Genomic DNA, 263465 nt, shown 5'->3' on the forward strand with positions numbered 1-263465 from the left:
AAAATATGTAAGTATTATGCTTTCCTGACTCTTAAAAATGACAGGAAACAAATGGTACAGTACATTATCTTAACATTATGCTAGATGCTTTTGACCACAGACTCTTGGGGCCGTGGGTGGGCCCTCTGGAACTCAAAACACTCGTGATCTAATTCACGCAGTTGCATTCCGGTGTTTACGTTTCCAAAAGGTCTCAGACAATCGCTCCTGCTTAAAGAAAACGGACATAAAAGGCGCGTTTCCAGGAGAACGGGCTGCCTTCCTTACAAGGGCGCAGGACTCTCCTAAATTTCTCTCGGCTCGGCTGCAATTCAAGCCTTTTGTTTAATAAACAATTTGTCAGTGATGTATCGAACGCCAGCTCTAATTTGATTGTCCGTGAAATGTGCATGGAGGTGCTGCCTGCTCTCCGTCTCTCTGTCTGCCCAGCCAAAACTGATATTCCACCCTTCCTCTCCGTCTCTCTCTCTCCAACGTTGCAGGTGCTTGCGGTGCGCTTGCATGTGCATTTTTATAGTGCATGGAGCGATCCTCTAGGGTTTGCAATTACATCTAAATGGCATAATCGGACATGATGGATGATTGTTGCCTCTGCGACATGTCTAGACCTCGTCTCTGCCCGAGCAACAAGATTAGTTGCACACAGTTGCAAGGGATGAGAGATTTGCTCTGCTTTATTTTCTCCCTTTGTACCAGGACCCGGGCAAGGCTCAAAACTATTTTACCAAAGGCAAATCGACAGGTTCTCCAAGCAAACAGGCCGTTTTACTGCAGAATAGAAGACGGGAAATTCTCTTGTCTCATTTAAAGTCTGGATCCTCTTATTCTGATGCAGGAACAAACCTAAAATCAAACTACATTGCGCATAAGCAGGATGGGAAAGGCAATATTGGTTTAAAATGACCAGGCACGTGTGCCTTTGCATCATTTTTAAACATTTTCATCAATAGGTGGCACTGTGGCATCAGAAGTTCACTCAGCAGCACCTGTTAGAGACTGCGGCAGCCTCCCTGCAAGCAAAAGTCATCACACGCAGGATGGAAGGTAAGCCGAGGGTTGTTCTGCCTCTTAAAGTTCAGCTCACGGCTTACGCGCCACATCAGCTTTGCAAATAAAGGCTTTGGCGACGCCTAAAGGATCAATTTTGGAGTCTGAGGTAAGATGTTAAATGGACACCATAATTGGGAGATTTCAGTCTGACAAGTTACTTCACAATTCTCGTAATTATCAGAGACAAATTGCGTCTTTCCACAGCCCGAGCTGCTCGAATTGAAACGTGAGCAATGCGAGGCGGACAATTATCTGTAAAAAAAAAAAAAAGATGAATCTTTATCTGACAAAGTGTAAGTGCTTGGGCCCCGACAGAGCTCGTCCGGGAGGTAAATAGAGAGTCGGGGCTTGCTTTGTCAGACGGATCTCCTAATTACCCCGGACGGTCAGGAAGCGAGAAGTGGAGACAAGAGACTGTCAGAAACAGAAAGGAGACGTCTTCTCAAGGAGGCATCAATTGAATGAGGTCATACAGGAGCTGCTGTCACTCTGGCTGTCACCAGCCATGAAGAGGCATGTTCTGGAAAAGCGGCACTCTTGTGCCTTCTTGCTTCCTGTCAAATGAATCTTTGATTGCTCTTGTTCGCTGTTACCTAACTGAGGCGGAGGCGTCCAACAATCCTGGAAGCTGACCGGGGAATGCAAAGACTTTGTTCCTCATCGTCTTTTCTTTCTTTGCACTCGGCCGGTCGTTCAGAGGCATCGTGCAGATGTTTGCCTAGAAGAGGGAGAGAACAAAAAAACAAGCAACTCAAAAATAGTAAGCAATCCCTTGGAGTCTGGGCTGTCATCACTGCGGATGTTTCGCGTGGAGAAGGGAAGAGAATGAAGGCAATTCTCCCTCTCCTGATCAGGAGGCCCCACATTGGAGCCCCTTTGTATCCCTCATACAACTTGAAATGAGCTGTAAAGTCAGCCTGGGTACCTGCTTTGAATGCATTCTGTTCACCGCTTTGATCAGACATACAGCTTTCCCAGACACGACTGATTTACCCGCCGTAGGGACAGGAGAGACTCCTGCGAGCGAGGCACTGTGTGGATTGTGAAGACACAGCCTCGTATTTTTTAATCTGGGTCTGCATTCCTTAGCTTCAGAAAGTGGAAGTTTTCGCTGCGTAATAACTTTGAGTGAAAATGTCGCAGTTTATGCTAAGATGGTATTTGGCAATTCCAGCTGTATAGCTTCCTGTACAAAATCTATACAATCTTTGTTGATAAAAGATGCTGATTTACTAAGGAACAGAGCTATTCACTTTTCTCAGGATAGGTCTGCCTGTCAAAATTACTCCAACAGTGCATTGATGATTCATACAGGAGGTCACAAGAAACACCTGAAGGTCTCTCTTGTCTCATTTAAGATTGGTTTGAATGATTTGACAGGACAACAAGTCAGTGGGCGAGCTGCAAGGCAAACACCACTGTGAACCAAACAGAATTTGCCTAAACAAATCCCATCCAGATGATCCCCAAAACTTATGGGAAGATACATTAGACTAAATGGGAACTCTTTGTAGATGTACACCCTGTTAAACGTGTCATATTTCAAAAAATGACTGTCATACGTGCAGTCAGCTGTTTATGCCTAGAGAAAACTGTGTTAACTCATTAAATGGACCTTCAACTGTAAGTAGTATCTGGTCCATTGCAGTCCACTTACCTAAACCTTCTTTTTCCCCTTAGTGAGAACCACTGCTGCTTGCATATTCCAGTTTTTTTTCCTCCTCTAAATCTTCCCTCAGTTCCTTCTGCAGCCAGACATTAAAATGCAAACTCCCACGCCAATGTGATCACTGAGAACACGGCAGAAACAAACGACTTGGTGAAATAGCCGCTGGCAGAGACATCACTCCTGCCCCAAACGCTGGCAGCTCCCCGACTTCGGCACTGTAGGAAAGTACTTTCACTCCAACCCCCCTCGACTCTCCCCATGACATTCACAGAGATATTTACCTTGTAAAGATCCTGACATTTCGCTGTGCTCTCTAATAACATCCTGAAATATGAATAAGAGTGCAGAGAGAGAGTGGAGAGAAAGCTGGCAGAGCTTTTGTTAACAGGTATTGATTGATGCCGAGATGGGGGGTAAGGAAGGAGACGGGCCACGGGGAGCCACTCTTCACTGATCCTCTGTTAACCCTGTCCAAAAAAAAAAAAAAAAAAAAAAAAAAAGTAAAAATCCTGCACTGGCCGGGAGCTTCGCTGGTGGCCATGCAGTCGTCTGTGACTTCCTTATGAAAGCAAAAACCCACCCGTTGGCGTAACTCGCGTGAAAGACTGATGGGGTTACAAGGCTCAGTCGATATTCAGGAGCGGCGGTGGCGACTGTGACTGTGCAACCAGAGGGACTCCTTCCTCATCCGAATGGGCCATTTGAATCTTTAAGCATCACCTGACTGACTCATTACTGCAGTAAAAACACTACTCCTGATGCAGACATAAGCTGTCCGTATTGACACAGTGAAGCTTTCAGTGCAATTATCTCTCAGGTATGGCGTGCAGATTGATCGTAGACTTCAGTGGTGCAAATCTGTCTTCAAAGCGAACCGAATGGATGTGTTTTAGAGGAGCGTTTATCGAGGGAATGGGTGAAACTTCAGCTGTGGATTGAGTTTTTTCTGAAACCCCCAGCAGCAAATTATCTTCGATCATTAGGCTGTGCTCGCAGTACGACGTCTGACTATGGGAAAACTGAGCAGAACGCGGGAAAAGGCCCAGTGTAAGTCGAGGTTTATTGCAGAACATGGAGGACACAACAGGTGGTCCCTGCTAATGGGTTCCAGAATGATGGATTAGCTCTTAATTACGTTCGGTTAGATTAAGGAAGTATATGTGTCTGATCATCTGATTAATGGAGGATTCCTAAGCTCTTTGGAAAAGACTGGAATTTCACTTAAGTGTTCTGGAAAAGAATGGGGGGGAAAAAAGAAAGAAAATCTGGACAAATTCCAGATTTTCCAGAAATTCCAGAGGAGAAATGTTCAACGTTGTTCACGATAACTCACTGGATCTCAACAAGTCAAAAACAAATGATCTTACCGTTGATTTTAGACATAGTTAGAGCAGCTAACAGAGTTAGCATTGAGAAGGTTGTGGTTGTAGACTCAAGCGATGTTCAAAACTGGTCAACAAAGGATTTATTTTTGTGCATGAACGTATGGAATGGACAGCTACAGCTACTACTGAAAGTCAGAGGTTCTGGAAGAAGCTGTCAAATTTTAAACTTTCCGAGCCAGACTTTTGAAGAAGTTCTTCATCATGAGATTAGACTGAGCTAAAATTAGCTTTTATTCCACACATGATACTGATATCTTCACTGTTTATGAGCCTGAAGCTCTCATAATAATAAAAAAAAAACATTTCTTGAGGAGCAACTCAATCAATACAAGTCAAGTAGTTCTCTCATGGTGAGTCATCTTCTTGTGGTGGTTGAGAACTCAATAAAACTTGATCATTCATAATTGCTATACAGCTTAAGCCTTTAGGTCTTAAAATGCTGTCCTGATGAGAAGAGTCAGAGATATTATGTTGTAATTTTTTTCTCTAGGTTCAAATAAAATAATATTATTTTTATCATGTTTATTGTGTATTTAGCCAAAAACACACATTTACCAAAATGCATATGGGTGGGTGTGATTTTTTTTTTTTTGTTTGCTTTTTTTGCCTGCTGAAACACAAAACCAACAAGACAACTTGATTAGAAATCATGTCGACTTGTTGGTTTTGTATATTTTTATCTTAAAACTTTCAGCAGAATTTCATTTTGCGGTTTTCGGTTTTCAGTTTTCAGTTTTTGGTTTTCGTTTTCGTTAGGGTTTTCCGTTTCTTCTTTGTGTGCAGTTTGGCTTCTGGGTGACCGAAGTTGAAAAAAAACACCTGGACCAACTCTCATCCACGAAACGACCTTCAGGCTGGTTGGATTGAACAGCTGTTGCCCAGAGAGTCCTTCTATCATCAGGAATAAAGACTAAACAGTGTGCAAAAGAGATCTGAAATATTCCTCCTTAAATCTGACTTTGTATTGACCAATGCAAAACAACACAAGCATTGTGCATGTTGTGGATAGGTGTAGCACGGGATCACGTGGTGTTATTAGTGATTGTAGATCACCTGTTGCTCACTTGGTGACTTCAATGAGTGGGTGATGGGGGAGGTTTACTTTTTTCTGACCGCTATGTTTTGTTTTTTGATCACTGTTTGACTCTACGGATCCGTTTTTATGCTGCTTTTGAACACTGTTTTGCTTGAATATGGACAATAAAATCGTTGCAACTGCAGCTTGGATTTACGTTTTGATCAGCTTGCGCGTCAACAACCACTCCCCTATTCAGCCGCTCAGCGACTTTGTTGGATAGTCGCTAATATTTGTCAGAAAAAAAAGAAAAAGCACGACAACTGAGTTTCTCGCACAGCTGGAACGCCAACGCGAGCCCACACACCACCGCCACTGCACCTACGAAAGAGGATCTATTGACAGAGAAGTAGAAGACGACAGTGGTATGTAACCTGAATGTTTGGTGCTGCGTATCGCTCTTCTAAGCGCAGTTTGGTTCTGCCATGTGAAGCTATTGTTGTGACACGCCCCCCCGCTATGTTTTGCTGTGGGATTGTGGCTGCGGGATTTGGTGTGCGAGTGTGTGCTGTGGCTCTGCGTGCGTTCAATAAAGTTTAAGGATTCGCTGTTACTTGGAAGTTTCCTTTATTTTGGATTAAAAATGAGTGGATCATCTGCTGTGTCTGTTGTTGAGAATCCTGAAAAGGATAAAAGAACGATTGTTCTCACTGAGAAAGCTCTCGCAAATAAAATTGAAACTATCCAAACAGAGCGGAAAAAGCATGTCAAGAAAATGAAAGATGTAATATCATCTCTTAAAGAGTTAATGAAAGATGATAAAAATTATTCAGAAGTGAAATCACAGCTGGATGAGTTAACACACCTATTTAGAGATGCTACTGTGATGCATGAATCTTTGCTGCATTTAATTCCGCTTGATGAGAAAGATAAACAAAATGCATGGTTTTCAAGTATCATTAAATACAACAAAGGGTTTATTGAGGATGTTGAAATATGGCTTTCTGAGACAAATAAATGCTCAATGAGACCATCCTCTGACATGTTACGGTCACAGGAAACTCCAACTGGAGAAGAAATGGAGGTTCAAGAACAAATGGAGCCTCAGTTATCTGCTCATTTCCAGCATGACATTCAAGATGATGTGTTGCCATCTGACAGTGTTTCAAATCAAGGAAGCAAGTTAAGCTCCAAAGTTTCATCAACTTCATCTGCACGTCTCAGGGCAGAGGCTGAAATGGCTGCCTTGCTCACACGTCAAACTATGCTGAAAGAAAAGCATGCTATTGAAGAACAGGAGGAGCAACTTAGGAAAAGAAGAGAACAGCTTCAACTTGAAGCAGAAATAGCTGCAACTGCTGCAAAAGTAAAAGTGTTGAAAACTGGATCTGCAGTGCGAAGCTTAGCTTCACGGAAATCCGATGGAATGGAATCATATTTTAAAACAAAAGGAAATGCTGTTGAAACTCTTAATGCAGATGCGAATACTTTTGTTCTACAGACAAAGAGAAAACAAATTAATGAAAATGCAGATCTTCAAATAAAACCAATGCAACAAAATGTGACAAAGAAAAGGTCTCTACCTTTACTTGGATCTTCTCATCCTGTAAGCAGAACAATATCAAATATGCATCTGCAGCAAGCTCCTCAATCAGCAACCAATGAAAATCTGTTATCTATTATGGAGAAACAAAATGAATTAACTTGCATGTTGGTTCGTCAACAAAGTCTCTCTTCACTACCTAAAAGAGAAATTCAACCTTTTGATGGCGATCCGCTTCATTTTCAGGCCTTTATGCGTTCGTTTGAACAGGTCGTTGAATCAAAGACTGGTGATCCTGACGATTGTCTGCATTACCTCGCACAGTACACCAGGGGGCAGCCCAACGAACTGGTCAAAAGTTGTCAACATATGTCTGATGGTGGTGGATATGTAAAAGCAAAGACTATGCTGTATGAGCATTTTGGAAATGGACATGTTATTGCATCTGCTTACCTGAATAAAGTTCATTCGTGGCCATTGATTAAATCAGAAGACGGAAAAGCTCTTCAGGCATACTGTTTGTTCTTACGTGGGTGTTGTAATGCGATGGAGGAGATTCATGATCTTTCTGAATTAAACACACCTGCTAATATGCTTGCTGTGATTAAAAGATTGCCATACAAGTTAAAAGATAACTGGCGAACAGTAGCATGTGACATCCAGGAGAAGCAGCATCGAAGAGCAACATTTATGGACATTGTTTTCTTTATTGAGCGTCAAGTCAAAATTACTACAGATCCTGTTTTTGGAAAATTAACTGATGCTCCATCAATAAATCCATCAGCCAAGGGCACAGACGGAGGGAAACGTTTTTCTCGCCCAAGGACTACAGGAAGTAGTTTTGGCATCACTACTTCTGCTGTTGAGAAAAATAATCCGTCAGAGGTTCAAGACCATCAGAGTGATGTGAAGATTTGTTTGTTTTGCAAAGGTGGACACAAATTGGAGTTATGCTCTCTGCTTGAAAGGAAACCTCATAATGAGAAGATTTCATTTCTTAGGAGAAATGGCGTCTGTTTTGGTTGCCTGTGCAAAGGGCACATCAGCAAAGAATGCAGAAAACGCCTTTCATGTAAAATATGTGGTTTCAGACATGCAAGCATACTCCATATCCACCACAAGATGAAGAATGGAGTTCAACTTGATGCGGAAGCAGTGAAATCTCCTGTCACAGTTCAGACTAGTGGTCTTACTGGGGCCGGTGAACAGGACTGTAGACTTCCCATCGTGCCAGTCAAAGTTAAATCAAAGAAAGGCCAACGAACACTGGAAACATATGCCTTTTTGGACCAAGGGAGTTCAGCATCCTTTTGTACAGTGGGTCTTTTGGATAAGCTGAATCTCACTGGGAGAAAAACAAAGATTCTCTTGCGTACCATGGGACAAGAGAAAGTTGTGGACAGTTTCATTGTACCTGAACTTGAAATTGCCGGATTGGACAGCGAACTGTATTATGACATGCCTGACCTCTTTACTCAGCATAAAATGCCTGTAGATCTGAATAATATCCCAAAGCAACAAGATCTGGATATTTGGCCACATTTGCAGCGTGTTCATTTGCCAGAGATTAAAGCACAGGTGGAGCTTTTGATCGGCATGAACATGCCCAGAGCCCTAGAACCTTTAGAGGTTATCAGGAGTGAAAGTGATGGACCTTTTGCCATTAAAACCGTGCTCGGTTGGACAGTGAATGGGCCAATTGACCGGGAATGCTGTGAAAGACCAAATTGTCTGTCAGCTGTCACCATGAACAGAATTTCTGCTGTTACATTGGATAGTCTATGGAAGCAACAATTCAAGATAGATTTTCCTGAGAGCAGCCATGATGAACAAATGGGGTTGTCAAAGGAAGACTCCAAGTTTCTAGAGTTGGCCAGTAAGACAGTAACCTTGCGTGATGGACACTACAACATTGCCTTGCCTTTGAGAGACCGAGACATAAGAATGCCTGATAACCGAGCAATCGCTGAACAACGCGCCTTAGGCTTAAAGAAAAGGTTCATCAGAGATAAAGACTTTCACAAAGACTACACTGCCTTCATGAAAGATCTTCTATCTAAAGGTTATGCAAAAAGAGTGCCAATCACAGACTTGAAGCGCAGTGATGGAAAGGTTTGGTATATCCCTCATCATGGGGTGTACCATCCTACCAAGGGAAAGATTCGGGTCGTTTTTGACTGTGCTGCATCATTCCAGGGCATTTCTCTCAATGCACAACTTTTGAGTGGTCCTGATTTAACAAATAGCCTGATTGGCGTGCTGACTAGGTTCAGAAAAGAGCCTGTTGTTTTGATGTCTGATATTGAAGCCATGTTCCATCAGGTGCATGTGCCAGAGGAAGATTCTGACCTATTGAGGTTCCTCTGGTGGCCTGATGGTGATTTCAATCAGAGCATGCAGGAGTACCGCATGGGTGTTCATTTATTTGGAGCAACATCATCTCCGAGTTGTGCTAATTATGCCCTGCGGAAATGTGCAGAAGACAACAAAGCAGATTTTAGCCAACAGGTGATTGACACCATTCTGTACAGTTTCTATGTGGACGACTGCCTTGCCTCAATAGGCACTGAAGAGGAAGCCATATCTCTTTACTCAGACCTCAGACTCATCTGCGCCAAAGGTGGCTTCCACTTAACAAAGTGGATAAGTAATAGCCGAAGCGTCCTGGCAGTAATACCTGAGGAGGAAAGAGCCAAAGAGGTTAAAAACCTAGATCTGGATTGTGACCTTTTGCCTGTTGAACGAGCATTAGGAGTATGGTGGTGTCTACAATCGGATGCGTTTAAGTTCTGTATATCCATCCCAAATAGACCATGGACCCGAAGAGGGATCCTTTCTACTGTTAGCACCTTCTATGACCCATTGGGATTCCTAGCTCCTGTCATTTTTGTAGCTAAAAGAATCCTTCAAGACCTGTGTCAGAAGGGAATAGGTTGGGATGATGCTATTCCATCAGCCGTTGCTCAAGAGTGGAAAAGCTGGATGGAGGAATTGCAATTGTTAGACAACATCAGCATCAAAAGATGTTTGAAACCTACTGATTTTGGAAAAGCAACCACTGCTCAGTTGCACCATTTTGCAGATGCAAGTGAGAAGGGGTATGGTGTTGTTACCTACCTCCTGCTGCAGAACAGTCTCTACCAGATGCACAGTTCCTTTATAATGGGGAAGTCCAGGGTAGCACCTTTAAAACCAGTCACAATTCCCCGTGTGGAATTGACGGCAGCTGTGCTGGCAGTTCGCATGGACATACTGTGGAAAAGAGAACTAAGGCTACCTCTCCTAGATTCAGTGTTTTGGACAGACAGCACCTCTGTATTAAAATACCTTAATAACAAGACTTCCAGGTTCCGTGTTTTTGTGGCAAACAGAGTGTCAGAGATTCTCAGGGCTTCTGGCGTCTCCCAGTGGAGATATGTGAACACAACAAATAATCCAGCAGACCTTGCCTCGAGAGGTATGGAGGTACAACAATTTCTACATGACACCACATGGTTATCTGGTCCTGCATTTCTTACACAGCCAGAGACAGATTGGCCTGTAAACCCAGAGAACTTACAGGAACCTCTACATGACGACCCTGAAGTCAAAGTGTCTGCTTCTGTTGGTGTTTTTCCTGCACAAGATGATGATCATCCTTTGGCTCTTCTGATTCATCGTGTTTCATCCTGGACTCGTCTTGTCAGAGTGATGGGTTGGATTCTAAGATTCAAAACATTGCTCTTGCATCACAAAAGAAACGAGACACATTTTCAGCCTGCATCTGAAACAACCCAGTCTGAAAGTGCTCATCAGAGGGGTGAGCTATGTACTGGCTTTCTCTCATTGGGAGAGATTGAGGATGCTGAGATGCAGATAATCAAGTTTTGTCAGAAGGAAAGATATTCTGAAGAAATTTCCTATCTCCAAAAAGGAGAGAACGTCAAAAGAAGCAGTCATATATACAAGTTAAATCCTGTTCTGGTGGATGATGTGCTGCGTGTTGGAGGACGTCTCAGCAGAGCTGTCATGTCTGAAGATTCTAAACATCCTATCATTGTTGCTAAAGATCTTCATATTGCTTATCTTATTCTCCAATATATCCATAAAGAGGTGGGTCATGGTGGTAGGAACCACATACTCTCAAAGCTCCATCAGAAATATTGGATTCCTGGTGCTGGTGCACTGATTAGAAAGATCATGTCAAGGTGTGTCATCTGCAGACGGCTTCATGGAGCTGCAGGCCAGCAACAAATGGCTGACCTGCCTGAGAGCAGAGTGACACCTGAGAAACCCCCCTTTAGTTTTGTTGGAGTGGACTATTTTGGTCCATTTGAAGTGAAGCGTGGGAGAAGTCTTGTGAAGAAATATGGAGTTATCTTCACATGTTTGGCAATCAGAGCAGTACATATTGAGGTTGCCTCATCTCTTGACACAGACTCTTTCATTAACGCCTTACGACGTTTCATTGCAAGGAGAGGCCAAGTACAAGAGCTGCGGTCCGATAATGGTACCAACTTTGTGGGCGCAGAGCGCGAACTGAGACAAGCTATTGAAGATTGGAATCAAGAAAAGATCTCTGATGTGCTGTCTCTGAAGGGAGTGAAATGGATCTTCAATCCTCCAGCTGGGTCACACCATGGTGGAGCATGGGAGAGATTGATCCGTTCCATCAGAAAAGTTCTTAATTCCACTCTGCAGACACAGCATCTGGATGAGGAAGGACTCCAAACTGCTCTCTGTGAGGTGGAGTCAATCCTCAACAGTAGACCTATTACCTTGGAATCTGCTGATCCAAATGATCTGGAAGCTCTAACACCGAACCATCTTCTTTTACTCAAGTCTAATCCAAGTTTGCCACCGGGTTTATTCCAGAAAGAAGATACTTATGCACGAAAACGATGGAGACAAGTCCAATACATATCTGACCTGTTCTGGAAGAGATGGATCAAAGAATATCTGCCTCAACTTCAACAGCGCCAAAAGTGGATGAAGATTAGACGCAACTTTGTTCCTGGAGATGTGGTCCTTATAATGGATGACTCTGCACCTCGTGGTTCCTGGATCATCGGTAGAATCACGGAAACTGTGCCTGATAAAAATGGACTTGTACGCCAGGTCCGGATTAAGACCCCAACCAGTCACTTATGCAGACCCATCACGAAGATATGCCTTCTTCAAGAGACTCTCGACCAATGAAGACAACACATTTGATTCTACTCTCGACGTGACTTTTGACTAGACTTTACTATAACTAGATGTACATCGCAGACTGACTATATTTAGGCTAAGTGCTGGTAACCTCTGGCCTATGACTGACTGACTATGGATGGACTATTTTGAAGAAAAGAAGAATGATTGACTATTTGCAAATGACTTTCATGGACAGTTTGAATGTGTTATGTTTATCTCATTGTGTGTTTTGATGTATTGTATATCTTAGGTTATGGTGTTTGAGTAATTATTACTGTGTAATGATGTAATAATTAGGGGCCGGAATGTTGTGGATAGGTGTAGCACGGGATCACGTGGTGTTATTAGTGATTGTAGATCACCTGTTGCTCACTTGGTGACTTCAGTGAGTGGGTGATGGGGGAGGTTTACTTTTTTCTGACCGCTATGTTTTGTTTTTTGATCACTGTTTGACTCTACGGATCCGTTTTTATGCTGCTTTTGAACACTGTTTTGCTTGAATATGGACAATAAAATCGTTGCAACTGCAGCTTGGATTTACGTTTTGATCAGCTTGCGCGTCAACAACCACTCCCCTATTCAGCCGCTCAGCGACTTTGTTGGATAGTCGCTAATAGTGCAGATACGAAATTAACTTGAATGTAGAGATGAAAGTAAAGGAAAAAAAGAGCACCTGGAGTTTTTTTTTCTCAACCAAGACACTTTCTTGCCCAACTGTAAGAGCCGGTTTTTTTGGGGGGCGGGGGGTGTTTCATGATTGCTGCAATCAACAGAAACCTCAGGGAATTTAAAATGAGCGCATACATTACCGCACTTTATTTAAAACCTCCAGGAACTCACGATGACTGCATACAATAATATATTCTTATTTTAACGACGTGTAATTTGTTGCACACGGTGGCTCGGGATAATTCCTCCCTTCCACGGCACTAAAAAAACAGTTTAGGGGGAAATTAGAATAGATTGTTTTTAATGGAAGATGAATGGCTTTACTGCAGGCTGCCGCTGAATCAATACGTGGCCGCAGTCTGCGAACTGCGCTGCATCATTTGCAGAAATTACTCCCCATTGATTGGGTGTTATCAGTCATTTTAATTCAATTTTGAATGACTGTAAGGGAGCACGGAAATCTGACGGGTGTACGTTTCTTCTGCGTGTGACGGCGTTTCTCCTGCAGAATATTGGAAAAGGAGCGACGGAAGAGCAATTTTGAACTCCTCCCCGGAGCAAAACAGGAAATATGTCAGTTTCCGGTTGTGTTCCATTTGCCGTAATGCAAACAACCGAGGGGCTTGTCAGGCTGGGTTTGCTGAGAAGTAAAAACTCTCTGGGACAACAGGTGGGTGAGCTCAGCTGGTTCTTTATCTGTCAAAAGTTTTAGGAACTGTGAGAGTGGGATGATCGGGTGTAAGGGTCAAGCAGTCAAGTCAAATGCTGTGCTAATGAGCTTGAATTATGCCATTAACCACCCACATGCTGTTGACTCTCAAGCTCCTATTGATTTTTTTTTTTTTTTTTGGCTCGGACAAGCTGCTCCTCTTCTGCCCACTCAACAACCCTCCACACTCATCTTTTTCTTGATCCCTTCCTTATCTTTCGGCGTTCCCTCTGACCTTTTCTACCAGTCGCATCATTTCCTTAACCGTGACACATCCATGATTTCTCGAGATCCGCCTCTCTCTTAAGCTCGAGAGGATATCAGATTACGAAAAAAAGAGAGAAAGAATAAGAAAAGGGGGGGAAAAGTGTCTATTCAGGGTTTGCCTCTGCAGCAGGATCACCTGGAGGGCAGCTGGTCTTACCGCTGCACTGATGAAGTAATCAAGCGAGGCATTGAGTCTTCCACTGGAGTCTGCAAGAATTTAAACTCTGATCTCTCTGAAGAAGCTGGGGGTGGACTTCCTGTTCTTCACGGTTCAATTTGTAGGATCAAAAAAAGGCAGCAAAGAGCACAACGATCCTTTAAACCGAACCTGGGATGCTCCTGAGGCTGAAAAGACGGAGTTGAATTGGTCGCCAGTCCAATGATGAACCCTGGAAAAGCCACACACGCACAAGCAGAGCATGTAAAGTTTTTCTTTTGCGGCCCCTGAACTGGTTTACTTAAATCAATCTGGGTTACCTCAGTTTTCTTGGGGCAAAACCTGCCTCCCTGCATCAATATGTCCAGTTTGCCTAATTGTCCCTTCCACCCTGCAGGAGACGTAATGTCCATTACCAAGCACAAACTGACCGATGAACTGAAATACCGATAAAGACACTAATAGAGTCATTTCTACTTGGCCTGATTGTTGCCATTTTAACTGAGAGACCACAGTTAATCCATATCAGGTGGAAGATCTCTGATTAATTCCTGAGTTCTGGAGTCCATCAAGGCTGTGTGTTCAGTCCATTGCCTTTCTTCACCATTAAGACACAAAAAGTATATCCAAACATGAGCAAAACATTTGGTTTTGTTAAGGAAGAAATTCTAAAATTGGTTAACTTTGGAAAAAGTTTGGCTCTCTCTCTTCCTCTGGATCCGAGGTCCTCTCGGCGGGCCACGTGTAGCCACAAGGAAAACAACAATGCGTGTTGACGTCACAGAATTACAGAGTTTAATCCAATATAAGACAATGCACAAACTTACACCAGAAACTGCAGAACAACGGAAACATACATTCATTTACCTGACATAAATGGAAAGAAGGAAAGAAAGAAAAGCAAAGACGTGCAAAGACATCTTTGGAGAGGTTGCAAGAGCAAAATCTGATTTGTTACTTCTGTGTAGAAAGTTTTATCCTCTTGTATTTAATTTATTCAAATAAGGCGTATCTTTGCTCATCCAACCAGGAGCTATCTCTGACCCTCTCTCAAGCCAGAAACCCCTGCCGTGTTTACGGCCTTTTCACAGATGAGTGTGAAAAGCTACAACTTCCACTGTATTGTTTTCCCACAGACAAAAGGCAGTTCAAACGATTCTAGCAAACCATCTGCTGTAACTACAAGTAAAATAAAGGTCAAAGAGCCAGAATACATTACTAATTTCAAAACCACAATTAGGCCATTTGAATCAAGACATGTTAAGTTTTAAAACTAGCTTATTTTAAATTTATTTTCTCAACAGTTTCTTTCACAATACTCCTGGTATCTATAAGGGTAAAGGGCCATAGCTACCCGGGAATAAAATATGCAAATATTCTAAAAACGTTTACGACTCCCTATTTTAACAGTTCAGACACCAAATTTACCTAGACCTCCCTAATTCAGGCCTCTACGAGACACCTTTCCTACCAACAGCCGTCGCCATCTTCAATAACTCTTTGAAGAATCTGAATTAATGAGTTACAACATTTAATTTCCCTTTGGGATTAGTAAAGTATTTTTGAATTAATACGCACAATGGAAGCCTTCTTAGTGCTTCCCTTCCGCAGATGCTAATATCTACAGTCTTCCTTATCTCTGGTCTTTAGGTTACAGGCTGGATTGACTAATATAGCATTTCTGTATCAAAAATCCAATTTTTAATTGGCTCTATGCAATATTTCAATTATCTGTGAGATTATAAATTCTGGGTTTGCGTCACCTGTAGCCATCATCATCAGAATTAGCAGAAGTGAAGATTTGCTGAAGATGTGCGTGTGATGAATCTACACAATGTGCGAGTTGGATCTTTTATTAGGTCTTCTTGATGTCTGTGTGTGTGTGTGTGTGCGCGTGCGTGTGGGTGTTGGTGTGACAGCCTGATTTACAGACCACTGGTGTGTTTAATGGAGCTGATAAAGCAATGATCGCTCATCCGATCCGTCCAAGCTCGTCGCCGTCGATGTAACGCAACAAGGTGGCCACACACACACACCCCAAAGTCTCTCCACGCATGCCCAAATCCTGCGTTATGGGGGATAATCCAATGACAGCCAATTTTGCTGGAGGGATAGTGTTTTTTTTATTTTTTTATTTTATTCTTTATTTATCCATCACTTCTGCTTTTACAAGGCAATTTGTCGGCTGGCCAGCTGGAGGAGGGAAGCATTAACCCAAACTCCCATTACCACGACTCCCTCCCTCCTCTCATCGCCATACCTACTCATCCTTTTAAGATTAAGCCACCTCACCCCCCCAAAGAGTGTCCACTGTAATCATGAAAGTGTCACATTTCAGCTGAGAGAGAAGAAAACCGTGGCTTTAGGGGTTATTCTAAAAATCCACCACTGTTAGTTCTCTTCAGCTTTTTTCTTTTCTTTCCTTTCCCTCCACTTAATGCTCTGCTTTCTTTCTTCTTCTCCATTTGCATTCCTCCTCTTTCCTCCACTATGTCTTTCCTCTCCTCTACTCTCCTCTCCAGCCTTGTTAAGCCTCTGCCTCCTCTCTCTGTGACAGTGGTTCAATAAGCAGCGCCTCCAGAGCGCTCCTGCTCAGTCAGTGGCCAATTACCCAGTCACACCGGCCCGTCCTCCGGGACGGACAGGATTAGCAGGATCTGTCGTTCGACCGGCAACCGGCCGTATGCTCACACACATCCAGAGCAAGTGGACACCTGTCACTTAGATGCGAGGTCAGACGAGTTGTGGGATCTTTTTGCATTAAAAAAAAAAGAAAAAAAAAAAAAAGTGGCTCAGGCGCCACCATCTTTTACTCCATCGGGCAATTTGACAGGTCAGTGAAGGGAAGCGCAAGAGAGAGAGGAGGGTTGGCTGTATCAAATGCATGAAAGCAGAGAGCATGCTCCAGTGGAGCAGGTGGTCAGCAAAGCGGTGCTGATGGATGAGACCTCACCTGCAGCGGGTTTTAGCGTCGGGTACATTGGATTTGCAACCTGATTACTGCAGCAGCGAAATCGGCAAAGGGAGCCTAATGTCCCCTAATGTCCCCTAATGTTGATTTCAAACATTTTATTTATCCATTTCTTTTTCAGATCATCAATCAAACTTTGTTGAATATTCACAAACATCTTAGTAAATTGTCTGTTTAGTGGAATCTAAGACTGGACTTTTACTACACCATAAAAGTGTCATTTTGATTTTTTTACTGTTCAGAAATGGACTTTCTGGTGTGTTCTTTGGGTCGTTGTCTCTTTCCGCAGATTCAGTTTAAAGTCATAAACAGATGTAGGATTTTCTGAATTCGTGTTTCCATCAATTATGGCAGGTCGTCATAGTGACGAACCAATCAAAAGCCTTACATGCTTATTTTTTGATCTGTGTGAAGAAAATTGGAGCACCCAGAGAAAACTGACTGGAAAGCGTCATTGTTCCAGCTACAATAATAATGTGATAAATGATTGTTAAAGTTAAAATATCAATACATTTTCATACCTTTATTTCTTTATTTAAAGAAAATAATTTGACATTTATTGTTATTTTCAGGGTCAAGACTTCAAACGCTGTTTTATCTCGTTTCTTTGAAGAACAATTCTTTGAATAATAGTCTTTTCTTTCCTCAGCTCAATATCTACAATTATTTTTTTTAAGCATGAGGCTATTCTTCACCACTGATACAATCTCAATTCTTTCTCCATATGAACAACCGCGTTGCCCAGGGCGAACGCATTACTCATCCGCCTAAACCTTCCCAGGAACAACACCAGCGTGATTATTTTGCCGTTTTGTTTCCAGTGAGCGCCGCCAGCCTGGATGCGCCTGAACTTCCTCAGCCCACACAGATTCACCACAGGGAGAGCATATGGTTAAAAAAAACAAAACAAAAAAAAAACACTGAACTTCATTTTGAATTCTCCCCAAGACCTCAAAGTTTCCAAAGATACCAAACATGTCAGGCTGAATTACAATGACATGAGCGTACGGCGCTCCCCGAGGCCGGGAGAGCCGTACGTATGTGTGAACGGAGGTTGAATGTTTTGTAAACCTGGTGGAAACGCAGCACATGTTTTTCTAAGTCGGAGGGGAAACTGAAGAGCATTTTCACACCAGAAAGAAAAACATGTTAAGCATGTCCAGATGCTGTGAAGACCGATGGCTGCTGGGAGTTTGGGGACTTCCTTTCTTTTTGCCTCTCAGAGGTCAGAGTCGAGTTTGTTTGCAAAACCGCAAAGAAATAAGAACCCATTGGTCAGTTCTGATAGTTTTGGGTAAAAATGAATAAATATTTGAATGAGGACGCTTAAAAAAAGACTTTTGTTCAACTAGATGATCCTTTATAGCGGTATGCAGAAATCTAAACCTCTGAGCAGCTGATTACTGTCTCAAAAGACGAAGAATGTAAATTTGACCACTGTCACATGTCAATCATTTACTCTTCTTCCACTTAACTACACACTACGTAGTGTTCACCTGAAACTGTTTGCAACAAAAATGTAAAAAGGTTTAAAAGAGCAGTATTATGTTTTTTTTCCTGACAGATATTGGTATTTCATATCACAATCAAGTAACTCTTAACTTCAGTTGTTATAAAAATGCTACATATATTAAATATGACTTAAAAGAAATTTTACTTCGATATTTAACGCCTTGAAATTGGGCATCTGTCTCTTTAAAAGCTTTGTTTGTTGAAACTTCCTGAAACTCCGCCCTCAGGAAGTCATCACAACATTGCTTGTCTGTGAACCCTTTAATAACATTTTAACCAGAGTTGTACTGAAAAGTAGCTCCTACAATGAACTCAGCAGGTCCACCAGGTGTTTGCTAATTGCTTCTGGCTAGTCTGAAGGAGCTGAGTGGGAGAGGGCGACGAACACACGCAACTTGGAAGCTTGGAAACTGTGTTTTGCACATCTGAATGGTTGCCATGGAGATTAAAGGATTTCTCAAACATGCATGAAAGAATCAAAGCAACACTCCTTGTATTTTTTTGATGAGTGAATAACATTATAAAGTGATGCAAAGCTTAAAAGAGTCACTTTTACGTCATAGTAAAATCCAATTTCTACTTGTTTTACAAAAAAAAACTTATCCATAAATGTCTCAACTGGAGCTTCATAAATTTCTTTTTTCAAATTTCTTTTGAAACCAATACACGAAAAAATAAAAAAAATAGAATAAATCGCACCAGTCTTAGATTTGAACAATAGCTGAGAGAGAGAAGTTAGACAGCATGATGGGATCAATATGAGCTATTTCTATTGTTAAGGGAGCCAAAGTCTGCTATTACCGCTTCCCTCTTCTGAATCACTCCTTCGAAGAGCAAAACTGTCACAACAGACATAATTGACATCATTCTATTGCTCATAGAAATAAAAAAAAGCACAACTCCTTACATCAACGAATGGGAACCAAATAGTGTCAAAATTACTATCATTCCCTTACTCTCCTCCTGAAAAGCTCCTTTTGATGCGAATTGGATTAAAGAGGTGTCTCCAAGTAATTAAGGGAATTATCCCTCGACCGAATTGTAGGCTTGGTTGAGGAGCTACGTTGTACGGATTGCACACTAATTTCAGAGGAGAAGCAGGGCAGAAATAGCTTTTCCTTTTATCTGCAACCTTGGGGTAGTCTGCCAGAAGCGGAGGGTAAGCTTGGACTTAACCCGGCGATCGACCCGTGAGGCCAGCGGCGGGGCCGAGAAGTTATTTTCATGCTGCGGCTGCGTCTTCTTCATCCATATTTATATAACTGCTTTGGGAAAATGTAGTTGTGATTTGAGAAGGTGAGAAAAAGAAGATAGAGATTAGAAAAAGGTGTAATTATTGGCAATTTGACTTTGTTGATTAGTTTTAGGAAGTAAAAACCTTTGATTCAAGTGAATTTTCCTGCAAACACTGTGCTTTGGATTATTTGAATTGGGTTTCTCAGGGGTAGTTATGAACAATCAATATCTTGGCGATATCAGCAATAATTAAATTAATTATGGCAGGATTTGTCTTTCATACATAGGGACATATTTGAGGCACATCCCCCCCACCCCCTCTCATTTTCTCAGAAATTTAATATTATATATCACAGAGCAGAAGATGACTGTTCAGAATGGTGTACCTGAGCTTACTTGTGGAAAATTGAGTGGAAAGAAAAAGAGTGCTAGCAAAAATGTACACCAGCAATAATCTCAGCCGATTCAATAAGTTGGAGGGTGAATTCTAACAGCGTGAAGATGAAGTCAGTTACTTGTTCTTCCAGTCGCTTATGATTAAGCTACTGAATATGAGACACAGGAAGTTTCTTTAGATGTGCTACAAAGAAAGATGGCAGGCTTATTGCAGAAAGTCCTCTTTTTTTTAGATAATTCTCTGAGAAACTGAATTTGTGGTTTTAATGAGCTGTAAGCCATACTCATGAAATAAAGGAAATGCTTAAAATATTTTTTTTTAATTGACAGGATATGATGAATTTTACTTTTACTTTTAGCCCATTAAAGCCAACTTATTAAAATGAGTCTGTGTGAAAGGAGTTAAAAGTTTGAAAACCATTGATTATCTTGATTCACAATTATGACCTGTAACTGTTTTAATAAAGAAAATATGTAGAATTTTGTAGTCGAGACATGGTAAAATATGGTCGCTTTTTATTAACCAAAAGGTGTAATTTTGCACCAACCTGCTGATTTTCGGCCTGTTTCAGGAACGTGATGCGGCCTGAAAAGAGAGCTCGTGTTGACACGACTTACAAAAATCATCAAAGATCGTCTCGTATGTCAAAAACAAACGTGAAGTCGGTGTGCGTACGTTTGGGCTCCTGCTGCACAAAAAGGCCGTTTCAGTTCCACGCTCTGTGCTCCGAACGATCCCGTCTCCAGAATCAGGGAAACGCCGCGTGTAAACGACCTCGTCAAAAGCGTGACACCAATCAAAACGGCGCGGTTGCCATGGCAACCCCGCTCACAAATCAAACGGCCGAGGCAGCCAGCTCGCCGCGTAGCGGCTGCTGGGTGGCACACGGTCATTACCTGTGCCCCCGTCCCTTTGTGTTGCGAGCAATCACAGCCTATTCACAGCTCGCAGAAACGGCGCGCCTTTTCTCTCTGGAAAAATGATCGAATCTCAATTTAAAAAAAAAAAAAGAAAAGAAAGAAAGTAGCATCATGCTGCTTCTACTGCGACAAGTCTAGACCACTTTCTTCCCCTTGACATCGGTCGTGGCCGCTCTCGCCACCTCGCTATTGAATCAGTGCCCGGGCAGGTCGGCGGAATGGCAACTTGTGTCGCGTAGTCACGCCTGTGAAGAGATCACAATCTGGACCCCAAACTAAGACAGGAGATTTAAATTGGGGGCAGACGGGTTAAAAATAACTTGTATAGTCTCGCAGTGTGTTAGTCGGGAGAAGTCATTTCTCAACTCTCTGATTCTCCGTCTCCTGAAAATCTGAATTGCGGCGGTGGCTCCGATTGAACTCCAGTCGACGTTTAAACTCATTCCCGTTCTGCACGGCCCGGTCTGCCTCCCTCGCTCTCCCCTCGCCGAGGCGATGGGAACGTCGTGTGGGTTACCCTCCGACCCAGTTCCGCATGCAAATCAAAGCTGGATCAAAACCAGGGGTTGTCTGATGAACTAATTATGCAGTAATTGTTCTGGTCTAGACTGGAGATCCATTGTGCGAGATGACTCTTTGTGTCTTCTTTGTGCTGATTTGGAATGATAATTAGTTTTTGTTTGATTGGCAGGAGGGTAATTTTGATCTCTCTTTTTTTTCCTGTCCGAACCTCCAACTATTCATCTCCCATTGAAAAATGCAGCTCAATCCGTCTCGTACTGTAAGCTAGAAACCTTTAAACAGGTTATTCGGGGTTAAGTGACAAGGCCAGACTGTTATGCATTTGCAATTAGTGCATTTGCATAACTTAATTGGTGGCGTTTGGCCCATAGATTGTCATTAGTTCTCTCATCACTGCTGGCACATCCAGGGAAGGGCCGAATGTGCAGACACCTGCACCCAAAGCGGGGTTTTGTGCGAGTCCAGACAAAACATTGTTCTCTGTCACAACCTCTTCAGGACTCCCACAGTTTTTCCACTTATGAAGCGGCAACATACCCTTAAAAGACCAGTCAAAACAAACTGTCGACCCGCTTGAAAGGTAACGTCACCCTATAACGAGTCTTTGTTATTACAGTACAGCCTTTCTTGACTTTCTGACTTTTTGACCTTTGACTTATAGGCTGAAACCAATTAAAAGACCTCCAGGCTGTTTTTTTAGCAATGGGGAAGCCATTTAAGAATATATTTGCAAAGTATCATTACTCTTTACACTAATACACTCTTGTATGATTGATGATGTTGCACGTTGAGAGAACTGTTTATGATTTACAATTGTAGTGTTTTTTTCCCCTACAATTTATTAAGTTTGTCATTATCTTAAAATCTAGCCCAAATGTTGGTTGGAACCACAACCAATGGAAATCAAGGGTTGTAAAATTAGTTTTTCAAAAAAATAAGTACATATAAGTAGAAATTAAGAGTAAGAGTTGAGTATTTTTATCCCTTTTTTTGTTAGCAACCGCTAGCATAACCAGTTGGTTCTGTTTCGGGACGACAGTGAAGATGATGATGCGAAGCAAGATTATTTTTAAAATGACATAAAAATACAGAAAATTAAAGTCTACCCTGACTATCCTCTTTACGAGACTGTCATAGAAAGTGTCTTCAGTCATTCAATGCGATACAGACTGCTACAGGAGATCTTTCCTGCCCACAATCATTACCATCCGGAATAACTACTTAATTAAACGAGTTACAACATTTAATTTCCTTCTGGGATCAATGAAAGTGTTTTTTCAATTTGAATTTGAAAACCCCCAGACAATAAAGGCTGACACTAATTAACTGTAAACATAACCCATATGTACCAGAGTCTCCTGTAAACACGCAGGAGCTACTTTTGAAATCACCTGCTTGACAGCGCAGCAGGAGACGGGCTGCCAGGGGAGATCGGGCAGAAACGAGGAAGTAAGATGGAAGTGAATGATACCGCTGGGGCATCTCTGAAATGCAAAGGAAAAAGGTGCCATTTTAGAGCCATTAAAGGGTTTCAATATGTAGCCCCCCTCAACACACCCCCTTTTTCCACATTCACTTTCTTTTCCCCTGTAAGCACTTAGGCGCCCCCCTCCTCTCTTCACCTTTTCCAAAACGTTGCTTCTGCCTAGCTTGCTTTTGTTGCTAACGTCGCTCCATAATTGTCTAAATCGATGTTCGGCAGTCCCCTCTTCTGTGATTAGGCGGAAAATGAGGTTATGTGGCAGTTGTTGCCATGGTTTCGAAGCGGCGGATTTCAAAAAGGAAGATCTTCCCCCTAACTCTCTCAAAGCCACGAGGCCGCCACGCCGTAATGATCTTAAATTAAAACAACTTTTTTTGTCTTAGTGTAAGTTTTTTAATTACCCAGCGAACTGCCTCTGTCGGGAGGAGACCAGGAGGAAAATGAGACAAATACGGAGGCAGAACAAGCGCGGGGGTGAAAGAATGAGTGAAAAACATGGCTCAATGTGCCAAAGTGCTAATTTGATCCATTAGGGGATGCATGTGTGCGAGAAGAGGAAAGAGTGTGTGATGTGCTACCTGCCTGCAGAATATATAAAGTCTCATTCTCACCCATCAATGAGCGCGGCGAGGAGGGTGCTTTGTCACACTCCGGCTTCGGCTGAGAAAAATCTAATTAGACTAATTAGGTGTGTGCAGCAGCAACAGTTGAAGATGGAAAGAAGAAGTCCCTCTTTTGTGGCTGCGCTGCCGCGGAGAGCGAGAAAACACACTTCCTGTTCAGGAAGAGTGTGAAAATATCTGCCGGCGAACTGGTGCGGTTGATAACTTCACATCTCTGATTACCTGCAGGCTGTTTTCCCTCCAGCTTCTGTGACCTCTTGACCCGGAAGATCATCAAATAAGCAACTCTGGCTTCTTGCCAGTGGAGCTCATCCAAAAGCAAATGATTAACAGAACCCCTTCGTCTTTACTTTGACCTGCTTCCCCTGCGACTGAATTGTTCTTCGCAAACACAACAGAAAGACAAACACCAATGTGCGCTCTATCAGTTTGAACCGCAAAGGGGGAATTTAAATAAAAACTACAAAAAACTGAACATTGAAATCAGGACAACAGCGTTTTTAAAGATGGATTGTCCTGTTTCAATCAGTCTGGTGCTCTCGACTGTTGAAGTGAGAGTGAACAACATGCTTTTGATTGTTGAGAGCGATTTATGAAGGTCCCAACAGAATTTGAAATCAGACAGGAAAAAAACAAAAACCAAATAAAAGTCAGCCTCTCCCGTTTTTCAGGATCCTGCAGTTGTGGAAATTTGTGCGACTGCAGAAATCCTGCAATCAACAGAACATATCTCTGTGAGTTTATTGCAAAAATGGTTAAAGACATTTGAGTCTCACTTGCTGACGGCATCGCATCAGTGGCATCTGAATTTGCCTGTTAAAAATGCCTCTATATGTTTGTGCAAATTTGTTGGTTTGCTGAGGGTCACTGTCCGTTTGCATCCCAGCTTTAACTTCCTATCTACTGTCTTGAGATCTTGCTTTAACATTTCCACTGAATGTTCTTTCCCGCAGGTTGGAAACGGTAACCATGACTCCAACTTCCTCTCGCTGTCTGCTCACTTCTCTTTGTGCTCTGCATCCAGCCTAAAAAGGAAGTGGAGTACTTCACAAAGATCCATTTAGTGTTTTTTTTTCTTTTTCCAAAAGCCAATTTGCATCTTTTTCTGTCAATACATGATGATGCCTATTTTGCTCTGAACAACTGCGATAATCCCAGACAACAATTTTAAGCAACTTTGGCTTTTGTGGTTCCTAGGGGGAGCACTTTTGGCAGTAGGTTTTAGGCCATTTGCAGCTGTCACACACAAAAGAAATGCAATTTTGAAGCATGAATATCATACCTGCTGTCGAAAATGAAATCCTCGTGCTGAACGGAGCTCGTGTTTTGGAGCTCGAGCGCTATCTTTCCCCACGTTTTCGACAGCGAGAGCGGGTCTCTGTGAGTAATCCCTGATACCGATTCAGACTCCGTAATTGTAAAGCATTGCAGCAGGAAGTGAGGCAAGTCTCGGCTATCGACCGGCTTCAGTCTCATACTGAGCTAAAACACAAGGGTGGTGGCACTGCCGCTGAGAACATGTCAATTTTGCTCTTTAGAAAAGGAGCGCTGCTCGGAGGCTGAAAGCAAATCAACATGGCTATCGACCCAGGCAACCCAGCTCGGCAAATTGCACTCAAAGCGATGAACAAAACAACAAAAACCATCACTGGGTTGTTATTGACGAGCAACACTTTGGCTAGTGTGCCTCACTTCCAAATGAGGGAGGGATTCAAAAGACTCAAAGCCAGGAAAAAGAAAAAAGAAAGAAAAGGCTCAATAGACCATTCAAAGAGTATCCACTTGTAGCAGAGTTTGAGCTGAAATATGACTAAAATGAGGCAAAGTCTTCAAGCTGGATTTGCTCAACAGTTGCAAACACCGGGGCATGCTGAGAGCTCACCACTCATGGAGAACGTGACATCATGGAATCACAAAAGGGAGCAGTGAAGGTATGCAGGCGACGCCACGGGAAGGGAACGCGGCCAAACCTGCTTCTTCCTTTTAAGACTGACGAGCTTCTGTTACGTAAAAGTAAACAGAACAAATCTACCCTGTTCTACAACCGCGCTCCAGCTGACAGGGCCTTAGTTCAAGACCAAATTATAGAGCACATGAATTGGCAGCCCTGTTACAACATACATTAAAAAAAGTCTTGCAATAAATTCAGTTTTTGGCGCATCAACGTAATCTCACCTTGGAAAGTGTCTAAAACTCGACCTTTAATTTGAGAATATTTACTTATCAGGCAAAACATCCCAATTTATTTTTTAATATTTCATATCTTTTACAGTCTCCTTCAACTGTATTTTAAGTTAATCCAACATATATTTTCAGTTGTGTTAAATGTATGCTTTTGTAAATACTGTTGCCAGTGTTAGCTAACATGCAAAATGTAGCATTTTAGCAAATTTTAGAACATAAATAATTGCGGTGTGATGTTGAGAGGTAGCGCGAGAACCCTTCAGACAAAAGCTATTTTGATGTAGCCGTCTGTGTTCAGAGGTTCAATTCACAATGTTGGGACATTTTCTGTCTTCTGCCTTCCTCTTTCCATCAATTTCCATTCTAATACTGCTAATAAAACCCACTGGCACAACAAAAATCTTTAAAAAAAAAAAAAAAAAAAGCTAACCAGCTTCCAAGTGTTAGGCAACATGCTGAAGCAAGCATGCTAGCTAAAACTAGTATCCTTGGATATATATATTCTAACTTGCCAATGTTAGCTAACACGTCATTTCCTTTAGGTTTAGCTAAGCAACTAGCTAAAAGAGATAGAAGGAAAAAAACAGAATTTATTTATTCTTAACAAAGGTGTAAGTTAATGTGAGCCAACTTGCTTGATTTAGCATGTTAAAACAGTATACAAAAAAAACATATCTCAGGTATTTATAGGCTGCAATAACTGATATGAATTATTTTGCTAAAACATTTTTAAACACAGGTTTATTTTCCCTGATGAATAAATGCCCTCAATAGTAACTCAATAGTATGAGTTTGTCTCATGCATATATTGGTTAAAGTCTCAAAGCATGCAAGATCGTAACAATAAAAGCTCCAATATCAAGTTCATTCTCAGTTTATCCTTCACTTGAGCCATGAAAGGGAATCCAGTCCTGCTCAGATGTGAGAGAAATACACCAAAGTATAGCAAAATATAAAGCTTATATCTATTTTTATCTGCAAGCAATAAAAAAGTAACAATGCATTAACATTTAAAAAAGGGTTTTTCATTTTTAATGCTTGTCTGCTACGGGGATTTGCTTGACTTCCTCTATCAATAAAACATTTAGAACAATCTCTGTCCAGGAGAAGGTAAAAGTTTGCATGTGTCTCATTTGGGGAAGTGGAGTTAGCTTCAGAGCTCTTTCAATAAAACTTGAAACTTGACATTTCGGGAAGTTCTTTTGGTATGTAATTGGGTTGCCAGCCTTGAACAAATAACCGTTTAAATAAAAGAACAGACTGTTCAGCTTTTTTTCAGATAAAACTAAACTGTTCTATCTTTCACCTCCCTACGTCGTATAGCCTTCAACGACGTAGCGTGGAGATGCACATGCTCCTGCTGGCTGATTAAATATGACTGCAGTCAGCATGTGTGGATCCAAGTGGTGCCAAACAGTAGTTGCACTGCCTGATGAGTCAGCAGCCGAGGGGAGTTTATCCGCCATCATGAACCCTCTGGGTATCTGTGCTAAACTGGGCTGCAATTCTGGAAAATTCAGGGGATTACCGACAAATATGCAGGGGATTTTTTTTATGGTGATTTATTAATTTACGGATCACCTCTTTCTTTCTTTTTGTCCCATTCCCTGTCTTTGCTCATTAAATTTACCTTGTTTACTCTGGATAAGATGAAAAAAGAAGTGCTTTCGGTGCTCCACTCTGCACATTTTGGGTGCAAAGCATGCCGGTAGTGGGGGGGGGGGGGGGAGGAGAAAAAACAAACAAAAAAAAAAAGAGGGAAAAAGTGCTTGTCCCAATTATGAATCCATTTGCAACGGTAGCTCTCTCTCGGATGTGATGGGGGAGGAAATCCCAGAGAGCAAAAACCAAACAATGTGAGGATATGAGGCACAGGAGAGGAGCCTGTCAGCGGCTGCTAATATCCATAAAGGCAATTTCACAACACAACCTAATGACACAAAATGACAGAGAGTAATGGTGAGGTAATTAGAATCTGTGATGAGTGTGGAGAGAGTGTCAGGAGGATTAGAGAGCAGGCAGAGGTGTGCTTTTAAAGATCTTTTTAAAGATGTAAACAACTTGAAATAGGAGCGGCATGGCCATCGCCAGAAAAATAAGACATCACAGCTGTAACTATGTGGACTCTGCTGGATTTTATTTGCTAAATTTTTTTTTTTGAAAAACATCATTGCTATATGTGTATTGGTCTATAAAAATGTACCAAAATGTGTTGAGGTTAGTGGTTATTAAGTGACAAATTCTGAAATAGTTTACCTTCACAAGGGAAAATTAGAAAGAAATATACTGAGTATTTACTAAGAATGTTTATTTACACTAACCTCAGTTAGTTAACACGACACTTACATTACGCTTTTTTTTTCTTTTTTAAAGATTTTCTTTTATGCACATATGACGTAAGGATATCTAAAGCACACACAGGTAAACGCGGGTAGTGTCAGTGGGAGCGCACTATCCTTTCCAGCAGAGTATCTGTGATTTCTTCCGGGTTTTTCCGTCTCACTTTGTTTTGTTTGGGTGTAACAGCGCTCGGCTCAGCATGACAAAAACTCCCTTTTTTCCAGCCTTAAACGCCGCTTTCTTCGAGCTCTGTTAAAAACCAACATGTTTTCTGGGGGTTTGCTCAGCAGAAAAACTCGGTAACCTCGGAAAAAGTTCCTTTTTGTCGTGATTTCACTCCGACCCGAGGCACCTGTTGCTCGGGTTTCGACGGACAGGTGCTTTTCCTCTGAAACGGAGCAGCTTCGGCTCCTCAGACCTGTCAAACTTGGGTTAAATTTATTCTCTTGTCGCGTGTTTGTTTTTAAACTACAGTGAGAAGTTGTTGCTGACATGAAAGTTACCGTAACTTTCGGGGACACCTCAGTGGTGGTTCCCTGTAAAGCTGGATGGACCGTCCGCGAATTAATCGAACAAGCCACACGGAGGTACCGCAGGATAGTAGAGCAGGTAAGCCCTCTTTAAAAAAAAAAATAAAATAAAAAATAACATCACTTATTTATTAATGTTTGTATATACATAACTATAGGCATGGTTTAGCTCCAATAACACTTTATTTCATTCCAGTCGTGCTTGTCATTTTGTAACAAACGCCTCTCATACCTTAATCAAGGTGTTGGGTCACGTGACACGCCAACGGCTGTAGTTATTCTCAAAGCTAACATAGCTAGCATTGGCTGTCAGCTTTGATTGGCGTCCTCTCTGGCAAATTTTTATTTATTTTGAAAAGTATTACTTTATTTCCACAAAACATTTAAAGTGAGTTGTATGTCTTTTAAAAAATATTTCAAAAAGAAAGTTGCAGGACTCCTTTTAACTCCTCCAGTTTTATTTATTGATTTATTTTAACATTTGTATTCTAAATATTATTACGAGGAAATTTGCTACTACTTTGCAGTGGCTCTCAAAGTTCACACCACTTTTCATGGCAGGTGTTTAATTTTTATTTAGTCTCAGAATTCTGACTTTTCCCCCTCAAAATCACAACTTCAATCTCAGAATGTCATATTTAAGTCATGTTGTTGAAGAAAGTATGATATTTTTTTTTCTTCATTTTTTAGAAATCCTGTTTCATACATAAGAGTTCACACCATTAAACAGATACTTTGGCACCAATTGATTTAAAAACATCATTTTGTCATTTTGGTTTAAGTGTTTTCAGCATACCAGCTCTTGATTTGGGTTGTAAAAGTTGTCAAAATCCTCTTCAGGTGAGTCCACCTGTCAGATTTAGTTTTGTCCTCATTTTGGGCTTTCTTCTTTTCTTCTTTTTGGTTTAAATGTCATTACAGGGGCATTTACTCAAACAGTGAAAGCTAATCTACTCATAAGAAATCCCAAATCTGCACAATTTGTAGCTGTTGCTCTAAATTCAGTAGTTATCCAATCTTCTAGGTTTCAAATTGAAATGGATGAAAGTAAACATTGACAGGACAAAACTGCACATTTGTCGTAGCTAATCCAGGTGTCACAAAGCCCTTAGAAAAGTGCAAGTTTTTGACTTTGAGCTGAAACTTGTGGTTTGCGTTCAGGTTTCTGGGCGTCTTATTACAGCTGTGGTTTGCAGAAAGTTTCTAGTAATTATCTTGAGGAGAAATCTCTTTAAACCTTTTCCACATTGTTCCACTCTATGCGTGAGTCATGATGTTCTCCACCCACGGTGCATTTGTAGGATGCAGCAAAGCCTTCATTCCCTCTGATCAGGATGGGGTGTGGCGTGGGGGATGGGGATGGGACCGTTTTTCTGTCCTTATCTCTTGTTTTGAAAAGTAATTGAGACTTTCTGAACACAGAGTTCCTAATGAATCAAGGGAAAAGTATGGGATATGAAGTATTATTCAGGTCTGGAAAGGATGGAAAATGATGCCTCACCTTGAAAGTTATAGAAAAATATTTGCATTTCCAGACCTCTTCCCCTATTGCTTAAATTTTGTTCTGCTTTCCTTCCATTTTTCCCTAATTCTTTTTATATTATTTCCATCTTTTCTTCTCTGCGTACTTCCTTTGTTTTCTTCCTTCAGTCTTTGCTTTCCTGTACCCTCTACCTTTCTTCCTCGTTTGCTCACTTCCAGTTTGTTGTTTTTGTAGCTTTTTGTAGCGCATTTAAAACCCACCGGCTGTAGAAACACTGTCCGTAAATTTAAAGTGACTGTCTCCATTTTGTATTTTAAAGCATATAAAGAACTAGATCTGGAGTTTTTCCTTAAACGATGCGTAGGAAACCCTGCAAGGATGTTTACATCCACACAAAGACACAACTCCTCAGTCTTCTGCATCCTCACCGTTGCGATCTCTCCCAACATTAATCATCCTGCCAGGCTGACCTTTTTATTAATCAGCGGCTTGCGTGCATGCTGTCCTTGCGTGATAGCGTGCTGGCGTGTGTCTCGACGAGGATGCGCGTGGTTCTGGCGGCAGACTCTGCTGTCTACCTGTACAATAGCTCCTGGTTTAAGCCCCGATATCTCGGCGGGCAGGTGGAAGTTTTCCGTTTGATGTCTTCAATGTGGCCGCAGCTGGAGAGGTGCGTGGTGGACAGGAGGCTTTGTCCTGTGAGTGATTGGGGATTAGGATTGGTGACAGGCCCCCCGTTCTTATCGGTTGGCTGGTGCCCGCTCAGCCTGCCCACTCTCCCTCCCTCGGGCGCCGAGTTTCCGGTTCGGAGAAGCCTTGGAAGCATGGATAGAAGGAGCGATTGGATGGCACACCTAGATGGCTACACACGCACACACACGCACGGCAGCGCTCATCCCTCTCAGTGATCCCCTGAGCTGTGGAGTGTTTGCTTCACCAACAGCAGCAGCCAAGCCCTCTTCGCCCAGAGGGTCCCTGTTGACTCTGAGTGCGACACGCTGCGGCGCACAAGCTGCACCGGGCTAAACGCGACCGTGTGATTAGAATGCACCCGGGCCTTGATTGCTTTTCACAGAGCATGTTAATTAGCTGCGGATGCAAGACACTGACTCAGCAGTCCATGGCCTCTGCGCAGCGTAAGGACAGTCCGGCTCGACTCCAAGAGATGGGAGCAGATTAGCTGCCAGCAGAACCCATTTAGCGCCGGCATTAGCTGCACGTTTCTCCACTCGCTGACCTCTCCGCTGACAGCAGGGACAGCATCAAGAACCTGCAGATAATCACCGCAGGCGTGTGGATGTGCATTCTGCAGAGTCCCGCTGAGCTTTCCCACAATGCCGTGTGTAGACCGTGCTAATTAGCAGTTTATTCAAACGTGTTCTCAGCTATGCCTCACGTTCAGCTACTTTCATTGCCATGTTGTTGAGGAAACTGTATAGCTTATTATAAAGTGTAATCTGGAAGACATGCATTTGCACATTATCTGAGTGGTGATGAAGTTCGTAGAAATGTTTCTGCTGCATAAGATGGGGGGGGAATAGAAGATTGTGGGAGTGTGTGGAGTTTACACCTAGGATGTTATGATATATGAAGCTCTGTACAAAAGAACGTTTTTGTTTTTTGGTATGAAAGTGGGAAATCAGTATATGGAGGAATTCTCCATAAGTTTTGTCTGCAATCACACAATCAAAAAGAAGCAAAACATGGCAGAAATCTCTTGAACTAAACTGAGAGGATGAAGGATGTCTGAAAGTTCAAATATTAAGGTCATAAACTAGATGTTTCACAGAAATGTGAAGGTCTGACATTCGGTTCTATTGAATTCAGGGAAAAAGAAATGATTTTAATCAATAACCATTTTTTAAATTAAACAAAATGTTTTTATTTCTAGCTTAGCAAAAGCTCTTGTGAATTTTTATTTTATTTTTTTTGCACATTTCCCATAAAAGTAGAAATTGATCAGCCGTTTTTCTGAGTGTGATTTATAAAAACCTATTATGTGAAAACATTTTAGGGTTTTGGTAACTTCTTTTGACATCTTGCGGCCTGCTCACAAGATTAACTTGCTTGGCGAGTTACACCTGGGTACGTTGGCATTCATTTTGAGCATCCAATTTTAATTAGACGGATATAATCTTCTCTCTGAAGGCCTCAAACAGCTCTTTGTATCTCACCAGGTGTACCAAACTAAATATTAAAATAAACATCCTGTACCGTGTTGGATTTTTTTTTTTTTTGCCTTGAAGGTCAGCAGACTCAGAGTTCCTACTTCTCTGCGGAAGTGGACAAGGTTCAGCTCAGACTAAAACAGCTACATCAATTCAACAGTGACGGCTCGCTAAACGAGCTGCGAACTCTCTTCCCGTTTGTCGTCCAGCGTTGTCGGGTTTTGTGTCTCGCAGCTCAGCTATGCAGAGTGCGTTTTTACTGTTCAATGTAACCCTTCCAGCCTGCTGCCGATTCTCCTCCTCTGCATGTTTTGTGTCAGCTTTTGACCTCGCTGGATGTCTGATGTGTTCACGCAGACATTGTTTGCAAAAGTTAGAGATAGCGCTGTTCTGTCTAATGGACGGACAGCTGGTGGCACGCGACATTATAAAGCAGATATGATTCCTTGTTGGCTGATAAGAGATCATGTCAATTTTAGTCAGATATACAGTAAAAATACGTAAGATTTCAGTTTTTAAACAGAAATATTTCAGTGTAGGTGATGTATTGTGAAAATACAGAAAACTTTTTACTTCCAGATTAACAGAAATGTGAATAAATCAAACGTAATGAATAATTAAATTACAGTAAAAAACATTACAATTAGATTTTTGAGTTCATGTAAAGGTTTGTAAAAGCAACAGAATCTTTCATATATAGCTTTAATAAAAACTGGGTATTTTTTTTTTCAATCCCCACATTTCACTGTCATCTTTTCATCATCTCTGTTTTTCTCTCGCCTTTAAACACACCACCATCAATTGGCCCAACTTGAGAATAAGTCCTCATTGACGCGTTCATTAAAGGAATAATTTTTTTTTTTTAATCACAGCTAAGCCCACACCGTGCTCTTACAGCTTCATAATGACACATTCTTCTGAGGATCAAAGTGTGAAATAGCACCAGCGCTTCACAGAATTTAGCTCCACTAATCGCTCCAGCGCGCCGTCGCCCTCTCGGGATGACGTGTTTTGCTCGCCAGTGTGTGCGGTGGGTGGGAGAGGAAGGAGAGATATCACTTCTAAATGATGGGGGGGACTTAGGAGTGTAATTTGCAGGGAGTTTACTCTTCTAACCGCCATGGTAATTCTCCTCTGCAGTTGACTGAGTTTCAGCTCCTTTTTGTTATTTATTTTCTGGGGATAGTGAAGGTATTACAAGGGATTCAGTCTGAGGAACTTCAGAGGAACTTTTTTATTCCCCCCCCCCTTTTTTTTTTTTCCTCCCTGCAGTTTTTTTTTTTTCCTGGAAAGTGACATGTATTCACTGTTGGATGGAGAAAAGAGTGTTTATCTGGGGTTTGCTTAAACTCTCCTGCAGAGGTGATCCTCATTAACACTGGAGCATTAATCTTCTGCTTTAATCCTGTGATCTGGTGAAGTCCCTCTTCTTGAAAAGCACACTCATTCCTCTTTATTTCCATTAAGCCGTGTGATATGTCGTCATCCCAAAGCAGACAATTAAGATTCCTCCTGCCTTACAGCTTTGGTTAAAATTGTATATCCACTCGTTATTGGCATAAGAGGAGTCAAGGTGAGGCTTTCGAATGAAAGAACGTTGTCTTAAATGTCAAACATGATGGTGACGGCATCATGCTGTGGGGCTGTCCTGTCATATTGAAGCATTGAGCACTGTTGATACAAAAATAATCTGTTTATTCTATAGGGAAATTAAATGTTGTTGAAAATCATATTTGCAAGTATCTTCAGAGTTGTTAATGGGGATTCTTTGGACAGGGAGGATCTGAGGTAGCAGTCAGTCTTGCAACAAATCTGAAGAGGCCTCTGACTGAAGTCTGTTGCTGTCATGTCATGCTAACAGCTCAGTTTTTCATACATTTTGGATTAAAGAAAAGTTCAAAAACAGCTCAATCTTTAGCGCCTTGTTTTACAAAAAATCATTAATATCGTTTCATTCCACTCAAATTGTTGAAATGCATAATTAAAAGACCAAAATTAGTGCCATATCCACACTCGTGATGACTGTGTGGCCTTATGCCAAAAGTGCAAATGTTGCGTCTACAGGGCATCAACGGCTGGTTAGGAGAGGAAGAATGCTGGGAGACAGTCTAGTTGGACCTGCTTTTCCAGCCAGCTGGGAATACTATGTCTAGTTGCCCTTTTTGAAACATACCTGCTACTATTATGCGCTAGCTGAAGGTAGTTAAAGTAGATAAATACATAGAGAATTTTGTAATTTCCAGTGACTGGTACTACGTTTAAGTATGAATAAATGAACTGTTCAAAACTAATCTTCACTCTTGGCTTTGCTTGTTGCTTTCAGCCTTTTCTTTCCTTTTTGTCTGTCTAGTTGATGCTCTCACATTCCAGCTAGCTAACCTGAACCCTGGCTTACCACACCATAAACCTGTTTGTCTGAAACCTACTGTGTATTTAGCTACTAGCTGAGGCTAGGTGCTTTGGCTATGGCGGTGTAGCACTGAGAAAAAGGCTTTTCTTTCTGTTGATAAATCTAAAACGCCAGCAATTTGATTTGAGAGATGCACATTGTGGAAAAATTCAAAATCCTCTATTTTAGCATTGAGACGCAGAAGCGCTGGGATGAAGCTAATCAAAATAGGGCTTAGCGTCCCAGGCTTACAGCCCATATAAACTAATTTAATTGCTAATGCGTTTGTGTATTACTCTTTGTATTTGTATGTATGGTTTCTAAGAGGCCATTTACTTCTGCAAACATTATGAACTCATATGATTTATTTGCTTTGCTCACATTTTGCTTGTAAGTGTAAATTGTTCCTATGAATTCTACTGACATTACCTTGTTTTGTTTTCTGGTTTATATTTTTTTCTAGCAAAATCTTCTTCAGCTGCATGAAACGCTTGTGCATTTATAGACCTGGGTCACAAAAAGAAGAAGCTTTCATTGTTCGTGAACTTCTCTGTTTTTTTTTTTTTCTGGGGTAAACGGATTCCAGATTGTGGCGCAATCAAAAATGAATTGACTTCATTCTTTTTTTTTTTTTCTTTTATTTGTCTCTGTTTGGGTGTGTACTCTTGACCTGCTCGGGAATGTGCCCACACTTCCCACGGAACAAAAAAACCTGAACGTTTATCTCCACCTCTATCTCATACCACAACCGCTGTAGATACTCTCTACATGCTGCGTCATGGAGCAGGTATGGTGTTGTGTTCAGGTTTTGCTTCAGAAACCCTTACCTATTCGGCAAAGTGTTTAAATAATAATTAAATAATTGCCCTTTGGAATCGATGAAGTATTTTTGAATTTGAATTTGAAACCAGAAGAACATCAGCCACACAGCAGCACTGAAGGTGGTTGGCATTTGAGGAACCCATTGCAAACAAAGACCTCATTGTCTCTGTTTGGAAATTACCATGAGAACCACTTTTGCTTATCAGCTGTATGTCAAGTGTTGGTGTTGGTGAATAAGTTACTTTTCAGCAAAGTGGTTATTTAATTTCCTTTTGGTGAAGACAACTCTTATTGCTTCATGTAATATCGTCCACAACCTTATGGTTACAATTTGGGAAAGGTCTCTTCATGTTCCAACACGGCTCCAATGACATCCATGTCATTGGACTCATCCAGTGACATGGATGAAAGCAGAGATCGCAAGATCTTCACCTTCAAATGCTGACCTTAGAAACACACTTGGAAAAATAGTCTAGAAATTCCCATAAAGATGCTCCTAAGACTTGTGGAAAGTCTTCCTAGAGCTAAAGCTGCTTTGGCTGCAGTTTTCCAGGCTTCACCTGTAAAGGTGGTGAAGAATGATGAGGCTATTGCCCAACTAAGTGGCTAAGGCAAAACAACTGGACATTGATTTGCTGTCAAACCACAGAAAGTGACGAAAGTTATAGATGAAGCAATCCCAAACGACGGCAGCATAATGAAGATGTAAAGCTCCAGAAATACAGAGGATGATGAAATGAAGAAGTTATGGAAATGTGAGTCTTCAGTGTTCCCAGAGGTAATTGGAGAACTCTGGACTGCGACCCCCAAACATGGAGAGGGCTTCCTGGCGTCCAACATGTTCCAATAATAACACCAGAGACTTCTGGGAACAGATAAAATGTTACACATCAGAGTTTTCAACAACTTCTGCCTTTATGTTTTTTACCCACCTTTTTGTGCTTCACTTTCTTGAGTCTGAAATGCATCTATTCTAAGGACAAGCTGGTATTTTCAGTCCAGAAACACCAGCAAGCAGAATGCATTTTTATACACTTGGTAAGTGAAGTCAGAGGAAGATTATTTGGAGAATATGGATATATTTTTTTGTAATTACTTCATTTTCTGTTGATTCAAAAATAAATCTGTCATCCATCTGTGTGCTGCTTGATCTTCCCGTGTCCTTCCCTTGTCGTTGTTATTGCAAATAAGAATTTGTTCTTAATAACTCACCAGATTAAATGAAAAATAAAAGAACCTGGATACTTTTTATATTTTACAGTCCTTTGAAGGAAAAACACACACAACTTTTCTGGAGTTTAAATTTCTTTATGGATGTAATGGACTCACCCGCTATTAATTTTAAGATTTGGTAGTGTTTATTCAAATGTCTTGTGGTGATTATTATATATTTCCCCCCACAGCAACATGGAGAGGTTCCTGTGAACATCCACCACTTGGAGTACACGGATGGAGGGATCTTGGACATTGACGACCTGCTCAGTGATCTGGTGGAAGACAGAGAGAAGGTGAGGACGACACACTTTACGTTGACACCTGATGGACAGCTCAGTGTGGAAAGATGAGCTGTTGCTGTGACGGCGATGTTGCTTTACTGTGGGACAGTAAATCACAGAAAATTATCTGTCGTTACTGGAGGGGATGGAGCCTGCAGTGGACTCTTGACTTTTTTTGTTTCAGCCTGGCAGAATGACAGGGACAATATTTGTAAATCTAAGCATTCCTTGTACTGTAATTTTTTAATACAAAACATGACAAGAAGATTATTTTTCTTGATTTGTCATGCTTGTTCTGTTCCAGATTGTCCTTCCTGCTGCAGTGTACATTTTTGTCCTCTTTGTCTCAAAATAAATCCCACAGATATTATGTCAAACTTCCACGATCCATACTCACAGGTTTGGAGTCTGGATGAATCATGAGTTGTAAACATTTGGTCACATGAAAGCAAAAAGGAAATTGAATATTCAATCTTCTGTAATGCTGTTATACCTGTTGTTTTAGGCTGGATCTTTGTTTAGATGTTGACAATCTTGGTAGTGTTACCATTTTTGACTAACACTCTATGTTCTTGGATTATATCATTCCAAAAATATTTGCTTCTGAGTCACAGGCTTTATTGCTTTAGTTTTCTTTTTAGACCATAACTCTTGTCTGGCTTTTAGAATCAATTTGGCCACATATGTTACCTGATGTTCTTAATTTTTATTTTTTTTTTAAGTGATTACAGACATGGCTGAATAAATGCTTGACTCTAACCAGCAGCTCTCGGGTGCATCTCAATCAGCGCTTTCAAAAATGATCAATTATTCAACATAAGCAATACAAAAAGAGAGCTTTTCTTTTTCTGATGATAATTTGCTTCAAATTCAAAACAAAGTGAGTCAATTTGCCAAATCGTTTTGCGCTACGCAAGGCTGACAGTCAAAACGGTGAGGTGGCCCTGAAAGGTTAAAACTCCTTAGAAACTTTGTGACCTCTAGTGTTGTTTGCAGCATTTGCTACAAAGAAGACTAGCAGGGAAAGCTTTGGGTAAGCCTTTATGCAAGCTGTTCTGCAGGGTGGCGGCTCCAAAGCTGAGCAGCTCTACAAACATGGCGAAGCATCTTAAGGATTGACGCTATGATGTTTATGAGAAACTTAAAAAAAGGTCAGTCATGTTTGTGTATCTACAGCAGCAGTGTATTAAACACACTGGTCATTATGAGATAACATTTTCTGTTTAAATATAAGAAATTCACCGACAGCCAGATGACTATTCGTGCCCCAGCAGGTCTGAACTGATGCGTGGTGAATGATAAATATTAACAGGCTCCATAGGAGCAAAAAAAAAAAAGAAAAGCAGCTCATAGAGGTGCAAAAGTGATGAAAAATAGACAACTTTAAGTTATATTTTGTTTCTAAAATGCTGTTGGACTTCCTCCTATACATTAACTTTACGCCAATTAACACAATTTCTTCCGATAGTTAATTTATTTCATTAATTTAATGAAATAATTGGCTATCGGGTAATGGGGAAGTCCACAGTCTTCCCCTTACATTTATTTGTTGAGAGCCTTCATTTTCTAATTTTGAGAAACTTTGAAAACATCAACATTTGTAGAAATAAAAGCTCGAATAATTGGTTTCAGTTTAATTGATCATTACCTTAGTGAAATGTTTGGATGAGCTTCAGCCCCCTCCTCTTTTCCGGCTCCCCTCCCATTTTATCCTTTTTGTTTTAGCAGCTGATGAAAGGATAGCAGCTGAAAGAGGACAAGCCTCCGTCATCTTCCCAAGTTGCCAGTCATTGGACTTTATCTCCAGTCCTCAAAACGGCGTCGGCTCTCCTAGATTAATGAGCTGCGCCTGGCATTCTTGATTAGCCCCACTTCCTTTTGTTTGTCTACATTTTTATTACCTCGCCTCCTCCAGCAGATATATTGTTAGCGCTTTGTTTTTTTGTCTTGTTATTGTGGCCGATACTGTTTTGCCATCAATCATACAGGAGTGGGCCCAGCGTGAGGGCCCTCCGCCGCTCAGCGTGGGCCCTGTGTTAGCCACGGATGCTAATGAGAGATAATGGTTAGTTATTTGTACTCCTAGTGCTCGGCATTGCCGCGAGTCCAGACCTCTTTATCTGGGCAAACCCTCGACTATTATTCAGCGCACAGACACGTTTTAGCTGTCCGCCGCGTCTGTGCTGAACTCCAGTGGCAGCCCGCGGGGCACCGTGTTGGCGCGTACGCAAGGAGACGCCACTGGTGGTTGATGAGGGCGGAGATGAGGGGGCGGCTGTGATTTGATTACAGCTCGGGCCCCCTGCATCTGCGGCGTGCTCGCGCACACACACAGCGGCGTGCGCGGACAAAGTGTTCGTTAACCCCCCATCTTGAGACACGGGCCACCAGCCTGCTGATGAATATTAGTATCAATCAGATGAATGCGGGGAAGACGAAAAGGTTGTTGCTTCAGGTGTGACCACACAAAGGAGCGGCGTGGAGACGGACCACTCCAGGTCACTGCTGAGTCTATTATATCGATGCAGCATTGTTGTATGTGTGACTGGCAGCTGGAGGTTTATTGGTTAAAGCAGATACTCTACCAAATTATTCTTCAAAATCACAAGTTTACAGACATTTCCTCAATTTTTGGGAGCGTTGCTTTTGAATTGTGACTTTTGATTGAAAGTTTTGGGTTTCCATCTATGAGCTTCTCACTTTTGAAATCTACCCACAACTTCTCCATTGGACTGAGATCAACACTTTGTGTCCCTGTTTGCACAGCAATATGTTTATGTTTCTGGCTTCCTCTTCCCTGAGTGACCTTTCAGCCCACGTTGGTAGAGTACACTTGTCACTGGATAATAATGCCTACCAGTCGTAGCCAGCATCTTCACAAGTTTTTTGGTTTTTGTTATTTGATTTCTGACATTTAGCAATTAGAAAAAAATTAATTATTGTAATCCACACACAATTCTAACCTAAAACGAGACGTTCAGTTTGATTTAACTTCACAGTGAGGAAGTGAAGTTGAACCTAGACGTTTAAATGCATTGAATACATTTAAATGTCTAGGTTCAACTTCACATTTAAGCCATCTGCTGCATCCTTTTTTTAATTTTTCTTTACAGCAGTCTGGCATAACATTATGATATGATGAGATATGTGCTCCCACCAGTAATGTAGATATAATTTCTGCTCTTAAAAGAAAAATGTTTTGGGTTCACAGTATTCACACAGTCATGTGTGATCAAAATAGGGTGAGGTGAAATTAATTTTTGATTTTTTTTCCTGGGCTCAGTCAGATACAGGGAGGAAGCTAATCAGAGCAGGAAAAACAGGAAACATAACAGACAACTTGTTGAGCCTCAGAGTGCTGGGCTTCCTGTACATTCTCTTGCTTTACTTCCCTCAATCTGATTGGTGAACAATGTCGACTAGATGAGTTTTGTTGACACCTTTATAGATTCTCTTCACCCTGATGTGTTAATCATTCATATCGACCAATGGAGTCCAGAGAAACTTATGACGTTTGACAGGAGAAGTGAACACTTCAGTATATGTTTGCAATATTTTAACTCTTATTTTGTCTCAAAAAGCATTATTGGTTGGAATGACTGTCTGTGCTGAGATGTGAAAAGAACCTAAGAAAAACCCGTAGTTTTCAAATGGTGTCAAAATGGCCAATGTGGAAGTTTCACCTGCATTTGTATCAACTAATACCGCTGAGAAACATATGGGTTATTTTTTTTAGATGGAGGTTTGTTTTCTGTGTGCCATATTAATCTATTGCCACTCACTAACTTAATCATTTTTAGACCTCTAGATTGTTTCCTTTTATTTTGATATCAGAACAATCCAAGTAGTTCATTTCAGTTCATTTTGAGCATATAATTTTCAAGCAAATTTCTCAAAAAAAGGCCTGTGGTTAAAAAAAAAACTCCCCATTCAGAACATGCAAATAACATTTAATTTCATGGGAAATTTATTATTAAAAAAAAAAAAGAAACTGGAATGATTTCCTGTCTCCTTTTTAATTAGCCTTTTTAATCACAGCACCTACAAGGCGTCTCCAGTGGCTCCCTCTGGTTGGCCAAATTTAAATGTGATGGTTCAAATCCCAGACGATCTCCTTCTGAAATGTCTCCGGTTCAACTCTTCATCTAACTCTTTAAAGCAATGCTTAAAAAAAAAAAAGTTTTACATTTAAAGAAGTCCATCAGGTATAAATCAATTCTAACCTTTCTGCTCTTGAAATTAAAAGAAGAAAAAAAAAAAAATCAAATCACGCTTTTTCATATTTCATTTCCAGCAGCTGCAGGTGAACTCTGCTGCTTAAATTTTGTCTGCAGTCATTAATTACAAGTCAAATGTCACTCCCCCCCCGACAGGCAACAATGAAGCATTACTTAAATGTGCTAACCTGCTGGAGGGGGAGACGGGGGGGGGAAATGTTAGCTGAATGGGATGTGATTGCGAGGCTCAGACGTGCTTGATTAGCCTTTGATGCTCTGTGACATCTCGCTCCCTCGCCCTCTCTCCTTCTCAATCACACGCCACGGCAAGCCGCCGGTTGACTGGCGTCTGAATGGTCCTGTAACTCGGCGCCGACCGCGTGAATGGCCGGTGATGAACGGGGGGGAGCGCGGGGCTCGAGTGCGCTGATTAAAAAATGTGACACGAGTGGCAGCCTAATCAGAATCCATACCCACTCTTAAGTTCACATTGCAATCCATACGACACATTTGAATATTCATAACAAATTTGCGGCAGGTTTGTCTTGTTTTTTTTTTTGTTTTTTTTTTTTCCACCTTTTTCCCATTGAGTAAAGTTGGATCATCTCTACCAGATTACTCCCTGCGTATTCGATCGGATCCGACTGGAGAGGTTCACCCGACGGGATTCGCTCCCTTGAGCTGATTGGATCAGATCTCATCAGGTCGACCTTGATGCAGCCCTCCCATCTGAGCTCCACAACAGCTCTCCATCTGATTATATTCAATTAACTAACCCCCTCCCTATACCCTCTGCACTCAGCTGCTCTCAAACACACTTTCGGCTAAACCTGGTTTGATTGTAATTACATCGAGCGAACTCAATGAAGGCTTAAGGAGAAAGGATTCTTGCCGTGCCAGTCTGCTTTTTCGTTTAACTTTCATGCGCATTGGGTTTCTCTCATAAAGTCACACTTAGGATTTTAATTTCTATATGATCCATTGCGTTACCTTTTGACTTTGAATAATGGCACCTCTCCAAAGTGATTTGTCAGTTCAGTGAAGCAAACGCCCTGGGTTTCAGTCGGGATAAGGCTACTTTCAGTTTTCTTTTGCATAAATTTGTGCGACCCCTGCCGTCGAAGATTCAAGGCCTTCGTCCTCTGATGTTGTTTTAACGAAGGAGGAACTGAAGGGAGCGGCTTGCTAGTGCCAAAAAGCACTTTTTATTTATTTTTTTTAACGTTGGACTCCTCTTGCTGAAGGCTGAATACAAATGGACGCCAAATGTTTTGTATTTTAAGTCATAAAATAATAAAAAAAAAAACTATGGATAATTTCCTTCAGCTTCATCATTACATGCTATTTTTAGTTGGTCTATTACACGACATAAAAATAAGATAAAAACAGTAGAGCAGTCAAAATAACGATTTTCTGAAGCTGCAGCTTCATGTTGTCAAAATTAGCTTCTCCAGTTAGCTTTGATTTTGGCTGAGCAACCCGCAGAGCAGCTAATCACATCCAGCTAATGATCAATTATAGATCAATTTGTTTAAAGCAGATCTGCTCTCTGAACTCACACCATCTGTTTCCCCAACGTAGCATTACCCCAGAGTTCAGCATATAGGTGCATTTTTATCAGCATTTGGTGCTTTTTTTATTTTAGTTTCTTCCTCTGCTCGCTCTAAATGCTAATAACTCAAATTAGTGTTGATCTAATTTGATCTCAGCCTGTCGTGCTTGTTTGTGTGTCACAGTGTGTACTTTTTCAACCAAAGCATAAATGCTTGCAAATCCCAAATCCACCTCATTTAGGTTAAATATTTAATGATTCCCCACCACAATTACACAGCCGAAGCCACATCTGCTTCCATTGTGCTGCTCACAATGCCACACTTTAATTCATATACACACATTCATTGTTGGTATTATCATTCAATTTTGCTGCCTCTCGGCCTCATCGCCTAACTGATTGGCCTAATGAATGGAGTTCTGGGGTTCGGTAATGCGTCTGAATTGGTCCCCAGCATTATTGGTGTGCTTGAATCTGACACATATGGATAGAAAAAGTGACAGATATCACCGTATAGGAAAGGTTTGTCTTTATCACTAGTCGTCATCAGAATGTCAATCTGTGTGCTGGCACCCTATCAAGCTGTGACTTGTAACAATAAGTGATTCCATACGTTGCTTTATTCCCTTTATATCAACTCCAATATAGTTGGAAAGTAAACATGCATATTGGCTAAACTGCATCAGGTTGCATTTATGTTACATTTCTAGTCTAAAGTGTATTCCTCTGCTTTCAGCTGAGCTTGCCGATGCAGATATATGAGCCTTTTTGCCGCTGACATTTAGTACCTCTGGTTGCCATGGAGAACCTACATCACTCACAGCCTAAAAGGTGTTTAGAAGAGTGGGAAAAAAGCACTTCACCTGAAATTTTTTTTTGTTCATTGCACCCTTCCCCACCTGGTCACACAAGCTTTATTAGGTCGATATTGACTTAACATTAAAGCATGGAGAAGCATTCATTGTCCATCCATATAAGAATGTAACTAGACAGAAAATACATACATATACCAAATATAGAGCTGCTTTAAATTGAAGATGAAGTCGGAAAGAAAATTCTGACTATGTCATTCATTTCTTTTTGCGATACATCCCAAACATGTCTTGGAAAAGGAGAAGAATAAAAATAAGAGGCGTGTGAGTGTAATGTCAAGGGAAGGCGGATGGAAATATGAAGAGGAGGAGGAGGAGCAGGCGGCGGAGGGGAGAGCCACAGGTGAGAGGGCGCCAGCCTCGCAGCTCCGAGTTAATCACTCCTTCCATTTCTCCGTCAGATCCCGAGAGGAAGGAGGGAGGGAGCGAGGGAAGGCTGGAAGAAGCAGGTGGCTGTGCAACGGCCACAGGGAAGGGAAAGCTGATTATTGGGCTCTGGCTGTGACTTTTTGGGGAGGAGATTTGGAACATGTCATTTCTTCCTGTGTTTGTGTGTACATGTAGCAGCCTGCGCACATTTACGAGAAAGAGGTTATGACTTCGAGCGCAGAGGGACCGCCTGGTCCTGTGTATGTTTGTGGGCCAGTGTGTGGCGTTTCGATAGATGTGCAGCAGGAGCCGATGTGATGTGTTTTCACTGTGGGAATGATGAACGAGCTGGTTTTGATATTCCCGTTGCTGACCTGGGAAATTTGAGGCCTGGAGCTCCCTCGTCACCCACAACCCTCGCTCTCTTCCCCGTCGCCTTCCGCTCGTTCCCTCCCCTCGTCTTCCCCGAAGGCCTTTCAGGCCCCGAGTGATTTATGAAGAGTTTACCCTCTCCCTTTATGAGTGTGCATAAATAATAATGTGGCCTGTCACTGTGCATAGCCTACACTGTTATGCCTCAGCTGGAGTCTTGCTTTGTGTAGTTGTGGCTTTATTGGGGTTTCTGCTTTCAGTCGGAACACACATGCTCCATCACGCTGACTGATGCTGCAGATGTTAGGACTCAGATACCTTTGGAGTGTGTAGTGCCACACACACACACACACACACACACACACACACACACACACACACACACACACACACACACACACACACACACACACACACACACACACACACCCTGTTCCGCTTTACCAAAAGTAATGCAGTATACTGCCAAAACACACAGCCAGACAATTTAGCTTTAAAATATTTATATGTTGATGATAGAAAAACCAAGAGGTGTTTCTTAGAATACGCACATTACAGTCTTATTCGTTGAGCGACACTCTTTGCGGTGTGTGCCTGTAACTTTTGCTATGAATGTGCCAACATAAAAATAAAATTTTCATTCCATTTCTTTGTTTTTTATTTTTAAATATAGCCAGATACCCTGGAAGTGCACTATAATCCTTTTCTAGAGTAGAATAGAAATATTCTTTATTGTCCCACAGTGGGGAAATATTAAAAATAATTTGAAGAAATTTTCAGTAAGGGTATACTTTATTGGTCCCAATGGCACCGATGTCCTCTCTATGTGGCTGGCAAAGAGCAATCCAATCTGTTGCTTCGAAACAACCATGTGTGGCTTCTTCAGCTTCCTCTATTTTCCTAACAGGTAGTCTCTTAACAAGAGGTTTATATTCAGAGCAGAGAAAAAACAGATTGTGATCTAATTTGGCCAGAGTAGATATATGAATCCTTGACATTTGCATAAAACAATTTTATTCTCCACCGATATAAACTGACTGAACTTTTGTAACTTGTAATATTTTTTTTCCACCTAAAAATGTCCTTGACATATCAGAGTGTAGGTGTAGAAATTTGGCAAGAACCTGCAGCCTCACCTTCACTGCTCTACAATTAGCCAAAGGTTGATTTTTAAAGTGCAGATACCCGTCTGCTCCTCTTTTCTTTACTCATTGCAGTTTCTATTATAATGGCATAGATATTAAGAGCCAAATGTTCTCACTGTCGGTGCAGACACTTCACCCCTTCTCTGTACTCACACTGTCACTATTCATCACACTCTGCATCCATGGAGAAACACATTCTCTACACATTGTGTTGAACAGCATCTGATTCATCCGCCGAGTGGGAAAGTGCTGCTGTTGCAAACACGTTCGGCTTTCGGGAGGTTTCACAGCTCTGCAGCTTGGAGCTCGGAAAACGAAAAACGACACCAGATGCGCGAATGCAGAGTTACAAGCTATTTGGAGAAAGATTTAGCTCAGACCTTGTACTGTTACGGGTCCTGTGTGATTAAGATTTGAAAAGGTGCTCTCTGCACTCTGGTTTTTAACGCTGTAGTTTTGGATGGGAACGCTTGTGCGATGTTTAGGTTGCCATTATTTTTTTTCCTGCCAGAATGCGACGCGGTCCTTCTGAATTATGCATCTCTTGTTCAAAGAAAGAAATGAAGAATATTGTGAGAGGAAGAAAACAGAAGGGGAAGGGGGGGAGGCAGTCGTAAGATAAATGACAATGGCGAAAAAGCATCTCAATAGACTCCGGGCAGAGAAACACACACACAGAGCGAGAAACACACTCCGCAGTGCTGGTGGATGCCGATGAGAGAGGAGAAGAAAAATGGGTTGATTAGTACTGGCAGATGGAATAGGGAAGTGTGCATGTTCGCTTGTGCGTCCGGATGTGTGTGATGCTCATGTAAAGGTTAAGAGACTCGAGTGCATGCAGTTGCGTTTGGCTAAAACAAGGTGGCACTGTTCCTCCTTTCACATGTGCAAAACATCCGACCTAAAGCAGTTGTTTCTTTTGAAAACATCCCACCCTGCATGTCGGCTCCACGCAGGTCTGTCTGCATTTCAGTCATGTGTTTTTATTCCGAGCACGTGAATCAATATTTAAAGCCACTCAGCTGGGTTACACAACAGCATTGTTTCATTTCCTAGCTACTAGAAAAATCATCGATAACTTTTCTCTCGTAGAATCAAAGTTATTTAGTCATATTGGTCGTAGTGGTAAGAAAATAGCTTTTAGTTTTGCGAGTCTGTGCGAAAGGATAAAGACCTGTTTGGTTTTACTTCCACTGAATAAAAGGGTCATGACTCAGGCAGCCAGCAAGCTGTTGGTGTCCTAGATAAGCGCAACACCCGAGGATGGAAAATTATTGTTGCCAAATTGCTGCATGAAGATAGGCGTTGTAAAGGAAAATGCAGAAACAACGTGTGTACAATTTCAGTTTTGTTCTTAAGTGCTTTTTTTTTTTTTCATTCGTCTGAAGCGTTTTATAGTGAGTTGCAGAGTTTGTGGCTCTCTGCTCTTACTCAGATCCATTAAGAGCAGATATTTTATATGTTAAATAAAGTGTACACCAGTGTGCCTCTTAGATAAGTCACCCTCGGAAAATACAGTTTATCCCATGGTAAACAAAGAATATTTGTTTCTTTACTTGGATATGTAAAGTCAGATTTTGTAAGGATGGAAGAGATATTTGATATTCAAGAAGATTTTTAGGTCACTTGGGATTATAAGCTTTTATTTTTAATCTGTCAGCATAAATGCAAACAATATTTATATACATTAGAGATGCACAAATTCATTTGACCATAATCAGGTGTAATACGTGAGCAGAACGTCTATTAAAATCTCGAGCCCTGTTTTACTCAGGCCTTTTGTGTCCTCTGGAGTTTTCTCTTGAAAACTGAAGCCATAGCAAAGTTTTGTTTTTCTAAAACGGTTTCACTAAGCAGCATGTTAATCTAAGTTGCTTTCCTTTTGATGCTGCATATATTCCGCTTTACTTTGCCTCCCGAGGCATTTTGTCTCTATCTATGCTTCATGCGTGCCTCTGAATGAGATTTTCTTGTGTTTTATTGTAATCTTGGCGGCTGTCCAGCACACAAACGATCTTTGCAGCCAGCCTGATCACATGACAGAAACACACTGTCGTGACTAACAGTTCATAACACGGCTGAGTCCTGCCACACACAGGGTTCACCTGCTTGTATTTGACATGGGGTGCGTTTGTTTGAGAAAACGAGACAAGGGGGCGACATTATTCGGCTGCAGCAGACCTACAGTCTGCCTGGGTCCATATCAGTGTCTCCCCCCTCTCAATTGGACACAGTGGGGAAAATAAGGCAATTTGTTTCTGGGGATACTAATCACAGCCAGGAAGAACTGAAAGAACCGTGTGTGTTAAATAAACACACCATGAACCATGAAAGGTGTTGCTCTCTGTACAGGGACAGAGAAGCCGTGCTGAAAGGATGAAATTTCAAACCTTCCTGTGTTTTCAATAAGTAAGAAACAAGATCCCTTCACTCCTTTTTATGATCATACACGCACTGATGAATGAGTGAAATATTTGAACTTGGGAAATCAAAAGTAAAACTTTCTATAATAAGCATATGTTTCATAGCTAAGAAAAATAAAAGTATTTCATGTATTTTTTTTTTAGGCTTTAAGCTGAAACATGAAGAGTTTAACAAAGTGAAGATTGTCTCATTTCTAATCATTATTGCCACAGTTTTGATGGCTTTTCTAATCTTTTTTCTTTTAGTTTGCAAAAACTAAAATTATGAGTGTCAGGTTAGTGGTACCTCACACAAATGATCATTTAGATTTTTATGTAACTGTAAATCACTTACTTTATAAGTTACATACTTTTTTTTTTTTTTTTTAAAAAGGCAACTTGGAATATGTTTCTTCAAATAAATACAACAATCAATTTAAGTTTTTCTTTTAGGCTGTTTAATTTAAAGTGACAGAAAAATAAATATATACAGTCTTAGTTGTCCTGATGCCTTCTTGACAGATTTCACATATAAATTTTAATATTTTTCTTGAAGTCCAGACCTTCATCAGTACTTTGGTGGAATGTGCTTTACCTTAAATATGTAAAATTGTTTGCATTATGTGAAAAGCACATCATCACAATAATTAAACTTAATGTGACATTTGCTTGTTTGGAGTTCACTGATAAGAAAGGACTTCCTGTTTGCTCTTTCAGAAGCGCCACATGAAGAAAATAAAATATATATTTAGTATTACTACCCATTAAGAAAAATAGTTCAACAAATTTAATGTTATCCTGTTATCAAGTTAGTTGATGTAGTTTTAGTGTATTTTGAGACCAAATCCTAAAAAATATTGACATACTTGTGCTGCAAACTTCTATTTTAATAATATCAAGACTTTATTTTAAGCTTTACACTAGCTCACTGTTTGGGGTGTCAATTTAAACACTTGTTGTGAAATTTGCTCCATTTCTTTCATTTGAAAATGTATTTCTGTGTTTGATGTAAAGCCCATTTTCTTCTGATTTAGTGAAAATCACTCACTTTCAGCAGGTGGTATTTTTTTATACAAAACACCAAGAACAGAAACTATGGTCTTGGGAAATTCTTTGTCTGTAATTTACATAAAACATTCGTAATAATAACGATAACAACAACACTTTCAGATTTGGTAAAGAAGCCTTGAGGAATTTTCCGGTTCATTGGTGAGAAAATGATTGATGTAGGGTTTAATTAAATAGTGGATTAGATATCAGTAGGAGTTTATTAAAGATGTTTTAGAGCTTGAATATAGTGGGCTACTTTTGGGCATTTTTTTATAGGTCCAACAGGTAATATATATATACATACACAAACATGAATGTATATTCTTCCTTCTTCCTAGGGATACATATACTTTTGTAAAGCACTATATGTGAATTTTACATGTCTTATTTCAAAATTGTGTTCAAGATAAAGGCAGAGCTGCAGCAGCAGCACAATTGGTCCATTTTGCTGGAGTTTGACTTTGAAGTGACGCAGCAGAGGAATCATTTTGTCAATACTTAGCGTTTGATTGAATGATGAGTGAAAGCAGCAGTGTAGCCCACATTAGCACCGCTCCCTGCCTGTGTGAGCCATAAAACCATAAGCTAGCAAAAAGCAGATGATCATCCCCCCCTCACATTAAAATAAGTTGCTGCTCAAAACAACCAAATCGTCTTTTGCGGGAAGGTCACAGCTGCGTCTCTCATCACGCCGCCGCTTCGAGACGCCTCGTTTGATTGATGCCGTCAGTAAGTTTGGAGAAGGAGACGGAGGCTCGGGAAGGGAGCGAGATAAGCAGAGAAAGAGGAAGGCAGATAAAGAGGAGCGAAGGCTCAAGATGCATCCATCAACTGGCACAATCAGATTGTTTTCCTGGCACTCAGTTATTCTCTCTCCTTTGCATCCGCCTGCCTCTCAATTCCTCATCTCTGGCGTATACACATGAATACAGCTGACGAATCTTCAGTGTGCGGCGCTGGCCAGGTGTCGAGAGGATATTGAATCACGAGAGGTTTTAGGTGGGAGGTGGCATAGCGCCGTGATGGATGGCGCCCACCGTTTACACACACACACACACACGACTGCCATAGTTTGTTAATAGACCCTTTTCACAGTTACATCAGACAAGGGCCGTTATGACTTGAAGCAGTGTATCTTTACTTCCGGGGTAATTTTGCCTCTGAAAACTGAAAAATTCACGGATACTCATTACCTTAAGGATATAATGAAAGGTAAGGTTAAGAACAGCCGTATTTAAGTGTTAGATAGCCTTAGATAAGGCTTATAATGAAGGCAACACAGGCTTTAAGTGTCTAGATTAGCTATATTTGCCTACTATCAAAATGACTGAGTGTATACATAATGAGCATTCATGATTAAATGTTTATTTTCCCTTCAGTTCGTCCTGGAGGGAATGATGCACCACGTGACTACTCTGTTGTTCATGGTGCTTTAACTTCCATTACTTTTATTACATCAAAGAAATGTAATAAAGAAATCAGATTTTTGATGTCGGTTTTATTTTGAAGATTTGACAGGGAAGTGTCTTTTTTTCCCTTTTGGAACTCAAAAAATCTGCTCCCAAATGCAGTTTGCATAACAACGATCGCTCCTCGTGTGTGATCGAAGAAAAAAAAAAACGTGCAAAAAAACAACAAAAAATCGGAACGTGCTTAATGTGCCTCTAATCTGGGCAACAAGCGAAGTGCAATAAAACGCAGCCTGCAGTTATAAAAATAAAACAGGAGCCTTTTGAAAAGTTAGAGTACGAGGGAGAGCTAACAAATTACTATAGCTACAACTAATAGCTAGAAAAGACAAAAACACGTACCTTCATGGTCAAACACATATCATGTCCAGTTTAGATTGTTATCAAAGAAAATTTGCTTGCAAATCGTGATATATTTTCAAATCGTATTTGTGGCTGATGTTTACGCTCCAGAGGATGCGTAAACATCCTCCAGAGATAAAGATGCACTGCATCGAGTCAGAATGGAAGTTGTGTGACGTCATGTGAAAAGGGTCTGTTGATGCGCTCAGTTCATCTGTTGTTTCGTTTTCATCCCTTGTTCCATTTGGGTTATTGCATTTCATTAAGTGGTCATTTCCGTCGCCGGGCTTGGCTAATGAGAGCGTCACGCCGCCGCGCGCCCATTTATCAAAGCATGTAGCCGCAGTGAGCGCACACAAACATTTCCTCGGCCTGCCATCGTGTCCCCCTCTCAATTAGGCCGGTTTGTCGTTCTCCTGCCCTTCCCCCCCCGCTCCACTCAGCCCATCCCATCTCTTCCAGTCATCTCACGGCGGCGGCCGTGTCATTGTGTTTGACAGCTTCTCATTCTCATGTCAGATCTCATTCGGCTGCTAATTTCATAGGTACACACCTCGGCACACGTTAATTCCTCCATCTGCAGAATCTTTGGTCAGATTTTCTTCTTTGTTCACTAACTTTCTGCAGAAGCTTCTTCTGGAGGGAGATGAGCTGAGAATTCTGCTTTGTTTGCTTTTCTCACGCATTTATATTGTCACATTGGCAGATTTGGCAGAGTGAGGCAGGTTGCATTGTTGTTGCTGGCAAGATATATGACACGAAGGTCTCACTGTGTTTATGGCTCTTTGATGATGCTATCAGGCTGTGCATTTCCAGCTTCTTTAGTTGGCAAGATCCCGATCCTTATTTAATTCATTTATAAATGTAAACTCAGGATGTCTGGATTCTTAAAGCCTTAAATTCATGTATCTAAAATTAAAGCCTTACGTTTTGTGACTCCAGGTGGTTCAAGCTACTGTTAGCTAGCTGCTAAGAGCAAATTTATCACCAGTTGACTGGACAACATTTGTCTTCACCATTGGCTCACTTCATTTTGCAACCACAATGCTACGTCGTACAATTGCATAACACTACGGACATTCTATGCACAGAAAACTTTCAATGCTGCTACTGCACTGATCTAAGACGCATTTAATGCAACAATAACTCTGAAGTCTGAGGCCTAGTACATTTTAAACAAGGTGGTCAAGTTCCAGTCAATTGAATATTGATGAATTAAAGTAGAGGGAAATACAGCTGAGAAGGATGAGATTAAGGAAAAGGATCAGATCATGGAACCAAGAGAGAATGGAGCCACAGATTATAACAAATGGGGAAAAAGGAAGTGCAATGAATGTCTTTAGTAAGAATGCAACAATATCTATAGTTAATCATATAAATCACACAAGTAGTACCATTTTGTTTTGCAATAGTTTTCTGTTGTACATTTGTGTCCCAACACGGGTCTTAAATTCCATTCATACTGGTCTTAAAAGTCTTAAATTCAAGTTGGGGAAACCTGCACCAACTCGAACGGTAAGCTTCACAGCAGAGGCCTGATGGTGTGTGTCTCTTCCAGCTGGTGGCCGTGTTCGATGATGACCAGCGCAGCGGTACAGAAAGCCCCAGAGACTCCATCTCCAACGGCTACTCCAGCGACGGCGCAAGTCCTGAAGCCATGCAGTACTTCCCCCACCTGGAGTACGAGGATCTGAGCAGAGGGGAGATCGAGGTTAACGAGGCCGTCCTCAAAGCCAGTACGTCGCATTTTCTTAAAAACACCCAAAGAACCAAAGCTAATCCCAATCGACACCTTCAGATGTCGTATGAACGTGAGAAAGTGTGTCCTGGTGAAGTGTGTGCATGTGTGGGTGTGTGACTTAATACATTTCAGCTGTACAAGCTGTGAAAAGAGAGAATTTATTGCCTGTAACTCAATTGTGTGTGAAAACAGATGCAGTGTTGACGCAGCCTTCTCTCCTATGATCCTCACTCAGCTTCTTTTTTTTTCCTCCTTAGTTTGCTCCTGCTTTCACACATTGCTGAAGCTGAGATGCACAAACAGAACAAGGTTCAGTTTTTATGCGTTAGCTGGTGAGAATAGAAGTGAATTCTATACCATTTTTTAGAGCTTTGGAAGTCAATTGAAGGAAAAATATATGTATTTTTTAAGCTTGATGAGCACAGAATGCTATTTCAATACCGATCTTTAGCAAATGTGACAACATTGACATTTGTTTCAACGTGTAATAACTTAAAGACTGTAGAAATTAGCTTTGGTCTCTGCCCAGCTCATTTGAAAATTAATCGACTGATAACGTAAGATATTTATTTACTGATCATAACCTCTCAACAGAACCCCACTTTGCACAAATCTATGCTGTTTAATGTATTTGACTTTTAGATATGATAAATGTTAACACCCTGGTGATTTTTTTCCCCCCTTCAAACTCACTGGCCACTTTTTTAGGCACATCTTGTTAGTACTAATTGGACTCCTTTTGCGTTCTTAGTGGCAAAAGCTGTCACTAAGGCTCAAAACTCAATGTTGCACATTTATGATGTAGACCCACATCCCAAACATTCTCTACTAGATTGAGATTGTGGAACAGCATTCCACATTACACTAAGTAGTTGATAATATTTGGTGATAGAGGGATGAATTCATGCTTTAAATATTGTTTGCCCCAAATTTTGACGGAAATTTTGTTTTTAAAGGTTTCTTAGGCTCTAGAGGCTTTTTTTTAATTTGTAGCTGGACAGAAAGAAGATCAGATCAGACAGAGAAGGGAACAATATGCAGTAAATGGCCCGAGGCCAGGAATCAAATGCACTGAGGACTGTGGCCTCCATGCAGTGAGTCTGTTCTACCACAGAGCCAAGCGGCGCCCAGGGATCTCATTTTTAAGAGCCAACTGAATGTTGCAGCTGAAATCAAGAGTCATTAGAGCAGTCCATGTCTGTTTCACAATTTGACGTGTTGTGGTTTCAGAGATGGTGTTTGACATAGTTTGGTTGTAACGAGTTTCTATTTGAGTTATTTTTCTGTCATTTGAAACGAGCATACACATTCTCTTCTGACATCAGCAAGGCATTTTTCGCCATATAACAATACAATGGAGTCGGGGGGGGAACATCCTTGCTCTATTATCGAAGAAGAGAATGTTTGAATTTTCTCCCCTTCTGCATCCATGAAGTTTCCTCTTCAACTTTGGGATTTGGGGTCATAGTTCAGGTATTATTTGAGCTTTTGAGATGCTAATTAGCTGCCGAGACATAATATTAGCATCATTAATTGAACAGTGCTGCTTAGAAATTGAACAGGTGTGCCTAATTAGGTGACTGGTGAATGTAGATATTCTTATATATAATTGACGAAAAGTTATAGAATTACTGTGGTAATGATAACAGAACACTAATTCTGGAGAGAGAGAAAAAAACTTACTGTTTGAGTTCCTGTTAGAGACATGGCAACATATTTGGGACTCCTATGATGTCTGCAGAAGTTTGGGAAGGTAATTAATTTAATTAAATTTTAGGTCTGAATAACTAGTAAAACCTATTATTATATTAAAACCTGGCTAACACATTCATCCTGGAGGTTGTTTTAAGGAGTTTTTCTGTCTTTCATCATCAAAAGGCTTTTTGCAGTCTTCCACCTGAGTGTTTTCTTTGCACACACATCCATATCTTTTGATGTCGCTGAGATCAGAAGTCATTTTTTAATGCATAATGAGCCATAATCAGAAATTTGCTGCTCGTGCCGTTGTTTTTGTGTTGCTTTTTCTTTGCAACACGAGCACGTCAGGCTTATCCACACTTTCAAATGTCGTCTCTAAGCTTTGTTACACTGTTAACATGACAAAAAAGGTGTCAAATTTTAGATTTTTATCAAACTAAATTGCATTGGTAGAATTGTAGACTTTCACTCACTTTGTTTTTTTTTTTGTAAACCTCTAAGTAAAACCTATTTCCTCATGTCATTAGTTGAATTTTTCGTTTCTCTAGCTAAATTTAATTTATTATCTGGTAGTGACTCATCCAGATTCTCATTAGGGAATCTCCCAAAGTTGAGCTTTTGCAAATTACTTTTTCATCCGTTTGTTTCCTTCCGACTATCCGGTGTAGAGTTGCAGGGGCAACAGCTTTAGTTTTCAGGGAATCCAAGTAGTTCCTTGGTTGGAAGTGATTCTTAAATATGTGTTGGACTTTATATCAGGTGATATAAAGTCCTGATTATATCACCTGACTTTATATCAGGTGATATAAAGTCCATCACTTGAATACGTTCAGGATTCTGCTCCAGCGTAGTTCTTTGATGTTCTTCAGTTCACATGAACAGAGCTGCCATTATTTCTGCTACTTCAGACGTACAACAATGACCACAGCTCTCATAGATGTTGCTGAAGAGCAAATCAACTCAAGTGAAAAGGGAAAAACGATTAGATAAGCCTGGTTCTGATTTAATAAAAGGCTATCTGATTGTTTTTGTATCTCTTCTGTGTTCACCTCAGTCCATCTGTTGACCTCAGTGAGTCGTGGTGAAGCCACACACACAGCTGCCCTTTTGCCACTCCTCACCGTGTGCCCACTGTCCCCTCATGCCCCATCATCTGCCTCTTTTCCACCCAGACACCGCACCCCCACTTCACTATTCAGCTTCCACCACCTGCCATCCAACGCAGCACCCATACCCTTCGACCTTGACCCCCATCGAACCTATACCCAGCGCCCCTGCTTCGCTAGCTCTAACTAGATTATCACTGTAGCCTGTTAGCATAACCAAGGTCCAGCCAAGCATGAATGGACCGAATCCAGTCGCGCCAACCACACACACCCAGTCTTTAACCCACTGGGACCTCTTCCTGCACCTCCCCTCCTCCCCTCCCCAACCTGCTCTTCAGCCCTGTTGAACCTTGACTAATTCAGTTATGATGTGACCCTGTGACGCCCCTCCAACAGAGCCAGACTGATGCAATAAAAGCTGCTTTTGTCATGACGACATGCATGCGTGGGTGCACAACACACGCACACACACATGCATTTGGACGAGACGACAAAAGATTGAGCTTCGAAGTTAAACAGCCATTACCATCCAAAACTGTCAATAGAGTGTGTGGGCACAGAAAGAATATTGTAGAGAAATGTGTAGCCTGGAGGATTTCACACGTTTCTTCATTTGATTTTTAAAAACAAGAAAATATGAAGCTCGTATTCCACCAAATTTAGTTTTCTTTTTCTAATTAAGAAGTAAGATTGTAAAAGAAAACCAACCTTTAGTGTGAAAAACTATGAAAGTTTCAGAATTAAACAACCAAATCTGTCATGTTACCACAATGTATTTCAAAGTATTTTGGTCTTATTTAATAAAATAAAAACAACCCCGGTTTCAACTAAACACTATTTAATCTACTCAAATCCATCTTCGTCTGGGCTATTTCACCAAACCGAATCGGGGAAAATCAAGACTACAGATGTGCAAAGCTGGTAGAGAAATACTCCAAAAGACCTGCAGCTGTAATAACAGTGAAGCACATTTAAAATGTAACTAAAATACAGCGAACCCCTGGTATTCATGGGGACCACAACCACCTGTGAAAAGCCCATAATCTGTGTTTATTTAATCCTTTCTAAAAATACTTATGACTGCCTATTTTATAGTTCAAACACTGAATATACCTCAGTATACAGTGGAGACCAGACTTAGTATTACTGCAGAAGCTAACATCTATTGTTTTCTTTGCTGTTGGAGGTACAACCAATCTGTGTCAAAGACAATAAGTGGCACTTCTGAATTGATTGCTTTAAAAATGCCAGCCAATAGTTTGTCAATTAGCATTGAGCCTTATTTTAACTTCCCAAACTGCATTTATTTTTGAATATCTTCGATGTGCTATATTGTAAAACCTTCGAATCCTGCAAATAAGTTAGTTGTGTATCATGAATTGGTAAATCAGAACTGGGAATACATGGGGGGGGTAGGGGGTATACTTTACAAAATCAGGCCAGCTCCTAACCTCAATTTTTTTCCACTAAAAATGTCATTATATGGTAAGTCGAACTGGTAAATACGGGATGTGATGGTTGAAAAAAAACATTCAGCTGCATTATGGATGAGTAAAAAAGCAAACCAACCTTTAAGCCTTCAAGTTACAATATTACAGCTTTTGGAGAAAAGGAAGACTGCTCAATCTGTAAGGCTTCTAGCATCATGTACATGAAACCACTTGGATGCATGTTTGATTCTTGTTAAATTAATAATGTACCGTAGAGCATAATATGGAGTGCATGTAATGCCAGTGAGTGGTGGACAGGGCAAGAAGTAATTCAGTAATCAGTCAGGCATCAAAGTGTTTGTGTGTCAGGTCGGGCAAGCTGTTTGAACAGCGTGATTGGACTTCACACTTGCCCCTGTGGGATGATTAGTCCTGCATTGATCCATGGCTGCACCAACACACACACACATGCTTACACTTCTAGGAAGTGAGCGCTTATCGCATCATCCCATGAGCAGCCTGAGCTGGGGCTGCTCAATCGATCGTCAGGAAAGCAAGACCACCCCAGCCAGAAGCACGAAAATACACTTACAACACTCACAAAAGGGACATGTAAAAACAAGCGAGTCGTCGTCTGTTTGCAGAGGATGTATCATATGCTCACTTTGTCACGCAAATGAAACAAACACGCGCCGATTAATGTGCTGACTCACAAACACAAATCTGAAACATGAGAGATCCTTGTTCTGGTGAATTTGTCCTGCAGGGTTGCACCACTTTCCCACTTCTGAAGTGGAGAGGAAGTCCTTAAAATAAACTCCTTTTTTTGTCCTCACAACAGCCAGGCATGTGTCGCTCAGAAACTCGATGTCGCACATTGAGAATCGGAGGAGGATGAACGTAAACGTGGAAAGGTTTACACGGTCTCCTCGTTCCCCGCTTTATTATCACAGATCTCGGTGGAAAGATGAAGGGAGAACACAACAAGGGTGTGCTTCTGTGGGATATTGTATCCTGGCCTTGAAGTGGGCACAGAGATGAGACTTACAGGGTGGGGTCTGTCTGTGGGTTCTCTGATTATAGGTGCATAGTCCTTCAAACTAGTAAACTTTCAATATATTATGGATCTACTTTTAGGTTTCCACTTTCCCCTCCCACCTTTTTAGGGGTTGGAAAACACTACAAAGATGGTGAGGGGTATTTCTTTGTTTGTTCAGCTGGGATCACTTCAAGCATAGCAATCATTACTGCTTAAGCTGAAGACTGCAGATGTTCCTTTCAGACTGACTTTTGATCATATCTTTTTGTTATTTTATTAAATGGTAAGATCTTTCTTCACATTTCCATCCATCAATCTGTACATTTCTGTCACACCTCTGTTTGCCATCCATCCATCCATCCATCCGTCCGACTGGCCGTCGATTTTCCCCACCTAATTTCCTTTCTTCTATTATGGCTGCTTTCCTGCCTGCTTTCCTGCCTTTCCTATTTTCCTGCTGTCTTGCAAAAAGATAAAACTTTTTGCAATTATATGCTGAATATTTATAAATTTGCATCTGAAAAAAATCTGCCTTCTTAACATGGAAAATGTTTAGAAACTCTGGATCTGGTTTATTGTTGTAATTAACCCAACTTTAGGTATTTTGGCATATCAACCACACTCATAAACAAAACGGTTGTGTTTGCCAGTTTTTTCACGCTTTGGGATGTATAAAAAGGAACATGGCAAGAGAACCTGGCGACTGCTCCATTAACGTTTTTGTGTAATGTGCTGTTGGTGCCAAATTACACAGTAGAGTGAGATTGAAGAACCATATAAGCAGATGCACTAATAATTTTATAATCTACGAGGCTCAAGTTTACCACCAGAAATGATGAAACCCATCTGTCATGTTTAATTTACTTCTCCTAAAACTGGAAGCATTTATTTTCAACAAGTTCGCTTAATGAACAACTTGTCATTTTATAAACTGCAGTCATTTTAACATAAAGTGGACAATAACTTTTAATAGTATTTGTTACAGGAATTATTTGGAAGTGTTAAAGGAAATAAATTAATACATTTTCCAGATTTGGTAATACATTTTATTTCACTTTTGTGAATATCCCTTGCTTCATGTTTTACAGACAAAGTTCATAATTTTAATCTTTTTTTTTGTTTGGTTAGCTGCACTCTGAAACTTTGCCACTAGATGGTGCTAAAGCTGTCACATAAATTATAACTTCCTCTGACAGACACGCATATTGTCAGTATTGACAGATTTATTATCTGACCGTATGATACAGTTCGTTTTGGGTTTTATTAAAATGTGGACAATATTTTATTAAATTAAATCAGGATTTAAATGGTTACTTCATTTAAAAAGGAAACCTCAGTGTTTTGTATGTTTCAAAGCCATGTCATGTGCAGCAACAGTTTATACATTTTCCCTGACCTCTGACCCAGGTGTCAGAATTTATTTTGGTTTAGCTAAAAGCTCTATTTAGACATGTTTTCAGTCAATTTTGATTAAGAATTCCTGCAGGATAATCTTATTTATGGTTTTCTAAACGGTAGCTGCTCTGAAAGAGTCGCATGTCACTCTCATCAATATCTCTGGGTCCTTAGTGGCACCGCTTGACCTGTCTGAGGCTAGCACAGGTCAGAGGTCAATGCTGGTGACCCTCAGGTTCCTTCACATGGCCGGACTGGTGCTCCGGGACTCTTTAAGTGGTGGGAGGATTAATGGGGCCCGATTTGACTTTGTGGATAAACGAGGGAGGATTTATGGGGCTGACGGCTGGGTAATGGACCCTGACTGTGACCATGCAGCGGCCTCGGCCACTTCACAAAGTCGTACCGTTGACATTGTGTTGAAGAACCGCAGCCTGAGTGGGTGGTTCATGGATGTGGGTTCTCTGTGTTGCAATCTATTTGTAGCGCTCTTTTAGAAAATCCAAACTCTACTGGATCCAGTCAGCTAAGGTGCTGCCCAGTTGGCCTTTCAGCTGTAAAATGGGGTTTTTGGTATCTAATCAACCTTAGTTTGAATTCCTTGAAGGTTATTATTTAAAAGGCATACTTTTTTTTCCTACATGTCTTCTGAGACAAGTAGGCTTTCACAAAATTTTCAACATTGGTGTCGGTAGTTTTCATTTGTACAAACATGCTGATTGATAGAGGTACACAGAGGAAGAAGAGGAATGCAATAAGTTTCACAGCATTCCATATCCAATCTTATTTCCAAAGACATTAGTCTACAGTCTGCTATTTTAGACTGATAGTTTAGACTGGATGTTTAGCTTCCACTGAGGGTTGGTAATATGACCTGTTTCTACAGCAGTTTCTTTGTTTTGGAATACATAATTCCAAAAACAAAAGAAATATTTCCTTTTGTCTATTTATACCAAGACGACAGAATGCTTTTATGTGCACCTGGTTTAGTTAAATTCCAACTCATTTTTGACGAAAGTAGTGAAAAAAAGGAAACAAAAAGCCTCTAAAAGAGAAGAGTCGTCTAAATGTTAAAGCTATTTTAAGACTGTTTATCCAAACCTTTTAAACCACGGGCCAAAATTGGCAAGCTTAAAGTCCTCAGGGGCCACATTTAAAACTCTGTCATTTTATTGTGTTGTAATATCTAAATTTGCCATTAAAAACAACAAAAATGTCCATCTACACCATTTGTTGAATGACCAAACTTGATCTGTAGTCGGGGGGCCACACAGAAGTTTTACAACATTTATAAATGGTGCTTGAGCCACTTTTTGAATACCCCTGGTTTATGTTGTAGCAAACATATTTCATCGCAGTTCAACAGTACAATATATACTATTCTGTCTCTCAATGCTGCCTTAAAAGAACATTAAATATACTTTTCTTTGTCAAGAACCTTTTTTTGAAGCTCCTCATATCCTCAGGCAAACAGTATATTTGTTCTAATCAAAGGAAAGCAACATTTTGAGTTATTTGGTGAGACACCTGTGGTAGTGAGTCAGTTCAAAGTTACTTAACTGACAGAGGGTGAGACTGTTTGTGGAAAGTAATCCACCAGGCAACAAATAGTTTATAATTAGAAAAAGAATGACCAGACAAATGGCAACATGACATAGAATTGGCTGAACATGTGGTTTAGTTAGTTTGGAGCTGAAAGGATATTTGTGTTTGTGTCAGAAATGGTTGGAATGATCATTTTTCATCCTGCTACCACCACTAACCACAGTCACACACACGCACACACACACGCACACGCACACACGCACGCACGCACGCACGCACGCACGCACGCACGCACGCACGCACGCACGCACGCACGCATGCACACACACACACACACACACACACACACACACACACACACACACACACACACACACACACAGAGTGACCCCTTTTAGTTCCTTCTTTCTGACTTGTTTCCCCCTCTGCTCTCTTATTCTGACCACGTTAGACCAGGACCCTGTCGCTGACCCTCCAAAGAGAGATTGATTACAGGAAAAGAGGAGAATTTTGTTTGCTTTCCCTTTCTGTGTCTCAGTTTTCTCCTCTTCCACTCTCTGCTCTTTTCTGTAGCTTTTTGTTTATCCCACTCTGCTCCTCCGCCCCTCCCTCCAGTCTCTCTCACCCCGTCTTTATTTTTCTCCTCTGTCAAGTAAAATTTGAAACATCCCACTATAGATTTTTCTTCCTCAAATACTAGCCTGCTCCCTTTGGGGGTGGATAATAAAAGCAAGGCACAACACATGGGTCTAAATTAGATTGCTTTGAGTTTGTTTTATTGTGGATTCGGACCTGCCCATGTTTGCGCTCTTTCAGTCGGCTCTGGTTAGATGTGGAGAAGGGCTGCGGCGAGGGCGCACACATGAACGTGTGCACTGGGGGGGACGTGATGCAAAATGATAGAATACCCTGTGACACAGAGGTGCTCTGTGGTTGTTTCTAGGGTGGAGTTATTCTCAAATAAATGTGACAAAGAAGGTTATAGGTTTAAAGTTAACGCAGTTTTATGCATTTCTCTGGTCACGCAACCAAAATTTTCTTTTTTCTTATTACTGTTTCTAAGGTTTTTGTTTAACTTCTTGGTAAAGAGAAACTATTTTCTGACTCTTTGTCTGAAAATGCATCCACCAGTAGGGAAAATCTAAAACTAAACTTTGCCATATAGTTTTTGGCATTATTCTAGATGCAGATGGTTAACATGCGCTCACTTGGTCCTCACAGACACACCTCTGTTGGTGAGGAGCAGCAGTGACTCCGTTTTGGCACCTCCTCATGAGACAACCCCTCCACCTTCACCTCCACCTGATGACCAAAGCTTGAAGCCTCCACCTGAGCCAGTAAGTGTTTCAATAGCATCTTTATGACGGAAATAATATACATCACATACGTAACAAAATTGTTAATTTTTGCCATTTTTGCCTTTCTTAATTGACAATCAATTAATCAGATTTTTTTTTAATTGGCACATTCTGCATATTTATTTAACCACACAAGCGTTTTATATAGAACATTAGAAGTACATTAGAAGATGCTAATAAAGAATTTTGTTTTTTAATAAGAACATTAAAAATTTCCAATAACGTAATATTACTTTAGTGTATGCTGCATCACTTGTAGCAAACCTTGGAGCCAAGTGAAGCCAGAGCTAAAACTACATATTTACAGATAAACGTTTTTATTTTATATCCTAAATGCAAAATGGATATACATATATACATTTTTGTACAGTTTTGACTTAATTACTGCTCTGAGTATGTTGTTTTCTCAGCAAATTATTATTTTTTATCTGTATTAACAATTAATCGATTGCTAAAGTCAATTCAATAATCAAATTATGATCAATTGAATTAATCGCTTCAGCCCTAATTTAAACAAAGCTAGCCGTCGTCTTTTAGCTCTGCTCTGAGCTTCAGGCTGGACTCGGAAAGGGTCACTTTTTAAAGTGCTGGCCTCCTTTCAGTGGCAGAAAGCCATTAAGGATGGTTTTGTCTGCTGTCTTTTCTCATCCTATGCATGTTGAAGCACTATGAGGTCAGGCTAGAGTGTGTGTGTGTGTGTGTGTGACTGAGGGGATAGCTCAGGTTGTTCGCTCCCGCTGCGTTCAGCTCAGCGGTGACTAAGCAGAACACGGGCATCAGCGGGCGACGAGTAAACACAATGACAGGGAACATGTTTCCTGTCCAGCAGACTCACTGGGCCTCATGTGCTTCAAGCAGAGCAGCTGGACCAGAGTGAGCACGCTCCGGCTGTACATATGTCTTAAAATAACCTGACAACTGTTTTTACAAAGTCCAAATCGCTGCTTGACATATGACTGCAAATTAAGGCCACTTCAGTCTTACTAAATCCATACAATGACATTTAAGAATTAGCAAGAAAAAACAGAGTCCCCATTACAAGTTAATAAGAGCTTTTTAAACTTTATTCTTACCTGAATACAAAGAATGGTGTTCAGACATTTTAAAGTTTAACTTTGTATTTTGCTGCAAAATAATCTGCAATCGGGTATTTTTTTAATTTTGTATTTTATGAAAGACAGGCACATACAGGAATCTTTCCGTCCATCCATCCCAGTGTTCATCTGAGCATCCATCCATTAGGCTGTCGATCGATCAGTCGGTCTGTCCATCATGATTTGTTGGTCTGTTTTAGTCAACATTTCAGTCTGTTTGCATGTCAGTCCCTAAATCTAACTCGCTGACCATCCATCTTATGAAAACACAAGTCATTTTTAAGATGTTTTCTAGTTGTATATCCATCCATCCAAGTGGAGATGAATTGTAGCCTGCACTGTATTACTCTTACAAAAAACAAACCAAAAAAAAAAAAAACACACTCTCTCCACGTTTGGTAACTGAAATAAACGCACTCGAAATACCTAGATACATATTTGCACTTTTATCCACTTTATCTTAAAGCAGCTATTGAAAGGTAGATTAAGTGTAATTCACACTGATACTGTGATGAATATGTGGCGTGTCCCTATAATGGATTTATTTTTCTTCTATGGTGAAGGCCAAGGTTGGCCCACTTCTCTCAGCTCGTACGTCTCCCAGTCAGCCTTTCAGAGGAGCTAATGAAACCGGCAAAGGGCTGAACAGCGCTAAACATGCAGACAGCTCTTTAATTAAACTGCACTCGCTGCCACATTCAAACCCAATAAATGAGACCTTTAATTTTACCAGCCTACTGTAGAGACTGCTGAACACTTTACTTGCTGCCACCTCTCACCTCGCTCTCGTTCTGTTTCTACTTGCGTCTCTGACGTGTTTGCTCACGTCGGCAGGGAGAGCGCAGACCATCGGTGTGTGATCGTGCCGTTGAATCCGTGGGTCAGGGAACATGGGCGACTGCACCGAAGCTGTGATCTTTACCGTCTCGACTGGCTGACACGTTGCTGATGGGGAGACACACGAGCAAAAAACAAAACAAAAAAAAAACACACACACACCTCATTACCCATCTGACAACAACCTCAGACACACACGCATGCACCCCTCACATGTCTGCACACCTGCGCCGACAACAAACAGCACCTGAAATGCAGAAACATGGTCGATGGGGTGCGATACCTAACACAGGAGACAACCTGTTTGTCGTGCTTACGTAGCCTTAAAGACAGCTTTCATAAATTATGTGAGCGTCGAAGATGAAGCCACAGATCCTGTCGAATTTCAGTCACTCGGTGTGCTGCAGGCTGCATTTAAAGAAACGAGTAAAACAGACGTTTTATTTGTGCTAGCAATGTCTTAATTTTGTCAGCTTTCACATCTAATCCCTGTGGGAATCACAGCTGAACATTAAGCATTAAAAGAGGAAGCAGCTTAAATAGAAGTGTAAGAACAGAAAGTGTTGTGTTTTAGCACATTTACCGCATTAGGCACTCTAGACTAAAAGTAAAACATTATTCTTGTCACTAATCAACCTTGGTGCAAACTCTGGTATAGTTTACTTGAAATATAAATGAAGCACTTTCTAAATTCAAATACTCTATCATTGATTTTATAAACACGACCTGACCTGACCAAAAGCAATTGACCAACACCTTTTTAGTCAAGGAGACCATCTAAACTCAGAGACCATCATTTATGAAAATACCTGTGGAAACATGCAAAACAGATATTTACCAGTGGCTTGAAATGACAACTAATTTCAAGAAGCTGCAGCCAATTGTCTCCAGAAAGTGATTGAAAACAACCAGGAAGGTTTTCTTAAATTCTTTCTCACTGTCATCATTAGTCATTTTTGCATTAGTTTGGTGGGGAGTACTGCATAAAGTAATCTCCTTATTTTCATTATGGTTGTTATGGTTCTTAGCATAAATAAATAAAACATTGTGAGTGTGACCCCCTAATCATTTTTATCCATTTAGCGAGACGCCATTATATTTTATAACTTGCATATCAGCCCAGTTCCACTGTAAAAGATGCAGCCGTCGTTACTGGAGCTCAAACTGACTGTAGTAAGATGGCTGGCTGAGCACAGCAGGGATTATAGGACTGCTGTTGTCATATCTAAATAAACTGGAATGATCACCCTTTGAAAAACTTTGAAGTGATCCTTTAATGTTGAAGCAGATTTCAGCTGCAATACACACACCCTTTTGCATGTTGCGTTGCACTGACGGTGCATGTGCCACATATTTTCGTACAACAGGACGTACAACAGCGTGTGTGACTCTGTGATATGTGTTCACCTGCACATCTACCGTGTTTTGAGATGCTAACGCGTTCTCTTGTGGAAGAAGAAAAAGTCCCTGCGCGCTTCATCTAATGTTGATGCGTGGAAGATGCACAGCAACAATGGAGCCTCCAGCTCATCTTCCTGCCCCCGCACACATACGCATTGTCGGGTAATCTCGCACTGCCCAGATAAAGTGGGTCAGCATTCGTGCAGGCAACATATGCTTTTGAATTCATAAATGCGTGATTTAAAAAAAAAAAAAAATGTTTTCCACTCTGCAGAGATGATTTGTGACTGTATTATTGGCAGCGGATGCATGCGTGGGTGCGCGTGCGACTCATAAAAGCGTATATGTTTATTGTGAGGCAGCGAGGGTCCACTGGGAAGCTGGGTGTGGTGGAAGCGGGGGGGGGTTGCTAAGGAGTCGGCTGGTGGGCGGGAGCTTTTCAGTCATTAGAAATGGTGACACAATGAAAGTGACAAGGCAGAAGGAACTAATTGCACCCCTCTTGTTTTTAGTGACGCGGGACAACTCCTAGGTCCCACTCAGTGGCTGCATTCGTGCAACAGTTTGATGTCGTCTCTTGTCTTTTTTCCTCTTTGTGGATTTCTTTCTCCGTCTTCCTTTTCTCTGTTTGTCCCGGGGTTGTTGATTTGGCTTAAAAATAGAGCACTGGCTGACACGGGGCAGGGATGAATGGAGGAGGGGGAGGGAGAGGTAGATGGATGGACATACAGTAAATGGAGTAAAGAAGATGCAGCGCGCGTCACTGGAGCTCAGAGTCCGGCCATCATTCTCTCTCCTGTATCTGCAAAGGTGATTGATGGCAGAATTAGATCGTTTCGCTAATTACTGTTGGGCCTTCTTCTGCTAGCTCAGTGGTTGCTGCTTGTTTAGCCTAAAGGCTGGAAACGGGTTATGTTTATATCACGCTAACTTTGATCATCTCTTTTTTTGTGTGTGTGTTGAAGGAGATCAACAATGTACTGAAGGGAGCCCTGGAGAGACTGAACACGGAGAACCCCCCACCCAAAACGATGAACCAGATTAACTTCAGGTAAGGTGTTTTATGTCGGGACCATCCAGTAGCTGGCTGGTGTGATGGGAGACAGACTAGGATTAGCACTAATGTCTTTGTTCGACAGCCCGACACTCTGGGTGGATTAAACCGTCTCATGGATGACAGTCGACTGTGGATGTGTCTCATTAGGTTACAATAGAGTTTATGTGGGCGCGACTAGAAGTGCAAGATGATTCTTTCTCTGCTCTGACTCGAGTTTTGTCATACTATTAATGTTGCTTAACATTAAGCAGGCAGATTATTTTTTTATTGTAATGAGCTGTACTCAATGCAGGTTCCTAATCAGTCTAGAAAAGACAGGAGATGTTTGAAATTGCATTTCCCAGAACTGCAGAAGTTTGGAAAAACTTATAGAAAGTAGAAATGTTTGGATTCACAGAATCCATTCCCTAGTATTTGTCTAAAACATCCATCTATCCATCCATCCGATTGTCAGGCTATCGATTGTTCAGTTATTCATTTGCTTGTCCATCCGATTGACCGTCCATCCATTCACGAATTCATCCATGTTAGCGTTGTGGATAAAATGGTCTGAACAAATCTAAAATTTTGAGCAATAATGTACTTTAAAGCTAGATTTGAGCACACAAGTGATTAGTAACATTTACATAGCCATAGAAGTTAATTTTCATAGGAGTTTCTTTAATTAAAGGGTGTACAATGATTAATTTTGGTTGAAAGACTAACATTAAACGCATGCTTTCCCTCTTGGAGGCTTGTAAGTATTTTTTGGATAAAAAAAAAAAAGATACAATATATAGGTACAAAAAGTATTGAGTCTACCACCACTCATTTATATTTTGTTTGTGATCGGTGCAAACCTTTTCATAAATAATGTAATCATCATCTGTATTTGTCTAAGTTTTCCCTTAGACATGAATCTTTTAAGTGCTCAGTGTTCGTGTATGCCTATTAGGAGAATGAAACGGTATTGATCTGCGCAGATCTTCGTCTCACTTGAAGTCATGTCCTCAGCTCTTTTTCCTTTTTTTTTTTTTTGTCCACCTCAAATCTGCCTCAACACATCGCTTGCACGTCCTCTGCATCCGATCTTAAAAATAACTGGAGGGAATCACAGGTGCTCAGAGGAGGATGTGGCTGAAGTGGCAGATGGTGATTTTTCAGTGTTTTACAGTGCAGTGGTGTCTTGACAGCACTGTGATACAATGGAGGCACGCCTGTCAAAGCTGGTTTGCCATGGTAACAGATGGCTGGCAGTTGAAGAAAGCACAGTAAGCAACCGGGGGGGACACTTCATCCAGGGTCCAGGCTGCAGGTTTGCTCACTCTGCCTCCATATATGTAGAGGAAGTCAACCAAAAGTGGGAGCTCCATCTGTCTCCCAGCTCCTTTCAACCCCCCCCACCACCCCACTGGAATGCCTGTGTTTGTTTGTATTCGCGTCAGTGGGATGCTAAAATGGGTGAGCGGAGCTGCTCTGCATATTAGAGTGCGGCGCTAACGAGCGACTGCTGCCTCTGATGAGCTTGTTTGTGCAGCAGTTTGTTTTTTATGCGAACGGAAATGGGCTGAAGCTGCTTGTGTGTGTTTTTTTTTTTTTATTCCATCACACACACATTCCAGTAAGATGCATTTACGCGATTCAGAAAGCAATCGTGTGTCATCCCAACCTGGCCTGATTGTGTATCACATCTAAAAAAGAAGAAAGAAAAAACTTAATTAAAGTTGCTCTTTTGTTGTCGTGTGTAGTTCTAATGCAAGCGTGTTCTCTAATGGGAGGAAACGTGATGCATGTGTGTACATGTGACTTTTCAATTTAGAGGAATGTGACTGATGGTGTTTATAAGCGTGCAGTAGATGTGGCAATAAGAATGCAAATGAGATGTGTGTGTGCGTGTGTGTGTGTGTGTGTGTGTGCGCGAGTTACAGTATGTGTGTGACCCTGGCGGAGGTTAACGAGAGCCGGTTGACAGTGACAGAGGAGCGGCTTATAATGATCCCAGCTAGACCTTGGGCCTGTGTACGAAACACATAAACCTTGAACTTGAGTGTTTTTTTTTTTTCTCTGTGTGTGTGTGTTTTTTTTTTTTAACCCAAACAGACAGCTTCTTTTTTGTTTGCATTGCCGCTTTGAGAAAAGTCGGTGGGAAATCTCCATAGGGAAAACGCACTCCTCCACTTCCATCTGCTCCCTTTGAACTATTTTTATAGCTCTCTTTTGGTTTAAGGAGAAGGAAAATGCTTGTCTTCATCAAACATGTCTGACTTCTGCAGGACGGCTCTCAATCCCTTTCTCCAGCATACAGTTGATACCTTGGTGGGAGATTTTTCCCTCAGCTTTGTTTCTACACTACTAGAAGCAGCAGAAGTTGCCCCCGCTGACCATAATTTGCTGCAGGCTTAAAACTTGTACTGACTTGTTTCTTTGTTCAGCTGCATTTTTTTTATATAAAAAACATCACTTTTACTAAAGGTTTGTGCTATAAAAATATTTTTCAGCTTAGATTTATTTCTGACTTTTTGCAATTAAAAAAGTGGCAAATATTGTAGTTAACAATTTGTTGATCTAGATTCACAATATGGAATCTCAAAATGCTTGTTCACAATATTGTATTCAAAATGTCAGATAATACACATGCATATCAATAATATGTCACCAAAACATACATGCAGATAATCGGTAAAAAGCGTTTGAAAAGACTTCCCTTTAGAAATGTGAAGTTGCTAAAGATTGACAGTTTTTGCAGATTGAGCTTTATTAATGCACAATTAGCAGCATGTACGTTCCTGACATGTTTTACTCAGCAATAAATGTGCAAATGAATGACTTTGAAATGGAAAACTATCAAGATAATGCCTATTAACGTGATTCTGGCATCAATTGGTCTCATTAACTAAATGATCTGCCTTAATTACAATGAATTTTAAAGAGATTCACTCCAGCTTCCTAAAAACGTAGCATTTTGTTCTCCACTAGTTTTAATAAATACTAAAGTTTCTGCTGTGTCTGACACTCCATGACACCAAATGTACTTCTTTATGCCTAATAATCTTTATGAATAAATCTTGCTATTTGGTTCTTCTGGACTTTTCTGCATGTCTCTATATTAACTTCTGGAGAGAAAAATCAAACAGATTTAATATTTTTTATGCAGCTTATTGATATTTAAGGTGGCAATATGCAGTGGATAAAATGCAATAAAAAAAACCCTGCAAATATTGATCTGAATGTATTAATATGAAGCTTAATTTCAGCCTGCAAATACTAATCTAATATTGCTTTCTGGTTGACAGGCTCTATAGATGTCTCTTCATAGATCAGACAGAAATGTTGACATCCCTCCCCGCCCAATATCACAAGCCACCATCTTCCTGCTGATCTGCCCCGCTATTGTCCTTGTTTATCTGCTTCTAAAAAGCAACAGTTCTGGACTGAGCGGAGATTATTAGAGGAAGAGATTCTGTTTCATCTCGATCTGCTTCCCTGTCCGTCTCCTTTTTTATCTCCTGCTCCTCTCTTTTGTCCAGCAGCTAGATTGGCTAGTCGAGAAGCAGCCAGATAAGAGGTGAAGTAGCCAGCTGAGTCCCAGTCACACAAACACACACATGCGCACGCACACACAATAACGTTTGGCAGGACTACCTGTAAGCTAATTTGTATCCCTATCTGTGTAGCCTGGAGGAAAATGCAAATGAGTTTTGAAGAGCTTGCAGAGAGCCGAGTGCGTTTAGGTTTGTCTGCACCATATTGCGAGCGTCGTGATTTATTCCCTCCTTCTCTTTTCTTGGCAGCACTCTTACAAGGACGGTTGAGTTCCCAGGTGACCGGGGCCCCCTGGGTATCCATGTGGTCCCCTACTGCTCCTCCCTAAGTGGACGGTGAGGCTGACTCGTGTTGTGATAGCCAGATGGCAATGTTTACATATAAATAAGCAGAAAAAAATGTATTTATCAGCATTCTATCTTGCGTGTTTGCCTCTGAATATATATTGCCAGACCTCTGGGCCTCCATATTAAAGGCATTGAGGAAAACAGCCGCTCTAAGAGGGACAATCTCTTCAAGGAGGACGAATGCATCGTCCACATCAACGACACGCCGCTGCAGGACAAAACCTTCGCACAGTAAGCAACAAAGGATGTGGATGAGACGCAGTGTGTGTCTGATAAATGTTAAATCGGGGACGTACTAACACCATATTTGAATGATAACTTGATCAGAGCTCTTCAGACACATTTCAGTCAGGCTATTAAAGCAGTAACATTTCAAAGAATTTATGTCTTTTAATAAGTTAATCTAGTTCAAATCTATAGCTACATCTAACTATATAAAACATTTATTTGTAATTTCCTAAATAATAGATTGATTTATGTGGAAATCAACAGATAAGATCCACCAGATGGGATGAAACTCCTGAGCGAGGAGAGAATGAAGATGGGTAGAACAAAAGTCTATGTGGAAGTTGGGAGGATTAAAAATATATAGCATGAGGTGGGACCAGATTACCCAGAGTGAGTCCCAGTATGTTGATCACTTCATAGCTTGTATATAATGAGCAAACAAGAACTTGAAGGCAAACATGAATTATATAAACCCTGCTGTGCCATCTGCCCAAAGCCTGCTGTGTGCGAGTATGCTGACGTGCCACGTCTCTCATCTGCTCTTTTTTTTCCCCCCACAAGGCTTTAATAAAAATCTTGAGTCATTTATTTGATGCCTTATTTGGTCAAATGAGATAATAAGCAATAACAAAGAACCTACAGATAAATCAACATTTTCCTGTCTATAGGTCTCAGGAGGTGTTCCGTCAAGCCATGTCGTCTCCTACTGTGCGTCTGGAAGTTGTGCCCGTAGGCAGCAAGCCTCGCTATGAGAAGACGCTGATCGGCCAGCTTTTCACTGGCGATGGCAAAGATTCCCCTGTAAAGGCCATGAGTCCAAAAGTGCTCCGCGCTCCGGTTGAGACTCTAGCCGAAAACAAACTGACCCAAAAAGTGGAGCTGAAGCAGCCAGACCCACGACCCAAGACTCCAGAGTCAGCCCCGCAGAGCACACTGCCAGTTCAGCCCCAATACGGGTCTCTGGAGAGAGCTTCACCCACACCTCCAGCTCAGACAGCGAGCTCCTCCCCTCCACCCAGGACCCGCAGCCAGAGCCCGCTGGCCAACAAGAGTCCTGCTGCACCTGGGGTTTCTAACCTCGCAAACAAGAAAGGTGGCAAGAGGGTAAAAATTGACCTGAGGAAAGGTACGCCTCATATTAAATCTGCTCAAAGTAATGTCTTACTCCAGTTGTAATTGGTCCAGTCAAGACTAAGATAAACTTGTGCTGACTTAAGACAAACATAGTCGACAAATTGAGGTTGCAGTCGTAACAAGCGCTGTCTTTTTTTCCCCCCAGATTTTTAAACTGCTATGTTTGCATTATACGTTTTTAATACAGAAGCTGATTATTATTTACACATGAAATGGAGGAAGGAGGCTGCATGCACCAGTGATCTTCCTTTGAGACATCTCTTGTCCAGAGGAATGGTCTAATTAAAAAGACGTATCAGTTTTAAAAGTACAAATGTTATAGCGGTTTTTGTAATCAATTTCTATTTTTTTATTAGAAGATGCTTTCCATGTTCATACAAGACCAGTGCTGATATATTACCTCCACTCTACATTTTGTGTTTAGTCATTGGCTTCTGTGTATGAGCATGTCCTAAATCCATTTTAAAGATTAAGTTGGCCTTTAAAATGTTATTCTCAGGTCTCAAATTGTGTCTTGATAAAACTATTTAATAAGAACTTTTGTGTCAGGCAGCAGTTTGAGTCTGACCAGACATTTTCAATTTGTTCTGACTTGAGATGACTGAGGCTAATGCTAACTAGCTGCTAATATACCCTTGCTAGCTAGCTAGTTTGTACAGATCTTAAATTCCACTCAAAATGGTCTTAAACATGCCTTAAAAGTCTTAAATGTTAGCTGGTGGAACTTGCAGAAACTCTGGACTAGGAAACATACTACGGTGTCTTTAATTCTCCGTTCTGGTGATGGCAAACAAAGAGGTTCTTAAAAGTCTTTTTCTGACAACATTCAGCGTTTTGTGTTGTTAAAAAGTAAAAAGAACGAAGAGATAACCGAAGAACATACACACACATTCTCACCACAGGCATCCAGGGCGAAGCAGATGAATGGATAGAAGAAATTGGGCTTCAGCTGAAAGCTCTATTCACTACTGTTTCATTGTTAGCTTCTTTTACTCCATCCCATTTCTTTCCCCTTTTTCCATTTACCTGTTCTTTGTTTGATTTGTTTTTCCTCTCACTTGTCTCCCTCTATCCCTTTTCACCTGACGTAAGATCAGAGCAGGGGATATTATTTGGTTTCTAACACCCTCTCCCTCGGTGATGCCGTCTTTCTCTCCGTGATTGGCAGGCGGGGAGGTTTAGGTGCGCTAATGTAGGGCAGGCAGAGGCTTAGCTTGGAGAGCAGATAGCATCGCTCACCGTCTTTAGTATGCCACGGCGGCTTTGCTTTCCCACACACACACAACCTGATGCCGAGCGTGGCACATTTCACTCATGGCTTGGGGCTTGTGGGGCCGTGAAGGAGCGAGAGGGTGGAGGCTCATGGTTGTGTGTGTGTGTGTGTGTGTGTGGGCTCTACCACACAAGCAAGTCGACATAAACTCTTGAAATCTTTGTCCAAATCACATCCCAGAGGATGGAAGTCAGAAAAGGGTCCTCCGTCCCTCTCCACGCCTCTCTTCCATCTCCTCCCTTTTCCTCCCTTCATCAGCCAGCGATCGGCCTGCTCACACGTGAAATTAAAGGCAGAGGCTGTCTAATCCAGCTAGGGGAAGAGCCTTTTTCCCAGCGGCTCCCACGGCAGAGCCTGGCATCTAAACCCCTTAGGGAAACGGACTTGTAAAAATAGCTAAAGTGGATGACGATGTTAAAATCAAAGACAGTGTTCAGCAGAAAAGATGGGGAAATGAAAGTGAAGAAAGGGAAAATTTCATTAAGGCTTTAAATTGATAATGAAGCATCTTATTTAAGGGACAAAAATTACCCTACACTGATGTTGTTTTGTTCCCCGCCAGGCACTGAGGGTCTGGGCTTCACCGTGGTCACCAGGGACACGGCAGTCCACGGGCCAGGGCCAATTCTGGTTAAGAACATCCTGCAGCGAGGCGCAGCAATCAAAGATGGCCGCCTGCAGCCTGGAGATCGCATCCTGGAGGTAAAGCACACATTGGGCATCATGCCTTTTGTCTAGAGGAGAAGAGAACAGCAAAAGCAGGCAAAATAATCACATGACCACTCATCCCCCCGCCCCCTGCTGGCTGAGCGGCGCAACTACTTTTCTTTTTTTAAGAGATTACTTACAAACCAACTTCTATGATTGAATAAGAAGAACTACTGTGTAAATATTTGCTCTTAAATGATCTCGTATAGGTGAATGGAGTGGACATGACCGGCCGTACCCAGGAGGAACTGGTGGGCATGCTGCGCAGCACCAAGCAGGGAGAGGTGGTGTCCGTGCTGGTGTCCCGGCAGGAGGACGTCTTCCTGCCCCGAGAGCTGGTAATGGAGAGCAAAAACAACACACGTGTCCTGCTGTAGCTTCACACCGCTGCGTTTACCGATCATGCCGCATCCTGGGTGTGCTTCATGCTTCCTTCCACTCTCTTTTTTTTTCTTTTGCCTTATCTTCATCTGTGAATGTTTTTATTTTTTCATGCATTTCCTTCGCATTGTGCCTTTTCCCTCACTTTCTCCCAAAGGAGAAAACCTCGTCATGCCCTTTCGCACCACACAACGACACACTCAAACCCAACCGGGCCACACTCCGACCTTCCTGTCCCCCTCTGGTTTGTTGACACAGAGATGGCAAAGGAAGTCACGCGCGCACCGAGGAAACGCGGGGAGCGTGTCCTCGCTTTTTTGACATGCTCACTGACAGTTTACCTGTTACCGCCAAGGGTGTCGAAGGTCAGCGTCGCAGGGTGACATTTAATAAACACTCTTTAAAACGTATATATACACACACACCCCTTGAAACTCTCCGGCTCACTATAAATGATGTTTTCACTTCCTCCCACCCGTCTGTCCTCTGTGGTTATCCTGAACACTTCAAAGCTCTCTGAGTGGGACTTTGTAGTGACTGATGCATATTCACACCTACACAGACACAGAATCTCCAAGTCCTTGATAAAAACTTGAGCACAAGTGCTCTCTCCCTCTCCCTCACTCTCTCTCTCTCTATTTTGCTCGCTGACACACATGCACGCACACATGAAAACGCCACGTCTTTTTAAACAGCTAAGTTACTGCTTCCCAAAATAGTTTGCCCTCATTAATGGCCCGGCAGTCTTGGCATAACAAGTGCACTTTGAAGAGCCTCATTCTAACACTTGCTGGTATTTGTGCATATGAGAGGAGAGATTTAAAGAGGAGTGGAGGGAGGTAGATGAGGAGAAATAAGAGGAAGCTGAAGCTGCCTTTGCCCCCGTGAGATCTACTCCTCATCTTCCTTCAGCACGGTCCTCAGATTCAGAGATGTTAGGATGGCCCCCCCCAAGCACACACTGAAACACTTTTTTTTATGTCACTGTGTTGAAAAGTGCAAGGGATGCGGGAAACATTACAGGGAAAGATAAAAGCATGCAAACACACGCCCTACTTAAAAAGATGAAAAAAACTGGGCAGTTGGGCTTTAGCCCACAAAATATGCCATGCATACGATTTCCAAATCTGATCAATATTCAGTTCAAAATCCGTTACCAATGTACATCTAGGAAGCAGAGTTTGGAGATCAATAACAAACTAAATGTCCAGTCAAGACAATTGGTGATGGATAAGGACTTTAAGTTGGAAAACATCCACCTTCCATTTTGTTCCCAATTATGGACCCAAAGTTTTACTCCTCTGCTTATCTTGTGCTCAGTATTAAGTGCCAAAATAAAAATGGCTTCTTATTCTACCTAATGGTCGGCAGCTAATGGAAATGATTTTGGTGTTATGTCATTTTGTAAACCAGAGAAACAAAGTCCTGGATTATGAATGTGAGGTTTCCGAGATGATATTAAAAAAGTAAATAATTGTGCAAACTACTGAAAACCAACACCACTTTGCATGTTATTTTTCCCATTGTTTAGATATATCAGTATCAAAAAGGTTGTTTTATTCAGTTAGAAAAACAGTAAAACATACCTTTTTTAAAGGCTTCTTACGCTTTATCAGGAGTGCCTGCAAATTAATTAGTGTGTGTACATTTTCTGACATCCAATAATGTGGTTTTGAGGCTATAATATCGAGTAAAAACACTCACGATGTGTCCGTATCCCAGTCGGTATTTGTTCAACTAAATCAAGCAAATAAGCTCATTACTGTAGTTTAACATGAAGCCTCTGTAGAGATTAATGGCTTTTTCACAATGATTCGTTTTCCTTGGCTAACTTTGCTATCGCTGCTACAAATAATAAATGTACAGCCTGAGCTAATGGCATCAATCACGGTCTAATTTTCTCTTCTGCTGGATCATATTTTTTCTGTCGCAGCCAGAGTAAATAATACCAGATGAAGACTTGAATAAATTCAGGAAAACCACGTCTGAACTGTGTTTAAGGGGAAGGTTTGTGCTCCTACTTATGTCCTTGACTAGTCTAGGTTAGTTCGTTCTACACAGTGATTGTATTTGGTGAGCTTTTATGGTCAGAAGTTGTGAAATGTCTACACCAAATCAGCTATTTGAGGAGTAGCTAGAGTTAAAATCAGCCAAAAATTTCAAAATTACTAGAGACGAGGACCTACATTACCTTTTCAATATTCGAATAGAAAAGCAGATATAAAAAAAAATCTGTTTGCTAATTTAAATTGCACGCCTCGCTCTTTAAATAAAAAAAGTAACATGGCTGCTAGAATGCACTCGTTTATCTTATTGGGGGGGCCTGAAACGTTTTAAAGCCAAATGTAGCTGCAGCCGCCAAGATATTTCACTCAAGAAAAAAGCGGTTGCATCAGGGATGACCAGAAGACGTTCATATTAATCCTCAGAGGAAATCCGAGTGTTTGCACAAAATTTCATGGCCAACTGTTTAGTATTTATTGGCATATTTTAGTCTGACATTTACGTCTCAAAAGCTCTGCAGCAAGTATGACTAATAAGCGATTTGACTGCACTCTTCGTCGTCGAACTGTAAAGATGCTTCCATTTTAACTGCTCAAGATTTTTTTTTTAATCATTTAGAAATCAAGTAGATTTCAGAGGAACTTTCTGAACTTGATTGATTCAATTCAGTTGTGATCCATAAGCAGCTTGCATCACCGAAAGCTTTAAGCAGTCTTCTTTATTCAAATGACTAACAATAGAGCCTGTGAATTAGCCTCATTATAAGGACACAAAAGAAAGCGTTTTTTTTTCCTTCTCCACATCCCTTTAAGTCGCTCTCACTGTCGAAGTAATTAAAAAGTGATAACTTCTAATCACAGCTTCTTTCCTGTCAGCACTTCTGCATCCGCGTCTCCCTCTCTCGTTCAACACGGCCTCTTTTGTTTCAGTTTTTTATTACGATTGGGGTTTTTGTCGAGTGGATGATGGAAGTGTTTGTGTGGAGTGAATGGGGACCGTGGGGGTCAACGCGCACATGGCTGACCCTCTGATGCCAGCAAGACTGGGTCATCTCACAGGAAAGGAAGGGAGGATTCCCCTTTCATCCTCTTCTTTTTATTTTTATTTCTCTCATCCTGTCAGTCTTTGAGTTATTTTTTTTCTCTTTCCGCCTAAATTATCCTTCAATCTGTCTTTTTTTCCCCTTTATTGTCATTCCTCGTCATCCTGAGGTAAAGGTGTAAAGCTGCGAAAAGGGAAGACATTAATGCGATTAATTGGCAGCTCTGTCGTCGCCGTCATGCGCGGAGAGATCTCATCTTAATTGAATGTCGCTCTCACCGCTAATCCTCCGTGCTTTGAAACCCCACATTTAGAAATCCTCACCGACAAAAGCCTCTGTGTGTAATCGCTGTGTATCACCCCCCACTCTTCCTCGCATACTCCTCACCACCCACCCTGGGGTTAAAAAAAAAGCTCCTTTTTGTCTCCTCATTTGGGTGTTGAAAAGGGTGGCCTCTTCTTCTGACTAAAAGCTTGTTAAAGAGCCATTGCTGAGGGCTAACGATAAATGATAAATGGAGGAGGGGTCCCGGCCACCCAATCTGCCCCCGAGGAGACTGGCATCAGGGGAGTTATTGCAGACTGCAATTGTGTGTCTGCGAGCCACTTGGTTGTGTAAATACATGGAAATCGGTGGTAAAATACAACAAATAAACGTTTTTGTCGTACCCCACTGCTTCGCTTTGGCCCTCTTCACCCTTTAGTATATTTGCAGAATAACAGAATGTTTTAAACCTCCCACATCGCCACCTGAATCCTCTCAAGTGTCTGTCAAGCAGGGCGGTCTTTTGAAAGCTTCTGGTTTTAAATAATGTCACCCTGAAATCCCTTGTTGATAAAAATAAGCTGTGATTGAAAGTCTCCAATTAGTCTGAAGCAGAAAATAGATCCTGAGACTATTGAAGGACTCATTTTGCCTGATTAATCTTATTTTCTTGGCAAAGGTATTGAACACCATGTGAAGGTTCTAGATGGTATCAGCAAAAAGACCTGCAGAACTTTCTGTTTTCAGGAGTGTTTTTTTTTTTATGGATGTTTGAAGTTAATCCCTTTTTTTCATTACTTGAAGGATCTGGCTCCAGACTTTCTGGTCACTTGCTTTTTTTCATTAAAATATGACGAGTAGGAGCCTCGATTAAGAAAGATGAAATAAGAAAAATAAAGTAAAATGTTGGATTTCCCAGATTTATGCAGCCATCCTTCCATATATTCCAATCTATAGTTCATTCATCTAGTCTTTATTCACTTACCCATTATCAATCCATCTATCCATTCATTCATTTGTCTGTAGTGTAGTAGGTCTGTCTGCTGGAGGCAGATCTGTACTTTCATTCAACTCTTTAAAAAGTCTGACTTTGTGTCGCCTGTTGGAGGAACTTCAGCTCTTTAACCCATACAGGAGTGTAGCTTTCACGTAATTACCCAGGACTGGATCATCATGTTTCCCCACTCAAACCCTAAGTTTCCCCTTTGCTGCCCGTCTTCGGCTCTAAACCCAGAGAATGTTAGTTACCGTCAAAAAATCACAGTACAGTCTATTAGCCTGCAATTAATAAGCACCCACTTGTACGGCAGTGAAAACCGGGGACTAAATGGATCAGCGTGTCACAGCTTCTCAGGATTTTCTTTCGCTCCATTACCTTTAGTGACTTGAGAGCTCCGACTCACACTTTAGGGCCGAGTGTCCCTCCCAGCCTGAAGGCTTCGACAGCCTGTTGTTTTAATTAAGCCGCGGCAGTTCAGGAATAGATCTGACAGGAAAAGAGGCTGTGAGATTATAAGCAAAACTGGAGTGGGGAGCTCATGTAGCCGTGAGTTTTTTGCAAAACCATCCAAGAGGACGCGTCTTGGATCAAGGTGTCTGACGTAAGGCTCCTGCAATCCCGTCGGGGCCTCCTCAGATGTGCGACAAGTGAGTATGAGCGCTTTAATGGATATTTGTATATCCCTACAAAATCATACACACACGCAAAAAAACAAACCTTCCTCTGCCTCTCTGAAACGATCGGCGTTGAGGGGAACCCACCCTTTTCTCAAGGAGACTAAATTGCGCATTAGCAACCGTTAATGATAGACATTTTACTTTCCTCTCTTTTTTTTCCCCTTCCCCGCTGTCGGCCACGGTCATTTTCCTCCCATCAAGTAGCAGTGGATGAGAGGCGTGTGTGGGTGTAAGATGTGGAAAAAAGACCTGTAGGAAGTAGGCAGGTGGAGGAGTCAGTGGGTTGAGAGATTTGTATGAAATGCAGAGTAAGGGGGGAGAAGAAGTGGGTATACCTCAGGGATGGGTTATTACTTTTAAATGCTACTCTCTGCCATCCTTCCCCCTTTACTCTCCTCCTCCTTCCCCCCACTGTGCTTCAGGAGGAGCTATGAAAAGGTTATTATGTTTCCTTTAGAAATGACTCTCTCTCCGTCTACTTTTCATCTCTAAATGGAATAACCTCGCTACAGTGGCTTGCTTTCTTTCTTCCTCCCCGCAGCCACCTTCTATCTGACTATTTAATCCGTCTCTCTCCTCCTTCCTTCATGTTTTCTGGCTTCCTGTGTTAAATATAATCAATGTACTGTTGGCAGACACCTTATCAGCCGCATATGGTGCTCCCACATCAGTAATCGGGTATCGTGCACGGGGGTTATGATGTTAAGCAGGCTTTATGTGCGTGGAGTATCGGGCTCAGATTTGTGGCTTGTTTACAAGCTCTTTTTCTTTTTTCTTTTAAAAAAAATATATATATATATTTTCAGAAAGGGGAGGAGAGGAGCAGTCAAGCAATGGAGGAAGGAAAAGAGCAGCTGATGTATGAGATCCCGCTCAATGAGACGGGTTCGGCCGGCCTGGGCGTCAGCCTGAAGGGGAACCGGTCGAGGGAGACCGGAGAGGATCTGGGAATCTTCATCAAGTCCATCATCCACGGAGGGGCTGCGCATAAGGTGAGCTGGGAAACAGACGATCCAGGAAACATACTGTACCAAACCCGAAGCGTTGCAGTTAAAAAACAAAACAAAAAAAAAACAATTCAACTGGTGTCCAAAGCTGTAAAACATGAAAAACCGAGTCTCCCAAAAGCATTAATACTCCTTTTTCTGTCATTTTCCAGGCATAAAATACAATGTATTCAATAGGCAAATATTCTGTGTTGCAAGATCCAAATTTTAAGTCAAGTTTATTTGTGAAACACATTTCAGCAACCAATTCTGAAACCAAGCTGCTCACCTCTAGAAGTTCATAACAGTCGAACAACTTGAAAATGGTGAAACGCATGAATTTAGTTAAATATTTAACATCTAGTCTAAGCTTCAAATGTTTCCATCTTATTCCTTCTGACTCTTCCTCCCTCTTTCCTCTGCATCTCTCCGTTTCCTCTCATCTCCCCCGACTCATTTCTTGTCTTTCTCCGCCACTGTGTCCCTCCTCCCTTCTTGCTTCCCTTGATCTTTGACACCCGTTGACCCCTAGCGGCCTCGCTGCACAAGCACCGCAGCCGTCTTATCTGTATCACTCAGCACTCTCTCCAACTTCTGAGTGCGTCAGGAAAAAAAAAAAAAAACACTTTGGAGATTTCTCCACTTGGCCTCGATACCCCGCTCCTCGCCTCAAAACTTCTCCCGCTCCCAGATCTGCTCCGCGCGACAAACGGGAACAGAGACGACTGTGCCGTTGGAGATAAACGGCTGGTCTGGGATCAGTACAGCCAGACGGCGTCGGCTCCCAGAAGCTCCTTTAGAAGTAGTTTTCCGACAGCTGCTGAGGCGGATAGCGTTCAGACAGAACGGCCTAGTAAAGCAAAAGATCTCCGGCTGGCTGCGAAACAGGTCTCTGGGATGAGATGGGAGGAAAAAAAGAAGAGAAGGAAGAAAGGAGCATCATCGAGCTGTAGAAAGAGAGAAAGATAAGCGGGGGGCTCTCAGCGGGAACACAATACGGATAAATGTGCATCTCCTCCACCGTGTTGATGGATGCAAATGAAAACCGGCTAAGGGCTGTGATGAATCTCTGCGGCGCCGAAGGATCTCCCCTGAGCCTGACTGACACAATCACAGAGGCTGAGAGGAAACAGGGCGGAGACAGAGACGAGTCATGGAGAGATCCAACCCATTTCCATTAAGGAAGTTTTTTGGGACAGTCAGGCCCCAGGCCTTAATTATATTTAAAAAACTTCTTCTAACTTCATCCCTGATCATTCCAAAGATCATGCTGGGGAGCCAAATTGAAGCCGCCACAGTTTACATGGTAGAGTTTAGATTGGCCAACCCTGTGTTGGATGTATTGTAGGATTAAACGTGCTGCAGAGGCATTACGCTGATCAGACCCGATCAATAATATCAGGTCATGTTTGGGTCGGGTTATGGCCATAAATCTAAACTCTCACACAGAGGAAACAGTCAGAAATTCGCACAGCTCTGACTGGTTTGAGTTTTTGCTAACAGGCAGCAACATGTTCTTGTGCGTTCTTGTTGGTATAGATTTAAGGTCAGCCAAGGCGGTGCCTGGTTAATGAGTGGGGTCAGAGGTCAGCACTGACCATAATAGGGCGCTCATGACTCCACACACTCACTCCAGTGCGTCTTGGAGGCTCTCCATCGTTATTATTCCTGTTTTTCCCTGTGCCTGCCTGCTTCCATCTCTTCCTCCCTCTGTCCCTGCAGGGCAGCTCTCTGCGATGCCTCTCTACAAAAGGCTGCTATTTAAAACACTTAGAAGTGATTTAGTGCCCACAGAGGCTATTCCATTAGCTGCTCTATGTATTTATCATGGCTCTCTCGCTCTCAGTAGATTGCTAACTCCACAATTTTCTTGCCTTCTCCCACCCTTCTTTCATTTTCTTTTCTATCTCTCTAACACACACACACATTTATTTCAGAGCTTCCCTCCAGTTTCTAACTTCACTTTCTACTTTTAAAACTTAATCAGTGCCTTGTCCCATTTCTCCTATTTTATATTCTGTGTAACAGAATATATCACAGCCCTTAGCCGGTTTGCCACATTTTGTTCTGCTATAACCACAAACTTCACTGTGTTTTGATGGGATGTAGCAGTAACCCAATAAAGTATTCCTTTAATTTCTCCACATCAGGACGGTCGGCTAAACGTGAACGACCAACTGATCGCTGTGAACGGCGAGTCGCTGCTCGGGCACTCCAACCAGGCCGCCATGGACACGCTAATTCGGTCCATGTCGTCAGAGGGGAACATGCGGGGAACCATCCAACTCGTGGTCCTCCGGTCATCCAGACAGGTGAGGCTAAAATCGTTTCATAGCGTTGCTGAAAACTACTGTATTCCTGTCTGAATAAATCTGTTTTTACAGCATATTCTTGTGTAAAAAGAAACACAAATGCAAAGAAGTTCACTCTGTAGTTCTGTGAATTAAAACAAATCATGCTGTTATGACAAATTAATGCAGCCATGCTTAAAAAGAAGTGTACTCTATAATAGCTGGATATGCCTCTGCCACTTCCCTCTGCTTTGAAGCTCCGTAAATGTGGGGCATCGTGTTAAAATTTCCACGTCTTTTGCTCTTACTTTTCGTCTGGTGACTTTTATTAAATGAAACATTCAGTGTTGCTTATGCATTATGAAATCCTCAGCTGCTTCTGTTCAAAGACTTTGTGTTAGAAGTAAATACCGCCGTTTTGGCAGGAAAATTTGTAATATTTATAATTCAGCTGAGAATCATGTTGCTTGTTATAGTTTTAGACTTGAAAAATGCAACTACAGCCTAGATATTAGCCAGCTGTCCTACATGTTGGTTAGAAATTTGACATATTACACAACTGGAATAAAAAAAATATATATCTGGCTGCATTTCTTTCCTCAAAATAGTAAAAAAAAAGGTAATTATTTTGCCTGTTGCTGCTTAATATAATACAAGTACTTCTGGGTAAAAATTATGAGTGAATGTTGTATGAAAGATTTGATTAGTTAGATCTTGGAAAGCTATTTTATTACTTCTGTTAATTTTGATGATCACAGCTACTGAAAACTGAAAATTCACTTTCTCAGAAAATTGGAGCGTTTCTTAAAGTATGTTGCTTCAAATGCTGGCTGTCCACAGAAGAACATTTTTTGGAGATTTTTTTTGTATCTTTCTCGCACCAGTCAGGAGTATAGAATCTGTGTAATAGAGACATTTCATACGATAATATTTTGTTATATTTTAGTTTACCTTATCCCTGTTGTCAAATGTAGAAGATATTACGAACAACAGTAATAAATATCACAAAATAGGGAACTGAAACAGTCTTCTTTACTTTATGTATATTGTTTTTGTCACCAAAGCGGTGCTGGAAAAGTTTGAAAACTGAAAAATGCTTACCCATATTTAACATCTTCACGTTTTTCCCAGGGCGGTAGCGGCAACTCTGCGACAAGATCGGCAACAAACACCAACTCCAGCCATCAACCCAACGTGAAAGCCGGCTCCAGCAATCAGGTACGGGTGGGTGACCTCTGCCAGCTGCAGCCTGCTCCGCCTTGCCGCTCCTCCCTCCTCCTCCTCCCCACGCTCAGGCGACAAGCGTCTGAGCCTCATAGCCACAGGCAGCGCTGCAGACAAAGGCCGGGGGAGACGCACACCAGATACACGTATGGGCCCAGACATACGGACCCATGTTGGGGTTTCGATGCAGAAAGGAGGAAGGCACACAAGTCGAATGCTACGAATAAGTTTGGGTTCGTCTCCCCAGGCAACCTAAACAGGGAAGGGGATGATTCTGAACAGAAACGCAGCCACGTGTTTGCAGACCCACATCAGGGTCGTGTCAGAATCGATAACGCGCAAAGTGACGCAGACAAGTCCAGACACGCACGCAGCCGCACGCTGGACAACGTTCAGGGCCGCAGTTACATCGAAAACATCCGAGCAATGGCGGGACAGATGTACGGGGCCCCGGCCCCTCACAGCAGGAAGGGCAGCTACAGTCACGCCAACAGAAACACACACTCGCATAACGATGCACACAACCGTGTCACCATGCAGGCAGCTCTCAGACGGACTCTGAATTAATACATTTACAAAAAAAATAAAAAAAAACTCCAAGACTGGATTTAGTTTGCATTAGTTTCATTAGTATGAACTCAGGAATAATATGAATGTAAGGTTTTCTGTTTTTTTTTTTTAGTTTTCAGTCATGTGATCTCTGTGCCATCACCTGGTGCTTCTCTGACTGCTTCTGTTTTCTGTCATATTGCTTTGACAATTACACTTTACTGGGTTTTCTTCAGACTGTATGGCTTGTTTCTACCTTTCTCATTTTTTTTATGAATATCTATTTGCTTTCCTCTTACCTGCTTGTTTCTTCTTTAAATAAAGTCAATCTGAAGACTCCTGCATGCCTGTCTGCGTTTCTGTTTGGTTTTCAGATGCTTCCTTCTGCCTCTCTTCTGTTTGTAAAATGATATTGGGTTTTCTGATCCTTTATCTTCTCACCCTTGTCTCTTGTTTTTGTTTTTTTTTCCTCGTCTTCGTCATGTTCGGCACCTGCTCAATTACAACTTGATGCCAAATTCCCATTGGGAATTAACCCTACCCCAAGAAAACCCAAAGATATTCAAGTCCATTACTGAATGATTAATATTTTATAAGACTTTCTGATTTAGTTGGACAATTAATGAGTTCAGCCTGTATTAATGTGATGAGATCAAAACGCATTAATTAACTTATGGGGGAATGCAGTCTTGAGATTATTAAACCCTTCTAAAAGTTTTATAAAAAATAAAACGTTTTTAAGTTCCTTAACAGAAGGAAGTGTCAGAAACTTTAAAACTTAAGCAAATATTATTACTTTATCTAACTACTGTTCATAAACAAACTTGAAATATCTCAGCTTCTTAATTCTCATTTCATAAAATAATCCTACACTGATCACCGTTCACATCGCCTGCCTGAGAGGACGCCGAAGACCTGCACGCTCCGCCTGATCAGGAACACATCAGACATGACAAACGGGAGAAAACGGCTGCTCTCAGTTCCACCTCTCTGCTGAACTCTGCGCTGAACCCTGAATGATTATTTCAAAGGCTTTAAAAGGAAGCGTCACAGCAGCTAAAGCAGATGCTCGGTAATAACGTGTGGAAGCCAAGTAGCGAGTTGGGAGGGCTCCCGGGCCGACCGGGGTCGACCTGCCCCACTGTGGCGTTTACATCTTGTCTGTGGCTTGTGTTTGTGTCTTTGTTCGTCATTCAAGCCGTTGGATAAATGCTCTCAAGCACAGTTCAAGGTTCAGCTCGGATCTGCATAGCTTTGTAGGAACGTTTGATGGAAACCCCCCCTATTGTCTGGAGCAGAAAAATCGAAATCTTCCTTTAGGCACCCAGTGTCTTGCAAAAGACAAGAACATGCCTTAAAGCTTTTATTTCTGACTATTTGTTAGAGCAACACAAATTGGTCCATGATAAAGTGAAGGGAAATGTATAAATTGCAAAACTTTTTAAAAAGAAAAAGAAGGTAAACTGTGTCGTAACAGTATATATATTTTTTTTATTCCTGAACTTTTCTCACATTTTTTCATTGTGTTCATCCCAACCTTTGTGTATTTTATTGGGTTTTAATTAGAGCTACACAAAGAATTGTGGAGCTGGAATTCGATAGAAAAATGCCAGTTTCCAGACTTTTTTTGCTATTGAAAACCTGAAAATTCTTGCTCATGTTACTTGAATATCAAAAAAAAAAAAAAAAAAAAAATCCAGTGCAAACAACATAATAGATTTGCATCATAAAGGAGTGTTGCAGACTCTGTTGTAGATATTAAGAGTGAAGCATGGTGGTGGCAGCATCATACTTTAGGGAATAATTCAGAAGTTGCAAAGGACTTAAGCATTACAACAGCCTGGTCAAAGTTCCTGTCTAAATCTAAATGGAACTACAAATAAGTTAGATTTTTTATTTATTTATGTATTTTTTAGGGGATTAATCTTAAAGGGGTCACAATACAAATTCATTGGATGACATTCAGTTTTTTCATTTGCAAAGAAAAATGAAAATGGTATCAGATTTTCTTTCCACTTCACCATTTTTTAAATATATATTTTTTGTGGCCTGCCTCATAAAAACCCAATAAAACACATCAATGTTTGTGTCATGAGAAAATGCGATGGATACTTATTTCTATGCATTTATTCGTCTCATTTAGAAACAGGAGAGCTCAAATTTTTTGACAGATAAAGAAATATCAAGACATCTTTCTCTACCTCTAACGTAAACCTCTTGAATGCTACCACCACCACCACCACCCCCCCACTCCCGCCTTATTGTTATGGGATTAAGATATCTGACTGGCTGTCTGCCACTCTGCTTCAAAGGCCTCCGACTGAGGGATGGATGGGAAGATGGAGGGATAGCTGCGGGGATGGGAGGGGCTGTGGGGGCTATCATAGGATTTATGTCGCTGACAGATGCAGGAGGACTGTCAGAAGTTGGTGTGTAAATGCTTCCTGCTCACATATGAAGCCGGAGTGATTGACAGCGGAGTGATATGATGGTATATTAAGATGTTGGTGCCGCTAATGAAACCCCAGGGACTGCATGACACTGGAGATGCTCCCCCCACCCGCTGGTTTGATACCTGGAAGCTACTGGAACGCCTTCCCTCACTCGGCAGCGTTTTCTAGGTTTGCGTTTTTAGTTTAAATAAGTGTGTGTAAGAGGTTGGTTGGTGGGGTTCTGTGTACTTTCCCGTCTGTTTGACCAGAAAAATCTGCTTTCATCTTCCAGCAGCACTGATTCCCTTCAGCTATCTCAGTCTGTGAGCAGGGGGTCCTTTGTAGAGCTGGGTGGCTGTTTGATAATATGCCTGTCAACGCTCTCAGAAGTATTTTTTATTTTTTTTAATTTTTTTTAAACATTGTTGCAGATATTTGAATTCAAACATTAAAAGAAACTTCATATTTAGATTTAAGAATTTACAGTGACTATTCCTGCATCAATAGCAGCTTGACTGTTTTGTGATTTCTTTTGTTTGTGTGTTTTATTTTTTAATGGAGCGTAAATCTTTGTTTGGACAATTGGATTATTTTCGCACAACTACTGACTTCATTTTGATTGCACTCATTTGTCACATGAACAACAGAGATGGTAGATAAAAAGAAAAAATTTTAATCACTTTGTCTGTTTCAGTAAAGTCAGTTTTGATTTTCATTTAGATTCATTGTCTTGAAATCATCCAATTTGCAACTATCTAGTTCGAAATAATGTGAAGTAATTCGAAATTGTCCTTCTTAGCAGTGAAACAGAGCCGCTCCATGATGCTGCCACCAAACTAGTTCTATTTAAATTCAGCACAGCTGGAAATGATCAGAATTTGCTTTGAGTGCCAGCAGATCATTAAATAGACATAAACTCTACAGTTTCTGGTCCAATAATCAGAGTTCTGCCCAAGTCGCTAAAGACTTTTTGTAAAAAGTCATAACTGTTGCAAAAAAAACGGTTATTTTCCCGTTTTGAATATAAAAGCCGATCATCCAGTCCTGTGGGTACGATCTGAATTCGCTTTGAATCTACTGCTGGATGCCGACTCGTCATCAATTTTTCATGCGACACAGTTTTAGAGCCGTTCTGTTCTTTTGTTGACAGGAGCCGAGTCCCGCTGGTCCCACCAGAACCGCCAACCCGGAGTCCGCCGTCAACGGTGGCAGCCACGCGCCGGCGAAGACCACCGGCCACGGACACGACGTCTCTCGCAGCGGTGAATGCGCAGCGGCTCTGTTTGTCCGCCTGAACCGTCAACACTTGGCGTGTTTGTGTACTCCCGTTATCTGCTGCTGGGAGTGTACTCACGCTGTTTGTCTGTGTGCGTTGGCCCGCTTCCGGGACGTGTGCATGTGCCCGTCCTAAACTCTCCGAAGCTGTTCACCGCAGCCGCCATTCTCTGCATTTATTTTACTTCTCTGAGCTCCATCTCTGCATCTCCTTTTTAGTCCCATGCTTGCATATTCATGGCAGGAGAAAGGAAGTCATTAACTATGTTTTTCTGATGCTCCCTTTTCATGTGCAAAAGATCTGACCTTGGAATCATTACCCTGATGAAACGGCTCCTAAGTGGGCCAGATTTGCATAAAGGGTATTATGCAGCACGAATGCTGTTGTGTTAAAAAGAAAAGGGGGAAAAACAACAACAACAACAAAAACAAGGACTAACAAACTGGTTTGAATTCATTCATTTCCTCTTTCTCTTCTCCACACTGAAGCATTAGAGCAGGGAAAAGGCTTACAGGGTTATTGCGTGTGTGCTTTAGGAGTACATGGGAGCATTTATTTTCCTTTAATGTAAAGCTCTTTCATTATGCGATAAAGGTGCACATAATGGCCTATACAATATGTAACAGTAGAAGCAACAATTGAGTGCGCATTAAGCTTTTATTGCCTTCCAGGCTGATGTTAGAGGTAATTCAAGCGGCTTTACCTTTGATATAGCAGAAAAGCAATAAAAATAGATGATGGTACACAAAAATAAACAGTTAACACCTTTATTTTTTGGTTCGCTCAGACAACAGCTTTGATTTGCATCCTGATGATGGTTTGTTTTCAGCTCCAGCCGGCGCCGCCAATGGCATCTACACTCACTACGGCAACGACGACGACGAGCAGGGCTTCCCCCCGCCGCCCTCCCCTGGTTCTGTGGAGGAGATGAGCAGAGACCTGCCACCATCTCCACCCTACTACAGGTAGCCTCCTCATCTCACATGGAGAAACACTCGGCTCCTAGTCTGGAAGTCGGAGTTTCGCAAGTTTCAAGAACACCTCATTCGTCCTGCAAGAAATTTTTGACAAAATCTTTTAATTTTCACTTAAAAACTGACATCTGATTCTGGAAAACTGTCAAACTGATGATTTAAAAAACTATGTACACACCAATCTGCATCAATAACAAAACGTGTCTCATTATTCCAACTATTACAGCATCCAGAAACGCATGATTCTATCATGACCTAAGGTGCATGCAGATAATTGGTTCTCTTGTGTTCTTTGGAAGAGTCACAAACTTAAATACTGATAGTAAAAGTAAAAGGATCCTAGTTGTTATCAAAGGCTGCATTCATACAGCAGGTCTTGATGCTAAATTTTATTTTATTTTTTTTTTTGCGACAATCCGATTTTCTTTGAGTGTTTGTGTGTGGTTGGTGACAGCAGAAGTTAAAATCGAATTTGAGCAGTGGAATCATTTGTTCTCTTTCTGAATTGGGCTACGTTCACACAGCAGGGAAACGTGACCCAAATCCGCCTTTTCTTTTTTTGCCCAGATGTGACCTATATCCGGCTTTTTCATGGCCCAATTCTGATCTTTTCACCCCCCAAAAAATACATTCTGAGCCACTTTTAGATGTGGTACAGATCGTATTAGCCGATTGTTTTCTGTCTGGGTCCGCTTGTCACATTTTATCTAGCGTTTATGTCATTGATGAGAGACATGCGTCATAATTCTGCGCCTGCAGAAACCAGACCGGACATAAACAATGGCTGAAAATTATAATTATGAACTTATGAAAGAAGTCTGTGTCACTGAAGCTCATCACATCACAATCAGACCACTCACGACTGCAAACAGAGACAATGCTCTACAAAAGGCCGTTGCTGTTAGTTGTGCTTTCTTTTTTTCTTTTTTTATCAGTGTCCTATGTCTTGTTCTGATCTTGTGACGATACCGTCGGCTCCCGCTGCTGAATAAAATTTAAAGTCGATCCATAATCGGCTCCATCCATCATCACTTCCATAAACGGAGTGCTGCTGTGTGACATCAACGTTCTTCTTCTACATAAAGCGTTCACACAAAAGTCTGATTACGTTTGGGGTTATTTAGTAGCATGAACGACAAACAAAACATCTGACTTGAGTGATTGAACAGTGAACTAATGGGATGCTGTGATTGTTTTTTTGCAGCGAGGAGCCCAGCATGGCCGCAGCGTTCTACCCAAGCAGCCAGTTCATCAGGGAAAAGGACAACTTTCCTCGCAACAGAACCTCCAAGAGCATGGACCTGGGTGAGTTGCCAATCGCTTCCCACTGATACTGTCGCCTCCGCTCATCATGATCCAGCCTGACTTACTGGTTTCATCTCTGAGCCGGACTCCAAACGGCGATCACACGCTTCTTATCAGCACATTGCTTTGTTGTGATATGTGCTCTGCTCCCATTATCCCCCCCAGCCTGGGGGGGATTTGACCTCCTGAACTCATAAGCCCTGGGGGGCTTTCCGACAAAACTGGGAGAGCATGTGTGCTCAAAGTAATGTGTGCGTCGCCTGTGAACAAAGTGGACGAGGTTTCTAATCATTGTTTGCCGCGTGTGTGTGTGGAAGTTGAGAACGACGGCGCTGATTTCCTTGTATTAACCCAAGCTGACCCTTCCCTTTCTCCTACTGTCATTTATCCTCCATCTTTGTTTTGTTCTCTTTCACATTTCTTGTTTTTCTTTATTCCTGCTCTCTGCTTTTTTTTTTCCTCCCCCTTCATCTCTGTTTATCTCTCCTCTTCTTTCAGCTCTTTGTTTTTCAGCAGATGACTTCATTTCTCTCGCTCTCCCCTATCTATTTCTTTCTTCTCTGCCTCGGTCTGATTTCCAATCCCGGTTCATTAGGTTCAGTGGATTGGCTTTCGTCCTGCAGCACACCCCTCTGCCACCCAAGCTGATTGGCTTTCATTATGGACAAGGGTGGTCTGCACACAAACACACACACGCTCCGCTTCATCCCACTGAGGACCCACTCCACTATCGTCACCCCTCTACGGCTTCTATCTCCATCTCTGGCCGTCCTCCATTTCAATCCTTTTTTTTTTTCCTGTTATCAGTTCCCGTCTATTCATCTTTTTCTTCCCTAAAGTACTCAGAGATGAAAAAAGGTGGCTAGCAGGGGTTTGTGTGTGCGTGTGCATGTGTGCGTATATGCGTCGCTGACCCTGCCTGGACGGGTTTTATTTAAGGAGACAAATGCGTTTTTCTTCTCAGAAGAGGTTCCCACATGTCAGTCCTTACGGTCGCATGTATCTGAGCTGCAGTCGCGCCGTGCAGCAGGTTAGCTTTTTTATTAAACACCACTTGACACGAGGAGGTGAGCAGCTTTTATTGACCCTGGATGCCTCGGCGAAGACGGCTGTTGACTCAGAGGCTTTGCTGACTCCGACTCTCTGTGCTAAACTCTAAAAAAAATAAAATAAAATAAAAAAAGCACCACAGATTGGATCCAGTAAAGCTTAGCTCTTTCCTCTGCACCAAGTAGAGGCTTTAGCTCGTAATTGTAAAAAGGTAAAACATAACTTTTAAAGAACATCTAATGGAAAACTCTTCTTTTTCTTTTTCCTTCCTAATGCATTTATTAGCCCCATAAAGCTTTAGGAAAATGCTTTCTGGATTGGCTATAGGACGTTTGAAGTGCACAGAAAGAGCAGTGACTCATGATTTTTATCTTGAGAAGCTTTCGAATGAAATTCACTTGCTTTTAGTTAATATTAGGAAAAAAAACTTTTTGTTTTAAATCATCCAACTGACTAAAATCTACATGTTAGAATCAAGGTCTACATGGTTGCTTGCATGAAGAAAATGAGAGAATCTGCTCAAAGCAGAGGTTATGATTTATTTCTACCTACATTCTTTAATGCAGAAACACCAGTTTAATCCAGTTTGACTATTCTGTTTAATATAAAGCAGCTGACTGCAGGTTAAAGGAGGGATTTTATATCGTACCCTCCCACTACAGCAGGAGGACCCAAGCTGGCTGCTGGCCATGCAGACTTTTATCTTCTCCTCTCAGAAAATGAAGGGTTTTTTATTATCTGACAGGGTCATGCTGCCTGGAAGACTTTTTTTTCTCTCCAAAACTTTGAAACTATTTAATTTTATTTTATCTGACACTAACAGCACACAGGAAATTCTTGTTTTTTTTGTTTTTGTTTTTTTATTTTGTCTTGCATCATACAGGTGTTTTAAATTTCCTCTGTTCTGTTGTTTTGTTTGGGTCCCACCAAATCTCTCCCCCTCTCATTTCTCCATCTCTCTAATATCATCCTCTCCCCATCCCTCCCGCCTCCCTCATCTGTCCGCTGGGAAAATTGGCCTTCATAAAAAATGAAAAGGATTAGTTAAGAGAAATAGCTGCCTAATGAAAACCTATTATCGTGTCCCACGGCCCACCTCAGCCTTGTTGCAGGTGGGGGCGACGGCTCCTTTTTATCATTTCTCTCATTGTCTCATCTTTATCTTGCTCTCGTTTTTCCTCCTTGCTTTTCGTATATTTTGCTTCTTTTTCATTTCCTCTTCGCAGCGTGCGCCGCCGCTCGTGCGCCGAGTTATGCAGGGATTCATATCCAGTGTTATGAACCAGTAAAAGCCAATTGTGGAGCGGCACAAAGCCCAGGAGCTGCCTGAGCGCCGCTTTGTGTTGCAGAATATATTCCCCTGCATGATAAAGGTGTGCTTTTTTTTTTTTTTTTTTGTCCTAGTGGCCGACGAGAGCAACGTTGGATCGCTGGTGGGGCAGAGAAACGGTGAGTGGTTTCTAAACAAACATTCCCTTTATTCTTCCTCTTTCTTGTGGCTCTCCCCTCCCTCCGCCGCTGCTCCAGCTGACACAGCTGAGTTGTGAAGCACTTCGTGTGCGAGCTCTTGCTGCTTTACAGCCGTCCGGGTCAGGAAGCCCACAGCGCTCAATCCTCGCCCAGCTGACAGCGGCCGCGTTACATCACAATTGCTTCGGCTGCAGTTATTTGTTCGCTCTCGGTTCTGCCTCATTTTTATTTGAGAAGTGTCTACTTTAAGGTAAACCGGCACAAAAGCGCTGCTCACAGTGAAGAGTGGCGGATCAAAGTGCAGCCCATGTTTTATTCGCTAATAGTGCCTTCACATGTCTGACTGCAGGAGCAGAAAAGCTCAAGCAAGACGTCGGCGTGGCAACGACAGCACACCGACTGCTGACTTGAGCTCTGAAGAGTGTAAAATTCAGAAATTGAATAAAAGTAGCACCAAGCAGGGCGGAGGGGACTTGTTGATCTTTTTAAATGGAGTCTAAAAATAACAAAACAGGCATTTAAAAAACAAAAATCTTTCAAGCATCGATGCTTCAACTGAATGAGTTAAAAGCAACATTATCTGTAAAGCAACACTTAAAACCGTAGAGATGATTTATTTCAGTAATTTGTTTCAGAAAAGTGAAATTCACATGCTGATAAATATTTTAAAACGTTTTTCAGTTGCTTTCTTGGCTTACAGAAAAGAAAAATAAAACACTCTGGGGGATTTTATTCATTTCTTGTAACACCCTGACATTTATGCAACATGTTTTCCTTCCACTAAACCTTCCATTGATGCATCATTCTCAGAGGAACAAGGCTTTTTCCCCATTTCTAATGATTGTTTACACCATAAGAAACTTTTTCGGGTTAAGAATAACAATAAATTAGTAAACTAGGTCATCTTTTCAGTGATATTCTAATTTAATATGAGCTGTTTTACTAACTCCAGGAATTGGTGGAGGTAAAATGGACACTGAAGCATAGATTTATCCACAAATAGATTGACGAACAAATGAGTGGATGGATAAATGGATGGATCGGTCCTCTGCTGTCTTGTCTCTCAGTAGTCGATCATTAAAGTTCCCGTAGGAAGTGGCCCCATGCCGACCTGGATTTCTCTATACTCAGCATTCCCACAAGTGGCTCCCACTCCTCCCACCATCTCTCTCTCTCTCTCTCCTCTTTATGATTATCCCAGCATAGCTGAAGGTCCATGATAAAGAAAGCGATCCATTCCTTCCTTTCTTCATCCCCTCTCCAGTCGACATCTCGGCTAATGCGTATTGACAGTCTCTTGCTATGGTTTTCATTTTTTGCTGATGCGGCATATTTGCCCGGCTTGGTGCACCGCGCCCCACCCGACGCGGCCGCCACCGCCCGCCTTCCTAAATGGCCCCAGTGTTTCTTTATGGGCTTTGACATATTTCATTAGGCGGATGGTCTTAAGAGGCCCGCCTGGCTTCTTTAATCTGGCTAAAACCTTTTTTCTCCTCTCGGGCTCAACCTGCTCCGAGGTGCGCTCCGCTCCTCCAGCTCTCCCTCTCTTTCTTCTCATTTCACCATTCTCTCCATCGCTTTCTTCAGCTGTCGTCAATAGAGCTTTGAGTTTAATTTCTCTCTCTGCTTTCAGTTTTTTTTTTTTCACATCTTCCCACTGGTTTCCCTCCGTCTCAATCCCCAAACACCATTCGTCTGTCTCCCGTTTTATCCTCCTCTCTGTTCTACATCCAATTCTCTTTATTCTCGCTTTGGTTCCTTTTCTCCAGGCAGACTGATTCTTTTTTTAGGACCCCGCCCCCCAGAACCTCAGAACCCCCTCTCCATCCTCCTCCCTGCTCTGTTGCAGCTGTATCTGTTCCAGTCTTATGTGATTATGGCGAACATGCTCCAGTCTCAGAGTTTCCTCCACCGAGTCATACCCAGCGCAGCATTTCCCAACATTTTTATGAGTGTGTGTGTGCGTGTGTGTGTGTGTGTGTAGTGAGCCCTGTGAACAGCTCTTCCTTCGTTCTCCCCTCCGGTTCTCTTCCTGAGGATCTAACATCTCAGCAGGCAGGAAGCTAGCCCTCTTACACCACACCTGGGGGCTCTTCCAGCTGAAACGCCCACCTCCTCGCCCACTGACGCTCCCAGTATGCACAGAGCTTCATGCATGCTGGTTGTTTCTGCACTTCTGTGTCCTGAATCAAGTCCTTCACCTAAATAATTGCAGCTTTTACTGTTTCAGTGTTTAGATGTAGTCCATGCTGGCTCCATTGCATTAATCTGTGCTGCACACTTCACTTCTCCTTTGTGCACCATGTATTTTCCACCAAGCATCCACAAATGGCATACGCCACCCTCTGCATACTTCAGCCCACCCCTCAACCATGCCGTAAAACCCACCAAAGGTAGGCCGTAATTATGAAATGGCCTTTAAAGTCCCCTTCAGTTATTAGAGCTATTCATCCGGGTCGAAGCTGAATACACGCAGCCCATATGTTCACATTCCCTCGTACATCTAAACAGCTAAACACAATTACTGCCGAAGCAACGCCTACATATCCAGCTCCCGCATCTGCCTCTGATGTAGCTGAGTGCATTCACAGAGCGATGGGAGGAAGCTTAATGATTGAACTGGTCTTTAAGTGAAGGAGAGTTTTGATTGACCATAACATGGATTAGATTTGCCTTTGCTAGCTGTACAGCTGTATGAAGCAATTTGATTTGAAGTCTGGTTTGTTGGGTGATTAGATGAGATTTGCTGCGCCTCAACATTTAAGGGACATGGCAGGTGATACCTTGGATTTTTCTTACCGTCACTCAAAGTGATAAAAAAAGCTTTTATATATAATAGCATGATCAATTTAGGCATAATATGTTTAAAAATAATCCCTCGTAAGAGCAGTTTGCTTGTTTGAACGTGTGCCTGCATGTTTTATGACCTTATTTTTTTTTAAAAGTCCTCTAATTCTTTATGTATGGACGATTTTATTTAAAATAAACCTTTTGTTAGGTTGGAAATGAAACAAACACTTAAACCGTGCATTCGTTTGCAGGCGTTTGTATCAGTATGTCGCTTTTAACGACATCCCGGTCGGGGCGTGTTTTACCGCTTTCCTGAACATCGACTTCACGTTTTATTGGCTGAACCTGAGATTAGGTGCGAGACTGAAAAGTGTGTGTGCTTCTGTAAGCACGCTAGGGACATGCGCCAGCTCCCTGCATCTATTTTAAAGAGCTACAGCCCCTATTGTTGGATGCAGCCTCCTGCAGGTAAGCCAGTGTGAAGCCTCTGTAACACACTCAGCAACCTCCACTAGTTTTAATGGAGGGGACACTTTTCTTTGTAACTGTGGCAACCTTTCTGCGGTTTGCTGCATGGCGTGGAGCCATTGTAATCCATCAGAAATGTGTATTAAGATGCTGCTGAGACTCTGGGAAGTGAGTCTGTGTATATTTCTTGGAGCTAACTTGATATGACTGTTTTAATAGTACTTGAAGTACCATGACAATTGTATTTAGTTATTTAATTCAGGCTAAAAACAGGATTTCAAGATTATTATTACTATTTACCTTTTTTGACCAAATAATTTGGTCAAAGAGGAAAATTTAAAGACTAGTTTCTGTTTGGATAATAGGGAGTTTTTAGGCAGGTTATTATCTTCTAATTCCAATGTTTTCATACATTTTCCTATGTGGTAGAATTTCCTTTGTAAACTGAACAAATTGGGTCAAACATGTTGCTTCCTTCCACATCTTAGAATAGTTTGGTTCATTCATCTTTACAGAACTTAGTACAGTTTGTTGGCCATCTCGCTCGCACACAACTTTCTAGATGGGCCGCCAAATTGTCTCGATCAGAACTTTGTGATGTTGGCTCTAAAATATTGACCTCTTTTGTTCTTGAACCACTTTGTAATCACTTTGACTCTGTCCTTAAGGTCATTGTCCATCTGGAAGACCCATTTGCACACAAGCTTTAACTTCCTGGCTGGAGGATAATGTTCTTTCCTCATGATGCCACCTGTTTTATGAAGTACAATGTTTTTTTTTAGCGTTCTTTGTTGCACCTTAGAAATAAACCAGGATGCCCCTTTTTATATTCCTACCTAGATATCTTATTACAACCAGTTGGACCTGAGTGGTTCATTACTTCAGAGGAAGTTGTACCAGCATATATTGTTCTACAGGTGTGTCACTCCCTCTCTTTTAAAAGAGGATATTTTTCTTGAACAAAGCAGCATGATGGTGTTGCATTAGTCCTTTCAGTCCCTCTCAGTGAAGAAAGACCCCGTGGCTACACTCGAGGCAAAGACTTCACTTCTGTCTGTTAATACAAGCACGACAGCATCCAACCTCCAGAGAAGTCACACATATCACTGTGTGATGCGTGCGAGTTGGGAATAAGCTCAGGTGGACGTTCGCTTGTGTGGGTTTACAGACTGCATGTGGAGTAGCTTTTTTTTTTTTTTTACCTATTTTTACTGTAGATTGTTGCAATATGAAGTTGTTTCAAAAGTTCTTCCAGAAAGCTAGCTGCTAACCCCAAGAGAACATCTGGTAGCGGAGACAATGTAAGGTCATGATTGGGCGTTCAACTAAAAATATTACATATATACTGTGTGAAGCATCGATGTGGATCAAAATGTGATGCTTCTTGTGTGTGTACACAATCAGAGTTTTAGCAGGTGTTTTATTTATATGTTTCTCGTTTCAGTTCAGCATCTTGTTCTCCAGGGTAAATCATAAACGAACCGTTTGGACTAGAATAAGAGCATCTTTCATTGCTCAGTTTTGATTTTTTCCTGAAACTGTTGCTTCTAAAAGCGGCTCAACAAAGTGAGAACGTGATGCTACGGCGCGATCTCGGATTGAGAAGCCTTACGTCTGTGAAGGGCATCGACTCTTTTTCTCTTTTTTTTTTTGTTTTTGTTTTTTTGTTTTTATAATGTGGCTGTTAAGTCGTTCGTCTGATATGTGCACCCGCTTGAACCGGCGGCAATCAGGCAGACGTGATGCGAACGGATCCGAGCGAGCATCTGCTGGCACGGCGGGCGGCGATATGTGATAAACGCCGATTTCACCCTCCATTGGATCGAGCTGGCGATGATGGCCACCTCTCTCTACTCTCGTCCCATCCGTCCTATTAAACCCTCATTATTCATTTACCTCCAGCCGCAGCCGCCTGACATGCATGGAATGAGTGCCGCGCAAACACGCTCCAGCGAAAACGAATTGCTCTCATATTTCTTCTATTTCATCTAAGGCGGTCAAGGACACACACCACTATCTCATAGAAGCAGTATTGTGAATATTTTTCCCCCCCAACCCACTGACTTGGATGAAAATTCTCACATTTTGGTAATAAATACACACCCGCCCACATGCTCAGACACACACAGCTTCCCCGTATAGTGGCGCAGTGCACTGGCAAGGAGCTTAATTCTATCAGGCTGTGAGCTGGACAGCCGTAATTACATTTGTGACACAAATCCTGTCTCTCAAATTGAGCGTTTTATTCCTGAGCGCTCCCGCCTCTCTATTTATAACCCCTTATTCCCCATAAATCCCACTTCCTCTCAGAAAGTCAATTTGGGACTTAAAAGGCAGCAACGCTTCGCTTACTTTGCCTCCTCCTTTGACTCCATCGCCGCTTCAGTTTCACTCCCCCCTTTTTTGGCTCGACTTCGAAGATTTAGAAGCATCTAAAACGACAAAAAAGGCTTTAGAAGTGAGTGCCATGATCCAAAGAAGTCTTTCCTATGGAAGAGAGCGGGGAAAAAAAACCTGCTCCCATTCTGTACAGCTGAGATGAATTTGTTGCTTCTTTGTTGGAGGGGTTCCTTCTCACCCAGCTGTCCTTCAATTTCTGCCAGAGCATGAATGTCAGAATGCCTCTTTGACAGCAGCATCTTCTTCTTGACATTTACTTTCTTTTCTCCGTTATCTCCTTCCTTTGTATCCGGGTGACTCGTCCCCCGGCTGAATCCGCCTTCACGGAGGCCACACCAGAGTACAGTTATAGTGCAGTTCATTTCCCTCCGGTCGCCTCTCAGTAAAGTAAATGTTATCAAAAAGTTCATTTACTTCAGGGAAACTTAGAAAACGAGAATATTGCTTGGAACAAAGACAGGATTTTTTTTTTAAAATACAGACATCTTTTCTTGTGGCCTACAGAACCATGATGTCCAAAAACAAAAAATGTGTTGAAGTCCTATTCCCAAGAAAGAAAGTTTAGTGGAAGGAAAATGTGCAGTGGGGAAAAAAAAAAAAAAAACTATAAGCGTGATAGGATTTTAAAGGAAACGAGTTTTACTTTTGCAACTAAATCGTGGAAATAAATTTAAATTTTGATGATGTTCTACTTTCTGCAGAGACATTTGAATTCCCTTATCTTTCATTCCCACTTAATGGCTTTTCCTGTCGGATCTTATTTTTCTTCTTCTTTTTTTTTACTTTATCATGAAAGAAACTTAAACTTAAATCAAGTTGAAATTATTTTATTTATTTTTTGCACGAATAAACTCAATGATTGAGTTTATTCCATCAAAACTTACACCAAGTAACATGAATAAATGTTAAAATTAATCAGTTTAATGCAGAAGTTTGAATTTATTGGGGATTTTTTCTCATCCACACAGTTATCTTAGTTGTATATCTGTATCGTTAATCTTTACCTTTATTTTTCATCTTTTTAATCCAAATTTAATCCACCTTTTTAATTTACATCAAATTTGCGATGTAAATTTATCAAATATTCAGCTAGAATAAAGGCAGCAGGTTGCTGATGTACAGGTATCATTTGCTAAAGGACGTTGAAGTAAATATGTGTTTAGAAAAATAATATTTTAAAAAAGGTACCTGTTTCTCATATTAAGTCCTTGATTCAAAAAAAACAATACTTCACTTTTACTCCACTTCATTAATATTCTACTTTGGTGCTGAACAGTTACTGCAAGACGAGAAAATCTAATTGCATAATATTATGTTGTGTTTTGGGCATGATTTCAAATATTGCAATAAGAGCATTTGGTCTTGATTATATTTGAGGCTGAAATATAGCCTTTAAACCACGAGTGTAACCTCGGCGTGTCTGAGAGATTAATTACAGTTGGTATACTGAATTATTAAAGTACCCTTTTCCACTCCCGCTGAAATATATTCTCCACAGTTCTTATGGAAAGTAAACTTTCTCCAAATTGAATTGTAGGCAGCATTCATTTTTAGAGGGTTTAATGCACATGCCCTTTAATTAAATAAGGAAATATAATTCTGGGAGATGTGTACAAATGTAATGTTTTGTAAGCAGTTGGCTAGATTTTGCTAAAAGCTTGTGATCCCAATAAGATTATTCCATCTCATTTTAGTCGAGGCTGCATTACTAATTCAGAGCAAAACTTCCTCCCCCATCCATCAGCCAGGCTTTTCTCCATCTCTTGATTCCAGTCATCTTTTGCTTTAGTTGTGGGAATTGGGTAAAACATTAAAGGACATTGGCCTTGGGGGGGATTTCCAGCACCATTAAATGCTCCAATGCAGCTTATCTGTATCTGAATATTTACAATATCTTTATTTAAGTTCATCCAGAGTTATGGAGGGGATCATCATAATTGCATTAGCCCACTAAAAATTACATTTGCAGCCACTGAAATTTGAATATTTCCTTCCCTCTCAGAGCACTGCATGTGATTATACATTTGTTTCAAGTCAAGTCAGGTTTATTTGTGTAGTGTATTTCAGCAACAAGGCAGTTCAAAGTGTGTAAATCATGAACATCGAACCGAAACAAATATTACATTAACCAATGCCTTCATAAAAATCATCAAGCACATATACATCAGATATGTTGATTAATGTTCCACTTATTAGTGATCAAAAGCAACTACAAACAGGTGGGTATTTAACGTTGATTTAGAGAAAATCAGTGTTTTGGCTGTTTTGTCGTTTTCTGGATGTTTGTTCCAGATTTGAGGTGCTTAGAAGCTCAATTGAGAACTCACATTCTGGATGAACTGAAGCTAGGACATCAGTCCGTTAATCCTAGAAATGTTCTTCATGCGATGGAAGACTGACTTTGTAACTGTCTTTATGTGTCCATGTAGGAGTTGCTGTAAACATGCAGCAAATGGAGTTTTTGCCTCTTTCAATCAGTAGATGGTAGATTTGGAAAATGTTCATGGAAGTAAACATTATTGTCTGTTTTGTTCCGAAGAGTCCGATTTCAGAGGAGCGCTGGGTCCCACCCTCGGCCTGGTGAAGTCCAGTTCCTTGGAGAGCCTCCAGACGGCCGTGTCCGAGGCGCAGCAGAGCCAACAGCAGGCTCCGGTCCCGTTCCACCGGCCGCGGCCGCACGTTGTCCGGGGTCGAGCGTGCAACCAGAGCTTCCGCATCGCCATTGACAAATCCTACGACGGACCCTCTGAAGACGGTAATAAAAACTAGGAGCTGCTCAGAAAGTTTCTGCTGCTACAACGAAAACTTTTTATTTTTTTTGAGACATTGTATCTACTTTAAATTACCAACCATGCTCTGATGCTCATCCCTGAAGCTTTTTAACACACTGGCACTCAAAGAGCCGCAGGCCTGCCAAGAGAGGACACACTCCTTAGCCTAAGTACCTTAATGAAATGCTACATGATTTTATCCACTCAGCAATTTAGAAAAGAGTGACTTTATATCTTAGAGGAGGGTTTTTTTAATGCTTCACCTCCTGGCCGTGCAGACACCTGATCTTGGTGTAATTCCTTTCAGTGATTCAAATGGAGCACAGATTGGATTATTATTATTATTTTTTTAAACTGACTGGAAATATTCAGTTTAGATCTATCATCAGTTGCCGACCTGAACAAATCTCACAAAATCTTGTTTCTGATGCTTTAAATCATGCATATGCCTGGTAAATGTGTGTAAAAACCCTTTGGAACCATTTTATTCCAGTTGCATTATCTCACCATGAAAAACTGAAAAAGATTGAATCTTTAACTTGATTACTTTTACGCAGTGTGGAATAAGAAATTAACACCTGTGGCAATTATTGGTACACTTGCTCTCAATTTTACAAACCTCTTTTTTTGCCAGGAGGAGAGCAATTCATCTCCTTTAACATTTCTCTGTATGTAGTGGTTAGCATGGGACGTTTTTCACACCTGGAGTGTTTTGTAGTTGAAATGATCAATCGTGTTCTCAAAGTGTACGGTTCCAGTTGCAGTCCCAGTCCAATTTAGAACCTCCATGTTTTTACATTTGTGATAGTAAGGAAGAAAAAGCTTCTTCCTGGCATGTTGTGAAGTCTTGGTAGAAGTTCAGAAGCTCTGAAATACTATCTGACTAAGTTTAAATGAAATAAATTCTAATGTAACTTTTAGTGTAATGGAATTATCAAAACTAATTGTGCCACTGTTGATTTTTTGTTTGTTTCTTTGTAGGCAAGTAGCTTCATTACTGTAGACAATTCTTGACTTATGAACGTTTAAAAATATCCACTTTATTAGAATGCTATGTTCTCTTTTCTTTCCCATTTTGAGGAATGGCTTATAGAAGCAATTCCCGCATCACATCATATTTTTACCCAAGGGAAACAGGAAGTAGTGGATTACTTATTTTAAATTACTAGATGTATTAAATACACTAATTTGTCAAGGTTGCTCAACTCCTACCAACTATAAAGCAATCATGGTTAAAAAACAATACACTTATGTATATATTTACACAAATAAAGGTTTCATGCAATACAAAGATGCATTTATTTTAAGAGTAGCAACATATTTCCACTCACTCATGACTAAAATTACAACGATGGTACCAGATTCACCTCCCTGTCCGTTTGCTGCCCTCAGATGACGACGTGTCAGATGACAGCTCTGGCCACGAGACGCCCGCCAGCAGCTCCTCCCGTCAGGACCTGGATGCGGATGATGGAGGGAAGAAGAAGAAGAAAACCAAGGGGAAAAGGAAGGAGAAGAAGAACAAGCCGAAGAAGAAGACGGAGGACTCGGTGGATGAACCAGAGAAGAAGACTAAGAAGAAAGGATTTAACCTCCTAAGGTATGAAAATCTTTGAAATGTAAATCGAAGGAGTTCCACCTTGTTTTGTGTACTTTCCCCTTGGTTAACTTTCAGCAAATTACCCCACTGAGCACAGCGGGATTATGGGATTTTGGGTGATTGGATATGAACACAACCTCCTCAGTAATGGAGAGGATCCATTATTAAGTCCCAGTGAGACGGCGCCAACCCCAAAACGCTCGTCACCCCTTTATCAACCTGTCCCCATCCTGATTTGTGGTGATCCAATCCTCCAGCCGCAGCCCTTATCTATTGGCAGTGACACACTGCGGTCAGTGTATCACCACACTTCTAACACTCGGGATTCAATTAGGCCGTGACGAGAGATAGCGCGGCCTGAGCGTCGGACTACAGATGGCTGATAAGAATCCAATCGGCCACAGTGTCAGGGTTCGGTAATGGAGGAGATGTTTGCCCGTCGAGGCCGGGAACGGGAACAGGAAGGGCAACATGAAGGACTCGCAGGAGTCTGGCCTTACCTGATATTTTATCTGTTTTTTGTTTGGGTTTTTTTGGCATCTGAAATAGTTCAGTTTATAACAAACCTTCTGTCGTTTATTTGCGGCAGAAACAGACAAATATATGGAAGGTGACGCTGTTAGCGGGAACAGATGGTGTTCGGTTGGAAATCCCTGAATGCACACCGCGACGTTTGTGGCATACATTCACATTTTATCAATGAAAATACATGAGTTGAATTGAGTTTATCACAACAACCTGAATACTGAAGCCCAGACTGCTGCTTCTGTAACTCAACGACAGGCAGAGTGTGGTAAAAGCTTCCAGCTTCCCCCCTCTCTGCCTGGCCTTTATCTCACCAACTAGATTGTTATTGAACTAGAAATATGACTTAATTAGCCAGAGCATTACTCTGTGCAATCTGATTGCTGCTCTCAAATGGTTTCTTACTCCAATTGCAGCATTAGGAAAAGGGCAAATTATGCACATATGACCTCAATTTACCTCAGCAGTGAAAGTGTGTGGAGCGCCAGCTCGCTCTGCAAACGCTGGAAGTCGGCCCTGTCCTTTCAGCTGCTGCAAATATTTAGTTTAGCCGCTCAATTATTTGAGGAGCGAGCTGCAGACGGCCGGGTGTGAGGTGACCTTTGGAAGTTTCTTATTTTTGAATCAGTTTCTTCAATTGTTTTCCGTCGTTTCACGTGATTTCACCTGCTTGCATAATCAAAGTGTCTGAATGCAGGTAAAGGGGAACGGAGGAAGATGCGTCGTGATGGCTGATGGCTTTACAAAGTCAAAACGTCTTTCACATCCTTCGTGTTCAATCGGACCGACTCGTCGCAATCATCTAGCCTGTTGCTGGGAGATGAATGAGGCTGAACAGAGGGAGCTTTCATCTGGATTTTTTTTTGGTCATACATCACAAAAGACTGGGAAGGAGCATGAGTGACAGAATTATCTGATGTTGAAATTATATGTTAATGATGTCGCATATTTCACAGAGTCAGCTAATACTAATGGGTCCTGCAAAAGTCCCACTTTTTTTCTCATACTAAAACCACATTATAGATCGACACAAAGTGGTGCAGAAATGGAGAGTAGAGTGAAAATAAGTTTGAATGTTTCGGCTTTTATTAAATTAAACGACAACTTTTTTTGTCTCTTTAGAATATTAATCACAAATACTATAAATCAATCTAAATTTTAAATACTAAAAATCAGTACAAATTCAGCGTCATAAAGGCAAAAGAACACAGAGATGGGTCAGGGTCTGGTACATCTGCGATCAGAGAAGTAACTCTGGAGGAGCTGCAGAGATCTGCAGCTCGGGTGTCATGAAAACTCAATTTTGACCACGTGGAAGAAAAACATGTATAACACAATTTAACACAATTAATTTAAAACTATCTCTGAACACAAGATTCCCATTGCAACATCGTGGCACCATAATGCTGTGGGAATGAGTGAAGATGAATTCAGCTCAATATCAGTTAATCCTGGGAAAAAAACTGTTTAGAGGCAGCAAAAGACTTTTCACTTCTTATTTATGCCTTTTTTTGTGTTGGTCCCCCAGATAAAACCCCTGTAAATACTTTTCTGATTTGAAAACGTTTCAGGAGGAGTGAGCAGTTTTGCGAGGCACATTTTAATCTTTTTTCTACATGGCAGAGACGGCGTCGTATCTGTCTTCTCCACTTCCTCATCTCAAAGCTTGTCTCCCAGATTCCCAAACAAGCCGAGACAAACGGCAGAGCCCTTACGACTGGGGGACCGGCCGCTCGTCTTGTCTGCACTCAGCAGACAGAGTCTGAGTCTTTGCCTAGAACGCCGCCTCGGGGCCGCGCCGCCGCCGAAGCTCTGGCTGCTCTTCTGTTTTCTCTCAACACCACTGTGGGAAAAGACTGGCTGACCGGGTCATCCGCTGAAAAATAGAAATTTACGGTACTTCCATCTGCTTCTCAGGACAAAGTGGGGTTTCTCTGTCTCAAGGAAGTTAATCATGGTATTAACTCTAGCATGTTATGATGTTCTTCTAACAGAATGTGAAGGATGCCATCAAATGCGTTTTGTTCCCAGCTGACAGTCAGAGATGTTTTCCACAGTTTGCTGTGCTTACACATTGCTGGGTGTGTCTCCCTTCACTCGTCCCGTCTGTCCCGCATCCCGTCACTCACTCTGTCCCACGGAGGATCGTTGTAGCGCCGTCGCCATCAGCAACCCTTAACCAGTTTACGGGACATGAAAGCTTAGCATCCTGATATGCTGTTTACAAATCCACATACAGCGTCACATATATCTCCTCTATCCTTCACCCTCCTCCTCCTCTCTCCTCCTGCTGCTGCTCCCTGTTTGCCGCGCTGCAGAAATCCGACAGGGAAGCAAGCCAATTAGCGCCATCCGTTCCGCTCCCATCCTATCGCTTAGTTGCAGAAAGTGCGGGGTTGAAAGGTTGTCACTGGTGGGCCATGCGGTGCAGAACTAAAGTCTCGATGTCAAATAAGAGAATCCCACTGTTGGATGATTTCTGATGGATTACTGCTGTTGTTGTGAACTCGTTTTCTCTCTCTGAGCTCTTGGCCTTTCAGTGCTAACTTCATGACGAGTCTCCTCCCTTTGACTCCTTAAAACGTCTGGGTTTTTATCTTCCATCACCTTGTTCTTCATGTTATATAGTCATAGGCACTCCTTTATCATTCTGTTTCTTTTCTACAATAATTAGGCAGCATGAAGGAGGAATCCATGGCTAAACGTTGTTTTAGTGCTGCTGAGGAGCCTTTACTTATTTTTTGTACTCGTAATGTTATGTTTAATTCTCCGTACAGTACTCTTAACTAGGGCTTACAAATGACAGAAAATGTTTTCAAAAAGTGACTTTTATTTCAATCCGAGTTGAACAACGGAGTATTAGGGCCAGGCTGTGAGAATTTTTGTTTCATTACAAGAAAGTTGTCAAAATATTAGCAGAAACAAGAAAAAAATTATGTTAAGAAATTAGAGTGCTCATAAAAATACTACTGAATTCTCCAAATATTAAGACTTGCACAACTAATACCTCTCCAAAACTTCTATACTTAGCTTTTTTTGCATGAACTTTAGAGAACAGAGTTCATCTTTTAGGTTCTTAAGCAGCTCCCGATCATCTCCACCAAAATATTTGTCTACGCTGTCTTTTTCTGAAATGCTGTTAACTTTACTTCCCTTTATCCGATGGAGCAAGACACACACCTTTTGCAAAACTTTACCTTGGATGACTAAACCAGGCCAAGGAAGTGTCACAGATAACAAAATGAAAGGATTGGAAGCAGACAAATCTTTGAATGAACCGTGGTTGTCACCTGTGTCAGTAGGCATACCGAAATCCCTCTGACATGTTTGTGTGAAAGTATTAACGGTGACTTTAAGCTCTAATGGGGGTAAAATCAGGGAGGCAGTGTCTAATCCTGCAGCTGGTTAAGACTCTGCAGGTGGATTTCTTCGAGTCAACATTTCATCCGACATTTAAGGACTCCTAGCTGTGCTGATATGAAGCGGAGGCTTCGACGGGAGATTTACTAATGTAGGTGTTGTGTAAAATATGCACCAAGGTTATATATGTAGATCCATCCCACAGGCCAAATCTATCTGTTGTGCATCGATGTTCATCTCTCTATTCTAAATAATGCATGCAAGACACAACAATGGCTCACTAATCATGGCTGCCTTAAATACATATTCTTTAGGATTCAAGTGGAGGCTTAGTGCAAATAGTCTCCCTGTTGGGAAGAATATCTGAAATACAGGCATCAACCATGAATATCTCACAAATGGTTGAAGTCATCTATAGATGTGAGTGTTAGGATATACTGTGCATAAGGTTACACATGCAATTTATTTAGCCTATTTTGTCTGTGCGATGCAATGCGAGTCAAGAAAAACATCAAATTTGACAGTTTGGACAAAGATTTGGATATCAGTCGCATTTTGAGATTAATGGTTAAAACACTGACTTGGCACAGAGTTTAAGAGCACAATTTTGAAGCCGCCTGAGTTAAAAAAAATCATGTCTCAAAACATAAAACCCCTGCAGAAAAAGTTGGGGGTTTTTTCTGCTCAACACCTACAAAATGCTAATTTTATCTTGCATAATAACCACGAGTACAAGAAGTGACGCATCATACCAATCTGCATCACCCAGATGTCGCTTTGCTGCTCAGTTAGCTCAGTTGTTTTTTGACTGTGGCTCATATAGCGATTTTTCTATTTTTTAAAATATTTTTGTCCAATTTTTTTTCATAGCCTGTGCGCTAAACTGTTCAACGCCTGTCAAAATCATATTGTAGGATCAGAAATTGAGTTTTTTTTAAGATCCAGTCCACAAACAAAACAATCTGGATAGGTGACTTATCCAAAATGCAGACACAGCTCTTCCTTTGGTTAATAACTGTCTCTGTTATTCCAAGCCCTCAAGGTTGTTGTAGTTTATGGCGGTAAATTCCCCAACTCTTTCACCCCGCCTCAAAATTGCTGCATAATGTTGAAAAACTGTTATCAGCGAGTCGTGAATCATCCTTCACAGCGGAATAAAATGGCTACCGTTTCCTTTTGCTCGCCATAATTCAGATTTGTGCCGACTTTTTTCTTCCTGCAAGACTCCCAACGCCTTAAATATAAAAAAAGCTGCCAAGTATTTATTTATTTATTTTTAAGCCACGGATGAAAATGAGCTTTTACGCGGCAGAAGCAGCTTCCTGCGCTCACCATTGAGGCACAATTCTAATTTACAACTTTGCTGCGGCGGCGCACAGACACAGCCGCTATCACTGTCAGCAGCCGCCGGAAAACAAATTAACTTTTTTTTTTCTTTTTTTTCTTTCCCACCCCTCCTTTCTCCGTTCAACGCATTGGGCAGCTTTCCTCAAATGATGTGCAGGTTTATTGGCGCTGATGTGAGCTGTCAGTCAAAAATCAGAAGGACGGGGGAATTGACGGTGAAGATGATGAGGAAATCCTCATGCATATATATCAGCTGATAAAGGGGGCAGTCACAACAACCCTCTACTCTCTGTTGCTTGAGCTTCTCTACACAAATCCTCTTCCCATAGGAAGCTTTTATTTTTTTTTGTTTTAATACTGTCATTTCTTCCTTCTTGATACCTGTAGGATGTTTAGAGGCCAAACATTTTCTTTACATTACCCGTTTCTCAGTAGAGCAAACTTGCAGCATTGCTCTGAGGAACACGATACCCTTATCTGTGTACTGTGAGTTATTGCCCTTACTGTAATTATCAAATGAGACAGCGAGACGAGGTCCTTCCATTTGCGTCGATCAGTTTTACGATCCATCACCTCCCCGTCGAGGAGTCGTGACATTTGAGTCGACCCCGAGGGACGGACCGTTCGAAGCGCAGACATATCCGTAACGGCTGGACGGCTTTCCGAGGCCAGCTGCACATCACTCACCGGCCGACAAACAGGATCCATGTGGCCACAGGAAACAGTCGCAACCAATTAGCATGTGGCCCGACCTACCCACCACGACATGTTCACTCATTGCAAAAGGAGGCGCCAGGAAGTGATTACACCTCTGGTATTGGTTCCGTCGCAACCAGCTGTCTTCTAGCTGTGTAATGGATGGATTTCCTCTCTCATTTTATGTCTGCTAATGACGGACACATGGAAGAACAGACATATGCTCTGTCTCCCTTCATGCCCCTGAAATGCATCCAGAGCATGACCTCTGCTGTCCAGACAGAGAAGGTTAAGTGAGTCTTGTCCAAGGATGTGTGTCTCGCTGGGAAAAGCCAGGAGGCTAACCTTTTCGATGTCTGCTAGCAGCACCCGTCTGGAGCCACACTGCCTTTTAACCAGTCTACAGCTAGAAAAAGGTTAGAAACTTTAAACTTCGGGAAGCTGCATGTGAGTTTCTTGCAAACAAAGTGCTGGTTATATGTTTTTTGCAGTCACTGGCACTAATAACGGAGTTGTGTGACTCCACACACAGGGTTGCATAGTCTGAAGGGCAGCACAGTCACATTTTCTTCTATTGCTTGTTTATGTAAAAAGTCCAAATGTAATGAAAACCAGTTAGTGTGTTTTCATACCTGATGGTGCAGTTGACTGGGTTCAATTGTGGACCAAAATTGCAATGTTTGTCACATTGTCATGAACCAAACCTTCTGAGCAACCTGTTGCATCAAGAGCTACTGAAGGAAACGACACAAAAACCTCTGAAGAAGACGTGAGCACAACTTCCTTCTTCACGAAATGTAAACAAAATGTCATAGCATCAGACTTTAGGGGCTGTAGGATTTCACTTTTGTCTTTGGTAAAAGACCAAGAGCCATTTCTCCCGCTAGCGCTAGATTCTCATGTTTGTTTTGGTTGTATTTACCCAGAATGCCATAAGTTTTAAAACCACGCCACTTTGAACTGAGTTCACTTCAACCGAACTGAGACCAGAGTTGGATTTTTTGGTACACATCACAATTCAATTTTCCATTCACACCTTCCCAAACAAACTGCAATTTCAAGGCAAACAAACTAGAGTTTGATTAAAGCAGATCAAACATGACTGGTGTTCATGTACAAAACAATAAAAAATTTAAACAATTTGTTCCGTGCCCTTGAGCAAGTCAACTTGTTGTGTGCTGAGGTTTGGCATCCCAACACCAACAGCATTTTTGTTGAATAGTTTTAACGACTAATGCTCCATAATTCATGTGTGTTGTGTTATTTGGCGTTGACGGCTATTAAAATGTTACTGAAGGAAACTTGACAATCACCAGTTCAAATTCCCTCTAAACTTGTGCTGATCGAAAAACAGCTTTGACCAGAGGCTCATTCATGTAGGAGAAAGGTCACAGCTAGTTTCTGCCGACTGTTTTTACAGTCCATACATGTGAGGTGAAACCTACACAACTTAAAGTGGGAGTATGAGACGTATAACCCAGTGGCCTTGTTAAATATTAACAGCTCCCCTGGCAGACGTGGGGATGGAAGTGGAAAGACAGATTGCTTCAGGGGGACAGGTTTTTATGTGTTGTTGCTCATATATGCTGCACATCAAAATGCAGACCATTAAAGAGGAACATATTTCACCAGACAGCTCATGGATGAAGCTGCCTTCTCACAATTCAAACAACTCGTCTCCTTCCAGTGGACATCTCCATCCAGAATAACCTTTTTGTATTAATTTGTGTCAGATTTGAGAGAAGTGCTGAGCTGAACAACATCTTTGCCAGTGATAAAACGTATTAAGCATTCCTGTTGATTCAATTTTAATTGCTCAATATTTGGTGAGCATGCACTGGAAGGCTTTGTCCACTTCCTCTGCTGCCATTGCTAAAACTGACAGGCTGACTACAACTCTAAAACGGTGCAGAAAATGGACGTCATCGCTCACAGCTTCTCCTTCTTTTGGCTGATTGGCCTGGTTGAAATTAATCCAGCTCAATGGGAGAAACCCCAGATGGAGTACTTGAAGGGAGATGAGAATTGAGTGGAATTGCGTAGGAATGCAATGGCCCGGCTAAGGCTTCTGGAAAATTCTTGTATGGGATTTGATTTGATATTTTCCAAAGTACTAGTGAGAAATGAAAATGGTTTGGAAAACTATTTCTCCACCTCATTGTCTAAAAGATCCAGCCCTCCATTCATCTGTATGTTGTTCTGTTTTTATCCATCCATCCATTTATCCATCCAGCCACCTGTTGTCCTGTCTTTCAGTCCTCACATCCTACCGTTCTTGCATCCTTTATGTCCAGCCTGTTTTTGCGTCCATCCATAATGTAGTTTTTGCAGGTTCTGTTGTTAAAGTTTGGCCACTCCAACAGAAATTCACTGTAATATTGTGTAATTAGTTTGAAAATTGAACTGAAATGTCTTGACATTTGGAAAAGTAGAGAATATTACTTTGGAAAAATATGGAAGAACCAGGGCTCTCCACATTCCCTCTTCCCCACTTCCTCGCGTCTTAGTCTTTTATCGCTTTCTTTTGTCTGACTGAAGTATCTATTCTCCAGGGACTGGCCAGGCGTTGATTAAGACAAGCGCTCCATATCCGCCTCCAGTTCCCCAGGGAACAACTTGCTGTGCATTCATACCTGTCTGCCTCAATCTTCTCTCCTCTAGGCGTTAAATTAGACTAATTTAGAGACTATATTAAAATGATTCCCTTCCCCTGTCTGCGATTATGGTTTTGGCTACACCACTGCTTCTTTGGCAAGGGAAATTAGGCAAAAAAAAAACAAAAAAACGTTCACATAGAGAAAGCGTATATGTCTGAAAGTGTTTAGTCTAATTTCCCAAGTCAGCTTTCCCTGTATTTTTTAGATGGTAAGATAAAAACTAGCAGATATATCTTCCACTCCCATCTGCCTTCTTAGATCTCTACATTATTAATACCGTCTAAGTGAAGCTTTTTTATCTACGATTAGCATCGGGTGGATCCAGCTGCAGTTTCTCTTTTTCTCCCCCGTCCTCCCTCCTAACCAAAGCTCATGTCTATTAAAGGAAGCCGATTTGGGTCCAATTGCCAGTGCATATGGAGAGGAATTCAGATGAATAGGTTTAATTATGCCTAGTGGGGGGGAAACTCGCAGGCCTGCTGGTGGATCTGCATTATCAAGAAAAAGATCAGGCTTCTTTTTAAAGAGGTGCAGACTTGCTTGTGTTGTTGTCAGTCAAAGCCGGCTTGCGGAGAGGCCTTTTGTGACCTTGTTGTTGGGGCCGGCATTCCTCGTGTAGTCCGATCCTCGGTTCAACAAGGAAATCGCACCAATATTAAAGAGGGAATGTCATTCCGTCTATTTGGAGCTTGAAATAGTTTCCGAGCGGCACGTTGCCAGTTCAGGAGAAGGCGCTGTTACATCACAGCTCTATGTTGTTAGTCTCTGCTTCTCTTTATGTGTGACTCTCCTTTTTTCTATTTTTTTTTCGTTGCTTCTTTCTGCCCATTCTCACAGCCTCCGTCTTTTTCTTTACAGGAAGCTCCGCTGAGATAAGTGTGCTCTTCTCCAAATACATGCAGAGCAATCTAATTACTGTGATAACATTTCTGCTTGGCTGATTAACTGTTCTCTCTGTGCCTCTGAACGTAGCTGCGTTCGGTCCATATATTCCTAAGCTCCTTACTCCGCCCCAGCCGAGCCGCGCTCTCGCAGGAGCTTTGCCTCACCAATCCGTCTCTCTTCTGTTCTCTTGTCTTTCTTCCTTCCTCATCTGTTTTCTTACTTGCCGTCTTTTGCATTCATTGTCTAGAAAGGATGGAAATTCGGCAAGCTCTCTTCCTTATAACATGCTCATTTAATTCACTTTGTTCCTGAGTCATTCTTTTCTCATTTCTTTTTTTTTTACTCTCTTTCTTTGTGTTTTGACTCTCCAAGGCAAATCAGCCTGTTTTCTCATTTGCTCTAAATCACCTGCTGCCTCCTCCTTTCTAAAGGATCATCAAAAGTATCTTGTTGTTCTCTTTTATGTTAGTTTAGGTGTTCAGTTTAAAAGCATAATGCTTTTAATTGTTAAATCAATCAGATGGAAAATAGCGTTTTTGTGAAAATACAGATTTTGGCAGCAGTCAGCTTGATTTAGACTCTTAAAGAATAATAAAAAGGTTGTGTGTGGAGTGGAGTGACACACTAGTTAAAATCCAGTGTTTCTGCAAACTGCCTTTATGCGCAATCTGGAGGTGTATGTGCAGCAAACACTAACCTGGTTTAGCTTATATGAAATTCAAACAATCCAAAAAAAACTGTAAAAAAAAAAAAAAAAAAAAAAAAAGCTGCTTTGCACCAGATTTAGCTGAAGCTAGTTTCCATCTGAGCGGATGAGCTAATAAAAGTTGAATATCATAAAACATACATTGAAAGTTCCCATACATATGTGAAAATACCCAATGCATGAAAAGGCCTACTTGAGTCTCATAGTGGGTTGTTTCTTTATTTTTGTCTATTTTTGGCATGGATTGTAGGATTATTTTGTTGCCAGTGCAATGGCAGGAACCCATTCACATTGTAACCACGATGGAAAAAGTGATTTAATAACCAGCGCAGCAAAACAGGACCCAGATGTTCTGCCATTCTGTTCATGAACCACTTGAACCATTCGGGGAACTGTCCCAGTCCTTATGAGGAACTACAATCTGGACGTTTTCTTATTGCACTTGTGGTTTTAGGAACTTGGGATGATTTGAGTTTTGTGATATATAGCGCATTATTCTGCTGGAGGTAGCCGAAAGAAGACGTGTTCAGAACGGATGTATAATGGTGGATTGTGATGTTCAAACCAAGCTCAGCTGACAGAAAAACGGTTTAACTGTTCAAAAATATCTCAAGTATAGTTAAACCTCAAAGTCGCCTCTTGATTTAAAGCTGATTGGATCCAGAGCCTCATTCAGACCTTAATGGAGTTACTGCCACCTGATTGGCTGATCTGCTGCTTTGTCATAACAAAGTAGAAGGTGAATCTGTATATGCTGGGTGTATATATATATATATATATATATATATATATATATATATATATATATATATATATATATATATATATATATTTTATTTTATTTTTTTTCCCTCCATATAATGCTTACTCTACCTTAGCAGCAGACACCCTTCTCACATTCTCTGCCGCCCACTGACTCCCTGTTTCACCAGAAAGTAGAGCTTATTAAGTCTGCACAGAACCACACATCTTTATTCTTTTTTTGTCACAATTACAGTGAACAAAGAATATTAAAAATAGAAGAGAGGTGAAGATTTACAAGGTATTTTGATGCTGTTTATTCTCCACAGATGAGCAATTTAGCTTCAGGATGCTGTCGGACTCAGTTTTTAGGTGAAGTCTCGCTCTTGTGCTCTCTCCTGCTCTTTTCCCTCCTTCCCAGAGGGCTAATTGCTCAGGTCAGCTTGGTGACACCACAGCACTTGGCTAGCTGTGATCTCAGTTACATACAGAGCCTCATTAGAGCACAGTTAACTGTACGCATGCCACTTCTTCCCCTGCGCTCCCACCCAAACGAGAACGGCAGTAGCTGTAGTTATTATCTAGACTCCTACCAGTGCTTGGCTTCGCGGCAAGTTTCCCCGAGCAACTGCTTGATTTTTGCACAAATTAAGGTTTTGATTTGGCAGGATACGTCAGTGGAAATGAAAACTGGAATTGGATGGGGAAAGAAAAAAAACGAATGCTTATTGAAAATCAAAATCAACGCGTCCTTTGTGCAAGAAAGCGTGATTATTCCACACGTTTTACAGGTAGTACAGTTATTAAGGGCATTCATCATTATCGTTATGTTTCTTTTCAGTTATATCTGGGCTTGTCGCTCACAGCATGCATTGACCAAAACTGAAAAATATATGAAAAAGCATGAAGGAATAAAAAATGAGAAAACAGATCAAAGTTGCTACAAACTGATGATGTTATTATTGGAGACATCAAACTCCAGTATTAATTTATGATCCAGTGTCTTCCCAAGACTAAAGTAGTAATTGTTGTGTGTCATGTTCTCCCCTGAAGTAAAGGAAGTTGGAAGAAATGTTGTCTGAGAGTGTTTGTTTAGAGACATAACAGACCGGCACACTACAGAGAAAGTTTAAGTGCTCTTTTGTGGTCCAAGTCTGCTATGAGATGATTACTTGTGATTTAAAAACTGAAATTCAAAACTGTAAAACAAGAATATTTCATATTCCGAAGTTGCGCAGTAATGACACACATCTCTCATTTGTCCACTTAATCAGTCCGTGCTCGACACATGAAAGTTTATCCTCTTCAGCTGTTTATTTTTATTGAGATTTTCTATTTTCCTGCATTGTAGACTTTGCTAGCGAAAGCACTCACTCAATCCAAAAACAGCTGTGAATCATTTCATTCTTTCAAGATTTTTTTTGTCTTTGTGCTTTTAAATCAAAAAAGATGAATATAAAACATTATCTGAGTTCTTACGCCGTTGAACAGATCACCATCGTCTCTTTGCGGGGCTGCTGAGGTGATATCGGGGTGACAGCAGGGGAGTCAGGCTAATGACGACAGCGACACACTAATAATGGTTCCTAGTAGCTCCTGTGACGGTGGGGAGCATATTAAATGGGACACCCAGATCAGCCTGACTCACTCCAAACCCCCTATGTCCCACTAATGAGAGTTTGATGGAGTGGATGTGTAGGTAGATGATGCTAAGCTAATGAGATGTCCTATTCTCTGTTGACTGTGTGCAGCTCCCTGCAGAGTAGCCATGATGATGTATGTAGCTGTCTTCTCCAGTGTTACCAAGAAATGCAAGCAATGTTTTTTTTTTCTTTTAATAAATTAATTTATTGCAGCTCCCGTATTTACAGCCTTGTTTTCATACATGTGGGTGTTTGTGTCTGTGTGCGATTTTGCCCTTTTATCGTGAGACGCTACAGGAAATTAACTGTCAGATTTCTGAGTGACAGAGAAAAGCCCGACTTAATAAGCCAAGGAATGATTTGTGCGAAGGTAATAAAAAAACAAAATGAACACAGGAAAAAAGGAAAGCGTCGGGCCTTCTTTAGCAAACGGTGTAAAAACGGGGGACTCTTTGGTGATGAATAAGTGATAAGGCGATGGGAGAGTGGGGGATTTCCACCTCTCATGGCAGGTATGTCTCTAATTGGATGTCCCACCCCCGTCTCCCGATAGACAACACAGTGAGAAAAGAGCCTTTCCTAATTAAAGCAGTTATAATGACGGGTCCAACTGTAGACCTCTGCTCCCTCTGAATGTTGATTACGGAGCTGTGTACAAGATAAACCTGAGGATTTAGTCAATCATTTCTTTTTTTAAATATATATGTTCATTAATTCTCCTTCGACTTTGAATAGAGCTGATGTATTTTCCTGACTTTAATGATTTCTATGTTTTTACTGAGGTAATTGGTAGTCTGTTTTTGGCTGCAGCTTTATGTGGGAGTGCTTAAATCAAAATAGTCCCAAGTGGAAAAAAAACAAAAAAACATGCTGCAGCAGCGCCCACACTGACACTTTGTGTCTCAAGGAAGAAGTGAGGTTTATAACATTAACATTAAAGCTGTAAGGCCTTGGAGAAAAATAAGAACAGATGTTACAGCTTTAAGATTCCTAAAACGCCTCGAAGATCCAAGTACAAATATAATGGATGCCAGTTTTACTTAGTGACACCACACAGATTATATACATCAAGCTTGGAGGGCCAACTTTGACTATACATTATTGGAAGGACATAAACTAAAACAGAACGGCACAGATGAAGTGGTGAAAATGGGGAATAATGTGATGATGTGCACACAGGTGTTTAAAAGCAAAACTGTGGATGTTTGAATGGAGGCAAAACATGAAAATTGGCATTAGCATATTCGACCACAGCATGTTGGAGTAGCTCTGTTACATTGGTTCTGATTTGTTTCTTTTGTAAACATATGTTCATATTTTTTTGGTTGAGGTGTCGCATATTTGGAAAATTATTCCCAGAGCTTTCTACTGCCACCACCAAGTCTCACATCTCCTCTAATTATTAAGAACCAACTAGATTTTGTAATGACATAATCAGATACTGACATCTGAAAAGGGATCAGAAGCTGTAGCATCATCTGAAGAACAATACTTTGTTTTTTTTAGCATCAGACTAGGCTAAACTCTGAATCAACACCAGCTTAATCTGGTTCACTGCCTCTGTTTGCTTTCTCGCTGCGGAAAAAATCACCCATGTGCACCGTGCGTACCTGACCTGTGTTTGACAACAATGACCCACACAGGCAGGAGTGAAGCGAGTATATGATCTGAGAAAAACACTAATTGGTCTGCAGGATGCTGCAGGGCCTGCATGGCGTCTCTGTCCGGGTTTCCGCTTGGTCAGGCTGTGCCAGTTAGCATTCAGGCCACGTTTCCGCCTGTAGCCGTAATGAGAAGTGCCTCGCTGTTAATGAGATAAACACAGACATTAGATTGGCTCAGCAGGAGCTCGGAGGGGAAGGAGAAGAACGGAGATGTGGATTTGGAGGAGGCAACGTGGAACGAGGATTCGGGAAATATGAAAAATTAAGCAGAAAAAGGCTGAGTTAATTTACTGTGAGTGTGAAGTATAGCTTCATTATAACTTCTCTGGAGGTGATGAGTACATTTCAGATGCAAAATGAGAGAATAAGCGCTTCGAAATGATCATGATAGTTTATGGGGAAAAAAGCACAACACGGCAGCTCAGCAGATATTTCAAAACAACTATTGAACAAAGGAACTGGAATGAGTTTCTGTCTCTCTGTCTACATATGAATGGATGTGTCAACATTTAAAAACTGGATACAAGGTGCTTGATGTGAGCACCTTTCATTAACATCTGCAAACTCCGGGGAAGGAAGAACAGAGAGGAAGGAAAGAAGGAACAAAAGAAATGAAGAGAAATATGACAAAATGATAAAATGCAAATGTTACCAAGTGTTTTTGTTTAGTTTCTAGAGCAAATATGTTTAGATAGGAAAAAAATGATGAGGATGGAAGGGAAGACAGAACTTTTAGATGATTGGGTCATCTGCAAGAGTGGAAAAACAGCGTCCATACAGATCCAGAGCTAAAATATCCTAAAATCAATTTTCAGATTTCTTTTTTCCTGGGTGACGTTTACTTTACATCAATTATCAAGAAAGTGAAGCAACGAATGTCTGAGTTACACAAATGTGACAAAAGATAAAAAAAGAAAAATAAAAAAACGGAAGAAACAAATGATTCCAAATGTGAGATTCTTCTGAATTTTGTATGTCAGAGTCACCAAGTGTCTCAAAATTGTTAGATATTTAGTTTTCAGTTGCCTTTCTTTGTGTCATGCAGGTTTGGTAAGAAGAAGGAGGACAAGACCAAAGATCCGGCGAAGGGATCCAAGAACCGACTGGAAGCGCTGAGCGAAGAGGAGCTGGACAGGATCCCTGACAGCAGAGAGGGGTAGGACGCTCTCACACTGAGTGTGTGTGTGTGTGTGTGTGCGTGTGTTTGTGTGTGTGTTGGGTTAAAACACCTTTACAGACAGGAAGTTTCTGAGCTCTGAAGCTCTCTGATTACTTGATGAGTTTTGAGCCGTCCCACTCCTCTTCTTCACTGCACCACCTATAAGAGAGTTTAATTCTCTGGCCGTTTACCTCTCTGACAGCAACGAGCCCCGTTATGCCGACGCCCGCTCTGGGTACGCCACCCCTGACCAGGCCTCGCTGCCCAGCATGGAGGACGACGACAGCGACCCCAACTACGCCCGCATCAACGACTTCCGCCAGCCACCCTCACCGCTGTCGCTGAGCCGCACGCCGTCCCCGGCGATGCCACGAGGGGGGCCGGTTCAACCTCAGGCCTCTTTTGAGGACATCAACGGACTCTACGCCAAAGTGAACAAATCCAGACCGCCGCCCCAGCAGCAGCAGCAGGCCCCTCCAGACAGGTGAGAGTTCAGCTTTTTACCTACTTAGAGCATGTTGTGCGGTTTTTCCTGCTGTTATTGTACAGTGTTGCTTTTGCACATCCTCTGCGTAAGAGCGAAAACAAAAGGTCACATTCCGACATGTGCAGTCTGCTGAGCCGGATGAATGCATAAAACATGAGGCCAGCACACTTTCACAGCAGTGCAAGGCATGATTTATACAAACTTTAAAGATATATCATCAAAAATTAGGTATTTTTTTCCACTGAATGACTGAAAACTTTACTTTAAAAAACAACATTTAAAATGCATCAAAGTGGATATGCACCTAAAAATGTAAGTTCAGTACAAAGTGTAAAATAATTCATTTATACAGTCCAGATCCTTTGTTTCTTTTAGTTGTACCATGAACTATTCATATTTATTATTGAAAGAAAAGAGAATAATACACAATCACATAATATTACCAGAATAAAGGCACAGAAATAGTAGAATGAAGTAATAATTTAATGACAACTATGTTACAAAAGAAAATAAAAGTAAAAATCAGGGTAGTTGACCACCTTGTGAAGTTATATGTCAGAGTTGGTTTTATGAATAAGACGTATTTAACTTTTGAACACATCAGCATCAAATTATCAGTAGCAAGACTTTGAAACAATTGTGTAAATTACTGTGTCGATTTCGAAGAAAGAATCAGACGAGACGAGTCGGTTGCCATGGAGTACAAGAAGCTGAGCATCCTGGTGATTTATGAATATTAAATCCACTGTTCAGACATTTGCTTTTTTTATGCTTTTACCCAAATTTCAGCTTAAATAGCCCCGCGTTGCTATGTCAGAAAGGAACAGTGGGATGTTTCAAAGTAATTTAATGATAAAATCAATTGATTTGAGGGAAAAAAAACCTATTATATAGTGAAATATTGGATGTCACAGGACTTCATTTTAAGTCTAACAAAGGTTTCAGGCTTGCAGACACGCTGCTTATTACTGCTGAGGGTTTTGAAACCTTAACTCACTGCTACTCTTGTATGTGAGCGAGGAAAAAGACGAGGAAGCCCACCGAGGATTCTAATGCAAATTCATAATTTCCTGTGTGAAATAATACAGGCCACATTAAAACTTCCCTCAACTTAAACTCCCTGACAGAAATGACTATTGACTTGCAAATCAAACGCTAAGCCCCAGACGCCCGATCTCATCCAGAAATAGACGATTCAGAAAAAGAGGGAGAGAGAAAGATGGGGCCGGGTGCGGGGAGGAGACAGATGGGAATGGAAAGAAGCAACAGACGGAGGGAAAGAGAGACAAGAGAAAGCTGGAAGAAAGACGAAGAGGACGCAAGATGCGAGGCAGAGTAGATTCAGAAGAGAAAGAAGAAGTGACAGAGGAGTAGATGCAGATAAAGAGGAGGGGGGATAATTAGCCACAGTCTAGCAGGCTGACAGATCTGTTAAACCACTTTAGCTCTCATCCACTACTGCTGGCTACTTCATTACCAGCCTGTTTTCTCCCCGTCCTCCATTCCTCCCTCGTACTCGCTCCGTTTCTGCGGATGTGTCACCTATCTGGTTCTCCCCCTCATCGTTGAAACAGGGCGGCTTCAAGCGTCAACATGATGGATGACGAACACTCTTTAGCTTAACTCCACATGTATCGGCGTCTCTAGAGACGGAGATCTTTAATATTAAATTTAAAGACGGTGACTCCGTTCGGGTTTTCTGAAAATAAAACCAAACGGTGGTGAACGAATGAGGGGTTTAGCCGTTTGCACGTGGCATTCAAGAATAAAGACAATAATTGTGATGTTGCAAAATGATGCAATGGACTTCAAATGACGCCAAATAGGAAAAGTGAGCTGCAGCTTTTACTCACTGGAGGACCTGAAGATAAAAGTGCAAACTAAAAGTTTTGGGAGGGAAACTTTTCATTTGTATCACTTTCTGATTTTATTCATAGGAAATGTTGAGTGGTAAACGTTGTTCAATCACTATAAAGTGAAGCATAATTTTATCTGACACATTTACCCATGAGTGTGTTAGATTGACAGCTTTCTCTTTGGTATTAATGAAGTCATTTTTAATGAGACGAATAAAAATTCATTCTTAATTCTGTATTTAAATAAAATCCAGGAGATATTTAAATGAAAAGTTTGCCTAAAAATATCATATAAGGGTAAGTTATGTCTGATGTCAGGTATAAAAAGACTTTTACAAATGTATTTCTACCATTTATTACTTTTAAAACAATGTTATCCAAGACTTTGCTTTTTCTTGTTTTGATTTTAAAACATATAGAGAGCTTAGACGTATTTGTATCCAAAATTGTCTTCTGTAAAGAGCCAAATCTGCTCATTAAGAGGGACAATAATCCAGAGTGCAGCTTCTCTGAATGGCTTAAAAAAAGAATAAAATCCAAGCTAAGCAGTGGCCTAGTCAAATTCCAGGCTTCAATCAGATTCAGGTGTTGAGAGATGACCTTAAACAAGAGGCTCTTAAAGTGTCATAAATCCCTTAAAGCACCCAATAAGTCACACAGTCAGAAATAGACGCTGCCACCAACATGTACTATATTGGTTAAGAAGCCTAGCGTAGCCTAGCAACAATGCTGTGTGCGGTCTGCCGTTTTTAACCACTGCAGGACAAATTACAGCTTGCTGCTGATGTACTGTAAATTTATGCAAGCCTTTTACATCTCTGGTTGACCTTATGGTCCACCAGTAGTCTGCTGCAGGCGAGCTTTTCCTTTCACATCTTACAGTTTTAATGATATAGTTGCAAATGTGCTCATTAAACATGTAGAAGATGGCCGGCGAACGCAGCCCATCTTTGTTGCTAAATGTGCCTCTGCATCAGTGCGCTGATTGCCTTTGCCTGCAAAGTTTGACTAACTGAAACATGTTGGCGCCCCCCTCTCCTGCCCCCTTCCCTCTCAACAGTGAGTGGACTCGCAGCTCTGTCTTCCTAATTTACTGTCAGACATTTTCATTAGGCCCTCAATGGCAGGTGTGTACGCTGATGAGCGTCACATTTGATTAGAGCTTTGCTAGAGGCTGACCTGTGGAGAAAAAAGGTTGGCTATGCTTGTCAAATTTTATTAGCCAGAAGGCAGTCTTTGTAGCTCGAGCGAGTGAAAAAACAGGGAGACGAGATGAAAGGGAAGCGAGCGAGCGGGAGGTTAGAGTGCAGAGATGTGTTGTTAAAGCCAGAGAAAAGGAAGCCCAGGGTTAGCTTGTCGGCTACATAAGTGACACATCTGGGAGCGCGTTTCTGCATTTCCGCCATGGTTCAAGCGACGGCAGCAGGATTACATGCCTCTGAGTTTACCTGACACCGCCAGGAAGTAGGCATCTTAAATCACTTTGGACAGGTGTGACTAATTACTGAAATATTATCAGACAATGCTACACAATCCACAAGACGCTGATTTGTGTGATTTCACAGCTCTTGAGGAAAAAGTTTCACTGGCATCCAGACGGAAGGTAAAAGATGTTAGCAAAAGGTATATTGTTGTTTTCTGCCAGGCCGCCTCAGCCTGAGGACAAGCGGAAATGAAACTCACTTTAGAACAAGACGTCATAAGTATTGGATGCCCGTTAAGCTCCGCTCACCATTTTACTTGTGCTCTCTCATTTCAGCTTGCAGGATTTACAGAGTTTGAAAGTGTTTTATTTTTCCATAAACACAATCAAAAACACATGTTTTATATGGTTTCAGGTGCTTCTGGTCATGTTTTCTGGAAATAGTTGGGTAGTTTGAAGTGATTACTTGAACTTCAGAGTCAGAATGTTTGCATGCAGCTGTTGCTTCAAGTCTGCTTATTTTTTAACTTTTTCCTGCAGTTCTGCTGACATCCACAAGGATTTATAAACAAAGATGGCTGATGAGGAGCTTTGATTGCTGTCTACATTGATTTTAGACTTTATTCTCTGTTATATACCTTAAAGAATCAGTGAAGTATCATTTTTGGTTTAGTTGGTTAATCAACTAGATTCTATAATGCCTGGAAACCTAGTGACAGAAATAGTATAATCTTAAACAGCCATCCTTTGTTTTACACCAGACAGTCCAGGAGTGTTTTTTACTGAAAAATTCCAAATTTAGCCTCATCAGACCAAAGCAAACAATTCCTTTTAAAGCCCCCCAAAAGTTAAGCAAACTCCAAATGTTTGTGTTTGTGATGGTAGAACTTCTTCCTCTTTTTGGATTTAGGAGTTAAGAGTTGAAGGAAGTAAAATTTATTGTGTTTTTAGAAGTTTGTATGTACCAGACGAACTGCAGTCAGGGATAATGTGGACAGTTCAGCAAGGCAATCAGAACATCTTTTAAGCTTTGAGCTTCTCTGAGTCGCCGTCTGGCTCCAGTGTTGCACCAAGAAGTCAGACAAACCTCATCGTTTGATGTGAGGGAAAATCCAAGCCCAAACTTTTTCCTCAAATCAGCCGGCCACAGCCTGAACAAGTCGCTAAATCAGCCAGCAGCAGCGCACGGTTCCTAATTAGTCTGCCCTCACACAGCCTCGCACCGCAGGATAGGAGGCTTTACTCAGACTTTCTCACAAAACTGTCGCTTTTAGTCTCACTATAGATATTTTTGTGGTTGTTTCTAAGTTTCCTGTGTTGGTCTTTGCTGTGTTTTTTCCCTCATGCCTTCTTTCTCTCCACATTTAATCTCAATCTATTTTCTGTCCCAGTGCCTAGTCAGACATGTTTTGTGATCAAATAAATGATGCAAAAAACAGTGATTGTATATAATGCTGAGTACTATTTTATTACACCTGTGATCATTGCTGTGTGCAGTGATCAGTCCTAGTAAATCTCCTCCAAACTCTTGCACAGATTTTGCTTCACAAACCCAAAACCTTTTCCTTCAACTAAACTTTCCACCTAGATCTTTGGCTACATCTCTTTGTTAAAAGGCTGAATTTATGACATGCAAGCAAAACAAATGTCACATTGTGAGAGAGGAATTTCTTCTTTGAATTGTTATTGAAATAAATAATTTTTTAATGATATTCTTATTTATTAAAGAAAAAATTTGCAGATGGGTGACTGGACACACCAGATGCACTCATTCAGCCATCAGTGCTTCTTCACAAACCTCAGCCACCTCCAAAATCACTCCTCACTAACGTTTTATCCAGAATCAGGCTCTGTCCTCAGCCATTAATATGATAATATTTGCCGTTGTCAGTGATGGAGGCCGCGGCATAATGAGATAATTACAGTGTTGTTTCATTTGGAGAGCGACACGAGCGCTCAATCAAAATGGCAGACCTAATTACGAGCCCAGGGATTGGCTAATGGGATCGTTGGAAGACGGGTGGCGTCGAGGAAAAAAAAGGAAAAGAAAAACAAGACAACCTGCATCTATTCTCTGAATATATTTGTTTGTGTGCAGGTGATACTGGTTGGTAAATTTAGCAGATAAATGAGACAAAAGCTTTGTTTTTATGTTTAGGTTTTTGTGCCAGGCTGATGACTGTCGGTATGCAGCAGAAAAATCTGCACAGGCGTTTCACTGCAGCACAGAAACTTTAGAGAGTTGCCCCCTCTTGGCAGAATATCAGGGCCGAGTTTTGTGCCAGCAGATACACACACACACACACACACACACACACAGATTTGTGCAGCATGGGAACAACACTTGGAATATAAACATAGTGGCTCAGAAGTTTGAGTGACTCAGCCCGTCCGTCCCCAGTGAGACGGCTGGAAGACGGGCTGCATGGAGTGAGAGTACGTGCGCATGATGAGAAGCACGTCCTCACCGAGTGTCCCGCATACCAAATGAGCTCACGTCCAGATACACACTTTTATACAACCTTGAGATTGTAGTCGTGCAGAAAAACACACTCTCGCGCAGATTTGTTAATTAAAGACAGGGTCGCCGGAGAGACTTAAGCATGTAGGCGATGTACTTCGCTAATGAAGCTCTGTCTGCCTCACGCCTCAGCTCTTCCTCCCCACTGGTCAATATCTGCCAGACTATTGGAAGTGAGGTTTGGTGTTTATCAGGCGGCATAAAGCCTCCCTGATTGGTTGTTTTGGGTTTTACAGACTTTGTTCTTGATTTGGAAAGTTTGTTGTTTAAATGTTTGTTCTGATTGATTCAGTTCAAGTATTTTATTTGTTTCAAGTTATAGAGAATCCAGTTTGATTCCAGTGTAATACAGTCAGATTCAGATCCATTTACAGTCAAGTTGAATCAATACAGTAAAATTTACTTGACTTTTTAATGTTGTGCTGAAATGATTAATTGCATTGTGATGAATTGATTATTGAAATAACCTACTGAGTAATTAATTAATTAACTGGAGTATACATACTCAAAAATGGCCAATTCCTAAAAGAACAGCATACTGAGCCCAAACTCTACAGGAATATATGTTTTGCATTTAAGATTAAAAAGAAACTTAATGAATATGTTTTTCCTAAAACTCCTCAGGTGGCATCTGTTTCAGCTTCACCTGGATCAATTTCTGCAACAAAAAAAGAAATTGAATTACTTGTTTCTTTGTAAACAAATAATTTTAATGTCTTAATGCATTTCTAATATTGTTTAAAAAAGGCATAAATGACAAATCTGCAGACTGTGCCTATTTAATCAGATTAATCACCAAAATTAAATAATGAGTTGTAACCCTACTTTCTATAGAAAAGAACACAGAGGACAAAACATTTAATGACAGAAATAATTGCAAACAACTTCTGAGAGCAAATTATTGGTGTTGGAGTCGGCCGCCATTTTTCCCTCAGACACCAGTAAACCCAGATCAGAGACTGGGATTGTGTTCGCTCAGGTGTGTGATGTTTGTCGATGGCTTTGTGTGTTCGTGTGTGTTCATTCCCACCCTGGTTTATGCTTGTACTCTCAGGTGTGTGAAGCTTATCCAGCATTAAGGTCCAGTGAGCATGATGGTGATGTTTCTCTTTAAGTTTTGTCCCCATTCTGTCCTGTTCCCATCACTCTACACCAGTACTTCCTGTTTTTTAGGGTTTTATGTATGTATTTATTTATTTATTTGTGTTAGCCTAGTCTGACTGGAGTGGTTTTAGTGTTTATTTGCTACTGTTTCTTTTCCATTTTCTCCACCGGGTTTTCTGTCAGGTGTAGAAATTTCTCTTCAGGCTGTCCTCTGAATATTCTCCCTTCCTGTGCTGTCAGCAGCTGCTGCAGCTGGGATAGACAACTTGTCAATGTAATGAAAGTTTAAGCCTCATATGCTTCCTCTTTGACCTGTTTTTACTCTTTAACTCCAGCCTTCAAGTCTTAATTAATCATCTCCTCTTGCGTCTGCCTAATTGTGATGTTGCCTCCTTCTCTCCTCAGCGATCAGCGGATCCAGGGATTGCGTAGGGAGTACCAGCAGGCCCGAGCCGCTCCGGCTTACGAAGAGCTGGAGGCGGCGAGACGCAGAGTTCTGGAGCACGACCCAAATCGGGTGAGTTAGCATACTATTTTTTCCTTCCTCAAGCAGCAGTGCACTAAAACGCCAGACTTGCTCGTTGCCTCTCTTAAGCTGCAGAGCTAAGTGTCCCTGAACCGTCATTGATCCAGCCTGAGGAATCATTTGATTTACTTCTTTACACTCGCAAACTCAGCATACTCAGCCTGTGAATCGATAGCCATTTATCACCCATTTTAAACAAGGGTGTTTTTTACGGTCAGCCTAAAGATGCAGAAAATCACACTTTGATCCAATCAGACGCTCTTCATCTAAACCTCAGTGATCTGCAAAGGCATTTCTGCACACCTGGATTCATTTATCTTTTAGTAATCCACCTGAGCACAGACAGATGCAAAGCCATGTGGGAAATATGAGATGGATTTACAGACGGTGTCGCTGATATCCAATCAGCTGACACGACCTGCCTCCAGCTGTGCTCCCCTCCTCACCTGCTGTAGTTAGTGTTTATTGAGCAATGCAGTCCTGTGAATCAGTCTTCATTAGGCCCTCCCAGGCATGGCACAGTTTCTGTCGTTTAGGCCTGCAGGGTTCTGTCACTCAGTACATAACCTCCTGTGCTCCCTGCGTTCCTTTCTCAGTTTGCCTGCGCAGGAACTTTGATGCAATTAAAGCGCAGTGAGTATGCACTGTAGCTTCTGATCGAAATGTTGTTTTTTTGTTGTTTTTTTTCTGTACGACAAGGGGAAAAAAAAAAAAGAGTGGTGTCCATAGTGAGAAGCCTCAGCAGGTTCCTCCCCTGAGGAGCCCGATAATGAAACACTCCTGCTGCAGTCGCACAAACCTGCTCACATTCACGGTGTGAATGGAAACGGTAAAACACTGAGGATAACTGTATATGAGGTAAACAAAAGGAAAAACATGACACCAGAAAGTTTCTGTATTTACATTTTTTTTATTTCCTCTAGAAAAATAACCAGAACTCTATGTAGACATTCACATGTCTACAATCTGTCAAACACTCCCAAATTAGGGACGTTTTTGTTAAGCAAATAGGTTAATAAAAACTGATCACTCATTTTAGCTTATCTATGATAGCAAACAGCTGCAATGAGCTACGGTTAGCATTAGCATTTATTTCAGAAATTTAAAACAAAAACTAAATAATCATCATCAATGTCGACACTAATAATTTGTGAAATAAAATAGTGTTTTGGTTGAAATGTACTCTTCAATTTTTCTGATGCTTCATCACACATTACCCAGGTTTCTCCTCAAACTTGTTTTAAAAAATAAATGGAGGGATATCAGCAGACAAAGTTGAGTTGATCTGACAAAATGTGATAAATTTAGAGTTTGTTTTAAGTTGAACACAAAATAGGACTAACTCTTTATTACATAGGCTATAATAGAGTGAAGCAGAGGGCAGAAGTGGGCTCATTTGTTCATACGCTGAGGGTTGTTCACCTTCAGCTGCCGACAAAGTGGAGCTATCGGTGTTTGATTCAGCAGGATATTACTCCACATTTGCCTATTTCCAGTCTGTGTGTGGTATGAGTGGAGCGTAAATGCAGACCACTTGAGCGAGCTGCTCGCATCGGCCTTGTTTGATCAGGCTTTTAGCCGTCACCTTCCTCGCCACCTCCGCCACACAGCGCTGCTCTTTTATGCTCGCCTGTATCTGCAGCCTTGAAACATAAAAAAAAAAAAAAAAAACTGTTTTCGAAGCTCTCCACACAAGGCCAGGAGTGCCATTCTTCCTCTCAGAGTGTTTTATGTGCGTTTGAAAGGGACGGGTATGTCTACTTTGGCTCCTCTGAGCCAGAAGATAGGGCTAGCTCACTAGAATAAAGAGATAGAAACAAAAGTGGGGATGAAAGGCTATGGGCTCTTTATGTAGGACTCTTCATTTAGCAGTCTGAGATGAGTTGAAGATCTTTGAAAGTGTCACTGTGCTCAGAAGTGACTTCATGTCCCTTTGTTTCCTCCCTCTAACCCCGGATCCTCCTATGTATCTGTCTCCACATCCGTCTCTAATTTGACCCCTCCGCCATGTTTCGCTGTCTGTGGATAGGTCATCCTTGTAATTATGCCAATCACAGAGCAGCACTCACTCTATTTTCTCTATATGCTAATGATAGACTCTCTGTAATGTCTTGATGGCCAATTAAGGCTTGAAAGTACATGGCAAGTTTCATCTCCTTTGTTCCATGAGATGAGTTGGCTGGAACATTTTCCTGCAGACGCCCCATTTCTCAGAAAATGTTGTCCCAGCTTTTTCCTCCAGTCGACTCTATGATTATGCAGTGGTTCCTTTGCTTATTTAGAAGACATACACATTATTTTTGGATTTCACTTTAATGTTATTGTGTAACTAGAAAAGGATATTAACAATGATAAAATCAAAGGTTACCAAGATTATATTTTATGAGCTCAAAATGATTAGCAATGTTTTGTATTTTGCTCTGGCCACTTGCCACCATTAAAGCAATATGGCAATTCATGGCAGACTGTTGTAGTGAACCAGCTTTAGCCTATCAGAGAGCAAGAGAGAGGGTGTGAACAGTGGTAAGACCCTGGACCTGGCTCTGATTGGTTGTCTCTGACAGAGTGGTGTATTTCTGCAGATAGCAGTAAGACCACAGGGAGAAAACATATTGTTTAAAAAAGATACTATAGCTTTAAATTGTTAAAACTGTCACCATGCTGTGACAGTATGAGACGGGCAGGAGGAGGGTCTTAGTGCTGTCAATCATTCTCATGTACCCGCTGTTTACTGTACTAATGGAAGAGAAACAACTTAATGTTACAGGGATTGATCAGCGCCACACAGAGGTGAGTGACATCATTAAGACCTGCCTCCTGGCTCTGATTGGTTGTTTCTATATATATATATATATATATATATATATATATATATATATATATATATATATATATATATATAACAACATAGTGACAGTTTCAACAAATATATAAAATAACATTTTTTGTCACAGTGTTGCATAAGGCAGCTTTAAGTGAAAATACCACAATGTATCACAACATCGATGCAATCACATGGTTTTTAGTAATCAGCTGTTTTTACTAAGGCTGACATAATCAAATGTTTTCCAGTTTAATGTTAGCTACAGGGATGGGCCATAAGTTTCCATACATAGTAGAATGTAAAATGTATATTTCTTTTATATTTCAGATACCCAAAAAGATGCATTTGACAAAAAAGCAAAGAATTAAAATTATACTGATGACTGGATCGGGAAGCAGTCGCATGGTTGCACATGCGACTGCTTTAACAGAAAACACAGAACGAGCATCACACACGATACTGTGGCAAAACTTATTTGCAAGTTTCAGAAAACTGGAAATGTTGCAGATCAACCACAAAGTGGTCCAAGACACAGAGTCCCACAAAAATAAAAACAGTTGTCCAATATAAAATGTTTATTCTTTTGTATGTATGGAAACTTATGGCCCACCCTGTATAAGATTTTATTTAACAGCAAACTCTTACACCTAGGCTGTAGAAATCCTGTTTGTCAGCTTCACATTTGCTCTCTACTTGCAATAATTGGACAAAAAGTGACTTCACAGTGACTAAAATGAATTTCGATAAACCTGCACCGATCTTATAGCAACCAGTTTTAAAAACTGAATGATTTGCATCATGTGAACTTGCATTCTTCACTCCTTATGTAACAGAGTAACACATAAGACATCACCCTGAGCAATACAGCCAACAGCAACTGCACATATGCCACCTTAAATGCCCAGAGAAGTCGCTGAAAACTGCACTTGCAATGACACGTTCAGTCATTAGAAAACATGCACGCAGTGCAGCGCTCACCCAACTCCAGATACAACTCATCATCTGCTACGCAGCTGCTTTTTTTGTACTTGTCTCTAATGTTTTGTGCACGGACATCCATCACCTTGATGATATTTTAATGTCACATCCTCGGGCTGTCTCAATCTCTCCCTCCACCCCCCCTGCATGTCGGCCATCACTTCATAAATAAACCCCCACATCATTAAGTAAACACGCACCCGCCTGTCACCGTGATATATGGCCTACGCGCACACACGTATACGGGCAGTGTGTTAAACTGTGCAGGGCGCATCATGAACACAAGCCAAAGCCCCCCAATGATGTTTTTCTCTCTGTGCCCACAGTCCTAATGAACCCCCAGTTATTCATCTGTGACTGAAACAACTCCAGAGTGGAAATAAAAGTCAGAAATCTGGGAACTGTCTATGGTATTGGTGTTGATATAGTTAGTTTACCTTTTTATCCCGGTGACAGGCCATCACTGCTTTTATCTGACAGGTTCAGGTTGACTCATAAAGGATTCAGGCACTCTGGCAGGCCAGTCCTGCTGGAGGATTTGCCAGAGAAGTGATGGTGTCTTGTGGAAATCTGCAGAGATGGACAGAAGTGGAAGCAGAGAAATTATACTAAAAAAAAAACTACAATAATATTAGCGGAGAACTGTCAATTATTTTAGTAATCGGTTTTTCAGACGATTAAGCAGTTAAAAAACTTGGCACATTCTGATTTTTTTTTATTTAACTTTTTTTAAACCATATTAAAAAAGATGCAGATAAATAATTCAATTCCTTTTTTAAATAAACATTTTATATTATCTCTTGTTGTACACTTGATAATTCACAGATTGATTTTTGCATTAAGGAAAAGAGGTTTAATAGAGCTTTTCTTATTTTTTTTTTAGTTTAAACCAGTGAAGCTAACCTTATGCCATTTGAGATGGCATGCTCAAAAAAGTAGAGACTTGTTTGAGTCCCTATACTCCAATTAACCATTAATCGATTACTAAATTAGTTTATAATTATTTCTATAATTGATTATTTGTTTCAGCTCAAAAGGATATTAACTTTTTTTTGTTTTTACAAACATTTGAATAGAAGAACACCAACAAAACTATAAAATGGACAAACCTATTTCACTCTACTCAGCTCCATGGCTGAAGCTCTGCCTCCGTAGATAAAGAGCATAAACTATGGCCTCCTGCCAGAACTAACATTTCATTTAGGATGAAGCAGTAAACATCATCGTTCTGGCGATGGCTGATTGTGACGTTGGCTACGAGCCACAAAACGGTCTGATTAACCAAAACACTCTCTCGCTCACACACAGAGAATTACCCTCAAGCTTTAAACAATAATCCAAATGAGGGTTGTCATGTCTGCTTTTTATTCACACGGATGGACGCATGTGTTATCCTGCACCTGATCCCCGTGTTGATGCAAACAGGCAGCAACCGTCGGAAAAACGAGCTGGTAACATCAGTTCGGCGTGGATGTTAATATTCAGACAGATTTTCCTTTGTCTGCAGCTTGTAAGCCACATTTAGGTCGTTCTTGTGCCTCTGCTCCCCTGCTGGCTTGACTGTCAGTCAAAGACACACATCGGCCCGAGCACGCACACTCCTCTTTCTTTTGATTTCTCTTGATAGCAAAAAATGGCATCACAGCTCTAACAAAACAAACTGCTGATATTCTGCAAGTTGAAGGCAAATATTCTAATTGTCAACATTAAAATTTTTGAATATTGTTTTTATGACACCAAAGTTAAATATATAGAGAAGTAACAAGAACAAGAACATTCCCATCAATTCATTATCAACTTTCTCCAAAGAAAAGTTGCAAAATGTCAATTTTCCTCAGTGAGTGGGAGGCAGAGATGCTAGTTTGTGCATATTGAAGAAGGTGAGGAAGAGCTAGCAGCTGCTCTGGGGGTGTTTCTCTGAGGGAGGCAGCACTAATGTCATCCTAATGTTTGTGTTAATCAGGGTAGCATATGCCCCTCGTGAGCGCACTATGCATTGAAGGATGCACCTGCAGCAGGCGCTCCATGTTTTCTTCACTGTCCTTCTCTCTCTCCTGGCTGAGAAAGTTGGATAAAAATCCTGCGTAGTACTTTTCTAAGCAATTGTCAGTGTGCAGTCAACCAGAAACACACAAGTGAGTTTAGTGTATAAATCGAACAAGGCACACATATTTAGTCCTATTCTTGTTTTATAACAAGACTTTTACGAGGTGGCACACCACAAACGCATAAAAACACATCCCAAACAGAGCAACACACACAGTGTTGATCAAAAAGGGCTTTCAACCTCAGCTCTGACCAAACTGAAGCCGCTTTCAAAGTTCATTTCACTGCAGGAGGCTGCAGCCAAATGCACGCCGACACATCACGCACAGTTTCCCTTTGGAGGAAAACCTCCTAATTCACCAATTACAACCAATTCAGTCTGATTCTAGGCTCCAGATTGCTCTCGTACAGTTGAACCCGGCCCTTCTTGCACTTTCTCTGTTTTCACCCACTGGAAAAACCTGAACCCTGTTCTGATTAAAGGCTCGTTGTCCCTAGGCTGCTATTCTGGTCTATAAAATTGCACAGTTCAAGCCACAAGTTAGTGTTTAGCTCATTCTTCCCAGAATAGCCCAAAGAAAACAACAGTGTGATCAGCTACGGGAACACTGGCCCTGCTAATGTAGAGAGGAAGGATAATTATGAAGTGAAAGTCTCGCTGCAGAGATTATCCCTAAACATTAGGTATTTATTCTGGTATTCAGACTTCATTTCATTCTTTCTCCATTCAGGTGAGATAATTCCTCGCTCTGCATTGCAAATGTAATTGCGTCTTGCACCAATACCTTGAAACATTCCCGAGTTAAGGCATTATCTGGAAATGATTGCTCATGAATATTCTCAAAACAAATTGATTTATTCTTAAAAGCGAGTGAAATTGCCTCGTACCATTTGGGTATTGTTTGCCGATCAAACGCCTTTAAACTCGTGCCAGCGTGCCAAGTTTCATCTCGGAGAGAAAACAGGAGCTTTTGTCAGCTGGAAATAAGTCAATTGATTCAATTCAGGACTCCTTCCACAGCCGAATAAAGAGACAAAATATGCCATGAAATGTCCCAAAGCACTCATGTAGTTTTATCTTTTTCTTTTGTAAACCTACATGCTCAATTATAAATGGACAAAAGCATCAATACTTTGGAGGAAATCGATAAAATTACAGACAAAGGCAATGCAGTCTGGCTGTAGTCTTTTTAACACAATTTTCAACATCTTATTATCCAAAAATGGAGCACAGAGGTAGTAGCTCCTAGAGGGAAACCTGACATCCCAGAGGGTTTCTGCTTATTCTAGGGATTCCCCTGCTAGAAAGGACATGCAGTCCTTCATTAATGCAAACATGGTCCTAAATCCCTCAGTCCAGTTTTTGCTTCTTCCTACCAAAAATCCAAAGGAAGACACTGCAACGTCTTCAATGGAGAAAAGACTGAGTTTTAACAAGTGTTGATGCCGATAAAGACAAAGGTCATGGCTTGAAGATGCAAATAGAAACGCATGATATCAGAAAAAGCAAAAACCCCGAGGTCCACCACATCTACTCCTTGAGATCCTGTCTTCGAGCACTAATAGGTATGGATTGGTTACTGGTTTCATACCACCATATAAAATAGTCAGTTTCAAAACTACAAAAATTATACGTCGTATTGTTCCTACAGTATCGCTTGTGTTGCTGCAGTATTATGACGATGTGGGAATACTACGGCAAACGTAAGATTGACAACTTGGTCGGAAGAACATTGCTCTATGTAAAAAATGTGCTTACGAACAGCAGCAGCTAGAGAAGTCGACATTATTAGCTAAATTCAAGGTGAAGTTTATGTTGTCTGAATAATTAATGTAATAATTAATAATGTAATGTAATAATAATTACATAATAATGTAATGTAATAATTAATGAATAATTATGTACCAACAATCAAGTAGTCAAGAACTAATGCTGGAGGGGATGACATTCCAGCATCGCACATGTGATCTCAACGCAGCTTCTAAAGACGAAGTTGAGGGACTATATGTAGAGATTATGGTGATGGGCTAACATAAAACTTTAGTTAAATTAACTCATTTATCCTAATAGTTTTTTGAGAACAGCAGTGTTTCTGGTAGCAAGAGGTCAATCACCTATGCATTCACATCAAAATATTCTAAAGAAAATAATTTCATACCGGTCCATGCCTGAGCACCACAAACGGGCTCAAACTCGGTGCAACCCTGGTAGAGTTCACTTGCACCAGGAACAAGCTTGGTACCAAGAGTTTGAACACACTTGCTTCAATTATACATTTCATATTAGGTTTTTAGTCAAAATATGACTTCTTTCACTCCTATTAGTTAAAAACCAGCAAGAACATCCCAGTTTTACATCTCTACCAACCGCTACAAAGAGTTTTCCCACACACGGGCCCCACCTTTCTTCCTCTCCACTTTTAGCAAAGTCACAATGAGGGATTCTAACCACGGACTCCTCCTCTCTGTCCTTGCCTCTCCAGCTCAGCCCAGAGGCTTTGTATTCCCCTCCCTTGTTTTAAGTCTCTTCATTCTGATGCTGTGCAGCACCCAGCTGATTTTTCCCCCCCTTTCACTGTTCTCCATCTGGGCCAACAGAGGCCTTCAGGGACTTATTTGGTGTCTGTCTTTATTCCCACAGCTTGTCTCTGGCCTACGGGCAAACTGCAGAGTGTGATCTTTCTGCAAGCTGATAGAAATCTCCCCATTCACCTCCTCACTTATGCTTGTTCTCTGCTAAGATTTCGCTTTGCTACAAATGGATTCATGAGCATCTTAAACCACATCTGCTCAGTATGCCTGTTTTTACGTCAAATATAAAGAACCAGAAGCCCTGTTCATTGATCGTCTCTTTGCCCTTCTATAAATACTAGCTTGACCATTTTTTTTAATCAGAAAAGCCAAATATTGCCTTTGTTATTTCCTCAAACTGGCTTTTAAATGGAGTGACTGGAACAATAAGCAGGCCTCTTTATCACACAGAGGAGGAAAGCAATTGTTAGACAAATCTGGGATTTTCTCATCTGGCTGTGCTTCATAAAGAAAAGCACTGCCAGCAGTCAGCTTTGAGGCAAAGAAACCTCCTGGGCCAAAAGGCTACAGGGCTGGCAAACATCTGCAAGTGGCGCATCCTGCAAAAGGAAGATCCATTGTTCCAAGTTAAGATACCAGAAGGACTTGAAGTGAGTTGTCCTTGAGGTAGAGATTTCCACTCTGTAGCCTATAATGTGAGAAAACTCAAAGTGGCAACCAAACCAAATGGGATACAGTGGCTTGTATTCAACCACCTTGAACTTTTACCCATTTTTATGTTAAAATAATAAACTTTAAAGTCTTTTATTTAGATTTTATTTGTTTACTTGTTGCAAGGGTGTTTTTCATCTACAGGCCTTGTCACAGTTAGTGGAGTTAAATACTGGGAATAAAACCGGTGAGGCTGCAGCGATTTGAAACTAAGGCAGAGGTTCACTTTCCACTAAGCGTAGTGCTAGAAACGGCAGTCATTAGCTGCGCTCCCATTACAAATGAATTACAAAACGTTATCGATATTCTGCTAAAGTTGAAAAAATACAATTTAACAACTGTAGTGCATCTTCTTCTTTATGGTTTGCGCCAGTAGTAACATAGGTGCAAAAAAAACAATTTTTGGAAAATAAAAATTGGTTCATTATTTTTGAAATAAACCAATTTCGATACAACCAAAAGAAAAAACACCTCATTCTTTAGCCAAAACTTATCAAAAACAAGTTTTTTCAAAATTGCTGTTTCTATTAAGCAAATTTATTTTCGAAATGTCAAATTGCACTATTTGGTCAAAGAAAGTACAGCAAGTGTTCAGATGAGAATTTGTTTTAAGTCATTTTCACAAATGCTCTCCATCCGATCTGACTGAGCTGTTTTGCAAAGACGAATTGTCAAACACTTTTTATTTGGAAAGCTGGTAGAGACACTGCTTAACAATTTATCCTCTACTTTATGTTGATCTGCCACATAAAATCCCAATAAAAGAGACTGAGGTTGAGTGGTTGTAAAAAGGAACAAAGTGAAAAACTTGAGCAGTTACTAATACTTCTGCAAGGCAAGAGAGTTGAGATTGAGCTACTGAAGTTGGACTTCCATCAAAGTACCTCTGGGTCAAACGGGTCAAGCTAAACATATTCTGGTAGCTCAAGGTGGTGGATTCACTGCTGCTGCTGGTTATGATATGCAAATGTTCTTGTCCTATGAATAAAAAGAGGAGAAAACGGCATATTTAGCCTCCAGATGGCAGAAACGAGAAGCATTTTTCTACCATCAACGATTAAATCACACATTTGTTAAAGATAAACTGAAACCACTTGAGTGTCTTGCGTCCACACAACACGACACACCTACTGGGGCTTGAACAACAAGACCTCTGGCAGGCGTTTTGGGATGTTATTACAACAAACAGTGGGGGGAGGCAAACAGACCCACAGAGAAAGACAGGAACAGGGAGACAAACTCAGCAAATAAACAGCGCCGCATGGTCACTGCCATGGTCGCACACATGTAGATTCATGAGACCTGGGTATGCAGTGACTAAGGTTGCATCATAAGCTGCTAACAATCAGAGCAACCCCAAGAGAGCACAGCTGTTTCATCAGCTGAATGCGGAGATGAATAGCTCAGTTAAAGGATGTTATTTCGAACGGCTGCTTGAACAAATCAAATGTTCTCTTTGGCTGCACAGCGACGGTTTCCCTGTTTACGTTGTCCACTCAAACAATGGGGTAGGAAAAAAAACACTATTTTTTCCTCCAACGACTTTTCTAAACATATTGAATTTATTTGGACTTTTATTTAAACAACTTCAGACAGAGAGGAGAGTTTATGGAGCCGTTGTGAGTTTACATTTATCGATTTCAATACTTGCATGTAGAGAATAAACCACAGAGACACACATGGACGTGCATCCAGCCAAAACCTCAACACGACTGCTATAAAATGTGAAAATCTTTCCTGAGGTCTGGAGTTTAGACCTAAACAAACACTAACAATGAGGATAATTACCAGTAGATTGGCCTATTACCAAAATAGACTGCTTAGAGTGTGTGTGTAACCCTCATTCCCCCTTCTGTGTGTGTGTGTGTGTGTGTGTGTATATGTTTACCATCTGCTGCTAACGAGCTCGGAGTGAGCCGGGTCCAGGTGTGGGTGTTTAGTGTACACTGGAGGGCAAGTAAGCCTCCTGTTTGAGATACACACTCACAGGCTCTTAATTCAACATAATCTGGTACGCCAACAAACTAGACTTGACTAAACTGTGAGTGACTCTTTGACCTTTCTTATTAAAACTTGATCAGTCGGTTTCCGTGGCAACAAGCTGCCTCACAGGAGCATGAAACATCCTATTTTATACAAGTTTGTCCAAACTGCCTCCTCAGATTTGGCAGTAATGACCGAGATAGCCGTGGAAGAAAGATTTTTGCAGTCCAGACCTTCAGATCTCCTCTAAAAATGCTTAAAACTTGTTCAAACACCTAATATACCTTAATATGCATAAACATGGTCAGAAACAATGTTAGCTCCACTGCAAAGCTAATATTTACAGTCTTACCTCAGTTCTTGGAGGTACAGCCATATTTGTTACTCTGAGGATGTTTTAGTTGATTTTAATGTGATGACAAGAAAGTTGACTTGGTCAATTTGAATGTTGATGATTTTTCTGCTGATGCTGAATATCATTAGTTGCCTCCTTCTGTAAAAAGAGTCTCAGCCTCACATATTATTTTACTTGGATAAATGAAGAATACAATCACTTAAAAATCCTACATACGAAGATGAAACGGTGTTGAATTTGTCTGACATTTTAAGGTTTATTTTCAGTTTAAAAATGCTGCAGGTATGCAACAAAGTGCCTCCATATTTCAAACAGTGGCAGTAGCACTTAGCATAACTGTGGCTCACTGCTTCTTGTGTTGTTTTCCCCCCTGTGAGAATGCCAAATATTTACAACTCCTGTCAGTTTTCCCGTCTGTGCCAGCTCACTTCTGTTCTTCCTGTTTCGTTCCATCTCCTCTCATGATGGGGACGAGTCTGCACAATTTCTTCCCAGCAATCTTTAGGGAGGGGGGTGGATTGATATCGCATGGCTTGCGCTTCATGGTGCCAGTCGGATGCGTGGCGGGTGTGCGGAGGTTGCCAATAGGAGGTGGGCATGGGGGGTACCGGGCGGAGGCTCCACACGCTTAATTAGCATCCAAGATGGATGGATGGATGGCGGTACAGGAGGCTAATTATGCCATTTGAACAGAATCGACGGCACTAAACGCCTTACCGTCAAAGCATTTGGACTCTTTCGCAACTTATTGTATATACAGGCGCCGCTAGAAGGGCTCTAAGAAATTCATTTCCCTGGCAATACTTCGTGATGAATGCGACAGCTGTGGCGCCAGAGCTGGCAGCTTCAGCACGTGTCATCTGGCCCTGTCAAGGCCAAGTTTTTTCTAATTTGAAAAAATGGGAAAGTGACATTCTGCTCATTCACACTCGCACACATGCCAAGCATTCTGTCAGCAGAGCTGGCAGCTGGTGAATCGCGGTGCATCGAGTGACTCGACACAATCATGCACTTGAGAAGAGAGGAGACTCGCTTTCGACTTTGAGTTCAGTTTCTGTTCCATGATAAGAAGTGATTAAAACCTGCTGATTGTGAGGAATCCATGCAGACAGATGTGAACTCAAAGTGTTTTACCATGTGATGCTCAGGAAATTCTCCATCATTTGTGTGCTCTCACTCTGCTAAGTAGCATCTGCAGAAGACATTACGTCCATAACTAGAAAACCAACAGAGGAATGTCATCAGGTTCAGGGTGAGGACGTGGAATCACTTTCTACGTGAGAAACAGTCGAGTTTGTCCTGCTGCTATTTACTCCAGGGGTGTTCAAAGTTTGTCACCTGGGTCAAGAAAATGAAAAAATTTAAAATCACAGCGACTCTTTTTGTGATTTCAAACGTTTTTTTTCTTTTTAATTATTATTATGATTATAATTTTTTTTTGCTTGCTTTCCTGTATTAAGAAAGGCATCTTGTTTTCAAACTCTTGGGCTTGATTGAACAAATTTACTCTTAGTTATAAGAACAGGATTTGCTTCAAAACGTTTGCTGTATTTAGCAAAGTTTAATAAATAAATCAAATTAATTTCTTTAGCCATTGGCCACAGTGCTGCAGACAAAAACAACAAATAATAATTCGAACTAAGCAAAAATAGAAGCATAAAAGAAGGCCCAACAAATTAATCTCACATTGTAGCCAGTGAAAATGTGTTTTAAGAAGTGGCTTAAAAACATCGAGTTGAAGCCCATCTTTAAAAGCTTTGTAGTTAAAAATCTCTGGGTAGACATGATTCTATTATGAAAGCTTGGTTATCAAAAATGTAACACTTTTGTACTTTATCCATTGTAAAATGATTGCCGGTAATAATTTTATCGTGATTACAAATTCTAAAACAATCGTCATCTGTATCATCCACCTGTGCTGGTTGAGCCAAATATGTATCACTCTTGAATTGCATTTGGGGGCCACACAAAATCAGTCCCAGAGCCACAAATGGCCCCCGATCTGCAATTTAGGCACCCCTGATCTACTCGCCTCTCTCTTCAGCTGCATTTTCAATCCAACCAGGATGAATTTCACATTGCCATAGCGAGAATGAGGCTTTTCAGTGTGTGTTTGTGTGTGTCTGTGTGTGTGTGTGGGTGGGTGTGTTTTGGTACGCCACAGAAGCATTTTCAAGGCACATGATTTGCCACTGAAGCTGACTAATTTAGGGGAAATGGCCGTCTATATGACGGACATCCATAATTTGTGTGTGCGTGGACCTATGGCTGCAGGCTAATATGGTAATACAATCAATGGACAAAGAATTTCAATCATTCCATATAAAGCAACATTTCCTCCTGTCCTCATCACTCTCCTGGTATTACCTCTCACTCAGCCGCGTGATGCATAGAAGATTTATTACTCTGCTTCCTGCAATACATAAAGAAACACATAAGAGGTCTTCCACCTGAGTCCCTGCTTCTCCCAGGGAGTAATGCCCCTTTTATGCATCTCTTTCCATAATGGCCCCCATGTCGCTCTCACACAGACTCCTATCCAAAGAGGGAGTGCTCACCTCCTAACATGATGCTAAAGCTGCACACAGACATGCAGACTACCCTAATGTTGGCGTAAACACACCACACACAAACCCAGAGCCTCTCCAGTAAACAGAGCAGCAGCTCTGATGTGCTCTTACTTCCTGGCTGCCATTCAGAGACATTAGAGCTGCCTACATTATACAGACATGCTAATGATATCTGGTAATGTGGCACTGCTGCATTGACATGCAGAATGGGTTTGACTGCAGGCCGCTGGTCCTTCATAGATTTATTGTTCTGTGTGTGATATTGAACACTGGGATTTAGGGATGCACAACTTGTCAATATTAACATTGGTATTTTTTTAACATATGTTATTATGATAAGCAACTGGAGGTTTTGCAAGATTAAACAAACTTGAATAAATATATATCCTACCAGACACCAGCCTCAAGCAGTCATTTGTAACTCCAATAATACACATACTTACTATTAAAATACTTATTAAAAGTCAGTGCAAATGATGCAAGGACATGTTTCCTTTTGTCAGCGTATTTCCAATGGCACTGGGATTAACTTTTGGTTCAGACAAATACGGAAACTGCAGCATATGCACTTGTAAAATCTGCGCTAAATTATTCCGCTTTAGTTGTCAATGCTGGTGACTTTTAAAGTTTTTGTTTCATTTAAGAAAAGGTATTTTTAGTTTTCCCAAGCATAATTAATCTTGTGCTTGTTAGATGGAAATTACAATCTAACGCTGCTATATTTTTATGACTTGTGTTTTTAGCATGAATTCAAAAGGCTTTTATATTCTGAACTAATTCTGAGATCAACATGTCCAGTTTTAGTGGTTTAGCATTAAGAATATCTTGGTAGAAATCATGTTTTAGCAATAACATGTAATTTAAACAAGGTTTGGTTATTATTGGGGTCGGTGAGAGCAGTTTGGGCTGACACGGATTGTTCCCAAGAAGGGTACAATGGTTCCTGTCTGTGTGATTGAGTTTAGAGAGCTCGGGCCAGACCCCAATGTCCACTCATGCTTTAGGCACCATTAGTGAGCTGAATTTGATTCAGACGGTGATGGATACAAAGTGGAGGTCAATGAGCGCCACTGTGACATCTGCCCTTTGAGGCTGATCAAACACCAGATGTGCCGCTGCGGTGTGGAACCATCTGTAGGGAGAGCTTAAAGAAAGGAGGGGACTGCTGTGGTTGAGGCCAGATAAATACATTTACACTCTAAATTATTCATACCCCCCTACAGAAATAGATTTAAAATATTTTTTACTTTTAATCAACTTTGAATCGACAATGTTCTTCAACTTAAACTGGATCTGTTTGTGTGCCTTGGATAGACATTTGTTGTGAATTGGTGCTGCCAGTCAGAAGCATATTCAGAAAGGTCATTTTAAATCTAACTCTGCTGGAGGTATGAATAATTATGAGCCAGGTGGCTGATAAAGGGAAAAACATGTTCTTCCCAATAGTTAGCCGTGTGACATGACGGCTGATGTTGCATTTCAGGGATTTTGATTCTCAATTCTTTTTTTTCCCACAAATCCTGCATGGATGTCTGCAGGCGATCCATGCAGACATGCTCTAAATGCTTTCTATGAATGAATTCACTGGACTACTGAAACATTACTGAGGTTAAACATGCAGCCTAAGGACATGAGCTGCTTGAATCCATTAATATAGTTTTTTTTTTCTTTTATTATTTACTCTCTACCTAAATGACTTCCAGGGAGGCAGTTATGGGTTCAGGGCTTCTTTGATTGTTCAGTGTTTAAACAAGGAATCTAACATATCCTGTGTTTGCTCTTAGATGGCACCCAGAGGGGTTGAGTCCCGACCAAGGCACCGGTATGAAGATTTGGAAGGGGATTACAATCCACAACCCAGGTGAGATCATCGTATTTATTCTTTTTATTCCTGCATGTTGGGAAACGTCGCTCCACTTCCTGCCTTTGTCTCTCCCTACGCACGCGCACACACACACACACACACACACACACACACACACACACACACACACACACACACACACACACACAAAGAAGTGTAGACTAATCCTCTTTGGAGCTTATAATTAAATCTGGAGTGTTTGCCTTGGGAGTGTGTACTCATCCCAGGAATAGGACTGATCAGCTCTCCAGAGAGCAGGGTGCAGGCAGGGGGATCTCTCGCCCTTTAACAGGACCGTACCAGTCCCTCTGTTTGTTTTTTTTTACCCGCCATCTTGTCAAAATTATATGGCAAACATGCATCTGTCCAAAGTTGACAACAAACATTCATGTAAGTGTGTGTACACGCGCCGTCACGGCTCGCCTGCGAAGTGGAGCGGCACGATGCGCGCTGAGTGAGAGCAGGAGGCTGAGGAGGGGGGAGAGAGGGGACACCAGGATGGAGAGAAGGAGAGTGAGGGGAAAAGAGAACAGTTATTTCACGGGTTATTGCCCCCCCTGATGTGACAGGCACCAGGGAGCACAGACATCAGCCCTGGGTCGGGGGGAAACAGACAGTGTAGGAAGGAGAAGCAGCAGAGGGAACAGTTTAGTCCTAAATGTGCAGATTTGGATAAACTTCGACACCTCAAAACAAACCAAGACTCTAATTACAACCATTATTCCAGATTTCTGTGAAATTATTGGTCATATTTTCAATTAAAATCGCAAAAATTATTGTATTTTTAAACAGTTTCTCAGGCAATTTATAGCTCTTTGTGAGCGTTGCAAAATCCTACTTGGCATTTATTTCTCTATTGTTTCCGAAATTATTTCCACATCATTAAAAAGTAATCACTAGCTCCATTAGTAAGAGAAACATTACATTGTAAATCCAGAGTGTCATTTCTAGAATATTATCAACAATGGCAGCTATAATATTGTCTGCTTACATGATTAGATGTGCAGATAACAATCAGGTTCTTGTCTTTAGAAGAATCTTTAGCTTGAACTGAACAATTAACGTCCTTCAGCACTTCTTCTCGTTTCTAATGTTCTCTATAGAGATGAATTAATACTTCCAACTCTCATGAGCATAAACACAAGCTGATAGAGGGTTGGATACAAATCTATTCTGGGAATGTTTTCCTTTTCTTTTCAAAGTGAAAGGGGAAAAAACACTGGAGAAAAAGAGAGCAGACACAGCAGAGAATTGAATGCATTTTTCAAAGTGGGGCTGAACTTTGTGCGAAATCCCCCCGGGGGCCGCCATTATTGAAAGCCATTTCCTCTCAAAATGAGTGCGGCTCCACCATTGGCCTGGCTCTCATTAGCATACATTTGGCCTGCCTTTGTGTGGAGCCGGCTGGGGCTGCAGCTGGAGGGTTGGGAGCGAAGGAGGTGAGCGTTGCATGTGTGTGTGTTCGTGCGTGCGTGCGTGTGTGTGTGTGTGCATGGATATAAGAGGAGATGAAGCAAAGCGTCTCACAGATGGGAGCAAACAGGGAGAGGTGGAGAGGAGGAAAGGTACGAGTCAGGAAGATGGCTGCTCACACAGATGTTTGCAAAATTCTTAAAAATTTCCTTTAAAAAATATGTTTTTAGATCTTTTACACAGAGAAATTAATATCATGACCCTGATTAGTGTTTACATTTGTAAACACTTTGCAACAACTTTGTGTTCTTACCATTAACAGAAATTTAAATATCTATTTCTGTATAAGTTTTGTCTTTTATTTCTTGTTTTTTTTTTGGTTTTTTTTAGTATTTTTTGAGTTGTGCATGGGCAGGTTAAAAATTACCAGACCGCAATATGCTAAATGAAGACAATCAAAAAGGGACTGGATAAGTTTAACTTTCATAAGTAGAACCTTGCTTTTTAAGTAAAACAAAAAGGCCAGACTCAAGTTTTACAGAGAGAAAAGAGATCCAGACTTCTCAAATAATGTTAATGTTAAATAAACAGATATGTTTGACATAAGCCAAACACAGCATTCAGAGCAAAGACCTCATAAAACTGGTGGGAATGCTTCTGCTGCAACGCTACTTGGTCAGCTCACCATTGTAGATTCAACCACAAGTTTTAACTTGAAGAAAATATGAACAACTAAAAAATATTAAAGCTGAAGCATAACTGGACCCTACAACATGACGAAGATGCAAAGCTGTTTGAGGATCTAACATACTAAAAAGTCTAAGTCCAAGTCCAGATGTTGATCTCACCGCTTAAAGATGTCTCAGCTAAAAGTGAGAAAGTGGGACAAACTTTTCTTGAATAACTGTCAGCTGCTGGGGTGCTCTAACTTTTTCCTTCAGATATAAAACCCCACTTTTGTTATCTTTTGATTCATAAGTAATATGTTATTATTGCTATTACTTAATGGAGTGCCCTGATGTTGTTCGGATGACTGATATGCTGTCATGTTACTTCAGAGAAAGGATTTAAAGGGTCACAAAGTGGCAAATTTCTGGGTTTACCGAAAGAAATCTAGTTTTGCACGGCTACATTTTGTAATTGTCTTGCAAAATAATATACTCCTGGGAGCATTGCTCTACTATGCTACATTGTAGAAATATAAGAAAAGGATTAGACCTTCAGTAAATTAATTTTTCCCACAAACAGAAAACAGACCTGCAGGCTACAGCATGCAGCCCCTTTATCTGCTTTATTCCTCTGGAAAATATTTCTCATCACATTGTGGCAGCCCAAAGTGTACATGCAATAAATCAGCTTCTGTCTGGCTGTCCCCACATCTCAAATTAAGAAACTTGAAGTAGTTTATTCCAGAGTAGGGAGGTGTGATGGAAAGAAACCTCAGACTTCAGCCTGAAACTGGCTCCTTGGGGCTACTGCACAGCACAGCAGCCAGTAAGTGAAGCTCAAGGCTTGGAAAAGAGGATTTGGAAAGAAAAGCTGGAAGTGGTAACATGGAGAGGTTTGCCCCAGGGAGGGTGAGAGTACTACTTTGGCTCTTACCTCACTCTCCACCGGCCATTAACGCGGGGGTGTAGCTCTGCCTCCGGATAGGCTCTACGCTTTGGGACGCACGCAGAAACACAAGGCCATATGGAGAATATTACCGTCATTATCAATTCAAAGAGGCAGGTCATGGGCGCGGTGACCCAACCCCGGGTTATCCAATCAGAACAACCCCTGACCCATTCCCCTAAGGTGATTGGATTGGGAAGGCAGGCTGGCACCAAGTTGCTGCTGGTCATGGCTGATTATTGGCAGATTAATGCGCAACTGACCTGAAACATGGGATGTGTACCAAAACTGATCTCGATACTGAAATACAAATTGTACATCAAGTAGGTTGGATGTGTCTAATTTCAGAAGACCTCTAGCTAGCACCTCTCTGTTCATATGCGATTACAGTCGATCATTCTGAGGAGGCTCTCATGATTGTTTGTGGAGAGACTGGAATCCTCTGCCCCACCTTATAAAAACCAGGGGCAACTTCTTGATTGTCCACAGCATGCTGAGTAGGCTGTAGTATGTGTACAAGTGTCCCTTAAGGGCTCTTGTCTGACCTTCCTGAATAGCTCAAACTCATTCTTCCCAAGCTTACGGGTACTTGGCTTTCTCCAGCACGTACCGAACACATCAACCTTTCTACTGAGGCTTTAATGAGTTACATCCATGTTAGACACACCTAGAAGTATGAAATAAAAGATATGGTATGTGAATATATACGAATTCAAAACGAACCAGAGTTCACTTCAACTGAACCGAGATCTAGACGGACCAGAGTTTGCTTTTTTTGGACCCCATCAGAGTTTGACTACACATTCATGCTTCCTCAAACGTACCAGACTTCCTAGACAAATGGTTTGATTAAAGCGGACTAAACAAGACTGGTATGAATGCACTCTAAAACTCACACATGCTCATTAAAACTGAACAAGAAAAGGTGGGAAAACAGAGTATAAATTTCAGTTGCAACATTGAGAGGGACGTGTGGGGTAACTTCAGCAAAATATGGATAATTCTTTACCAGATAGACTTTTACTTCACTAAGAACTATCAGTTTCAATATTAAATGATAAAAGCTTCTACTATGTCTCCTCCAGTCTAACTTTTCAAGTCATAGTGCTTGGCAGCACAGGTGTTCAGCCGCATTTATTACAGAAATCTGTTATCATTCTTCCTTCTGTAATATTGTTTGGAGCTCCTGGTGAATTCATAAGATTTTCTCAGGGTCAGCAGAGAAATCATATTGTTGCTGTTCTCATCCCGTCTTTATTAAAGTCCTGCTTCTCACAGCTTCACTGTTTTCCCCACCCTGCTGCTGTCCAGCTGTCCAATGACTCACTCTAAACTAGCCCAACTCGGTTAAAGTTATTATTTCTGCAAGTCATTTAATTCCTCAGGAGCTCAGGCTGCATTATATTGAAAGAATTGTTTGGACTCAGAATGCGGGATAAGTGGCTTAAAAGTCAAAATAATAAAAATAAACGAGCAGCCGAGGAGTTCCTGAGGTTTTATGATTTCCTACGAGGTGTCCTGACCCTTCACTGGTTTTGCTGGCTTTTTATGAAACTGCGGGCAGACGCAGCAATGTTTGAGAAGCTAACACACTTTGTGCTCAGACACAGAAGAATGTAATAGAGTCAGCAGAAGGAAATGAAAGGTTTTAAAGCAGCTCTGTCACATGCACAGCTGAGGCACCAGTGGCTCTACCTGTTTACATTAACTGGGCTTTCTCTGCTTTCTACTGATTCCATCAATCCTTCTGTCTGCATTTCTCCGTCGCTTCTGTTTATGTTTTCCTTAGTCTCTTCTTCACCACCCGTCTCTCCGTCTGTCTCCTAGGGTCTGTGTATGGGAAAATGAAATCGGTGCATCATAAATAAAACAAAAGAGAAACACTTTGAGGCCCGGGCGCTCCCTCCGAGCTCAGTTAGAAATACAAAAACTGTTGTGTAAGAATCGGCATCGCATTCAGTCCACAAATAAAGACGAATTCAAATGTTGTCTTCCTCGTCCAGGAGGAAATGGAAAGCAGCAGCCCTGGACAAACTGAGCTGAATATGTGCAATGACGAGTTCAAAACATCTCGTCCAAAACATTTCCCCATCTGTTTTCATAATCAGCTTCTGACTTGACTGTTTTCCCCTCAACGCAGCATGAGAGCTCTGCTTTTTGCTCCACTTTCCAAAAGGTAAATCTCCTTTTACTGAGGGAACTGATAAAAGATTTAATGCATCATTAAGGAATACATCTTTGGGATAACAGTGCCTTGCAAAGGCATTATTGAACTTTGATATTTTCAATTTTTTTTCTGCGCTGAAACAACAAACATCCATGTGTTTCATTGGGACTTTATGGGATAGAGAAGGGATCAAAAAGTTTACAGTCCAAAGGGAATGTTTAGACTCAGAGCTGATAATGTTTCCCAACAACTCTACATTTTTAGTAAATATCTTAGTAAATGTCATTTTATTTCTATTTTTAGGTTTCAAAGTTCAGCTAAAAGACAATGGATAGTTTATACTTAGCAGTTTTTTCGTGGATAAAACAACCAAGACCTGTATTTGTTGCTATAATTATATCTTAAAACACTATTCAGTTCGTACAGTAGCATTTTGCATGTGTCGCCTTGCACACATGCAAGGTCTTCCACCTGATCCATCTGGTTTGGGAGACTTTGTTGGTCGATTCAATAAAAACCCTATGAAATCCTCTGAGGTTTGTGGTTGGATTGTGAGAAAATGTAGAAAAGTTCAAGAGGAACGAAAACTTCCAAAGCACTGCTGTTAAAATGACTCCCCATCTGTTTCCGTCATCAACTCTTACTCAACTGGTTTCCCTCAACTCGTCATTATTACATGAGAACGAAGCTCCTCGTTGCTCGCTCCGGACGGTGCATCTCATTTAACTGCTTATGCCTTTTTAGTGGCTGTCATTCTGCATTTTTATTCATTGAGAGCAATACATGCATTCACACCAGCAGATTTGAGCAAAATAGATCATTATTATCCATTAAATCTGTGTGGAAACATCGTCGTAGAGCCTGTTATTACTGGTGGCTCCCGTCTCTTCTCACCTTCTCATTTTCTAAACCAGAGCCCCTGCTGTTACCTGCCACCGATACTGTACACACTCCCCGTCGCTGCTCACTATGTAATAGCGCTCAGTGTAAACATGGGCCCATTTAGATGAAGAACGCACGCCAAGGTGAGAGCCAATTTCCAGCGCCGTTGTTGACATAGGCTGGTTTGATTAGCAGAGCTGTCTTGATGGCCGAGGCCACGGTGGCTAATGGTTTTCTCTGCAACACTCAGAGCCTGCACAGTGCTGATTTTAGGGAGACTAGTAAATGCATCAAGCACTAATGAGTATTGTCAACTATCCCTAAACATTTCCACAAAGATTGAGGACCAGTCTCCTCAGATTAGAGGAAAGGTTTGCCACAATTTATTCGTAAAGTCATGCCACCGCAGGGATAAAAACTGTTTGTGCCTCTGCAAACTGTGGCACCGTTTACCCTGAAAACGCTTCAGCTGAAATGTGAAATGCATATGAATGAATATGTGTGGGAGTGTGTGGCAGTGAGGTGCAGCAGCTGGTACTTTTTTCTGCTGAGCAGTTGATATATTTTGCATGCGGTGGGCGTAAGGTGAGCATATAATTGGCAGATGTGCTCACATGTGCATCCATATGTTTTATAATCAGAACTGTAATGAATTCGATGATTAAATGCTATTTAATTGGCATCTGCGTCATTTCTGTGTGTTGCGCTCATTTGTTTAGAGTATGGATGCACCAAAAAGTGTCGGTCGGCTTTTAAAATAATGTAAAATAAGCTGATGTAAAAATAATGGTGCAGCAGAATCAGCAGATTAAACACTGCTGTTTGCCTGTTTTATTAAAATGCCAGCACTAAAAAAAGGTTTGTTTACAAGTATTAACTGTAGTCTTCTCTATATCACATATCTATACTACTAAAACACTCGTTCACTAAGATTGTTACTGGCACTTAAGCAGAAATCATATGAAATAAACACTAAATCTTGGACCAAACACCTGGTGGAAACCACCTGCACTTCCTCTGGTGTCTCATTTAAAGGATTTAATCTATAAGAACAATGTTTCTCAGAAGCTATTGCTTTTTTCTTCTGTGCAATTTAAAATTGATTTTAAGCTCTCCATGTTTTTCTAACACTGATAATGATCTCAGTCTTCTTATTTATGGACTTGCCTTTAATCCTACAAGCTGTCCAGACCCTCAGGAAGTGAGGTCATCTTTTCTTCTAATCTTTCCTGAACACCTGAAGGCAGCTGTTTTAATTGCAAACTGAAACTTTATTATTTTGATTATTTAATTATATTTCATGCTTTTATTTTAATTAGTGCTGCATGTTGATCATTTAGCAACTCTAGCCAGTAGCCGAGAATATAAAACTGCATTCACTTTAGCACATATATATTGTCATTTTTTTATGTCATTTAATGGCTAATTTTGTGTTTATTCTATCCTCTAATTGCTTAAGATTACATTTTTTGTTTGGTTTTTACCCTCTAATAATGTCTGTCAATTCGTTTTTAAAACAGAACACTGACATGACTGACGTGAAGCAAATAGTTTGACTTTTATTTGGCTTTGTGATTAATATTTACCAAGGACGCAGCTCTTATCTCAGGCACAGAGGCGTCGATAGACTGAATTTATGCTCCAACTTCCACACCAGTTGTTCACAGGGATGTTCCTGAGCCCATGCATTGATTTCCTCTACACAATCATGTTTGCTTTTCAATTCGGGACCGCCTGGGAGCCCAAAGATCACGAACATTCAATATTGGTTTCTCACCCCTGTCCCTTGTGTGTGGCCTTCTTTGGATTCTGCAGATCTCTTAATTGTACTGTGATGCAATCTGGAAGTATACTTATATTTATGGATAAAAGGAGGATGTCAAACAGAGTAATGCTGTTTCATGTTAAATGTCACATTCATCCAGAGAGTGTGTGTGTGTGTGTCTGACAGATGCATGGTTGTTTTCCAGCTGTTGTGGGGGTATTTGTGGGAGTCTGGGGCTAATGAGGAGTTGGGGGGCTGTTGTGGGTGTGGGGTTACTAATTTCCTCCTTCCGTTTCCTGGGGCAGGTGCGGGATAACTGCCATACGCACAGATTCCTCACTGTCACAGGGCGGAAGCAGGCCCCAAACTGCAACACACACTCTGCTTTCACTGCTGCGCGTGTGTAATCGTATATCTCCCAACACGTACCCACATGCACAGCTCTGGATGTAATATTGAGTCTATCAGTGGCTCTCTGAGGGTGGTGGGGGGTGCGGTGTATGGTGATGATGTTCTCGGAGTGCAAGTCAGATGTATTAGACGGCGTGTCATTACAGCTTTCCACTCTAGTTGGTCCCTGTGGTTCACATCACACCTTACTCTGCTGCTCCATATAGACCTCAGAGGGGCAGACGGGGGAGTCTCTCTTCCTGTCCCCTGCTAAACATAGCCATCAGCTCCCTTCCCTGTCCGCATCTCAAACTAACCGTCTCCCTGTTCTGCCAGCATTCGTCAGCACCAGACGAATGCATCGACTCGGTGCTTTGTGAAGTATTCCTTCCTCTGGAGCAGCTTTAACATTTTACTATTAAACTAAAAAGTACACACAACTCTGCAAAAACCTGGTTGTAAAAGTATGTACACCATAAAGTTATACTTTGTTGAAGAACTTTATTTAATTTACAATATGTAGTCAGAGAAAATATTTTCCAAGAGTGACCTAATGATGGGTGATAAGGTCCTTAAGTACCAACTGAGGAGCATAGGACAACTTGGAGCCCAGCATGTCAGAGGTCAGAGGTCATTGTACGCTCTGAAATGTTTAATCTGTTCAGTTTAGCAGTTAGTCATTCAGAAAAAGGGACACAGGAAGAATCCATTTCTCTATTAGCATCATTTGAGATGTTGTGGAAAACAGTCGTCTGTAGTGCAGCAGATACTGGTGGTATAGAAGAAGATATATGTGACTGCTTTGCCCCAATCATCACTGAAGATGAGAAAAGATGAAATGAGATGCAAAAAAGAAAGAAGCATTAAAGCGAGAGATGATGGAGAGACAAATGGAGCATAAAGGAGAGGGAGAAATGTTGAGGGAATTGAAGAGAGATGAAGGATTGTGGGTTTTTGGGTGGCCCTGAGACGAGTTGAAGACCCAGGTGTCGCCCCTCCTTTATCCTGGTGTATCTCCATCCTTCTTTTATTCCCTCTCAGTGCCTCTCCTGGTGGCCTTCAGCATTTAATCTGGATTAATGGAGGAGCATGACCTTCACCTCCTTCTCTCCTGCTCTTTCCGCTGCTGCTTCATTTCACACCACTATCTAAGGAGCAATTTATTTCCACGCAGACTAGACTGCACATCTGTTTCTGTTCTGTCACATCTTCATTTCATATTAAAGTCTTTAGCTTTCTGTCATTCTTCCATCCTCCACCAGTTTTATTCCTCGTGTCTGTGCTTGTGTTTATGCTGACGGACAAGGCAGGGCTGGTAGTTGTTGGGACCACCTGTGAGTCCCGTCCAGCCCCTCTCTATGGGTGGTCAGGTCTCTGCAAACACACATGCTGAAGTCCACATCACCTCAGTCTATGAATATCCTCAGGGGAAAGTCTTGTCAGGCACGAGTGCAGACGCACGCTCCCCAGCAAGATGTGTGCAGCCTAAACTGTGGCGAGTGACTCATTCTAATTGGCCGGTCAACAGGTGCTGAGCTCGACTCGAGGGACCGGACGTGGCAGACGCAGGGATACAATTACAGAACAAGGCAGAAGCTAAGCTCAAAGCTTCTGTGTAATAACTACAGTAGGAACCATTGTTAGAGGGGAAGTAGACGGCAGAATCTGCTCTGTGATTCTCTTTGTTGCTTATCTATAAAAAAATTTACCCACTACCAAATCTGCTACATCACTATACCACTTATATTCAGTTATACAACTGTGTTACAAAACGATACACAATGACTGCACTGTCAAATTGTAAAACTTAGAAAAGATTTATCAATGATTTTATTAAACCAACACCAAAAGTAGCAAACTGAACTAGGTTATTATTGAACCTAGCTGTAGTTGTATGTGATATCACCACTGCTATATTCAGCAGTATCACAATGTTGTGATTACCTAACACTGTGCAACACCGTTCTTAAAATAGAACTTGGTTTAATGCACTCTATCAAGAACTGATTGAAACTACAGTGAACCTTTTCCTATTTGTCGATTTTTCTATGGCATGTAACTAAATTATTCACAGAAAACCTGGATGTTTTTTTTAAGCTCGTATCTTAAATATCTGAAAGAAAACGCAGCTGGGAAATATAGCAGAAATACATAGGTGTACAGCTACTTAACATGCTATTGGATGTCATTTGCAAAGCATCAAATTTAATTTCCTTGACAACAATTAGCTATAACCTCCAAACCATTTTGTTTCCTTCTGCTCTTGGGCTAATGTAGTTCACACTGTGCATAATACTGCATATCGAAGTATATTTGGTTTTTGAACTATTGAAATGGGTAGTCATATGCATTTAGAGGGAATCTCAAGTATTCACATATTTTAGTTATTAGTGTGTCCCTAACCACTGTGAATCCAGGAGGTTCACTGCATCAAGAAAACAACAACTTATGTGAACATTTAAGCTGTACAAACTTTTCCACAAACAAGAAAAGAGATTGAGAAAAGTTTTGTGTTTTTGACCAAAATATGTCCAAAAACCGTCATCGATACTGGTCTCAGTGTAACTAATTCAGGTGCTCCTTTTTCATAAGAGGCTTTGCTTATTTCAGCCAGCAAACATCAAAATGTTTTCTGCCAGCATCAGAATAGCAAGTCTCCAAACAGCCTTTCAAGCTGCTGCAACTTTGCATCAGGCTCTTGCATCTCTCTGCTTTGGAAACTGATAGTTAAAAACTTTATGCTTAGCTTTATAAGAAGACTTGTTTATCACTCAGCCCCTGGAACCGTAGCATAAGATGGAAAACATTTGAGCCAGCCTTTTTGCTTCTCGCGCCTCTCTCTCTCTTCCACCATTGCTCGGAAGCCCCCCGTGTCGCCTTACCCAGGGGTTTAGCCCCTAATCACCCTCAGCTAGTGGGAGGGAATCGGAGACTTCCAGCTGGCTGCCTTGTTACTGCACACCCCTGGGACACACACATTCCTCCACACACACACAACCTCATATATGCTTACCAAGGAATTTGCCGTTATCTCTTGGCATCTCTCCATCCACGTCCCCCTGACAACTCGATCCTGCCGAGGCCTCGCCACATAAACTGAGTAACAGCAGGAAGCCGACCAACAGAGAGCTGTCCTTCACTCCAAACCAGTATCAAGAACAGTCATCACGATACAATAAGCTATCTATCTGTACAGGCAGAACTTAATGATGAATAATTTTAACAAATAATTACAAGGTGTTCACTAATCCTTAAAAAGTCTCTGAAATGTTTATATTAAGTTTATAAAACAAAATGTAAGTTGGAATTAAATACGATAATTACAGGTCTTAAATTTTGATGTGACGGGACTATTTCATCTCATGCATTTTTTTCTAGAGACTTTTCTGTCAGACGTTTTAGTTGCACACCTATCTTTGCGTTCTGTGACTTGAGGCGGTTACGGCTATAGATTACCTAGCTGGCTAGCTAACATTTTTGGATCTGGGTGATGGGCTCGAGAAAAGACAGCGACAGGCGAAAGTCATCGGCACTCTGGTTAAAACCAAACACATGGGGACACCACAACAATTTTTCTTATTCTTCCTTTTAATACAGCAGGGTTGGTCTTAAATTTTATTCAAGGTGGCATTTAAAAGGTCTTAAAAAGTCTAAAATTTGCCCTAAATAACCTTCTGTTTTCTTTATCTTACAGGAGGGATCCGTATGACTATCCCACACACTCCAGGGCTCACAGGGAGCCCATCCCTTACCCCGGTCACTACCAGGACCTTCCAGGTCCCAGCAACTCTGGCCGTTTGCCACTCCCTCAGTCGTCCAACCAGTCCCAGCAGGCGCCCGCTAATCAACGCTACTACCCGTCCACCCAGCCACACCGTGCAGCTCTAAGACAGGATGTCCCTCCGTCTCCCACGGCTGGTCGCAGAGGGCGGCAGTACTATGAGCCCGCAGCGGGGAGAGGAGACGGCTACCGGCAGGCCAGCCCCGGCCGCTACACCAGCCCAGACAGGCACCCGAAAGCAAGGCAACGCTACGCCAGCCCTGATGGCTACCGGGATGAAAGACAGCCTGAGCCACGGCGGAAGGACCCCATGATAGGTGCAGTGTAAATTGATGAAGGTTAAGGTTTAACACGGGCGCTTTGCAAAGAGTTATATTTAAATGTATGTAAATATATATATATATATTGTTTCTGGTGGAGATATTGTGAGTATTCCAGTATTGCCAAGGTTTTTGATGACAGATTTTATAATGCAGAATGAAATGAGATTAAATTATTTACAGCAAACTTGGTGCCATACAGATGTTTAAGATGAAGTATATTCCAGCACTGAAAGCACTGCGTTTTGTCCAGAAGTATCAAACAGAAGGTAATAAATGGGAGGGGGGGAATCACCTTTACCAGCTTAGATCATGACAGGAAGCCGACAAACAAAAACAGGAATTAGCTCTCCTTCTTGACGTTTAGGCCTTGATGTTTTGCAGCTTAAGCTTCCTTTACTTCCTGAAAACATGTCATTTTTTTTCTTTTGTCTTTTTGCCTTTGATTATGTGGATGAGGCCGACACCTTTACTGTCCAAGATGAATTTAATTGTGATATTTTGTGGTTTTTCTAATAAACTAAATAAATAGTTATTCTTATGAGCTACGCCACTAGTAACGAATTAAACTAAATCTTTTCCTCTTTAACATCTCAAACCTGAAATTAGTTGCACTGACTGATGTGTAGCTTACGGTTTGTTTCAAACATTGTCAAATAAGAGATTTGTTTTTCTTTTCTACAAATACTTTGCAATAAATATTTAGAGATTCTCATCCTCTCTTCATTCTGTTCCCGCTTCATCAGGACATGAATATTTGAAACGTGCTGTCAAACTGTGCCATGAGTCATCACTTTTTAAAAATTCATTACGATGTTAAGCTGAATTTCTCCTTGCTCAATCTCCAGATAAATTTACCCTCGTGAGATGACTGATAAGAGTAGCCGGCCTCCCGATAATGACTGAATCGTCTCCAACAATTAGGGGCAGGAAAATCTCCACTAGAAAATGATTAATACCCAATTTGCTCTCTGTAAGTAAAGATGGCCATGATTGGTGAAATTAGACTTGATATGGTGCATAATTGTGTGTGGAGAGGGCTTTTTCTATCAGTTAATGTTTAATTAGCAGCAGCGCTGGAAGGGAGGAAGCATATGCTGATGGGCCTGGTTTCTGCGTTGGCTTGACCTTCCTCTGTCAGAGCCGCAACACACCAACTTTAAATCACATTATTTAGAACCAGACACTTTACGTATGTTTCATCAACTAATAAATACTTATTGTTTGAGATGTCTGGTGGTATTTAACTGTTGGGAACAATGATGCGGCGCACAGCGCACCAAAATAGACAGAAGCGCAGTAAACAAAAGGAAAAAGCAACTGTCTGCTTGTCATCCTGTGACAAAACCCAAGGAAATCTCATGCTGATAGTTTGAAACGAGCACAAACAATCATCCAACATCTTCAGTCTGAGAAATGAAACCCACTCCAGGATGCATATACAAAGCCCTACATATGCATTTCTGATTAAATAGGTTAAAATAAAATCTTTAGTTGAATCAGAATAATCTCCAAATTAAAGATATTTATCCATCCATCAATTAAGATATGGTTCAAATTAAAACATATATAGACTTTTACTAGTCAAGTGGGGATCAGAAGTTGCTTTGACAATATCTAAAGGTCCAATGAGGAGAAAACCATTTTCAGGGTCAGATGTGTGCTACACCTGGTAGAACCAGCACCAGCTAGCTGCTGTCCTCTTGTAATGATGTTAATCTGTTTTACACTGGCGAATGCATCCCAGTAGTTGCTGAATGTGCAGAAAACATCTAATGAATGAACACAAACTTTAATTACCTTCATGTGTATGAATCACCCAGCAAAGCAAGGTGCCACAGGATGAACATGCAATATTAAACTTTGTTCTTATTAATGTGAAATTTACTTTATATGTACTCCCAAGCAAATGGGAAATGAGTTTAATTATGTTTTACTGACTTTGCCATGAAAAAAAAAGTTTAAATCATATCTGATGAGGTATAATTAAAGAAGCATGTTTAGCACCATGGCCTTCAACTGAAGCTTGAATCGCAGCAGGATCCTTTTTGACAGGAGTGTAAAATGTTGCTTAAAAAATTATTTTTCTTTTGTGTATTTGTGAAGTACACAGAAGGAAAACGCACAGAAGGGAATTACACAATACAACTTTAACGTCAAGCAGACTGACGTCAATCTTGCTCTACAGTCTGAAATGTGATATTGTTTTACAGTAGAATTCAACGTCTAACATAAAAGTACATTTAAATTGTCGGTCCCATGTATTTGAAAGCTAAGCAGGCCCACAGCATTACAGATCCTCCACCTAATGCAACACTTCCACATGCTCATCCTTCTCACCTAGTTCAGTCACATTCAACAGAAAATTCCAGTCCAAGTCTCCAGAGTTTTTAGCAAACTGTACTTATTTAATAAAATCTATTTAAACTCTAATCCCCCATTTCTAGCTTCATCTGCTAGAGCGCAGCAGGAAGTGGTAAGGCCCGGGCCTTCTCACTCTTACAGCGGCCAACATGACTTGGAGCACTTAATGCCGTCTTCCCTGGCTCTTTACTGTACTTAAAGGAAAACTCTGCAGTAAACGGCCTCTTTCAAGTGCTTGTGGTCAGTTTGCTGCTAAAGATGATAAACAGCAGCAACTTAATATTGGAGAATTAATTGCACTTAACCATCCATTAAACAAAAGCTTTGAACCGGCTGTCAGGATTGCAGCAGCCATCTTACTAAAACACTAAAACCACTCGTCCAACAGAAGTAAATGGAGTATTTTCAGCTCTGTGTGACGGCCTCGGAGAAGAGTGATCAGACATGATGAAGACCAAGGAGCACAGCGGAGAGGTGAGAGGGAAAGTTGTGGGGAAGTTTCTCACTAAGCACCTGTAAACAGTTTGGCAATGATCTGTTTTCAGATGATGGATCAAACTCACAAAAAACACTGTGGAAACGCCTGAAGTGAGCCAAGCACACTTTGGAGGAGCTGCAACTGAGGTGGGTCAATCTGTGGATGTGGAATTAAGGATGTTTTCACACCTGTTAGTCTGATCGATTCGGTTTCACTGAGGACCAAAATTGCAACATTTTCTACATTTTCAGCTAGTGAGGTTTGCTTTCACGCCGCATTGTGTCGCATAAATAAAACTATTTAAAAAAAAAAAAAACAGTTCACCCTCCTCATCCGCAGTGGCGCTGCACCAAGAACTACTGAAAGGAACAACACGAAAATCTCTGGAGACACCGACGCAATTTCTTTCCTCACAAAATGAAAGCAAAAATTTCTCATTGAAGCGCTCGAATCTCATGCTTAGTAGTATTTACCCAGCATGCCCTGCACCTTAGTCTGCCTCCTGCTTTTGTAGCTGTCTCTAGCCCGCTTGGGGTTCACATATGCATTCAAACAACGGCAAAGTTCACTTTAACCAATTCAAGACTGCTTTTTGTAGACAGACCAGGGTTCACTTTTTTTGGTCCATCTCGGAGTTAAATTGTGCTTTCACACCTCAAACAAACCAGACTTCCTGGGTAAACAAGCTTCAGTTTGATTAGAGCAAACTAAACTGGTGTTGAATACAAATACATGCAACACTTTCCAGAATTTAATTTGTAAACTTAATTTAACAAAATAAAATATTTTGAAGTTGTGAAAATGTCCAGAGGTTATGAATATGTTCACAAGCCATTATTCTGTACTTTCCATGGTTGTGCTGAAGAAATTTGTTGTTTCAGTCTCAGGACACTCAGTCCAGCAGGTCAGGGCTGCAGATTTGCTGACGGAGATTTTTTCCTGCTTCATATCAGCTCACCCCTCCTTGCTCCATGACCTCTGATTTTAAGAAAGACCAGAAAACCCCTTAATAACCATTTATCTGCTCTCTGCACCAGTCTTCCTTTTGCCTAAGCTTTCTGTGTGACTGTTTTATAACTCTGGATGCTACATGAATTAATTTGACACCTCATAAGCTGCCTCTTTTTTTTTTGTTTGGAGCTCTGTTGCCCCTGCTCTTCCTCGACCGGTTGTCGGGATTCGTGGCTTGTGGGAGAATTCCCTGGTTAGATTCTCCTAGCATTATCCATTCTGCCAGCACCCTTGTTGAACACCTCAGCTTGTTAGCATGTGTCAATCAAAAAGCCATGCTCCTGCGAGGGCAAAGTCGAAAGCTGAAGCAGTTATCTGCTTCCTGCACAGCACCCTGAAAAGACTGAGCAGATACCGGAGTGTGATCGCCCACTTTGACCTCCATCTGCTTCCAGCTTCTTCATTAAAGGCGCATTCCACCATTATGCCGCTGTCCTTTCGTCCTTCACCTGCTGCCGTTTGTTTCAATTCGGCCCTCATTAAGGAGTCGTGCTCTCAGGTTTAGTCGGAGCAGGATGAGCAGAGATCTTTATTTAATTATGCAGTTCATTAGGAAGCAGGTCCATTTCTCTTTTTATCCCTATCTGAGGGAGTAGCTGGTGGCTAATGTGGAGTTCAAATGGCCTGAATATGGAGATTGCCCCAAATATGGATTACCATTAGCTGTTAGCCTGCCCTTCACCCACCTCATTCGCGTTTATGTCTGCTGTGTAGCCTTTTGATGCAGTATCACTCAAGCTGGAGTGTGCGCTTTCAGCCAGTGTGTTTGTTTGATATTGTTCATGGACTGTGAAATTGAATTTCCACACTCGGGCTGATATTGGAAATAATTTCATATCCTCTGCAATTTTCTTGCTCGGTTTCACCTTGCAGCGTGTTTAAAACATTCACTTTGACTCGGTGTCTTTTCCTTTCCTCCCTCTGCTGCAGAGTTGATACAGCAGCGGCGTTAATTTGGGCCGTATTTATCCTTAAAGCAACGCCGCTTTCTGGATGAGTCGTTTGCTCGCCCCCACACAGCGCAGCCTGAGCCACCAGCCGCCGTCTTTTGCACGCCGGCCATCACCATGACAACATGGCCGCAGCTCCTGGCACAACAGCCCGCTTTGGAGCTGATGAGATTGTCGTAGCAACAATGAGATGCTTTTATGTCCCTTTGAGGAGAATAGGAAGGATTTTGCTTTTTCAGGGACGGCAATGTACTCCTGAGATCCCAGACAGGTAAAATTAAAAATAATAATAATAATAATAAGTGGGAGAACTCAGCTGGAATAATCCAAACCAAAAGCAAAGATCCTTGCAAAAGTTTTTACCTTAAGTTTTTTTTTTTTTTTTTTTTTTTTTTACACATTTTGTGATAATACAACCATAAATTTCAAATGTATTTTATGGGAATCATATCTGATGACTGACAAAGTCTCAAATAATTCATGCATTAATTCATTACTTACTCTAATACGCCTAAGTGAATGAGAATGGGGTGACAATTAAACATGCAGTGCAAAAAGTATGGCTTTTAGCACAGTGGCAAGAAAAAAAGAGACATTGTGGAAATAAAGCCTGGCAGAAAGTTAACCTCAAGTCATGACGGGAAAACAAACCGTGGAAGAAATTGCTCTCAGCACATAAAACCAAACTGATTTTGCTGACTAGCAAAATGTGGTATGAGAGTACAGTGGACCACCCACTAATCCTGTAGGCCTCCTAAAACACTTACAACTGCCTATTTTAATTGTTTAAACAGTAAATATATCTTAATATGCATCAATGCAAACAATCTGCAAAAGCTAACATCCACTTCCTTACCTCTGCACCTGAATGTACAACCAGTCAGAACCAAGGAAGATAAATGGCGATCCTGGGTTTGCTCCTTTGTAAATGCCAGCTAATAATCTAGCATGGCAGCTAATTCAGCTTCTCAAGCGGCGTTACAATATACTGTCTTAGAAGCTTTATGGTCAATTTTAAATAAACAGATACAGAAAGAAACAGCTGTTCTAAATACAGTGCAAGGTGCAGCCAAACTCCTCCATCTGTCTCCATCTTTTCCCACTATTTGAGCTGTCCTAGAGTTCTAACAATGAAAACTACCAACAACAAAAACAACAAAAAAAGGCAGCTCACTCAGGTTACCATTGGTATAGCTCTGTGGGTTGTGATGTGGCCAACAACAGCTGAAGTCTGTGACCTCTTGAACCCATCCATCAGCCTCTCAGCACCAGCCTTGGCCTCTGACACATAAAAAACGTCCGCCAGGGATTGAAGGCATTCAGCTGGGAACAGACAGAGGCACCAAATATAATGACATACCCCAAAGTTGGCATGCATGAGTGTAAACCCACATCAGAGTGGCTGACCACATGGACATTAAGTTATAAATGTTTGCAGTGTCCAGACTGAGCCGTCTGTCACTGCCTGTATATTAAGTTCTTACTCCAACACATCCTCTTACTGTCTTTATCGCATTCCCACCTGTTTCAGGTCCAGCAAACTCAAACTGTACGCACATCCCTACCAGCAGTCGCACATGTTTTCTAGTGTGGCAGTGGGCCTCAGCTGACCGCCTGGCAGTCGCTGTGAAGCTGGCGCCCTTCTCACACAGATGCCAGGTGTTCTGCTTGGCCGTCCAGAGCTGCTGGGGTTGAGTTCGGTGTCAGGGGTGTTGGGTTGCTTTGAAATGGCGGAGGGAAAAGATGGAGGTAATATGTTATGCGTCCCTGTTAGCCTCGACGCTTGGCTGAGACAGAGCGCCGCAATGACCCAGGAGAAATCAGAGACTGCTTAGCTTCTCCAAGACGGAGAACGGAGCGTGATGTATAGCAGTCACGACCATCTGGGGGGAATCTCAGGTGATTTCCCAAAAGCAGCTGAAACCTGAAGTTATGAGACGTCATTACTTTTCAATTAGCCATATTTTCTTCGCTGATAGATCCGCGTGTCAAAAGCAATTCTCGAGACAAACGGCCGTAGTTGTTTATGACCGTGAAGAGCATAAATCTGCTGCACGTAGATCTGTTCTGGTTTACCGCCACTGCACAAGTCAGAAATCTACAGAATGACTGGACCCCCACATGCCTGACTCTGAAATAGTATGAGTAAGATTGTAAATCAGCAAAGTGAGGTAAATCAAGCTGTACGTTTTGTATCAACCCGCTGGAAGATTTTCAGTTTTTAAAGAGAAACGGGCTAACAGAGTCACAGATCCTTCACTTTGCTCAACAATGGATGAGAGTTTATTTATTGCTTCACGTCAGATCCACCTTGACAAAAATCTCAATTTCAGTCTAATCTGAACACAGATGAGCAGCTTTTAAAATTTCTTGAAATGTTAAGTGTAGATTAATCTTAGCATTGCTTAAAAATCAAATGTTATTTCTGAGAAAATCAACAGAAATCTCACTGTTCTTTTAATGTTGCAGATCACTAAATGCAAAGGTTAAGAATTCATCCCTCAGATCGGTAGATGCTAAAAGCAGGATCTGCAACCTGTAATATGTCAACATGTTTTAATTAGAAATGTATGGCATAGTTTCTATCCATTTCTGTTTAGCACTTCTGCTTGAGTTAAACAACTGCATAAGTTTCCACTTGCACTCAGAAAGCTGCTCTGTGCATATCAATAAGCAACGCAAATCACTCCACTGCACAGACTTAATTTTCACACCAACTGCAACTTAATTTCTCAAATCTCACATTAATCCACAGAGCTGTAACAAACAGACAGGACACCTGACTTCCGGCCTCATTTTCATTTCGCTGCAGCCGCCATTCCGGCGTGGATTAAATCAGGGGGTGAAGACAAAGTGGAGCCTGATTGGAAAGTCACTGTAGCAGCCAGCAGTGTAATCCATCCACACATTCCTTCCAGAGAATGCCAAACAGCTCGCTGAAAATGAGCTGCCGACCTGACTCCATTAGATCTCCGCTGTTTCTCTCTTCGCTTTCTGTCGTTTCAAAAACACACGCATACACACACATACACACACACACAATTTCTCTGAGCCTGCCACCAGCTTCATTAGCGGGAAGAAATGTCTTGCTCGTTAAGGCGAAGCAATTAGTGGCTAATTGAGAAGCTTTTGCAGTGCAGATAAATTTGCTTTCTCGTTCTCTCTTCGTATATGTGCATTTTGACCAGTTAATACATCTGGATTTCCGTCTATAAGTCATATTCGGCTTTAAAGCAGAACGTTTTGACGCTTTTCCCCTGCAGCAAAAAGTTCTTGCTGCATCCTGTGGAAACAGAAAACATCTGACACATTTATTTTTCTTTTGTGTGTGTGTGTGTGTGCGTGCGTGCGTGTGTGCGTGTGTGTAATTGTTTATCGTCAGCTTGCTGAGACAGTTTGGGGCATCTTTTCCGGCTGTGTCATCCGATCCAGAGAGAAAAAGACTTAATGGGGACTTTTACCCAGTCATTTTAATGTTCCCTCTCCTTCATTATGCCTGCTTTTCCAGACACAACAGTCAAACTGACACAACTTACCAACTGCCTGCCCTTCTCACTCCGCAGCCTGACTTTCCATTCCTCCGGCTGCGATTCTCTCCACCACACTCTTCCGTCTCCTCTTTCCATTCTGTCATTACTCACTCCCAATTCTTAGCAATCCAGAGATGAGCTCCGTGATAGGGAGAAAGTCGGAACAACACACACACACACAAACACACAGCCAATCTTTTTTTCTTTTCTTTTTTTTTCACAAATTGGAAAGATAAATCTCCACTGGAGATAAAGTAGATGCAGTGAAATTAGATTTTTCCCTTTGATTCCCTTTTTATGCAGACTGCAGAAGCACTTATTCCACCTCTGTCCTGCAGGGGGCAGAACCCTTGATAGCCCCACTTGTGTGACCTTTTGCCCACAGCCTTGCTTTCCTGCTCCTCCCTTGATCCTGTCCTCACAAGCCGAGATAAAACTATTCGCTGAGTAAACCGACCGCAGTCCTTCCAACAAGTTTATGATTTCCCCTGTAAACAGCAGAGATATGTGACCTGCCCCCCTGCCCCCTCCCCAAGGGAGTGTTTTCCCTACGCGCCTTATCTCAACCCACCCCACTTCACAGGGACAAGGACAGAGCTGATGGGGTTGGTGGGGGGGAATCCCTGGGTGTTTTTGCTCCGAATCATGCGTTAAAGAGGAACACAGTGGGCTTTGTTGGCCCCGGCGCTGGCTTCACACGAACTGAGGTGGGATTTTTCCACAGCAGTGAAAGAAACACATGAATTGTTGAGATGCCCTGAAGGGACGAAGGCCTCCGAGTGTCACTGAGGACAAGTCTGACCTTATCTGTCCTCTTCTGCAGACTGCATGTGAAACTTTACTTATCCATTTGTGAAGCTGTTTCATTTTAACTCACTTTAAAGTTTCGTCACTTTTCATCTAAATCAGGGGCGTCAAACTCAGTTTCACCGAGGGCCACTTCAGCATATTGGCCACCCTCAACGGGCCACATTGACGGTACAGATCAGGAGTGCCCAGGTGCAGTCCACCAGACTGCAACTTTTAGATGCATCCCTGCTAAAACACACCCCAGACAAAAGGTTGATTTCCCTCATTAGCAGCAACTCAGTTCTGTAGAGCCTTATAATGAGTAAATGATCCAGGTGTGATAGAGAAGGAACACATCTAAAGTTGCAGATGGTAGCTCTGGAAAACTAGACTTGGGCACCCCTAGCATAAAATGTATGAAAATACAATGTTAAAAATAAATTAAACACCTCATATTGTTAAACAACGCTTTGGAGCTTCTGGTTAGGAAGCACATTCAAAACCTTTGGTTGAAATGGCGCGTTAAATTCAAGTCTCCATTACAGACCAGAGAAAACTAAAGAGAATGCAACTTTGTGTTAATCCATTTGAGGAGCCGGCAGTTTATCTTGAGGAAATAAATGACGATGCAGAAGTTAATTAGATTGTAATATGCGCAGTCCGCTGCTCAACCACTGCGGACGCGGCTCCGCCACTACGAAGAATTAAAAATCGCTGGAAGTAACTCATCCAGCGGATTTAAGAAATGGAGCCTTGGTGCAAGTTACCCAGGAGAGCGGCGTTCTGGAGGAGAGCTGCAGACGTAACATCTGTCGGTTTTGGAGAAGCAAAACCACGCAAAAAGAAAAAAAAAAAAAATCCCGGTAAAAGCGCACACCGGACCGAGCAGGGTAAAACTCTGAGTTCAGTTGATCTGCAGATTTTTCTGCAGATGGGAACCAGGAGGAAATGCGTTCAGACCCCAGCGGGTGAAGTGATGCTAATTTAAATGAAGTCGCTTAATTTAATTTATTAAAAGTTATTGGGGCCTCAGTCAGTGGTTTTTGTCACTACGAGAAAAATGTAGATACATGTATCTGCTTAATGTGGATCTGGATTCACGGTGAATATTAACTAAACCGCATAAAATGCGACTAAATACCCGATGTTAATATGATTGTAATTTCACACGTAAAAATAGTACATGACCGATTTTTTTTTTTTTTTATGTTGTTGGTCAAGATAACAAAAAAAGTCTAGTGCGACCTGCCACCTTCACACCAACTCACACACATCTTCATTCGATGTTTCTTTTCTTGGACATTTTGATGTTAGCTTGTCGACGTCTCAGTTTTATTCGCTGGGAAAATGACATGGCATAAAATGACACGGCGGGCTAAATGGTGATCTAAATGGACCAGAGCACCTGAAGGACACCCACTCTACTTTGCAAAAGTCTAACAAAGTGACATTTAAGCCTGTTCTTCTTATTAATAACTCAACAAAGGCTGCAACTTACAGTTATTTTAGTAATCGATTATTCTGACAATTAGTTGGGTAAAGAACTAGCACATTCTGCAGATTTTTTATTTAGGCATATTTTGTACAATGTTAGAAATGTATTAAATATACAAATGAATAAATTTTTTAAATAAGAAAATAAACATTTTATTGCTAAAAATTACTTCTAACATCAACCTGTGAAAAGCTCAACCCTTGCTGCTGACTTAATACATTCTAGGGCTAATCTGTAGATACTTTTTGGATTAACGGATTAAATTGATAGAAATTTAATCCATTTCTTTTTAGCTTTCTAAAACTGCCACTTGAGTTTTAGAGAAACAGTTGTTTTTTCCATCTTAAATGCAAAATGTTTTTAAATTACTGCTTTGAATATGCTGTTCTTTCAGCGATTAGCCTTGTTTGAGTCAGTATAATCCAGTTAACGATTGATTACTAAATTAGTTGACAATTATTTCAAAACTAAATGCAGAGTGTCTGTGAACATAAATTTTCAAGTCTTACCACACATTCTTGATTTGATTTAGCTCTGAACTTTGACTGGGCAGGAATATGCTTTCATCTAAACCAGGGGTCTACAACATGAGGCTCTAGAGCCACAAGTGGCTCTTTTGGGGTTGAGTCAGGGGTCATAATGTGGAAAAAGTCCAAATTAATTTGGTGTGAATACTTTTACTCAGTCAGATTTGAATCCTGTGTTTAACTAGAAAGTGGAATGTCTTGTTTCTCTTCATCAGGATCATAAAACCTTCAGCACAGATGACAAGAGCAGCTGTTGAGAGTCACTTAATAACACTTGAGTTCTGTCAACACATTTCCTCGTCGCTTGCTGCCATTGTGTTCACGTCTCAGACAAGCAGCTTGTCAAACAAAACACTGATAACAGATGAATCTGCGAATTCCTGGACCAGCTCTAATGACTTTAATGTAATGTTTCTGTCAGTGGCGGCGCTTAAATAGACGGGATTATTGTCATTGAAGAAAGATTTCTATTTCGCTATTTTAACACACTTTTCATGTGGCATATAAAAGTTCCTTAGAAGAGTAAACTCTTCTAAGTAACCTTGTTGTTCCTAATCTGTATCTTTTTATTAATCCTACATATTTTTAATGTAAAGATTGTATACATATTTAATATTCTGGTGTTTAGTCCTTTAGATATTTTGTATATTATAAATCATCACTTACTGATGATTTATTAATAATGAATTAATAATGGTTTGTGTTCAACATAAGCATAAGGAAATATAATTTCCTTTTTTAAAAAGGTCATTGCTGAAGAAAGTGGCTATTCACAGAGTGCTGCATCCAAGCATATTAACACGTGTGGTAGACTTAATAACCTTGGAGGATTGTGAAGTTTCACTCATTCAATAGTTGAGGGCACTCGCATCTAAAATGGGCTACAACTATTTAATCAAAACCCAGGAGTCAGGTTTTTATTATCGTCAAATAACAGAAATACTTAAAAAAAAGAGTGTTTTTAATATTGTTGAAATAATCCAATGTATTCTCAATATTTACATTTTTTAAATATTGAGAATACATTGAAATATTGAGCCTTTGTTGCCCAAAGTAGCTGGAAGACACAATTTAAGTCATTATTTTACCCAACATGAAAGGTGGATTATGAGATTTTGGTGTCCAACAGCCTCTAACCCCCCTTCCTATTCCTCCTCCTACTCCTCCTTCTCCTATGCCCCCCGCCCGCCCCCCGCCCACAGCTCCACAGAGGCATATTGATGTGGTGTGAGGAGGTTAAGCCGTCGGTTTAGTGTCCGTGCGGCCGTGACATTCTGCCTCGCTGGCCTGTAATTGACTCATTGGTGTGTGTATCAGCTGAACCTCTGCCCACCTGTGATTGACAAGCCGTTCTAATGCCCCTGCTCCAATTTGGAGCACCTTGGGTATTTCCTCCTCTCTGTGTTTTCTGGCAGTTTCTCCTACACTTGATGCATATTTTCCCTCCTCCTTTTACGGTTGCTCCCGGCGTTTCTCCCGCTTGTTTTGTTTTCATCCGTCCACCCTGCGGGTTCCTCCGTCTGTTTGCTTGTCAGTCTCTTGTCTCCTTTGCTAACTTTCTACACAGTGAGCTCTGGTTTCATCTTCCTCGGGTCCTGACATGGTGGATCCTCTTGAATCCACGGTGTCGGTTCGTATTAGTGGACTGCTGCGGTGTTAAAGTTACGGCGCTCTGCAGAGACCAGCTGGGGGTCTCAGTTTCTCTGGAAAGTTTGCTGCTCATGCTATAGGCATGCTGCTCCGACTTTGGCTGGGTTTCAGCTGTCTTCTCCTGGACACACACATGCACACACACTGAGCATATGTTGAGCCTCCCCAGCGACTGGACCCTGCTACAGGAGCATTATCTATTTAAGGCCACTAACTCTGTGGATTAGATCAAGATTCGGCTCCATAATGGCCGGTCTGGCGCAGCACCGAGTGTCAATTAAGGCCCCCCGTGTGACACACAGACACCCCCGTCAAAAATAATGTGATCTCACTCACCCAGATGTAATCACAACATAAAGGGCACCCAGGCTTTTTTAAAACTTTCCGAATTTAATTGTATTTGCAGCGTTTTCACTTTTTCCCTCCAAACTGACATTTACGTCATCTGGAAAAATCCGGTCCTGCTCCGATGAAATGACTGCTGGCAGGAAATGAAAGCAGGTTGGACTCATTATTAGCGCTACGGCACATGATTCAGAGAATGTTCCTTCGTGCTTTTTGAAAGTTTTTGTCATTGCATCCAAGTAATTATTGCTGCTTCTTCTCATTAAATTATCTTAAAGCTTTGGATGTGATGAATAAACACAGCTTCTCTGAAAAACGTCAAGGAAATTTTTTGAAAACAGAATGCCACAAGAAGGAATGCTGAAAAATGATATTTTTCTATTTTCTGTTATACCATAAATCATTTACAGTTTTGTGACACTTATTTGTGTCACAAATGCATAACAACCCTTTACTTTTACAAACCTACCGATCCAACCCTATTGATTGACTTTAATTAGAGTCCCCAGACTGAATAAAACCTGTTTTTCCCCCCTTCATTTAAAAACAAAAAACAAAAATCAAATACGGAAAATATTGCATTAAAGCAACCCCTGTTTTGTTCTCCACCTGGGTCCTTTTGATACAAAAAAATTCTCCTTTACAGATTGACAGAAATATTATGAACCACATATTACATGGTGTTTTATTAATTTCCATCTTTTTCACACATAATTATTGAATTCTCTGTGTTTCCAAGCACATTATGAACTAAAGTACTTCGAAGCACTGAGATCACACACCCACACACACACACACACGCACGCACACACACACACACACACACACACACACACCCCCACACACACACACACACACACACAGACACACCCCCACACACACACACACACACACACACACAGACACATACATTTATGCACGCTGAGAAGCACGACCCTTTTCAATTATGGTCAACCCCAAACACTGCTGCTAACTCGCTTCACATACGGTCACACTTGTAAAGACACAATCATGTAAACCCCATTTCCTGTTTAACCCGCACACAACCACAAACCATCCTCTCCTTAATGATGAAATCACTTCATTTGCTCTTCTGGGCTCCGTTTTGCTTCTTTTCATGAAGCAGTATATTTCAACAATAAGTCTGGCCTGTGAGTAATAAAACCCAGAATGCAGTGCATATATTAAAAGCCATTTATGGTTTTGCATCTGTGTCTGTTATTTTTTTTTCCGTTTACCGCTGTTTGTAATTTCAAGTCTTTTGTTCTGTCAAATACATGCACAAGTACCGCACACCTCCCTCTGACAACACATTAATCAAACAGAAAAAATTCCGGCTTCCTCTGATATGAAAATGAGCCGTCCAGTACCACATTGAAGAAATTGTCACTATAATTGCTCTTCGACAGCTGCACACACATTCACACACATGCACACACACAAATATAATCTTTAATTGCCTCCAAAATGTTTGTGTCAAGATGGCGTTGCTAAGATAATGGCTGAAGACCATGTGGCCCACACTAATGGCATTCCCGCTTTTAGCGCTTCACGTCGGCAGAGAAATCAGCAGACTCTGTCAAATGTTTAGAAGCGTGCAGTTGCTTGTATCGTTGTGGTGAAATTGTGCATCTGGAAGCTTGCCAAATCATTAAAAAACTTTATCTCTCCAGAGGGAAATCTGAAGCACACAGAGGCATATCAGGAAGATTTGAATAAATGTACTGAACGAATCTGACATTTTGTTAGACATGCATTTATTTATGTAAAAAAAGGAATTTTATTCTGTGATTTGAAAAATTAGGATAACCCAAAAATATTTACTTTTAATAGTCGTATGTTTATATCCAATATATTGTTCATATAAAATAAATGAAAAGTAATTTAATAGCACCTAAATGACAAGAAATAACCTTAGCTTTCATCGGGTGTCCCATTATTATTTCACCTGACAATAGTCAGGAATGCTTTTTGTTGCTTAAAAAAAAGTGTTGGGTATGTTGGTTTATGGATATTTTGTAAAAACACAATCTACCAATAAGTTATGATCCCCATGAATTCAACATAATACAACACCGGTTGCAAAAATTTCTCAACTTTCAGCGCTTCTGCTTGCTAATGTTTCAGGAGAGGGAAAACAGCCTGACTTCGCAGTTTGTTTCCACCATGGAGGAAGAAATACCTGAATAACAGCAGCAACACTATGTGCCAGCATCAGCATTCACAAGTACACTCTGTTCCATTTGTGCACACTAGTTTCTAAATGCCAGTTTCACACCTCGCTCATACACAAGTCCAGCTCTTAGAAATGTTTTGCACATAACATTATCGCTGCTTCGAACTGTGTTTGATTTGGTCAGTCAGGTGTTTTTATTTTTAAACAGACAACACAGACGAGTCAAATGACAGCATGAAATCTGATACCACCGCCCAGAAACTTGGCTGCACTCCCACACACTTTGGCCAACTTTCTCGACTGAACATGTGCAGTAGTGATGGCAGTTGCCAGTCCATTGTCTATTGTGGATCAGCTCAGTTACACCCGGTCTCTAACATCACTACAGGCACCTCACACAAACACTGGAATGGCATCACTGTTCGTCGTGCTTTTCCAGCTTCAGCCTAATTATCACAGGACTGAAACAATCATGAAAAGCCCGTCATGGTTTCACAGAAGCAAACCCCTTTCGTCAACCTCAGAGAGGCTGACATTCGCTATGATTGAAAGTCACGCTGGGACTTTCTGTCACACTTCCGTGGAAGATGGATGTAATGTGGGATAGGAGGCTGTGGACGGGGATGCGTTTGTCTATTCCTAAAATCTAGGTTGCAGAGTAACAAGTGAATGATTTATGAACGTGAGTGCTTCCCTACAGCGGCTGAGGTTTTGAAGTCAAAGTGGAATGACAGTCGGCTTGGGCTGATTGTTGGATTTTACTCAAGGGGAAGTGAGAGCTCAAACCATCCTGATGCAAGGATCAGACACACTGCAAAACCACAAAGTTTGATGAACTTCCATAATCAACCTGTGGCTATTATATATATTAATGGCCACATCACACATGTGCTGGTAATTTCACTCGCTGACCATTTTGCACTTTTGTACTTTTTTAGCTGACATCTTTTGATAGAAAGAATCTGTCTGCCAGATGACATTTTCTACTAACAGGTGGAAAGGTGTTTTCAGTATTACAACAAATTTTACAGGAAAATATGAACCGCCAGGTCTGATTTGGGTTGAGTTAGTTTGTGTTAACATTTTTGTTCCTTGTGTCTTGAAGGAATATAGTGCATTACTGTATATACATTATAAAAAGCTCTTTGAATTGCCTTTGTGCCTGGCATTCCCTTTATAAATAACCTTGCTGAGGCTTGCCTATAAATAGCTGTCATGATACACCTGTCTGTCCCAGGCTGTTGTGGACCAGCTTATGGCCTTCACAATTCAGATTGTCTAGGTGTATTATCTCAAGGGAAAACGCTTTTCTTTATTTGGTAAATAAATAAAAATGTTTAGGACTAAGAAAAAGCCAGGAAGCAATTCAAAAAAGTTTTTACAAGTAAATCTACAGAATCCAGAACCCATTGCTGTGGGCTGATGGGAGATCCGTGTTAAAGTTTGAAGCAAAAACATCAGTAAAAAAACACAAACCTCTCAGGGTCGAACAATAATCCTTTTAGAAACAGTTTTACAGTAGCCTAGCTATTAGACCCAGCACATCCATCATTTTGCAGCTGTATGGGTTTGTAGCCACAAGGCAAACCATCATCAGCTCTGAAGCCCGACTCGCTAAAAAAGAAAAGCACGTTGACCTCGAGCAGGCCGTGACATCCTGCAGCACTGCGGCTATTATTAATAATGAGCAGGACATGCAAGGTGCTTTTGGACAAACAAGCCGCTGACCCCTGAAGTCACTTAGAAGCTACTGTCACGACCTTTAAATGGTAACCACCCAGAAACCTGGGGTTGAAAATAATGAGTTTGGCTGCAGTCATCATTACCTGTTAGTGTGTATTGCTGTCAAGTAACAAGTGAATCAACAAAACTCTGGATGTGAATGGATTGTTTGTCATAATGACAGTCCGCACAGCATTATGGCAAGATTTTAGATTTACTTAGTAGGTTATATAGTATATTATAAATATATATATATATATATACAAACAATATGCAGTGTTTCCCCCAGAAATCTTGCTAAGCCCAGCAGCCACTTGGAATAGTATTTTGATTAGCTGGTTGTTATTTATCCACACAAATATAAGGTCATACGCAGAAGTGTGCTAACATCCATGCTAGCTAGCACTCTGCCTAAATGTTTGCTCATACAAAGCACTACTTGCTTCCACAAAACTTCACAGACTTCCACTCTTCCGCAACTTCCCCACTCAGCTCCTCCAGACTAGCGGCAGCAGCAATTAGCAAACACACGGTGCATATGGTGAGCCTACCATACAAACTTCTTCAGTCTAATGCTCTTGAGAACAATTGTAAATGGCATAACGGAGGAGAATTGTTGTCATGACGTGCTGAAGAGGGATTGTTAGAAAGAGCAGGAGCCTCTTAAAGATTTTGAAATTGAAACAAAAATTGACAAGAATCACCTGATGTTTAAATTCTTCAATGGGGAGGCCAGAGGTTTGTGACCAAGTTGTGAACAATAACAAGGAATCTGGCTTTGGCTGCAATACATAGAAAGTCTGAACAATCAAAGCTGCAAGAACCAATACAAACACAAGCAAACTAATTCAAGCTCTAATAGAAAATTTAGACATTTTAGAGAGTTTTTTTTAAGGTCCTTTAATATCTCAGCAGTAACACTGTATTGACCTAACACTCAAACTCAAACCACTAAAAGTAACACAATAACAAGCTGTTATTCTAAATAGTTTTAAACTGTTTTTGGTAGATTTAATTTGCAGGCAACTACAGTTAGTTGTCCAGTTAAAGAAAATGCAATCTATTTATGTTTATTTTTTTGGTGGTCACATAAAAATTCTTTAAAATTACTTGATGAATTAAGACAACACCACTACGACTTTTCATCACTTTTCAAACATCATCTATCTGCCATCCTTTCTCTTACATAAACCATTTTTTGAAATGGTTTAGGGTTTATGTGTCCGCCATCCTGAGAGCAGCCGTTCTGCTCCCCACCTCCTCATTTGCCTCATTTTTCACAACACTGATAATCCCACAAACAGATCACCCATTTCAACCTCCAACTACACACACGCACAGATACACACTCCAACAAACATTTCCAGATGCTGAGAAGCACTTACACAAAAGCCCATCACACAAAACACAATCATGTACCCGTATACTAGGTGCCAACCATTGCCATGGCGACTCCAATCAGGAAAAGCTCCCTTTCCTCCTATTACGGTGAAGATGACAGTTTCTCTCTCCTTCCTTCTGCCCTTCCTGAAATATGATTGTTCTCTTTCCTTTTTCCTCATCCTTATGTTGTTTATCTTGCACCCAGTGATGCAAATTAGTACAATAAAGGCAAAATGTTAACTTAGATCAAATATTCTGTAAAAATCACTGTCTAAACATCTTGCTTGTTGAAATATAAACTACTTACATTTACATTTAATTTACAATCAACAAGACAAATTTTAAATTCATCCCAGGTGCAATTTATACACATTTTAAAGGTAAATGAATGTAGACATCCCCTTTATTGACAACTTGCATAAAAAATGTCTTTGCATTTTGTCCTAAAAAGCTGTCTGATTGGCTGACCAGTCCTTCATCATGACCTTTCCCCTGAAATTAACTCTGTAAGCTTTGCTGTCTTTAAAAGACAAAATTGCAATGTCATACAAGTTTCTATCCATCACAGAAGTGTTTGTCTGCATTATGATGCAGTGCTAATTTCATGTATTTTTTGAGAGAACAAAAAAATACAGATTCAGTAATTTTATGGTACCACACAGTATCATCCATTACTGTTGGTTCTGATGATGGAAGCTGACACATTACCTTAGTAGCTATTAACTAAACTAGGTCATAAAAGACAAAATTATTAAAATAACAATTCCCACAGCACCAGATTAATAACTTTGATATCTTATTAGTAGAATCGTGTATTTTTGATTAACCTCTCCTCGATAAATAGGATGCTAGATGAATAGTCTTGTGAATTAGTAGTTTATGTCTGTCCTATTGTATTTGTCACTATTAGACATGGATTTGTATTGGGTGATATTTTTCCTCAACAAGGTTTACTAAGCAATTAATTTTCCATCCTGTTTTTATTTATTTATTTTAATCTTACCTTTTTATTATGCGTTATTGCCAAGTTGTGACAGTTTTTTTCTAAATCAATGAGACTAGTTCAACAATTATATCCTTTGAAATTCACTACAAAGAGAAACGCTCATTGTAGAAATTTAATGACGTTTTAGGGTCATAAACAACCCGGTTACTACAGAGTCTGAAAGGTGATCAAGGTTTATAGCTCCAAGCTCACAGCTGGAGGCCCAAGGTGTTCTTTAATGTGACGCACTAGAAAACCATAAAAAAAACAAAGGCGTGTAATTGACTGATAAAAGTTCACAGTAGGGGGCAGAAAGCGGAGCAGTGGTCGAATTAATCACAAGACTTGAAATTCAACTCTCATGTGAGACCAATATTTCGTTTGACTAACAAGAACCCGTGACTGAGGTCCCTGCTGGCCTGTGTTTTAGAGGACTATTCTTCTAGGGTTGAAATCCAGTGAAATTAAATTTATTAAAAGGTCACTAACAACATGTCATAGTAATTGTGCCTGTCGTGGAGTGGTTGTTGAAGCTGGTTTATATTGTCAATAAGCCCGGTCACACTGGCTTTGGAGCTATGTTGGAATATGTCAACCAGACCTAGTCGTAGTTAAAAAAAAATAGGGAGCCACTAGGGGTGATGTCTCACATCCAACTCAGAGGTGGGTTAATCTTCATCAGTGTAGACAGAGCATTTGCATGGTGTACTGAGATTAAGAAATATCATTGGAATGTTGTTGTTTTGTTTTTTTTTTGTCAAATTTGGGTGATATTTTAACTGTAACACAATTGTGTGGTTTATATGGGTTCCTTTTGGATGGGATGTTTATTTTATGGAAAAGATACAACTTATTTTTTCATTATTACTTAAAGTTTATGTACTAAAGCCACAAGACAAAAGGATAGTCTAACAAATGTTCCGCCTACTCCATATTGCTTTGATTTACTCTTCTAAAACAGTGTTCCCCCTTGGGATAAAGAAGCTTGTTGTTGGATGCCCCAACTTCTTACGGGTCATTGGATCCCACTGACTTTATTCCTAAATATAGAGCTCTATAGTTTTTGCAGTATCCTGCTCTCTGCTCACTGTGTTTGAAAGGCTGCTTCCAGTTGACTGGCAGCTGGTCCTGTTATTACTGACAGCTCCTTGTGTTGGCTGGTGGCTTTGGGCTATTTAGACACAGCTTGACAAAGTCCAGGAGGTGGATCTGCAGAGGAAAATTACTCTTAATTGACAGAAAAGGGCTCGGGATGGGTAGTCAAATCATTTGATCAGTAGATTTTTCTCTTTCACAAAAGCCATTTTCTGTTTGAAATTTTTGTGTTGCACAAAAGACCTTCCTAATACACTTACTGTTCTGTAGTTATTTTGCCGCTACCATTGGAAACTCGCAAACAGGAAGCTGAGAAATTTGAGACCATGCTTTCTGCAGTTAATATTTCAGTATTCCCCTCCTCCGTAAATGGATTTTAAAGCAGCATTTACGGTCTGTTAACGTCAAACACACCACTGTTTGGTTTTCAAAGGAAACAGAGATGGCAGCCAGAGAAAGTAAGAGGGTCTTTTTTTATATTATCTCTTTGTTTTATAGTCAAAGAAAGAGATAAAAGAAAAGAAGTACAGTACTTTTTGAAAGACTTCTCCAATCATGTATTTTAAGCAGTAGAAATTTTCAGCTAATTAGGTGATACTTTCTCCGTTTCCAGATCAAACTGACTTTTGAGAAGAACTTTCTTCACATGTGTGACATTATTCTTCTCAAAGATGGCCTTTGGGTTAAGCCGGCACTGAACCACATCTGATTTTCGACTGGGCTCCTCACCATAAAACCCACACACTGTCCGCGGCGTACAGATGGTGTGCGCACACACCAAAACCAGCTACACCCAGCCAAGCTAACAGAGAGGTGTCCAGATCTCAGAGAGGCAATTGAAATCATCTCAAAGACATAAATTGACAGATATTAGACTACTCTCATTGGATTTAATGTGCATATTTAGAAGATTTGCACTGCTGATCATAGTGCTGCCATGAGGACTGATAATAAGTTTCACTGTTACTCAGATGACAGGTAAATCAGATGATTTACCTGTCTTTGAAACCTGGTCATAGTGACATTCAACATTTCCTGCTGCATTTTCTTTGGAATATTTTAGATATGCTCTACGAAAAAAAAAAAGAACAAATATTCAAATTTTCCAAGAATAATTCAAAATTTCATTTCACAGGAAAATACATGAAAAGAAATATGCAAATATTGAGATGCAAATAGTCAAGGGTCAAGGATATAAATCAAAAATTAAATTGAAATATACTGATCGTCATCCACGAGAACTACCATCAATTTCAAACACCAGAACAACTGTCCATTTACAATTCAATTTTGGCCACAAGTCTTGTTGGAGACAAAGAATGTGCCAATTTTTAAAATAAATTACCACATTTACTTTTAATTACCCAAGTGGCGCTAAAGGTAGCAATTTCCTTCTTTTAAATTACAAGTTTCCCCTTGAGCAACAGAATACATTCAATATAGAGAAAAAAAACAAGTAAAATGTTTTTCCATCATCTTGCTATAAAATACTTGACAATTTTTCCCTGTGTAATTAATATGAAACCACAGAGCTGTAGCCACAGTGAGGTCAGTGAGGCATCAGGCCAGGTCTGGCTTCTCCTAATGCTACTTCTTCCAGCTGGTCTGTTGCTGGGTCACATTTTATAGAGATAAAATTATTTTTCTTCTTTTCAAAGTTATAATTTAAAGTGAGCTGGGAAAATGGCACTGAAACTAACGTGGGTGGCTTGATTAAGTAGGAAACGTGTACAGGGGGGGAGAAAAGCCATAAAACAACTCCAACAAAAAATGTGAACTTTTTTCAACTTGTGAAAACTAAATAAAATTTTATTGGAAGCTGAAACGAGATTAAATTATGCTCTTTAGTAAAAGAAAAATCACTTCAAAACTATTTTTGGATTAAAAATCACCTAAATATTCCAAACCAATAAGTTTCTTTTCACTGAATTCATAATAATACTCTCACAATAAATATAAACATCCTCCAACAGAGCACATAAAGATTAAATGTTGGTTTTACCATGGATTGTTCTGCCTCGAGACTAGTCAGGGATTGTGTAAACAATGCCAGAGAGTTTTGTTAAGACATGTCCAATATGGCAGGCCTGTATCTTGTTTGTCATGAAGGTGTGAGTTGACCTGCCTCCCCCATTCCTTCCCTGATAAAGTGTTGTGTTTAGCTTTCCAAACCCAGATCTTCATCCATCTTAACGTTGGTTAAGCCTGGTTTCACCCGGGGTCACTGCATGGTAGATAGCACCATGCTATCGCCTCCTTATCGCTATCTAAATTACAAGCAGCCCAGGCCACTGTAAGGAGCTGCAGCAGTGCATACCAAGCATGCGTTGTCACTCTTCTCCCCATCCTTGCTCTGAGACAGGACCGAGTTTGATAAACACTGACGGTTGAGGCGAGGTATTTCCGTGACTGACGGTTATTGACTCTGCGATATGGTGATTTGTTTCTGCGCTGCGGCACGATTGATTAGCCATAAGGAAACTCGGGAGATGTTATTGGATTGCTATTCAGAAAGATTGAGTGTCAGTCTCCATCCGATTCCATATCTCATCCATCTCTCTTTCACTCTGACTTTTCTCTCTTCAGAATATATTAGTCATTTTCAATAATAACAGGCTGATATGGAGGCGTCGCCTGTCCTCCATTTGATATTGTATATCCAAGGCTAAATAGTGATGGATCCTCGGGTTTGTCTTGTTCACCTGTCAGCCTTTTTCCCCTTTTGGTCTGTGTTGGTTGCTCATTTCTACCACCCGTCTGTCTTTGTTGGTTCCGGTCTCGTGCCTGATTGGACTCTTATTCTGTTTGCACTAAAATCAAGAGGGTACTCCACAGATTTAGCTCCGGTGTGTTCCATTAAAACAGGTTCTTGTGTCATGTAATAGCAAGATTCATGAAAACACAATGCTATCAAAGTTTGGGTCAACACCTCAAGCATTCCAAAGGATAGGGGTGAAGTGTTTACAACCAAAAGGGTCATTTTAAGTTCATACGTGAAGATAAAGGAATTATTTTTCCACGCTTTATAAGCAACTCCAGCATGCTTACTTGCACAAAACGTCTACAAAACGTATATGTTGTTGTGAATCTTGATGTCCCATTAGTAAACTCTTTTAGTCATTCAATTTACAAATCGTCATTTCTAAGGAAACTGAGTTCTGGTGTCAATGGAAGTCAATTTAGCAGTTTCAGCTGTTTGTTCAGATCCCAAAACCAGAACATCAACATAAAGAAACATACACTTCTAAACCATTTCAATGCAAAAGCAGCAGTCATATGAATAAAAGTTACCTCATCAAATGATGTTACCAAACAGTCAATTAAAGATGCTCAGAAAAACCTACCGCATTGTTCAACAATAAGAAGGGACTTCTAACCAGTTCAACTCGCTACAAGACAAACTAGTGTAAATAACTCTGATCAAAACGCAGAGCATGTAGTGTGTGACCAACAATAAATGTCCAAATCACAAAGTTATTAACAACTGAAACACACCAAAACTCAATCAATAAATAAAAAATAAAACAGCGCAAAATAGAACATTAGGAAGATGAGCAGAAGCCGTCTTCGATCGGATATAGCGCTCACTATACAGCTCAATGTTGCCGAATAATTAGTTTAATAATATTTAATATCGACTATATAAGGACTGTTAAACATCAAGTTGGACATAGCATAAAAAGCAGCGTAGATATCAGAATAAACATATTACTCACATTTAGTTGACAGCAATGAAGACAGTTCCTCCTCCTTAATTAAAAAAAAAAAAACACCAACGTTGGTATTTAGCATCTCTAACATGTTTCAGAGTTGTTTGAATAATAAAAAATAAATATTCCTTACAGGAGTCTTGAACCTTGTAGTCCTCACTATGAGTCCTTATGCCGCCATGTACAAGTTGTGACCTTCTCCTCCAGGTGACTCGGCAAAAAATAAAATTAAAAAAATGTCCCAATCTCTTTACGGAGTCAAAATGTTATACTTTCCAATGCAAATAAAAAGTTAATTAATCTCTGAAAGTCCCTATTTTGTTGTTGGGCTGCTTAGCAATCACTCTTACGGTACCTCTCACCTTAATTAACTGCACCTGAGCAATTTTACAAATTAGGGCAGGGATGAGGTGAATGATGCTTTCAGGAGTGTTGGAGAAACTAAATTCCCAGCGAATCAGACACAAACACGCATACGTAGATTATAATTTATATCGATACAAGAGCCCGAGCTGTACCAAATACTATTATCTATTTAGATTCACTTTATTTTTGGTAAATTAACATTACAGAAAAGAAAGTACTACTTAATAAACCAATAATTAAAGGAGTAGGCTGAAGCTGAGGCTTATCCTTGAGAATCCAATAGATATGAAGAAGGGATAGATATGGTACAGTTTTTATTGTCCATGAACGTCTCTCCACGGCATTAGCTCCACTTTTTCATTTTCATTTTTTAAGTTACTACCAGGTCTTAAATGCCACGTATAAGTGAATAAAGAAACCATCCATCCATTGTCTATACCCACTTATCTTTGTAGGGGCTAATTCATGCCATTGTAAATCCAGTCTTGAGGGCTGGAGTCTTTTTGGGCGGTCAGAGGAAACCACTGTCCAGCCAAAGAAAGGAACTAATTGAGACAAATAAGATTATCGAAATGTCCTTCTGAAGTTACGCTATCATTTGGTTAAATACATCTAACAAAATTGCAGATTACTCAAAATATTATAGTTGAGAAACTGCTTGTTGAATAGTCGAGCTGGAGGTCATGGGAGTTTGGTTGTGTGGTATTTATATACGTGCTTGGCGGATCTGTAGAGGGCTTATTATCGCATCCCTTGAGCTAACTTGTGGAAGGAAGCAGGAGAGTACTGAAGTTCATTTTAATCTCCATATGATCCTGTATACTTAAAGCAAGAGCTCTTTCCGCATTCTAGGCACAACGACGAGCTTGTTCAGGTTGTTTTCTACCCAGGGTTGCTAACTTGTTCCCGATCCTTTTATCAGACGATGTGGCTCTGTTGGGCTCTAAAGGCTTTCACCTTAACCCTACACTATGCAGTCAAATGTGAAGCTCCTCTAGCTCTAGATCTGCAGCCATGGTTCTCAAATGCAAAAAGATGGATAGGAAATGAAGTCAAACAGGCAGTTTTTGCAGATTTATCTAAAAACTCCATGTTGTCTTTGACGTTACTCGTCCTGGACCATTCAAGGAGAAATGGGAAAAAGTCCATATTGCGTCCCCGGGTACTTATCAAGGTCAGTCTTCAGCTTGGGGACTCACTTCTAACCAGATGTCATTTTAAAACGTGCTTGTGTCGACATGGGGCGTTCGCTTACATGACAAACGCAGATGTTACCTTTGTGGTCAGAAGGCTGTAAGTCAATTAGGTTTTACTAATGGGGCCAAGTGCTTAGCAGTTAGCTGCACTAGCACACACAATATATATTGATACGATTACGATGGTAATGTGAATGCATCAGGGTTAAACCCCATTAAGGAAGACGCCTGTCTCAAAAACGTCTGCTTTTCTGGATGGCCAGCCACCTTAACCTCCGAGCCCTCTTCCTCTACTCCTTCCCTTTGCCCTCTATCCTAATTGCACCCATGGAACCTCTCCGTTTGTTTTCGCCCTGACTTTTTCCTGTTTTTCTTCCAGTTTCTTCCACAGCAGATGCACAGCAAATCTTCTCCGTGGCTCTTTACAACTCTTAGCTTCTTATTCCCATCTGTTTCCCCCCTCGATTTTTTTTTTTTCCATCTCCCTCCACCTCATTTGAATTACTGGCGTGGTTTTTCTCTCCTTCAGAATGAAAACGCCTCAAGTCTAACAGTTTATAGATTCAAATTTGATCGCTCTCTTTTTTTTTTCTATTCTGCGCACATATCACATTGAGTAGCCTTTCAAAGTTTTACAGGAAATCCTCGAGTCGATGCTTGCGTCTAGCTTTTATTACACTTTTTAATTTTTTTCAGCATCATCTAGACACACTGATTAAACCTGTCAACCACGACTAAAGCAAAATGTGTTGTTGCAGACTTATGTTTTGTTTCTGAATTAAATCCGTATTCATACTTCATGATCATTTTTATATACATTATGTAGCAACCATGCATTTGAGTGTATTCTGTAAGGGTATTGTTTGATAGAGAAATATACAAAGCCCCTCTATAGTCACTGTGGTTCTTGTTGCTGCTTTTCTGATTCACCAATTTGCAGATATGTACATGGCGCATATCTAAACTATTCAAAAGAAAATTCAGCTTAGGAACCTACAGAGGGTTCGACTTACGGAGCCATATTTAATATATATTAAATTGGTTACTTTTGATGGTTGCACTGGATTTTATTTAGTGGCTTCAGAGTGAATGGGGCTGGATACATACCAGCTCCCAACATTTTAGGTTTTTCTTTGTAAAAATAAATGTATCATTTGTCCTCATTGTAACATGATGTGTATGAAGTATGTACTAAATATCAAACATTTAATCCATGCTGGGTAAAACTGCTTATGTGTATGATGTAAATGGACAGTAAGAGCCTGCATGCTTAATGTTTAAGTGCCTGACTTCATACAAGAAAGACATAATTCTTCTTATTCTGACTTACATTGCTGTCACACATTAAAGTGTTGCTCCTAGCTGTGCAACACCTTTTATCTCCCAGCAACCAAAAAAAAAAAAAAAAGAGAAGTGTTTCTCATTAGCATGCACTTGTTCCCCAGTGTTTCTCCTCTCTGCTTTGTCTACTGCAGATCTTCCCTTCAGAGACCAAACGATAACGGCTGCGCATAGTGAATAAGGCACGGAAAAGAGGCTGTTTTTTTTTATTATTGTGATAATTAAAACCTCATAATGCAGCAGCAATAATTCCTGCTACTTATGAAGGCAGTAAAGCAGGTCACACTGCATGCACAGTCTAAGGAGATTTGTCTCCATTTTTCCTGATATTAGTAACCTTTCCAATGTCAAGAAGCATCGATAAGTGCTGGAAAAAGATTCCAGTTGTTTGCCTAATACCGGAATCATTGCATTACTGCCTGGGAAATATATTTGTGTGTGTCTCCAGACTAAAAAAAAAAAAGGGGGCGGGGGGGGGGGGGGGGTTTGGAGGGAGCAGGGTGGCGAAGGTCACTTTGATGTGACTATAAAGGCACACAGCAGGGCAGTGGAAAGAGATGAAAGAAACAGAGCAGAAGTAAAATAGGCCCTGGTGGAAAAGCAAAGGAAGAAGAGACACATCTCCTAGTTTTTGTGTGTTTTTTTTTTTTTACTCTGCAACATATGGAGGATAATGATGCTGTATCATAAACAAGAGGTAGCCAGGGAATGGGAGCAGACATCTTGCAATTAAAGTGAGCAAACAATATTTTTGAAGCTCCGCTGTGGCTCCACAGCAGTGCAGTATGTGCATAACTCATATCCGAATACAAAGCAGCCACTGATGCAGCTGGCTTGTAATAAACAGCTCTTCAAAATAAGGTCTTATAGTTTTACAATGACGTCCTCACAGATCACCTGTTTGATATGTTTACATGTGACTGACTTCCACGCACGCCAAATACACTGAACAAACCAGTCATGGCTAACTGGTTATGTAAGAAATGGTGAAACTGGTTGAAATAGGAGACTGGAAAAACATTAACACAGAGTTAACTATTTGGACTTGGATTTCTGCAGCTTTTTTTGTTTGTTTTTTGCACTTAAAATGTTTCAAATAATCAAATAGATTTTAATATCAGATGTAAACCAGTTTCTAGATTGTGTTTTTATTTATGAGGGAGAAAACCTTAACATATTAAGGTTTTAAACAGGCCCACAGCATCATAGATCCCTACTATCACTTCCTAGTAGGCGTGAGGTGCTTTCCTGCATATTCATCTTCTTTGTTCTGGGATTTAACCAACTGGACATGATTACGTTTGTGATCGAAGGTAAGACACTCATGGTTTCTCATCCAGCCTAGTTGCTATTTACATCCTAGGGTAAGGGAAAGTCACTAATTACTAGCTAGGAGTTCACAAAAGCTTTGATCTAAAAGTTCAGCAATAAAAAAAAGTGCTTAATTTAGGACTTCTCACACATTTATCTGTGCCAGCAAATCTATTTACCAGTCTGTTTTTGGTGTTACTAATATTTCTAACAATAGCTTTGTTTGTTGTCTATTAAAATGTCTGCATCAGCAAGAACTGCAGTCACAATTTTCAGAATGTTTCTGAAGGCTGCCTGCAGTCAGGACCTCTCACCCTTTCGGCTTCATGCTGTCGCCTGCCCCCTTTAGGCTCAGCAGTGTATTGCATCTTAATCATTACTGAAACATGCACGCATCAGCTGGTGAAATAATAATATTTACATTCATGCCATGTCTGTTTTCTTCCAAACAGAATCATGAAGATAATAAAACCTTCTCCCACCGCGGCTGCTTTGTCGAAGCAAAGACACCTCTGCAGAACTTTTACTTCGACGCCTCCTCTCTGTCTGGCACGACTGTTGTTTCGTACTGCAGCTGAGAGTGTTTTGATGATTGAGCTGTTACTGCCACTGAAGGTAGCACTGACGAAAAAAAAATCATAAAAAATAGAGGGAGGAGGAGTGGGAAGACGGCAGACAGACACCAGATGTTCCCATATAGTCCAAGGAGACGGCAACAGCAGAGGGAAGTTTTACAGTATTACAGTAGAAGGTTAAAGTATGGGTTTGTGCGTAATTATTGCCCTGGTCAGGGCATGCCCATAACTTGGGTGGCCCATCAGGAATGTGACAGTTGGGAGTGAGTCAAGAAACTGCGGAAGATACAAGGGTTTTGTGGGAATAAAACGGAGCGTCTTCACTGGGGGAATGTGTGGATAGAAGGAAGTATCTCAAGTTAGATTACGATCTGTGTGTAAATGCATGCAAATGTACTTAAAAGATAAGGATCGGTTGATTTTAAGGGATTTCAAGGGGAAATTGGGTCACTGCAACAGCTAAGAACAGCATGACGACAGAAATATATTAAACATGACATTTCAAGGATTAAACACACAGCGGGGAGAGTTTTAATGCCAAAAACCGTTCGGTATATCCTTAAGATACATTTATGTTATGATGCTATTTTTTTCCTATACATCTCTTATTCATTGAGCATGCAGCAGGGTTTGCCATTGCTAAAACATGACTGGAGAACTGGGATTTCTTTTGCCAAGGTCCAATTAAAACCTACAAGACTAAAATATACAGATTCAATATCATAATCTAGCTAATAATGTGGTTCAAGTGAATTGTAATGTTATTTTAATTAATAAAATTATATCGTATAAAGCCAGTAAGTAGCTCCTACATTTATTTACACTTATACTTGGATTTTATTAATTCTGGACACAATAGATGACCCAAATTAGTTCAGCATAATAATAATAATAATAATAATAATAATAATAATAATAATAATGTTTTCCGGTTTTGAAAACTGAAGTACAACACACATTTCTGTATGATCCATTGTCTGGTCCACATAAATACGGTCCTATACTTTAACTCAGAATGGACAGATGTTGTTCATACTCACAACCTCTAGATGATGAAAAGTGCTTCCAATACAATATTTGGTATGTGTTGAATATGCATCAATAGGTGTTTTCAGGATAGCAGCTGAACAAGGTATAAAAGAGGATTACTAATTCAGAAATGTTGGCGTTCTGAACTGTATGTCCATGTGCTGTACAGTATGTTTAGCTTTTTCACTGCATTCCCCCCCCCCCACTTCCTAGTACTCACCCTTATTGATTGATGAACAAATAGCCACTTTTTCCAAATGATTGTAACATTTTTGTGTCTAAATCCAATTTTGAGAGGTTTAATGTTTATCCCCGTTTCCAGCTTCCCCTTTTCAATTAAATTCCTAAAAATAAACCAACCTCTGAATGATGTTCTAATTTATTTAGATGCATAACACACGGTCTTATGTCCAGAGTGGAGGCTAACTCATTATCACTAAAGCAACAAGGTTTCTGTGCTTAAAGAGCCCAAAGTCGAGGCGCTCAACCAGAATTGAACCTGCGACCAGCTCCGCGGAGGCGACAGCGAGAAGATGGTGAGAGGCGTTGAAAGAGTAGAGGAGTGTGTGATAGGAGAAGAAAGAGAGGGAGAGTTATCAGTCATGCTGTCAGTCTGTGGGGCAGGTTGTGATAAGCGAGGCGGTATACAGCCTGGTATCTCTCTCCCCTCTCTTCTCTGTCTTTCAGTCACACACTCGCTCTCTCTCTCTCTCTCTCACACGCACACACGCACACGAGTACAACTGAGGAAGGGGGGGGAAGGGACCCTGTTGTGTTCTCCTCTACCACCCATGAGTGAACCCAGCGCAGGTGTGCTGAGGTGAGGATTTGGACTGCGCGACAGCCATTTGTTGGCTGTTCCGTGCAGCAGAGAGATGAGAGAGAAAGCAGATGGTGGGAGCTGTGGAAAAACACACCAGGAAAAGAGCATCATGCATTAAAACTACAGGTTTGACTTCACAACTGCAGCACTTTAACAGACTCCGACACAGAGACATGCATGCTCAAAATAGCATCTTCCTGCAGTGGTGTTGCTGTTTTAGCATGAAGCTATTTGCAGAATTTCAAAGTGCACCGATGAACTGATTCCATCCGATCAGAATATTTTCATATAAAACAATTTTTGAACATTCCCCACAGCATGATGTTGGCACCTCCATGCTTCACTGACGGGACGTATACATTTATACTACAATAATCTTGAATTTTAGGCAATACTTTGATTTGATTTGATTATTTTTATTTATTCAGTCAGTCATCAAATTTGCTGTGCACACTTTAAAACACTGTAAACAACTTGACTGAAAAGATACAAACAGAAGCACAAGGCTTATATTTACACATGCCCTACATGTCAAATTAAGCAAAATTATCCCTTCATAAATCAAACACAAAACATATCATTAAACAGAAACATAAAAGGAAAGAAAACAATCCAAAACCAAACTAACTTCCTGTCGCCCTATGACATAGAGCGGTGATTAAAGCAGTACATTTATGGTTGTAAGGTGAAAAATGTGGAATGAGTAATACAGAGCAATACATGCTTTCAGTTAACAATGTAGCAATAATATACCAACTTATATTGCTCACAGTGTTTGCTGTTTCCCCCGCTCAGGTCAGTTTCCATTACTCGAGTGTTGACCCAATATTTTGGGGGTTGAAAGCTGATGGTGGAAGGAGAGAGATGTTGACAAATGGAAAAGGAGACTATCAAATGACCCTCAGGGACAGAAAGGGAGGGGGAGAACAGAAAGTAAGCCCACTGTTGCTTCACAGTTTTACATGGCCTGCTTCTTCTCACCACCTCTCCTCATCTCTGTGAAAGGGTCGAAGCGAGGTTAAGCAAAGATCACTTTTTCCTCATCAAAAAGCGTTTAATCAGAGCTCTCTAGACACCTAACACTCATGTCTGGTGTGTAATCTCACAAGCATGGGCAAATCCAGAATAGAGCACATGGCAGACTGGTTTATGCCAGCAGAAACCCCCCTCCCCACACCCACCCGCTCTTCCACACCACCCAGAGGCTCAGATTAACCAATCTCATTGATGTCTGACAGCCGCCCCATCCTTAGGCTGTGGATGGGCTTAAAAATGACTGACAAGCCGCAAGAAAGCAGAAAGTTGATGTCTTCTAGTCAAGAAGAGAGAGGAGGGGAGGGGAGGCGAGAAGGAGCCGGGGGGATGACAGTTGACCGAGGTGACAGACGGGGGACACGCAGACCCGTCACACAACCTTCTGTCAAGGGCATTGGGGGTCACTCTGTCCACGGCGTTCACATCTCAGGACTTCCTGGATCCAGCGAGAATCGAGTCGGTTGGAAAAAGCCGAGCCTCTTCCAATTCTCCAAGCACCGAGTTTGATTCCTGTCATTGTGGGAGCCCGGGGTAAAAAAGTTCCCCCGAAAAACAATTGTGTTGGCTCAGAAGGATTCCCATGAGTATTGACCGGTAGGAATGCACTGAGCTGTTCCAAATAAAGATTCCAGCAAGGTTACATGCAGTCATTATACTGCCAGTCCACTCCATTACAAGGTAATACAAGCCACAGGCAGGGCACATGGGCTGGACACTGCGGAGGCCTTTCTCAGCAGATTATTTTGGGCCTCACTACTGTGTCATTACACGGCTTCCCCGCTCTGTATTTAGGCCTGGCTGATTGCAGGGCTGACATTGGGCTGGGCTGAGGTGGGCTCTCTATGGTGGGTTAAGGGCCCTGACATTGCCTCCGTTGTTTGATGTGTTTTCTGTGGTGAAAGGCGGCCGTGCGCCATGTCTCCTCCCTCTCTCACTCTTTCGAGGCTGCAGAGCCCTCGCGAGTGTGTTCGCAGATGCATTTCAGTCCGGTTGCAACTGCAAAGTTGAGCGTGTTTAAGATTTTGCGCTAGACCTGAAGGACATTTTTGAAACATGTCGGACAATGTACTTGTGTGTTTTTGTGCTTATTTGATTGCGATTACTGCGGTAGCCGCTAATATTTGCATGTAAATACTGTCCTTTAGAAATGTTGAATAAAAATGTTAAAGATACAAGTGTGACCTCATACCACTTTTTAAAACAATCCCTGAACTGAACGTTACTGTAAAACACTTCTCTACTTGGACTATCACTGTATATCAGCCTGAACAAAGAGCAGCATGGTGGTGGCAGCATCATGCTGTGGGGAGGCTTTTCTTCAGCATGGGCAGAGAAACGCCTCCGAGTCATTTAGAAGATGAACACCTTCCAGAAGAAGAATAACTCTAAACTCACAGCCAGAGCAACAAAAAAACACTGATTTGATCACAGAAAATTCATGTGATAAAATGTCCTAGTCAAAGTTCAAACCCCAATCTGTGCCAAAACTGGTGTTCTATGACATTCTCTGACCTGACCAACAGGACAGTTTTCCTATTAAGGTTGGGGCAACTTTTGCCGTGAAAAGTTGAGACTGTGAACACAAAAGGCACACTTGCAAACCGCTGCGTTTATTTCTTGTGCCGGTCCTGTGGGATAAAAACGTCCCCTGGAGAAGTTGGGGTCCCTTGTTTTACCATAACAATGTGGTTTTATCTCGGCTTTATCTGTGGAAGAGTTCATATCTGTGGCATCTTGTGGGGGAAGAGGGGCTGTGTGTGTTGGGGGTGGGTGGAGGCATGCTCTCTCTCCTTCTCTCTCTCTCTCTCTCTCTCTCTCTCTTACAAATAAACCGTGAGGAAACGGAGTGAGCGAGGGAAGGAGGGCTGGGGGGGTGGAGGGGTATGAGGAGGCGGAGCCCGGGCGCCGTGACTGTAACGCGATAGCTGCTCAGCTCAAAAGAGCGATCACTCACACACACGCTGCACACACAGCTCGCAGGCAGACGCGGGACGCACGCTGGTGTCAGAGCGGAGCAGGAGCGGAGCGCAGGGCTTGTGAAGCGGAGAGCGGCGCGGCATGAGCGGTCCGTCAGACAGGAGAAGACCGGTCGTTTATTTCCGTGCCCGACTGTTTCCAGTTTGATTTCTTGGGAAAGCTGCACCCGACGCCGGGAACGCGGCGGTGGGCTTCAGATCGCTGCAGGAGAAGCGACCCCCGCGTGCGTAAAATACGCAGGAGCGGCAGAGGAGGAGATACTCGGACAGACGGGGGAGCCTATCTCGGAACTTGACGCGACTCTGCAGCCGCTGTCCAGACTGTCCACAAGAACTTTGCTCCCTCAGTGTTTCTCGGATGAGTTTTTAGAGTATCACTCCGATGTTCTTGTTTCCCAGCGAATGGTCCTGTAGTAACATCGGGGGTTCTTTTATTTAAAAGGTTTCTAGATTTTGGCTTCGACCGAAGTGGATGTGGATTTTTGTGTTTTTGAGCAACTGCAGCGTTTAAATCCAACAAAGTGGAAACAGCAGACACTCAATTGTTTTGTGTTATTTTTTTTGTTTTGTTTTGCTTTTATTTTTTGATTTTTTGTTTTTTTGCCTGATCCGAGATGGATTTTCCCACCACGCTGGTTGGATTTTTAATAACACTGTGTCACTTAGGATGTGGAGTCGGAGGACAGAGCGGTGAGTTTGAGTTAGTTCTTGGTTTTGACGCACGGATCGTCATCTTTAAACTATTTATTTTCCAGAGTTTGGGCGTCATGCGTTTTGATTTTTTTTTTTCCAGCTCACCTAAACATCTGACATAACTTGGTGTAATCCACAAACCGTTTTCCTCTCCTTTCTCCCTGTTCGGAGAATATAAGGCAGAAAAGGATGTTTGTTTTACGTAATCCCAGAAATATACACACATTTTTAGATTTTTGCAGTTAAGTAAACATTTCCAAACTGATCAATTTGCTAAATTAGGGAGAAAAAAAAATCCCGGAAGCAATCATGTCCCAGACGGACTGAAACCATCAGCAGCTGACTGGAAAAACGGACACTTCCCGTTAGGCTCCTTGTGTTTTCCCCCCCTTGATTTACTCTAATTAATAATCAGCAACAACAAACAAACCCATTCTCTTGATTAAAAAGCTCTTCCGATTAGGAGGAGGGTGGAGGGCTTAATGTTTTACAGAGAGGGCTGGACCTCTCTGCAACCTGCAATTTTCACCACATTTTGCTGGTGGCCAAGAAAGCGTGCGTAAAAGCCACTCTGTCATTGCAGGATTTGCCTCACGCATTAGGGCGTTCATTAGCGACCACCACTCTCCCTTTCCCAGTAGCTCCAGGGGCTTTTTCGAGGCAGGGGGCTCACAGCGCTCTCGGTGGTCAGATGACTATAAAAACGGCAGGCTGCGATCATGTTGTTGGTGTCACCATATCCTAAAACGACGAATCGTCACCGACCCGCTTAAAATACCTCATAAGACAATGGCATCCCCACTGCATAATACTGCCACTGCCATGTTCTGTGTTGAAATCCGAGTGTTAAATGTGGTTCTTCTCCTCACACACCTTAAAGTTAAGTGTTGAGATGGATTTTTCTTTCAAAGCACAATAGAGGAAAGAAACACTTTTTCAGATTGTTTTGTGTCAAAATGTGTGGGTTTTTCTTCCACAAAGTCTTTAAAATGTGGCAGCAGGTATTTGGGTAAAAGTTGATCATTCTCTATCCCTCTGGAGCTCCATGTTTTCTCCAGAGTTTCTGTGCTGCAAGAAGACAGGAGTTGGGGAAGGGGCTTTTCGCCGAGCCACCGCGCTCTCTGTAATCAGATCATAAAAACAGGAGATTGTGGTCAGCGCCGGAATTAGGAGGTTTTGAGTCCTTGGGTTAGCCGGTTTTGGAGCTCGGCATACATCGACTTCAAGCTTTCTCGTTGGGAGGAGGAGTCCAGGTTGATTAGAACCATCAGTTTTTGGCCACACATAGTAGCAAGCAATTGTCTGTACTGGATTTACAGATGTTTAAAGGGGCGTAAAAGACTAATTCAGTGTCCCTGTCCTTGGTTGGTTATGACTTATCCATCCAAAAACGTTTTAGTAACTTGATCACATAGTACTGAAAATGCACCAAATTAGGGTTTAAAAATGGAACTACTGCTCTGCAAAACATTGAGCCCAGGATCCAGTGGTCATATTGTTTTCTGAGGGCTCGTCACGCTGAGAAGTGATGCGGCCGGTAGGATGACACATGAGGCACAGTCATCCTTAGTCTGGTTGCTCATACAGTCAGAAGTAAACACTCTTTCCTGTCGCTCTGTTTGGGCTTCTCCTCCTCTTCTTAAAGTGCCTAGCTTACAGCAGGAGTCGTCCGTTCTGGCCGTGTGTGTTTTACAGCACATGTACTCACAGATCAGAGACAGATGTGGTTCTCCTGGCAGTCATCGGGCATCTCTGCCCCCTCTTCCCCCCACCTCCCCAAGCTCCTCTTACTCTCTCCCTCTCCTGCCAAGACACTGCGCCACATGTCCGTGCCTCAAGAGCCACATTACAGCCAGAGACTGACAGAGAGCAGAGCAGACAGGGGAGGGAATGGGAGAGGAGAGGAGAGCATGCCATCCACTAAACCGCACTAGAAACAAGCAGTAGGAGGGCTTGGGGAGCAGATCCAGGGTAGGGAGGGAGGGAGAGGGGATTGTGCTTCAAACAGAGGAGACATCAAAGCATGCAGGGGGTCACGGAGTCAAAATGGCACTGGACAGAGGGAACAGAGCACATGAAGGGTTACGAGGCGACACCGGGTGATGCAGTTAATGTGGGGGGGAAATCAGAGGAAGATTAAAAAAAAATAAAAAACAGAGGGGAAGTCTGTTTTGGGCTCAGACTTGTTACAAAACCAAGCTATCAGAAGTTCAGGCTTTTGATGGCAGACTGTAGTAACTTGATATGTTTTCGCTGGGCTCTTTTGAAATGTTTCGGAGCAAACTGATTCTGGCCTGAGGCGCGTTGGTTTGCCTCAGCGCTCAGAAGAAATCTAAATATTAGGGATCCGTTATTACTTTCCTGCGCCTCGCTCTTTCTAAAGCAGAGAAACTTACACTCTGTTTGTGCTGTAATCACAATAACTTGACTCCAAGATATGTGCATTAATTACTGCTGCTATAAACATTAGTATGCAAGCCATTAACCAGCTTATTTGCATGTTTATTAAGTGGGTGGCTGTGCATCCTTTGAATAAGTGTCTTCTTGAGGCGGGTTTTGTTTATTAAAGCTTTTAACACTCGATGCAAGAAATAATAGTGGGAAAAGTCTACAGTATGCTTTGAAATGTAAATTTTTTCTTTTCTTTTCTTTTTTTTTTTTTTTTTACAAAAATCTGTCTAAATGTCAACATCATTACATTATTGTGAGGATGATTGTACAACAGACCTAAATGTCATATTCTAATTAAAATATGTTTCTTTAATTCAAGTTTAGACGCTGTTTTATATGTGATGCAGCTTATATTTTGGTACAAGCAGCATTAATAACGGCATAAACAGCCTACTTCAGGATGTGCCACAGCTTATGAATTGGGTTAAAGCCTAAACTTTGACTAGGCCGCACCAAAACCTTCACTTTGTTTAATTCTGTGGATCCGCGTCCAAATTCACTTGACCTTAAGGTCACAAACTTTGATATGTTCAGGTAGGGAACACATAACTAATGAATCCATCAAATATGACAAGTTGTCCTAATGCATAAAAGCAAAGCCCAGATCATCATACCCCCACCACTATGTTCAACTCCAAGTATGTCACTCTTTGTCTGAAATACTCTGTTAGTTTTAGATCCTTTGTGCCATGAAACAAACCTTCCAAAAACCTTATCCTTTATTTCTTGTCTTATTTATTTTTTTAGCAAATCCTACACAGGCTTTTGTGTCCGTCTTAGTTTGCGATGGTTTTGGTCTTGAAACTTTTGTACCCAGCATCTTTTGTGCCAAAGTGAGGAAAGTAGATGCTGTTCTGGGTTCTTCTTTCAGGCCTCTCATAGGAGGCGTTGATGCTCTTCTTTTGAGCCATTTTTGTGGCACAGCACCTCTTGGAAATATTTTCCACTGTTTTACCAAATTGTGTTCAGCTGGTTAACTGCTTCAAAACGGTTTTGTAACATTTTGCAGACTGATTTGCTGATAGATCAGAACATAAGGTGTTGTTCTTTTGAGACTGTTGAAAACTGCTTTTTTCATCTACTCAAGCTGTCTTTGTCTGACATTAAATGTTTGATTGACTCTTCACCTCACAGAGTGGATACTGATGTTGAACTTTTGAATATAGCACATACTCGCCTGTCGAATTTAGACCACATATAATTTTACATGTGATAATCGCTCCAATTTTTTTAATTTCTTGTCATTTCAATTAGTTTGATGCTCTTCCTCTCTTTTCCATGCGCCTCTCAAAGCCGTTGCATTTTGATCCGCCTGGCCTCGGTGGCATCAGCTGCAAAAACAAGGTCACCCATTAGCATTCATAGCCGAAGACGAACGGAGCGCTCGGTTCAATACCAGTCAGGTATGGGAGTCACGGGCTCCTCGCAAAGCTCCTGGAAACGGGCTGCCACGCTCGGGGTGAAATTAAAAACAAGACCCCCAATAAATAAAACAAAGCTCGCTCCTTCTGTTTGTCGCATTAGCCGCGTTGGGGGGTCTTAGCTGGAGCTCTGGGACCGGCTTAGAAAAGAGGCGGCGGGGGGTCAGCTTTGTCAAGAGCCAAAGTGTTTTTGAATGGATTTTGAGCTGATTTGAACACACAGAGGGTTTTAAAAGAGAACAGTCAAGGGTGTGAATTAAAAAATAAAAAAAACTGCTTTACTGAGCTTTTGCTGTCCCTCTCTCCATTTTTTTTTTTTTAAGAAGTCAGTTTTCCTGAAAGCTAACTCTGTAAGATGGGGGGCCAACAAATCAAACCGAAACTTACCACAGCATTACTTGATTCCACACAGCTTTCCTTCGCTTGTGCCGGCTCTGCAATTTTACTCCTTTCCACCCAGATGGGGAGGAAAGCTGTTTTGTGCAAAGAAGTGCCTTAGCAGTGCAGGTTTGACTCTTAGAGTGCACCGAGGGACAAGGAGACATGATAGGTAGAGTTGTGGATTAGATCCCCTCTTCCTGCAGCCATCTGCTTTACTTCATTGATCCATTGAAGCATTGATCAGGACGGCCAGGTCTGTGCATTTAGCTGATTAGCATGGGCCACTTATCCTGTTAGAGAGGGAGGAGGAAAGAGGAGACACTGGGAGGCCAAGAGGATTTGGGGGTTTTATTTGCTTTTCATGAGGCTTTTGTTGGTTAAGATCTGATTTTAAACTCGTTTAGCACTGTTTAACAAAAAAAAAAAAAAAAAAACGTTTCTGGATGTTTACACTCTGGGGATGACTGCTGCCGATTGTCTTCAAAGTTGTAGAATTGACGAAAGGGACATGACTAAAACCAGGAAACTGTACCTCCTGCTTGCGTCACAAAAAAACACACAAGACGCAGGGAGACTTGTGGGTTGAAGGACATTCATTCATTTGCCAGGCTGTGAAGAGTTTTTTGCACTTACTTGCTCAAACTCGGCTGCATTGTTTGTGAGTCATGAAAGTTTGTTGTTTCCCCCCGTTCCACGTTTCTTCCACAATGGCCGAGGGGTTTGAAACACAGCACTGTGTGAAAACCTGACATATGATGGAACGAGAGAGAGAGAGCAGGGGGAATAATCCAAACTAAGAAATCAATTAGATTTGTCAAAATCAAACAAAAAAGAAAGTTTTCCCCTCTTCTGTTCATTTTTGTTTATTTTTTACCTTTTTGGCCACAAAAAGTAGCCGTCTGCCTCAAGACGCTTTATAAATCTCTCTCTTTGGCTGATTATTATTTTTTTTTTCTGCATGACTACAGGTGTCTCAGAAAATAATAATGTTACATAAAAAATGTCAGCCCATTCAAAATGATGTCCATCTATTCTGTAGCACATGAGTTCAGTACTTGCTTGTTGCTCCTTGTGCATGAATTACTGCATCGTCAAGCCAGTCTACTGGCCAATCAAGCTCAGTACCACCATGATCACGGAACCAACTTTTAGCACCTCTTTCAGTGTCGTCCTGCTGGAAAATGAAATCAGCATCTCCATAAACGTTTTAAGCACAAGGAAGCCTGAAATGCTCTAAAACTTCCTGGTAGAGCAGAACCAGCTGTGGAAGCTTCACTTCGAACTTCAAGGAATCTGCGAATCTCTTCCCTTCCTCCTGACTCTGGGTCCTTGATTTCCACATGAAAGTCAGCAGTCCTTCCCCCATGATTCTGTAGGATTATGTAGGCTGATATAATCTTCCAAGTCGCGCTCATTCTTCTTTAATATGTTGTTTGATTCACAAAGATTCTTCTGCTTTGGTTCAGTCCAGAATGTCTGAGATTAAATCCAGCCCTTACTTGTTGACTGAATGGGTGATTGCTGCCCACTCGGCCCTCTTCCTCCCTCTCTCAGGGTGATACATTTAATTAAGGTGCTGGTAATGGTGGTGGTGGGCTGGGAGAGTACGGGCACGAGAATGATGAAGGGCTTTATCAGCCCTCCTCCTCCTCACTCTCGCTTATCCCAAAACGTGAAGCCATGCTTTCCTGATAAGGCAGCTAATAGGAATGAGAGCATGAATGTACACACACACACACGCACACACACATGCACACACACACGGCAGGACATGGGCTAAGACATGCAGACATTTGCACATTTTCTCTGATGACGAAGATAAAGACATCTCCCAGTCCAAGTTCATGAGGAGTGACTTAAATGTGCGCACATGCAAAGAGTGAGTTTACTTTATTCCATTGATACAATCTGCTAAAATTAGATTGTGCAGCTGCTTCAGGAGCACAGAGAGGTCCACGGTGCTTCTGCTAGATTTTAATTTTATTTCGACGGTGTGCCTCTGCAAACACCACTCGTCTTGTGCGGACGCAGTCAGCGTCATTGTTCTGGCGTAACAAGGTTTCGGTGGCTGCATGGAAGAAACATATGCGGCGCGCGCACGCGTGTGTGTGTGTGTGTGCGTGCGTGTGCGTGTGTGGAGACAGATGGACTTCCACAAGATGAGACGGGTGTAATTCATGAGGCTCTCTGGTAGCTCCTGAGTGCTTCCCTACAAGTCACACTAACGAAAACACTCAAAGCGCACGCGTGCTACAAGAGAGCCTCTTTCTGCTTACTAAGTGTGAAAGATGACTAAGAAATTAAAAGAGCATGCGCTCATCTATTGATATATGGCAATGACTGCGCACACATATGCATTATATTGCCAAAAGCATTCGCTCATCTGCTTTCACATACGTATCAGCTTGAGTTTTATCCCCTTCTTAATAGGGTTTATAATTCTGTCGACACACCCTATGCAGCTGTTGCAGCTTCAACTCTTCTGAGAAAGCTTTCCAAAAGATTTTAGGAGTGTCTTTATGGGAGCTTTTGATCATTCTACCTGAAGTGTATTCATGAAGTCAGACACTGATGCAGGACGAGAAAGCTTCGTTAAGGACTTTGTTTGAGGAACAATTTTTGAACCAATAAATTCAATTAATCTCCTAGCAATAATTCAGAGTTCCTTTCTCTGAGAACTAAGAAGTGACGAGCTCAACTCCTGAAAAATGCCCCGCATCATAACTCCACCTCCACCGAAAATGACACTTGATAATGCTGTCAGGCAAGTGCGGGTCTCCCAAACTTCCAGTTCAGGGAAATTTGTTCTGATCCGTCACTCAAGCATGTCTACTAAACCAGAGTTGTGGTGGCCATGGTGTAATCTGTGTTGGTAATGCATTACTTGGTAACTGCATTACCAAGTAATGCAAATCCAATCCATGAAACTGTATTCACTGTTCTTGAGATACTCTGAAGGTCTTATGACGTTTGGAGTCCTGCAGCTTTTGGCACATCGTGTCACTTAGCTTCTGACAGCGTGGTAGAGTTGTTGTCAATCTCAGTTGCTTCCATTTTGAAAACATCTGACTGCGGAATAATCCTTTGTGACAAAATTTCATAAATTTTTGCCACCGTATTGCACAGGTGGCATCCCATCATGGTGCCACGTTGGAGCGACACATTCTTGAACAAATGCCTGCCGAAGCCGTCTTTGTGTTTCATTTTATTCAAAATATTGGATCACCTTTTGTCAATATAGAGCATATGTGTATGAATGCATGTGTGTGTGTGTGTGTGTGTGTGTGTGTGTGTGTGTGTGTGAGCTGACTGACAGAGGTTTCACAGAGGGGTCAGTGTCCACAGGGAGCCGCCGCATCGCAGGCATGTCTTAATGAGTCTCGTCAGGTTCTCTGCGTCCACCTTACCGTCTGAATTTCTACTTCCTCATCACCTTTTCCTCCACACATCTGTCACTCACCCGTCCTCTCTCCCATGCTCTTTTTTCCCACACCCACCCATCATAAATCAACCCTCCTCCTCCCCCCCTTCCCGATCAATCCCCGTCTCCCTTTTTTCCGCCTCAATCCGTCTTTTATCCATCCCTCCTTGCTCGTCTCCCTCTTCCTCCCTTTCATCCCCACTCTCTTCCTCCACCAGTTTTTCTCTCCACTGTAATCCCTTTCTCTCCACTCTCCAACTCTCTCCCCACCTTCCTTGGAGGCCGCTCAATGGGCAGCTCAGAGGAAAAAAAAGTGTTGAGGCTGCAGGATTTCTCCCCAAAGGGCTTAATCTGCTGAGGCTCTGAGCGCCGATAGCCTCCCTCCATGGGCTTCTCAACAATGACTGTCTGTCTGCACAGTCACACCAGATAAAGCTACGTCTGTGTGTGCATGTGAGGCTTCCTGTCTGTCTCAGCCATTCTTTGCCATCCCTGCTATATTTTTGAACAGTTTTTGCTTGCTGACTCCCCCCCCCCGCTCCCCACCTCTGCTGGTCCTTGTGATCGACAGGCCCTCAAAGGTGTCATCCTTCGTGGGTGTGCATTTGAACATGCGGCAGCAGCTGGGTGTGTGCTAATGCATGCAATTCAGCGTGCATTTGTAGCCGGAGTCACGCACTTGCATGAAATCACCGGCAGCTGCGAGGGGCTGATGCGCAAACCGTGGGCGTCGCTCCTCTCTGGTAGCAAAGTAAGAAAGCCATCGCAGCTCTGTCAAATGTCAGAGGATCTTAAGTGTGCCTTTTAAGCACAATAGGCGGTGAAAATGCCAACACTTGAAGGGTCTATTACACTTCAAGCCTTTGGTGCTTGTATTTTTTCCCCCTTTTCTTTCATTCTCTATTGAAGTGTTCGCAGAAATCTGAAAGAAAACTGGCAAAGTAAATAAATCGACCCTTTTATGTCAAGAGCTGATTGGACTACGGAGGCTGAGTGGTTAAATCTAGTTGTAGGCGGCTGCATTTTTAATTCAACTACAGTGTTTAGCAATCAGTTCAACAGCAAGGACCATGACTGAGGCTTCTCCTCAAAGAGAGGTGAAAGGTTGAGATTCGTCAGGAAGATCTCATGAAAGATCATATGGGAGAGGGATGAGGGAGACAAGTGGGATGAAAATGTTTTGTATAAAGGCACAAAGACGATGAATGGGATGAACGGAGGTCATGAAGAAGGATGGAAGGTATTCTTGGGATGGAAAGAAGTTGTAAGAAGTGATGAGGCTGACAGACTGGATGAAAGGGGTCCAGTTGTAGAAAGTATGACTGGAGGAAAAGGAAGGATGGGTGGGGCAGTAAGAATAAGGTAGGGATGATTGAATAACATAAAACTATGTGTACCACATAGACAAACAAGCCATCGGTAGGTTTTCCTGTTGACTAGTGGAGGCACACCGTGTTCCTGAACCCCAAGTTAGAACATTAACAGCTTTTTGTTGCCAGATCTCCTTCATCTGTTTGATGTTTTCCTTGTCTGCCACTGAACAACAGCTGTATAATAATAATGTGGAGGTGTTTGGGTTCAATATAAAGTTCATTAGATTTACAGTTCCCACTGGAGCATGAGCAAACCCACATGCATGCAGCCGTAACAGCGTTAGCTACAATAAACCGGCTCCTGCTGTTGTCATGGAGAACATGTCTCCTGCTTTAATAAAACGTAATAAAGGAACGACCATGCCCAGAGCTGAGTGTGTGTGTGTGCGCGCGCGCGCTCGCTTCTCGTCCTTTTGTATGTGCAGAATACTGCTATACATGTTCCCTTTGTCTGTGCCTGTGAGTTTATGTGTTTGCGTGAGATAACGCAAAGCGCCAAAGCTGCTGTGGCCGTCAGGGTGCGAGCAGAGAAAGGAGTCTTTGTTGCGGCGTTAGCTTCTTATTACAGAATCGGGGTGACCCCCTCAGAACCCCGCTAGACAGGCCGTCTGCGTGTCACTTCCTGCCTCGGCCTTCCAAGCGATGCTATTGGCAGGCTATTGTTCCTGAGAGAGCGCGATAGGATCGGGGAATGTGTCCTAATGTTTGCAGATTGGCTTGCCGGAGCAACAATTACACTTGGAGGAACGCTCCCCAGGGAGAAGGATGGAGATAAGAGGCTGGGTGTGGAAGGAGGGGATAAAAGACTGTGTTTCCTCGCTTGGGTGCGTGTGTGTGTGTGTGTGTGTGTGTGTGTGTGTGTGTGTGTGTGTGTGTGTGTGTGCGTGTGTGTGTGTGTGTTCCAATAAATGCATCATCTTGTATTGTCTTAGTAGCGCATTGAGAATCCACAATGGAGAAGTTTTTTCAATTTCCACCAAACTGAAGGCCTAAATTGCTTTCTTTGTTTTAGTGCTCATCTGTTGCTCATCGCATCGTCGCACCGAGAAGAAATGAACTGCGTTTTTTTATGGCGGTCGTGGAAATATTGGAAATGCTTCAAAGTGAGCGTTTGAACGGTGAATAACCGGCCTCTTTCTGTGCTCCGTCTTCACCACAGATTCAGATTGTGGAGGCGTCTTGGACGCCAGCAAGCCCGGTTACATCACCTCGCCTGGTTATCCTCTGGAGTACCCGCCTCATCAGAACTGCCACTGGGTCATCCAGGCGCCGGAGACCTCGCAGCGCATCGTCCTCAACTTCAACCCTCACTTCGAGATCGAGAGGCTCGACTGCAAGTAAGATCAGGAGGAAGAGGAGGAGCTGTGTTGTGTGTAGTTACCTGAAGTGGCATTTCTCTGACTGAATGAGTTTAACCCTTTTGTGCAGAGACAGTTACCTGTACAAACTATGTGCTACTTTAAATTATTTTATTTGAAACTCATTTCTGAAGAAGAATAAAGAGTTTTTCAAATAGCTAAAGCTGAAGATAGGTTGCATGCCTGTCAAGAGCTGTTTCAATACATTTAATCCAGGGGGAAAAAATGGGGGAACTTTGGAGACATTATCAAGTTTATAACCCCCCCACCAGCCCCCCGCAACACACATACACACACTTTCTCCATCTGATAGTCAAATACCAGGACGCTTTTGAAATCTGTGGAGCTGAATTTGGGCATGCAGGGCAGTCGAAGCGAAGGAAACCAAAACGGGATCAAAGAGCCGAGTCATGGTAGATGGTGTGGGCAGAGAAAAAGAATAAACAGGCAAAATAGGAGGGGGGGGGAGTGAGTAAATGAAATCCAGCTGTTTATCTAGATAAAGCTGGTCAGCTCTTATATCTGAGACGTGAATAATCAGAAGCATGTGAGCTTCTATTGTCTTTGACCTCAAAGGAAATCACTGTCTCCTTTGTTGGAGTCCAGTTTTAAACAACCAGGAGACGGGGAATATTTCCCATCACACCCAGCAGTTTATGTGCAAGTTCATTATGCACAATGAACACAGGCTTCCCGACTACTTGTCCCCCCCCCCCCCCCCTCTCTCTCTGACTCGCTCTCTCCTTAAATTCAGGATCTAATAATCCCAGATGGCGGCTGTTGCATTGTTCTCAGACAGAGATAGCCAGGAGAAAAAATGCTACATCCACAAGCGCATCAGTAGCTCGGTGGGTGAAAGGGGGCTTTCGTGATGATTGTCAGCTCTTTTCATTCGGCTGTGTCACATTGCCACACCGAGCTGGAAATGTTATTTTGATCTCTACGCTTTGTGCTGTCCCCCCCCCCCCACCACCCACACCCCCGGACGTTTCTGTCGCTCTCCGTCAGGAGGCAGAAATGGTGAGTAATTATCTCTTTTGCCGATATGTTAACACCCACCGTCGCGGCCCAAACGGCGCAAAGTCAGCTGACTTCCAGCTCGGCTGTTGATAAGGAGTTTCTCACAGCCCGAAGGCGTGCAAGGCGGAGAGGAGGCTGATTCCCCCCCCCTTCCTCTTCACAGACAGTTTTATTGGGATAGTTTTTTCCCCCCGTTTTTAACACTCGCCTGGAGGGTCGGAGGCCTCTGCCTGCCCTCTAACACACACTCCCACTCAGACTCTTCCTGTGTGTTTGCACTGAGGATGAGTTACTAAGGATTAGCAGCTCTGCTTCCCGTTTTCCTGCTTCCATCCATCCATCCAGTGCCATGAAATAACCCCCATTACAAAAAAAAAACAGGGAATCGCAGCAACATTTATGCATGCGTGACCTCTAACACTAATGTTCTGCTCATCAAAAGAGGATGCTTTCCCCCCTGCGAGGCATTAGATATTTCCGTTCTCTTCATCCTGTTGTAATGCTTTCTGCAAGGCTTGATCCGAGCCTTGTAGCCCCTTTGCAGGTTCCTTTCCCTTTTTTCCGCCTGTGCGATTAGGCATGACGGTGTGAGCGGGCGAGAGCAGAGAGCAGACTTTTTTGCATGTTTTCACGGTTCTCCACGAGGACAGCCGGAGGCGCGGTGCAGAGGTGGCGGGGTTCAGTCGCTCGGCCGGCACTGGAAATCTGCATGGCAGCGGGGATTAGGGAGACGGCGGCGGAGCGAAGTGCGCTACCTGAGGAGGGGAGCGCTGGTGATGTCAACTGCGAATTCAATCTGCTGCAGATATTGGAGGAAAACACGATGTACGTTTAGAAATATGAATCTGAAAAGTGCAGCGTGCATTTTTATTCAACCAATCTTGAGTCTATGCTTTTTTCGAACCAGCTTCTGGTGGGATTATGGCTGCCCGTCATCTAGGTTACTTCTCCAGCTGCTTTTGCTAAATTTTCTTTCATAATAATTCTGTCAGACTGGATGGAGAGCATCTGAATTTTATTATTAGTCTTGTGTTGATGAAAGTTACAGTTGGTTTCTTGGTTGCTCTCTAGGTTGACTTTATTTACTGCTTATGTGTAAAGGGTAGGTATACATAAGGGGAAAACGACTCATACACCCACACTTCATCCTTAACCTTTTCCTCCAATTCACTGCTATGGAATACTTAAGAATTGTAAAGACCCTTCCAAGGCATTATATGTTTTGGATGCTTAAAAATAAAAACACACACCTGCTTAAAGATGCAGCCTGTCAGTGTGAAAGTGCTCATCAGTCATCATAGCCCCTCCCTGGGCACTTTAGGCTCTCATAAAAAGCTGGGAAAAACTGCTTGCTCAGCCCATGCATGTGTTCTGAACTCTGGCTAATACACCCGGCCAGCTGGTGATTTCTCGCCCCCCCCCCCGCCTCGCCTGCACCATTCAGCACTCGGACGCAGCCAAAGACCGCGGCTCTACTGCAGCAATCAAATCGGCAGCCTCGTGCAGGCGCTCCGTGTCTGAGGTGGCACTTTAATTCAGGATTTCATTTCAGGGGGAGTCCGGCCATGTGCCAAATAGCTCTTACCTCCAGGCTGCCAGCCGATTGATGTGAACTAAATGTAATAAAGGCTAGATGAAATATCAGGCCCATATCTCTAATGCAATCTGCCATCACTGAGCCCCAGGATGCTACCTAGTGATATAGCAGGAGCTGCCGAAGAAGCGGAGAAAGAGCTCGAGGTGGAGACGATTCCTTCTTGTTTTCCTGTTTCTCTTCTGCTTCATATCTATTTTGGTTCATCCTCCTCTTTCAGTCTGTCTGGCTTCCTCTTTTGCTTCCCCCATTCTTTCTCTTCTCTAGCCCAGGGAGGATCTGTTTTAATTTCACACGCTCAAATTAAACTGTGAACGGCACAGTTGCAGTCAAGGAGATCATTTCTTCCACCTTTGAGGGTTTTCTTTTTTTTTTTTTATTTGGTTATGTGTTATTGAACTCCGCCTCTGGTGAGAGGGTTTTATGATACAGCTTCATAACATAACATGCACACACTCTCATGAACATACAGCTTTAAGACCACACACTGCCTCCTCATGACAGCTAACTCCGTTTGCAGGTGTGTGTGTGCGCGTGTGTGTGTGTGTGTGTGTGTATGTGTGTTTCTCTGTGCTGTATCGCTCTCTTACTGGTACCCAAGGGGCACGGAGGGGGATCGATCCCCGTATTCCGCTTGTAATGGGAAATCTATAGATGATCAGCAATAGCCAGAAGGAAAGGTGGTGAGGAAGACAAGGTAGAGCACGGTTCAGGGTGAAAGGAGAGATGGATGAGTTCCCAAAGGTCACGGATGAAGGGAGTTGTTCAGCACTGGATTGGTCGATATTTGGCGCTTGGCCGACGTTTAGGACGAAATCATAATCACCAACCTCCAGAAGTCACAGTAGTTTCAAACACAGAATGATGATATATCTACTGAGATCAATTAGTCATGTTGACCCTGAAATACTGAGCTATGGGTCACAGGGAAAGTGTAGTTCCATAAATACATCCGTCATCTTCCGCTTACCCAAGATCCTCAGGGTGGCAGGCTCAAAAGGGAAACTGCTTAGCAAAGCTCTCCAGTCACTCATTATAGAGGATCTTAAAACCTTCTCAGATCAGAAGAAAGGTAGAAGAAAGTGTCAGAAGAAAGTCCATCCTGCATGTTGTCAAACTGCAACATAATCTCTAAAAGGAGCCATCATCTGAACTCCACCTTACCTGTAAGGCTTGTCCCAGCCACTCTATGGAGGAAGCTCAATCAGAAGCTTTGCTACCTACTGGCTCTCACCTTTCTTTACCTGGACAGACCAAAACAGCATGGGCGTAGCTACACACAAGACCCTAATCTTTCTGTCCATCTCCAGCCCCATCCTCCCATCATTCATGAGCACCAACATACTTGAACTCCTGTGCTTCAGGCGGTACCTGACCCTCAACCTTGAGGGTCAGTGAGCATTTGCAACTGCAAATTTCCTTCTAAGCCTCCCAGAATTTTGTAGGAATTTGAAAACTTTCTGTGAAAAGCCTAATCACACATATAGGTTGACGAAACTCTAAGGGATCACAGCTGCAGAGTTTGAGATTAATCCTCTGCTGACCTTAGATGGTTTGCGGTCAGCGATTTAGTCCCCCGTCATCTGTAAGTATGAGCCAGTGATGGACAGCTGAAGAAAGGCAGTGAAGCATGAGGACAGGAGGAAGAGACGTACGGTTTGTTTTGGGGCTAGATTGAAGATGGCAGACCCTGCAGATCTGCTGGGATTCCGCTCACAGCGTCTAGTTAATATTTCAGAGGCACTTACGGTTTATTAGAGTCCCCTTTGAGGATGGGAGAGAGACGGGACATTGGAGTGTGTGTGCCCTCCACTCCTACTTCCTTTCTGCTTCTGTGCGTCGTCGAGACAAGAAACCGACAGGCGTCTGACTCTTCATTGTCTGGGAGACAGGGATTTAGTGGGTTTCTTTGCTCCGCGAGTAGAAAATTAGGAGAAAATAAAACGAGATACAGTAGAGAGGGGAAAGTCATCTCAGCTGAAAGCCCCCCCCGAGTGTCTAACTTCAGCCAAGTTTGGTTTGCAGATATTCGGGAACAGCTGTTGCTGCATTATCTGCAAAAACAAAATAAATCAGACATCCAGGGTTCTGCCGCAAGCCAAATTTTGGTCAATCTCATGCTGTAACTAAAAAATACTTTCAAGAGAGTTTGGCAAACAAGATTTTGGCTGCTGATTTAACACAATCTAGAAGAAGAGCAATGAGGAGTGTACCAGCAGGTGTTCATAGGACTCTAAGTGACCCAGAAGAGCTCATATGGTCCCAAAGGCTGGTACGGAGACATAATAATGTGCACACATATGGTCTATCGATACTAGACTTCTGTTTGGCCGCAATGAGGTACTGTCGGCTGGAGGAAATGTCCCTGGTCGCCAGCAAACAGCAAAGGTGTGAAAGGCAATTAGTTGCTTTGACGCAGGGGCACTGTGATATATGAGAGCAGAAGAAGAGAAGACATGTCTGGACCGGTGCAGAATTACCGGCCCCTGAGGGGTTTTAGTTTCCTTAACCCCTCTCCCTCTGTTCCAACTAGTCCCCAAAGGGGAAACCATGGAGGGTGAAGCAGTTGCCTTATTATGGCTCCCTCAAAGAGGGGCCTTTCGGGAAGACCCCAGACAGACCGCCAGACATACGAGGGGAATGGATGGTGGTGTCAGACAGAACGGGGCGGAGTTTGCTTCAAAACAAGCCCTAATGGAATCTGGACCTGTCTCCTCGAATGTGCGGCTGCCGTATCATGCGCGCCTTTCGCGGGTCTGCGAGCACACGTGTGCGCCGGCGATTTGTGTGCAACGTCCTGGAATGTGTTCAAGTGCGCGCGTGTGTGTGTGTGTGTGTGTGTGTGTGTGTGTGTGTGTGTGAGAGAGGCAGACGGCGGGGCTCTCGCGCGTCAGGCCCTCATACATGTATTCATCAGAGCCTGGGGAGAGGCTGAGCGAACAGGTCAATAATCACATCTGAGGAACACTCACTCGCTGACGCTAATCCACGACAGGAGAGAGGGAGAGACAGAAAGAAGGATAAAGACCCACTCCAAAATCAATTAAAACCTAATTAGGCTCTCAGCTCTTTCACGGGCCTTTTATCCCCGGAGTTGGAGATACGCCATTCAGTGTATGCGTGCGCGCCCGTGTTTGCCTATATCGCCGCGTTGTGCGCTTGTTTGCATGAGTGGTGTGTGCTTGTTGGCACGCTCCTGAATGCTGTTTTCCCCAAGCATGTGTCAGTTACAGCCTTAAGCATTAGGGATAGCGGTGGCTCTCACAGACTCACTGTGGGAGCCTGGCACTAAAGCCTCTACGATCGCCTCTGTAATGCAGGATTACAAGCAGGGCATGTATAAGAGTATTGGACAACAGCTTCTTTAGCCACAAGCGTTAGTGCTACTCAGGCCCAAAACTTCAAATCCTCAAACTGCCTGTGACATGAGGACTTAACCACGTCTGGTTGTGATTAAAGCCGGTTTGTTTATCACAGTGCAAGGACAAACCAATTCCTTAATTAGCCTGCAGAGGCGGAGATTTCCAGATTCCTAGCCTATGCTAGGTGCATCTCACAGCTCCTATTGTCGAAATCAAAGCATTGTCATTGTGAACTCTTCTCCAATGTTTCCAGAACTATTTTCTTTTATTATGCTTCTGCCCTCTCCATATTTTCCTCTGCAGTGCTGACAACAGTTGCAACATCTCCGGCTCATCTCAGCCATTTAGTGTTCCAGTCTTCACCTTTGCATGTGCCACCGTGACCCAGATTAATGTGCTGGGATTATCCCTCGATCAGCAGTCTTAGTTTGAATGCTCAGCACTGGAGTCGATGCGCTGCAAGAGCGAGATAGCTAAGAAAAAAAAAAAAGGAGATTAGTGACTCTTCTTAATCCAGGTTTTATTTCAAGCTGGAACTACAAAAGCCATCTTAGCGTTCAGATGCCACAAGCAACCACAGGCTTGAGCTGATTGCCATGTCTCAGCATACCCTGAATGCTTTTCGCGTTAAAAGCAGCAGCAAGAACATTAGCAAAGATACTGGTTTTAAATATGTGCTTGAGCCCAGAAATGCCTGTAATGCTTTGTCAGCACCAAACAGCTCATCACGCTAATTAGCAAGATAGCGGCGACCCTGTTGTTCCTTGACAGCTTTGTCACACGAACTAATTCAGACAAGTGTGTTTGCACGTCTGCACGTTTGGAGGGCGCTCTCGGTTAGCTGCAAGGCTCCTGCAGCGATGCACTTAGCAACACGGGAAAATACAACATGAGGACTGAGGAGACACTCGTACCAGGAAAGGGAGGTGGCACCACGGAGACACAAATGGAAAGAAAATGAATCAGTCTTGCAACTAGAAAGTCATCAACATGCTCATTTGGTGGAAAATCAAACAGGTTGTTTAGAGAAAATAAGAGGTATAAAAGTGAGTCTAATAGTCTGCGAAAAGAGCGTAATTATTCAGATAAATTATACTGAACCTTGCATTAAATAGCACTTAAGCACCAGCTTGCCACCAAACAAGAATTAAAAACATTCCTCCCTGTTCCAATGCTGACCAAACCCCAAATTAGGATGCTAAAAGCTGGCACTCTGAAGCATTTCATGGTCCCAAAAGGGATACCTTTCAATCCAGTAAAGACAACACTTATTTATGAAGATGAATAAATAAAAAGGTGAAAATTTCGACCATTTTTAGAGTGTAAAAACAAACAAACAAAAAGACCAACACTGCAACCTATGTTTACAGAAAATCTTTCTGTTGCAACTCATTAATGAGCCAGTCAGCAACAAGGCTCGGGAAAGTTTGCACTTGTGCGCCAAACTTTTAGTTATTTTTGATGGATCCTAATTTTCACAGCTTTTTTTTTCCATCCACCTCAATATTACATCCTTTGTACCTAAGAGTGCAGCATTGAAAAGTTCACACTCCAAACTGGGATGTTTCTGCACCTTTCTTCTTGACAAAAAAATTTCAGTCCAACCTTTCCGAGACACCGCAAAGTATCCAAAATTCCTGCTGCACATATTAAATGTCGGGAAAGTTACAGGGATGAAGTATTTCATCTCATAAATCAGTTCCATACATACTACTGTACAATATCTCTGTGTGATTATGTTCCTTTTTCTGTTTGAATGCATACATTTATGAAAGTAGTTACCAAATCCCGGAGTTGATTTCTCCTCCCCCCCAACTTGTAACCAGAACATGTTGTGCCAAACACCCCAGTGTGAGTTATGACCTCCGAGTCGAATCAAACGCGCTACAAAATGAAAACACATTAGCAAAAAACATTTGTGGTCCATTAAAACCTTTCTGTTTTTGGAGCTATGCCTGGCAGAGTTGAAGCGCGCTCAACCAAACACAGCGTGCTCTCAAAAGTAGAAAGGCCCAAACAAGGATGAAAAAGTCCAACGCGAACCAAATCTGCATGTTGTTTCAATCAGTGATGCTGACATACGGAATGGTACACAGAGCTATGAGCTAATTCAGGATTAGCCAGGTGCGCACTGTCTCTCTTTGTCTCCCTCTCTTTCATACACACTTAAACCCACACACACACACACACGCGCGAGCTGACGGATAAGAATTTGCGTTCATCGTTCGGGGTCAGTTGGTCGGTCAGAGCTCAACGAAGAACTGAGAAAACAAGCATGCGGAAGCTAATCAGAACCGAGTTTGGTGCCGATGCTCAGCGGTGCTCACCTCTTGATTTTTTCATGAGCTTCAACCATCTATTTTTACTCCTCTTATTAATGAATCTATCCAGCTGTCTGTTTGCCCGCGTCCTCTGCCTCCGAGTTGACAGACACTCACTAAAATATGTCCTGTTTGAAATACAGCCCTCCCTCCATTTTCTTTCCTGTGATCCAATATTCAGGGATTTGGGGATTGTTCGCCCCGAGCTGTCATCAAAGAGATCTGAGCGTGCCGTCCCGAGCAAAAACTGGGTCAGAAGAGCTACATTTATTGAATCCATCTGTGGGGAGACAACACAGTTTATTTCTCCCCGTGATTGGTTGTATTCCTAAATTCAGGGACTCTATCATGAAAGTGATCTCAGGTCAACACCTGTCTGGATTTCATTACCTCAAATTCCTAACTACCCCATCACTTTTTTGTTGACATTCCTGCTACAAACTGAATGCAGTGCTAACTTTTTAGGCAAACGATTGTGAGAAAACGCTAAAAGAAACCGTTTCTAACCTGTTTGGGCTTTTTTTTGTTGTTGTTTTGCTCAGGTATGACTTCATAGAGATCCGCGATGGGACCTCAGAAACCGCTGACGTTTTGGGTCGACACTGCAGCAACATCGCCCCGCCGCCCATCATCTCGTCTGGGCCCTTGATCCAGATCAGATTCGTCTCAGATTATGCCCATCAGGGTGCGGGGTTCTCTCTACGCTACGAGATCTTTAAAACAGGTGAGGAAATGATGATCTGTGGGACCCAAAGACCTGGATTCACTGCCCCCCAATTTATATTAGCAGAAGCCAAATGGATATGATCAGACAAAGAGAAGAAAGCAAACTACCTTTAAGACATGGAGTATGTAAGGAATCCTCTTTAATTGGCGCAACGTCCGCTTCTTCTGGGAAGATGAGGAAGTCTGGACGTGGAAGGCTGTGGTGGGATGATGGAGAGAGCTCTGGGGTTACTTCAGAGTTAGACCGAAGGTTAAAAGTTTATAGGTAAGAAGCTGAAGCGGGGAGATTGATGGGGATGAGTTTGAGCTGAAATGGGATTCTCTCAAAGTGGGCAAAGTGCAGGCAAGGTTGGAGTAGATTTGTTTCGGCCGTTTGGGTGTGTTTGCTGTAGTAGTCGCAGTGGCAGAAGAGGTTAAATGGCCTTCAGAGCTGCAAGATTTATGTTCAAGTGAGCGCACTTTTTGCAGCGTTTCAGCTAGCTCCCGAATCGTTTTGCTTCCAACATGTGTCTTGATTTAAGCACAAAAAAATGGAAAGAGGAAGAGCTGGGGGCGAAGGAAATCGACTAAGCATTCCTCTTATCACAAGTTATCGCCTCCCACCTTTGAGAAAAATCTCTCTTGTTTGTGTCAAACGACTGTGACCCAGATTTGTCGTTCAGCTCCGTTACCAGGGCCACCGCCTCGAACCCCAATGATGCTTTAGCTCAGATTGCATCTGTCTCACGCGCGCAGACATGGATAGAGGATGGGGGATGCGGTTGCTATAGCTTTAATAAGATCCTGGTCGAAATTCTGGGGCTATAAGAGATTGTGTCAGTGTGCGAGCACATGTAGGTGTGTGTGGGTGGTTTTGCTTGGCTCGTTGTGTGAGATTCTGCCTGTATATGTGGAGGTGGCGTGATAGCTGCACACGAGAGACAGGAAAAACAACCAAGACGAGGGACGGTTGGGGAATTGCTCGCCAGACCGGAGAGGAAGGGAGGACGTCAGAGAGTGAAAACGTATTCAGGATGCGTGATTGAGGCCAAGTGTTAATTACGACAGCTCCGCCGCCTGCACCCTCTCGCTCATCATGGCTGTTTGTCTGTCTGTGGCAGGTCTGGGTTGCAGGTTTCTACTGAACACCTTGCAGCTTCTGTCGGGTAAAACCAGGATCCTTCCTTAGCGAGGGGTGTTAACTCAGCCCAACTGGAGGAACCAAAATAAAATTCAATCACGTTTACTAAAAGAAAAAAATGCTATCCTGTCCAACCTGGCTGTGTGCAAAAAAAAAGTAACAGGATCGTTTTACTTCAGCCATACTATTTGATTTTCAAGGCCTGTTTGAGGTCATCCCACAGAACCTCAAACAGATTTAAGTCTGGGCTTTGACTAGGCCACTCCAAACCTTTTCATTTTGGTTTACCAGCAGAGCCTTCTGTGCTGTTCTGTCTTCTTTTGTGACCTGCTTGGTAAATCGTTGATGCTCCCTTAGAATGACGTTGGTCAACCAGTGACTCCTGGAAAGGATCTTCACTGTTCTCTCCAGTTTTGTTCAACCGGTTCACTCGAGTGGTTCGGTTTCTCGTCTGTTTTTGAATTTCTTTACCTCGGGACGTGACGTGTTGCTTTTTCAGATCGTTAAGCCTACTTCGTCTTGTCAGACAGGTTCTGGTTGTGACTTCTTGATTCTCTATGTCTGGAAGCAATCAAGCTGGAAGAACATGATTCGAACACTTGATAGCAGCCGTTGCCGCCAAGGGTGGCACAACTAGTCTTAGTGGGAAATTAAATTTTCGCATGCGGTCGAGCTAGTTTGGACAACTTCTTTCCTCTCAATTAAGGAAGTTAATAACTGGAAAACGGCATTTTGTATTTATTTGGGTTACGTTTGTGTGATATTAAAATTTGATTGACAACGAGAAACATTTAAGTGTGACAAAAAGAAAACTCCGAGAGCAGTTTTCGAAAAATATTGCATTTCGTACATCCATAATTCCAGTACGTTTAAAGGGCAACAGTATGAGGGGTGTGTTTATGGGTCTGTATGTGTTTTTAAAGGGTGCGTCCAGAGATGGATATCAGAGCACACAGCTGGGAGATGTGTGTTTGTGTTCAGCTTCCTCCCCCGTCCTGAACAGACACCACTCTGTCTCAGAGTCAGACCGTGTGTGTCTGGTTTTGATTGCGTGGGTGCGTGTGTGTGTGTGTGTGTGTGGATGTGTGTGTTTGTGCTTTCTGTGCTGTGAGCTAATGATACAGCGGCTTGTTTCCATTTTGTTCATTGAAGCCCGTTACATAAGCAGCGACTATAGCTACTCCAGGGATTTTTCAGTCGGATAAGGCATGAGCTTGTGTTGACCTGTGTGTGTGTGTGTGTGTGTGTGTGTGCGTGTGTGTGTGTGTGTTATTGGGTACAGTAACACAAATTACTTCCACTGAGGAGGATCAGTAGTCGACCTATGACTTTCTCCCCCCCAGCACTGTGCCTCTTGAGGGGAGACGGTGAGGTGTTTTCCCTCCAAAACAACATCCTTTCCTTTGGACATGCACGCGTCAAAGGAATAGTTCAGGGTTTTTCAAGTGAGGATCTAATTACAGGTTACAAGCAGCTAATATCATACCTGCTGCAGGTAACTCTTCTACATCTTTATCTGCTTTGAATTCAGATTAGCAGGTTCGGGAGCCTGAATGCAACTGCTTGTTTAGGAGCTAAGACCAAAGCAGACCTCTGCCATATTAAAACCCGATCCCTTGAGCTAATATCCGAGAAGACCTAAGACCCCCCTCTAAAAATGCTTATTACATTGCCTATTTCATAGTTTAACCCCAAATGTAGATTAATATCAATTAATGCGCACAGTTGAAATTCTGTGTAACATTGACTGTCTTCCTGGTTTCCGTTTTTGGGGTCTACAGTCAATCATCACCAAGGAAAACAATGTCAAGTAGCATTGTGCCTAACGAAGCCATCTTCCCAACATTCATCTTCTTTGTAATACTTTTGAAAAAATCTGCAAACATTCAAAATTTCTGTGAATAATTTGAAGTTACGTTCCACTGAAAAATACGCAAGTAGGTGATTTCGCGACTGGAATCATTTTAAAAGGGGAAAACAGAGGTAACTGTGAAAAAATAGTGGAAAAGATAAGAACTATAACAGCTGCTTTACTTTACATTAGTTACTCTGACAGTACAAAATGGTGCAACACAAAAGTGATCCGTAAAGTTGCATTTTTCAGTCACTTTATCTACTTGATAAAAGTTGATATTATAACTGCTCTTGACTTTTTGACTGAACCTCACTTTAAAAATGCTGAACTATCCCTTTAAAGCTTCTGTCCAGTAAAAGGGTACAGTAAAAGCCCCTTCCCTCCTCCCCCTTATTGTTGTGGCCTACTTTAGTCCTACCCATGCGTGCTTAACCCTTTGTTCATCGCATCCCATGTGCCTCTCAGACATTTTAACATACACGTGGTCACGTGCTACTGATGCTGTTACCACGGCTACAGAGGGAAGACTAGGAGAGCAAGCCCCCATTTTCCCTGGTGCCCCACTAGCACGATGGGGAGCATCACACCACAGCCAATCCAGAGTTAAGACGGTCAGAGAGCACCTAAGGGCGTTGGGTCTCCTCCGTGACCGCTGCCGACCGTGGCGTCTGCGGGGTCGCAGTGGGAGCGGGAGCGGAGCCTAAGGCAGGACCCCCCATCTACTGGAGCTCCAGCCAAAACACTGACTCCATGTGTATTTTTTGATGCTATCTACTTGATTGGATGCCGTCCCCTTTGCGTCAGTCCTGGCTGTTACCATATTCCTGATTGTGGAGTTGTTTATTCCTGAAATGCCCAAGTCAGCCTGGTGCTGAAATTACACTCAAGCAATTAACTGGCAAAGGTGATTAAGCAGGGCAGATCGGTGATGGGGGAAAAGCTTGACGTAGAATGAAACGAGAGACCTGATCGGAAAGTGAGAGAAGGGGTTTCGTCTCAAACAGACGGAAGCTGAGAAGGATTGTTTTTAATTTTGTGTGTATATTCTTTGAGGAATTTCACTCTACAAAAAAAAAAAAAAAAAAAAAAAAAAGCTGCTCTGCTCGAGGTCTAAATTAGTGCCAAAACCATGGCATGCCAAGAACGTTGTTTTCTTTTTTTTTTTTTTTCTTTTTTTGTAGCTATTTCTTGTTCCCAATGTTTCGTTGTTGTTGTTGTGGATTTTCCACCCTAACCGCCTCCACCCCCATCCCCCCCACCACATTTTGCACAGCGCCTCTTGGGTTACACATTTCCGCACGCACCCATCCCTTCCTCACGCAGCTCTGGAGAGAATCTCTTCAATGAAACCTTGAACCAAGTGGTGCTGCATGAGAGGCGTGTCTTGTGTTTGAGCAGTGGATGTTTGTCAGACAAGGAGGTAGGGGCGGTTTTGATGTGCGGCGGCAGAGGTGAGCTCCTCAGACGAGACAGGGAGCTGGATATGGGTGAAAAGTGAAGAAGTGATGGAGAAGATGAGAGACGACGACAGGAGGAGGAGGAGGAGGAGAGATGGGGGATTACCCCGACACAACATGTGGAGCTGCTGCTGGACGAGGCCACTCATGTGAAAGAAACGAGTGGTTTCTACCCAGCAACCCGCCCTCCGTCGTCTCCCCTCTCTCCGCCACACTGACACACTCACACCATGACCTCCCGCTCGCTGCCAGGAGACGTCTCCTGCCAAATGGCAGCTCATGGTGCGGCGCAAAGCACCGACCGGCGGCCTGCGAGTGACAGGCATGTGTGTGTATGCGTGTGTGTGTGTGTGTGTGTGTGTGTGTGTGTGTGTCTGGCTCAGCCGTGGGTCAAGACATGTCAGGGAAACTTGTTTTTAGCATGTTCATTGGCTGCGAACTAATAAGTGGGGCTACTCATGCATACACGCACAGACAACGACATGTAAGGCGGCCAGCTCAGGCGGGCGCACTGGAGTCAAGCTGTGCTCAGATTGAGGAGTTTTTTTTTTCCCTTCATGGTGACCCAGTAAGAATCTGAGGTAGTGTGTTACTGTGTCTAACACACACACACACACACACACACACACACCTGCAGCCACAGACATAAAAGCAACAAAAGTAACCACCTAATAGTGTAGCCAGTGGCGTAGCAAACTATTGAAAAGGTCAGGCGATGGGGGTTTACTGGGAAGGAACTGTGGTGGAGAATCACATCTGAAACAATTAATTGAACTAATTGTGATTAATTGATTATTTAATTAATTGTTAACTAATTTAGTTATTGATTAACTGGAGTATACAGAATAAAAAAAAAGGCCATTTGCTGAAAACAATACAATATACTTGGAGGATTAGTTAAGACAAAATTGTACAAAAAATGTATGCATTTTGCATTTAAGATGAAAATACCTTCGTCTACAAATAGGTTTTAGAAAAAAGTCATTGGGTGGCATAGTTTTAGCTTCACCTGGTTCAAATTTACTAAATTGTTGCATTTTAGGCAATAAAATGTTTATCTTTCATACTCACAGAAGGAATTGAACTTTTTATTTGCATATTTTAACATATTTCTAATACTGTATAACAAAGGCTTGAATGGCTAAATGAAAAATCTGTAGAATGCGCCATTTTTATACGGTTAATCGACTACTGCAATAATCGTAAGTTGCAGCCCAAATGTAGAAGCTCAAGGAATGTAGAAATGTTACCTAAAAAGTAAGCAAATTTGTAAGCATGCTGAAGAAGCTGCAGCAGAGCAGCTTCTTCAACATGCTTAACTTTTCCCCTACATCACTCTGCAAACACGATCCAGCCAATGCCAACAAGTTGCCGATTAATAAGCAAGCAGAGGTACTCATGCGTGCACTTACACCACACTGGCTCACACAAACATGTGCAAGCACCTAGACGCCGGCATGGGAGGCGGATAGTTCAAGTACGCTGAGGGTTGCAGACACAGTTTGAACACTGACTGCAGCGAGTCAAGCTGTGCTCAGATTGAGTTTTTTTTTTTTTTTTTTTGCTGCACAGTGACCCAGTAAGAATTTAAAGCAGTGTGTCAGTGAGTCTCACACACACATTACAGTAACCACTTAATAGCACATGCTAACAGCTGCTCATGCATCCTTAATAGTTAATTTACTCACTCACAATAGGTGCATTAGTTACATGCAGGATTTATGCAACACTAAACATAGAGGTGAGGGGATTGGGAGATGCCGCCTGTAGCTTGTTGTAAATTACTGTCATATTTCTCTGTGTGTGTGTGTGTGTGTGTGTGTGTGTGTGTGTGTTTGTGTATGAAGCCAGTTGATTCAGTGATGTTTCGAAGCTGCACAGTGTATGTGCGCGCACGCGTGTGTGTGTGTGTGTGTGGGAGAGTCGACACAAAAGGTTGAATGCAGCTCTTAACACGTGGGAGGAGATTCATGCATTTGTGTCAACATCTTCTGCACAACGCGCACGGTGTACGCCACATCGATCGGCAGACAAAGACGTTGCGAAAATGCCAATACGCTCACATATGAGCCGAGAAGTGAAAAATGTAAGGTATTTGCATCACAATGGGCTGGAAAAGATGTTATGAGAAGAGGAGGAAAAACACTGCGTGTCTCCTGAGCTTTTTTTTTTTTTTCTTCCTGTCTCCGTGCTGATTGGGGTCAGTTCTCCACCATTAACCAAGCGCAGGCAGGGGAGGGCCGGAGCAGCCGGCCGACCCCTCTGCTTTTTTACACGGCAGCCTGATAATAAGGACTGGTGCCTCGGAGGAATGCTCTGCCGCTGGAATGCTCGGCTGACGTGTCTGCGCTCTTTAAACGCTGCTTTTATGAATCCTGAACGTGGTTATCAAACGGAGACTGGCAGTTCTCTGAGACAGCGCAGAGCTGCCGCCACCGCTGCGCGATGCACAACTGCTTTGCTACGTCTGACATTCCCCAGATACCGCTTCATCTTGACCTTCCCGGTCTGCTTCCCAACACAGTCAGTGATGGGAATGAATCGCAAGAACAGGGCTGATCGCAACACCGGTTGCGTAGTGAAAAATGTTGGTAAAAGCAGCAGCAGATGGGCGAAAACTTGATAATTAGTTATTTAATGACTATTAGGGAAAAATATACATGACACCTCACATTGTTTCACGTTAGAACCTCAAAGTTGAATGTATTTTCCTTAGGATTTTATGTGGTGTACACAGTTGGACCATTTTTTTGTTGCGAAAGTTAAGTTCAGTCAGATTCAATGGAGACTTAAATCAAGTGGATTCTAGATTGGATTTAGGTCTGGACTTTGACTAAACCATTCTAATCCATGAATCTTTGCTCTAAACCACTCTACTGTAGCTCTGGCTTTATGTTTAGTCCTTTGCAACCTCTAATGAGTTTCCTTCGTGCATTACTCTGTATTTATTGTCTTAAAAGCCTTCATTATCTCTGCTATAATATATAATTTCTACTTTAATGTGCCATTCTCTTCCTATTGATTTATTGGATGATTCTTGTTTTATAATCTTTAAAATTTATCACATTTCTGTTGTGTTCTTTGGTCTTCCTGATGCTGTTTCTTCACTAACATTACCTTCACAGACATTAAATTACACAAAGATGGACTCTTTTTTACCAACTACATGTCACTTTAAGGCTGCTAGCTGTACTAGATTTTATTAAAGAACATCATTGTAAATGGTTGTGAATACAGATGCAGCTGTAACAAGTCCAGTGTGAAGAAGTTCAAGGGTGAGGAAGGTTTTTTCCAAAGCATTAGATTAGTTGGTTTCGCAAGGCCACTAGTGCAGGGATTCCTGACTTGCAATTAACTGGGATCAAATAAAAATCCTGTCTCTAAGCAACAATATCTCATGAGGATATTTGACCCTCCAACAGGCATAAAAATAGAAGAACATAAAGACATTCAACAAGCCAGAGCAAATTGTTTATAACCAGAGATGTAAAGATAGAAATGCCCTAGAGGAAAGACAACAGACAGACAACCTCGTTTGTGAACGAGGTTGTCTGTGCGTGCGTGTGTGTGTGCGTGCGTGCGTGCGTGTGTGTGTGCGTGCGTGCGTGCGTGTGTGTGTGTGTGTGACATTTGTGCAAAGCTCTCTGTCAGCTTGCTGCTCTCTCAGACCCTCATTGAGGTGCTGGTCCACAAACGCTCGGCCGTGACTCGGGCTCCCCAGTGGGCCGCGGAGCAGTGGCTGATGGGTAGATGATCTGAGTCACACAGCTGCTGCCGCTCAAGGTGAGCCGCCCCGGGCGCATAAATCTGCATGGCTAATGAGGAGCAGCCGCAGAGGGCCCACTTAGAACCATTACACCAGTTTTGTGGTGTAAGAGCGTGCGCTTTTTGAAAGGGGAAGCTGCATCCAGGAGGAGACTAGAGGGACTACAAGGAGGGAAGAGTTCAGGGTTCATTTGTTTTCAGTGTGTGAGGAAGAGCAGGGGTCAGACGGGCTCTTTAGCCCTGCATTTAAGAGCGTCATTAGAGGGTGCTTGTTTCAGGTCATAACTAAGGGATAAAACATGACTGAATCTTGAGCGCGTCTTGAATTTACGGCTGCTTTCAGTCAGACGTATAGGCAGGACTATGGAAGTAGGCTGATTTCGTGTCTGTTGAACCGTTTCTGTGTTGATTTGGCCTTAAAATGACTCAGCATATCCTTTGATTTCCGTATAATGCATAGTACAGTACACTCTAACAAAGTTCCCAGGGTCCTGGGATGAAATATTTTTCTTAACATTTAAAATTCTCTGCAGATTTCAGCAAAAATCCACGTTTATGTTTGGGAAGGTGGGAAAGAAACATTTGTTTGGAATTATTCCCAAACAACTAGATTGAATTTAGCATTAAGTGGTTGTTTTGGAAACACTGTGCACCCAAACATGCTTTTTTTTTCCCCCTATAAACCATTTAAAAGGATCGTGGCAATAATTCTGCTTTATTTCTTGAATTTTTTCTTAAAATGTTTATTTTTTAAATATGCCTAAATTACACATCGGGTTTTTTTTTTTTTAAATTTCACTGTGAAATTTTGCCTCTACAATAAAATATCCAATTGTTTTAAGGCTTGAAATGCATATTTACCAAGAGTGACAATAAATGATGCTGCACTGCTCATATCGCTCAATGCATCTGCCTCTTTAGCATTTTCACACTGTGCATTTTCTCATCTATTTGTAATCATAAACCACCGCAGCTGCTGTATATCCCAGCTGGCTGTCAGTGACGAACGACTCTCTGAGACGCTAGTCTGCAAGTTAGATGAGATACCACGCCGTGATCGATTGGTTGTGCCTCTACTCTCTCCTAATGTGCCCGTTTTCTTCCTCCTTTTTTTTATTTTTTATTTTTTTTATTAAAATATCCTTATATCCTCTTTATCTGCTTAGGGTCGGAATTCTGCTTCCGCAACTTCACCAGCCCGTCCGGCATGATCGAGTCCCCGGGCTTCCCGGACAAATACCCGCACAATCTGGAGTGCTCATACATGATCATGGCCCCGCCCCACATGGACATCACCCTGACCTTCCTCACGTTTGACCTGGAGAACGACCCCCTCATGGTGGGCGAGGGCGACTGCAAGTACGACTGGCTGGAGGTGTGGGACGGCCTTCCGCAAGGTGAGCCGAACGCAACCCCAGGGGGCGGGGGGGTGATGAATGGACGCGCGCGCACTTTGAACATTCACACTCCGTATCCACTGACTCATGCAATCCCCGTCGATCCTGTGTGTAAATTTGCATACCGGCCTTCAATTTCCTGAGCTGCCATCACTCTCTTTGATGTGAGCTGCCTTTCCTTACATTCCATTACATCCCATAGAGGAAGCACTATTTCACAGAGGGAGCTCAAAGTGCCTCGATGCCCCTGAGGAGTAGGCCTTTCCCATGGCCCTTTTCCTTTTTCCATAATAACGCTCTTCATCACCCCCCCCCCCCCCCGCACCCTTCCTGCTCTTCCAATTCCCCTCCTTATCACCTGGCACTTCCTTCCTCCCCAGACGAGTGAGAGTGACAGCCGCGATGGGTATCAACAAGGAGGAGATGAGTGTAGAAAAAAAAAGGGATCAGAGAAAAACATTTCAGGATGTAATCAAGGGGCGTTAATACGGAAAACCGCAGGAAAGTAAAACGAATGAAATGCGGAGTGTTAAGAGTTAGCCAAAACTCAGTCATGATGTTGATGGTCAAGGTTATCATTTTGACTTCTGGTTGCTGCCATGAAATTCTCAAATCAATGAGATGCATTTTGTCATAATTCTCACTTAAAAAAAAAGACGACTCGGACACTGCATGTCATAGTCATGCAACTGGAAGTCAAAATTATGAAACTCTGAAACTTTACATTTTTCCTAATTAAGACTTTAAACATTGAAATTTGACCAAATATCGAATCACTGCAAAAAACAAAAACAAACTCTTGCCAAATACTATATTTTGGTCTAGTTTCTAGAGTAAATATCTTTGTACACTTGAAATAAAACAAAACTAACTTGCAAGTAACGTTTAAGCAAATTATAGGAGTTTGTTTTAATTTAATGCTTTTTGATAAAATAAAAAGTGCTAGCTCCACTTTTAGATCATTTCACTTATAACAATGTCTTGTTATAACTTAAATAATCTGTCAGTATAACCTATTAACTTAAAACAAGCCTCTATGTCTTGCTGAATTGTTACATGGAAGTTAGTTTTGACTTATTTCAATTGTACTAAGATTATTGCACTAGATCCAAATATTTCATAAGATTTTGTGCGTTTGCGGTGAAGGTCACTATTATAAAAAATATATATATATATATATATATATATATATATTTTTTTTTTTTAAGTGGTGAGACGTGTGTTTCCGGGATCGCCATAAGGTCAAATGTCAGGCTCTCATGGCAGCTGAGCGAGAAGTGGCGAGAGATTCATTTCTCACCTCCTTGTACTCCCCTCCAGAACGTAAAGCTGGGACCAAAGGATTTGCTCTAATTATATTATTTTCAGTCGCTAAAAAAGGGGATCCGAGTGGATTTAAAACTCCAATTTAAGGGCTTTGATAGCTGAAAACAATTTATAGCATTCGAAGTTGAGAATTAGGAGCAAATTAAAGCGTAACCCAGTTCCAGGGAGCCGAGTCCTCGGGGCGGGAGACGAGACGGAAGGGTGAAAGAATTTAGTGTCTGGCTCAGGAGGGGTTGCGAGGGGCTGTCTTGAGACTATTTTAATCTCTCTGTGTTTGTGCGTGAGTGTATGTGGTGCTCATCTGCGGCTGATCCCAGTGCTGCTTGCATGAAGGCAGGGATTCCAGTTCCCCCTGCTGGGATCTGGCCGAGGCACACATGGCAGATGGAGGGATGGACAGGAAAGTAATGGGAGAGTTGGGAATGATGGGAGGAAGAGGTGGCATGCTGCGACTCATTAGTCAACACTTACCGCAGTAGAATGGCTACTGGAAAGCGTTAAAGTAAAAAAAAATTATAATAATAAAGTAAAGTAAAGGTTTTTAATCTGTTTGATTTTCCTCTAGCGTCTCCTCTGATTGGCCGGTACTGCGGGACAAAGATCCCCCCAGAGATCCAGTCATCCTCCGGCCTGCTGTCCCTCTCCTTCCACACAGACATGGCCGTAGCCAAAGACGGCTTCTCCGCACGCTACAACATCACCCACAAAGAAGTCGCCGACTGTGAGTGCGGGATAATGTCTCCTGAATGTGTTCGTGCATCACGTTTCTCTCTGAAGCTTTGTTTCTTTTTTTTCCCTCCCTCCTCTCTCTCTTCTTCTTGCCCTATCCTCACCTTCTCGATATTCTCAGCTTTGCCTGCTTTAATGCTATTTTAGGTTCGATGCTTTTTCCAAGTTCCCTCCAGAAGTGTTTTTGCTCTTTTCTCAGAAGCAGACTCATACTGTTTTCATTTAGAACATAAATTAACCCCAGTTTACCTCAGCTCACCTGCTGCTTGTCACGCCACAACCGCAGAATTCAGTTCAGTCGAACGCAAGGCTTGTAGGAAGCGAGTTGAATAAGGTGCTCTGATCATTTGAAGCCAAAATTGAAGAAATTTTTTTTTTATGTAAAACATTACGAGATGAAACCTAAGACCGCATGGGATCCTGAATGAAACATAGCGGTGACAGCCTCTGTAGAGAATATCTAAATTATTCTAGAGAAAATGCAGCATGAGAGGCTGAAATACTTTTGTGCAATGCTGTGTGAGATGCAGCTGGATGGCATTCGCAACGCAGCCAATCCAGGCATTCATTTTCTTTGGTGCTGATTGGCTGTGCCACCCAAAGACTGGAAATGAGGAAAACTGCAGATGTTAGCTTCTGCAAAAGCACTAAGAGAATTTCTGCTGTGTGTATTAATGCTTATTAAAGTATATTTTGAAAGGTTTGAACTAATAAAATCGGAGGTTATTAGAGTTTTTAAAAGGGAACAGCTGTGGTAGCGAACACCAGCAAATGCCGGGGTTCCACTATACAAGTTTATCTTTATCTTGGGGGGGAAAAAACTTGTTAGAAGCTACAAATATGACTTAAATATACAACTAGAGCTACTTTTACTGTGCTTCTTCGTGTTGGTCTTTCACATAGAATAGTTAGAAAATATAATGAAATTGGTAGTCGTAACTTGAAAAAGTTCAAGTAGTACACACACTATTTTCTGTTTCTTTCACTAGTACCGACAAATCAAATCTTCTTCCACCTTTTTTGCATTTATCCGCAGTTAATCGTCTCCCCTTTCCTCGTCTCTCTTCATAGCGTTCCACTGTAGCAACGCGCTGGGCATGGAGTCGGGCAAGATCAGCGACGACCAAATCACAGCTTCAACCAGCTTCTACGACAACCGCTGGTTGCCACGGCAGGCCCGCCTCAACAACGACGACAACGCCTGGACGCCTTCAGAGGACAGCAACAAGGAGTACATAGAGGTGTTTATTTGCAGGCCCAGTTGCATTTTTCTTATGAAATTGAAGCTCACGCACAACTTCGATAAAAATTCCAGCCATGAAGTGACCTTAAAGATCACTTTGTTGAGGATAATAAATTTGTCGTGGTGAGGAAAAGATGGAATATACAACAGTATCTCATATACTGCAGGACACACAGACACACACACACACACACACACAAACGGGAAATGGAGGAACTGTAAACCGATGATAAGGAAGTTCTTCTGCACTTTCAATCTTTCCTGTCTCCAACACGCGCGCGTTTGCATGAGCCGAGGAGAGAGAGCAGCGCGACGGCTGTGATTGATGAAGGTGCTCTCCTGGAACGCATCCCAACACCGAGCCATTGATCTTTACCTCCCGCCTCCTTCACCTTACACACATGACAATGCGCATACATGCTCTCCTTGGTTTCCCCAGCAGTGGGGCCCAGTCTGCGACTAATTCCTGCTGCTTGTGCGACATTCACACGGCGGCAGGAACGTCTCCGGTATCTACGTCGGTCGTGCTTCCTTCTAAATAGGTTTGTTTTAATAACTTACAGATTCACCTTGTTTCGTAGGATATCCATATCTTCCTGTTTCTTGAGAAAAAGGAAATTATGTTTTGTTTACGCTTTTGCGCCTTAAAATCATCATTGGGTTTGCTTATCTGCATCTTCCGCTTAGAGTCATAGCGTGACATCCAGCTTAACGGTGCCAATCTCATTTCTGCGGCGGGTGGAGTGGTTTCGCTTCCCCCCGCCCCATAATTTGAACATTGTTCCAATAAAATTTCGTCTTTCTTTATTTCAGGTTGACCTCCACTTCCTCAAGGTGTTGACTGGGATAGCAACACAGGGGGCCATATCCAAAGAGACCCAGAAGGCTTACTACGTCACCTCCTTCAAACTGGAGGTCAGCACCAACGGAGAGGACTGGATGGTATACCGACACGGCAAGAACCATAGGGTCAGTCTTTCCTACGCGCATTTAAATTGAGCACTTTACCACCAAAATCACAAGTGTCCCACTTCATTCCCAATGACTGGCAGAAAAGTTTACTGTCATCAAGACTTAGTCCCTCTTAGATACAACTGTTTCCTGTACATACAAGCATCTTCAGGAAACTGGACTCGGCTTGCAGCTAAAGGTCCTTTATTTACAGTAAATTTATTCCGCTGCCACGGCTCATTCCTCAGTTAACATAGGCAGCCACGTTCATCCAGGAGTTGCGTCAGATGATGCAGCATTCCCGATGGTGTCATTCCCCTTCCGCGACCGCTTGTCGACCTCAATCGTGACCCCGGGTCATGAGGTAGAAAGAGAAGCGAAAGACGAGTAAAACAAGAACAATGAAACCCTCTGTGTGCTCTTATCTCCATTTTAGATTTGTGATCTCTCTCTCTCTCAGGGTAATGCTCACACACAAACAGACACCTGGGGTTGTGAAACCAATTGGAGTCGTGCCAGGTGTGGACTGGGACAATTTATGTAATATTGGTGTCGTTTGGTGCTTTGATGAGGCCTTATATCTTTTTTTTTTGTTGTTTTGTTTTGCGTGTGATGTTCTGCACACAGCGGAGGCTGCTGTGCGACCACCTGTCTCTTGGGGGATTCCAACTCTTTCCCCTCATTCCAGGCTTAAAGTCTTTTTTTTAAGCAGAAAAACAGAGTGGGGGGGAAGAGGAAGAGGTGGGGTGATGGAAGGGGGGGGGGTTAATCCGCATAGACTAACCCGTACGGACCAGGACCCCCCTCCTCTTCTGTGCGTGACCGTGATTGGTTTGGGTGGTGCCAGTGGGGGGTATTTGATGTAGAGATTATTGAGCAAAATGTGGATTTGCCTTAAAAGTCAACATCTGTGTAATTTATTAGAGCCCCCAGATGTCCCCATTCCTTCCACAAGCTCAAGCCCACTCAGTCCACAGACACCTCCTCCCCCTCCCACTCCCATTTAAATAACCTCTGGCTGATCTTCCTGTCTGGAGATGTGCGTGCAAGCGCATATATATCAATGTATACACATGGTGCTTGCAGGTCCGTCTGTGTTTTGGTAATGTGAGTCCTCTAATCTGTTGGAGCAAAGGGAAAAAAACAAAAAGATATTGAGACACGTTGAGACACGGATTCAGACAGATGCATCATTTGCAGGCTTTTGGGATGGATATCGCAGGCATTATGAAAATCGTTTTCAGCCTTTTGAATGCACAGAGGGGCGGCATGACTCAAAGAGATCGATGGAATTTGTAAAGTGCGGTTTTTAAAAGGGAACTCGGGGGTGACTCGACGGCGATCAAAACTAATTCCACGTTGCTCTGAGCTGAAACCAGGAAGTCCTGCTCCTCTTGCCCTGCCTCATTGCATAACCTCCATAAAATGTGAACCACACCGTCTGCTTTTGATTCAAACAAAGAAATGATGACAGCTTGAAGATGGACCCCATGCATGAGAGCATTGGTCACATTAGGATTTAAAACCACAAGCGTTTATTCAGGATCCATGCCCGAGTACGGCGAACCTTGAACAACGAGGCCTGTTTATGCTCATGCTTTAGGATTAATTAGAATCAGGCTTTGACTAAGCCACTCATCTTAATTTTTTGTTGCTTTTTTTTAACCTTTCAGATGTGAACTTGCTGCTGTGGTTTTTTTTGCCTCTTCATCTGCGTTTGATGTGTTTGTGTTTTTGGTACTTTAGGTACCATCACTTAAACAGCTTCTGTTTAAGTGATTCATTGATTTTATTCATGTCTGCGGGTCACCAGGCTTGGGTGTGGTGGCTATTGAAATTGACCCCAAAAAATGTTGTGAATCATGGCTAACTCATGATTTAAACAAAGGAGCAGCTATATTTTCACAACTTCTCACCACTGAATTAAATCATCATTTGAAAACAGTTTTTTTTTTTGCATCCACTTCGGTTATTTTTGACACAGATGTTTGATTTGATCATACGGATATCTAAGTGCTAAGAGCATTCCTTTAGCATGTTTTAAAAAAACAACAACTTTTTACATCTTAATAAATGGATATATTCAACCAATCAAACTCGAAAGGGATGTTTAGCCATAATTTGGAGCCCGGATTTACAGTTTAATATTAAAACCGGAGAGTACGCTCCACTCCTTGTTGGTCAGGGGCTCCGCCGTTCCCCACGGGCCGCGGCTGAATCTTCCGTGACCACTAATCCACCCGTCGTGCTGCTCAAGCCCCCCTGTTAGCCGGTCCTAAGCCCCCCCAAAGAGCCTTAAGTGGTTGAAGCTCAGTTCTCGTCGGGGGGTCTTGTAATGCCTGGGATTTGGTTCTTCTAATTGTCATTTAACAGTGAGCTTAATGCTATAGCGGCTTATGAATTGCACGTGCACCATATCTGCACACCCGATAACAGATTACTATTATTAATAGGAGCGGCTTTCCAGTCTTCACCCTCCTGTGTTTGTCAGAAAAGGGGAGCTTTTTTATTGTCAGGACAGGAAGTTATGAAAACTACAGTAAGAGAACAAGGACACCGCCTCTGGAGTCGCACCCACAATAAGCTTTTGTGGAATTTTTTTTTTTTGTCGTTCCTTTTCACCAATTTTCTGCATGCCAACCCAATCTCAGTTTAACGTGGATGTGACTCGTTAAATCAAAGTCGCACGGCTCACATATGCACCTCATTACTTGATGAGATGCTAACTCGCTCGGGAGCTTCATTTCTCACCAACCCGCGCGTACTGTAAGACACGAGCATACAGTCATCTTCCCCCCCATCTCTCTCTCTCTCTCTTCCTCGCTTTCCGACACAGACACACGAGCGTGCCCACACTAATTAACATGAAAAACACACACTGTCATCTGTCAGCGTCTGTGAGGGAAGGTCCCAGCAGCCTCTGGTGCTAAACAAGCTTTGTGTTGCTGAAAAGTGTCGTGAGGTTGTGCTAAATTTGTCACACACATCAAGTAACCCTGAGCGAGGGGATGGGGGGGAAGGAAAAAAAACAAAAAAAACAGCCCACACAGCATTTCAGCCTGCTCATCCAATCACGGTGTGCTGCGAACCCACAGAACCAAACAAACACACACGCTTTGTTTGCATGCTCATGCATAATACAACAATCATAATCAAATTTGCATTGGCACGCAGGTGGAGTTAGTGACAGTTGGTAACATCTGCAGCAAGGCTTGACCAAAAAGACGGCTGTCAAACCTTCATCCACACTAAAAAATGCAAGTCCGCTCAGTTTTCGGCCTGCATGCAAAATGATAGGTGGTTTGGAAGACCTGAACACATCGTGGCACCTGGCAAACACGGCAGCGATGGGGTCATGCTGTGGGGACGCTAGAAAAGACTTGAGATAGATCAAACCTTAGCCAAACAGCCAGAGCTAGGCTGGAATGTTTTTGATCAAAGTTAAATGCATGCCCTCCCTTTTCAAAATCTTTTTTTTTTTTTTCTAAACTTTATTGTTACTTTCCACTTAGGTTCAACTTTTTGCTGCTCTACCACACAGAATCCAGTTTCAGTCAGCCAGATCTGGTTCAATATAGTCGGCATCTTTATGGAGAAGAACCGAGGGGAGAATCAGAAGGACAGGATGTGTAATCATTGGAATAAAATACTGTAGGAGTGGAAAAAAAAAAAACAACAACAAAAAACGCTGAAAGACTAATGTCTTGTGCTGAGCTTCTCATATCTCCCACTGGTGTTGTCAGCTTGAAGGAAAACACGATGATGTGCAAAAAACGAAATGACTAAATCGAGATGCGATCCAACTAATCCCTCATTTTAAAACATCTGCTTGCTTCTGCATTACACGGGCTAGAAGGTGGATTCTGGGAAATGGACACTCCTTTCTTGGTGACCTCCTTCTCAGAAGGGGTCATCAATACTTAAACACTCCTGATGCACAAACAAGTCTGACCCCCCACTTACTGCTGCCGCCGGTTGTGTGTGTAACGGGGGGGCTCGGGCGGAGGGGTGGGGGGAGGTGGAGTCTTCGTTATAATTTCATGACCCTCTACGCGATGAGACACAACACGACAGCATCAATTATTCAGCCTACCTCGGTGGCAGGTCACGTGAGGGGCGGAGATCCTGGAGACGCGGCGTTGTTGTCTGGCAGATTACCGTCCCGCCTCCCCTCCTCCTCACCGCTGCACACACAAACAGATGGACGATGCTGCACCTTACTCTTGTTTTACCACCAGCAGCATTTCATTCCCACTCAGTCAAAAAGTGGTCATGCCTATCAACGGGGCCAGTCAATGAGCAACCATCTGCTTCCTGGTGCCATTAACCTTTGACCTTAAAGCGGAGTCCAACGGGCGACCTCTCAGGTGTCCTGACAATGGAGGGGAGGAAGTGGATTGGACACAGGAGATTTGGAGATTATGTGGAAGAATTTTCTCTCACTCCTCTCTGCAGAAGCTCCACACAGTTGTCCGTTGTGAACTCTGACCCTGAAAGCTCCAACATGCTTTATCAGAAGTGACGAAAACGTTTCTCAGTGGCGTAGGCCTGCGACGAAAACGACGTCATTTTGTCCACAGGTCGAACTGTTTCGCACTGAGCTTTGTGCGAAGTGTTGTGTGGTTGGTCAGAAGTTTACTGCCTCAGACAGCAACGCTGATATTCCTCTTCAGCTCCTCTGCTTCTCCAGCAGGAGACATTAATGCTTTTTTGGGGAATGTCGATCTGATGCGATGATGATGTACATTTGTCACTGCTAATCTACCTCATTTGCTTTTGCCGCTCCTCTTTAAATTTCTGTGTGGTTGTTTGCAGATTCACCCCTGTCTCCAACGATAAATAACAGCTTAGAAACTGTTTTGTAACCTTTTCCTGGCTGATATGTTTATGTCTTCTCGAATTTCTTTGGTTTGGAGCTGGTGTGTTGCTTTTTGATCTCTTTTATCCTACTTCGTGCTGTTAGATAGGTTCTATTTAAGTGGCTTCTTCATTCTTAAGGTTTGTCATTAATCAAAACTATCAAATCTGTCCTTAGCTAGTAAAGTTAAACAAAAAATATGTAAGTTTATTACAGCTGGAAAGCTTTTTTCACCTGGATAAATGTATTCAATATTTGATGCAGGGAAGCCTTGTCGTCTTATTAAATGCGTTTGATCTAAAATGCTACAGTGTGACAAAATACCAAAAAAGAGAAGTTAAAGAAATGTGACTCTAGTTTACATTCAGGAAAAAAAAAGATGAGCCTTTTTAGAGCAGGTTTTTATGGAACAACCTGTTCTCTCTGTGAATAACAGAGTTTTTGGACACATTCCCAGCTTTAGTCCAAAGATGAAAACAAAGGAAAAAGCAGCCAGCTGCACTGTAATGCACAGGCTTATTGGAGAGGCTGTGCCTGTTTTTAGCTATCATGATTCCAGTCATCTGATTGGACTCTCCAATACTTGTTTTTAGCTGTTTTTCCCGGTAAATCGCTTCAGAACTGAGGAAGTTCCTCCAGATTTTGCTTGTAGCTCCTTACCATGAGATAAATACTGGAAAAGGACATTTCCTGTTTCAATGATGAATCTGTTTGTTGTTGCTCCTCAGCTCTGCTCCCTGCGTCCTTTTCCACATTCCTGCACTCATCTCCCTCCAACTTCTACACCCTGCCCTCCATTCAACCTTTTCTTTTTTCTTTTTTTTTTCTACCCACTTCATCTGGTTTCAACTTTTCTTCTGCGGGCATCCGAACCTCCCTGCAGTGTTTTTTTTTTCTTTTTTCGTTTTGTTTTCTCATCCTGTCTCCCTTTGTTTCGGGTTATCCGATAGTGGGAGAGACGGTGGACAGCTGATCTTTCGTCACACTCCTGTCTCTTTGTGAGCGTGCGAAGGAGTTTACATAACCCCCCATAAGAGCCCACATCGGCTCTTGTGCCTCTGAGGTAAACACAGCAGCTGCCTATCCCTCCATCCAGCAGCAGATTCAGCGGCGATAGCCCTGTTATCTGTTCAAACACTCACACTGCTTTGTATTACCAGTGTCAGCTGCACTTGATTAAATCAGGCCATCCCCAAAATCAAATAAAACCCCCTTGAGCAGGATTTTGGAAGGACGCTGTGTTAGAAAGTGAGGGAATTTTGCTCAAACCTTTTAGTCATTGTAGGACCCAAATCTTTAATATACTTCATAAGGATTTTATGTGAAATATCACATTCCCATTTATGCTGCTAAAATTACCAGAATTGTCGTAAAGCTGGTCAGCAGCTGTTTAAGTTTGCCGTGTTAATGTGATAAAATGTTCAAGATTAAATATACTGTCATCACTATGGGTCGCTTGTCATACAGTGCATTTTTTAATTAGAAATCATGAGAAAAAATATAAACATATTTGTTCACCCATCCAAAATATTGAATTCGGGTGTTAAAATCTAATATTTATGAAAGCTCTCAGGAGATTCCTGATGTTTGTGAAAACTGTTTTTTTGGATGCATCTTCCTGCTCCAACACGCCCAGCACAAAGAAACGTCCATAAAGGTGTTGAATAAGTTGACCAGTCTGACTTCAACCCACTAGAATAACTATATGGTATGAATAAAAGCCAGGAATTATCATCCAACATCAGCGTCCGACCTCGGATTTGAACCTCTGGAAGAATGCTCATAAATATGCCTTTGGTAAAGATTTTCCTAAAAAAAAAAGAGTAAACAGTGTGATAGGGTGGGCTGACATCCCATGGGTTGAGAATTGGATATTACTCAACTTTATTTGTGAAGATGGGAGAATACTTTTGCTAATATAGCGCATTTACGTTTGAGTTTCCAAACTGTGGGAGACTGTTTGCGTTTGATCATGTTGTTCTCAGATTAAAGTAAAAGAAAAATCATGTAGGAAGCTTTTTTTTTTTAAAGGATGATGCCTTTAATCTTTAATTCAGCTGCTTGTAGCTGTTGTCTCTCTCATCTCTTTCTTATTGTGCGTCGAGGCTGCAACGCAGTGCGTTTTGATGCTATATTAACAGCCGCCACGGTCAGCCACAGACAGATAGAGAGTGAATGACACTTAACAGTCAGTCAGTCGGTTAAAAGGCTCTTCCTCTGCTTATCTGAGTGTGTAGGGTGGATGTGCGTGTGTGTGTGTGTGTGGGTTCCTGTGGTTTTTCCTGTGTGGTTTCAGTTAGTAGCTGCCAACAAAAGGAAGAGGCGAGGAAGGAGGAGGTGTGAACAGACATCAACTGTGCGGTCTGGAAGGAAAAAGGTTTGAGAAATGAATGAGATGACAAAGAAGTGGGGAGAGGATTTGGAAAGGGAAGTGAAAAAAAAAAGGGAAGTTATTCACAAATATGAGCTGGGAATCCTGATTTCCAACATCGCAGTCAATCCCAGGTCACTTTTCCACCCAAAACAGGAAGAAACCCGGTCACCGTGGTTACAACGTCCCTCTGAACTGGCTGCAGGACGGAAGGGAGTGTTCAAGGAGAAAACGCTGAACGTTGATGATTTAAGGTGGACGTCTCAGGAAGTGGGTTTCACTGACATCCTGCCCACCTGGAGAGACTTCCTGCGTTCGGCCGTGTCGGGTCACGTCTCCCGTGGGTTTCCTGTGCCCACCAACGTGTTGAGTTGGCAGCGTCTGCATGCGTGTAGGCATGGAGGTGAAAAAGAGAGTGGGGGGGGAAAAAAAATAAATATATATATATACATATATATATATCAAGTGGGCTTTCCCAGCCTCCCGGCTCTGAACCCCTGACCTGGGAACACATCGACAGCTGGGATGCTGACACCGGATCCGTGTTTGGGTTGTCTCCGCTTTGTCCGGCCTGCCACTGTGTGTGTGAAGCCGAGCGAAACTGCGCTCAGCGGGAGGGCGTCGAAGCAAGAGATGTGCATGTGTGTGTCTGCCGTCTCCCCTCTGACGCCGTGTTTTGTCCTTGCTCTTTTTTTTTTCCTTTTTCCACAGATCTTCCACGCCAACACAGACCCGGCCGAGGTGGTCCTGAACCGCATCCCGCAGCCGGTTTTGGCCCGCTTCGTCCGGATCCGACCTCAGACTTGGAAGAATGGAATTGCACTAAGATTTGAGCTCCATGGATGCCAGATCACAGGTTAACTTCCTGACAGATCTTCCTTCACAAGACTGTGTTCTATCACATTGCTAAATGGCATTACTATGTGTTTTCATGATGAAGAGTTGCAAACTGTATATTGTAGTGATCATTTCTAATGACATGGTAGTAATAATAATAATAGCCCTATTTCAGTAATTTTGTGAAAAAACCTGATATTCAAACTTTTTTCTGCCTCCCACTGCTTAATGCTATTCCAGTAAGAACAACTGTCTGGTACATCATGCAAAGTTTATTCAAAAAGAGTTAAAAAAGAAATAGGATCTAACGTGTACATTTAGACTCATGCATATTCCCAGCGCCGTCTTTTGAGTATACCGTGCCTTAGGCTAATGAAAGAAAGCGCTCTCTGTTGTTCCATCAGGAGGTACCACCATGTGTCGCTTTAATCTTCCGATGCCCCTCCACTTCTTCTCCATGCTCGTGTTCTGTCTCCAGCCTCCCCTCCCTCTTTAAGAAAAATCTCCCATGGTTTCCAAACTCTTTTTGAAGCTTCCTCTTTGCTCCGCGAGCTCCTCCGGATCGGGAAACGAGTACTGCTCAATCATTCATGGCTCTCTGTTCGCTCTTACATCAGAAACCGTGATTCAGTTCAGCCTCAACAGCTGCTATTGAAACAGCTATCAGCTCCTACAGCATCGGTGCAACCTGCCGCATAGAGGCGGCTTCTAAATGTAGGGCGGCGACCTCAAAGGAAGGTGCGCCGTTCAGGAGCGTGCACACGTGTATCTGCTCGTCCTGGGCGATTTATCCATTATTTACGTGGCTCTGCGTTTGCAGTGACATAACAGCATGAAAGTTTGATTTGAGTTCCCTTAAACCGTCAGCACAACTAACATCTCCCCCGTGCTCCCATCCTCCCACCAGTTCCCTCTTTCTCTCTGCGTCTTTGTTCCTCTTCTCCATGCCGATCCGGTGCCACCGCTTTCCTCCTGTTTTTCTCTGCAGATGTCTCATCTCTACATTTCCTCCTAGTCACTTGTGCTTCCCCCCTGCCTCCCCATCTCTTCCTCCTATCTTTGTGAATTATACCTTTACCTTCGCCTAATCCTTCATTTCCTCCTCACGTATATTCCCCATGCCAGTCACTTGCACAGCTATGAGTCTCATTTCCGGTATAGTGACAGAAACGTCGCAGTGAATGACATTAAAAGATGCTTAAATATCAGTGTGAGACGTGAATTGCATGAATGCAAAGCAGCGGCGGAGTTCATACGAGCCTTTGTCTCACTAATGGGAGTCTAACTTCACGCTTAGAGTCCAGCCAGAACCTCTGCTTCTCCTATTTCCTCCGATTTGAAATCCTAAAGCTCAGCTGTTAGGAGTGCAATCTTTAACCACTCCCTGGTGGGAATATGCGTAGTGGCGCTTTAACTCCTCTCTTGCCTCCTTCTGCCTTCTGCTCCAGGCGCTCCGTGCTCGGACCTGCAGGGCTTGATGTCCGGCCTGCTCCCTGACGCCCAGATCTCGGTGTCGTCCAGCAGGGACATGATGTGGAATCCCAGCACGGCTCGGCTTGTGGCAAGTCGCTCGGGCTGGTTCCCCGCGCCTGCGCAGCCTCTGGCTGGAGAGGAGTGGCTCCAGGTATGAGCTTATGTCAGGGTCCTAGTTACTGTGCACTTGGACTGATGGACTTTTAAAAACAACCCTTGATTATACATTTGCCACAATTTATTTTGTCCACATGAGAGTTCGATTGTACATTCCTTCTCATTCATCCAGGTGGACCTCGGTGTTCCCAAGACCGTCCGTGGCGTCATTACCCAGGGAGCGCGGGGAGGAGACCCGGGAAGTGGACCTGCCACAGACAACCGCGCATTTGTCAGGAAGTACAAAGTTGCACACAGCCTGAACGGAAAAGACTGGAACTTCATCATGGATGTAAAGACCAGCCAGCCGAAGGTGGGTGAAGCTAATGAAAGATCATCCTCTGAGGTACCCATTTGCATGTGAGCTCAGCGATAATGTTTGGTGCAGTTATTTGAGGGGAACACGCAGTACGACACTCCGGAGCTGCGTCATTTTGAGGAGACAGTGGCGCAGTACATCAGGCTGTATCCAGAGAGGTGGTCCCCGGGAGGGATCGGGATGAGAGTGGAGATCCTTGGATGCGACCTTCCAGGTAGGATGTCTTTCTGCTTTTATTTCCTCCCCTCTCCCCACCCCCATCATATCCTGCCTACAGGATTCAGTCGCGAATTATTTGCTGAATTGAAATGATCCAGGCAGGGCTGAATGGACCTTGAGGAAGGTGGCTCACATTAGATATGCATGAGAGTCATTAGAGGCTGCCTGAGGTGAGGAGAGGCAGTATTCTGATTTTTTTTTTTTTCTTTTTTAATCGTTTCACCTGAAGGAGAGTTGAGTTCCTCTCCAAGTGCATTACTCAGCAGGGATCTGTACAAGGTTTGGTTTACAGGAATGCTTCTCCAGCAAGTGAGAGCGCCGGTTTGTTCACTTTCCAGCATGGTCTGTTGGCCAGATGTGATCTTTGTGCTCCATCAGAGACAAACACACTCTCACTGACACACACACACACACACACACACACACACACACACACACACACACACGGTCTGTTACTGTTTACCACTCCCTCTGTTGCGCCTGAACAGGGCGGCCGTGTAGCTCGACACGCACAGGGCCGGACACATGTTTACCAAACAACCCACCGAACAAGAACCGGGTCCATATGTGTTGATTGGAATTGAAGGTGCTTTTCATCATTAGGTCTGTTTGTAGCTTTCCATTTCCTTTATCTGTTTGGGCAGCGAAGATTTATCACCACGCAAAGATGCCTGATTAGTTTCCTCCAAGAACTTCTGCGCTAATTCTGCTGTGGCTTGAATGTTTTCACACGTTGTCACTATCATCTACGTGTTTTATCTGTATTTTATGTAACAGGCCGTAGCAGACGTGTGAAAGTACGTGCTCTGGTTAGATGTGGCCAAAATTGAACGTTTCGACGTGTGACCTATATTGTTTGTGTTTGGGGAAATTAATAAGGTTTGTTGTGCTGAACTCTGCAACATGGCAGCAACGTATGTAAAAAAGAAAAAAACTGCAGTCTCACATGACCGATCTATTTTAATGCTCTTCAGTGGAAAAAATAGAAAATAGACAGAGGATTGTCCATCCATGTCTGATCCTTTCTCTAATTTACAATTATGCGCTACTTTGTGTCGGTTCATCTCATAAAACCCTAATAAACTACATTAAGGTTTATGGTTGTGACTGCGGTGAATCCTGCAAGGCACAGTACCTCCATCGAGCTCCTGAAGTCTTGCGAAACACAGGACACAATATGTTTTGCATTAACCGCTGACTGACGAGTGAAGCAAACACTGGGCCGGAGCGGATTAAACCAACAAACAGGAACCAGAAAGATGGAGGTGAAATGAAACGAACACTTTGATACAGAAGTTTAAATGCACGAGAGAGGCTTTTGGCAAAATGTGGCACGCAGAAACTTTGCAAACAGTCGCACATTGTTCACACACCACCACCACCGACCGACTCAGCTGGGATAACAGGCCGCTGCTGACATCCTGTGAATCATTCAGTTCAGACCGCTCAGTGATGTCTTCACTCTACTTATTTATATGGTTCAGGCTGATGAAACAAACATATTTCTCCCCCCATGCATGTTTTAGCATATCAGCAGCTACCGCCAGTCAGGCAGGATGAGCTGCCTCTCCCTCGTCTCTGCACATGGTTTCAGTTCTTTCCTTTCCCAGCCTGGGGCCCGGTGCGTGGGTCTGTAAATGTTTTTGCTCTCTTTTGGTTTCCATGCCTCGCCTGTTTCCCTCTCCTTCGCCTCATTCTCCTGTTGCTCATCATCGCGCGCACCTTTTTTTTTTCTTTTTTTCTTTTTTTTACCATATTCCTGCACTGCTGCCTCATACACAGTGTTTCTACAATACCAGTAGTTTTTTTTTTTTTTAGTTGTTTGCATACTCCTTGAATTAAATATTTATACCTTCAGGAGTGGAATCCGTGCGGATCTGTAAAGAATGTAGGTGGCTAATCTCGATGCTTTATCCAGAATCGGAGACCTCACACGCTCATGTACACACCTATAATTTAAACCTCCGGTGCCTCGATTCGTGCTTCTGTTTGTTGTTAAAATCCCAGTAAATACAGCAAAGCCCAAGGAGCTAGGAAAGTTTCCTTTAATTAGTATTTATGTGATGAGGCCCAAAACATTTCAGAAAACGCAATAAAACTAAAAGCATAAGATTCAGGTTTGCCTCTTTGTCTCCATGTTACTTCAGAGAATGAAACAACAGATTTACTTCATGACATCAGAAGAGAGACTTAAAGACACTCAAGGAAACCCTAAAGCTTTTAAGAAAAGAGGAAAATAAGGCTTTATGTCTATTTGGTGGAGCTATTTGGAGTAAAAAGGAAGCAGGAAAAGATTTGGATTCCATGACTTCCAAGAATTGGTTCCATGCAACATAATCAGCGAATCGGGATTTCCATGGCAACGAGACGTCACGCCAGGAGGAAGATGTGGTCAGTATGCTCCGTTTTGACCTGCTGACCAATGAGAAGCAGGGAACAAGAGGTTTTTTTGTCGAAATAAGTACAGAAAGATGGGGAATTTTTCTTTTAGCAAAGCACTAAAAACCAAAGCCTGAAGGAAAAAGTTACTTAAAAACTGATTTCATTCCTTGTTTACATCAAATAGACATGTTCATTTGAGAGAATATTGATTCTATTTTCAGTTACTAAAAGTTAACCTGACCCTTTTCACTTCCTGCCAGACAGAGAAAGTATTTTTCTTTCTCAAAACGAGGGACTTAACCTTTTGAGAATGACTGGTTTAGAGTAAGCAGTGGTTTAGTCGTAGGATGTACTTCTGAAGTGACAGAAACACAAGAATGCACTGTACTAAAACGTGCAGGGATAATCCACTAAGGCTCACCCCTACTTCTTTTTCCCATTTCGTTCCTCTGGGACAGGAATGTGTGTCCATTTATCAGCGTGTGACTGCGCCTGGGAGTGCCAGGGAGAGATTTACAGAAAGGCTTTCTACATAATTGAGGATTTTTCTCCCCCCCCCCCCCACACCTTCCTCCTGTCTCTGTCATATTGCTGAGTCAGATTCTTTGGGAGTGAGCTATGTCTTTCATTGCTGGACCGCGCCGCCTCCCTGTGAGTGAGAAAGAAAGAAAAGGTTTAGGTGTAAAAGCGGAGAGAAATCTTGGCATGCATGCTTGCACGACTTTGCGCTATCTGTGTCAGCTGCTCCCAAGAGTTCGGAGCCTCGTCCTGCAGCATGATGGCGACTTGCATCACCACCTGCAGCTGCAGACGCGTTATGTCAGCCGGCGCTCTGCCGCAGAGGGACTTTTCCCGCATTATTAGGCCTCTCCACCGCGGCACACTCGGACACATTGAGCACAGTGCTCGAGGCGAGGGAGGCAGGTCGCATACGTTATCGCACATTCTTGTCTTTCTCCGTGCGCACGAATGCACAAGTCAGTCGCGTTGGCCTGGACGCTGCTGTCACACCCCGGAAAGGTCAGCCCATTTACACCGTGACAGGGCCTGACCTTTGAAAGCACCAAGTTCTTGGGAATCTTAATGGACTCAACCAAGAGTGTGTGTGTGTGTGCTTGTGTGTGCGTGCGTCCGTGTGTGTGTGTGTGTTTGCATTTGGCTGTGCACACAGGTAACACAGGTGTTGGCTCTTGGTTTATTTTAACACCTTGTCCTGAGATTGAACTCAAAGGTCAAAGTGGAATAAAAAAGGCACACAGGCAACGGAGAGATGCTTGTTGGGAAGAGGAGCTGCTTTTCCTTGCCTTTACCTTCCCGGCAGTGATAAGCGTCTCATTAGGTGGAAAATGACTGGCATAAAGGACATGACATTAACGCTGGGTTAATGTCAGAAGCCGTCGCCAGCTGTGGCCGACCCCTTTCATGTGTGCCATTTCTCCAGCTGGGGCGGCGTTCCACTCGTTTTCCAAGCCAATCGGTTGTCTATCACATTGTGTTTGCTTTCCGCAGCCTTTGAACGGCAGTCGCAAGGAGAGATGGAAAATTCCCAGCAGGACCCTGGAGTAGCGGCACTAACGGGCGTTCGGAGCGGTAAATTTTCGCGACTCCGCTTCACGTCGTTCCATGCGCCGGTTTTCCCTTTGAAAGCGTCTCGCGTGAGCTCATTGTGCGTCCACGCCTCGGAGTTGCTTGGGCCGTCTTAAGTGAGACAAAGCCGGGGAAAGCCGACAAAGGAGTATGAAATGTGATATGCTGACGAATCCGCTTTGACAGTGTAGTCGAAAGATGTTTCTGCTTTTGCGAAAGCGATGCTTGAAAAACAGTGTGAATATGTTTGTAATCGTTTCGTGCTGCAGATATTGGAGGAGAAAAGCGCTTACACAGTTTGCTCACATGATAAATGTGAAGCTTTGTTTGAGACCTGACCCAAACTTCTGTGTAATGGCACCAAGGTTGACCCATCTGCTCCTAATAACACTCCCCACTTCACATTCCAGCTGCAGCCTGCTCCACATGTGTGTTTGCGTACATATCTCAGTTTTTTTTTTTTTTTTAATGCGCAAACTGTGCCTTTTTCATGACTTGACGGCTAAAAATCAAATATGTTTTTTTGACTGGATGCCATTGGAAAATAATTATCTGACAATGCTTTAAAATGTCTAACACCAGGTACAGTGCAGTGAAAAACAATTTCTTCTGTTTTTACTTTTGTTGTCACACTTAATTGATTCTGATCTTCTAAGTACGTTCAGTATCAGATAAAAATAACCTTAGCCAAAAAAGAAAAACTGTTTTCAATTTCATTCGTTCAGGAAAAAACAAAACATCTGAACCAACCTGGCCCTATGTAAGAGCATAAATTGTCTGTGATTTAAAGAGTTTGTTCAATTGCGAATTCTGTCATTGTTGCAAGGAATTACTTTAAAACAACTTGCCTAGCAACAAGGAGGCTGACAGTTCCCAAAAAGCAACAAATTAAATTTAAGAAAAATTGTAAAGCAAAGTTATTGACATTTATACGCTTTAAGGGCTTCAGAAAATCACTGAGTCATTATTCACAAACTGAGAAATCATGGAACAACGGAGAATCTTCAGCCGACTACGAGTACTTAAAAAGTGCTTCAATGAATCGTTTAGGAGGTCATTAAAGAACATTTCATCGCTGCAGAACTCAGTTTGATTAAAGGCCATCTTCATGATCCCACTAAAAGACACTATTAGAGGAGAATATGACAAACAACTCTGCAAAAAAAGAGTGAACCCAAATCATTCCACAACAATAGAAGCACCTAGGTTTATCGGTAGGTGGCCATTTTTCCTAAAGGAATGAAATAACTTCTCCTGATCAAGTTATCTTTGTCTGAAACATTTAAGATATTAAAAGTATTAAGTAAAAAAAAATAAAAATGAAACCGTGACCTCATAGTGAGAACAACATACGCTTTCCCGAAGCAGCGAAACACTGAAATCCACACCTCTGATCCCAATATACACTCACTATTCATAACACGAACAAACAGAAAGCAACACATGCGTGAGCATGAGGCATCAAGAATATGGTCCCCATATTACACATTTTTACTGTTACAGATGTATCAGTACAAATGCATGAAAGAAGCATCACACTTACTTCAAAAGCGAGACAGGACATGATGTCCGTCTTCATTTCCTAGACCCACATGTTTTTCAATATGCCAGCATAGGTGGCAAGGCAGGAAACGGCGTGACAGGAGCTTTACATTTCTCTGTTCCTCCCGGAGTTTTTTGTCCAAATGCATAGAAGTTATGAAAATAAAAGACTTGCTCGCGCACACACACACACACACACACACACACACACACACACACACACACACACACACACACGCACACACACACACACACACACACACACATCTGAAGGCATCTGTTTATATATGTGTGTGCTGGAGCCATGCTGACAGCCAGAGATTGGTCTCAGAGTGTGATCATCCCATCCAAGGTCGAGGGGAGTTAGTTAGACACATCCATCCATCAGCTTTAGTGTCAGACATGTGTGTCTGCGTGTGCATGCGCTTTTTGGCCAGTATGCGTCTTAGACAGATACCGACATCTAAGCTCGTAGACAAAACATGACAGGGGCCCTCTTGGGTGTTTGAGGGGCTTTCTGTCCTTTCATGCCTCTGGCAGGAGACAAAAGCATGAGCAGTTTTCAGTTTAGGCTCTTAGTTAAAGCATTTGCTAAAATTACTGTTTAGAGCTGCTTTAAAGCAGATATTTACGGCACTTTAAACTGAAACAGTGTTTTAAACTGTTTGGTTGCTGCTCTGACTGTAAACATGGGCACGTTTTGGTGACTGTCTGCTTTCCTGTTGCAAATTCCAAACTTCTGAGCATCAACATTCATCTGTATGTTCTCTTATCTTTACCATTTTGAGGAGTTTGTGCGATAAATTGGCCTTTGTGTCACCATGAGCTGATGGTGGTAGAATTGTTACTGTGTTGTACTGCTGTTAGTAGTTAGCATGATCAGTGACCACAGGGTTTTCCAGGTCTGAGTTCTGACTTTTCAGATTAGAAAAATGTTTACATCATTTCTGTACCTAACCGTCCTGACCTGAGTTTACGGTTCGTGTTTTTCTGCAGAAATCAGCACTCCAACTACGACCACAACTACGACCACGACTCCTACCCCGGAAACCACCACAGTCCTCAACACGACTACAGGTAAAAAGCACCCCACCTCGGATCAGCCGTCGTCTAAGGAGGCTTGATTCAATGGTAATAAAGGTCATTTCACATTCCACCCTACTCTGTTCTTACCTTTTTTTCTTCTCTATTCACTGTTTCAACAGCAGCCACGCCTCCTTCCTCTCTTGGCATGTGTGACTTTGACCACGACCTGTGCGGATGGACACAGGACCCCGGCGCCTCACTGCTCTGGTCGAGGCGCAAACAATGTGAGTGGCTCCCCACGTTAACAACAGGGTACAATTTTGTGGTTGAATGAGGGCAACGTGTTTAGAGCGAAATTATAAGAGAGTCTGACAGCACTTTATATGGAAAAGAGTGGAAAACCAAAATGCGCCAGCGGCGGATCTAATCTGTCGTTCAGCGCGTTAGCCGTCTTTGACAACATTTAATGCGCTTACATTCCCCTAAATACATTATTTCAGATCAACTCTAAATGCTAATTTACTTGGCTATTTTTGTAATAATACCATCCACCATATAATTAGAAAGAACAGAAGCCCCTTGAACTTATTAAGCTTTAAAGCAGACATCCACAAAATAAACTGTCTTACTTACATTTGTTTGTAGCACCCATGAAATGTCATATTTATATCGTCTGTGAAGCATTACGACAACTAAAACTGTCATTATGTCAGCCATGATATCGGTCGTACTGATAGTGACGACCCTAATATCGGTGCAATTAAGGAATTTGTTCTTATCTATTTAAAGGCTTTCTCCTTTCTTATTGCCAGTTATAGTTTAAATGGCTACAGTTAGTGTTATTTCGCCCTCCACATTTATTAAGCTGTCTAACTGAATGCATAGTTTATAAAAAAAAAAATCAGCATAACACCCACTGTTTTATGTTCCATCTTGTAATTCACCCCCTCTGGACTCTCTGACTGGTTAGCTAAATGACTCAGATTTCGCCTGCAGAGACTCGAGGGCTGAACGAATTTAGGAAACATGGCATCCCTTAAATGCATTTCGGTGTTTGATGATTTTCTACATCAGCTGAGAGCCTTTATGCATGCAGCTGCAGGGAGGATTTTATTTCTGTGGAGAAAATGGCACAAGCACAAATGCATTAAAGTTTATCAACTTCCGCGGGTCCAGATAAGGTGCCGTTTCCCACAATTAAATGGAGTCATTCTCCCACTGCGTCTTCATTGAGTCGCTTTTTCAATTTGATGAAAATAATTTTCTTAAATTGAAACCAGCCTAATTTAGCGGCAGCATTGTCTGCCAGCCGTGCTGCTCGCCAAGGGTGCTGAAATGAAAATGAAGCGGGGGAATCAGAGGGAAACAGACGCCGCGGATGTGTCGGGCATGTATATACGTCCTCGTATGTGACAAACAGGCTTATGGTGTCAAAACAGCTCCACATTAAGAGGTTAGGACCCAGTAGCTGCAATTAAGGTCCAAAGAAGAGCAATCATTCCCAACTGTTACGTTAGCCCCACCTTTCATGACGCTGTGGAGAGCTGCATCCATTTAGTCATTCCCTGCAGAAGTGACATTCTTCCTTATGCATAAGCAACGATCAAATGTCTGGGTTATGCCGTGATATTCAAAGCTTCGGAAGAAGATTCCCTCTGGGATCGGGAACGATACGGCACCAGCTGTTTGTTTTTTTTTGTTTTTTTTTTACCTTCTGAAAGCACCTCGCCACAGCTGAATAACTATTTTGACCTTGCATTTGATTGCTTAGATATTTAAAATCTTAAATATTTTTAAGATTTTAAAAATCTTAAAAATAGCACAGGTCTTATTTTATTTTAGCACAGGTCTTATTTTACGTTTATTAGCTGTTTAAATTTCTATGTTTGAGTCTCCCACGTCCTTTATTTTGGTTTTTGATTGTTTGTCTTTTAGAAATTTGCTAGCAACGGCCATCCGTTCCATGAGTTGTAGAGGAATTTGGACATTACTAAACTCTGATGAAGCCACGTAGGAAACAACCTTGTTGAAACGAAATTAAAATGATCCCTTGAACATTCCTGCAAAACCCCTGAAAGTATTCTCTTCCCAAAAGTTGCTATCAAACCAAACTATTGTTGGGTTTTGACTTCCAGTTCCTTTGGGTTGGAAAAAGGGTATACAGTATTGACCAAGCTTTGGCTTGCTGGGAAAAATAGCCGTTTCAGGAGCTATTATAAATTTTGACTGTATAATTTGTACTGTGTTTGAAGGAATTGAAGGCAGGTACACAAATGCATAAATATCAATATTAACTATCTTTTTATAATCTTAGTAGCCTTTACAAGCTCCTAAAATTCTTTAATTTAAAACCTTTCGCAATTCACTTGCTGAACAGACTTTAAGCTGCAGTATTTTTTGAAATATTAACCTTTTAAAAACCCGATGCACCTCGATACCAGTAACAATCCTACGCCTAATCCCGCCGCTCCTGAAGCGTGATCTGTTTGGCTTCAGCAGAGGGCTTCAAAGCGGCTTCTTTCATCACAGCCAGATCGTGAAGGGTTGCATAGATTAAGCCAGGTTGCGCCTCTTATGTTTGAAGTATCATTTCCAGCCATTCTGACACGCCTTTGATTTTCCCCCTAATGTCAAAGGTCAGAAATCTCAGCCAGAACAGGATCATTATTTCACCACTATCAAATCACTGTTTAATCCTCTGCAGGGCTCGTTTTTCCCTCGTGACCCAGAAGCCACAAACTTGTCACCTCTTGACCTCAGACGTGAAACCAGTAATAAAGCCAGAATTAGCCACCATGGATTTATAAGATTATTTTTGGCTTTAGATGCTTTGCTGATGAAAATGTGACAACGAGGCTCCACAAAATCACTCGTCGTTTGCCTCCTGTGGCAGCAGGAAAATAGTGAAATAGATTATTAATGCTCTGTGGTTTGTAGGTCTGGTTAGCACACCACTTTCCCCCAGGTCTGGAAAAGCAGCAGGATAGCAGTGGGTCACTGTGACAACAGTGGATAAGTTGGTTAAATAAATGAAATCCAACAAATTTCCGGACTAAAGTCATCTGTTTACAGTGGATTATATGCGAGGGTTTCAGAGTAAAGTGGATTAAATACAAATGCATGCTAAAGTTTTTAGGTTGTATTTGTTCAAAAAAAAAATATGTTTAGGACTAGCTATCATTTCACTGTCACCAAAAATAACAAGTGTAAAGAAAAAAAAAGTGTTAATTTTTGTAAAAAAACTTCAGATTAATAATGTTCTAATGCTAGAAGGAGTTACAACAATGTGGTGGTGTTGGGGGGGGGGAGCTGATGTAAGAGGTTTCAAATCCTTTGTAGAGCACTAAATATTCTTCAAATTCAGCAAAGACTGCACTCACACACAATCATTCCTGAGTCGCGATGGGCCATGGGAGATACTGTCACAGTCACAGTGTGGAAAGTGTCACAGACAGGCGACTCTGACCGTATGGTGGGCAAAAGTGGGGGCGGGGGGGCTGTCAGATTCAAGACAGATTTGTTCCCCCCAGATACAGCTTGTGTGATCCGACGGAAAACCCACACAGCCACACAGCCACTCAGGAAAAGGTCCAGTCCGAATCGGCGGAGTCGCTCTCCAACCTGAGCTGAATAATACAGGCTATTAGTCTCTGCTGTGCAGCAAGCGGTGGAAACTAACACATTCAGGCAGATCCTATAATCTGCTGTTATGCTCGTGATTCTTTTTCTGGCCCTGAAGGACTCCTGCAGCATATACACAGTTTGTTTGTGACGAAGCAGGTGATTTAATGTGCAGATTGTTGATGCTGGACATTTTCCCACCGGGCCCACTTAGGAAATTCTTCACAGAGTCACTCTCTCTCTCTCTCGTTCCCTCACACTCGCATTCGCACTCAATCTCTTTCTCATACAGTCGGCTCGCTTGTCTTTCACAATGCAGTTCGTGCCGGCGTCGAATTTGCAAACTAAACATCCTCTGGTGTAAACAAATGGAGTGCCGTGCTTTTTGTCGAGACGTTTCTTTTTTTTTTCTTAGTCGCTAAAGAAGTTACCTGAGAGGGGAATGAAGAGGAATGGGCCGTGATACTTCACATGTGAATGGCCCTCTTGTTAGGACCTATTCTTCGGTGTGTTTATATTTGTCATATCCCTATTGTTCTGTGCGACCATTGTGCAGCAGGGATCCCGTTCCTGTTAGCAATCAGTGATTAGCTCCGGTTTTTTTTTTTTTTTTTTTTTTTGTTCAAGGATCAGGTTGGAAATGAACACTCCAGCCTCACACAATGCTGGCATAAACCATACAGCCAATCAGATTAGAGTTAAAATACTTAAACACAGCTTCTTGCAAAAGGAAACAAACCGGGCTGGGCGATAAGGTTTAAAAATAACATTTTTCATGCCACATCTGATTAAAATTATTTTTTGTTTATCATTTTCTTTTGACAGAAAGAGTGATTTTTATTTCAGTCGTCTTTTCTGTGAGTTGCACAGTAGTGCAGTAAAGATGCAATTTTAACAGAAGAACGCCTTAAAATTACGAAAAAAATGTTTTTTAATGGAAAAAAAAGCTTGAATAATTAATTTGCCTTTTTTTTTGGTTGGAGTTCTCATAAAACTATTAATTCATTCTCTTAATATTACAGCTTTGTTCTGGTATATTAAGACTGTATTCACATATTATTTGAATTTTATTGGTTAGTCTTGTAAAAACAAAAAAGAAAACATTTAAACTTAGACTGACCTTTATATTTTGTTGTAGAATGCATTGGTGAAAAAAAAAAATCTGGATTTTCCCAAAAAATAAATCTTTACTAGCCAAAGATTCAATCAATCAACAAAATTAATTTGTCCCCCAGCTCTCGTTTAAGGGGTGTGAATACATTTGCTGTAAATCTTAACTTTCTACCATTCCAGCATTGAACAATTACCTGTACCTGGACGTGAGCCTGAAGAACCTGGAGCAGCGCGCTCGCCTCGTGAGCCCCGTGGTGCCGGCCAACGCCGGACCCCTCTGCCTCCTGTTCTCCTACCAGATGTGGGGGGATTCCCAGGGCAACCTGAATGTGTTTCTGCGGGACGACCTTAATGACGAGGTCCTCCTGTGGTCGCTCCGCGACAACCACACCATGGTCTGGAAAGAAGGCCGGACCATCGTGCCGCGCTCCCCGAAAGAATTCCAGGTAGAAAAATGGCTACATTTATAGATTAATGAAAAAATAAATAAATAAAAACACAGAGTCAGATTCATTCTTTTGGAGTCAGGTTTAACTTTGAAAAGTACACAGAGAAAACTATTTTCTCTGCCGGCAGCTTGTTTGTTTGTTCTCATGCATTTGTCAGAGACATCACAAGAAGTTGATGTTCTCATAAAAAAGTAAGCATAAGTAGCTTGCAGTAAACTAAACCATTACTGCAAGTGCTGAGTGCAACCAGGTTCACATTAACTTTTTATCCTCCCTCCTCCTGTTTGTCCCTATTCTCACTTGCCTCCGCCCCCTGCTCCGCCTGGCCTTCATCTTGTCTTCTGTCTCACGCATTCTTCCGCTTCTCCGTCTCTTTTCTGGCTGCCAGGTTGTGATCGAGGGTTTCTTTCATCACAGTACCAGAGGACACATCTGGATAGACAATCTCCACATGAGTGCGAGCTCCCCTCTGAAAGAGTGCACAGGTACGTCGCATAATGCTGCAGCTTGCCAAAATGGATTTTTAAATATAGAACGGAACATGGAAACCATCAACACATCCATCATCGCTCACTCCGGTTGGCATATCTTTGCAAAGCATTCATATTTTTTTCATGTTACAACCACAAACCTTATTTTGTTCAACTTTATTGGTATTTTGTGTAATAAGCCAACAAAAGTAGAGCATAATTGTGAAGTAGAAGGAAATAAACATGATTTTTTTTTTTTTTTGCAACTAGAAATTTGAAAGGTGAAAACTCTGCAGCACTCTTAAAGACTAAAATTGCCTCCATCATGCTTTAAAATGTTATAGTCAAAGTCCAGACCTAAATCCAGTGGAGAAATTTCAGGTAATTTAAAACTGATGCTCTGTCTGGGGAGCATGGGAGACGTAACCCTAAAATCCTGCAACTGCAGTTGAAGTGAAAGGTGCTTTTTACACAGTATCGACTAAATCCACATGCATGCCACATTTTTCAGATCTATATTTGAAAACAAAACTAACCATACAAGATTTTGATTATGTTTTATAGTTATTTACCTAGTTTATGTCATAAAATCTCAACAAGGCCCTTTAATTCAAGTTCTTGTGCAAAGTTGCTGTACGAAAACATTTTAGCCGCGAGGTCCATGAACACTGATGCACGTGAGGAGGTAAACACTTCAAACTCTAATCCTCCCCTCCACATCCCAGCTTTTGGAGATCGAAGAGCCCACCAACTGTAGAGATAAAACGAAGGAGAGAGGGGTGGGAGGCAAAGGGGAGGGAGGGACGTCGTTTACTTCTTCACCAAAAAGAAAAGAAGAATAGGAAAAGTAGGCCATAAATGCCCCATGGGTCTTGAAGATGCTAATCTATGTTTCATTAGATTTTTCCCCTTCCTCTCTGCTCCATCCATCTCTCTCGCTCTCGCTCCTGTCGTATTTTGTAAACAGAGCTTTTCCCGAAACGTCAGAGGGAATTACTAGAGAGGCTGTTTCCCAAGCAAGCTCTGGGAGTGCAGGGCGTGAGTCGAGCACAAGCATAGCCTACTTAATCTGGCCCAAGCGGGGGCTTCAGAGAGGGTCTTAAACAGATCAGAGACCAAGCTGCAGGTTCAAAGCCAAACCCCAGCCATCATCTCTTTGGAGCTGGCTTCGCAGGTGGACTAGTGTGTAATTAAAAGAAAATGCGTCTGGGTTTTTTTTTTTTTGGGGGGGATGTTTTTCCCCGCGCTTTCCGACATTTTTTGTGTTTATAAATGTGTCGCGAGAGTCCTGAGAGAGTCTATGCTGCTCTGCAGCTTGGAAGGCGAAGATGACAGCCCTGCCTTCACATCTCCCCCTCCTGTTTTTGCCTACTTCCTCCTGCCACTCCCATGGCATGCTGGGATGTTTCTTATCAACCAACACAGTTGAGTTTTTCACAGCGCGTTTGTGTTCCCGCCAAAAAAAAAAAAAAAAAAGGCTCTCGTTCCCGAGTTGTTTTCCCCTCGCTCCTTCTCTTTTAACCGCCCTCCCTTCAACACACACACACGCACACGCTATCAAACACTCTCTGAGACGCACACGCAGCGCCGCTTTTTTTCTGTTTGCATTCCACCCAATCAAAGTGAAGGTTCTGCTCCGTTAGTTTACAGCCACCCAGAACCTCCCAGCCTTCCCCAGTGTTGCTGGGAGTCCACCAGTAAGCACATTCATGTCGCCCACACACACACACGCACACACACACACACTGTCTCTCACCTTCTCACAACCAAACTCATGTCATGTAAGGAATTGCATTCCTCCCAAAAACTCAGTAAATGCCATTATTCACATTAGATATCAGGGAAATTTCATTTAGATAGTCTTGTGACATTTCCGTGACATTTTTCCGTCATATTAATAGATTCTCTTCTTCTGTTCTTGTCTGAATCTTGTCTCCCTGTCCTCATAGAACCCTTCTCGGCGTTTTCTCCAGAAAACCCAGGTGAGTTTGGCTTTTATAAGGATGTCACTTCCTAAATGTGGTCTTGCTTCCTGCCCGTCAGTATGCATCAACCCAGGGGAGGGGGGGCGGGTTCTCTGCAAAATGAAAGATTACAGTGCCTTCTAGTTTTGTCACTCTACAACCAGAAAACTTCAATGAATCTTATTTGGATTTTAGGTAGCAGAGCAACACAAAGTAGAGCAGAAATGTGAAATAGAAGGAAAAATACTTAAGTCTCTAGATGCCCAAGGCTGGTAGTGACGCACCCTAAAACACTTGCAACTAATACAAAGTGTTGACACAGAGAGGGTCAAGACAAACACATGAGATTTTTAATGACTATATTCCGCTTTGTATTGGTCTGGCACATCAAATCCCAATAAAATTCATTGACCTTTGTGGTTGAAATGTGACAAAATGTGGAAAAGTCGAAAGAGTGTGAGTACTTTCTGCAATGTCGCCTAAAAGCTTTCCTTCACTTACGATGTTTAAGTCTGCCGGAGCTGACCAGACTAAACCGCATTCATTTTTATCATCAGCCAGCATGAAGAACTCTCTAAACCTCCTACTAAAATGAAAACAATCACATTTGCAAAAACACAATTTCAATCTAAAAGTCAAGGCAAGCTGCATAGTAGGTTAGTTTTGTCACCAACAAAGAATTAGTCTCAAACTCTGTGTGCAAGGCAAGCTAAATCAAACCAACCTCACGCAGTCAGGTATTTGAAAAGAGCTTCGTTCTCCCCGGTCTAGTCTGCAGGATACAGCCTGAAGGGATTTAATAACTCCATGCCTCATGAAAAATGTTTAGAGCATCCAAGGAGGTGGGGATGGGATGTGGAAGGGTTGGGAGGGGGGGGGAAAGGGGTCTCTTTGTGATTGATGCAAGTGTTTCAGCATCTCATAATGCCCTCCACTAAGATGCAGGCTTGTCTGGGGGGTTTTATTGCAGAATGTGATGCGTGTGCACTTCCCTGGCTTTCGCACTCCCACGCAAAATCCCCTAACCCTCGACGAACGCACACGAGCGCTGGCGTTGACATCGACGCACGCGGCGGTTTTCCCGGCGGAAAGCAATCAGATAGAGTGACTGAGCAGCACCGAGCGCGGGTCCCTCCACTCCGTTATGTCTGACGAGTGTGTGCGGTGTGAAGTAGCGGGATCACGCACCATTTCCCTCCCTGTAATTATGTGACACGGTCCAAAAATCAGGAAGTATTGAGCTCTGCTTCCCCCGTCCCCTAGTTCGGTGTGAGATTTCACACAGTTCATGTGGGTGCTAATTTATTCATATTCCCCAAATCTCATCTGGGTTTTATTTCAGCTGTATTTTAAAGGAGCATACAAGCTTCTTGGAAGACGGTTAGTTTGTTCTTACCAAGAATTTAAGGAAGGAGAGGTTGGCGCCAGGGGAAGAAGCAGAGAGGATCTGTGGAGATAGTCTCTAAGGAGACAGCCCTTGGCTTTGAGGAGGAGAGGACCGGCCAGGATGGCTGATGAATGTGAAGAAGCTGAGACAAGAGAACAGGATAATTTACGAACTTGGGACAAATCAACCAACATGAGCCAGCTAAATAATTGGTCGTCCCACTGATTCCTGCATGGCTCCAAAGGCTGTATGTGGTATCCCCTGCCAGTGTGAAACAGGAAGAGGAAGCTCCTTAATTCAATGTGTGTGATTGCTTGTATAACTAATAGTTGCGGCTTCAGTTCACACCAAGTGAAATCACTGAAGCTTCAAAGCGACTTGCCTGCATTGCATCTGCCTGAATCAGCTATTGGACTGGTGTCAACCTAAATCTCTTGATGATCTTGGTGTGAAAAGTTGTCCTCAAACTGCAACCCCAGCTCCATGACAGAAGTAAATGCTTTCATGTTTTAATTTCTCTTTCTTTCTTTTTTTAATTTATGGCATTGAGGATTTGTTTTATTCTTTGCAACTGGCATGCTTGTGCATGCTCAAATGAGATGCACGCCTGCTGTTTGTGAGCTAAGAGATGGAAAAAAAAGAACATAAAGCAGCAAATTAAATGCAGAATATAAACAAAAAAAAATGCCACTCCTCTCTTTTCCCATTGGCCAATCACTCTGTATTTCTCCACCAGGGGGAGGCGTTCCTGTGCCTCCCTTGCCCATCCACTGGTATTACATTATGGCCGCCGGAGGCGCCCTGCTTTTCCTGGCGGTAGCCATCTTGGTCAGAGCCCTCTGTTGCTGCCGACAACACCTGGCCACCAAGAAGAACCAGCTCTCCGTGGCCTATCACAGCTCCTCACAGTGCTTCCAGTACTCTAACTGGTCCACCAGTATGGCCACCCCAGGGGTGGAGCCAGTTCTGACAGTGAGGCTGGACAGCCGGGACCGACACCGCACCCTCTGCTAAAAACAGAAACACTTAGCTTATTGCACCGGTTAGCCGCCTGGATGCCAACTTGTGATGTCCGTGGAAGTGCTGCAAAGACCGACAGATCCACTCCTGTTTACAGCTACTACGCTACCATGGTGATGGTGACACTAAAGTGAAAATTTGCAAAGAAACACTCTGCACCTTTGTTTCATAAAGGAGTTTGCTCTTGACATTATCACGCCGCACTGCCCCCGATGAGAGGGGCGAAGTTATTTTTCCCGAACAGCTTGATTCGGACCATTTAGCAGCGTCTGGCTCCCTCGTAACCCTGACAGTCCGCCTGGAACGACCCCAGCATGGACTCAGACAAAGACATGTGTGGCTGTGGGTAGATGGGAGGGGGAAGAGGTCGAGCCAGCCAGAGCTGCCAAACGGCAAGACTAAAACAAGACCCAAGAGACACAAAAAGGAGAGAAAACTGTTAGGCTGAGACACATTTACTGTGCTGTGGCTGCGGAAATGATCTGGCAAGCCGGGAGAAAACACTGCTCATGGTGTCTCTGTATTAACAACGCGGGGTAGCCTGCGACGCAACTCATGCCAACGTGGAGGGCGTTGCAGCACCGGATGGAAAGGAAGAAAATATGTTTCCATTGATCTTTCAAACACAGCATGTGCACATTTAAAACCAAAAAGAATGCAAATCCATCATACTTAAATCCCTGCATCGCAAAACGGAGATAACCAGCTTGTTTGATTGAGCGGCTCATCCTCTCCCGATAAAGGCATCAGTTGGTGATGGATGCAGCCGTCCTCAGTGTTTAGTGTTTTCATCCTGACTCTCTGGTGTAATAAAGCACGTTGTTCCACTCCCACTCGTGCTCCTTACCACCCACTCCGCTTGTTGCCCCCCTCCCCACTCTCCCACCCCCCCTCATCTTCGAGCTGCCCAGATGAAAGCCTGCGCCAGGCCGAGCCTTGTCGTGTTTTTCAGTGCGAATATGTGCTTGTTGTTTTAAGGGGGGTTGTAAATAGACGCAGCTGTCGGCCATCACCACTTCTTACTTGATTTATGGTCCTACAAATCCCACAATGCCGCAGGACCAGCTGGAGGCCATAAGCGTAGTGTTTTGCAGTGTATAAGCGCAGCCTTGAAAGAGAGCTTCAGGATATTATGACTTCCAGTGGACAGATCTACAGGATTTCTACACAAAATACGCGTTTCCAGACTTCATGCTCAGTCATGTTGTGTTATCAATTCATCCATCCATCCCATGTTTAAATTTGACATCTGTAGAAATGTCCATCATAAATTTATTGTTCAGTTTTGTTTTTTTTGTTTTTGTTTTTTTTAGTTAAACATTAAACATAACTTAAAACTCAGACGGGAAAAGTCCTGAATTATGAAAACATGCAGGAACCCTTGACCCAGCTATTATGCTTGATTTCTTTTGTGCCATAAGATGCTATCAAAGACTGCAGATGCACTTTCTCCTGGTAGTTAACAGGCCGGTGTCCTTTATGCTTTCAAACTGAAACCGCAAATTCAAATGGCCTCAGCATGTCATGAAGTTCTGCAGAGGGCTTCCCATACATTTACATTTATGGACTCTGGCTTTGGATGCCACTGGCTTCACACAACAATAATAAAAAAATATTGTTTATTAGCAATATTTCAAAAAAAAAAAAAAAGTGCCCGACTGGCGCCAATTTCTCCCTGCCCCCATTAGTTGCTCCAGAGCTGATGGGCTTTGACCTACGCTCAGATGGTTTGAATGAAATTGAAGCGTTTGCTCTGCAGCTTAATGGGGTACTGCACTCTGAGTCTGTCAAAACTGCAAAAACCCATCACCTCCCACCCACACCTCAGCAGAATACACCTCAGTCTGTTGACAAAACTACAAAGGTGCACTTTTTATTCCTCTGCTGTGGAGGAAAACTGTTTTTGGCACACTCTCACTTTGTGCTTTTAAATCAACTTGAGAAGAGAGGGACTGGACACCTTACTCAATCCATCCCAACACCATTACCCACCAAGCTTCTAATAGCAGTAATTAGTTAATGGACGGATAACATTTATTAAGGCTGCGGTAAGCACTTTTTCCTCCCATCTGCTGCGCCTCCGTCGCCCGGTTCGTTGCCAACCTCCGTTGTCCTGGCAACCGTGTTAATAATGCCATCGGCCATCAAAGACCTCTAGATCTAGTCGTATCCCTTGCCAAGCAGCTACTCCCACTCCTGAACACTCGCCAAGAGCAGCAAACACAGAGAGACACAAAAAAAAACAAAGTTAAAAACTCAACCAAAGTGCTGCTTCTATTAGTAGTTTACTCATGTTCCAATTCAGACATTGGCATCAGGTCTAAGTTCAGGCCACCTGCCATGTCAAAGAGTACAGCAGGCATAAGTAGTACTTTGTTGATTGTGAACGTTGCCAATTTTTTTTCTTTCTTTCTTTAATTGTCAAATGCACCGCTCTTAACCTTGACAGCAATGATTTCAACATTGATATTGTGTTTTGACTTGTCCTGGCACAGAATGAGCAGTCTTATACAATCTTTATCAAATGTGATGACTGTGTGTTTGACAGGAATGTATCTTAATGAACTTTCTCTATAAATAAAGTCATATTTTTCTATTTTAAAAGCATACATTTGTCTGTTTTATCTTCTCACGCCGGCAAAAAAAAATATTATGTGTAGGTGAATTTATTTGGTATATTTACAAGGGTACTGATTTGTTAAAAACATTATGGCACAACAAGCTAATTTCCACTTTTGATTGTTTATTCTTGTTGGCATAGGTATTGGAATGAAATGGAGCTGAAGACACAAAAGCCATGACTGAAACCGTTCAGTTATTCACTTTATAGGTCTCTATATTTTACAGTAAAAGTAGGGGCTGGTCATTTTGCTTCTTTGTCATTTCATATTAAATCATTTCAGAGTGTTTCAGGTTCAAAAAGGGAGGTTTATTATCAATCACACCAACCTTAGGAACCTTTGAAACCTACTTTGAGAACCAATTATTTAAATTTTCTATGGAACAGTGAACTCCCACCTATTTGTGGTTCAGTATTTGCTAATTCACCTATTTGAAGTTTTTTCTATAAACTGGTGTTTGCAAAGCAGCCAGTCTCCAAGAACAGAAATAAAGAAGACCGTAGAGATTAGCTTCAGTGGCAGTGCCAACATGGCTCCCACTGTGCCTATTGATTTAAATTAAGGTATATTTGGTATTTGAGCTATTAAAACAAGCAGTTTTATGCGTTTTTACAGTGTGTCTTGCAGATTTCAGCTTTTATGCAAATACCAGGGTCCACTGTATTAGGAAGTGGAGTCAGAAAATATGAGATCAACTTCACAATGAAAGTAAATATGGTGTAGTGTGAAGTATTTTGAAAAATTAAACAATATACTCAACTTGCAGTGGACTAGGTCTGAGCATAAACGCATGCGGATAAAACGAGTGTATGAATCAGTAAAGGGACAAACTAGAAGTGCAAAAGAGTTGAGCAAAGCACTAATGTATTGCTAATATTAGTATGGCAATGCACACTCTCCTTAGATTTATTTAGGTACATGTTCCGATGTATCCTGCTAGTGTTTATTTGTTTGACACATGACCGGGAATATTTGGAGGGTAATTATACAGTACAATAGGTCTGGAGTGCTGCTCCAAGTAGAAAAACAGCTGGCTTTGGGTGATGTGTGACGTTTTGTAACTTCTTTGTCAACTTCGGTGCCCTAGTTTTCTGTTTTCAAGATACTTTTGATGGGTTCTGTCTTTTTTTACTCTTACTGCCATGTTTCATCATATTCAGAGTTTTTGTGCCAATCAACAAAACAAAAAATTTCACTGTGTCATTGCACAAGAATAAAACTATCTGACACATATGTAACATTTAAACACAAGATCAGTTCTTATTCATTGGCATCGAGTTTTATCGGATTTCTTTTGCATGAGTGTGAAAAGTTGGTGTAAATTGATTTGCTGCTAAAGATCCCGTGCTTTTCTTTGACAGGTACCAGACACATTGGCGATGGGAGACTTTCCATGGGCAGAGACCCTCTTGGCAGTGGTAAGGCACATGATACACATACCAAAATACAGGTACACTTTGTTAGTGTACCTAACAAAGTGTACTTTATTAGGTACACTTTGTTAATGCGAGTTTGGACTCCCTTGTGCCTCAGGAACACCTTTAATTTTTATAAAGCATCACACAGTTCCTGCTGATTTTTTGGCTGCACATCGAGGATGAGAGTCTCCCGTTCCACTGCATGGATTAATATCTAGTTTCTGTTAGTATGTTGAATTAATTACTCATTGTCCTGTTCAAGAATTAAGTTAGAGTTTTGACTTTAGCTTTCTGACATGATGCATCATCCTGCTGGAAATAGCCTTCAGCAGATGGGTACACTCTGGTCATAAAGGGGATTCACACGGTCGGCAATAATAATGAGGCAAACTGTGGCTTATCTAAGTTAGTGTTGTCTTTCTGTCTTGTAACATCAGTCTCTCCATTCTTCTTTGACATCAAAAGGGCTTTTTTTTTTGGCCACTCAACTGTTGCATACTCTGCCGGTTCTGTTGTTCAAACCTGTAAACTGTGTCATAAAAACTCAGCCCAGCTTGTCGGGCACCAACGACCCCGTCATATTGAAAGTCACTCAAACTCCCTTTTGTGCCCCATTCTGTGGCACAGTTCAAACTTCAGCAAGGTGTCTTCACCATGCCTACCAAGGGACTGGCTGGTTTGAAATTGAGCAGGTGCACCTAATAAAACATCTGCCGAGTGCATGAGTTGTCTGCTGGCATTTTACTTTTGCAAATACCTTATTTTTCTCATCTGCTCTCCTTTGCCTGTCTTAGGTTTGCATATCCCAGAGTGGAACGTGCCCACGTCCCCATCTTCTGATCCTCCAGTGACACACACCTCGGAAAAAGACAACTCGTGGTTATACACACTGGACCCCATCCTGGTCACAATCATCGTCATGAGCTCCCTGGGCGTCTTGCTCGGGGCAGTGTGCGCCGGCCTCCTCCTGTACTGCACGTGCTCCTACAGTGGACTCTCGTCACGATCCTCCACCACTCTGGAGAACTACAACTTCGAATTGTACGATGGCCTCAAGCACAAAGTCAAACTCAACCAGCAGCGCTGCTGCACTGAAGCATGAGAGAAGCGATGAGGAAAAGATACAGGCATTTTGTGAAAGTCTCTCTCTATTTTCTTCATCTTTGCCAACTTTAGTGTTCCTCGGTGGTGCAGGTCTCAGTGAGAACTTGTTTGGAAAACGCAGCACCGTCCAGTATTGGCAGTTGTTTCTGCAAATTCATCAACGACTGAGCGACCAGGGTTACCTCCATGGACTGCTTCCATTGCAGGGACGATAGGCCTCAAACACTAAATATCAACACATATCAATTGCTGAATCCTGGGTCACATAAAGAGAACTGCTTCTAAATGCGTCATAGATATGTCTAGTTTTGCAACTGGATACTGTAAACTACACAGACAGATTTGGATACAATGTGTTGGAAAGGTGGTAGGATAGGAATAAGAATAGAAAAGAGTATTTTTTTGATCACCTGTGAACACAGTGGCCTAGAACTTAGCTCCTTTGTAAGGCCCCTTGACTCTTTAGTTCCTGCTACGCATCAGCCTCAGTTGGCCCTTTAGTTTCTTTCCCTCTGTGGTATTTTTAGTTGAGTTTCTACTCAATCACTTTGTTTTCTTTTGGGCCAGTTGCCAGTCCTGTGGTTAAAGATAAGTTGGGGAAAAAGAGGTGAAGAAAGTATATATAGATATATATGTATGTGTGTGTGTGTGCGTGTGTATGGGTGTATGTAGAGGTAGGGAGGGAAACATTCTTTTACTGACGGAAAGGTGTTGTTAGATTTAGTTGTTACTGATTCCTGTCAAAGAGAAGGTCGTGTTTACATTGGCGGCAAATCAGAAAAGGTCAAGGAGATTTGGACGGTGCAACCTATGGATTGCTGGTTGGGGCAGAGACCGAAGAACCCTGAAGGAAGCGAATCAAACGAAAGAACGAACAAGACTGTGACTGACAGAGCACTCGAATTCCCCCGTGCTTCTCCCTCCCAGGAGCTATTGCTCGCTCTGTGCTTTCAAAAAACAAAAAGAACAAATGGGATCAGAAACAAACCAGACATATCCGATCAACAGAGCGACTGTGTGCCCAGATGCACAACAAGCCTTAAAAGCAAAGCGTTGTGTGTGGAAATGCTGGGGGGGGGAGAAAAAAGGATTGTCGAGGCAACATCGAGACATTTTTACACGTGGACCTCAAAAGCCATGATTTAAAGGACCTATTCCATCTTTCCTCCAACACACACAAGCATCCACCTCAACTTATTGACTAATGGTGGCCTACTTTGGGAATCTTTTCTTTGTTTTATCACTGCATACCAAGGCAAGCTTTTTTTGTCATTGTTTTTTTTTTTTTTTTTATGTATTTGTTTTGTAACATGGTTTTGAACCAGTCAGAGACTTGTAAGCCATGAGAAAGAAAGAGGACGAACAAGAAGAACGATCTCAGCATTCATTCCTGAGCACATTAATACACAGACACCTCACTTGTGCAGCTGAATGCAGATATTTATGTACACTGCATAACCTTTTTCTCCATCGCCCGACGATAAATCCGACTAAACAGTCACTGTCATAAGACAGTTACCAAAAATTATTTCCAGTGGCTAAATGCCAGAATAATGAGAAAGAAAATCATTTTTAAACGGTGTGAATTGGTTCACACAGTTCCTTCCACAAGGTTTCGACAATAGTTTGCTGATATTTTGGCCTATAGCTCAAGACAGAACTGGTGAAACTGTCAGGTATGTAGGATGTCTTGATTCCAAACAGCTTTTCAGCTCTGCCCACAATTTTCTATGGGACTACGACACTCCAAAACATTTAGTTTGTTGTCCTTAAGCCACTTTGTAACTAACTTGATGCTATGCTTAGCTTCAAGGCCAATCTATAAAAATGTCCAAGTAATTTTCTTTAATCATAATACAATCTATTTTGTAAAGTGCACCAGTTCCTTCACTTTTGGATTTAATAACCAAAGTTAGTCAGAAAGGTTGTGCACATTTTTACAACGTGTGTAAATATCTGGTTTCAACTGAATGTACTGTTGTATATACAGAACATTGAGTACACAATGAACCCGTAATGTTTGGACACACACATGCCTGTTTTTAAACACCCACTCCAGCTTAGAAATGAAATTCAGTGGATTCACTGTAGAAGCGCACCCATCTCATTCACCCTCACTCTCGCCATCTTTCGTCCTCGGAGGCCCACATTGATGGACCCCACTGACTCTCTTCGAAGTGCCTTGGAGCCTCGGGGATCCAGCTTGCCTTTGGAGCCGGTATAAAATATACTCATTTGAAACTGACAGTGACAGTCACAGCGCCCTCTTCTGACTGGGAGGGCTAAGAGGAAAAAAAAAAAAACTTGAGAGGATAGGATTCCCCCACCCCATTTTTTCGCACTACTAGGACTGCTGTTGTTGTTATTTTAAAGGGGTCTTTGTACAGAAATGCTCTTTTTATGATTGTTATTATAATTATTGTTATGATTATTTAATAAAGGATTTATACCATACTACAGAGAGCACTGACCAAGACTGTGTATAATATGTTCTTCCTTTCTAATTACCAGCCAAGACTTTCAGCTAATCTTTCACTTTTAATTACAAAAGGGTTACACACAGGAACTTGCTGCTTTTCTGGGCGACATGCACATACATAGGAGCGTGTTGCCTGCCTGCCTGCTCCATTTGGCCTCTAATCTCCCCATGATGTCCCATTAGTCGGGACCTCTGGTGGCCCTCATTTAGGAGCTCCAACATCAAAGCTTTGAAGTGCCCGCCGTCTCAGAGACACACACTCTTACAGTGCGCAAGCAATTACACTGTTTCCCTTTTATACAGCTTGCTGGGTCTCCCACACACGGTTCCATTTATCTACATAAGCTTTCCTCACCTAAATCCAAGCCCTATTTGCAAATGAAGCACAGGCTATGTGTTTTTGTTTGCTGTTAGTCCACTGTGACTGCCTTACTAAATGTGTACGGGACCAGATATTTGTGCTCAACGGAAATCCAACATTTTGAATGTGCTAAATGGAAAGCTCCAAGTTACTTCTAAAAAGAATTTATACACTCACATTTTCTCGCATTGCATTGTTAAACGTCAGTGCATATTTCTTGAAATATTGGTAGTGCAGTCATTGTAAAGTGGAAGAAAAATGACGCCTCAGAACAGTGCGCAATAAAAGCAGCGATCAAAACCATACCGTCACTTTTTGGGGTTTGCATATTCATCATTAGGAGTTTATTGTATTCATGATAAACAACCATTTTCGTCAGGATAATCTTACTTTTGTAATAAGCCAATTAATAATATGCTGCTTACTTTAGGCCATTCTTTTCTAGGTAAAACACTTATTAATGAGACAAATAGCAGTGATCTCTGCAACTCCTCCAGTAATCCTTGGCCTCTTGGCTGCCTCTCTGATTATTTGCTCTCTTTGCCATGGCATGTCAAAAACAAAACATGAAAACCATAATTTTGCCTCCACCGTAATTTGACAACATAGAAAAACATTGTACGAGTACTTTCACAAAGCCCCGTAGAAGACTATGTTGTAGCTGCTTTTCCAGCACTGTCATTATTGCCTGTTAGTAGAAGCCATGTTAAACACAAGTTGGCGTTAAAACTAAATGGAGCCTGTAGCACATTATGAGTCATTCAGATCAGAACATGAGGTGTTGCCGCAGCGCAGCAGTGATGGCAGTGGTTGTTAGCACACTTCCCGGCCCATGGAATGGCAGGCCAATTACCATCTCCGGAATAAAAAAATCTCTTACAACCCTCGGTCTGCTGGAGGAGTACGATGCCATCTGCTCACAGGTTTGATTGATCCCGGCAGAACAGTCACCGCCACATCATAGGAATAGATGCCGACAGGAAATTACCAAAGGAGCCAGATTGTCATTGTTCCATACCGCCTCTTGTTTTCACAACCAAATTAATCCTAATTTTTTTTTTTCTTTCATCCCTGTCGATGTGTGTGTTGCCCAAATGTTGTTTTTCAGAGCTTTTATCAGTCTGCAACGGTGCACTACAGGGGCCCTTTCCTTTAGTTGTCAGATCAGAGAAGGCTTTTTTGACTCTGAAGCCAAGGCGATCTTCAAAGAGAAGAAAACTCTGGCGCCCTGTAAGTTGATAGGCAAGATTGCTGAGGGTCGCGCTACACGAAGTGACTGAAACACAGCTAATTAATCTGGGGATTATATATCAGACTCCAAGAGAGGGCATACAGGAAGAACGCCAGTCAACACAGTTCTTGGAGGAAACTTTGTTTGGTCTTCTAACTTTATCATGTTGTATTTCTGTTTTTTTGTTTTGTTTTTTGTTTGTTTGTTTTTTCACTACAAAGGGCTCTGACTTTGCTACTACAAAGTAAAGGACATCAGTTTTAAGTTTTGCCCTTCGCTTCAGGTTTAGACCTGGATAACATTAACATTAAATATTAAATATGATTTCAATTTAAATAAGATTAAAATTAAATATGCCAAGGACTGCCTCATATAAAAAGGGTTGCTACACATTTTTTAGGTTATAGTTCCAGACTTCAAACATTTCTATGGAGCATGCATAAACCAAAGAATTGATAAAACAGGAGGATGGATGAAAAGCAAAAACAGATACATGATTGATTGGTGGCTGAACGGATGGATGGACATACAAGATTGAGATGGTTAAAACATACGCTACATTTTTTCCTAATTTCTCCAAACTTGGAAAACATTTCAAACGAATCCCAGACATTTCCATATTTTTCCAGACCATGTAGGAACCCTGTATAAATAACAAAATTCTCTATCCCTCCTCACCTTAAATCATCGCTGAGTCTGCTAGAAGAGAACCACCTGGAGACTCAAAGCCTAGGATACTTTAATCTGCATCCAAAGTACCGTCACAAGCCAGCAGCCCAATTTTGTACACATGCATGTACGGGGACTGACGGCATGCTTATATTTTTACATTTTTAGATCATGCATGCACGACCACCACAAACCCACCTCTCTAAGGTCTTCCTGGGAAGGGGGCCCAGATATACTTGGCTTGCCAGTGATTCAAAGCACCTATATGGGTCAATGTGGAGAGGACTGGGGGACGTTAGGAAGGGAGGGAGAGATGGTGGTTCAACAGGGCCTCTGTGGCAGCATGCCTGCCAATAATCGCCGACCTAATGACAACAAAGGGCTGAATCTTGGCATTTAGCAAACCATTTCTCTCCTTTCTCTTGGAAAATATCATCTGCTACCCTCCAGAGGATACTGTATCCGAAAAACAAATACGCGGAGGAAGTGATTTAAAGCCACATTCAGAGCTCCAAGTAGGCCAAAAGTGATGTCATTGTGAAGCAGGACAGAAGAAATGAACATATAACTGTAAAGTCTAACCAACAGCATCTTTAATGGCTTGTAACCAAAGACTGTACCTCTGATGAATCCAGTTTAGTTCAGGGTACCGCATTTGATTTCCCACAAGACTCAGCACTGACATATTCTCTATCAGCACATCTGAGCCAGCCATTCTGTCTCAAGCTATTAAAGCACTCGGGCATTTCCTCATAACTGAACTTTTATTGTAAGACACACAACATGACCAGTGGCCCTATGAGGCAGGCCACCTGTTCACACCACTTGAGGCTGCTGTGTTTACAGTCACAGTTGCCCTATATAGACCAGGAACCTTGTTATCAGGCATAGCAGGAGGCCTTGCACAGTCGGTACAAACCATCTGTCTGGAGCGATGATGGTTGAGTTTGGGAAACTGTGTCGCAGTCATCATAGATCTTGACATAATAGATCTATTACATTTTGCTGGTAATTTCTTACCAGATGAGAAAACTGATTTGTTATTCTATTCCCATGGACTGAAAACATTTTTTTTTCATAGTACTGCAAGTCAAAAGGGCTTTTTTTTAAATCTGCTTTATAGTTTACAGCAATAAAACACATTCTTGGCAAAAAACAAAGATCCATTGAGACAACGCCTCTAAAAATGTGGTCACCATTACCATTATGCATCATGAAACAACAGGATTGCCAGTTGTTTTACACAAAGAATGGATTGTTTTGTTGAATAACATGTTGGCATTTGAAGGCAACAAAAATGACTGAGTCATTATTCTTACATTTGCTCCAGGATTATGAAATTATTTGAATTTTGGCTTCGATTGAAAGAACAACTGAATGCCTAGGCTCTGGGTGTTGTTTGTTAGCATAAAGTTGCTCAGATAAGAAAATGCATTTTACTGTGGTTTTTACTTTTTATGTGTTCTCCATCTACTGACATCCACAAATTGACAAAATTATAAGAATTAACACTCTCTGCTGATGTTTCTCTTGTGTGTTTACTAGGGATATGACAGTACATAAAAACCAGGGTTTGGTAAGTACCAACATTGGTAAATTTTATACATATATATTTCCTGTTTGTTTCCTTGTCCCAATTAAAATGCCTCGGAAATTGCTTTGTAACCCGTTGTATACTGATAAATGTCAATGACTCCTTTTGCCTGCTTCAAGATGGGAGACAGTTTCTATTTAAGCAATGATACTACTAGTCGTTTCTTTTTTGGTGTCCACTTTATGAGTTGACATCAAAGAGTAGAGTAGAGGGGTAAAAATTACGGTATATATACGTCCTTTCGATTGGTCAAACTATTTTCCAAGAGTAAACATGTGGTCTTTGTACTTGTGCTTTTATTATCAAGCAACTGCAGACAACAGAAACTTTTAACACAACCCCATTCTCAAAAAAGATGAAACCAGGTCTCTGAAATCTCAATCACTAAAGTCTTGAACCTGAGAGGAAGAGCAGCTAAAAATGTACCTGTCAGTCACAAGTAAAGGAAAGCTGTTAGTGGAGCAATCACGCCTGACAAGTTGTCAGGGTCTGAGCGTTCTTTGCCAAAACATCTTATAGCCTCTGTAATAGTCTGCTCAAAGCTGGCACCTCAGACAATTCTTCTCTCTGAAGCTGTCAGATCATTTCAGCTGGGCTGACTTGTAAAGCCTGTTATTATTTGAACAAGCGTGTCAATAATAGAATAAAAAATAAACTTGTATTTAGTGAAAAAAGTTGTGATCAACCAACAATGACAAGTGGATGACGTCCTTAAGAACGTGTCTGGAAGCAAATTCAGTAAGAAGCTGACTGCTTAAAAGGAAACAAGATTGAAATAACATCGTCTTAATGTCTACAACGCAAAATGTTACCCCAGTTTGTTTTAAACTCAAAACGGCCCCTCATAACTCTTTAAATCCGAGCTTTTTTATCTAGTCCGCTGAGGCAAAAATCAAAATTTGCACTTTGAAGCCATCTGTTCCCAAATAATTGACGATTCTCTGCTTCAAAAAAGACAGAACCTCCAGAGTCTCGGCGGCTCTGCTCATAAATCTGCTCATCTGCAACTAATTAACTCCACAAGTAACGTGTGTTTACCAAGTGGCTTCGAATAAGCAGCTGCAGCAGTCCTACTTTGAACTTGGACACTGTAGCATGTCAGCAAAGGCTGAATAAAACAATACACCTTGAGCATTTAAAGCAATGCTTTTGAGGAATGTAGTACTGTGTCTTGGGCAATTTTAATTTTTTTTTTCTGCTTCATACTGGAAGGAAAAAGGGAGCTTGGATTTTGCAGGTAGTCAGATTTAAGCATATTCCCACACACTGCAACTTTTCAGTCTGCAGGTCTTTACCCCTGATTCTTAAAACAGTGGCAAATACCACCGGTAGTCCTCTGCTGTATTTAATAGCACTTCAAATAAGTGTTGGCATTACGGTAAATACGAATTATTAACTTTACGGCTAATACTGTAAATACTAAAAGATGGTAGCATCTTTTTTCCTTTTTCTTAATGCATAAAACTGACTTGTATTTTGAGATGAGACTGCAGCTGTCACTCACTGGCTCTTTTTTTTTTCTTCTTGTTTTTCCTCTCCTGGTGGTTTCATGATTGGATCATAAGAAGTGTGAGCTGTGAGGAAAGTGATGGGGCAGAGGGGAGATTAGTGCCAGAGAGGCCTGTGTCCATGGGAAGCCTCCGCAGAGAGCTCTCTGTTTGGTTAATGCACCTCAGCTCTAACTCCAATCTTCTGAGGACGGTTATATTTTATTCCTTATAGGAGGCAGAAATAATGTTACAAGAGCATCCTTCTCTCTGAGGTAGCTCCGTATCACAGTGCTCAGAGTAACTGCACCCAGGAGGAAAAGAGGATTTTCAGCCTCATTCATCCGCGCTGAGCTCCAGCTAAATATCAGTCAAACAGCCAACTTAGCAATCCCTTCCTCTCTCTCGCTTTTTTTTTTTTTTTTCCTCCATATCAGCCCGGCACACTCACACAGACGCTCTCGCCCTGGCGGCAGATTCATGGGACATTTGCAGTAGGCGTTTTGGAGATTTATCGCCCCACATTCCTCTCTGCCTTGCATTGTTTTTCACCTGAATTTTTATATCACTCTTTAAATCTCTCAGTAGCAAAAGGCTTGAAACTGCAGCACCCCCACCAGCATTAGAGCTCTCGTGCCGAAATATTTATGCAGGGATACAGAGAAGAGGCAGTAAAAGATGAAAATATGACAATTGGAGCAATCCTTCATGCAGCACGGAAAAGTGGGGGGTCCTGCTTACATTTGCTTATCGGTGCCTCTGAAACTACAGTTTGGGTCCTCTGAGGCATAACAGCACCAGGCCACTGGGACACAAGCATGGAGTAAAAGTAAACATATCATAGGAATAACATAAGCAAGTTATAAACAAACCCTTCCTACAATGGCCAGGCTTTCCACATATACAGTGGATAGAGCAGCAACTAAACAATCAAATCCTCCTACAAAGGCTGCAGCAAATATCAAATCAATATCCCGTCTTTGTCTTTGACACAGTGTTAACATGGCGTCATCATGGGATTATTTGTAACAGTACTAACCTCCGGAGAGCATTGCCAGGGGAGCAACCACCACCTGCCCTCCTCTCCGAACGAGTTAGGAGGGGAAAAACAAGATCTAAGATGTGTGAAGGGGTGTGTTTGGAAATTTCTCTCTCAAAAACTACTTTTATTTAAACAAATATTTAAGTAAAAGTACTAGTTAGCCACCTAAGAGAAGGTCCACCTTCTATCGGGATCTTAAGCTTAAAGCCGGACAGAACGCCTATATTAAAGCATAATGATATGTTAGAATGGCTCCAATTCAAGTGAGCTGAGTGTCACAGCCTCCCTGTTTATGCTTAATTATATTCAGTTTAAATGTAAAGCAGCATTTCACAACAAGTTTTGTCTGAAGACACTTTACAAAATGTCAGTCCAATTATACAGACAGATTAATACATCCATTCATTCAAATTATCCGAGTTATTAAAACACTTTTAGTTCAGCTTGCTATTCAAATTAGTTACATTTTTTTTCTATCTCAGCAACATTGAGCCCAAAATGTCACAGATTTCATTAATGGTACAGTGGATGTGTTTTAAAGTTGGTGTGCCTCTCTTAATTTGAATGTCTTATGGTTTACACCAAATAACTTTTCCTAAAGCCTCTCACTCTGCTATATCTTCTAAATACAGAATATCTGTGACATAATATGACTAGTTATCACTGTGTGTGTGTGTGTGTGTGTTTTTTTTATACTGAGAAAGGTAATTCAGAATCCAAAAAAAAACAAAAAAACAAAAGGAAACAAGACAAAAAATTACCATGGTGACTCATTTACAATATAATCAATCCAAATATAACATGTGTGCTGGATACACTTCCACCAGTGAATTTTTAGTTTGGGGGCTTTAGCATTTTTGCTAACTTTTTTTGCTAGCACACTTACCTTCACCTAAATCAGTTTTGTTTTTTTTCTGGATAAATTCTATTATAATAATAAATTACTTTGTGGTGGCTCAGGGGTTAAGCACAACC

The 263465-nt window shown here is 41.9% G+C and overlaps 2 protein-coding genes across 4 annotated transcripts; both read left to right on the forward strand.

Moving 5' to 3' along the window:
- The first annotated feature begins 27896 nt into the window (after positions 1-27896).
- pard3ba (par-3 family cell polarity regulator beta a) lies at positions 27897-154579 on the forward strand. Its single transcript, XM_088013764.1, has 24 exons — positions 27897-28433; positions 36620-36724; positions 52061-52238; positions 61678-61793; positions 66112-66197; positions 69974-70060; positions 70178-70303; positions 70969-71426; positions 73270-73409; positions 73625-73753; positions 79590-79775; positions 81920-82081; positions 83192-83278; positions 87416-87527; positions 88371-88506; positions 89720-89820; positions 92275-92319; positions 100538-100753; positions 102162-102369; positions 117639-117749; positions 117955-118236; positions 125549-125660; positions 141453-141529; positions 153458-154579. Exons 1-24 carry the CDS (start codon positions 28317-28319, stop codon positions 153870-153872), a joined length of 3792 nt encoding a protein of 1263 aa, XP_087869890.1. The 5' UTR covers positions 27897-28316; the 3' UTR covers positions 153873-154579.
- A 33026-nt stretch (positions 154580-187605) lies between these two features.
- Positions 187606-256086, forward strand: nrp2a (neuropilin 2a). Of its 3 annotated transcripts, none has more exons than XM_014969675.2 (18): positions 187607-188416; positions 198626-198803; positions 207664-207845; positions 217211-217441; positions 219333-219488; positions 220568-220737; positions 221553-221708; positions 229631-229775; positions 231205-231380; positions 231519-231698; positions 231774-231918; positions 238431-238511; positions 238640-238744; positions 243375-243640; positions 244032-244128; positions 246063-246095; positions 252467-252523; positions 253318-256086. In XM_014969675.2, the coding sequence occupies exons 1-18, from the start codon at positions 188341-188343 to the stop codon at positions 253623-253625; spliced, it is 2742 nt and encodes a 913-aa protein (XP_014825161.1). In that variant the 5' UTR covers positions 187607-188340; the 3' UTR covers positions 253626-256086. The 3 variants fall into 3 exon arrangements, with proteins under 3 accessions (XP_014825166.1, XP_014825161.1, XP_014825163.1); XM_014969677.2 differs by having other exon boundaries at positions 238643-238744; XM_014969680.2 differs by lacking the exons at positions 252467-252523; positions 253318-256086 and adding an exon at positions 248201-251091 and having other exon boundaries at positions 187606-188416.
- Positions 256087-263465: the final 7379 nt, after the last annotated feature.

The sequence above is a fragment of the Poecilia mexicana genome, unplaced genomic scaffold, assembly GCF_051168715.1.
Source record: "Poecilia mexicana isolate PSO_F unplaced genomic scaffold, ASM5116871v1 scaffold_2, whole genome shotgun sequence".
NCBI lineage: Eukaryota > Metazoa > Chordata > Actinopteri > Cyprinodontiformes > Poeciliidae > Poecilia > Poecilia mexicana.

Bases quoted from the DNA above. Each gene is read 5' to 3' on its own strand.
- nrp2a (XM_014969675.2), top strand. From the start codon at position 188,341: ATGGATTTTCCCACCACGCTGGTTGGATTTTTAATAACACTGTGTCAC. The intron at 207,846-217,210 runs GTGAGGAAATGA...TTATCTGCTTAG, and splicing joins CTACGAGATCTTTAAAACAG to GGTCGGAATTCTGCTTCCGC. The intron at 220,738-221,552 runs GTGTTTATTTGC...TCTTTATTTCAG, and splicing joins GCAACAAGGAGTACATAGAG to GTTGACCTCCACTTCCTCAA.
- pard3ba (XM_088013764.1), top strand. From the start codon at position 28,317: ATGAAAGTTACCGTAACTTTCGGGGACACCTCAGTGGTGGTTCCCTGT. The intron at 28,434-36,619 runs GTAAGCCCTCTT...TTCCCCCCACAG, and splicing joins ACCGCAGGATAGTAGAGCAG to CAACATGGAGAGGTTCCTGT. The intron at 83,279-87,415 runs GTACGGGTGGGT...TTTTGTTGACAG, and splicing joins AAGCCGGCTCCAGCAATCAG to GAGCCGAGTCCCGCTGGTCC.